This window comes from Ylistrum balloti, unplaced genomic scaffold (assembly GCF_031769215.1).
Source record: "Ylistrum balloti isolate Yb309-2 unplaced genomic scaffold, AGI_CSIRO_Ybal_v1 Utg370214, whole genome shotgun sequence".
In the NCBI taxonomy this organism is placed as follows: domain Eukaryota; kingdom Metazoa; phylum Mollusca; class Bivalvia; order Pectinida; family Pectinidae; genus Ylistrum; species Ylistrum balloti.
In genome coordinates, this window is record NW_026782182.1 from 80,490 (window position 1) to 365,014 (window position 284,525).

Below are 284,525 nucleotides of genomic sequence, written 5' to 3' on the forward strand. Positions count from 1 at the left end.
CTCCGCAACGGATAAAACAGCAATTTGAAGAATATTCGTAGATAAACTTGTTTATTACAGCTTATTATAAGGTTCTATGATGTTAGCCTTATCGAGACGAAGATACATTTTAATCAAATAACTAAAATAAGATACATTTTAATAGGTTTAGATATCAAAGTGTGGCGATCAACATCAAACGGAGGCAGCCATGTTGTTGCACCGTTTTCAATTTACGACGTAACGTCATTGTCCATATCATGACATCACTATGGATTTCTGACTGACACATATAATAAAAATTTGCTGGGTATATTACACAATAACATAATCGCAAAAAAACAAAAAACCAAAAAAACATGGATGAAACAGGCTGGTTATTTGATAAAGATGAAAATCACGATGTGACATTCTTTGGGTGACGCTATATATCATAAGGATATCCTTGCGTAAGATTTCAGTGTGATAACGCTATATATGATAACAATATGTGACATTTCAATCTATCAGTGAGATGTTGGAATGCAGTTGTACAGAGTACTCCAGTGTTAACATGTATTTTCTGTTCCGCCAACTGCATTGCCATTATCTGTTTGATATTTGTACACGGAATGTTTATCAAATTAAGAATGTCTGAACGTCAACATTCTCGTAAACCAAGACATAAAAAGACTTCAATACGATAGTGGTAGTACCTTATACGTCAACGGAATCTGTCTCGACTTCACCCCACTTGCTATATAACCGTTATTTTATTGGTTTAACTGACTGCGACAGCGATGGTTTCTAAGGGAAAAAAGAGTTCCATTCACCGTTTTTTTTAATTAAAAACGAACAAACAAACGAAAACAAGAACAGTTTGAATTTATTGTTTTAGTAAAATGACGGGACTTTATATTTCGCTAAACCGACTGTATCAATGACCAAATAATAGCCCATTATTACAGATAAAATGTTAGCAATATTTCCTTGTAGCGTATTATAATCTTTTTAGTAAGAAATTGCGTTTCTTAATTGTCATTTCTCACACAACTGTTACTACATCGTCGACGAACTGTATAATTTCTTGTAACACTAAGTTGTGTCTAAACGAAATTTCTCTTTACTTCATGGTCTTCGCCCCTCTAACAAGGAGGGAGGGAGGGGGCTTCCATTTACTGGTACACGGTAATTGAGGTTCCCTTAATCTAATGATTAGTACCACCTTTTGTTTAGATCCACACAGCGGTTCGACAGAAGTGAGTTTTAAAGACTTGTGTGGTTGGGGAGGTGTTGTTAACCTTCGTGTCTATTTCTATTTCTCTCTATTTCTTGATGCGCAATTAAAAATCAGCGATTGGCGATTATCAGCATGGATTTATTATATAAGAATATATATAATTTATGACTGTAGTGTCGTTACAGTAAACTTTCATATCTAGAACAAATAACTAAGCTTTAAGTCTGATGTACAGGATAATACATCATGTACCAGAAACATATCATTAAATATCATAGATTTTACTTATACATGGTATTTACGTAGGTAAATTACATCACATAAAGTTCCAGACAGAAATGGTAGTTTTGTGTATTCTTATATATGTAGGATTCTGAATTTCTACATATTGTACAGACCTACAATACTTTATGAAACATTTGTGTTAAAATATGTACCATGGATCGCTATTTACGTTTTATTCCATTTAAGTGGTATCTCCAAAACGATCAGGTGATATCAACTAATTATATAACTGGTATCGTTAATTTATTATAGCGACATCACCTAATAGTACCTACATGAAGTAAGTGAACCTCGTGCTATACGTGTTGATGAGACTAACAAAGTGGTGGAGTTTTCTCCCTTACATTGATCACAAAAATAACAAAACGTGTTCATCGTCCTTCAGAAAGTTTATCACAGATCAACAGCTTATGGAAAATATCAACCGTATTTACAATTTGAGCAATGTACAGATGCAGTTTAACAAAAATAAATATTTTATACGAGAATGACATTTAATAAATATACATATGGAACTTTATAACATGATTTTCTTTATATTATGTACACTGATATATATAATTTAATATATACACAAACCGACAATTTTGAACATATACATGACATAGAAAACATATTGTGTGTGTTCTGGTTTGAAACCTTACCAAAACAACAGTCTATCATAGCAATTCTCAAACCAAATGTGCTTTAGTATCTTGCATTGAATGCAAATCGTACCCTCGCTACTGTGACAGGCAGTTAATTCAATCTATTCCGGTAAACATTGGCAGTATGAAGAAATCTTGATTAATGAATATGAAGTTGGATATTCCTCCAAATTACATGGATTTTAAACTTGATACTCTTTGATGTAGTCAATCATTTACACGGGTTAATTTTTATCGGTGCTCTCCCGATAAACGGAACGATTTAAGTATTTAAATAGAGGCTATGAGTTCTCTTGGTGGTGGTTGTCTAAGGGCATTCTCGGTACTGTGTCCAAAGGTCTCACCGTATCGGAACTTTTGACCTGTAAAAAACAGTAAAACGCATGTAAGTAAATACACTAAACGAAGAGATAAATGACCTAATAACGAAGTAATGAGGAAGTGAACACACGAGGACATGTAACAATTCAACACAATTCGTTTATGAACACTGCGCCACAGGGACATGAGAACTTGTAACAGTGTTGAAATCAAAAAGTTTGTCGGTCTAACCTAGAACCCCAAAACATCGTTAATGTTACAAATACATACGAATAGTTCCATATACACAAGTTACAAGTTCTCAAGTCCATTTTTACTGCACAAATCTTTGACTTGGTACACTATGGGTACTTCTGTAGTCGGTATAGATAGGTAAAGATACCCCAGTGTTTGTACGTACCTGGTATGTGACCGGTGTAGTGAGGTACCAGTCCACTTTCTACGTACCTGGTATGTGACCGGTGTAGTGAGGTACTAGTCCACTTTCTACGTACCTGGTATGTGACCGGTGTATTGAGGTACTAGTCCACTTTCTACGTACCTGGTATGTGACCGGTGTAGTGAGGCACCAGTCCACTTTATACGTACCTGGTATGTGACCGGTGTAGTGAGGTACCAGTCCACTTTCTACGGGGTAGATGGGTTTAGTGTTGATCGCCTTGGGAGCCTCCCTCTTCAGGTTAACATCTCTGCTCATGGCTGCCTTCATATTCTTCAGGTCGTTGGTGAACTCGTTGAGCCCCTGGTGAGTGATGATGGGATAGCCCATTCCTAACTGTCCTCTACTACGTGGTACAAATCCTGTATAACCTGCACATGTCAAAAAAGAAATCAGTTTCCCTTTCGTTTAAGATTTATGAAAGGAGACTTGGAAATTTCTCGGGAGGTACTCGACATCAAACACGGATAACGTACTTAACATAGAACCTGATGATCTACTCAAAATAAAAAAGGGGAGGCCTCCTGGAAATATGGGACATGGAGACCGTAACAGAGAGGTGTCTACAAAATAAAACACAGAAGCCTTAACAGGGAGGTCTCTCTAAAATAAAACACAGAGGCCTTAACAGAGAGGTCTCTCCAAAATAAAAACATGGAGGCCTTAACAGAGAGGTCTCTCCAAAATAAAAACATGGAGGCCTTAACAGAGAGGTCTCTCCAAAATAAAACATGGAGTCCTTAACAGAGAGGTCTCTCCAAAATAAAAACATGGAGGCCTTAACAGAGAGGTCTCTCCAAAATAAAACATGGAGGCCTCAACAGGGAGGTCTCTCCAAAATAAAACATGGATGCCTCAACAGGGAGGTCTCTCCAAAATAAAACATGGAGTCCTTAACAGAGAGGTCTCTTCAAAATAAAACATGGAGGCCTCAACAGGGAGGTCTCTTCAAAATAAAACATGGAGGCCTCAACAGGGAGGTATCTTCAAAATAAAAATATGGAGGCCTGAACAGACAGGTCTCTCCAAAAAAAAAAAAACCCAAAAAAACACGGAGGCCTTACAGGGAGGTCTCTCCAAACTAAAACATGGAGGCCAGAACAGGGAAGTCTCTCCAAAATGAAACATGGAGGCCTTAACTGGGAAGTATCTCCAAAAAAAAAACATGGCGTCCTTAACGGGTGATCTTTCCAAAATACTGAACTGCTTTCGGTGTCATAGTTGTGTCTAAAATCAGTTCAATGTTATATCTATCATTATTGTGTTTCCCTTAGGATAGACGACAAGCCTAGTTTCCTTACATTACTTATATTATTTCCATACCGTTGACAGGTAATGGAGGACTGATATTTGGTAAGGTTATGTCGTACGTCATACAATTGTAACAGATCACCTCTCAGGTGTCAAGGGTTATCACCCTGACGGAAATACATAGGAGGTAAATACGATAAAAATACAGCCGAGGATGACGTTGATATAAATACTATAATGACTTACCGGACATAAAACATTTATTGGGATTTTCGTTATCCATGTAATACGGAGACTTCGAATGCTGGAAACCATTAGCGGATATGTAAGGTTTTGGTTCCTTAGCAACCGGTGTCAGTGGGGTAAAGTACCGACTTCGGATAGCCTGCAAGTCAAATAGAAAGTGGTCTGATCAAATCTACAGACATGAAATAAAGTTTTTTGATATACTTACAATTGTTTCTTTTTGTCCTTATGGCAATAAAACTTGGCCGGTAAAATATGGATTTATCATTTTGTCTAACACCGGCTTACAATTCTTGTTTCACATTTACAGATATTGGTTTACCATCCTTGTCTCACACTTAAAGACATTGGTTTACTGTCCTTGTCTCACACTTACAGACATTGGTATATCATCCTTGTCTCACACTTACAGACATTGGTTCACTGTCCTTGTCTCACACTTACAGACATCGGTTCACTGTCCTTGTCTCACACTTACAGACATTGGTATATCATCCTTGTCTCACACTTACAGACATTGGTTCACTGTCCTTGTCTCACACTTACAGACATTGGTTCACTGTCCTTGTCTCACACTTACAGACATTGGTATATCATCCTTGTCTCACACTTACAGACATTGGTTCACTGTCCTTGTCTCACACTTACAGACATTGGTTCACTGTCCTTGTCTCACACTTACAGACATTGGTTCACTGTCCTTGTCTCACACTTACAGACATTGGTTCACTGTCCTTGTCTCACACTTACAGACATTGGTTCACTGTCCTTGTCTCACACTTACAGACATTGGTTTACCATCCTTGTCTCACACTTACAGACATTGGTTCACTGTCCTTGTCTCACACTTACAGACATCGGTTCACTGTCCTTGTCTCAAACTTACAGACATTGGTTCTCTGTCCTTGTCTCACACTTCCAGACATTGATTCACTGTCCTTGTCTCACACTTACAGACATTAGTTTACCATCCTTGTCTCACACTTACAGACATTGGTTCACTGTCCTTGTCTCACACTTACAGACATTGGTTTACTGCCCTTGTCTCACACTTACAGACATTGATTCACTGTCCTTGTCTCACACTTACAGACATTGGTTTACCATCCTTGTCTCACACTTACAGACATTGGTTCACCATCCTTGTCTCACACTTACAGACATTGGTTCACTGTCCTTGTCTCACACTTACAGACATTGGTTCACTGTCCTTGTCTCACACTTACAGACATTGGTTCACTGTCCTTGTCTCACACTTACAGACATTGGTTCACTGTCCTTGTCTCACACTTACAGACATTGGTTCACTGTCCGTGTCTCACACGTACAGACATTGGTTCACCATCCTTGTCTCACACTTACAGATATTGGTTTACCATCCTTGTCTCACACTTAAAGACATTGGTTTACCACCCTTGTCTCACACTTACAGACATTGGTTCACCATCCTTGTCTCACACTTACAGACATTGGTTCACTGTCCGTGTCTCACACGTACAGACATTGGTTCACTGTCCTTGTGTCACACTTACAGACATTGGTTCACCATCCTTGTCTCACACTTACAGACATTGGTTCACTGTCCTTGTCTCACACTTACAGACATTGGTTTACCACCCTTGTCTCACACTTACAGACTTACAGACACCGGTTCACTGTCCTTGTCTCACACTTAAAGACATTGGTTCACTGTCCTTGTCTCACACGTAAAGACATTGGTTCACTGTCCGTGTCTCACACGTAAAGACATTGGTTCACTGTCCTTGTCTCACACTTACAGACATTGGTATATCATCCTTGTCTCACACGTAAAGACATTGGTTCACTGTCCTTGTCTCACACTTACAGACATTGGTTTACCATCCTTGTCTCACACTTACAGACATTGGTTCACTGTCCTTGTCTCACACTTACAGACATTGGTTTACCATCCTTATATAACACTTACCGGCATTGGTTTACCATCTTTGTCTAACACTTTCCCCTGCTGTAGCTCGGCTGTGAGTTTAAGGTCTTGTAGCTTCTCATTGTGTAGCCTGTGATCTGCCTCAAAATCTGTGATGGCACTGCGACAGTTGATGGCGTATCGGTTTCCGAAATAGTGTTGACTTCTGGGAATAAAACCTGACAAGACACAATGAGTTGTTACTGCTGCATTGACGTTGAAAATTTGTATCTTCTATTTAGGGCAATGTTGTAATTCGCCATTGGGATACTGTTTCGTGCTGAATTTTGGAGTGTTGGTTTTTTTACTGGAATATTGTCCATTTTGTAGTTGATATCAGAAAAATATCAGTAATGCAATATATCGTATATCTGTTAATTTTCACGGGGCGATATTTTCGCGATTTTCAAATAAAAAACTGTCAAGTTATATTTAACAAATGGAAATTTCGCGATCTGGATGTGAAAGAACATCTGATACCTACGTGTCTCTATTTCACAGAGTAAATTTTCGCGCTCAAGTTCATGTACCACGAAATTTCGAAAATATCGTCGTTGCCGCGAAAATAACAGGCTATACGATAGTTAGCATTATTTGTGATGTTGTTCACATGTTTAGATAATTTACAGAATCCAATACTAATTTCAGCAACAATTCATTGTTGCGAAAACAACCCAGTGTAAAAAAATACGCTGTGACTATATTATATAACTACAAGTTTGCATACAATGTATGAGTTTACTTACTTACTTACTATATACCAGGCGGTCATTAACATTCTAAGTTGAGATATCCGACAAAATGATGAAATTAACGTTAACTTACCTGTATAACCTGGTACCATCTTTTCTAGAAGTTTCTGGTCGCCCCAACTTTGTGTACGATTCTTTAGAAGATTTGACTTTGAGTGGGAGGGTTCTGAACTAGGGCGTGGTTTCGATAGGTCGGCAAGTACTAATTTTCCAGAGCTGGCTACAGCGTCATTCTTGAGAAGACAGGATGTAGTGCGACCAAATGTTTCACCAATCTGATACTTAAACTGCGGACAGAACCCACCGTACCTGAAAAACATAAAAGGGCATTATACACTTGTAACTGCCGTAAAGTTAGGATATCCTTATGACGTCATCAGCTTGATCCAGTCTGTTCACTTGGTGATTATCACAGCAAAAAAAATTTGGACACAGCTGACAGAACACTAAAAGGTGACTTCAAGTCATTAATGATATGACCAAATTAGAAGTCGAAAAATATTATATGCTTGATCAATCCCATATAAAAAGAAAATTGACATTGTATGTGTCACGTATCATTGACATTGTATATGTCAGGTATCATTGACATTGTATGTATCACGTATCATTGACATTGTATGTGTCACGTATCATTGACATTGTATGTATCACGTATCATTGACATTGTATGTTTCACGTATCATTGACATTGTATGTATCACGTATCATTGACATTGTATATGTCACGTATCATTAACATTGTATGTGTCACGTATCATTGACATTGTACGTGTCACGTATCATTGACATTGTACGTGTCACGTATCATTGACATTGTATATGTCACGTATCATTGACATTGTATGTATCACGTATCATTAACATTGTATGTGTCACGTATCACGTATCATTGACATTGTATATGTCACGTATCATTGACATTGTATGTATCACGTATCATTAACATTGTATGTGTCACGTATCATTAACATTGTATGTGTCACGTATCATTGACATTGTATATGTCAGGTATCATTGACATTGTATGTGTCACGTATCATTGACATTGTATGTATCACGTATCATTAACATTGTATGTGTCACGTATCATTGACATTGTATGTGTCACGTATCATTGACATTGTATGTATCACGTATCATTGACATTGTATGTGTCACGTATCATTGACATTGTATATGTCACGTATCATTGACATTGTACGTGTCACGTATCATTGACATTGTATATGTCACGTATCATTGACATTGTATGTATCACGTATCATTAACATTGTATGTGTCACGTATCATTAACATTGTATGTGTCACGTATCATTGACATTGTATGTGTCACGTATCATTGACATTGTATGTGTCACGTATCATTGACATTGTATGTGTCACGTATCATTGACATTGTATGTGTCACGTATCATTGACATTGTATGTATCACGTATCATTGACATAGTATGTGTCACGTATCATTGACATTGTATATGTCACGTATCATTAACATTGTATGTGTCACGTATCATTAACATTGTATGTGTCACGTATCATTGACATTGTATGTGTCACGTATCATTGACATTGTATGTGTCACGTATCATTGACATTGTATGTATCACGTATCATTAACATTGTATGTGTCACGTATCATTGACATTGTATGTGTCACGTATCATTGACATTGTATGTATCACGTATCATTGACATTGTATGTGTCACGTATCATTGACATTGTATATGTCACGTATCATTGACATTGTATTATCACGTATCATTAACATTGTATGTATCACGTATCATTAACATTGTATGTGTCACGTATCATTGACATTGTATGTGTCACGTATCATTGACATTGTATGTGTCACGTATCATTGACATTGTATGTGTCACGTATCATTGACATTGTATATGTCACGTATCATTGACATTGTATTATCACGTATCAATAACATTGTATGTATCACGTATCATTAACATTGTATGTGTCACGTATCATTGACATTGTATGTGTCACGTATCATTGACATTGTATGTATCACGTATCATTGACATTGTATGTTTCACGTATCATTGACATTGTATGTATCACGTATCATTGACATTGTATGTGTCACGTATCATTGATATTGTATATTTCACGTATCATTGACATTGTATGTGTCACGTATCATTGATATTGTATGTGTCACGTATCATTGACATTGTGTATGACACGTATCATTGACATTGTATATGTCACGTATCATTGACATTGTATGTGTCACGTATCATTGATATTGTGTATGTCACGGATCATTGACATTGTATATGTCACGTATCATTGACATTGCTCCAGTAACTTCTTGTGAGAAATGCCCCATTGTTAAGTCTCTTTCTTACCAAAATATTATTAAACACATGAAGTTCTCCTCTTTCCATCTACTTAATACACTGTTTATCAGTATTAAATAATAGATATAATCGACGGAGCTGTAGATTTCAACATAATGTAGTAGTTTATTTGTTCCAAGTGATAAACAGATTAGACACAGATAATCACAACTTAGAAGAAATCCCCAGAAATTACACCGGACACGCAAAAATATGTTTACAACAATACACATCAGATTAGGTTATCTACGTGTGTATAGTTATAAAGAGGGGAGATAAGGACCAGGAATAGAGTGTGGACTGAGAAAAGTCTGGATAGAAATCACATGGGTTAGGTCTTAAAATCGATCACTGCTTTTGATAAAGTATGAACGGATTGAAAAATATATCCGTTTTACCCATCAGACAGGTATAGAGCCGAAACAGAAGTATATTTATATCGATGTTACAATAGTGAGAAGTGTTAAAATATACAACCAAAAGGTAATACATTTCATTTCCACATTCATTACCGAGTTCACATGCTGGATCATATATACCATTAACTTTGAACAAGTCATAGTTTAAGCTACAATATCAATTTTGTGTGTAAAACATTCAACTTGCTATTTCAAACGTTATGATAATTAGGTAATTACAAAGAATGTGTTTAATTTCAGATCTAACACTGTTGATGGATGGATTCCTTCCGATATTGATTGTACTTAAGGATTAACTTCCCATTTGGCTAGGTTATAGGGGTTAACTTCGCCAGTTATTTATCTACCCGAGTTATTCCCCAAATAACCTATACAAAACAGAAATTAATCCTTATACTTACAGTTTTCTTAATCAAAATACAATTATTATTCAGTCAAAAGTTTACAGACATTACAAAAAGTCTAATTTACGGTAAACTGTATGTGAAATTGAGAATCTTAAGTACGTGTTGGGATGATTATACATAATAGCTTAAGTGCTTCGATAGAAATAACGCTCAACACTGAACACAACTGGAGACTTTAACATCATACATGTCCGAGTTAATTAACAAGGTCCAATGAACAGTAAACTGCAGGTGAAAATAAGAACCACAGAGGTAAGTTGCGATGAACATTGATAAAGATATTCCAGGTTTGGTTATAACGGCTTAAATACGTCATGAGAAATAAAGCTCAAAACTGAGCTAAACGGCTCTAATAATTACAGTTAAATGTAGGTTAAAAATAAGAGGCATTTCAATGGTGGTTTCTTTATCATAGCTAAAGTTCTCAGAGAGAAATCAATCTCAATGTGGAGTAAACACAAAACTTAAACACGGCAGTATACTTCAGCGTGATAGTGCTATAAAATCGGCTGCAGTTTGGCACTTTCACGAGACTCTTGAGAACACGCACTCTCAACACATTTATTCACTTCGCATACACTGAGAACCCGTCTTTAAATGGCCATAGCTATTGACAGGGGTATTAAACAAAATATAATCAAACCAGCTCTTGGAGGGAGAATATAACTTAGAAGGAGAGAAATTATTATGGACTTTGTGCACATGTACAAGAAAACATTTACTTCAGAAAAGTTCTTTTCCATTCTTTTTGCATATCAACTTCTACACAAACATAATCCCCTTTGTATCAAAGTGGAATAAGATGTGACATTAGCCGTTTGAAACTGAAAGAGATTTGCAGGAACAGGGAATATCCCAGCATTTGTATTTAGAAAGCTGGTGTTCCTCCTATTCGACGCTTAGATAGAAGATATGCTTACGGTTCAGTGTAAACCTTCCAGTAGCTAATTGCTTTCGGACTGTATGAACATAAACATCGATGTGAATGGCACGTTCATGTCAAAAACAATGGTACCAAATCGACAATCGATACGCTCCACCGAACACACTATTTGTGTCTAATGCACGGAAGTTCCGTGATTTTCCGAAATGTGAAATCGAACAATAGTCTGGCTGGTCTACTATAGAGAAAAAACGTAACCGGTTAAAGTAGGACAGGTACTATTGAGGGAACAAACAGTATTTGTGTTAAACTATCACTGATCGATTTCTTTAAACACAACGTACCGGAAACAAATATGAATCACAGGGAATGTAGAATGGCAACACTAACGATACCCATTCACTCTTACAATAAATATTTCATACAAGTTTTTATACCACAATTTACATCTGACTATGAAGACCAGATTATTAATGTAAAACTCAAAGGGATGGTCAGCTTAGAAAGAAAAATTCTACTCCAATAACAGTGAATTTTGACGGCGAGAACCAGTAAGTCAAAACTACGTATTGATATCTTGTGCGATATTTTCAGCTAATGTTCATCTATCTACTATTGACTGGCATTTATAGCAGATATGAATGCCAGTTTGAAGCGTGCCTCATTACTGTTATTAATTCTAGTTGATAATCGTTTTATTGGGAATGCTAAATAAAAGCTGTTCAATGGTTGACGATAGGATTCTGTTAACCATACCAACAGCGCCATACACACAGGGCCAGTGACAATTCTTATTTGTGACGAAAACTTAATTATAGGGAAAAAAACCTATTTTCTTCTTCAAGTTAGCTTTAGTCAATGTAATAATCTTATATTGTACTTTCAGCATAATTGAGCACGTGCAGTATTTCCCTGGAAATGAAATCTAGCGGGGTTCCTGGTCAGTAAGTTAATGTATGGAAAGACTTGATATAACCTAGTCCATCAGTTAAGGAGGGAATACTGAGCTTTTGTGCTTTAGTTTCTCCACCTAGAAACAGACTTACAACAGTAACTAAGATGTTTGTTTCAATATTTTCTCGCTCTTCGTTGTGGTTGAGTCGATCACATCGAAGTGTTTTTACTACCACGGATAAGTTAGATTAATTTTTTTTTTCAAAATCTGCCTTTAGAATGGCAGTGGTGCTTCAGGCACCACTATGCATTGTATTGGCTTAATAGCACTTTATCAAAATTTTCTAAAGTAAACGAAGACGCCAAAATATTCAATATAAAGAACCATAATGAGAGCTCGGGGCTAATTGATAAACCGATGCTTTATTGTAAAACGCTGCAAAGTAAACGCAGACGATTCAAGTTCATATTTCTACAACAGAACAAAACCCATGGCGCCATGATGATTACTGAACATGGCCAGTAATTAACACGTCAAAGTATGGTGGTGACCTAAAAGTGAATAAAGCTGACATCCACAATACGGTCTCGTAATAATACACATAACACCATCTACAGTAAGGACATCGACCAAACGTGATAACGACGCTATGGGGAGGGGATGACCTTTTTGCTTAAGTTTGATCAGTACATGATATGTATGTCTGTTATTGTATCAAAACAAAAGCTAACCAACAGTCGACAAATAATTGACTCTTACTTAAACCTACAATCAATAATATTAGTTGGTTTCAGTTATACTACTCCTTTGTATTTTACGTACAATGGTTGAGGTGACCATACCACGTCTGTAGAGTCTAAACCCGATAGCCTTCAGCAGGTTTCAAACACTTCTCTGATTGAGATCGATAAGCGTTGAAAAGACACGATTGTTTGAATCTATGAGATTATATGAAAGAGATTAAGTTGATCCTCTTAGACATACGATAATCCTCGTTAGTCTATTATGTAGATTAAATAACCAAACACGAATTCGGAAAACGATTGTCGAGTCTTAAAAATCAATTATCGGAGCTAGAGAAGAAAGGATATACAAACAGGTATTTCTGAAAGTCTGATGTCGAGTATTTCTGTCAAGCCATGCTTTAGAACAGTACAAAGACAATACACAAACTAGTACACCGTGTATCTGAAAACCAACTAGTAGCGGACATTTAAGTACCATGTCTAACACAGCAGGTTGTATTACTCTAGTCTACTGTACACTTAGGAGTAAGCCGCCACATATTAGGTGCGGCTATTATTCCAAAGTTTCATATTATTGGGTAAATATTTTAATAATTAACGTTTAATATTTTTCAACATTTTCAGAAATCAGTTTCACGATTAGTTTTAAACTTTGAAAATTTAAGTTCGTTCACTCAGCTTACATACTTTCTAAGTCAACATTTGATCAAGCTTCCCCTGTGTCTAAAATAATACATTTACAATACTCTTACTTATGATAATATTAGTCCTGTAGTGTGAAAAAGTTAGTTTTGAAGTATGATATACAAAGCAAACATTTATTGTTATAATATCTCCTGTTTTAATGTATAAACATTGGATAACTCAGTAAAGACAAACTACATTGTCATTCTCAACAAAATCTAAGTGAGAACATTCAAAAGACGCTCCAACCGATTAAAAATTGTGAAAGAGTTAGTTTAGCTTATTTTAAAACTTTGAACCAGACAATGTCTTCTACTATATTCCTGCAAGACTTTCGTTAACTTATAACACCTTTGACAAAAGAAAAGAAAATTATTTATTTAAGGCCTTAATTTAATATCACGTGGAAAAATGTTCAGTACTTCAACCCATGAACCTGTATCGGCCACGTTGTTAAGATATAAGTTGATATCCAGAATACAATGTAGTTTAATATCAAATAGTATAAATAGTTATTTTACACTGACGTTTGAGGGAACGACAAATGTACATCACAAGTTTATGTTGACAAGATGGTCCCTTCACATGTTGTTGGTGTCGTCGTCTCTGTCAGTCTGTGTGTCTGTCACTCATCAGTCTGTTGTTTCCGTCTGTGACTTGTCAATCTGTGTTGTTTTGGTCTGTTTTCACTCTGTAACTCAGTCTGTCACTGATCACTCCGTGTTGTTTCAGTGTGTCACTGATCGCTCTGTGTTGTTTCAGTCTGTCACTGATCATTATGTGTTGTTTCCGTCTGTGACTTGTCAATCTGTGTTGTTTCGGTCTGTTTTCAGTCTGTAACACAGTCGGTTGTTTTAGTCTGTCACTGATCACTCTGTGTTGTTTCAGTCTGTCACTGATCACTCTGTGTTGTTTCAGTGTGTCACTGATCACTCTGTGTTGTTTCAGTCTGTCACTGATCATTATGTGTTGTTTCCGTCTGTGACTTGTCAATCTGTGTTGTTTCGGTCTGTTTTCAGTCTGTAACACAGTCGGTTGTTTTAGTCTGTCACTGATCACTCTGTGTTGTTTCAGTCTGTCACTGATCACTCTGTGTTGTTTCAGTGTGTCACTGATCACTCTGTGTTGTTTCAGTCTGTCACTGATCATTATGTGTTGTTTCCGTCTGTGACTTGTCAATCTGTGTTGTTTCGGTCTGTTTTCAGTCTGTAACACAGTCGGTTGTTTTAGTCTGTCACTGATCACTCTGTGTTGTTTCAGTCTGTCACTGATCACTCTGTGTTGTTTCAGTCTGTCACTCATCACCCTGTGTTGTTTCAGTCTGTCACTGATCACTCTGTGTTGTTTCAGTCTGTCACTGATCACTCTGTGTTGTTTGAGTCTGTCACTGATCACTCTGTGTTGCTTCAGTCTGTCACTGATCACTCTGTGTTGTTTCAGTCTGTCACTCATCACCCTGTGTTGTTTCAGTCTGTCACTGATCACACTGTGTTGTTTCAGTCTGTCACTCATCAGTCTGTGTTGTTTCAGTCTGTCACTCATCACTCTGTGTTGTTTCAGTCTGTCACTGATCATTATGTGTTGTTTCCGTCTGTGACTTGTCAATCTGTGTTGTTTCGGTCTGTTTTCAGTCTGTAACACAGTCGGTTGTCTCAGTCTGTCACTGATCACTCTATGTTGTTTCAGTCTGTCACTGATCACTCTGTGTTGTTTCAGTCTGTCACTGATCACTCTGTGTTGTTTCAGTCTGTCACTGATCATTATGTGTTGTTTCCGTCTGTGACTTGTCAATCTGTGTTGTTTCAGTCTATCACTGATCACTCTGTGTTGTTTCAGTCTGTCACTGATCACTCTGTGTTGTTTCAGTCTGTCACTGATCATACTGTGTTGTTTCAGTCTGTCACTCATCACTCTGTGTTGTTTCAGTCTGTCACTCATCACTCTGTGTTGTTTCAGTCTGTCACTGATCATTAGGTGTTGTTTGCGTCTGTGACTTGCCAATCTGTGTTGTTTCGGTCTGTTTTCAGTCTGTAACTCAGTCGGTTGTTTCAGTCTGTCACTGATCACTCTGTGTTGTTTCAGTCTGTCACTCATCACCCTGTGTTGTTTCAGTCTGTCACTGATCACTCTGTGTTGTTTCAGTCTGTCACTGATCACTCTGTGTTGTTTCAGTCTGTCACTCATCACTCTGTGTTGTTTCAGTCTGTCACTCATCACCCTGTGTTGTTTCAGTCTGTCACTCATCACCCTGTGTTGTTTCAGTCTGTCACTGATCACACTGTGTTGTTTCAGTCTGTCACTCATCACTCTGTGTTGTTTCAGTCTGTCACTCATCACTCTGTGTTGTTTCAGTCTGTCACTGATCATTATGTGTTGTTTGCGTCTGTGACTTGCCAATCTGTGTTGTTTCGGTCTGTTTTCAGTCTGTAACTCAGTCGGTTGTTTCAGTCTGTCACTGATCACTCTGTGTTGTTTCAGTCTGTCACTCATCACTCTGTGTTGTTTCAGTCTGTCACTGATCATAATGTGTTGTTTCAGTGTGTCACTGATCACTCTGTGTTGTTTCAGTCTGTCACTGATCATTATGTGTTGTTTCCGTCTGTGACTTGTCAATCTGTGTTGTTTCGGTCTGTTTTCAGTCTGTAACTCAGTCGGTTGTTTCAGTCTGTCACTGATCACTCTGTGTTGTTTCAGTCTGTCACTGATCACTCTGTGTTGTTTCAGTCTGTCACTCATCATCCTGTGTTGTTTCAGTCTGTCACTGATCATTATGTGTTGTTTCAGTCTGTCACTGATCATAATGTGTTGTTTCAGTGTGTCACTGATCACTCTGTGTTGTTTCAGTCTGTCACTGATCATTATGTGTTGTTTCCGTCTGTGACTTGTCAATCTGTGTTGTTTCGGTCTGTTTTTAGTCTGTAACTCAGTCGGTTGTTTCAGTCTGTCACTGATCACTCTGTGTTGTTTCAGTCTGTCACTCATCACTCTGTGTTGTTTCAGTGTGTCACTCATCACTCTGTGTTGTTTCAGTCTGTCACTCATCACCCTGTGTTGTTTCAGTCTGTCACTGATCACTCTGTGTTGTTTGAGTCTGTCACTGATCACTCTGTGTTGTTTGAGTCTGTCACTGATCACTCTGAGTTGTTTCAGTCTGTCACTCATCACCCTGTGTTGTTTTAGTCTGTCACTGATCACTCTGTCACACGTCGCTGTTTAATTTCCGTATGTAACACGCGACTTAAGTGATACAAAGTACCCTAAATGATTGGCATAATTATTGTTAATCAATAAAAAATATAGTAAGAATAAACAATGAACATGAATAGATAAATAGTTAAATAAAGAAACTGGCGCAAATTACTCAGGTCACGTGATCTTCATGCCAGAACTTATCCCTTTATTTAATAGTACTATTCACCTGAGCGGGACATTCCACATTAACCCTTCAAGACAGCAGTGATAAACTCTGCAACCAGATTCGTCCAGGTTTGCATTTAAGAGATTAGAATATAGAAGTGCGTCTACGTTCGTTTTATTTTCTTTAGAGAACTGACACTGTGGTGTTATCTAATGACACGAATTCTATTCAGGTACTTGTTGGACATTAGTTTTAGTGTTTTCTTAATAATTCTTATTTTCTTTTCTTTTTAAGTCCCTAGTATCATTGGTCCACACGGGACGATTGTATAGCTGCTATTGTTAAAATCATGTTTAACAATAGCAGCTATACAATGGTACAACATTGGCATGTTCGAGACATGAGAAACTGCTGGTATTATATCTCTAGACAACTAATGGAGCCACTATATAGATTAGAATTCTAAAGTTATATAGGTATGATCTCACAACATCAATCGTACACTTAGGATAACGTGTTTATCTCATTAATCACTGACTAAGGACACGGAATTTCACACTACCTAGCTTGGAGTTCAGTATTTCATACAAATGTAAATGATGTGATATAACCTTGTTTATATAAACTTAAGACATACACCGTTAACAAGAGTATTAAGGTACTTTATGGTGATACGTTTCGGGTAAATACATGAAAAAGTGACACGCTGAGGGTGGATTGTTTATTGATATTTGTACATCACCATTAAATAAAGTTACTGTTAACTGATAAACGCTAACACTGCCGCAAAGTGTAGAATCATCATAGAAAGCAAAGTATGAAAAAAATTACAAACAAACATGGAATCCGGAGGTCAGTTTTGGAATCTCGAGGTGTGAAGAACAGAAATACATTAGGAAACGTCACTATAGTACTGAAGTATGAAGCAATGCCGCTACACTAGAATATCAAAACAAAAATACATTAGGAAACGTCACTATAGTACTGAAGTATGAAGCAATGCCGCTACACTAGAATATCAAAACAGAAATACATTAGGAAACGTCACTATAGTACTGAAGTATGAAGCAATGCCGCTACACTAGAATATCAAAACAGAAATACATTAGGAAACGTCACTATAGTACTGAAGCATGAAGCACTGCCGCTACACTAGAATATCAAAACAGAAATACATTAGGAAACGTCACTATAGTACTGAAGTATGAAGCAATGCCGCTACACTAGAATATCAAAACAGAAATACATTAGGAAACGTCACTATAGTACTGAAGTATGAAGCAATGCCGCTACACTAGAATATCAAAACAGAAATACATTAGGAAACGTCACTATAGTACTGAAGCATGAAGCACTGCCGCTACACTAGAATATCAAAACAGAAATACATTAGGAAACGTCACTATAGTACTGAAGTATGAAGCACTGCCGCTACACTAGAATATCAAAACAGAAATACATTAGGAAACGTCACTATAGTACTGAAGTATGAAGCACTGCCGCTACACTAGAATATCAAAACAGAAATACATTAGGAAACGTCACTATAGTACTGAAGCATGAAGCACTGCCGCTACACTAGAATATCAAAACAAAAATACATTAGGAAACGTCACTATAGTACTGAAGCATGAAGCACTGCCGCTAGAATATCAAAGTACTACCTATGAATGCTACAGAACTTTAAAACATAGAACAGTGACATTTTTTTAAAATATTGAACGCCATTCTGACAAAAGGTATCGAAGACACGATTATCTTTTTAAGAGTGGTTAGTCCTGTGGTAAAGTATGGAACGCCTGTTATAAGTACAGGTGTTATTAAGTTGATAGCATTAAGTAAGTTGTATAATGCGTGGAAGAAGATTTGCCTCTTGCAACATTACAGTTCATGGCTGCCAATGCGAATAATTTGGAACAAGCAGGAAAGTATCCTGACAGACGAAGTAGAATAAATAGAGTGAATTTACTTACAACGATTTCATGGTCCATCGTATCTAAATACATACTGAACACTTACTTATAACGATTTCATGGTCCATCGTATCTAAATACATACTGAATACTTACTTATAACGATTTCATGGTCCATCGTATCTAAATACATACTGAATACTTACTTATAACCAGTAAACTCGTTCACAACCAAAACACTGCCATTATATTTTGATAAAATATATTGAACAAACTTTTGACAATGACAAGTTTTAAGCCATTAATTGGTGGTTTGATGTGAGCTATAACATGAAAATGCTTGAACAAACACAAAGGACGTAAACGTTTGATTTCAATATTGACTCAGAATTAACACTCGATTGGAAATTACAGACCTGTAACAATATCTAAAAGGTAAACACACTATCTACTGCTGTCGAGAGTCAGTATGTATATCACCAAATGGACTAGAATGAAAAAACACCTGTCGACAGACAGTTAAAATATCATTGATGGTAATTCTTCTTTTCGGTATATGTTAATGGTCATCAAGACACTTATTCTAACTTAAAATAATGCATGTAATGTTTCCTTAGGTACCTTGAAACAGATCTAAATAAGCAAAGGCAAATATTACATTGATTCCGGAACTCTTCCGTCGATACTTTGAGATGAAAAGATGCAAAGATATTCTTTTTCAACTGAATCAAATATATGGTGTATTCACGCTACGAATAATTCGTGTGTGTGAGCTTGGTAATTTAAAGAATTACCCATATCGTTACTTCATTAATAGCCAGTACGTGTTTCTCCGGTTTTATCCACGGTGATTGACAACATTTGTACCTGCTAACTACATTATACAATTGTATGGTTGATAAAAGGGAAAACGGCCTTGCCAAATATAGCATCTAGCGATACACCAGAAAAAGGGACATGCCAATTATAGAGCATTGTCGTAAATAAGAGAAAATACTTTACCAAATATATAACACTGTCTTCAAACCAGAAAAGGAAATGGCATTCAAAAATGAACATAAAGAATTATCGTATCCCAGAGAAAAATGCCACATCAAATATAAAACCCTGTCACAAACCAGAGAAAAATGCCACATCAAATATAGAACCCTGTCACAAACCAGAGAAAAATGCCACATCAAATATAGAACCCTGTCACAAACCAGAGAAAAATGCCACATCAAATATAAAACTCTGTCACAAACCAGAGAAAAATGCCACATCAAATATAAAACCCTGTCACAAACCAGAGAAAAATGCCACATCAAATATATGAACCCTGTCACAAACCAGAGAAAAATGCCACATCAAATATAAACCCTGTCGTATGTCACAAACCAGAGAAAAATGCCACATCAAATATAGAACCCTGTCACAAACCAGAGAAAAATGCCACATCAATGCCACATCAAATATAAACCCTGTCACAAACCAGAGAAAAATGCCACATCAAATATAAAAAAAACAAACCAGAGAAAAATGCCACATCAAATATAGAACCCTGTCACAAACCAGAGAAAAATGCCACATCAAATATAAAACCCTGTCACAAACCAGAGAAAAATGTCACATCAAATATAGAACCCTGTCGTATACCAGAGAAAAATGCCACATCAAATATAGAACCCTGTCACAAACCAGAGAAAAATGCCACATCAAATATAAAACCCTGTCACAAACCAGAGAAAAATGCCACATCAAATATAAAACCCTGTCACAAACCAGAGAAAAATGCCACATCAAATATAAAACCCTGTCACAAACCAGAGAAAAATGCCACATCAAATATAGAACCCTGTCACAAACCAGAGAAAAATGCCACATCAAATATAAAACCCTGTCACAAACCAGAGAAAAATGCCACATCAAATATAAAACCCTGTCACAAACCAGAGAAAAATGTCACATCAAATATAAAACCCTGTCACAAACCAGAGAAAAATGTCACATAAAATATAAAACCCTGTCACAAACCAGAGAAAAATGCCACATCAAATATAAAACCACATCAAATATAAAACCCTGTCACAAACCAGAGAAAAATGCCACATCAAATATAGAACCCTGTCACAAACCAGAGAAAAATGCCACATCAAATATAAAACCCTGTCACAAACCAGAGAAAAATGCCACATCAAATATAGAACCCTGTCACAAACCAGAGAAAAATGCCACATCAAAATATCACAAACCAGAGAAAAATGCCACATCAAATATAGAACCCTGTCACAAACCAGAGAAAAATGCCACATCAAATATAGAACCCTGTCACAAACCAGAGAAAAATGCCACATCAAATATAGAACCCTGTCACAAACCAGAGAAAAATGCCACATCAAATATAGAACCCTGTCACAAACCAGAGAAAAATGCCACATCAAATATAGAACCCTATCATAAACTAGAAAAAAAGAGATATTCTTTAAATGATTCCAAAATCCTTTTCACACACTTACATCTTCAAACCGATATCGTCCAATCGAGTTCATCTCTTTTTTCATGCACAAATTTAAGTCCTTAATGACACTATTATTATGTACAACGAGTATTGCTGGTTGTCTTGGTTGTTCCTTTCCCTGTAAGTTCCAAATAAGAGTTATAGCAGGCGAGGACGGGAATTTATATAAAAAATACACAATTTTCATTTACGAACATATTGGTACTAGTCCTAGGATGTCCATTGCGCTATCCACCGTGCTTTTATCTACATGTATTGTGTTACGCATTTGGCTTCGTTTTAGCTCTATACAGCATTCAGTTGCTGATCAATGTTATTGATGGCAACAGATTTATTTGAAATCTTGTTTTTATCCTTCAAAGCGTACGACTTTCAGTGCAATAGTCAGCTATCTCTAAGTATCTAATAATGACGTCATAATTGTTATGACGTCACGAGCAGCACACTAGAGAGATGGTCTCACTAACCAAAACATTACAGGCCTACAGTAAAATCTTGAACATAATATATTTCTTCAGTAAGTAGACATGGAATACTGTTACTGAATTATTAGTGTGTGAAGAGAAAACCCTTTTAAAGAACGGCCAGAAAACTGAAGCTATGTAAATAATTTTAGAGAAGGTTCAGGAAACCCAAACCATGTTAACAGTTTTAGAGGATAGCCTGGAAAGCGATATACATACGTTGTGGATAAAACAGGGGTTACATCAAGTAACGGGTCATTCAGGAACACAACATACTTGGAAGGGTCAGATAGTGAAATATGTTATACCCATATATAGGGGATAACTGTTCATCATTATATATGGGAATGCTACGTGGTCGATAGTATTACAAGGACTTTGTAAATACCAACAGCATAGGTTGGTGTATTTCCCAGCATCACCGAAACCTTAGGTCAGTGAAGGCTGGTGTGCTGCCAATATCATTAAAACCTCGGGTTAGTTGTGTTTCCATAACATAGATTTAGATATTGTAAATCACAGGGACTTGGTGCGAATTTCAGATAAGTAAAGAAAAAATGTGGTCGGTTTAGTTCGAAATTCAGTATAATGACATAACTGACTTCCGCAGATTTTTCACAAGTACGCGGATACGAGAAAAACATTGTAATGTTCTGTAATTAGTCTGTTGTTAATTAAATACTGCTTCAACCCACGGATCAGCTGCTACAAGGAAAGTCTGTGGGAAGGGTAGTCTCGAATGACAACAATTCCAAAACATTATTTCTGTCAATCTGAAATTTACAACTCTACATGTCGATTGCAGTCATCTAAATTGACCATCAAAACTGAAATGTAGATGACATAGAGGTACTAGGAACAACAGCGTCGTCAGCAATAGGGAAGATCTAGTAGCATCAAGCAAATCTAATACCATGTACAGAAAGTCCGGGTGTAAATAATTAAAAGCATATCGCACAATAAAACGCACACCAGCATATCGTTATTTAGTCAATTATCCGTGCTTCAAAGAAACCATAAAGTAGATATATAACACAGTTTTACCGAGTGAATAATTTATATTCTGTACCAAGAACAGGTTACAGACATTCGTACGGAATCGATTACTAAAACGTCCTATCGGAGACGAATAGGGAGGGGGATTGAGGGGAGGGGTCGTTCTTGAATCCTTGAATGGAAACTCGTTGGACCAGACACTTGTACATGTTTATTAATTAATATGGTTGATCGACGGCATTTTGCAACATTTTTCTCCTTTTTTAGCGACACAATCGTTTCATCTGATATAGCTTAAAGAAGGTGTGGTTTGAACGTCCTTAATAATGTAAAACACGGATTTTACTGTAAATTTAATCCATTGAACGAAATGGAGTAAAGCGCAAAGCCTAAAATTCTGCTTTAAATTCGTTAAGAGGTAGAATACATTGTCTAGTTAATCTTTTAAAAGTCTCCCCACCATAGTCCAACTACTGAAAGTTCATAGTCAGACTATCTTTTAAAATAAGTTTTTCGATTCTGTACTTACCCAGGTGTATGGAACGGATCGGGGGTCATAAGTATACTTTTTCCATTTGGTGGTAACGGCATTTTGCTCTTGTGCCTTGAAAATCCACAACTGTTCGTTGATAATGAAGAGAGTCGATCGGGTACACAGTTAATTTCCTCCAAGAGAAAGTTCCACGTTCGATATCAGGCCGATCTTCTTAGCGTAGCTATGGAGCAGGTCTATTACGTCATACTATTGTTGTCGCAGGGGTGTGCGGGATACGTATTATTTGACCCCGTGACCTCTCCAGTTGACGGACGTTTAGTTTTACGAAATCGACATTAACACAACTTGAAATTGACATATGTCAGGAAGATAAAAACAAATGAATGAGTGGAATTCGATAAAATAGTATACACAGCAGGGAAAATCAATAGGGAAAATAAGCTAAGTAGTACCACCAACCTCTGCTGTGAACTTCATACAGGTAAAAAATAATGGACGAAGTATGTATTTCACAGGTAGATAACGTGGCAACGGTGTGTGTCAAAAGGAATGAAATTAGATACCAAGTCTTTATATAAATATATGTTATATTGTATATACATTAACGGGGCATTGTAATTTAAATACTATCATTCATGTAAATTGAATTATATACGCGATTTGACCCCAACGTAGTCATATGTGACATTTTGAGATCCAAATTCAAAAACGTTGAAACTGAATATTCTAATTAAACATTGATAGTATGTAGCTTTACGAAGAAGATATTATATTGGACGAGATTTGTTCATGGACGCCGATCAAGGTTGAAAGATGACACCCAAATCGACGGCAATCAATCAAAAGAATTATTTTGTATACAAGTTGTTCATCTGTACACATGTGTATATGTCCGACTTAAACTAAAAACATATTTAATTTTAATGTGTCATTTATCAAGTCTGTAGTTATGTGTATTTAATTATCAATAGTTTAAAACGCCAACTTGTGTTTTGTAACTTCACTGAAATAAACATGTGGACCTCGTGCAGAAATAATTTCAAAATATATTGATTTATATGTTATTTATCAAGTGTAACGCTTGGTATCATGGTATAAATAATCACCAATGTTATTGTCTATCTTATCAATGTACAAAATAAAAGTGACACGAAATTTCGTGTATTTACAGAGTGTCTATAGTTTATTTTACAAACTGAGAATGTTGTTGTTAAAAAACTGCACGATTTTTACAAGAATATTAAACGTTAAACAATTGTACATTTTAAGGCTTGTTAACAATGCTCGTGATCGATTTCAGTATATAGGCATTCTCTACCCTGGTTTATGAATGGTTTCACCCGTCCTGGAATATACATTTTGAAACATTTGCTATGTTTTAACATACAAATCCATTTGCTGTAATCGGATTATTTTCAGACCATTGTTCTGATTGATTTAACATTCTTTACACGCCTTGTTAGCCTTGAGACGAACTTTAAATTTAATTTTAAACACATCTTTGATGTTTATTCACTCGATATAACTTATTGAAAATCGTCGAGAAACGTTAAACAAAACCGACTATGATGAACTCCATTCTCGCATTTTTCCATATCATTTAAAAGTACACCAAACTAAACGATATTGCTTGCGGTAAAACGACAGAGGGCGATTTTTTTCTCGTGCTACAAAACACATCCCCGTAACATTATGGAGTTTCTGAAGGAATGATACCTTGTTTCTGTTTGGTGTCCTTTAAGTTTTTTACAACTACCCGTCAAGTCACGGAATTACAAGGACGTGTTTTGTGTAGGTACATATGTGATCGATAGATATTGATTGTAAACTAGAAAAGTTACTTCCCTTGTCGACCAGATCCTTTGCCATTGTCTACTCGACCAGAGATTTTTTTCGTCCACAATGAATCAGTTGATATGCAGCATTTGCGGCATCAAAGTCCGGGTCAGACGTAGTCATGAAAATTTTACTGTATGTTTTTACTGTCAATGTCGAAAAATCTACATTTCTGCTGCTGTACAACATTGTAACTTCCATTCACTCTTTTATCATTCAGTTTTGTACGTTGTACATGGTGTAATCAGTTATCCATACTGCTTTAGCAGTATACTCGTTTTATATTCTTGTAGATCTACCGTATGTCTAGTTGTTCATACTGAACATAACAAAGAACAATTTGACATATATATATATCACGACTTAATCATCAATTCCCAAATATGTCCACTCCATATCCACATCTTGTCCGTTCCTTACCCTAATATGTCCACTCCATACTCATAGCGTGTCCACTCCATATCCACATCGTGTCCGTTCCTTACCCTAATATGTCCACTCCATACTCATAGCGTGTCCACTCCACATCCACATCGTGTCCGTTCCTTACCCTAATATGTCCACTCCATACTCATAGCGTGTCCACTCCATATCCACATCGTGTCCGTTCCTTACCCTAATATGTCCACTCCATACTCATAGCGTGTCCACTCCATATCCACATCGTGTCCGTTCCTTACCCTAATATGTCCACTCCATACTCATAGCGTGTCCACTCCATATCCACATAGTGTCCGTTCCTTACCCTAATATGTCCACTCCATACTCATAGCGTGTCCACTCCACATCCACATCGTGTCCGTTCCTTACCCTAATATGTCCACTCCATACTCATAACGTGTCCACTCCACATCCACATCGTGTCCGTTCCTTACCCTAATATGTCCACTCCATACTCATAGCGTGTCCACTCCACATCCACATCGTGTCCGTTCCTTACCCTAATATGTCCACTCCATACTCATAGCGTGTCCACTCCACATCCACATCGTGTCCGTTCCTTACCCTAATATGTCCACTCCATACTCATAGCGTGTCCACTCCACATCCACATCGTGTCCATTCCTTACCCTAATATGTCCACTCCATACTCATAGCGTGTCCACTCCACATCCACATCGTGTCCGTTCCTTACCCTAATATGTCCACTCCATACTCATAGCGTGTCCACTCCACATCCACATCGTGTCCGTTCCTTACCCTAATATGTCCACTCCATACTCATAGCGTGTCCACTCCACATCCACATCGTGTCCATTCCTTACCCTAATATGTCCACTCCATACTCATAGCGTGTCCACTCCACATCCACATCGTGTCCATTCCTTACCCTAATATGTCCACTCCATACTCATAGCGTGTCCACTCCACATCCACATCGTGTCCGTTCCTTACCCTAATATGTCCACTCCATACTCATAGCGTGTCCACTCCACATCCACATCGTCTCCATTAATACGGATTAAACAAATTAGAGTAGTTTCTTTATCATGCCATTACAGTAGAGATGTTGTGACACTTCAGATTAATTGATCTTGAGTGTTAATATTGCCTTATAAAACTACAGTAAAACGATATAATTCCAATGCATATAACTACATGAAATCATAAAAGGTGATTTTACAACTCGGTGATATCTGAGTGTGATATAACCGATTCAAGTTTCATACAATGCATGTGTCGACCAGAGGTTGTTGAAACTATCAAGTCGTCAAGTGAATTTTCTAGGATGTTTACTCTAACTTATCGATGTTTTACTCTTTGCCGATGATGACACTGAAACAGTTTGCACGGTTTAGGTATTTTTGTGTTGCTAACGCTAATTCGATATGAACTTCAAGGCCATGTGAACAAAGATCGGAACACATTAACTATCAAATTACATCTGTCTTTGATAACATAAGATATATAGTGACAGGGCTTCAGAAAAAACACCAATACACATGACTGTATGATATCTTATAGTTTATCATAAACTCTATAATTCCTGATTCTTGTATATATATAATATACTGAGTCGTTCGATGACTGGAAATACAGACGAGTTATCGCCCTTATATCAGGACAGTGCAGAGGTGATGGAAAGGGTGTTGTTATTTATCATTATATATGACCGAAATGGTCAAATGTCTAAAAATTAATTAAAATAGCTGACAGGTCGGAACTATTTTGCACTTGGTATGTTAAAGGATTACAGTGTTGTGTGTGTGTGGTGGTAGGGGTGCACGGGGATATGGGCTAATAATGTATGGTAAGACAATTAACAATCTAATCTAGTTCTAAATCTACTGATTAAAAAAAAGTTAATTGAAATAAAACTTTTGGTGATTTCATTAAAGATTACTAATGTCGAGAGTGTCATTCATTTTTTCGGCTTTTTTTTTTTTTTTTTTTGTCATTATTTGAATTTAAACTTGCATATTAGTAATGGAACCCTATATTGAATAAATCCAGACACTCTCCGACATGAAACCAGTTGAATACAAAAAAGTCGACGTTATTGAAATAAAATATTTATAGAACGAGTTTATCTAAGGGCTAAATAAGAAATACAAAAAACCGGCAGCCTTGTCGACAATCTTTACATATAAAAAAGTATATCTTCAAGCAGATATCAAAAATTAAAACAAACCATATTCTTACCTGTTCAAGACGAGCAGGTTTCGGTCAATGTGCAATAATTATAATCTTACCGAATGTTTTAACACTTGGGTTGACAGACGCAGACTCTGTCCACCGTGCGGAATCTTTATGTAATAGACTTTGGACATGGCTATAAAGAACTACCTAATCAAAGTGTATTACACACGTGTGTATATGAGACTTGAGATATGTTGAAGGTGTAGTATGTGTCACATATACAATGTATAACATTGGCGACAAGTATAACATATTTGATAAATTGAGAGTGTGAAAAACTTCCTATATAACTAAGTGTGTATCAGACTTCCTGTGTGACTAATTTTGTGTGACCGAGTGTGTGACTGAGCTTGTTTTTATTGTGTATCACATACTTTGTGTGTGTGACACTAACTACTGATGGCAAACTTCATCTGTTTGACAATTTAAGTAAGTATGACAGACTTAATGTGCGTGACAGGTTTAACGCTTGTGACAGACTAAGTGTATGTGACAGATTTAACGCTTGTGACATACTTAATGTATGTGACAGATTTAACGCTTGTGACAGACTAAGTGTATGTGACAGATTTAACGCTTGTGACATACTTAATGTATGTGACAGATTTAACGCTTGTGACAGACTAAGTGTGTATGACAGGTTTAACGCTTGTGACATACTTAATGTATGTGACAGATTTAACGCTTGTGACATACTTAATGTATGTGACAGATTTAACGCTTGTGACATACTTAATGTATGTGACAGATTTAACGCTTGTGACAGACTTAATGTATGTGACAGATTTAACGCTTGTGACATACTTAATGTATGTGACAGATTTAACGCTTGTGACATACTTAATGTATGTGACAGATTTAACGCTTGTGACATACTTAATGTATGTGACAGATTTAACGCTTGTGACATACTTAATGTATGTGACAGATTTAACGCTTGTGACATACTTAATGTATGTGACAGATTTAACGCTTGTGACAGACTAAGTGTATGTGACAGATTTAACGCTTGTGACATACTTAATGTATGTGACAGATTTAACGCTTGTGACAGACTTAATGTGCGTGACAGATTTAACGCTTGTGACAGACTTAATGTGCGTGACAGATTTAACGCTTGTGACAGACTAAGTGTATGTGACAGATTTAACGCTTGTGACATACTTAATGTATGTGACAGATTTAACGCTTGTGACAGACTAAGTGTGTGTGACAGGTTTAACGCTTGTGACAGACTAAGTGTGTGTGACAGATTTAACGCTTGTGACAGACTTAATGTGCGTGACAGATTTAACGCTTGTGACATACTTAATGTATGTGACAGATTTAACGCTTGTGACAGACTAAGTGTATGTGACAGATTTAACGCTTGTGACATACTTAATGTATGTGACAGATTTAACGCTTGTGACAGACTAAGTGTGTATGACAGGTTTAACGCTTGTGACATACTTAATGTATGTGACAGATTTAACGCTTGTGACATACTTAATGTATGTGACAGATTTAACGCTTGTGACAGACTTAATGTATGTGACAGATTTAACGCTTGTGACAGACTAAGTGTGTATGACAGGTTTAACGCTTGTGACAGACTTAATGTATGTGACAGATTTAACGCTTGTGACAGACTAAGTGTGTATGACAGGTTTAACGCTTGTGACAGACTTAATGTATGTGACAGATTTAACGCTTGTGACATACTTAATGTATGTGACAGATTTAACGCTTGTGACATACTTAATGTATCTGACAGATTTAACGCTTGTGACAGACTAAGTGTGTATGACAGGTTTAACGCTTGTGACAGACTTAATGTATGTGACAGATTTAACGCTTGTGACATACTTAATGTATGTGACAGATTTAACGCTTGTGACATACTTAATGTATGTGACAGATTTAACGCTTGTGACATACTTAATGTATCTGACAGATTTAACGCTTGTGACAGACTAAGTGTGTATGACAGATTTAACGCTTGTGACATACTTAATGTATGTGACAGATTTAACGCTTGTGACATACTTAATGTATGTGACAGATTTAACGCTTGTGACATACTTAATGTATGTGACAGATTTAACGCTTGTGACATACTTAATGTATGTGACAGATTTAACGCTTGTGACATACTTAATGTATGTGACAGATTTAACGCTTGTGACAGACTTAATGTATGTGACAGATTTAACGCTTGTGACATACTTAATGTATGTGACAGATTTAACGCTTGTGACATACTTAATGTATCTGACAGATTTAACGCTTGTGACAGACTAAGTGTGTATGACAGATTTAACGCTTGTGACATACTTAATGTATGTGACAGATTTAACGCTTGTGACATACTTAATGTATGTGACAGATTTAACGCTTGTGACATACTTAATGTATGTGACAGATTTAACGCTTGTGACATACTTAATGTATGTGACAGATTTAACGCTTGTGACATACTTAATGTATGTGACAGATTTAACGCTTGTGACATACTTAATGTTTGTGACAGATTTAACGCTTGTGACATACTTAATGTATGTGACAGATTTAACGCTTGTGACATACTTAATGTATGTGACAGATTTAACGCTTGTGACATACTTAAGTGTATGTATGTGACAGATTTAACGCTTGTGACAGACTAAGTGTATGTGACAGATTTAACGCTTGTGACATACTTAATGTATCTGACAGATTTAACGCTTGTGACAGACTAAGTGTGTATGACAGGTTTAACGCTTGTGACAGACTAAGTGTGTATGACAGGTTTAACGCTTGTGACAGACTAAGTGTGTGTGACAGACTTAGTGTGTGTGACAGACTTAATGTGCGTGACAGGTTTAACGCTAGTGACAGACTAAGTGTGTGTGACAGACAATGTGCGTGACAGAATAAATGGAATTTTTAGTGTGTTAAATGTGCTACAGATTGAGTTGGTGACCGATTGTTTGACAACAGTGTTACAGATATACAGAACGATCTATCTAACGATCAATCTCTGCAGAACACACGTTAGAAAATCATGATAGGTACTGATACTATGGTGTGAATTGTCCGGAAGCAAAATGACGTAGCGCTATTTAATTCATCTAGCATAATTAATATCAAATCATTACAGATCAATATCTTTTATTTGAGGCTGTCTGACACTTGGAATTAAAATCCGTGAAGCATGAGTTAATTAATGATAGTGTGCGAGCCAAGGTTTCGTGTTAGAGCCTAATTTGTGTTTATTAGGTGTTAAGTCACTGTCTGATGATGTCATACTGCAACATACAATGTGTATTGCTGAATGGATAGAATTTGTCTGATTGCTCGATATCATCGAGAACACGTGTGCTTACCAATTAAAAGAAATAGATTTCTTCTTTTCTTTCTTTCTTTTTCTCGACACTTAGAGGGACGTTGATCAGCATGTGTTGCTTGCCTCGCAGATAAACAATGTGTGACTTCATAATTCAGTGTTATCTTCATAGATAATGTGTAACTCTTAATACAAATTACATTTGTATTATCATAATTGTGAGGCCTTATAGTTTGTAGAAAAAACCAAGAGAGGAACACAAAACGTGTATGACAAGTGGAATGCGACCCTACACTGGATCAAGGGCAGGATGGAATCTTCTGAAAGACTGGCATCTGTGGACGAAGTATGACTCCTGTGGAAGGAGTCGAAAGATGGCAACTGTAAACTGAACCGAATGATGACTTCTGGGGGCTGGACCAATACGCACCAAGAGATGGCTTCTCTGGACTGAACCGAATGATTGCTGCTGTGGACTGGATCAAAGGATGCGCTTCTGTAGACTGGAGCAAAGTATGGCTTCTGTGGACTGGAGCAAAGGATGGCTTCTGTAGACTGGAGCAAAGGATGGCATTTGTAGACTGGAGCAAAGGATGGCTTCTGTGGACTGGACCAAAATGCACCAAAAGATGATTTTTGAGGGCTGGACAAAGGATGACTTCTCTAGACAAGACCAAATGATGGTTTATGTGGGCTTGATAAAACATTGGCTTCTGTGGATTGGACCAAACATTGGCTTCTGTGCGATGGACCAAAAAGGACCAGAGAAGGGCTTCTGTTGGCTAGACCAAAACACACCAAAGGATGGCTTCTGTGGACTGGACCAAACATTGGCTGCTGTGGATTGGACAAAACATTGGCTTCTGTGCGATGGACCAAAAAGGACCAGAGAAGGGCTTCTGTTGGCTAGACCAAAACACACCAAAGGATGGCTTCTGTAGACTGGACCAAACATTGGCTTCTGTGGGATGGACCAAAAAGAACCAGAGAAGGGCTTCTGTTGGCTAGACTAAAACACACCAAAGGATGGCTTCTGTGGACTCTTGTCCTGTTCATCTCTCTGAATACCGGTGTAATATTAATACGATCAGAACCAATGAACATATCAACCAATTGCACATAGTTACATGTTTTTATTACTCATCTCTATCCATTGAACTAACACAAACTGAATTATATAATGATCAAAATAAATCGATTATATTATGGGTAAGTGAACATACCCATCTAATTTTAAAATTGCCAACTTTGACTTCCTTCATTTATCTCCTTGGTGTCACGTTTTCCGTGGAATCACTGATTGTATATTTGTATTGTCTACTGTAACAGATTGTATTGTCTACTGTAACTGATTGTATTGTCTACTGTAACTGATTGTATTGTCTACTGTAACTGATTGTATTGTCTACTGTAACTGATTGTATTGTCTACTGTAACAGATTGTATTGTCTACTGTAACTGATTGTATTGTCTACTGTAACTGATTGTATTGTCTACTGTAACTGATTGTATTGTCTACTGTAACTGATTGTATTGTCTACTGTAACTGGTTGTATATTTGTATTGTCTACTGTAACTGATTGTATTGTCTATGTAACTGATTGTATTGTCTACTGTAACTGATTGTATTGTCTATTGTCTACTGTAACTTATTGTATTGTCTACTGTAACTGATTGTATTGTCTACTGTAACTGATTGTATTGTCTACTGTAACAGATTGTATTGTCTACTGTAACTGATTGTATTGTCTACTGTAACTGATTGTATTGTCTACTGTAACTGATTGTATTGTCTACTGTAACTGATTGTATTGTCTACTGTAACTGATTGTATTGTCTACTGTAACTGGTTGTATTGTCTACTGTAACTGATTGTATTGTCTACTGTAACTGGTTGTATATTTGTATTGTCTACTGTAACTGATTGTATTGTCTACTGTAACAGATTGTATTGTCTACTGTAACTGATTGTATTGTCTACTGTAACTGATTGTATTGTCTACTGTAACTGGTTGTATATTTGTATTGTCTACTGTAACTGATTGTATTGTCTACTGTAACTGATTGTATTGTCTACTGTAACTGGTTGTATATTTGTATTGTCTACTGTAACTGATTGTATTGTCTACTGTAACAGATTGTATTGTCTACTGTAACTGATTGTATTGTCTACTGTAACTGATTGTATTGTCTACTGTAACTGATTGTATTGTCTACTGTAACTGATTGTATTGTCTACTGTAACTGATTGTATTGTCTACTGTAACTGATTGTATTGTCTACTGTAACTGATTGTATATTTGTATTGTCTACTGTAACTGATTGTATTGTCTACTGTAACTGGTTGTATTGTCTACTGTAATTGATTGTATTGTCTACTGTAACTGATTGTATTGTCTACTGTAACTGATTGTATTGTCTACTGTAACAGATTGTATTGTCTACTGTAACTGATTGTATTGTCTACTGTAACTGATTGTATTGTCTACTGTAACTGGTTGTATATTTGTATTGTCTACTGTAACTGATTGTATTGTCTACTGTAACTGATTGTATTGTCTACTGTAACTGATTGTATTGTCTACTGTAACTGATTGTATTGTCTACTGTAACTGATTGTATTGTCTACTGTAACTGGTTGTATATTTGTATTGTCTACTGTAACTGATTGTATTGTCTACTGTAACTGGTTGTATTGTCTGCTGTAACTGATTGTATTTCTAATGTAACTGATTGTATTGTCTACTGTAACTGATTGTATTGTCTACTGTAACTGGTTGTATATTTGTATTGTCTACTGTAACTGATTGTATTGTCTACTGAAACTGATTGTATTGTCTACTGTAACTGATTGTATTGTCTACTGTAACTGGTTGTATATTTGTATTGTCTACTGTAACTGATTGTATTGTCTACTGTAACTGGTTGTATATTTGTATTGTCTACTGTAACTGATTGTATTGTCTACTGTAACTGGTTGTATTGTCTACTGTAACTGATTGTATTGTCTACTGTAACTGATTGTATTGTCTACTGAAACTGATTGTATTGTCTACTGTAACTGATTGTATTGTCTACTGTAACTGATTGTATTGTCTACTGTAACTGATTGTATTGTCTACTGTAACTGATTGTATTGTCTGCTGTAACTGATTGTATTTCTAATGTAACAGATGGTATATTTGTATTGAAAGATGCTTCTCTCTCGTGTTTCTTTTGTACTCGAAGACAAAATATCGTGTAATTTACTTGATTTATGTGAACACATAAGACAGCAATTATATCATGTCTCCTTTGTGTATGTGATATTCACATAATATTGTTCTTCTGTTTACTATCAATGCAACATAATACTCGGTATCATAGCGCAACACACAGTGATATGAAAAACAACTAACACTTTACATGCACACGTACTGCTCACAGAATCTTGGTGGGAAACTTCATTTCACGATTCTCGTAAGTCAGTGATGTAACGTCGTTTTTCATTGGTCAACAACAGATTATACCCCGTAGTCAAGCCTCCCTCTCGTTCATTTGATATTTTGATCACGCATGTTTATTTAGCTAGGCACTATGCGTTTTGTTAAATTAAATATATCAGAATAAATACAATCAACATTTTTTATGTATTGTGATAGAAAACATATCGATATGTGGAAGCATTAGACAAGTTTGGCCAGCAGCCTTCGTTACGGTGTTTCTTCGTGATATGTTCCATCATTACCCAATGTTCGAGTTAACCCAATGTTCGAGTTTACCCAATGTTCGAGTTTACCAAATGTTCGAGTTTACCCAATGTTCGATTTAACCCAATGTTCGAATTTACCCAATGTTTGAGTTTACCAAATGTTCGAGTTCACCCAATGTTCGATTTAACCCAATGTTCGAATTTACTCTGTGTTCGAGCTTACCGATTGTTCGAGTTAACCCAATGTTCGAGTTAACCCAAAGTTCGAGTTTACCCAATGTTCGAGTTAACCCAACGTTCGAGTTTACCGAATGCTCGAGTGTATCCAATGTTCGAGTTTACCCAATGTTCGAGTTTACCCAATGTTCGAGTTTACCCAATGTTCGATTTTACCCAATGTTCGAGTTTACCCAATGTTCGAGTTTACCCAATGTTCGAGTTTACCAAATGTTCGAGTTTACCCAATGTTCGATTTAACCCAATGTTCGAGTTTACCCAATGTTCGAGTTTACCAAATGTTCGAGTTTACCCAATGTTCGATTTAACCCAATGTTCGAATTTACTCTGTGTTCGAGCTTACCGATTGTTCGAGTTAACCCAAAGTTCGAGTTTACCCAATGTTCGAGTTAACCCAACGTTCGAGTTTACCGAATGCTCGAGTGTATCCAATGTTCGAGTTTACCCAATGTTCGAGTTTACCCAATGTTCGAGTTTACCCAATGTTCGAGTTTACCCAATGTTCGAGTTTACCCAATGTTCGAGTTTACCAAATGTTCGAGTTTACCCAATGTTCGATTTAACGCAATGTTCGAGTTTACCCTGTGTTCGAGCTTACCGATTGTTCGAGTTAACCCAATGTTCGAGTTAACCCAATGTTCGAGTTTACCCAATGTTCGAGTTTACCCAATGTTCGAGTTTACCGAATGCTCGAGTTTATCCAATGTTCGAGTTACCCAATGTTCGAGTTTACCCAAAGATTGTTGTATTGGGCTGATGGCATATTCTATACGAAAATATTTACTTACATCGACTTTGATTTTCCTATTTTTGTCTCCTAGTATCAAGAAAGGTACAGTGGAGTACACTTCCTATTTCTAACTTTTGAATTATTTAATGCCATTTTTTGTGTTTTTGTATGTATTTAACTATCACTTGGTAATTATTAAATAAATCACAGACGAATGAACACTAACAGCGCATGCTCGCGGATATTGACAGGACGGATATGATAATGTGATTAATATGATGACTAGCAAACATATTTTATATTCTTTAAACACCTATCTGAAACGCTATCTGTCGCCATACATACTGATCTTGTAAAAATCTTACCTTTATCGTCAACATATGTCATTCTTACATCACATTTTCTCTCAGTCCACAATCCCAAATGCAAATGCACATATGAAATCACACGCACAGAAATATACTGAATAATCAAAAAAACATGATGATCTTCCAACAATACTGATAAGTAATCACCATTGTCTGTGATTTCAATGCTTTTTACCAAACCTGTCATACACCAAACACACCAGTCACGTGACAAGTGTTGTTAAAGGTATCCGTTGTTAAAAGGAAGCAAAAAGTCTCCTATTTCGAATATTTGCTTTTGTGCAGTGTCATAAATATCTGTTTAAGTTCTGTAAACCACATCGTAATGTGGTCTTCCATTAAATCCATGTTTGGTTACAGATTTCCCATCACTGTGTCGACACTTGTCCTAAGTAGACCTTCATTACATGAGGTATCTAAGGACCTTTACCTTGCCATTAGCGAATCCCACCCACAGGTCGCCATTAGGCTGTGTCCCACAGCTCGTCGGCATATTACCGTCGCGCCAGATGCTCTTGGTTGCCCGTCCTCGTCTGTCGACCAACATAACAGACTTAGTACCAACGTCACACACTACCACATTGTTGTTTCTGTCGAAACATACAGCAGTCGGGATAAACCGGCTTCGACCTTGACCTTCTCCATCTTGAACATGATTCTGACGCTCGTCGAGAGTAAGATCGCCATGGAAACGGAATAGAATATTGCTTCTTTTGTCCATAATGAGGACGTGACGAGGTAGGGAGTCTTCAATGACTGCCATGTCTCCCGTGCGTCTGTTTACACGAACCCGGATTGGCATGGAGAAGAGTTTTCGACCAGAAGGATCCGTATGTATCGTCTGCGAGATTTCGCCATCTTTTGAATATTTCACAACCTTGCCGTCTTCCTGCGTGGCCCAAATACTACCACCCTCTGCCGACTCACACAAGCTCGTGACTGGGAATCGAGTACGGTACATCAGGTTGGTTTTGCCTGTCTGAAGGATGTTCCGAATAGTTCCATCGGAACACAAAATCACTGTCTTCGTTGAATCGGCTTTTACCATCAAGTCGAAGATATTGAGGTAGGTCTCCACTACTACTGTCTGTTTCGTATCCCCAGACTGCAACATGAGGTCAGCCTCACAACCGCCACCTTTCACCACCCATGCTTTTCCGTCCAGGGTAGGGGCAACAGTTGAGATCCGTCCTTGAGTCACATGACGAAAGGACGCGATGGCCTTCACGGCGGCTGTCTTCAATTTGCTTTTTCCAGTTACACTGCTTGAGACATCAGAAATAAGGTCATCGTCATTGGGGTCGAGAATTTCGAGGCGCCAATCCTTCACGTTCATTGAGCCAAACAAAATAAGTTGTTGGGCTGCCGGGTCCTCGTCTGCTATAAGACTTGGCGTCTGTAACACGGGGAAGGGTTTGAAGGGCCGAGCATTCTCAACACGAAGACTTCTCTCCAACAAACCCATATCTGCATTCTTATCGTTGGCTAACGCACCTTTACATTTGCTCACTATTGAGGTCATGTCAGTTAGCTGTGAAAGCAACTTCTTCTCAATAGTTTCAATTATCTCTGTATTCTTCTCACAGACGTCTCTGGACCGTTGAGTGAAATCTTTAACGATTTTGTCAATTTCAGCTTTCAACTCCGCCCCCCTGTTCTCAACAGCATGAATGTTATGCTCTAGTATTTTCTTATTGTCTTGTCTAAATTGCTGAATCTTTTCCATTCTTTCATCTATAGTTTTGATCTTCGTTTCGGAGTCTGTCAAGAGACCAGAGAGTGACACCTTTTTAACGTTCATATAATCATCTGTCTCCACGAGGCGATGACCAGTGTGGGCCGCGGCGATGCACAATAGACATACGAACTGCTCGCCGCACGTGTTGCACACGCTGACAATCTTCTTTCTCGGGTGTTGAGGACAAATTCGGATGGGATTTCCGAACGCCTTGTTCTTCTTCACCACAGATGACGCCATCCTTTCTCCTAACGGTTTTGTTCGGGACAAAGTCTCATCTGTAAAGCAAGCAATTAACATAAAGTAAATCCGGAAGAAATATAAAATGCTGTAAACGAATTTACTTAGTTTTCAAAATGAAGTAGAATTAACCTTGTCATGGGGTTGTAAACCAGTTGAAATGAGTAAAAACGAAAAAATAATTCTTGTTTTGAAATGAATCCATATATCAGTTTTTTTTCTAGAAACTGGCGTCAATTCTCCATAACTGCTAAGCATGGTATAGCAAAAGTGATTTAAGTTTCTTTAAACTGCTTAAAATACCAAGACCTTCATATCTTCGACGATAAATGAGATATTCAATGATATAGAATTATATTTGTATTATACCCACATGATGAGTATCAGGGAAAAAAGAAGGATATCACCAGTAAGACAATCTATCAGGTACATTGCTAATGACTATAGGAAATTGTTTGATCTATATCATGGGAGTATCAACAAGGGAACATTTTGTAACAGCAATGTTTGATTAGCTTGTTTACTGGAATATCAGAACTGTATCTAAACATCCAATGTTCTCGGCAGTCTTCTAGAGGTTCTTTTCTGAGATATCGACAGTGCTTGTGTTTATTTATAAAAACTGTCAGATTCTTTTCCTTGTTTAACAAGCATTTGTGTTTTATATCTGTCCAGATATATTCTCGAAATGAAAACATCAAAAATATCATCCTTCCTTTTCCTGTTAGTTATAACCCTTTTGACTCTATCTTTTAATCAGATATCGTATTATTGTGTCGGCACGATGAACCATATTGAGTAATACACTAACGAGTGAGCATAACTTAATTTACTCTTTCATCTGACTCAGTGAGATTTGTGAGCAACAACGAAAATATTGATGAATAGAAAATGTTTCAAAACAGGAATGCATTACATATATCGAAAGTGTTCCTGTTAATTTGTGAATACCTTTCTCTAGGGGGTTGTAGTTACTGATATAGGAATACAACCTTTCTCTGGGGGTTTAGTTACTGATATAGGAATACGACCCAAGAACAACAGTGTGAGGAGTTGATAGTTGGGTAATAGTGTCTATTTAAACACATAAATCACTGGAATTTGGATGTCCGACATTTAAATCAAGAGATTGTAATTAACGATTAAAGAGAATCTTCATAATCAAATTATTAATCAGACACAAGCGGCTATTTATATACCATTCGTTGTATGTAATTATTTACCTTTTTGTTGGTGTTCCCTCGTGATCTTCAAAATGAAAATATCGGAAATTTGTCGTCATTTTGTTGTTGTTCTTATGAAAATATCAAAGCGATGAAGATCCGCCATTTTTGTTCCAACGGTAGCCATTAGCCTCGTTATAGAAATTGTAGGACAATGCATACCCAACAACGACGAGACAAATAACATTTTTTCTAGAGCGGTAAATGTTATATAATTTGTTGTTTTACCTTGGTCAATAACTTAGGAAATAATGCCCGGAGTAACGGACTGTGGCGTCGTCAATTCAAGTTGATGTTAGCCGTCTGTTGGAAAGTAAAACCACACAGGAAAAAAATACTTTCCGAATTAGAACAGTAAAACAACGATAAACACCTGAAACATTCAATACGACATGACCACAGTCATTCGGAACTCACCGCGGGAGACTTTTACTTGTTTTCCTGGCAGATGAACCAAACGGAAAATTTTAAATACGACAAAACACTCAACATTTTATTTTAGAGTCGTTTCTGAATTTCTTCTCTCTGAAATGGACTAGGTTAATCGATTTTAGTCAGAACTAAAGGCACAATTTGGTATCATAATTTAAAAACTCTACCGTAATCACAAATCTGTGACGTGTTATCACTCCAGGATACTCCGAGGGTTAATTATAATTAACTGATTACTGAATACTTGACATGTAGGCTGCATTGACTAGAAGTGCGACGTGGGGACAATGTGTTTCGTCATGTGTACCCACAGGTGTCGGGTGGGTCCAACAGGACGGAAAACTGTTAAATACACAGTAGACAATCGGTATAGAGTTCCCGAGTCTACACGTGATATTCAGCAGAAGTGACAATCACTAATGGTGTAACTTAATCAGGATTAAAATACCTCCTCCCCTCCTTATCGCGAAAACATCATCCCTTCCTCGTCTACTTACATTTTGATAGGGCGTTCTAATTAAAAAATCTTTATTTGTAACTTCTATATAAAATATTTTTAATTACCTCTGGAGGAGATATGGGCTTCTTAGGGAGATAAGAGACGTCCGTGGGAAAGGGATTTTACCCCACTTGCTCTTGATGACATGCGAGAGGCCCCTCGTGTGTCGTTCAGCGACCATCAGTTACCACGTGTGGAGACCCAACCTCAAAATTACCCAGGCTATTGACAGGGCGATAGGAAGTCGACATTAAGTCATAGATATATAAGTAATAAATCTTCAGCAAAAAGTAGTTAGTGGCCTGATTTACATAGGTAACCGGTACCTGAGGATATCTTGATTACTTGGATATTGATGTGCCCTCTCTCGTTCTATTTGTTAGCATAGAATCCATATCTGTAATCTCTGACAGACTGGATTACTCTGATCTAGTATAAGACTATACGGGCTTACATACTTATTACAACAAGTCCGAATTATTCTTACGTTCTATTTGTTAGCATAGAATCCATATATAAATATATATATACAACCTCTGTCGGAGTGGATTACATTGGTCTAGTGTAAGACTATTTGGGCTAATATATTTATCATAACGACTTGTCTGAATTATTCTGACGTTCTGTTTGTTAGTGTAGAATCCATATATATATATATATATATTACATTGGTGTAGTGTAAGACTATTTGGGCTAATATATTTATCATAACGACTTGTCTGAATTATTCTGACGTTCTGTTATACAGCCTCTGTCGGAGTGGATTACATTGGTGTAGTGTAAGACTATTTGGGCTAATATATTTATCAATAACGACTTGTCTGAATTATTCTGACGTTCTGTTTGTTAGTGTAGAATCCATATATATATATATATATATATATATAGCTTCTGACAGAGTGGATTACATTGGTGTAGTGTAAGACTATTTGGGCTAATATATTTATCAATACGACTTGTCTGAATTATTCTGACGTTCTGTTTGTTAGTGTAGAATCCATATATATATATATAGCTTCTGACAGAGTGGATTACATTGGTGTAGTGTAAGACTATTTGGGCTAATATATTTATCATAACGACTTGTCTGAATTATTCTGACGTTCTGTTATACAGCCTCTGTCGGAGTGGATTACATTGGTCTAGTGTAAGACTATTTGGGCTAATATATTTATCATAACGACTTGTCTGAATTATTCTGACGTTCTGTTATACAGCCTCTGTCGGAGTGGATTACATTGGTGTAGTGTAAGACTATTTGGGCTAATATATTTATCATAACGACTTGTCTGAATTATTCTGACGTTCTGTTTGTTAGTGTAGAATCCATATATATATATATATATATAGCTTCTGACAGAGTGGATTACATTGGTGTAGTGTAAGACTATTTGGGCTAATATATTTATCATAACGACTTGTCTGAATTATTCTGACGTTCTGTTTGTTAGTGTAGAATCCATATATATATATATATATATATATATATAGCTTCTGACAGAGTGGATTACATTGGTGTAGTGTAAGACTATTTGGGCTAATATATTTATCATAACGACTTGTCTGAATTATTCTGACGTTCTGTTATACAGCCTCTGTCGGAGTGGATTACATTGGTCTAGTGTAAGACTATTTGGGCTAATATATTTATCATAACGACTTGTCTGAATTATTCTGACGTTCTATTACATGTTATCATTGCCTACAATGCTTTAAGATTATGTCTTTTTAATTTGCTGAGTTAAGTAGTATTGTATTTCAGCTGTACCGACGGACACGAATATTATCTATACAGATACACGTGATAAAGTGGCCGTATTATCTATAATTCTGTATCTATTACAGTGTACATAAAATACGAAAAAAGAACAAGATTGAGGGTGAACGTCTCTAGAAAAATATGGAAAAGCAAATAATTTTCATTAATTTAATTGGAACTAAATGTACTCCGAGAATCTATGAATGTTTTAATGTTGCTCTACTCCTCCCATCTGGGGCGGTTTTTTTATCATCGATGTATGCACCTCTGTAAAATCAAATGAAATTGAAGTGAGTTATCATTTTCATATCTGTGATGTTCTCTTCCGTTCATTTGTGTGACTTTTGGTGTGGTCAATAGTACCTCTGATTGTTGTAGACAACATAGTGTACATCTACACAGCAACAACGGTGTATCTCATCCTTGTAACGTTGTCAGTGATTGGTTGAAGTGTATCACATGATAGAACAATGTAACTGAATGGACAAGTAACCAGACACATCCCCCTTCAAAATCAATGTTTATTTTTCTTTTTCGATATAAGAAAATATGAATATCTATTAACCCTGTGGAGTTTTTCTGTGTCCTATTACTGTACCCTGTAATTAGGAACTACACATGCACATGAAATCTTGTCACCAATAACTAACTATCAGTATAGGTAAATGAATACACAAATTAATTACAAAGTGATTTTTGTAATTTTAATTAAAAGTATATTATCAACAAAACCAAATACGCCGGATGCATATATCGTATTTACATGAATATAATATTCTTTCAATAAACTGCGGCATCGATATTTCGAATTTATCCGCAAGAAATAAGTTATCAGTTATCATTCTCTTGCACACAAAGACCACAAGGCTTCGATTTTACTTGACTGATCTGAGATTAGCTGCAATAATTTTAGAACAGAATTTCCTCATTCTTACTCTTGAAGAATCTAAAACTTACTAATATAGCTAGGATTTCTAAGGTAAATGTACCGATTAAGTTATAATAAATAAACATTGGAATTTTACTTCTGACGGCATTGATTTTTAACACGAATTGCAGCATATAGCAAAAGCAAGCGGGCTTTAAACCAATTCGAGTTATCTTTCTTGGATTAGACCATCATATCCTTCACTAAAGACGATCAAAAATATGACGTTCTCTAAAAACTGGAAAAGAGGCCGGCCTCAAACATAAGCCTACCCCGAAAATAAGCATGTAGTTTCTTACATAGATAATCCTGAATTTGCTTAACATTCAAGGAAATATGGCGCGTCTTATTTTCGACTTATTAGAGTATTTGAGATGTTATCATTATCACGAGATCGTAACGTGCAGCCTTGACACTGAGAATGAATGTCAATGTTCAATGTATCTGAAGACCTTGACTTGCCCATCCAAGAAGCCTACCCACAGGTCTCCGTTTGGTTGAAGTCCCAGACTCGTGGGTGGCATCTCATCCCTCCATATGGTCCGTACAAGTCGTCCATCCCTGTCTATTACGATCACTGAACCATGACCATAATCCGCGATAAGGATGTCATTGTTCCGGTCAAAACAGATATCACGTGGTAGAAAATCTTGCTGGTCGCCATTTTTAGAATCCTGAATTCCCTGAAATCTGCACAGTTCGTCCATGTTGCTGTCCATCACAGCAACATGTCTTGGTGTGGTTTCCTCAATGACAGCCATGTCTCCGTTTTTCCGGTTCACACGTACTCTTCTTGGCCAGGAAAATAGTTTCCAGCCATCCAGATCCTCTGTAATGACCTTGATGACATCACCGTGTCCGTTATACTCCACCATTTTGCCTTTATCGTCATGACAGACAATGATGCCGCCATTTTTCCCCTCACAAAGACTGCTGGCGTAATCGTCGGTTCGAAACAGAACTTTATACTTCCCGTCTGGAAGAATGCATCTGACTGATGACTGGGCACAGCAATAAACGTTGCTTCGATCTGCTGAGCAGACGACATCGTTTAGCTTCACGCCTGGCTTGACACGCATGTGTACAGTGATGTCACCTTTTTTTGTAGTGAGTGAAGCTTCGCTGCTTCCCGTACAAATTAACCAAGCGGACGTATTATCGATAGGACAGACCGAGAGCACCTGTCTTTCGGATCGCATCTTAAAGCTGCTGAGTACCTGAACTTGGTACGCCTCGGGATCTTTTACCGCATCTGGTCCCCATTCGTCCTTTCCTGGTCCCTCCTCGTCTGGTTTCCAGATAGGAGTGTCCATATAGCCAAACTGTGTCATCATCCTTGTCATTTTGTCAGACATTACTATTCCCACTTTTTGCAAGTTTGGGAAAAGGTCATATGGTCGACTATTTTGCTGCTTCAGATTTTTCTCTGTGTGCAAAAGATTTTGATATTTTTCTTTCTCTAGCACCTCTTTACATCGGTCTGCTGCTTCGGACAAATCATCGAAATGTCGTTGCATCCGGTCTTCGACATGTCCGAGCAAATCGTCGTTTTTCTGACCGATATTACGACACTGCGTCGTGTAATCATTACAGATTTCATCAATTTTCTGTTTCATCTCTTCTGTCCTACTCTTTATATAATCTGTCAATTCGGTAACGTTTTGTTTACTTTCCTTCTTAGTGTCTCTCACTTTTTGTAGTCGCTGTTTCAGTGTTGTGAGTTTAGTGTCCGAAACTTGTTTTAATCTTGAAAAAAGATGTCGCTTGAGAACAAGGTATTCTTCTACTTCCACGAACATGTGTCCAACGTGGGACGAATGGATACACGCGAGACAGACGAAACTGTCCCGACAGGTGGTGCACACCATCACAAGCCATTTCTCCGGGTGGTTTGGACAGGGTCGTTCTTGGAACACTCCATGAGAGGGGATTGGTGCGGCAATTTGACGGAATTGTATTCCCTCCGAGGTTGGACGTCCAGCAGAGCTAGGAACTTGAGACATTCTTGTCGATCGGCACAGAATAGATGAGTCAAAACTGCATAAAAACAATATTGGAAATAAGTTTTGACAACCGTGCCTTTAATAAAAATGAAAAATCGGAATATATCCTGCAAATGATTTTATTGTTGTCTGTTGAAATAATATATACATATACATACACATACAGAAGACTGACTCAGATGTCTTGTGAAAGTAGTCGGTAAGCGTTTACAGACACGAATATCGAAAAAAAATCCGTCGTTATTTTAGAGTTATATTTCCTTGCATAAAGAGTTCTTTCCATGCATGTAATTAAATATGTTAACTGTATTTATTCGTTTCAAACCAATTCTGAAACGGCTAATTTGATTTGAAATACAAATTTTGTCGTTACAAATGAAAACTTGTTCGACCCTTTCCCATTTTCTGTCGTTGGTCCTCTAAATCCACCCTTCCCCTTTCTAACTCACACTCTATCTTAATTTAATTTCACCATTACACTGCATCACCACCTAAACTAAACTCTCAAAACCCAACCTGAAAAAACCCAACTCGAATCCTACCTAAGCCCTCATCCAAACTCTACTATAATCGAATCTCCACCGTCACAAGAAGTCAAACCTCGCCCAAAGTTCGCGCTCCTCTAAACCGAACCGTCACAATGACTCACCTCCATACCCATCCAGCGTCATAACCTGACCGTAAAACCAACTAACAAACAATCCTCACCCTAATTCTGTCTCCAGTGCAGCTTAACTTTTCCCACTCTTAACTCCCCCCAATCTCAAAACCCTCCAATCTCAATTCCCCCAATCTCAGCTCCCTCCAATATCAACTACCTCCAATATCAACCCTACCTTAATCTTAGCTCCCTCCAATATCAACTACCTCCAATATCAACCCTACCTTAATCTTAGCTCCCTCCAATATCAACTACCTCCAATATCAACCCTACCTTAATCTTAGCTCCCTCCAATATCAACTACCTCCAATATCAACCCTACCTTAATCTTAGCTCCCTCTAATCTCAACTCCCCCCCCCCAATCTCAACTCCCCCAATCTTAGCTCCCTCCAATCTCAGCTCCCTCCAATCTCAACTTCCCCAATCTCAACTTCCCAAATCTCAGCTCCCTCCAATATTAACTACCTCCAATCTCAACCCTACCTAAATCTAACCACCACCTAAACTACCTCCAGCACAGCTCAACGTCCTTATGCTACACTTTGCATCACTATACACAAAGTCCAACGTTGTGGTCTAATCACAGGAGTTTTATGAAATAAGTTTTTTTTTCAGCGATCGTTTTGGCTGCTCTCAAATACGTTTTTGTTTGTCGATAAAAATTAGCTCCTGTGGTTTAACTTCATCTAAAATCTACCCCTACCGAACAGATCCCAACTTGCCTGAACATTTCCTACCATATTCAGCCTACGTAACCCCCATGCCGCGTTCATTATGAATATTATGGCTTCTTAACCCAACTTAAAGTAACCTGCCGAATTGTTAAACGTACAAAAGATTATGCTACAGTGGACTGTAATCTTAGGTATACTACAATACAAAAGTCACACTTCTTTGTACCTATAAATCCGGCTTAAATAACATTTATTTTATACCGATTCACTTTCCCTGTGTCGTTTTTACTGAACTCTTTCTTTCCATTCCGGTTTATCAAAAAACAAAATAGTAACATGTAGCAAATCAAATGTTTAATAAAAGCGAAATAATTACAATTTTATCGATTTATGAAATAATGACAAAATTATATAATAACGGAAAGACGACGTTAACACTTCGAATCTAATACCCAAGATAAATAAAAGTATTGTGTAGAAGGTATTGAGATATCTCTCCTACTTGCCGGATATTTTATATGTTCGATACATAACAGGTACCCCTATTCATCAATTTAACGATATTTAGACAGGTCGTGTACATCTTCAGTTTATATAGATATGCATTTACAACCTCAAAGTTAAGAGATGGCTTTCTTTTCTTTCCATTTTAAAATTCTGTTCTCATTTCTTTCAGGATGTTGAAAAGATATCAATCCATTTTGTTATCTCTCTTTAATTTTAGACGTTTTCTTTCAGTATTTCTGAAAAATCCTCTCAACTTATAACTACATATATCTTTCAGCGAAAAAATTGTATTAATAATAGTTGACATCATTAAGTCTCTGTTTAATAACATGTTGAGTCTTTGGATCATATATCGATTACGAGAAGTTGATGAAACATTTTGGTTGAAGATATATTCAAGAAATCGTGAAATACAATTAAGAAAAAATGTGGGGGAGATTCGATGCATATACTATCATTCTATAAGAATCGTGTACATTTGATTTGACTCTTATCAATATCACTGTTACTTAATCAATAAAAGGATAGAAGGTATAACTTACCTTAGTCAATGTTTAAAATCTTCATCCACATTTTCTGTTGAGGTCAACACATTATGACAAAAATCTCGAACATTTAAGTATATTACTGAGCTAGAGAGGTAGGCTGTAGCCAATGTTCACAGGTATGGAGCGGTAATAATTAATCCTGATTACCATTGCATTAACAACAAAATATTTTAATCCACGTGTACGTATACAGTGACAGGTACATTTAGTGGTCGAGATCACAGGGGCTGGGTTTATTGGTACAACTTAATTGTACAACAATAACCTTTTCCTTATAATAAGCTTTACTATAGTATCAATACTAGTGCTAAGGAACAGAAGAAATTGATACACAGTTTTAAGTGAAACTCTTCAAGAAAATGGGACATTCCTATACTGATACTAAGCATCAGATTGGAAACACCTCTTTGTCCGAAAATATGACATAGATCCTTTTTAAAAATTTCTAAGAAGTGTTCACACTCAATGCCCTATTTATTTAACTAACGTTCTACCTGCTCGGCAATATAATTTACACCCTTATAACATCAGAAGAGTCACCAATTTCTGTCAAATAAGCTGTCAAACTGATCTCTGTAAATATTCTTCCCTACCCTCCTCCTCTACTGACTTCACATTCACATGAAATACAACACGTCAATTACAAACCTTTAAAATTTCCTAAATGCCGATATCACTGCAGAAGTAGACACGCTTAGATCCAACATCGCGACCAAGGATGAACTACTTTAAATAGCCACTTGTACGCACGAAACTTAGTTAACAGCCCCGAGAGTTCCTGGTGATATTAGTTAATAGTCCCGAGTGTTCCTGTTGTCAATCTACTGATATTAGTTAATAGTCCTGAGAGTTCCTGTTATATATCTGGTGATATTAGCTAATAGTCCCGAGTGTTCCTGTTGTCATTCTACTGATATTAGTTAACAGTCCCGAGAGTTCCTGTTATAAATCTGGTGATATTAGTTAATAGTCCCGAGAGTTCCTGTTATAAACCTGGTGATATTAGTTAATAGTCCCGAGTGTTCCTGTTGTCAATCTACTGATATTAGTTAATAGTCCCGAGAGTTCCTGTTATAAATCTGGTGATATTAGTTAATAGTCCCGAGTGTTCCTGTTGTCAATCTACTGATATTAGTTAATAGTCCCGAGTGTTCCTGTTGTCAATCTGGTGATATTAGGTAATAGTCCCGAGAGTTCCTGTTGTCAATCTACTGATATTAGTTAATAGTCCCGAGAGTTCCTGTTGTCAATCTACTGATATTAGTTAATAGTCCCGAGTGTTCCTGTTGTCAATCTACTGATATTAGTTAATAGTCCCGAGAGTTCCTGTTATAAATCTGGTGATATTAGTTAATAGTCCCGAGAGTTCCTGTTATAAACCTGGTGATATTAGTTAATAGTCCCGAGTGTTCCTGTTGTCAATCTACTGATATTAGGTAATAGTCCTGAGAGTTCCTGTTATAAATCTGGTGATATTAGGTAATAGTCCCGAGAGTTCCTGTTATAAACCTGGTGATATTAGTTAATAGTCCCGAGTGTTCCTGTTGTCAATCTACTGATATTAGGTAATAGTCCTGAGAGTTCCTGTTATAAATCTGGTGATATTAGTTAATAGTCCCGAGAGTTCCTGTTATAAATCTGGTGATATTAGTTAATAGTCCCGAGTGTTCCTGTTGTCAATCTACTGATATTAGTTAATAGTCCCGAGTGTTCCTGTTGTCAATCTACTGATATTAGGTAATAGTCCTGAGAGTTCCTGTTATAAATCTGGTGATATTAGGTAATAGTCCCGAGAGTTCCTGTTATAAATCTGGTGATATTAGTTAATAGTCCCGAGAGTTCCTGTTATAAATCTGGTGATATTAGTTAATAGTCCCGAGAGTTCCTGTTATAAATCTGGTGATATTAGTTAATAGTCCCGAGTGTTCCTGTTGTCAATCTACTGATATTAGTTAATAGTCCCGAGTGTTCCTGTTGTCAATCTACTGATATTAGTTAATAGTCCCGAGTGTTCCTGTGATTAATCTACTGATATTAGTTCCTGTTATAAACCTGGTGATATTAGTTAATAGTCCCGAGTGTTCCTGTGGTCAGTCTGCTGATCCTGAACATATCCTCTTCCAGTGTCCTAACTACCAGCATAATTGTGATGTCAACATCTTACTTCATGGTAGTTAAGAAATGCCAGTTCAGTACAGTGAAATTATTTTGATTGTTTTCAAAACTTTATCTGTCACTCCAAGCATGTTTTATAAGGGCAGAAGGTGACACATAATATAAAATACCTGTGTGATACAACACATATCCTGACTACTACATCGTTACGTTATTCATTATACTACACGCTACTTCATAAGAGGTAGGAAAACTTCGGAGTATAACTAATGTTTAGCTCCCGTTTGCAAATCTTGTATTTACAGTTTGCTTGTATAGTGTACCACATCATGTAGAGCCCCAGTGAACTTATCGTTATGTTATTGAACCCTCAGCATCCCCCTAGTTTAAACCCTTACACATTTCTCTGTCTCTGCACGTGTTATATATCTGGTACCAGAAATATTGTCGATACCGTCCCATTGTTGCAGTAAGAACAGGAGACGGATTTACATAAGTACTATGTATTGTTGCTGAATCATGTCATTTTCTACTATAATGTATGTATCACTGCCTGTACAGTTATAATAAAGCAATATAATTGCTGATGATAGACGTTTAATCTGTATAAAAGTGTCTTATATCATGGATATGTTTCATCTACACGAAATTTGAAACCAACATGTGATTTTGATTTCTTCACTTTCATTCTTTTTGTGTTAGATGTTGGTATGGTCATTTTCTTAAATCAAAAGTGATAATAAAGAAAGCCGTGCTTGTTGGGGAGAGAAGTTAACGCTTATGTATTGCACAATACGTCAGTTATGTATATGCATTACGTCACGTTTTGTTAAACAAAATCAAGAAAACTATACAAAATCAGTACATTATAATCTGCATGAATGACATAAACGTATAAAGTGATCGTCACAATATTTTTAATCGCACAAAAACCTTCTCAGCACAATATAGGTATCGGAGCGCTATTCTTCCTTCCTTTTTATACTTGCACGAGTTATTTCCCTTGGAACTATGGGGACTGTTGTCTAGTTCGTCATTTGCTGTTGGCCCACAATGAACCGTCATTCGAATAATTTTCTGATACGTCAGATTCCTCTCAGCGCTAGAGATTCAGTAGCACATATGTATTAGTATTTTTGTTGTCTTTCTTTTTTTCTTAAGACTTCACTAGTCACGTAATCATAAACTTTTGGTTTTATTTATTATTTTACAGAATATTCGGTGATGTAAATATTAGTTTGAACCACATATTTATAAATCTGAATTGATACTGTCGTAAAATCCTTAATTTTCGTGGGAGTTCCAAGTCCACAAATTTATATGCCCACGAAGTGATAAATAGATGAAAATGACTTGGATTATAGCACTAGAGGATTTTATTGTCAGGATTTATCCTCGAAAACGGAAATATAGATTTAAGGAAATCCACTGACATTTTAGTATACTATATTTTAGTTGGCTTAGAGGACAACGAACAGCAATCAACATAGCAATGTATGGGCAATAACGTTACATAAGTCCTATAAACTCTGGTTTGTATTCTTGATATATATAAATGTCACCAAATTTTACCCTATAGATTACGTATTTGTTAGGTCAGATAAAAAGTAGAATCCGAAACAAAGTGTTTTTAACACAACTATTGTCGGTCAGATAAGTTTTGTGATGACATCGCGCGTTATCAGGAAATTCTCTGAAAATTTTCAGTAGATTATGATAGGTCTAAATATCCTTAATGTAGTTTTCAGATTTCGGGGCCAATATTTAAGTATTCCTTGTCTCTAGATTGATAGCATATCCATTGAATAGGGTGGAAACTCAAGTATCACAATCTCCACATCATATGATGAAAGATCCTTATAATTCATCAACATACAAGATGTATTGCATTTATTGTCGCTCACCTTTTGTTCTTGTAAGTTTGAATTTGCCACACTGTTGACATGCATGTCTATTATCATAAGTCTGCCGGATGATATAATTTGACATCAAAGATGTGATCTACTGAAGGGGGATCCCCATAAAACATACGATACATTGTCGATTGCTGGTAGTCAAGCCTGTAGAATCTATCTGTGTATTACGATTTCGTTGCTGTGTATCGTCCTACACAAGCCTAGCAATAGTGTTAAAATAACGAGTGTGACATTCTAGCTTCCGGAAAATGATGTATTATGAAGGGAAAGTTTATTTGAATGCACACGAAATTTAATATTGAGATTATTCATACATAAAAATCGTACTGCTTTTTCACAGGTAGGATAATTCTAGAGTAGAGACAGTGTAATTTAGTTGTACTCTACCAAGGTCGATATTCGAGCTAAAACAGATCCAAGTTTCTGCATGCTCGTCGTTTGAATGTCTTTTTTTTGCTTTATAGAATTATAAATGTGTTTGTTTAGATTTGTACAGGTATTTGTTTGTATGCTTATTGATATCGATATATATCTGCATTCAGATAAGTATATATTTACATGTGGATAAGTGTTTGTTCGTGTCTTAGCGACCATACAGTATACACCCATGTATAACTCATTTGCCATTTCAAGTAGTTGTCATGTGGGCTGGAAATTTCGTTGTTAACCCAGCTTTCGAGGTTAAATTGAAAGTGTTAATAACAGTTAAAGTGGCGTTTGGAATGTCATGAGTACTGGGGTATGAAATAATAGTAATAGTTTGGTGTGATGACAGCTTTTAATATATCCGAGTAGTCCCATGGTTTGCGGATAACATCGGACATTGGCTACTGTAAGGGCATAACCAATAAAATTGCTGCAAATGATTTCACTTTGTAAACTCGTATTTATTCACATGTTCACACACAGTCAGAATATGACCAGTATAAATATACGTGTATTTGTCTCATTTGTGATATTGGTCTGCCCAGGGCAATACCCCCAAGTTTTCCATATTTCCTGTACAATACAGCGTGTGCATTAGTAAGACAAGTAATTCAATGGTTAACACTTATAGAAAACACTGGAAAATGTACTGGTGAATTAATGATGATTTCATCTTAAACACATATTAAATGAAAACAACAATATGCATAGTAATCTTTAAGTCATGATAACACCGAACTCATTATTTCAACATCTGTATTACATCTAAAAAGTTGATGAGATTCGACTACATGACACAAATAATGACTTAGAACACGAAGTTTACGTCTAAGTTCGTGCTTTAAATAATCATGCTTGTTATACATATGGATATCTGACGCAAAGTTTGTTAAATACGGGTATGTAAAATAGAACGGTCTTCTTAATAAATAACCCAGAGAAATGGTAAAACATGGCGCCCTCTTGAGTTCAACGGAGATGGGTTAGACATGTTTTTTTTTTGTATATTAGTTCAAAATTAAATAAAAATGAATATGTGTGTAGATATGCCACGTTCGAAGTCACAAAAATGTATGAAAACCTTCGACAGTGCCTCCACGTTTTGTGACATGCTCGGCTAGAATATCGTTATCCTACATATACATTCAGTGTTTTTTTTATGATACGTCCGTCCCCAACAATGTCAGGTGAAAAAACCTATATCTTCTGAGTTGTTATTGCTAATCCTTACTAACATGAGAATAATGGAAAACTGGACGTTCCCAGATAATCAGCTGTTGTTCCTCTGCACCACCTCGTTGTATAGTCACTCTAAATGATGGAGGGGACAGCAATGCGCTTTTTTGATTAGATAACGATTGTATGTAGTCACAGAACAATAATGCTCCTTCGCATGTTCTTCATGTGATGTATGATAATATTGATAGCTGTCACAATATCATTACGCGTATGCTGTTTTGTTAGGTCCATTACAACGTAATGTGTTTAACAAATTATACCATGTTTCGGTCTGGAATTTTACACAAAATGCTTCATATTCCGTTGCTCCCATACGAACGACGAGAGTCAGTCGTGGATTGTGTTGTTGTGCTTCGATTTGAACACCGACTTGAAGACATCGTAACCGTGATCTTTGGAGCAGACTGCGCTCGTAATGTACTGAGCGATGTAGGTCTGGTTAGTCTTTCCACAATTTTTTCTAATTGTTCCGCGTTTGCCGTCCGCCATGTCCCTGGATAGTGTTTGGGCAATTCTGGATATCGGTAATTCATATATGGTCGATCACGGAACTCCTGTAGGTTCTGTTTACTCACCGATTCATACGACCTCCTCTCACGTGACCACAGAACTGATCTTCGCGCAGACGCAATGGTAGGGCGACATACGGAAGTATCAATGGACCCATAGTTGGTTTCGGAAAGTCTTGGACCAAATACACTTCTCCGGATAGCATCCTTGTCAATTTCAGTCTGAAATTTACAAAAATGCAGTAAAATATTACTTCATATATAAATTTCCTTTTTTATTTCAACAAAAAATCCCACATCATAAAGTTTCAACTTCTTTATTTACCAAATACAGTGACACATGATTTGGCAAATAACAGCATAACCACGGCCCTCTCCACCAATATATGCATGAAATTCACAGGCGTGTACATCACTGGGATGAAACAAAGAAATGAAGAAACCGCGAACAGTCTGAAAAATACTGTTGATTTGACTTACCTCAGATATTCCATTGACGTTATACAATTTTTTAAACAATTGTTACTAATGACACGGAACATTTCGGCTAGTTTACCACAAAATTAGAAAAAAGAGCTACATGTAAAGCAATGGGTTATATTACAATAATGAAACAAACAACAAAAAAACAATTGTTAGGTTATGATCTTGTGAAAAATACGTTTGTGGATCCATGTAAGGTAACTTCAGGCCAACAATGCGCCCCTATATCACACACAATCCACAGGTAAAATGTATGTAACAGCTTAGTAAAGGGCAGAATTGACTCCCGACAGTGAAAGATGAAATGTTTGACAAAGTGTTTTGTAACCTGATCAACGAAACTGGTCACTTGATGTTTATGACGTGAAAAATAGTACATAAAACCTAACCCCATGAACTTCCGTTTACATTCAATAAAACATCGACAACGCCTCAATGTAGCTATTATAAAGAAACTACAAAAATAATCTATATGTGAGCTGTTTTTAAAAAATAACCTGAAGGCTTTAGGCGAATGTACTGTAAAGCTGAGGAGATAATACGAACACAGAAAACGATGAACAGTGACATAAAACCTAAAACCGAAACTCTAAATAAAAGTTCGACAGGAAAAGATACATATTACGAAAACCATTGAAAACTGTAGTAGCATACGATATGGTCATATTCTCAGGGTGTAGGATCAGGTTGATAAAACGAAACAACAAGACATTCCAGAGATCAACACCAATGAAATGCTTTGTTATGTTTGACTAAAATAAGAATGAACCAGCAGGCTTAATTCCGAATTCTAGCATTGCCAATATTTACATGAATGCTACATTTCCATCCCCTCAAAACTCAATTAATCCGCAAAATGGCCCCCCAACATTAACTCCAGTGAATAACACTACTGTCCCAATATTCACCTTAGCCTCCTAATATCACTTTCTCTCCGAATCTTGGTCGCCCTATACTAATCTAATTTATGTTATATTAATAATAGTCAAGCAATATTAATCTTAGTCACGCAATATTAATCTAAGTCTTCCAGTATTAAGTAAATCGATACTAACATCAGTCTCCTGATATCTATCTTAGTCTTATAATATCAATCAGTCTCTACAAACTAACCTTGGTCTGTGTAAACCTTGTGTTACTGTAATTTTTGTTATTTTCGAGGTTCTCTATTTCCCATTTCTTTTAGGACGAACTAAATTCGCGAAAAATAGAAAAATTAATGAAAACTGTAGCCAATTTTCGAATCGCTACTTTCTTGAAAATCATTTCCCATTTGCATCAAACGTTTGGTCACACGGTGAACATGGCAGGTTTAACAAAATCAGCTTATGAATCAATGCATGCTTTTATGGATGAAATAAAATAAATAAAAAATATTTACAATACAAAATGAAAGAGAAAATTTCATGTTTTGGCTTAACCACCATGAAAGACAAAAAATCGATATCGTTGTTTGGCGTTTTCAGTTCTGCCCTCACCACAAGGCCATAAACAAATAACAGTGGGCTAAGTACAGTTCACGTAATTAATGGCCACCTGATAAACCCATTCAGTCTTTGAAAGTCAATAAACCTTCTTTTAACGCAATATGTAAATTAATAAAAGAGACACCACATAGTGTTTATTTAACAAGGAATCGTCCTCGTTGTCGATAATTGAGAGTAAGTGCTGTCGGTAAGTCAAATACCACATGTATATGTTAACATTACCGTAATATTTTGATGTTTAATAAAAGGGATTTAACTCCCTGGAAGTCCTAACTTGACTAAATGTGTTCAAAGTTTATACTGCTGTGATGTTATGTTATTCTGTTTCTGAAGGGATGGAAATAAAGAGGACAAAAACAAAAAGATACATAATTTACTTTCGTGCCCGATATAAGTACCCTCTTGTTTCTCTCTCGCGTCTAGTTCTCTGACAGATCTCCAATGCTTAACGTTAACCGTGAACAATTATTTAAGAATAGTTAAAGTTAAAAACACGTAATCACACTATATCCTGCCTCTGAAAACTCATTATTTCTCCCTTTTCCATTCGTTTTTTCTCATATAAAATTTTAACCATTATGATACTGTTGATAAAGAGTTATTCAGATATCGAAATTAACTAAGCATTTACTACTTACTATAAATAAACATGTATCACATATTATATAATAATATATATTATTTCTAAAAATCGTGGTAATCTCACCTTTAGAAGAGTAAGGACAATATGCCTCCTCCTTGCCTCGGTGAGGGACGCAGACCCCTTCTTCTCCTTCATACTCACCGATTACGTCGCCAACCTCGTTCTGGGCTGAGCCAAATATAACGACTCCGCAACGAGGAGGGGGTAAACAAATATGTAAGCACGTGCACGTCTTTATGTTTGAGGCGACACTATATAGAAGTATTTAGATGCTATTGATTTTTATTTTAGAGGGTCGTTAATCAGATTAATGTATACACGTTTTAGGCGTAAAAAGACATGAATTCATATTAAAGTGACACGTTTCTTAATCAAAATCGATGAAACAAAATTAAAAAGCAAGAATGAAAAGGATTCTGGCTATAGAATGTCACTCTTGATTTGTTTCATATTAACGACACTTTTTCATTTTAATAACGCTGTACTAAAACCATGCTGGCACAATATTGATAAAGAATTAATATAAAAAAAGACTTCTAGCTCTATATTTAATGTACAGGTAGATAACCAACATGTGTAAGCTATTGGGATTCCTAATTCTCCCTGCATAAGACATTGTGACAGGCATGACTCGAGGTTTAGGTGTTGACACAACACTACACAGTCAAATACACACCCTTCACATTAGATTGAATTTCATGTATGATGACTTTGGTAGCAAAAATACATTCTAAACCAGTTAATATCACCTGGGTCTTCAATTGTTTGTATATCGTTATGAGTGCTAATACAAGGTGATGCCTGCCAAGTAGGTTTCGCAAATACTCGGTATTATACAGTCAGGACCTTCTCTCCTAGCAGGTACTCGTTTGTGGAACACGTATAAAAATCTAAGGAAAACTGGGTTTATAGGTACTTGCCATATCTGAGAGCTTGGTTATGTTATAAAATATCTGACTACTAACATCAAAAATATTGTTTGGCCATAAATTCCTGCTTATATCAAATGTTACATAAAAATGCAAACATTATTTTTCAACTATGAAAGAAAGTTTAAACAATTTTACCTGATACCATATAACTAGTACCAAACAGGAACATTGGGGTTGATCACTTAGTGACAAAAGAGCTTTCTACAAATTTTTAAATATGATAAACAACTTCTGAGTAACATTGAACACGAGCCTTTAATATTTCCAACAATGAAAGAATTGAACTTATGTCTGAAAAGATTATACAAAAGACATATAGTGAATAGCACACCTTTTCTTCTATAATAACATTTGCCTTTTCCATTCTAAACAGTAGCCTTCCAAACCGAAGCAACGCCTTCATTCTTTCGTTATGGAAGTTTCTTTTCAAAGAAATGTAAACGGAGGTACAAATATATCATTATCAAATATACAGGTCCGTATTTGGTATGTCTGAAGCCAAGAATAAATTCACTGAGAATGAAACCGTAATAATCCTATATTTCTGGTCGACAATATCACGTGTGTGCCTTTAGTACAATCTTCCTACTGACTATTGGCTTACCTATGGAAACTTATTAGGACCCTCTGTTGGCTGACTTTTTGTTTTTTATTTTGATACGCTGCTAAAAGAGCTTATCAAATCAAGCGACAAACACCTTGCCAACCCTTCACTTTCACTTTAGGATATATTGTCTAATTGGTAACATACGACATTATTAATAATAGCGCGAAGTGAAATACCCAGCAGACTTTTAAAGTGAATCACCGAAAATGTGTTATATGCATCTGTACATCAAAACCGGGACAACCGTGAAATTTGAATACCGCGAAATTAAACAGCTATACAGAATCAATAATGAAGATTGTGAATCATCCCAATGATCACATAGGGAAATTTTATATTTCTTGCATAAAATGAAGTTCAATGATCGTTAGGGTGACTGGCAGTTCCGTTGTTATTATATTTGTTCTTTTTTTGAACTTGACATAACAAGACAAATGTGCCGATGAAGCAGAGGCGCTGGCCCTTCTGCAACACGTGGTTATATCTCCTTGAACTTTGTAAGGGTCATCGTGTTTATTTTGCCGTCGTTTGAATTAAGATTATCTCAAAATGTCGTAAACTTTTTTTATAATACTTAGCAATAGATACAGTAAATGCTGAAATAAACTACATCACGTGACTTTTTGTCATTTAGTACTCTCCCGTGATGCTAGGGGTTTAAAAAGTGGGGAGGTCTGTATGTCCAGAGTAAAGTCCTAACAAATATTAAGACAGATATTGTGAGATGCTTGTTAAATAAATATCGAAACTTGAATTAATTTGAAAAGAATGATAGTTTTTCTGAACCGTGCTCTTGTCCATGGAAAGTTAATGACATGCAACGTCACAGCAAACTTTGGGGGCTAAACCTTGTGAGTGCAGCACACAACACAGACACATCAGAATAACGCCTGACAACACAAATTTATTAATATATATGCAGTGAAGTGATCTTTCCATGCCCTTTTCACTGTAGAAAATGCAACATGCGTATCACTAATTTTCCATCACTGAAATATCTCACTAAAAATCCGATATCATTTAAGGTCAGGGTTTCCTCAGATAAAGCAAGCAGAACTAGTTCTGAACCGTTCATTTAATGCTGACAGGACAATATACTATTGTCTGTTCTGTAAGTCAACTACCGTTTTATAATTAGGTTGAAATTCAATAAATATAGCATTAAAGTAGAATCCCAAACCCACCGTGTTAAGGTCGTCCGCTTCGATGATAATAGGGTTCCAGACAGAAGAGCGCCGCCTATCGGAAGTTCGTCCGTACTCAACACCAAGATTCATCTTGAGGTTTCTTAACAAAGACAAGTCTTAGTGGGTCGTTCAAAGGGTCACCTGGTGATGTTAGGAAAACTCTGTCATCACCTCCTTCTGTTGATGGCTTTTTTAAATGTCGAAAAATATTACTGTCCAAAATAAATAAATAATTAAATAAACAAAAATTCTACATTCATCTAACAATATTTTGATTATTTCACTAAAGCTAAGACTATGTTGTCTCCCTTACATCAGCGATGTCTACTAGTAATCGGGAAGCAACAACTAAAGGTACATTGTATGTGGTAATGAGTATGTATGAACGTCTATTTAACATTGTATCTACTTGTGCTTAGACTAATAAAGACTTAAGGATAGTATCTAATCCTTTTTGGAAAGAGCTTTTCAAGTTACTTCATACATTTTGTGTGAAGGTCCTCTCAATGACTCAGTTATTTGTAATGAGCCCCTATGGTGGGAAAAAGTATTTATGTTACCAGTAAAATTAACCAAAGATGTTACCCTTAGATGGTTTCAGTATATATAAGTTCACAGAATACTACCCACTAACTCATATCTACACAGAATACATTTAGTAGATTCTCTATCTTGTAGCTTTTGTGGTTTGTATAATGAAACTTATGAACATTTGTTTCTTAAGTATTACATTGTTATAAATTTTTAATGAAGGTAAAAGAATGGTTGACACCATATTTTCTTGAAGATTTAAACCTTGAAAATATTATATTTGGAAATGTAAATAGTATTTCTTCTTCAAATTTAATTCTCCTTTTATTGAAAAAAATATATTTATTCTACAAAATTCAAAAATAGATTCCTAAGTATCAAGTGTTTTAAAGAGATACTTTTAGATTATTATAAGTACGAGCGAGTCTTTTATATACACAACAATGGAAAAAAGGTGAAGACAGACTTCTAGACAGATGGGGGTATGTTCCCACACTTCTTCTAGTAAATGTCCCTTCAGACTTTTCTGAGGTGAACTAAAACTTAAAAAACACTAGATCAATTTCTCTTCTGATATCTTTAATGCAGTTGATTGTGTTATGTAGACTGATACATATACATAGTTCGTGACATTCAGTAATTTTGTTTTTGAAAGCAAATTTTTGTAACTAATCATATTTGGTGGCACTCAACATTGATATTGTGTTCCTACCATTTCTTGTATATCCATATCTCATATATGTATTTCATGTTTTGTGATGTCATATAAATGTGTTGAAAATCAATAAAACTTTAAAAAAAACCATTAAACATCAATCAAAATTTAAAAAAAAAAAAAAAAGAAAAAAAAAGACTTAATTAAGGCCTAATGTCTCATTCTTTTGACATCATATCAATAAAAAAAATTGAAATAAGTACAAATAATGTATTATAGCTATCATAGCCATTGAATAATCTTAGTATACACAATAACAACTTAATACTATCGGACATGTTCGACGTTAAAGTCACATCAAATATAAATGTTTCCCTACGTTATTACGACTGTTGTAACATAAAACCTAAAAAGGCACGTATACATTCAGAATCGTTACTCAATATTTTTACTCGATCCTCAAAATGTGTGACGTTATAATTACACTACTATAGTAAGAAGTAACTTTGGGTTCATCTTCGCGGATTGAAACTGTGTACACACTGGAAATGTTTACTACTTATTTGAAGATGACGTGATATTTCTGTGTTTACATGATACACTATGATACCAGTAGTAGCAGTATTAAAGTTACCATATAGTAAATGTAAGAACATGTATAATATATGTTATACTATCCTACAGTGTTAAAGTATTTGTTCAACTACTAAAGTTACTTATGTATAGCCAGGACTAGCTAATTTTATGATAGTTTATCATAATGGCAGGTTAAGTTTACCATATCATTAATATCCTTCAGTGTAAAGTTGAACTACTAAAGTTACTTATGTATAGCCAGGACTAGCTAATTTTATGATAGTTTATCATAATGGCAGGTTAAGTTTACCATATCATTAATATCCTTCAATGTAAAGTTGAACTACTAAAGTTACTTATGTATAGCCAGGACTAGCTAATTTTATGATAGTTTATCATAATGGCAGGTTAAGTTTACCATATCATTAATATCCTTCAGTGTAAAGTTGAACTACTAAAGTTACTTATGTATAGCCAGGACTAGCTAATTTTATGATAGTTTATCATAATGGCAGGTTAAGTTTACCATATCATTAATATCCTTCAGTGTAAAGTTGAACTACTAAAGTTACTTATGTATAGCCAGGACTAGCTAATTTTATGATAGTTTATCATAATGGCAGTTAAGTTTACCATATCATTAATATCCTTCAGTGTAAAGTTGAACTACTAAAGTTACTTATGTATAGCCAGGACTAGCTAATTTTATGATAGTTTATCATAATGGCAGGTTAAGTTTACCATATCATTAATATCCTTCAGTGTAAAGTTGAACTACTAAAGTTACTTATGTATAGCCAGGACTAGCTAATTTTATGATAGTTTATCATAATGGCAGGTTAAGTTTACCATATCATTAATATCCTTCAGTGTAAAAGTTGAACTACTAAAGTTACTTATGTATAGCCGGGATTAGCTAATTTTATGATAGTTTATCATAATGGCAGGTTAAGTTTACCATATCATTAATATCCTTCAGTGTAAAGTTGAACTACTAAAGTTACTTATGTATAGCCAGGACTAGCTAATTTTATGATAGTTTATCATAATGGCAGGTTAAGTTTACCATATCATTAATATCCTTCAGTGTAAAGTTGAACTACTAAAGTTACTTATGTATAGCCAGGACTAGCTAATTTTATGATAGTTTATCATAATGGCAGGTTAAGTTTACCATATCATTAATATCCTTCAGTGTAAAGTTGAACTACTAAAGTTACTTATGTATAGCCGGGATTAGCTAATTTTATGATAGTTTATCATAATGGCAGGTTAAGTTTACCATATCATTAATATCCTTCAGTGTAAAGTTGAACTACTAAGTTACTTATGTATAGCCGGGATTAGCTAATTTTATGATAGTTTATCATAATGGCAGGTTAAGTTTACCATATCATTAATATCCTTCAGTGTAAAAGTTGAACTACTAAAGTTACTTATGTATAGCCGGGATTAGCTAATTTTATGATAGTTTATCATAATGGCAGGTTAAGTTTACCATATCATTAATATCCTTCAGTGTAAAAGTTGAACTACTAAAGTTACTTATGTATAGCCGGGATTAGCTAATTTTATGATAGTTTATCATAATGGCAGGTTAAGTTTACCATATCATTAATATCCTTCAGTGTAAAAGTTGAACTACTAAAGTTACTTATGTATAGCCGGGACTAGCTAATTTTATGATAGTTTATCATAATGGCAGGTTAAGTTTACCATATCATTAATATCCTTTAGTGTAAAAGTTGAACTACTAAAGTTACTTATGTATAGCCGGGATTAGCTAATTTTATGATAGTTTATCATAATGGCAGGTTAAGTTTACCATATCATTAATATCCTTCAGTGTAAAAGTTGAACTACTAAAGTTACTGATGTATAGCCGGGATTAGCTAATTTTATGATAGTTTATCATAATGGCAGGTTAAGTTTACCATGTCATTAATATCCTTCAGCGTAAAAGTTGAACTACTAAAGTTACTTATGTATAGCCGGGATTAGCTAATTTTATGATAGTTTATCATAATGGCAGGTTAAGTTTACCATATCATTAATATCCTTCAGTGTAAAAGTTGAACTACTAAAGTTACTTATGTATAGCCGGGATTAGCTAATTTTATGATAGTTTATCATAATGGCAGGTTAAGTTTACCATATCATTAATATCCTTCAGTGTAAAAGTTGAACTACTAAAGTTACTTATGTATAGCCGGGATTAGCTAATTTTATGATAGTTTATCATAATGGCAGGTTAAGTTTACCATATCATTAATATCCTTCAGTGTAAAAGTTGAACTACTAAAGTTACTTATGTATAGCCGGGATTAGCTAATTTTATGATAGTTTATCATAATGGCAGGTTAAGTTTACCATATCATTAATATCCTTCAGTGTAAAAGTTGAACTACTAAAGTTACTTATGTATAGCCGGGATTAGCTAATTTTATGATAGTTTATCATAATGGCAGGTTAAGTTTACCATATCATTAATATCCTTCAGTGTAAAAGTTGAACTACTAAAGTTACTTATGTATAGCCGGGACTAGCTAATTTTATGATAGTTTATCATAATGGCAGGTTAAGTTTACCATATCATTAATATCCTTCAGTTTAAAGTTGAACTACTAAAGTTACTTATGTATAGCCAGGACTAGCTAATTTTATGATAGTTTATCATAATGGCAGGTTAAGTTTACCATATCATTAATATCCTTCAGTGTAAAGTTGAACTACTAAAGTTACTTATGTATAGCCGGGACTAGCTAATTTTATGATAGTTTATCATAATGGCAGGTTAAGTTTACCATATCATTAATATCCTTCAGTGTAAAGTTGAACTACTAAAGTTACTTATGTATAGCCAGGACTAGCTAATTTTATGATAGTTTATCATAATGATGTGGTAACATTACGATATCTTTAATATCAAACACTATTCTCTGTTGACCTGTCTCTGATCAGCGCCAAAGACATTATTAATGTAATATCACAAGACATTTCACATACGTATTGATCTTGTCGCGTGTCCTATGTTAATTGATGGAAGAGAATATAACTAAGCGTTGACTAAAATCAGAAAAGTACTTAGCTACAAAAATAATGAGGAAAAATAATCAAATACACATGACTTAACATTCTATGTTTGTAAAGTGTGCCGACCTTCTGTAGTAACCATTTTACGCTTTGAACATTTTAAATAGACGGAATTCATTTAAGAATTTACGTTCAAGATGGCCACCTTTGATAACGTCAACTTGACTATAGAATTGTCAACCGTGAAATAGACCAGGTGTGACTGGGTAGATATGGTGCGTGTTTTGTTTCAAAGGTCACTGATTATTTTGACTACGATGACGGAGCTCCAAGTTATGCAGACGTAAAACTATTTGGCAAGTTCACAAGTCCAGCTTGAGTAAAACTAGTTGTCTATGATGTGTATACTGACGTGATAAATCCTAATCCCAAAACATGGCCGTTTGTTTGTATCTGCTGTACTTTTCTGTCATTTTTCATGGTTAAAATCAAATTTGAAATAGCTTTGATTTTGTTTTGATCCTTGTGTCGAATGCATATATATCAAATTTAGATTTTAATCAGTCGATTTTCGTTGACATTTTTCCCGTTCTAGTAATCTTTAGTAACACCTTGATTTATTCTCCTTGTACCTGTTCAGGAGTTTCCGTGTGAAGCTTTACTTTCTTCATATTTTACTTTTATTGAATTCGAGTCTAGATACTGATTTTGCTGACATGTTGGTATTTTCTTGTTAAAGTTTTTAAATGATCATTTGATAGTTTTTAAAGCCATTTATGTGTGTACAGTTAAACTCTATTAAACAACTTTCAGCACCGGATATTTCCCATGCCAATCTACTTAGTGAGTGCTAATCCTTCATAGAGGTGTTTTTGACTTCCAATCACCATAAGACGATTGTGTAATATGGTCCATGGCCTTGTTTATTAAAGACCAATTACATCATCGGTACTTTATAGAAGTGGTGTTACGTTGACAGAATAATATCTAATCCCATTAACGTCATAATCCTACATTGTTAATAATGCGGAATTAATAGGATCAAGCAAAAAACAATGTTGTTGTGGTCTGACGTTCCCTATACTATTCGTTAGTCGTTTTGTGAGCGGGGGTGTTCCTTGATGGTCTGACGTTCCCTATACTATTCGTTAGTCGTTTTGTGAGCGGGGGTGTTCCTGGATGGTCTGACGTTCCCTATACTATTCGTTAGTCGTTTTGTGAGCGGGGGTGTTCCTGGATGGTCTGACGTTCCCTATACTATTCGTTAGTCGGTTTGTGAGCGGGGGTGTTCCTTGATGGTCTGACGTTCCCTATACTATTCGTTAGTCGTTTTGTGAGCGGGGGTGTTCCTTGATGGTTTTAACTACGAGCATGTACAGCGAAAAGTTAAACCCTCGAAAATATGAAAAAAATATTTTACCCCTCAGAAATAGTAACTTTACAATATTGTTTTCCTTAGTCTTATACTACTTATCGTACTGTTAATATGTCGTTTTCCATGAATTGATAGAATGTGTCTGTAAAATGTTATTGTGGTTGCAGTCATTATTGTTTAACTGTTTATGCTATTCGTCGTCCGTAATATTTGGAGTGGTGTTATTTTCATTGGTAATTCGTGTTCATGCCCATGCTGACTGTTACAATTTGTTGTTGTTTTACACATTCGGAATGCGTTAAGTTTGAAGGACGAATACATATATTTTACGAAAGGTAAAATTACTTTCAAATTTCCGAGGAATGAAGTGAAAGATCCTGTTGGATATTAGTTCAATAAATATATTGTTTAAACATATAGCATTCCCCACTTCTGTATGTCCCGCTGGTCCTGTCAGATACAATGTCTTGTACAATGGCAAAGTACGTTGCATTTCTTGGCAAAATATTTAATTGTACTTTTTGTTAAATAAAAAAAGATATTCGATTATATAATTAAAAGAATACTTCGGAACTTCGATATGTTAATGTAGACTCAACGTCTGTGTCCTTTTAACCCAGTCCGTTAATTATCAATAGATTTGACGCCTCTCCTGTGTTAATTTGATTTATTCACAATGAACATAACATCAAATCAATACCAAAACCTGGTAATAATACTTTATAAATAATATAAACTGGATAACACAGCCGTGATTGGCTTGTAAATTAAATGAGCTGGCCGTGTGTATCATTGCTGCTTTTTTTTAAGTGTGAATAAATTACAACTGTTTAGTATGTCGAACAATGGTTGGTTTCAGTTTACAAAATCCGTATAATTTCCTCCTAAGTTTACATATGCAGAGTAAAACAGCTAACTCCCCACACGCTGAGACGGTTGACTGTAATCGACACCGTCCTGGGACCCCTTTTCTATATTTAGTGGTGTTGTCCAATATCGTGGGACGAAATTGTCAAGAACAACGTCCACTACTTCATCTGTTTTACTATCTAAGATAGTATAGATACATTAATGATTTACACATCTAATTCTAGTATACAACAATGTAGTCTTGGTTAAGACACAGATAATTACTTGTTAACATTGGAAGTAATTAGTGTTGTTAATCACACTGCCGGTCAATACTTTGGCCTGTATTACGGTAATGATGTAGATAGTGTTGGACTAACTCGTGTGACTGTAGTAGCGCTGAGGTGAGGTTGTCAATGTGAAAAAGTGTAACTTCCTAGATCAACTGATCAAACTGAGTGTAAGACACACAGGTCATTAACACATACCAATACAAATGGTTATACTGCATTAAATTGCATCATAAAGCTGTTTCGTCCTTCTGGGGACTCGTCAGTGATACTAAGGGGCTAAAGTGTTGAAATATAGGAGTATTCAATCTCCTTTAATGTGATTTCCTAGTACAATATTACGTTAATTATCGATGTAAAGGAAAGTAACTTATAAGAAAAGCCAACATACTTTCTTCAATATAGTTCATCGACAAAGACATACTTTCTCAGAACTAAAAATATGAGAGAAACTGTCTTATTGCGAAAATGTGATAACTTCGCTCCCTTCATTGTCCTCTCCTGAGTTAGAATACTAAATATCATGCTCCGAGCTTACAGGCTTTAACGGTGCTTATTTAATAACTAAACCATGATACGTTTCGGAATGAATATAGACATAACAAAATGACGTAATTTTGGGGTTCAAAAGTACAATATAACACTTAAGATAATGTAATCGTATCATAACATTAAAATACATTTGTATAAAACATTGATTTTTTGATGTGGAGTTTTGACACATAAATTGTTATTTATATTAAGATGTGATGTACGTTATTGATAGAGAAAATGAACAATCTTACCTTAAACAGTAAGTTTTGACCACAGATACGTCACACGAACTGAAGATGACCACTCTGTATAGCCTAGCTATCGTACGTTAATGATCTAATATGCATCGATCCCTGTGTTAATTATCATTGTGATTGACACCGTACATACAGAGCGCCTAAATATAAGTTTATAAATGGTACCACGTGGATCCCGTTTGTCTCTGTTATTGTAGCATGGTTGGACTTTAATTACTATTGTTGATCGTGACATGTCGTTAAAAGTTCAAACAGATTTCAATCATATCGACTTGTATATATAGTTTAAGTTAAGGAGGTCTTGAAGCATAGTCAGCTTCACTTAATTCAATAATATGTATTTCCATAATGTGTTTTCATTAAGTTCAAAAAGATATCTCGTCATATTTCGGCACCAAAGGACAATGATAAAGATATAGACACGTTTCTTTCAATATACTTAATTTTTCTGAGTTTGAAGCATTACATTTGGTTGATATTTTTTATATACAGAAGACACAAAGTCACGCTTGTTTACAATAAATATCTTATCTTGAAGAGGAGTGCAGATATTATTAAGACTATAGTATGAACGTTGGCCGCCAAGACAATATACTATACACGTGCTAGTAATTTAATTACATATATCCTGACTTGTTTACGTCACAGGTAACTGACAGTTCGTACAGATTGTCCAGAGAGATATAAACATATCAGTATAATTTGATATAGATATATACCTACCACACAGTATCACACCTCTATTAGTGTATTTTAATTTATCAGACAATAGTTGTTGATAAAATGGTCATATCTTTCCAACGCAGTTTGTTTAATGTATAATAAGAGTGCTATATTTGTACATATTGTCAATATCTGTTTTTGGCAGATGACAATGCTGTAGATATTTACGTTTTAAGATATAAATCTAAAACAGAGATATGTACATCTTAACAATTGAGGTGTAAAATATAAAGTTAGGGTTATTACTAAAGTACATTTATTAAGAATTTTCTAATAATATCTCTCCTACGTCAGAGAATATATGTTGTTTACGTCTCTCTGACTATTTTACGTTGTGGTTAAGACAGGACTGTTATTTTCCTTCATTATCATTAGACTTTATACCATTTCAGTCATGGGTTCTAATAACATATATACACCTGGCAGTAAGTTAGTGATCATCGATTTCATTATGAAAGTTTTAATCAAACTGATTTTCCATATGTAACAATAGTCCTTGTGGCGTTTGCAGTGTCTTGTTAACTCAACATCCCGGATTAAACTTAGGTAACCGCTCTCTAATTAAACAACAAGTTTGCTTTGCCACCTAAGCAGTAGTTGCACGTGTATGACTGGTAAATCATACACGTGACCACATTGTATATGAAATAACACATCGAAAATTGACAAATTTTAAAAGATGGAAAGCACTTGGGATGGTTAAAAGATGTTTGACATACAGGTAGGTAGTCATTTTAATGTCAGCCATTCTGCTATTTCTCAGTTAAAGTAGCATCTGAACTAAACCGCATATTGACGAGCGTCCCAGGTCTGGCAGACCTCGGAAGACCGTAGATAGAGTGGAGACTTTTGTGAAGACAGGCAATGCGAGTTCCAAGCATCACTGCCAACAGGTTCAGGGGACAGTGGAACGTTAATGCTTGCGGTAGACAACGTATCGTCAATAAGCGTTTGAACAAAGCGACTTTGCGTTCGCAGACCAGTGAAATGTCCATTGTACTGCAATGGGCACGTGATCATCGGACATGGAATATCAGGTGTTAGCCAAAATTCCACTGATCTGATGATAGCCGCTTTTTAATTAGTCCAACAGACGTCCGTATTTGGAGACCAAGAAATACGGCATAACATCACAATTATATTCTAAACACAACAATATTTGTTGTTCCTTTTCTCTCAACTGTAAGCTTCATTTGCATATCCTTTTTGGAACTTTTGATTGGCAGAGCTACCGCAATCAGATTCTTGGACCTTGAGTTTTCCCGCATTTCAATGTCAATCCATCGGCAGATCAGCCTGTCATAATGGATGACAATGCCAAACCACACAGAACCCGCCTCGTGTAAAGTTGTCTCTAAGAAAAGGTGATAGAGATACCCCCATGGGCAGCAATGTCACCAGACATGAACCTTATTGAGCATGTGTACAACTATCTCCAACCAAATACAATGTGTGGGGTCAAAATGCGGAACAAGAATTACGGACTGCATTGCTATCCCCAGAACAAGCTGTATCAGTTGTATAAGACGGCGGGCTCGTAAATCGTACCAGAAGCACGGTGGCTATACCTGATATTGACATTTTATACCCTATAGAACCCGTTGATTTGTTAATCTTCTTGATCAAGCTACACATTTTGGTGATTTGATGACGTATCTTTTAATTAGAGACGGTTAGAGTCAATTCTTTTCTACACTTTAGAAATATCTTGGAGTACATCTTTTTAAAATGATACAGCATTTCCGGTTCTGTAAGATTCTTTTTCCCATCAGCTGTGTATAATTTCGTTAGATGACTGTAAAACCAATCCCTATTTATCATATATCGTTGTAATTGAATATAATTATAAATGCAGCGAACAAAAGATAAGCCCAATCTATGATATGAGTGGTTCCTAGCTGAAGGACGAGTGTAAATGTGGCTTTGGGATGTAAGGCGGTGAAAGGCAAAAACCTTCATTGCCACAAGGATAACATATGTTGTCACATTGAAGGTTACACATTATTCATCGCTTTATTGACCTCTAAGGAAAAAGTAACTCTCCCATGTCGTACAACACTGACGAAAAATGAACCAATTTCGGCATGTTAGAAACTCCGACACATACCCGAACATACCTTTTTCAGATTTTTCAAATGATATAAACCTTAATCTTCAGCCAGGTTATTTAAATGTTAGGTTTTTATTTCGATATGACCTAACAGTATAACAATAGATGGAATTGAAATAAGGCTACAAGCTTAAATCGTAATACAGTGTCTAAACATCATACTTTTTAGTTCTCGATGTGAAACGATATTTAACGTTACAACACATTTGCCTGGCGGAAAAGGGAGACGTCAAAATAACATTGGTCCAATTGAGATTTTCTTAATTATCAAAATGTAAATATGACCTAATGTATTTGATGCAATGATATTGACAGCGAATATCATGTAGGCGATCATTGTATTTTTTTCATATCACACTTCAAAAATCTACGCCGACAACTGGTAACACCGATGCGGAAAAGAAATATTCAAATGTCTTTATTACATCCTGAACGTTAGAACCTCTGAATATTGTCTCAATATATGTTCTAAGGAAAGTCTATTGATGCTTATGTCAGCTGTCTGACACGACAGCTATTGAATAGCGCGGAGAGTGAGCCTAATGGGAAACTTGGATACAAGCTAATGATCCGTTCCGTAATGTATAGAAAACTACCGCAAAATCTGGTGAACCCTACAGGCCCTCCAGTCATCCAGGACTATGTATGGTGTAACGAAACCTAACTGCAGGGGTCTCTGTGGTATTAGTACTAAGCTTTAAGGCCTTTGTGTATTATGTGACCAAACAATAGTGATAATGTGCTTATGAAAGGATATTTAAAATTTGGAAAGTGTTTCATTGCTTTCCAACACGATATAAGCTTTAAATGACTGTGATACAATTAGATCAAATCTTAGGTACTTAGATACATGGTGAACGTTGAAACGTGTGTGGCCAGAGATACGTGGGCTGGTTCATATTTATCAAACTATGTGAAAGAAACATTTGTTTAATTTTCTTTTTTCTTCTTAAGAGGTCTTTCGTTGGGTCATAAAACACACAGATGTCAGAGAGTTATTCATAAGTGTGACGTTTATTGACCTCAGCTTTTGTTGTCACGTCATCCAAACGGAAGTCGATTGTGTAGTAAGCAGGTTACTATGGATATTAACACATTTGACAAACCTATATCGGCTGTGTCATTCAAACACTTTCCGGAGCCAGAGGTGTGATGTTATTGTAAAAGGACTTCGGAACCGGAATGGAACAATAACATTTGGTATTGTGTATATAAATATTATTGCACAAGACTTGTTGGATATTTTTGTTATTTCATTGGATTGTAAGCTCAGGTGAGTGTTGTGACGGACGTGCATTTGTGTAGCTGATAAAGAAATATTGACATCCAGGCTTGTTTACTGTGTCATGAATATTTATGAAATCTCATCAGCGATAGAATAGGATGCTTGTCCAATGAACCGCGAGTCCAGTATAGGTTTTATTGTGCTTGACTCTGGTCAACGTTGGTTCAGTGATGATGTGAACACTTTCAATACCTGTGGGATATTGTAAATGCTACAAGTCAACATTTGTAAAGAGCATCTGTTTATGGGGTGAGTAAACACTATCACAGTTGCGTGTATAGGATCCTCGCCAACAGGAAACTGCGATGAATACAGTCTGAGGGTAAATTCGAAATCGTTAAAATCTAAACTTTGAAGTATTATATACAGACCAAATCGATTGAATCATTACAGAAAGACAGGAATTCGTTTTGATAAACACCTGACAAAAGCAAACGAGAAGTTTCGACAAACAACCCAGGAAAGCTGGTAGAACGTCCGGAGTGTCGCCATTTACATTTATTATCGCTCTTAATCAATTCCCGCCATTATGAAGGACAGCGAACCTCGCGCTCGGTCGGCTCCCGTTAAATCTATCGGGAAATTAGCAAAGGAGGCACATGGTTATGAGACTATGGAAAAATTTCAAAGAAGTGACCGACTCATCTTTCCAGGAGAAAAGAGAAAGGAGTCGACTGCAATGGTTCTCGTGGAGTTATCAACTCCTAAACAAACACGTCCAAAAAGTGCAAGGCGACAAATCTCAAGCGAGGATTTTGATGACTATATCGACGTGCAAAGGAAAGTTACTAGGGATGAAATGGATAACATCGTGTCACGTCTCAGTCGGCCTACATATACCAGCAGTGTACGCGAGACGTCGGCGAACGTGCGCAGAGTAAGCATTGAAGAACAAAATGTAAGGAAAAAAGTGTCAATCCATTCCGCGACCACGCAGCGACAATTGGATCCAAACCGATTTCAGGGATCAAAGAAAGTGAGTCGACAAAAGATGGACGATATAGTGAACAGGCTAAGTCAGACAAGCAAACGCCATGAACAACAGTCTCTTCAAGAACGCCGAGATTTAAATCGGAAGTTGGGATCCCTTTGTAGTTATCGATGGATGGGAATCCGGAACTGTTGAGGTTACTTTGATTTTAATTTCCATTTTCAACCAGGACAATTTTTAAAAAGTTATTTTGGTGCTGTCATATGTATATAAGATCGACCTAATATCTTTATGATCAAATTAGAGCATCATATATAATGTAGTGTTTATTTGCTTGTAAATCAGTGTAGTTTTGTCGAGGTACTTAACGAGGGCTGCAGAAGGCAGTAGGGGGATTACTTCAAGTACACTGTACAGTAGGACTGGAGAGACGTCATCAGGTGGAGACTTACCATGGCACTAATGACTGAAGTACTCATGTAATTGTTATAACGGATAGTTAAATGAAATTGTACTGTATATTTCATAATCATTTGATAAATGTGGTATTGTATCGAATGTAGCTGCCAAATTAAGATGAAACGTTAAGGATGAGCTTCCATAAATTTCATTTGAAATAGAAAAAAGTCGATATTCTGACATTCAGGTCAGACCGTTGGTACGGAAATGTTCACGAAAATACGTTTATTATCACTCCTTCAGCCTTAAAACGTCGCCATTTCACCAAACGTCTACTGTCTTAATTCTGATGTAACTTAGGCTGATATTGCAAGAGGCCATACGCAATTTTGATCATGGGTGTAAAAAAGTTGTCATAAGAAACATAATACATTTCTTGACGGGTCTTCATAATGATCACTTTAACAAATAGTATGTTCCTCTTTGTGTGATATGAATATGGACGTGTTTGATGCTCGTTAGTTTGCTATCTCATTAGTTTGCTTGTTGGTTCCGTTGTTGTATACCTTGCTCTCATTTGAGAACATGACATAACTTTCTTGGATTGGTCAAGATTTACATGGCGGGTGTCAGCAATGGAGCAGATGACGCTTACCTTCATATTTTGCTCTAGTTATATCAAATTTGATTTTGGATTATCTTTATGTTGACCAGCTGTTATCTTTTCTTTTGTATATAGTTCATACAGCATATCAAGTAATTCCATACTCCGCCGTATTCTTTGTACATTTAACCCCGACATAAAAATATCCGGCAATAATTTAGCATTAGACCATTTCTTAAAAAGTTGTTTATTTTATATTCTTTCGTGTTCAACTACATTCATATGTCCAGCCAAGTATCGCACACCAGAACCGGAAGTTCAGTCTTAGTCCGAACTATAGGTCGAGTTTTATATCCAAAATTTAGGTTAATATTCGAGAGCCGCCTATTTCCAGCTAGGTAAGAAGTTCAGTCTAACATTTTACACAAGAGGTAGGGTTAAATAAATCTATCAAACCATTATAAGGGTTTCACCTGATATATTAGAACAATGCTTGGAGTTCGGTCTAATAACAAAACCCAAAGTTAGGACTATCCATATATCGCCTTATGTATGTTGTATTGTCTTTGTACGTAATTAAAGTCAAATCTTGCCTTCGTTTTATTGTTTGTGTGATATTGATATTAATTATTTTTTACGTGAACTTTCGTGCAAATTTTACGGTGTGATATACACGAAGGTAAATATTTATATTATTATCTAATGTTATTCCTCAATATTACAGGTGTAATGTGTTTTAAGCATTTCTGCATTTTCTGGTAAGGAAGCCGAAAAATATGTTGTACGTTACTTTAAGGAAGTTTTACTCCACTCAAAGAAAACAGAATAACTACTTCAGAGTAAAACGTTTGGAAGGACTGTACTTACAACACACAAATGAAAAGTAACACTCAAAACTCAAAAATAGGTACATTATTTGACGAAATTCTGTTAGGACAGTGAACATTTGGCACAAATACCTGTATAACAACACTGAATGACAGGTACACTCGCTCCATAAAGAAATCAGCTGGTGAATCAGTTAGTAAAATCACAGAATGACTACAGACATTAAATCGTATCTCATCGTGCAAATTCAGTAGTGGATACGGTTACCATCACACAGCCGTTGTGTTCCTTCGTCCTGTTCCTCGTCAGTGATGATATAGGGACATCCTGTGTAAGTATCAAGAAAATGAAAATCCGCCCCCTATCAGTATTGATTCTCTTATTGTGATATGTTTAGGATATTGTTTTAAGTACAGGTGTACAACATACCACTAACCTAATATCAGTCTTGTCCTATAACTACTGATGGTGTTCTACGTCATACAGCAAGAAGGCTTTTACATTCATAGTTTTAAAGATTTTCAACAATGTGCTGTACGTTACTAAAAAACATAAAAGAATAAAACAGACAAACAAAACCAACTAACAAACAAAGAAAAACAAAAAATAACAAAACAAAAACATTTTTTTAAAATAAAATAAAAAGCACAAAAACAAAAACGAAATTTTGAACATTTGTCTCTCATGACTACGATACTAGTGATTCATATTCTCTTTCGATTTGATACGGGGCAGACTTGTTCTATCTATTGATTATAGTTTTGTAATATATAACGTCATGTTTGTCCATTACCTAATCAAATATCTCCTTCGTTACATTGTTATACTCTGTAATATCACAGGAGATATTTTATATCGAATCTGATGGATTGACATTGCTCCCTAAATTATCCAATAAGTGTTGTCATAGACGTGTTTCAATATTGGATATTAATGTTTAATATCAACGAAAAGATGAACCCTTAGGTTGGATAAAGGTCTCAACCTGTCAAACAGGAGCGATACAGAAAGTAAGCGACAGTATTCACACCTGTATATATATGTTTGTGGAGGGTATTGATCACACCAACGATAATGGGATAATTGTAAAGTTTTCATATAATATACTTAGGAAAATACTTCATTAATTTCGTATGTTATCACGTGATTAACACCAGTGATAACCTTTCCCGTTTGATGAAACCACGTAAATATTTCGAGTCGTGTTCATCATTGTGACTGCCGATATTTCGCGCGATGATACGCGAAGCAGTGTCTTGTCCTTGACATGTAAGTTAGCAATCCCCATTATCCTTTATCATAACTAATGTCTAATGTTTAAAACAGTTTTGTTGTAACCTAAGTGATAACCCGATATTGAATCCCCGAAACATTACCTGTATTTACTATAAGGGTATTTCATGAAGAACTCCGAATTATTCTGACAAGCTACGGTCATCGTACATCGTAAAGATTTAGCTAAATACAGGAAAACATACAGGGCGATTTTATATAGAGATTTAGCTAAATACAGGAAAAAACAGGAAAAAATATACAGGGCGATTTTATATAGAGATTTAGCTAAATACAGGAAAAATCCCCAGAAACATTACGCGAAAGGTTTTTTGTCCAGTTGACACTGTATTGTTAGGTTACACAATCTACCTTTCCTTATGTTACTATTTTGTCAGTATTTTGTCCGGTTGACACTGTATTGTTAGGTTATACAATCTACATTTCCTTGTGTTACTATTTTGTCAGTATTTTGTCCAGTTGACACTGTATTGTTAGGTTATACAATCTACCTTTCCTTGTGTTACTATTTTGTCAGTATTTTGTCCAGTTGGCACTGTATTGTTAGGTTATACAATCTACCTTTCCTTGTGTTACTATTTTGTCAGTATTTTGTCCAGTTGACGCTGTATTGTTAGGTTATACAATCTACCTTTCCTTGTGTTACTATTTTGTCAGTATTTTGTCCAGTTGGCGCTGTATTGTTAGGTTATACAATCTACCTTTCCTTGTGTTACTATTTTGTCAGTATTTTGTCCAGTTGACGCTGTATTGTTAGGTTATACAATCTACCTTTCCTTGTGTTACTATTTTGTCAGTATTTTGTCCAGTTGACGCTGTATTGTTAGGTTATACAATCTACCTTTCCTTGTGTTACTATTTTGTCAGTATTTTGTCCAGTTGTGTTACTATTTTGTCTGTATTGTTAGGTTATACAATCTACCTTTCCTTGTGTTACTATTTTGTCAGTATTTTGTCCAGTTGGCGCTGTATTGTTAGGTTATACAATCTACCTTTCCTTGTGTTACTATTTTGTCAGTATTTTGTCCAGTTGGCGCTGTATTGTTAGGTTATACAATCTACCTTTCCTTGTGTTACTATTTTGTTCAGTATTTTGTCCAGTTGGCGCTGTATTTAGGTTATACAATCTACCTTTCCTTGTGTGTAGTTGACGCTGTATTGTTATACAATCTACCTCTCCTTGTGTTACTATTTTGTCAGTATTTTGTCCAGTTGACGCTGTATTGTTAGGTTATACAATCTACCTTTCCTTGTGTTACTATTTTGTCAGTATTTTGTCCAGTTGACGCTGTATTGTTAGATTATACAATCTACCTCTCCTTGTGTTACTATTTTGTCAGTATTTTGTCCAGTTGGCACTGTATTGTTAGGTTATACAATCTACCTCTCCTTGTGTTACTATTTTGTCAGTATTTTGTCCAGTTGACGCTGTATTGTATATATCATATATATCTTTAATGAGAATATACTCTGTCTAATAATTAGATGGTAAGCAGTTTCTTTCATTTTCTAAAGCCGAACATTCAAATATGTGAATGATATTCATCTCTAAAGTCTCTTTAAGCAGTTACGTTCTTCCCTTGGTTCACAGTTTGATAATCATGACTGGTTACCATGGCAAACAAATACGGTCTTCTAACTGATCAAAAATCAGTTATCAGTGAAAGTATGAAAGTTTGACCTCCTACTCATCACGTAGGGTTGTAATACGGATCAGGACACATACCGCCTTCAGGATGTATCTCCGTAAAGTAACTTATATGTTCCGGTATATTTTTGTAGAAAGATCATTACCAAAGACATTTGCTGTGTAAAAAGGATTTAACATTACTATCGTTGGTCCATTCTAAACTCGTCCAACACTTGTATATACTTACATGCAATATAACGGTTTTTTCAGCAACTTACAACATGTTTATCAAGATAATTGTTGATAGTTTCATCACTAGCGTGTAATGAATTGCTCGTGGTTCTTTGAAAACACTTTATAGAAGAAGGAAAGCATGCACTGATATTCAGGACACCAACAGAAATAAATATCGATATATATATATATTGTGTACCCGAGAAGGCAGAAGGACAACGCGTGCTGATGTATTAAACGATCTTTATCGATATACCGGGTAGACGACAAGGCTATGTATGGTCTATAGATAAATAAGTCACGATCGATTATTGCAATGGTATAAAGCTTGTCTGGCAGTGGAAATTATGTATCTTGGGTAACGGATGTTGCCAAGATATAGAGTTCCGGTTCAAGGTTTTATATATATATATATTACGTACCATAGCTTATAAAAAACAATTAGAAATGCAGGCGCGGGCAAGAAAAATACTTTGCATATTTTGAGGTTCTATATTGCTTGAGTCATGGAACTTAGAGTAGTCATAAATAAGAGAGCAAGCATGCATGTTTGCGCAATATACAATAACGGGGAAAAGAAAGTGTGCACACATAAAAATACCAGAAAAAAGTAATTAGAACATTATTCTTGCTAATGATTTTAAAAAATTTTGAAGTCTTGAAAACTTTTTCGACTGGTAACAACTTTAAACATTGCTTTCGATACGTTTCAACGCTCCGTGGCTTTTTTCCGAGTTTCAAACCAAGGTAACGCATGCTTAGAGAACGTAAATCATACCAACCTGAAGAAAATGTTCCAAAATATGCTGAGAAAATAGTTAAAAGTTCTTGTATTTATGAGTATTTCACGCACTCTATCAGAAACTCATTGTTTTTCGCAAAGAATTTTGCTAGGAGCATATCACGTATGGGCGAAAACGAACGTCTGTGTGCTAATGGCGTGTTAGAGGACGGAACACCTCAGAATACTGTAGCGAAACAGTTGGGGTTGAACAGTAATACGATAAGTGCTATGTGGAGACATTTTCAGCTGCGAGACGAAACACGGCATAATGCAGGAGACATCTGCGATTAACCAACAGAGAGAAATCTGAAGTGCTATTCACAGATGAATCCATATTTCACCTTGATATCAGTGATAGCGTGTCCGTGTGTACCATCGGCCGGGAGAACGATACAATGACGTCGTGTTAGGGTGTACCGTCGGTCGGGAGAACGTTACAGTGACGGTCGTGTTCGCGTGTACCGTCGGCCATGACAACGTTACCGTGACGTCGTGTTAGGGTGTACCGTTGGCCAGGAGAGCGTTACAGTGACGGTCATGTTAGGATGTACCGTCGGCCGGGAGAACGTTACAGAGACGGGCGTTTTAGGGTGTACCGTCGGCCGGGAGAACGTTACAGTGACGGGCGTTTTAGGGTGTACCGTCGGTCGGGAGAACGTTACAGTGACGGGCGTTTTAGGGTGTACCGTCGGTCGGGAGAACGTTACCGTGACGTCGTGTTAGGGTGTACTGTCGGTCGGGAGAACGTTACAGTGACGGTCGTGTTAGGGTGTACTGTCGGCCAGGAGAACGTTACAGTGACGGTCATGTTAGGATGTACCGTCGGCCGGGAGAACGTTACAGTGACGGGCGTTTTAGGGTGTACCGTCGGCCGGGAGAACGTTACAGTGACGGGCGTTTTAGGGTGTACCGTCGGCCAGGAGAACGTTACAGTGACGGGCGTTTTAGGGTGTACCGTCGGTCGGGAGAACGTTACAATGACGGGCGTGTTCGGATGTACGGTCGGTCGGAAGAACGTTACAGGGACGGTCGTGTTCGGGTGTACAGTCGGCCGGTACAGTAACGTGTGTGATTTAATATTGTCAGTTAGACAAAGGGTGCATTATGGTCTCAGGGGGCATTAAAAGGCGTGAGGTAATATCCGATACTGGGAGGTTGTTCTACTGTTAAAACCGAAATAACATCCAATACAGGGGGTTAGTTCTACTGTTAAAACTGAGAGAACATCCAATACAGGGAGGTAGTTCTACTGTTAAAACCGAAATAACATCCAATACAGGGGGTTAGTTCTACTGTTAACACTGAGAGAACATCCAATACAGGGAGGTTGTTCTACTGTTAAAACCGAAATAACATCCAATACAGGGGGTTAGTTCTACTGTTAACACTGAGAGAACATCCAATACAGGGGGTTAGTTCTTCTGTTAAAACTGAGAGAACATCCAATACAGGGAGGTAGTTCTTCTGTTAACACTGAGAGAACATCCAATACAGGGGGTTAGTTCTACTGTTAACACTGAGGTAACATCCAATACAGGGGGATAGTTCTTCTGTTAAAACTGAGAGAACATCCAATACAGGGGGTTAGTTCTTCTGTTAAAACTGAGAGAACATCCAATACAGGGAGGTAGTTCTACTGTTAACACTGAGAGAACATCCAATACAGGGAGGTAGTTCTTCTGTTAAAACTGAGGTAACATCCAATACAGGGAGGTAGTTCTTCTGTTAAAACTGAGGTAACATCCAATACAGGGAAGTAGTTCTTCTGTTAAAACTGAGGTAACATCCAATACAGGGAGGTAGTTCTTCTGTTAAAACAGAGGTAACATCCAATACAGGGAGGTAGTTCTTCTGTTAAAACTGAGGTAACATCCAATACAGGGAGGTAGTTCTTCTGTTAAAACTGAGGTAACATCCAATACAGGGAGGTAGTTCTACTGTTAACACTGAGAGAACATCCAATACAGGGAGGTAGTTCTTCTGTTAAAACTGAGGTAACATCCAATACAGGGAGGTAGTTCTTCTGTTAAAACAGAGGTAACATCCAATACAGGGAGGTAGTTCTTCTGTTAAAACTGAGGTAACATCCAATACAGGGAGGTAGTTCTTCTGTTAAAACTGAGGTAACATCCAATACAGGGAGGTAGTTCTTCTGTTAACACTGAGAGAACATCCAATACAGGGGGTTAGTTCTACTGTTAACACTGAGAGAACATCCAATACAGGGGGTTAGTTCTTCTGTTAAAACTGAGAGAACATCCAATACAGGGAGGTAGTTCTACTGTTAACACTGAGAGAACATCCAATACAGGGAGGTAGTTCTTCTGTTAAAACTGAGGTAACATCCAATACAGGGAGGTAGTTCTTCTGTTAAAACTGAGGTAACATCCAATACAGGGAGGTAGTTCTACTGTTAACACTGAGAGAACATCCAATACAGGGAGGTAGTTCTAAAACTGTTAACAGGGAGGTACTGTTAAAACAGAGGTAACATCCAATACAGGGAGGTAGTTCTTCTGTTAAAACTGAGGTAACATCCAATACAGGGAGGTAGTTCTTCTGTTAAAACAGAGGTAACATCCAATACAGGGAAGTAGTTCTTCTGTTAAAACTGAGGTAACATCCAATACAGGGAGGTAGTTCTTCTGTTAAAACAGAGGTAACATCCAATACAGGGAGGTAGTTCTTCTGTTAAAACTGAGGTAACATCCAATACAGGGAGGTAGTTCTTCTGTTAAAACTGAGGTAACATCCAATACAGGGAGGTAGTTCTACTGTTAACACTGAGAGAACATCCAATACAGGGAGGTAGTTCTTCTGTTAAAACTGAGGTAACATCCAATACAGGGAGGTAGTTCTTCTGTTAAAACTGAGGTAACATCCAATACAGGGAGGTAGTTCTTCTGTTAAAACCGAAATAACATCCAATACAGGGGGTTAGTTCTACTGTTAACACTGAGAGAACATCCAATACAGGGGGTTAGTTCTACTGTTAACACTGCGGTTACATCCAATACAGGAGGTTAGTTCTACTGATAAAACTGAGGTAACATCCAATACAGGGAGGTAGTTCTTCTGTTAAAACTGTAACATCCAATAAAACTGAGAGAACATCCAATACAGGGAGGTAGTTCTACTGTTAACACTGAGAGAACATCCAATACAGGGAGGTAGTTCTTCTGTTAAAACTGAGGTAACATCCAATACAGGGAGGTAGTTCTTCTGTTAAAACTGAGGTAACATCCAATACAGGGAGGTAGTTCTACTGTTAACACTGAGAGAACATCCAATACAGGGAGGTAGTTCTTTTGTTAAAACTGAGGTAACATCCAATACAGGGAGGTAGTTCTTCTGTTAAAACTGAGGTAACATCCAATACAGGGAGGTAGTTCTACTGTTAAAACTGAGGTAGCATCCAATGCAGGGGGTTAGTTCTGCTGTTAAAACTGTGGTTACATCCAATACAGGAGGTTAGTTCTACTGATAAAACTGAGGTAACATCCAATACAAGGAGTCCTGAAGTGAAACTAGATTTTGTGGTATTTTTACCAGATGAATTTCTGTTCTGCTGACCATAACATCTCTGTTTTACATACAATTATTCACCTTGTGCTTGAATTTCTGTATATCTATTACTGTTCACAACATATGTCTGTATTGCAGAAACAAGTATTACAATATTCTGTATTACAAAATAAAATATGGTAATTATGTACAAAGTGCATATATAAGTTTGTTTTTCTAATTTGGTTTTGACTGTTTTTGATTGGGTATGAAAATATTACAACAAGTAGTTTACCATTTTGAACATAAATTTATTGAAAAACAAATAATTCCAAGGAATTGTCTCAATAACAAAACATATATGAACAAGATGCTTGCAAGGTCTGAACCACTCATTAATGTAACTTGTTATCTGAACTAATAAGAGAAGTTGATACATGTTGTTTCCTTATAGTTCTGGTATTGGATTTCTTGGAAACAATAATAACATTTGGTCAGGAATGTGAGAGGAACTCTTCAGCAGTTTTGCTTAAAATGACCACAATTAAATAAATAACTGAAAAATATCTTCATTCAACATAGCAATGTAATAACACCTGCTAAATAACCACACTATGAGATGATCACTTATAATAACATTTAATATTGACCAGAAAAAGAGAACTTTTACCAGGAATTGTCATTAAAGAAGAAAATATTTCAGCCAGTGAAAAACTAAGATGCAAATTACATCATTATAATTACATGAAAGTCTAATAGTCCATCTGGTTTAATCCCTTTTCCCATACTCTAAAGGTTAAATATATTGCCCCATCTGCTCCAAAGAGAGTTACACCCCTCACTTCACTGTTATCAGAGTCAATTTAGTAAAATTTATTTTGTCAGGAAATTCAAAATTAATGAGTTCATGTACAGATATTGTTCCTGTGATAGACCTTAAGTAAACCAGTTTTTAGCCCTTTCGCTAAAGTGAGTAAAAAAATAAAATACTTATATCAAAAAAATTCTTTTCATATGCTACTCCTTTAAAATACATTATTTATGTCATAAATGGAATGAATTTAAAAAAGTTGAAAAATATCTGAAAATAATTTTCATGTATATAAACATCACTAATGGAGATGTTAATAGCTAACATATCCTCTGATACTGGATACAAATACTGACTGTTGTGAATGACCTTACACAAAATGCATAGAATGCCTTGGACACATGTTAAATCTCCAACTTGGCCATGATAATTTAGTCCCAGCATTCCTCTGGAGGCATACTGTCTATGACAATATGATTTCTTGATGTCATCACTTCCTTCTCTTTCGTATTTCCATCCAGTTCATCTAAATCCCAGTCTTCATTATCATCGTCCTGGTCAAACGTTTTTGTCTCGAAGTAGTCTGTAGGACAAACAATGATTCCGGAGAGATCTTTCGTCAGTACGAAATTCTTATCTACAAAATGTTCCCTGAAAAAAGTGAGACAATAGAGAATTTTCAAAATTGATAAAAGTTAAGACAATAGAGAATTTTTTAAATTGAAACATTCACAAAAATTTGGAAACATTTCATGGTACTGCTCTCTGACATGTTGTAGCCTTTTTAGGGTGACATTTTCAATATTTTGCATCCTAAAATTATGATTTTAATCTAAGGAATTATATATCATACACAGTAATAGAAGTGGATGATGTTTTAGACAACATGCAACGTGTCAAACATTATGATGACAGCCAGAATTCTGTCACTGAACAGCTCAACATAACATTCATTTTTTGTGTTTGCTGTTATAAACAATTTCAAAGTTGTTGTTTTCTTGGTTGACCAATGAAAATTTAGTTCTAATTTATCAGAATAAAACTATAAAACTTTGGTCTGTTGCTTAAAATAATTTGTGTAAAAAAGCTTGAAAAATTCAGTGTCTTTAAATATACATGTGTATGGTAAACTTTGTCATCAAAGATTTAACAGCATAAAGCGTAGAATACCTGAGAGAAATGATGTTGCTTTTGCACATTTTTGCCAGTTTTTTGTATTTCATCAGCTCACTGAGATATATTACAACCTTGTCTGGCTCAAGTTCTAGATAGTTCTCTCCCTTGAGAAGTTCTCTAATGTTGTATTGTATCTCCATAGATAAAGCTTCGCTAGGTGACATTGTATCTTCTTTGTTCATGTATGGGTAAACTTCTTCCGCAATCTATCAATTCATAAATTAAGTATAATTAATACCCGTTATCAATTTTTACATTAGCTGTAGCAAAATTTGATTAAAGCGTGATTGTAAGATACTATCAATCAGCTGTTTATATCAACATAACTGATTCTTATTATGTTTTTCATATGTATCTCCTATAAATTCTGCATAAGATAGGACAATAGGCACGATTCTGTTACACTTTCAAATAGTACTGATGACAGTGAAATCTAAACATTAATATTCCATGCAAATCATAACAAGACACAGAGTACAAGTCTAATAAAGTAGCACATCTAACCTTACCAATGTGTAACAGTGGGAATGTAATAAAATATCACATATACCACATCTGATCTCACCAATGTGTAACAGTGGGAATGTAATAAAATATCACATATACCACATCTGATCTCACCAATGTGTAACAGTGGGAATGTAATAAAATATCACATATACCACATCTGATCTCACCAATGTGTAACAGTGGGAATGTAATAAAATATCACATATACCACATCTGATCTCACCAATGTGTATCACAGTGGGAATGTAATAAAATATCACATATACCACATCTGATCTCACCAATGTGTAACAGTGGGAATGTAATAAAATATCACATATACCACATCTGATCTCACCAATGTGTAACAGTGGGAATGTAATAAAATATCACATATACCACATCTGATCTCACCAATGTGTAACAGTGGGAATGTAATAAAATATCACATATACCACATCTGATCTCACCAATGTGTAACAGTGGGAATGTAATAAAATATCACATATACCACATCTGATCTCACCAATGTGTAACAGTGGGAATGTAATAAAATATCACATATACCACATCTGATCTCACCAATGTGTAACAGTGGGAATGTAATAAAATATCACATATACCACATCTGATCTCACCAATGTGTAACAGTGGGAATGTAATAAAATATCACATATACCACATCTGATCTCACCAATGTGTAACAGTGGGAATGTAATAAAATATCACATATACCACATCTGATCTCACCAATGTGTAACAGTGGGAATGTAATAAAATATCACATATACCACATCTGATCTCACCAATGTGTAACAGTGGGAATGTAATAAAATATCACATATACCACATCTGATCTCACCAATGTGTAACAGTGGGAATGTAATAAAATATCACATATACCACATCTGATCTCACCAATGTGTAACAGTGGGAATGTAATAAAATATCACATATACCACATCTGATCTCACCAATGTGTAACAGTGGGAATGTAATAAAATATCACATATACCACATCTGATCTCACCAATGTGTAACAGTGGGAATGTAATAAAATATCACATATACCACATCTGATCTCACCAATGTGTAACAGTGGGAATGTAATAAAATATCACATATACCATCTGATCTCACATATACCACATCTGATCTCACCAATGTGTAACAGTGGGAATGGAATAAAATATCACATATACCACATCTGATCTCACCAATGTGTAACAGTGGGAATGTAATAAAATATCACATATACCACATCTGATCTCACCAATGTGTAACAGTGGGAATGTAATAAAATATCACATATACCACATCTGATCTCACCAATGTGTAACAGTGGGAATGTAATAAAATATCACATATACCACATCTGATCTCACCAATGTGTAACAGTGGGAATGTAATAAAATATCACATATACCACATCTGATCTCACCAATGTGTAACAGTGGGAATGTAATAAAATATCACATATACCACATCTGATCTCACCAATGTGTAACAGTGGGAATGGAATAAAATATCACATATACCACATCTGATCTCACCAATGTGTAACAGTGGGAATGTAATAAAATATCACATATACCACATCTGATCTCACCAATGTGTAACAGTGGGAAGTGGGAATGTAATAAAATATCACATATACCACATCTGTAATAAAATATCACATATACCACATCTGATCTCACCAATGTGTAACAGTGGGAATGGAATAAAATATCACATATACCACATCTGATCTCACCAATGTGTAACAGTGGGAATGGAATAAAATATCACATATACCACATCTGATCTCACCAATGTGTAACAGTGGGAATGTAATAAAATATCACATATACCACATCTGATCTCACCAATGTGTAACAGTGGGAATGTAATAAAATATCACATATACCACATCTAATCTTACCAATGTGTAACAGTGGGAATGGAATTTGTTCACTGGAGTTCTTTGCTTGATCTCAATCTTTTCAAAAATGGCAGCTTGAGAGCAGTGACCAAGATGACTTTTCTCTTGAGGAGGGTCACCTATACCTGTGTAATGGACGGTGTAGCCATGGATACCAGCCTGTAGATTACCCCTTAATATAATAAACATACACATGTCAATCTGGATGTTTGGTACAAAGAAAGTTACATAATTATATATGTATCATAGATTTTACAAAAGTGAATAGCACCTTAAAACACAATTTAGAATTAGATACAGTAGAGCCAAACAATGAAGTTAATTGCACCATACAGCTGTTTCATCCTTCTAGGGCTCATCAGTGATGCTACAACATACAGCTGTTTCATCCTTCTAGGGCTCATCAGTGATGCTAAGGGCCTAAATTTTGAAACCTTGCAGTCTAATGAGGAAAATCCAAAAAAATTAAAAGAAAACTGCAGTAAAATATCATCAAAATAACCAAACATCATGATTTCTGAAACTGTTGGGAACAATGGAATTTACTGACGATTATGGGTAAGACATCAACTTGGTAAAACTTCATTTTACCCCAGTTAACCTCATTAATGCACCAAATTTGATTTATGGGTTATGGTTGTATGTTACACACTCACCAACTCTGAAACTCCTTTCTTGTCCACTCAAATTTATGGTCGCAATGTCTGAATGTTTGGCCATCGTCAGGAAATAATTGGTTATACTCAAAATTTGGTGTCGTCACAACGATAATCCGAGGCTGTAGTTCATGGAAGACTGTATTACACACTTTATGAAGGTCCTCTGGGCATAAATGTTCAATACTGCAATCAGAGAGGAATATATCCAAGTCTGAACTACCCAGAAAATCAACCCATTTCTTCAAAAATTCATTCATAGAATCAATTCATTCTCCCACAAAATCAATAAATTTCTTATAAAAAGATAAATTCATTAACACACAGAACCTTACTAAACCTGCCCTCACATAATCATTCCATTTTATCAACAAATTAATTCAAATCAATCACACACAGGATCAATCCAAACTACATTTCCTAACATCCCATTTAAGACGTTTACTTTAAAATCAATGTCATGTTTTGCCAATACACATGTAAAATTACATTAAATGATTATGTATTGCCCCCTAACCTTATTGTCCTGTAATAAGCCAACCTCCTCTACTTTGATGAAGATGTTACATATTGGACTCCTTCCAATAAAATCTTGTACATAGAATATTTTATTTCAGTTCCGTCTGAGTGTTAAGTGATCAACAATAAGGGTGTATTTGGATGGTACTGTGTATCAGCCTTTTACTCAGCAAAGTTGGTCAGTGAAATGCTGACAATATTTTTTTAGGCAAACTTTTTCATGAACAAGTATCTTGACCTGACAATATTTACCATACAGTATCCTGTCAACATTCATCTGACCACAATTATCATAATACTGGGTAGTGTAATAAGATTTATGATGTGTGGTAAGTATGAGAGCTACTTACAACTCTATCATACTGACAGCATCATATCCCAGCATCCTCATGTCCACTACAGTAGCATCACCATGGTAGATCTGTATGGTCAGCAGATGATTTCGTTTGTCCAGGAAGTGGTATATGGCGGGTTTAATGTTGTATTTATGTGTTTGTAACAATGGCCTGTTCATGTCTACCAAAGCAATCCGCTGGACAGATGCAATATCAGCTAAATATCTGGAGAGCTGACATTCTGCACAACCAAAGTCTACAACCTGAATATTGTAAATATCAGATAAAAATCAAATATAAGAAAATAATTAAAACAGAAATATTTCCCTTAAAACAAAAGTTCAATCATTGTACAAGCTAAATTTCTATATTGAAATATTTTACGTTCATAACACAAATATTAATTCTACTTTGTTTCCATTCATTTCATTCGGACACAAATTCATACTACCTTACTTAGGTATTACAGAATAAATTAAATTAAATTTAATGTAAATTTTGACAGAAAAATCTTCAATCATGATCAGTTGCTAACACAAACATTACAAAGACAGTTATATACTTGCACTGTGTACATTTAGAGAGTTCAGCTTGTCTGCCAGGAAGCTGTATCTCTGTACATAGAGAGGTGGGTCAAACATGGGACCTCCTAGTCTATTCTCATCCTCACACATCGTTGATTTCACCATATCTTTCGTACTTTCCACTTGGCTTTCAACATCGGTTAGGCAGACATTCTGCTGCATTTTTTGACAGTTGTCAACCATACTTTGGTATCTTTTTGCTGCAGGAGTCGGGTTGTAACCATTGAAGTCGATATCAGTGAGTAATTTATCATACTCTTTATCTACATTTAGAAACTGTTCTCCATCTACAGATGATCCAAAATGATCTTTTGTTGACCCATCTCCTCCAAAGTCAGCATTTATTTTCTGATGTTTGTATGTCTCTAATTTGATTGTATTCCACAGACTATTTAGAATAGATCCCATCTGGAGACTAAGATCCAATGTTTACCATCTTACTTCTGAAAAAGCAGTGCAAATGCATCATCATATGATATTACACTTGACATAAAAATTTCAACATACAATGAGTTAATATAATAATGATATTATATTGACATGTTCTTGTTTGCATCAAGTTAATCTTGAAATCTAAGTGAAAAATTACGGTTAGATAATAATGTAGATATATACCTTCTATCATCCTCAATATTCCAGGGGTTACTTTCACTTTTGCTCTGACCAATCACAAACAGATATGCTCCTTTGAATATTACAAAAGAGCAACACCCAACTTCAAAGCCAGCGTGACCAGAGAACGATAGTGAGCGTAACCTCTGGGGGTATTTAGGATGACCTTCTATATGGTTACAGTGTACAAGTATGTTGTCTTTCTTTATTATGAAAAAATTATCAACTTAACGGTAAATATTCTCATTGGAATTCCATAATATGTGACTTTCATGAAACTCTCTTAAACTTGTTTGAAATATTTGTCAATTGATTTGGCATTATGATAATACACACATTTAATACAGTGAACTCAGATATGTATGAATTTTATAGAACATATATATAACAACGTTATGCTTTTATATCAGTATATTTCAAAACCATGTATGCACAGACGTACTAGTCACTCTGAATTGCAGAAACACGTGTATGCATGATACTGACAGTAGCCTCAGTTAATCAGAACTACAATTAGCCTCACACCAAGCGCCAAGTTGCTTCTATTGTGAAATTGTGCATTTATTTTTTCGGACGACGGTGGCTTTTACTTTACACTCGCAAACCGAAACCTACCATGAGTCTGGGAAGTGGCGAATCTTTAAATCCTTACTATACTATCTAGAGTGACGTCCCTTTGTTAGGAAATACTTCCTGTTTACATGTTTCCATGTTATTTATGACAACTGAAATGTGTCGGTCGGTAAAATGACCACTCATTGACTGTCTATCAGTACAAAGATATGTACTTTCAATTAAAACAAACAGAAGATTATCATCCTCCGGACCAGTCGGATGCTACACGTGAGAAAGCGTGATAAATTGGGCTCGTACACACATATATATGGTTTGTTCTTAAGCTTAACACGTAATAATAATAATAGTAATAATAGTAGACTTTATTTCATGAGGATTTAAGAACCTCTTTAGCCAAATCTAATCTTCCACAGGCTCCTCTAGTTAGTAAAACATTATATTTGTTAAGATATATGATTGCTCACAACATAATTATAAGATTATTATACATTTATCACAGGTACACAAAGAGTATCACAGAATGCACAAAAGTTTGTGCAAATGTTTTGATCATTAAAGGACAATTTGTCTGTTATACATACATACTAATATAGTTCAGTGTAAAAAAAAGATAGCTAATATAGCATAGAGTAAAACATTACTGGTATTGGAAAGAAATTTTTAGTTTGTTAAAGAGTTCAAATAATAGCACACAAGTTTTTGTTGAACATAGAAAAAGATGTTTCAGTTTTGGTTTCATTTGGAAGTTTGTTCCATTCTTGACAATCAGATACATAAAGGATGTTTTGAATAATAAGTTGCCCTGTGTTTTGGAACTAACTTACTATATACCTGTATTACAGTACATGAAATGCGAAAAAACACAAGCATTGTAAAATTTCAAGCAGCCATCTATTGGTAAAAATTGGTGAATACACTGTAGTAATCCCAAACCTTGATTGATTTTTAAACAACCAAGGAGATATGTGCTGACCAGGATAAACTGTCATCAATTTTAGTAGCAAGTAATTTTTCACATTTTACCTTGGACACAGTTTCCCCTCTTTGTGTAAGACTGAGACTGTCATTTAGTCTCCCAAGTTTCTGAATGGAAGCAATCAGCATACATTTAGTTTTATTTACATTAACTATGGTTTTGTTATCATTACACCACACATCAACATTTTCAAGGTCTTTCTGTAGTTTACTCTGTGTATCAGTTACAAAAATCACAAGTTAGTTAAAGTCAAGTTGTCAGCATACATGTCTGTTTCAGATTTAAGGTGTAGTGGCAAATCATTGATGACAAGTAAAAAGATCAAGGGGCCCAAAATTGATCCTTGAGGTACCCTATGGGTAACTTTCATGTCAGTGGATATATTCCTTGCAACAATTACTTTTTATGACCTGTCATTAGGATATGAATCAAATCATGTTATGGTATTTGAATCACATTTGTATAATTTTTGTTTCTTAAGTATCACAGCATGGTTGACTAAATCAAAAGCTTTCTTTAAATCTAAGAAAAGAATGCTGTTTACAAGACCTTTATCAATATCTTTTGCCCACCTATTAACCATTTCAACAGGGCTGTTTCACAACAATGCTTTTCATGAAAACCTGATTGAGAAGATACAAGGAGGTCATATGTATTCAAATATTGGTAAAATGACCCATGGACATGTCGCTCTAATATTTTTGATAAAATGGATAATACAGAAATAGGTCTTTAATCACAAACTTCAGAGTTGCTTCCAGATTTGTACAAAGGAATTACCTTTGCAGTTTTCCATTGTATAGGATAACAACCATTTTAAATACTAATATTCATTATATATAATAATGAAGGTGCTACATGAGCACATGACATTTTTTTGAACTGATACCTACAGCTTTCTTTGTATCTTAAGATCGCAAGGATTTGTCGATGAAATCAACAGAGATAGTTGGGACAGAAAAAGTACAATGCCAAACTAGTTTGGTATTTACAAAATTCTTCTAGTTTTTAAATGTACCATTTGTATTTCTTAAACATGATGTAAGTTTTCTTGCAACTGTAGTAAAATAACTGTTAAATTGATTTGTTATTTCATTTTGATCATAGATATTTTCATTTTCAACCAGAATCATTACAGGTGATGAAGATAGTTTTTTTAGGTGCAAGATCATGAATACTTTTCCAGAGCTTACTAGGGTTATCCAACTTGTTTTTCAATAACATTTTTACAATACATGGCTTTTGCCTCCCTAATCAACTAAGCAACATGGTTACACTGTATTCTTTATATGTCAGGTTGACCATCATGCTTCAGTTTGTGTCTCAACTGCATATTTTCTAATATATCATAATCCAACCACTCTGATTGTTGTGACCGTTTTATTTGTCTTTGAACCATAGGCGCATGTTTATTTACTACATTGAAAAATAATGTTATCCATGCATCCAATGCATTGTTTACATCCCAGAATGTTTCAATCACTGACCAGGGGACATTATAAAAGGCCATTCCTTCAAAGTTTTTAACAGATCTATAATTAATGCTATGGTGTGAAAACTTAGTTCCAAATGAGGATTTTCTCACAATATACACAGGATAATAGTCACTGAGTCAATCTACTTCCACTTTAACAGTTCTTGTGTATTCTGGTGCTGAAACATATATACGGTCAATCAGACTGTTTGTTTTAACAACATGTGTAGGTTCCTTAGCCATTTGGTGTAAATCAAACTTTACCATTTGGTTAAGGAATGTATGAGTGTCGCAATCAAAAACATCAATGGTGACTTTAACACTGATGTTGTTGATTGTGACACCCATACATTCCTGGAACAAATGGTAGATTTTGATTTATACCAACACATCAACAGTTACATTTTGTACAGAGTGAGCGTGGCCTTACTTTTTATCTGTCACACCAGATAAAGCTAATAACCCTTAGCTGTGATATTGAATGTATCTTAAATATGTTTAACAAATGTACTTGTGTTCTTGTTGCTGTTTGTAATAACAGAATGATTAAGTATGAGCTGAAATGAGAGTTAGAAATGTAGGTGTGTCTACTACACATATACTTGTATATTGCCAAAAAAAGTCGTCTTTGAAAACGATTGATATAAAGTCATAATTTTCACGGACAATTCATCAGAAATGATATAATGACTCAATTGTGGTCAGAAATATTTTTCTGTAATGTAAATAATAAATATGTATGTTATAACTGATGCATGTTATTATATATTTCCATAAATACACTCGAGACATTTAGATAATTGATTTTTCAACTTTGGCTGAAATAACTTTTCTTTATACACACCATTTATTTGTTTTTGGTATGCTTTTTTGTAACTATGATATGATGATTTACAGGCAAGATCATGTCAGACGATCCCTCTGCTAATGGAGGATCTGCTCGAGGAAAGAGTAGTCTGTGGGTACGTCTCCGCAAACGTCTCTTGCGCCGTGGCGTCGTGGAGATTGACATCGACCACCACAGATATAAAATGCTCAACTGTATCAGAGAGGGCATACGTAACCTCCTACTCAAACATCCAGAACTTGCACCAAAGGTAATTAAAGACTTCAAATACAACAGATGATAAAATGAAACGTAATGCTTTTAGCCAAATGTTTCATTATTTTACAGCCACATCATCAGATGATGGGCTATTCAAATCACTCTGCTTCTGTCATCTTTGTGTCCTTCTGTCCATCCTGAATTAGTTTACACCAACACCAAATCCTATCCTACCATCCCACACCAAATCCTATCCTACCATCCCACACCAAATCCTATCCTATTATCCCACACCAAATCCTATCCTTTCACTTCACACTCCTAATCCTAAATGGATGATCAGGTGGTGCAGTGATAATGGACCAACAAGAGTGATCAATATAAGTTGGAAAAACTTGCTTCACAATTGTTGTAAAATAAATAAAGTTTATTATCCTTACTAAATCCTATCCTACCACTTCCACTTTCAATCACACACTGCATCTCGTGATGGCTGTTAACATCCATGCATTTGCAAACCCTCTTATCTTTGAATGGTCACCATTAATACATACTAAAAATTACAATTACTTGATAAATTTTGATCATGCGTTTTCTTTTGACACAGGATAAGTTGACTCCAGATGACTATAGCCATGAAGTAGAAGAATCTTTCGAAACCAAGAAAGGAAAGGTACACAAGCAAAAATACGTCTCTCTCCTCCTCACACTTTCCTGGTATATTAAAATAACCTTATAATTTCTAATCTTGTCCCTCGTGAGATACCTATTCTATATGTCCATTTGTATGTTGGTGTGTACTGTAAGCTTTATCATGTTGTCTAACCTAAGTATATGTACTTATTGTAATGTAAAATTATTATAACTCACTGCCAGTATTCACATCTTGCTGATACTGAAAGACGAGAGAGACTCAAGATTATAGGTGTAAGACACACCACTTCTTTAATTACAGCTCTTCAAAAAGACCCACAATTAATGTTCTGTAATATTAGGCTGTCTGTAAATAAGAAGCTCAGTTTTTTTTATTAATTTGGAAACATTATTTTCATCACTAAATGATGACTGAAATGGTTTTTCTCCATTTACAGAAAAATGACCAGTTCAGGATCTGTGTCACCCTCTGAGGGTATGGCATTTCTGTTCCCACCTAGATTACAAATTTTATGTTACCGTTTATATATTACTATGTTATAATTTCTTTCAACCTCTCAGGGAATGATTTATTTGTCACCATTTGTACTATCATTTGTCTGTCACCACCTTGGTTATGATTTTTCTGTCACCACCTATGATATAAGTTGTCAGTCACCACCAAGGGTATGGTTTGTCTGTCATCATCTAGGATATGCATTGTCTGTGACCACCTATGCTCTCATTTGTCTGTCACCACCTAAGATATGAGTTGTCTGTCACTACATAAGATATGAATTGTCTCTCACAACCAAAGCTATCATTTGTCTGTCACTACCTGGATTATCATTTGTCTGTCACCATGTAGGATATACAATGTCTGTCACCACCTGGATTATCATTTGTCTGTCACTACCTGGATTATCATTTGTCTGTCACCATGTAGGATATACAATGTCTGTCACCACCTGGATTATCATTTGTCTGTCACCACCTGGATTATCATTTGTCTGTCACTACCTGGAATATCATTTGTCTGTGACCACCTGGAATATCATTTGTCTGTCACCACCTGGATTATCATTTGTCTGTCACTACCTGGAATATCATTTGTCTGTCACTACCTGGATTATCATTTGTCTGTCACCACCAAGGATATGCATTGTCTGTCACCACCTAGGATATACATTGTCTGTCACCACCTAGGATATACATTGTCTGTCACCACCTAGGCTTTCATTTGTCCGTCACCACCTCTGGTATACAGTATTTCTATAACAACTTCCCTACCTGTGTTGCAGACCTTCACCTTCTGTAGTTACGCCAGTCCTGTTTTTGCCTCCATAAGAAGAGCTGTCAGTGTAACAGAGAATGAGTATCTCTCGGCCATAGCACCACCATCACTTCCTTATTTGGAGTTTATTAGTAACTCTAAAAGTGGCCAAGACTTCTACCTCAGGTAAGTGTTGTCAGTGTTACAATAACTGATACTTTGACTGCAGCTGACTAACAGCAGGTACTTGTCTTTATAAACAGGGGGTTATATTACAATCTTTACTAAAAGTGAAATTTTATCAGCCATTGTATTCAATAATTTGTAACACCTTCAAAATCCTTTTGGTATACATATTATTTTTCAGGATGAAGTGACATATTTATTCAGATTAAATGTTCTATAACTTTATTGTTATCTTGCTGCAGGGAACTTTTCTCAGGGAACTTGTAAGGGTTCATTTGAGAGAGTACATTAAAGTCAGTGCTAGCTTACTCAATACCACAAAGAAAATTTGTATCCTATATATTTTATACACTGCATTAAAGAGAGCAATACAAGAGTAGTGGCAAAGACCAACCAAATATCAAGGTAACACATAGAATTGATATTAAAAAGAGAACAGATGGTCAGCTGCTCTGATACTAAATAGCTATTAATCATCATGAGTAGATGTATCTGAAGTCATGCTGCACCAAAACAACAAACAATGCTTACCTTCCTGTTTTACTGATTTAGGATGAACTTTACATTTAGCACCATTCTTTGTTGACAGTCCATTTGTATTTAACCTTATTAAAGGATAATTTTCTTACATCTATCAAATATTCTGATCTCTATAACTTTTAGTGATTACACTTAAAATCACAAATTATCTTATAATGTGTTATTCCATGTTTGGTACATCTAATTACAGTAATGATCAGCAGTACATCCTGAAGACAGATAAGGAACATAGTGTTCAGTACTTCCTGTCATTACTTGGGTAAGTTGTGGTCAGTACTTCCTGTCATTACTTGGGTACGTTGTGTTCAGTACTTCCTGTCATTACTGGGTAAGTTGTGGTCAGTACTTCCTGTCATTACTGGGGTAAGTTGTAGTCAGTACTTCCTGTCATTACTTGGGTACGTTGTGTTCAGTACTTCCTGTCATTACTGGGTAAGTTGTGGTCAGTACTTCCTGTCATTACTTGGGTAAGTTGTGGTCAGTACTTCCTGTCATTACTTGGGTACGTTGTGGTCAGTACTTCCTGTCATTACTTGGGTAAGTTGTGGTCAGTACTTCCTGTCATTACTTGGGTACGTTGTGGTCAGTACTTCCTGTCATTACTTCGGTAAGTTGTGTTCAGTACTTCCTGTCATTACTTGGGTAAGTTGTGGTCAGTACTTCCTGTCATTACTTGGATAAGTTGTGGTCAGTTCTTCCTGTTATTACTTGGGTAAGTTGTGGTCAGTACTTCCTGTCATTACTTGGGTAAGTTGTGTTCAGTACTTCCGGTCATTACTTGGGTAAGTTGTGTTCAGTGCTTCCTGTCATTACTTGGGTAAGTTGTGTTCAGTACTTCCTGTCATTACTTGGGTAAGTTGTGTTCAGTACTTCCTGTCATTACTTGGGTAAGTTGTGTTCAGTACTTCCTTTCATTATTTGGGTTCGTTGTGGTCAGTACTTCCTGTTGTTCATGGGGAAAGTTTATGTTTATAAACTGTTGTAAGCATTCTATTGTAAATTGTAAATAACGTATCTGATGATGAGAGATGTTTCTCTCTTATTTACCCTGTTGAAGAAATGTCCTCAATAGATAGAAATTTAAATTCTTCATAAAAATTATCTAACAGTCACACATTATTTTTTTCGTTTTCCATATCTGATTATCTTTTGGTGGAATTAGTAAGGCACAAATATAATGTAATTCATATGATAATGTTTTTTCCAGTGAATATCTGGAACATTTCCAGTTGTATCCTCACTCACTCATTGTGAAATTCCTTGGCCTCTACTCTATACAGATAGAAGGGGAACCAAAGGTATGTCATCTAACATGAAAGTAAAGAGAACTTTTTATGTTGTAGAGGACTCACTCATTTACTCCATCTTTTGTTTGGTAATATAACACCAGATATAGACACCCCTATATAATAGACTGCTGTACCATTAAACCATGGAGAAGACAATTGTAGCATAAATAAGATAGCACTAGATATTCAAATGGATTCCATATCATTTTATACTGGTGTTCTACATCCTGCTATAGATGCTAAATTATCATATAAATAATTGTAGCGCTATATTATATCATAAACAGCTGAAATGCTTAATTATGTTGCAGACAGCTGAAATGCGTAATCATGTTTTAGATTTCTATAGTGCTATGTTATGTTGCACAGATAGAATTCTGTTTCATGTTATAAACAGATGAAGTGCTATATCAGGTTATAAACAGATGAGGTGCTAAATCATGTTATAAACAGATGAAGTGCTAAATCATGTTATAAACAGATGAAGTGCTATATCATGTTATAAACAGATGAAGTGCTATATCATGTTATAAACAGATGAAGTGCTAAATCATGTTATAAACAGATGAAGTGCTAAATCATGTTATAAACAGATGAAGTGCTAAATCATGTTATAAACAGATGAAGTGCTAAATCATGTCATAGAGAACTGTACTGCTGAAGTATGATATAGAGAGTTGTAGCATTAAATTAATTATAGATAGCTGAAGTGTTAAATCATGTTATATTAAATAAACTTTATTTTGGGAAGTTGAAATGTATTACTGATATAAATTGGTATAAATTGCTGCTTGTGTGTGGAAATAGGAATGTGCTTTACACTGTTGTAGTGAAATGTTATACAGCTTTACTTATTTGATTTTGAAATTTGAATGTCCTGTCTATCATATTTACACTGCTTTCAGTGTTAATTTAGATGTCTGACATTGCGCTTCAGATATATTTCCTGACGATGCAGAGTGTCTTTTATCCCCCAAGTAACATTGGCACAAGGTTTGATGTCAAGGGCTGTTTAGGAGGACGCTATCAGAAGGTTAGTTGTAGGTCCATCACATTAGAACCCAGTTGTGGTACTAACCATATGTTATGTTATAAATACATTATCAGTTTTGACAGCAGTATAATCTCCTTTTTTGGCTTGATAAAATATGAAATAACATCAAACTAAAACAGGAAAGGAATATTTAGATGACTGGTCATGTGTGTTCCACTGATACTGTTGGAATGCAGGTTTGTGATCTGTCGATCAGTCTGTGATAATTCTATCCCTCACCTAGGATACCTCACATGTATTATTGGCCTTCAATTTTAGACTTATTTATCACCTAACTGGTCTGTTTCGTCATGTCATGTGTAATAACACTACTGTGATGTCATGAATAAATCACATATTGATTATGTCACATAATTATCTCTCTCGTGAAAAGTTTATTGTCCACTTCAAAATAAGTCTGTCTTACACAGAAATTAACTGGAAAGTTTTTGCCTATTTTCAGAAATACAGGTTTTATGATAAATATAATCTAATTAATCAAATTATTGAACTCATTTCATGAATTTGATATTACGTGGTACATGTATATTGACACTCATTTAAGATCCCCCTCTGTGTTGTCTATGTGTAACTTTTGCTGAAACTTACCTTATCACTTACAAATGCCAACTTTGGCTTGTGATGCTGATATTTGGTCTAAAGCTGACAGGAAGTAGGTGAAGGAAGGGATAGAAAGATTGTAGATTACTTGTAATACTGCTGACTTTCCTTGTTTTACAGCCAAATACTGATGAGGATGTTTTAACCATACTTAAAGACCAAAATTTTGAACACGAGACTATTCATCTAGGTAAGTCTGTGTTTTTTAGATAGAAGTCTGAGCAGAATTTAGGCACAAATATTTTATTGTGATGAAATCTTGTGATTAAAAACATTTGTTATTTTATGTGATGTATACTTGTGATGATGGAATCCTGTGATTATAAACATTTGTTATTTTATGTGATGTATACTTGTGATGATGAAATCTTGTAATAAACATTTGTTATGTTATGTGATGTATACTTGTGATGATGAAATCTTGTAATAAACATTTGTTACGTTATGTGATGTATACTTGTGGTGAACTATGTAATTGCAGTGTTAATATGTTGTGGTTATTCGATGTTGTAAAATCAGAAAATTTCAAGGCGTTTAGTTTTTGTGGTTTTTCAAAAATATTCTTTTTCGTGAACACTTAATTTTGTGGATAATTATAGCTCAATTAAAATTGACTTACAGAAGGTATATTAATCAGTTGGTGGACATAACTTTCTGTTGAATAAGTGTACCCATTAAATGAACGAAAACTCCCAGCAAAATGAATGATTTCACAGTACTTAATGATTTGAAGTATTTGTTGTGTAAAAAACAGTGAGGTTAGTGTTTACAGTTACTATTCAACAACAAGTATAAAAAACAGTGAGGTTAGTGTTTACAGTTACTATTCAACAACAAGTATAAAAAACACTGAGGTTAGTGTTTTCAGTTACTATTCAACAACAAGAATAGAAAACATTTTACTTAGTTACCATTTAATTTAGACTGGATGTTGACAGAAGTTTGTATCATACTACAAAATAATGTAAATACTAAATTATAAAAGTACAAATATGAATTGTACATTGTACAGAAATTGCTTTATTTCTGTTTTTAAAATGAAAAGTCTTTTTGTCGGTTTAGTAGAAGACTAATACAAAATATAGATGTTTGTAAAATTCCTTTGATATTTCTGTCACTGAAATTTTTAAAGATCAAATAGATAGTTTGCTCAGTATGAAATAAAAATGAAAAATCTGTACTAGGATGATGAGTCTCCCTCTGATGTAATGTCTTTTAATATACAACCACATTTATTTTCAGGTGTGCAGAAAGCATGGTTTGTGCAGCAGTTGAAATTGGATGTTAATTTTTTCCGTGACCTTGGAGTTCAAGATTACAGTCTTTTGATTGGTCGACAGAAGCGCTCAAAGCCTGGAAATGATAATTCTCTTCCCAGTGTTGTACAGAGAGTGCGAAGGTATGTTTTGCTCTTGTCCTGATATTAGGAATGTGAGATACTATACTGTTATTTCAGGTCCTGTGTAACATGTTATGAGCATGCTGAAGTGAAAATTCATTAGAACAGTGAAATTCAGACCATGTTACTTCATTCTTTACCATTTACACCTATTTCCTACAGGACAAAACTTTTCACTAATTTACTATGAAAAAAAATAGAAAATTTGCCAAATCAGAAATGTTGTTGTCCTGGTGAGTTTGTAGCCCACTTTCTAAAGACTGGACTCCTCCTCCAGGACTCTATGTCCTGGGCCATTACATGATTGAAATGATTGTGGACTAGAACTATATTCTCATGTAAACAAATGTCAAGACAAGTTTTTTTTTTAAAAATATATTGGTCTGGATTTAGTTCTCCACTGGTTTTAAGAAGTGAATGTTCATTATTTAAATGCCCACATCACCTGGAAATTATCACATTGTAACATTTTTTTATGAAATATCCCAGATACCAGGAAGTCTTATGATTTAAAACCATAAATTTTAAAATGTGGCCATGGTAACAATATTAGATGTGTCCTCCAAGGTGCTGAGACCTGGACACTTATCTGCACTTTTACTTTTTAAGATCATTTTACTGAAATAACTCAAATATCCAGGTGAGAAAGGTAAGCTTTCAGGGTATATTGCTTTAGAAAGTTCATGGTATACCCGAGGATCTTACTCAAGTTTTAATTCATACAAAATTTATGCAACCAGTTTTTGAACATTTCACTTAAGATATATATATTACTGCTGTACTTCCTGTGGAGTATTTTGACTGTTTAAATTTACATTTTCATTTATAAATAGTATCAAACTTCATACCATTATATCAAACTTTAATTTACTAAAAAACATCATGACAAAGATATATGTACTACAAAGAAAATATGAAGAACAGAGAAATAAATATTTAAAACAACTCATATATGTTATCAAAACTGCTACCTGGTGATATGGTAATAATCATGGACTTTCCACACCCTTAATTACACTTGCCTAATGACAATGTGAAATTCCATTATAATCATCTTCCTGAATTTCTCCTGAACATCTTATTCCACACCAAGAAGACTTCAACAATCCACTCACCCTCTCTTTTCCCCACTAGTCCCACCCTCTCCCTACTATAAAAAAGAAACCCTACCAACCCGCCTTTCTTAACTCAAGCCACCTACTATTTCCCTTTTACATACCAGAAAGACCACACTGTCAATCCACCTTACCTGTCCCTTTTACATACCAGAAAGACGACACTGTCAATCCACCTTACGTGTCCCTTTTCCACATCAGTAAGTCACTTCAATTCCACCCCCACCCTGTCCCTCACCAGAAAGACCTCAACCATCCACCTACACAGTCTCTTTTCCACACCAGCAAGCCATCTTCCACCTCCTTTCCACCCTGTCCCTATTCCTCACTTGAAAAACTCATTCACCTTTACTTTTTTTTTCCACACAATTAAGACAACACCATCAACCCACCCTCCACTCTGTCTCTATTCCTCACTAGAAAGACTGTATCCATTTACCTATGCTGTCTCTTTTCCACACCAGTAAGCCATCTTCGACCCTGTCCCTATTCCTCACACCAGTAAGCCATCTTTCACCCAGTCCCTATTGCTCACACCAGTAAGCCATCTTCCACCCTGTCACTATTCCTCACACAAGTAAGCCATCTTCCACCCTGTCCCTATTCCTCACACCAGTAAGCCATCTTCCACCCTGTCCCTATTCCTCACACCAGTAAGCCATCTTCCACCCTGTCCCTATTCCTCACACCAGTAAGCCATCTTCCACCCTGTCCCTATTCCTCACACCAGTAAGCCATCTTCCACACTGTCCCTATTCCTCACACCAGTAAGCCATCTTCCACCCTGTCACTATTCTTCACACCAGTAAGCCACTACAAATTCACTCCCAACATCTCCCTATTCCACACAAGAAAGACCTCAGCCATTCACTTACAGTCTTTTTTCCGTACCAGTAATTTGTCCCTTATCTCCACTCTTCTTCCACCCTCTCTATTCAATACCAAAGAGCTGCCTCAACCAACTTTCTCTCTATACGAAAATCTCAGTCATGTTCTTCGCCTTTTCCATCTGATGATTAGTCAGAATCTACACTCTTTCTATATCATATCCTGCACCCTCCTTAACACTATTCTGTTCTCACACACCAATTAATACTGAAATTGACAACATTCTCAAATTCCTGTGAGTTAGAATTCAATCATTTAAAGTTTGTTTTGGCTTTCCAATGAATTTGATTTGATCTTTGAAAGTCAGTTTGTTTATGCTCATATACCGGGAAGGACACATCTGATTCTCACTTATTCAGTATCCATGTTAATGGATGAAGATTTTACATGAAATAACATGAAAATTATATCTGATTGTTTATTGCCAATTTGTACTTGATGACCTTGATGATTTTCTCCTCTGGGAAACCAATCCAAAGTTTACCATCAGCTTGTAATGCAAGAGCACCAGGTCGAAGGTCATCTAAGTGCAGTTTGGTCAGAAATTGTCCTGTACTGCCACTGACAAGAAGAATTGATCGATTTTCATAGTCTGCGATTAACAGATGGCCACGGTAGTCGTAGCATACATCAAGTGGCATGAATGCAGATTGTAGTGTTGCAGTTGATGTGACAAACTTTGCAGTTGATGTCAAGACCTGATTCTCACCTCCTACTGGTGTATCACGTTCATAACGGAACTTTGAATTCAGGTGTTTATCTAAGACAACAACAAATGGGCTGTCATTGCCTCCACATGTGATGTCATCAAGGTCACATATAGCAAGGTCACCTGTCAATGGACAGGTCTTGATGTGATTCGGTTCAACTACCACATTTCTGCCTTCTGAATCAAAACCTGATGTTCGGAGAATTATCCCATCTGGTGTGTACAGAGTTATTTCTCCTTTAGTTCCAACGGCAACTGCGTTGTCATGGGTAACACATAGACACCATGGTCGGTCCTTGGTGTGGAACCTTATACGCCCTGGGAGTGTGGGTGCTTTCCCCTTGACAACCTCACGAATACTGAGGTCTGATTCACAGCACATCCACAGGTTTCCTGTGATTGGAGCCAGACTGATGTCATCTACCATCAGGTCTTGTTCGATTGTCTGCTTTACTCTCCCACGCATGTCAATTCCAATCACCTCAGTGCTAGTGTCGTAAGACACCCACGCTTTATTGTATGAGGAGATAGCCAGTGATGTGATGTTGGAAGAAATTTCGAATTTGGCCTCCATGGTTTTATCATAGACCTGATACTGTGGGGCCATTTCTGGCTCGGCCACTAAAACCTTGGCTTCTGTGATGCCAGCTGGATCTACTAGTGTCAGTGATCCTACCATCTTCTCCATCTTATCCAGTGGAAACAGACGAGGCTGAAATGCAGCTGTGCTCAACTCTGGTGGTTGTGGTAGCACTACTTCCTGTTTGCGATACCTTAATTCTCTTTCCAAGTCAAATACCAGGGCACTGTTTGATGACTGGATGGATCGTTTACATTCCTGTAGCTTTGAATTCAGTTTTACATAGTTTGAATAGAGTTCATTTTTGTACTTGTTCAGAAGTTCTGCATTTTCTTTCTCTAGTTTCTTGCAGGTGATTATAAACTTCCTTGTCACCTTAACAATCTCTGCTCGAAATTCCTTGCTTCGAAGTTTCACTGATGCAATAACACTTTCAAAATGTTGTGTGTTTTCTTTGAGCTGCACTTGTATGGAGTCCATCTCCTTCTGTAATTGAGGCATTTGTCTAGACTCAAGGTTGTGGGCATACAATTGTATGTTTTCTTTTTTAGCTGATAAATATTTAGTCATGTGTTCGAACTTGTGAGATTGGTGCAATGATTTAGCACATTTTTTACAAATGAGTTCCCCTTCGCAATCGTGACATGTAAAAATCACTTCCATTGGAACATGGCGAGGACATTTTGAAACTCCTTTTCCTCTCAATGGCTTTTTCATATAAAGCACTGAATTGAAACTGGCCATGTTTGTTTTTTAAATAATGTCTTTATACAATTTGTAGAAGTTGAACAACTGGTCAATAGTAACGAGTGAAATTATTTACCTTGATATGTATCCAGTACATTCACCAGCCAAATCCCTTTCACTTTGTTGAACAAAAGATATGTTTTTATCTTTGCTGGAGTGCTCAGTCCTGAATTTAAACAGCAAAATTTTCTTCAGTACAAAGATGTGGGTAATATATCAATTTTTTTTTTCACTCTGAAAAAGAATCACTTAAATAGCACATTTTTCTCCCTGAGGTTTGTTAGAATCGGCGATACTTAGTTTCAATGATATTCTCCATTGCTGTCTTTGGATATTAAATGATCACTGTATGTGACCGTCTGCTCTATGGTAACTGGCATTTGACTGTCATGAAATGCTTAGCTTCTTCTTGAGTTCCTGTTACTGTGTAAGGTATCGAATATCACTTGACGAATTGCAAAATCATAATTCATAAGTATGAAGTACATACCCACTGTAAGTTCAGTTTTACCTAATGTATCTATAGGTTTAACTAATTAACATATCTATAGACCTTATATTCATACTTTAAACCAATGTGATAAACAATTGAATCACTGGTTTAATTAAAGGACTGCCCTGATTTGAGAATTAACACAGGTGGTTTAGATATATTGATAGATATGATTTTTAACAAAAAGTTTATCAATTTAGATATTTGTCCATTGAGACTGCTGTTAGTTTAGTGGTGTCTGGTGTCTATTGTTGGGATCTCTGAGGTGTCCCGTTTACTTGGTGTACATTCAAACTGAACATGTGATACTCTACAATATCAGGTATCATGATCTCCCACCACCTTGTAGTATGATGTCACTAATCAGCCCAGGGCTAGCTTACTGTTGAGAGAATTACATTATAATGATTGGTTCCAGGGGATAAACAGTATGTCTCATAATGCATAATAAGCTAACATCAAATTCACAATGGAAATATAACAAGTTTAAACATTATAATATACATTGTGCAGAGGACTGTACACAAGATAACTATGAGAATTCTTTAAGTTGAAAGTAGAACTATCCTGTATTATACAAAGAAACCTTATGCTGTGAATAACCAGACATACGTACATCATATTGTGATGAAATTCTAAACTCTATCTCAATCACATACTTTTATGATGTACTCCAGCTCTGTTCTGTCACTCGGAGAACTGTTTCTCTGTCACTCTGTAGAATATTTTACTGTCATCCTGAGGAATATTTCATTACCAGCTTTAGGAATACAGTATATCTCTGCCACCCTGATGAATTTTCCTCTGTCACCCTGATGAATTTTCCTCTGTCACCCTGATGAATTTTCCTCTGTCACCCTGATGAAGTTCCTCTGTCACCCTGGTGAAATTCCTGTCACTCTAAGGAATAATTTACTTTCACCCAGATGAATATTTCACTTTCACTTGGTAACATAAGAGTGACAAAAATATCACCTTGGTGACATGAGGGTGACAGTGATATCACCTCAGTGATATGAGGTTGACATTAATATCGCCTGGGTGGCATGAGGGTCTACAGTGAAGTGAAATCACCTTGGTGACATGAGGGTGTCAATGATAGCTCTCTGAATGACACAGAAATGACAGACATATCCTTTATGTGACATGAGAGTGATAGTGATATCCTATGGATGACATGAAGGTGACAGTGAGGTCCCCTTTGCAACAAAAATGTGACAGTGATATCTTACCAGTGAAGTAAAGGTTACAGTAATATGCCCTGTGTAACTAAAATGTGATTGTGGTATCTATTGGGCAACATCAGAGTCATGACAATATCTCCTGGTATAGTAGCGACGTATTTCTCTGAAAGAATATAAGGTAAAACCACTTCCCTTTGTTGAACATATTTCAAAATATTGAACGTCAGTAACTGCCAAGATATAAAGCCATTTAGATTTGCCAACATTTTGTACTTTTATATCAATGCATGTAACCCAATATACCAATGATACACAGCTCCGTAGGTGGTATACTTTATAGACACAAAACTGCATGCTCCTCATATCTCATTGGCAAAATAGCTCTCTTACAAATTCTGGGCACAGAAAACATTTTTGGGTCAATGTCTTAACTGTAAAACTTAATTCACTTGGAAACATAACAGAATGTTTTACTCCTTAGTGTACATGTATGGGTTTTTTTATATTTGATAATTAAGAGCAAAAAAATAGTGGAGGCACAATGTCCCTTAATGTCTAAATCTTTTCATTTGTGACGGATATTCTCACGGGGTCTCACTGGGGTAATCCACGCAATAAAGCTGATAGGAGTCCAACACAGGGGTTCTTTTTATCCAAAAGTGAACCCATCATCAGGACATAACCCTGGAGTCAAAACATGTAAACAATGCTGTAAATAAACTCTTTTTTGCAATATTTTTGTTCAGGGTTTTTTTTATTTGCATCATTTGAAAAAAACAAGGAATATATTTGCGACAAGCTGCTACTCTTGACGTGCGCTATTGGTCAGCTATATCATGATATAATATTTTTGAAGTCAAAATTAATTAGAATTTACATTCCAACATATCTATTAGCATCAGTGAATTGAACCCGCCATTAAGCTCTGGTCTGATAAATTAATAATAAACCATTTATATTTAAAGTACTTAAGTTACCAACAAATATTAATTCATTGTCCTGTAATAAGCCCACCTCTGACTTTCTTTCCAGTATTATGTGTTTTCCTTGTCACATGTCGCTAGTGAAATATTTCAGTATGTGAGGACATTCCTGTGTACTTATATGTAATATAATAAAGAAAACTTTGCATTATAAACAGGTCATTGCCACAAGCATCGCGGAATTCTGTGAGCCCATTGAATGATGTTTGTACAGTAAAACAAGTGGGTGCTTCATCCTGGGAGATAGAAATGATACCAGTGGTTTCAGAGAAACAGGCCCCCTCAACAACTGTACAAGGGGAGACAACTGAGACAGAATTTATGGAGAAAGATGACTGTAACCAACAGGTTCATAGCAACACTGGAACTTGCAGCCTTAAAAATCTTCTCCGGCAATCAATGGAGTCTGAAAAGTACCAACCATCTAATCTGCGACTTTTACCGAACTGTAGAAATCCTCTACATGTAATTGATGGCGAAGATTACAGGTACTATGTGGGGATCATTGATTTCTTTACACAGTATGAATGTAGGCAGAGAGTGGCCAGAGTGTTGAAAACATTGAAAAATTGGACTTCAGACCATTCTACTGTTCCTCCAGATATCTACGCAGATAGATTTCTGAAATTTATCACAGACAGAATAAAATAAATCAGTAACTCACAAAAAATACATCAAAGCCAGTCTGACGACTATTATCATTAACTTTTATTTATTGAAATTCTATGTGCTTTTTAAATTCTATATACACAGATTGTTTATGTATATGTCCCACTGGATGAAAATAATATCTAGTCTTTATCTTATACAGGCCTATTAATGAAATGTTTCTCTTGAATGCTTTAAATTGAAAATTTTGAATTTTCACATGTTCTTGAAACAATTTTTACACCATGACTCTATAAATATTGCCAGTACAGGTAATTCATGTTTGAGGAATCATGAAAGAAAAATTGAATTGAGCTCAAATCAATTAATTGCTATTTTTGTGTAATAGTAATTGACAAGGTGGGAGAAGTAGGAGTAGAGTTACCTTTCTAGGCTCAAAGTCATTTTTATGTGGAGCAGGTTCCTTTAAGTTTTATCAAAGATTTATAACATTTGATGTTGCTTAATAAGAATGATATGGAACTTGAAAGCTGAAGTTCATTTTCTTTTGATATTTGCATAATAATCATCTTTACAATATTAAGACAAAACCTCTATTTCTACATTACTTCTTTGTATTACATAAGTGGATTTGCAATATTTCTATACTACAGCATGTATCATTTCATTTCTAAAAAATCCTCTCTCTCATGTTGTATCTTTTGATAATTTTTTTAAAAAGTGATTTTGATACTTTTATACACATACTCAATATCTTTCAAGTAAAGTTTTGCAATGACATCGTAATTTACAAATTAGTCTATGTATGATTTTCTATGAAGATGACCAAGACAAGAACAATGGAAAACACTTCTGTTTGTGATATACCAATATTAATCACTTATAAAGAAAATGTGTACTAGTTTTTGTTAATAGGATGTGAGGCAACAATGAACCATTTTTGTTTGTTTTATTTTAAGTGCTTTCTACCTAAACTTTATTGCAGTGTGTGCCTGTATAACTGATAATATTAAATGTTTTAACTTTGAACATATACTTAGACATAGATATTTTTTTTCTGAGAAGATAATACCCTTTTTAGTCATCTGTCAAACAGAACCAAAAACTCTGTCTAGTTTGATAGAGGAAATTTGGTTTGTTGGTAATTTCTACATGATGCCATCTATTGTATGGTTAAGAAAAATTCTCATAAGAGAATATTTGTAGTATATAAGAGACATTGTTTATGGTCAATGAACTAAGTATGTTTTTTTTATCTATATATCTATGATGATTGACTACTGTTATATTGTCATTAATTAGAGAGGGAAAAAATTTAATACCTCATACAGGTAGGATAGATGTTACATACATATCATTCATTACAATTGTAATACGAGTATACACATCTTATTATATTGAAGGGTAGATAACTCCTTTTAAGTTGTTGTTTAAGTCGATTTGAATATTGTACATCAGTTTGATAATCTTATCTTAAATGAAAGTGCTCAATATTACATACAATCATGTACACAGAAAACATTTATCCATTTGTTCTATTCATTTTTATAAATCAATATATTCTTCCAAGATATATCTCATATTGTACATTATTTCATAATCATACATTGGGTATTTGACAATATGAGTTTCCATTCATAGGAAATTTATAAAACAATCCTGAGAACTTTTAATTTTACCAAGCCTCTAGCATTAAAAAGAAAAATCTGTGATAGTACTCATAAACCTCATTTGAAATTGAAATGAATGCAAGATTCTGTGTATGACATAATTTAAATACTTTTGCAAAAATTAAAAGATAAAGCAACATTTCTTTAAACTAAGATAAAATCTAAATTGTGGAAATTCCAACTTATATTTCTTTCTTTAATGAGTCCATGATTTGTATATGAAACTGTTATGTCACCATGGAAACAATGGAACCTTCAGCCAATCACAACTCTGCTAGGTTATATTACACATGTGTAATTAGGAAGATTTATGCGATGGGTGATGTTACACTTTTAACAGGGTGGCTATTTTTAGTTATCTACATTGTGTAAGAGTTATCTCCATTGAGTAGGGAGTTATCTCCACTTAATAGGGAGTTATCTCCATTGAGTAGGGAGTTATCTCCACTTAGTCGAGAATTATCACAAGTGAGTAGGGAGTTATCTCCACTTAGTAGAGAATTATCACCATTAAGTAGGGAGTTATCTCCACTTAGACAGGAGTTATCTCCACATAGTAGAGCGTAATCTCCAAGTGTTATTGAGAATGTATATAACCTAGTAGATAGATTTATTAGATTTTAGGTGATCCATATTTTGAATTCATGTCATGTCAGTGTGACTATCAACATTGATCTAGAACTCACTACTGGCATGTTTTTTGTGTATTTTTATATAAAACTAGATTATGTAGAAATGCCTTTTGAAATGCACTAAGAATTTGTTGTTTTTCTTATACATTTGATATGTTTTGTGTACTTTTATAAAAGGAAAACCACTTTTGTAATATTTTTATATCATTTCTTGTATGAATACATGTATAGTTTAATACTCTGAACTTGTTCCTTTTAGACAATTTGCTCAAAATTGTTTTGCATCACTGCAAAAGAAAAATCCATGTGATATATTCTTTAAGTAGCAAAGGTATGAGAGGTCTATCATTCTATGTCCAAACACTTAATGCTGTCTTACTGTGATAATACATCTATAATGTTCCACACAGGTTCACCCATGGTTCTCAGTTTGATTTTGATACTGGTTGCCCACTACATCACTTTCTCTACAATGTCACAAAGAGTCACCTAGCTAGTTACCCGGGGTAATATGGAAGGTAGATTGTCAGATGTCACATACTAAAAAAAGCATAAATACGGAAGACAGAATAGAAGTTCTTATAACACGACCACTACTAGTTGTGTTATAAAAACTTCTATTCAATTGACCTTACCAACCTACAGAAAATATTCTATTATGGTCCTTTGTTCTTTTTTGAAACATTCTTTGTGAACTTTGGAAACTTGTTTAGATAGAGGTTGTAAATCTGATCCATTCATCATAGGGAAAGACTTAATAAATATTAGATATCAACTCATTCTGTTTGGTTTTAACACCCAATATAGAGGTATGAATTAGTATGGAAAATGAAAGGTCAAGTATTTAACCTGTAGTGTCAGTGGACATAGAAAATTTGACATATACCAGTACTATAATACTTTCAGCAATACCAAGTCCCTTAAACTTTGATAAAACATATTGAACAATGACAAATTTAGGCCTATTTCTATGTTAAATACTGACTGAATACTATTTCTGTTTTTGTTTTTAAGTGATATGTTACTTTTTTGTTGATATCTGTGATTTACATTTTGCTGTAATACAGTTGTTTTAATTTACTTGTTTACTTTTTATATGTTTACATATTGTACTTATTTTTTCACATTTTGAGAATGTGTGTACTTTTCTCCTCCCACTTAAAGCAGAAGTTATGTGTATCAGTTATGTATAAATATACTGTTCGAATAATAGAATATGGAAACAAATACTTAAATATTACTATTTATGTGACAATTAATTTACAAATTGTCTCGTACTGTGACAATATTATAACCAGAAACCAGAACAGATCATTTGTCACCTGTTTTTCCTCAGTAAAATATATAGCACTTTTACAATGCAAATATGAATGAACAATACCATAAATTTTTGATATTTTCACTCATTCTTTTTCCAAATAGACCACAATAATGAACAAGACTTTGTGAACACTGTTGTTACGTGTGTTGTTTACTGATTTTATTTGAATTATTTTAACATCAAGCTTGTGTCTTAGATTTGAACTTACTGCGCTGTACATTTAGGTATAATCAAGCAGAATAATAATTGAAAACAGAACACGGAAATGGACAGTGGCAGATCTAATTTGGCATCATTGATGTGTGAGAAAAAAAAATTATGATATATTCATAATGCTAATCTTATAAAGCATACGTGAAAATAGCAAAGTTTTCATATCAATGGATTAAATCTCTAAAACTTTATTCATCACGAAACAAAACATGTCCTCTTCATGAAAGGTCTTTCAGAATATATTTCTAACATGGATTTTGTTTATATATTAAAGTATCATTATATTAAATCTCTTTGTCATTTGATGAATTTGAAGTTTCCAAAATTTGACGTATTCAGTAAGTTTGAATGGAAAAGAATACAGAATGGGATAATTTATTTTTAAATTTAATATATCTTAAAGTAGACGACAGTTGAAACCAGGGCAAAACAGACCATATGAATATATTAGTACGCAATTAAAATATCTTGTTGTTTGATCACCACAAAGGAATAGCTCGTGATATTTTTAACACATTTCACAGTAAAATGACAGAATCATGTTTAGTTAATGTGAAAGCTACAACCTGATATCTCAGTGCCTTGTGTCAAGATGAATTCAAAATAAACGCAGAATAAAAAAATACTGTATTCATTTTTTTTCTACGAGTTCCCTCCCTTATATTGTGTGGCAATATTTTATCGGAACCTCTTTGGAATGACCTCTCATGTTATAAAGAAATAGAGAGGTTCCTGAGAATGTTGCGCATGCTCCATTGTATTATAAACAGTTTTGATTTTAGCGCTCATATGGAAATGTTGACAACATGGATCAAGATAGGATGTAATTTAGGTATTCTAACACTATGAAGACTCATCCATTACTATGATGATGGACTCGACAAACGGGTACGACCCGACACTGCCAATGGATCTGGAGGGAAGGTAAAGTGGCAAATTAAATGAAAGTTTCCGGTCATGGACTCGGGCTGAAGTATGTTTTGATGAACTTTTCCCACAGGAAAGTCTTAAGATGCTTTTAACATACTGCCAACCTTTTTCACGACTTTAAATCTTGCCGCTTAATGAATATATTAATCAATGAAAGTATCTTCTTGTCGATCAAGTAATAGTTAAGTTTGTCATTGATATACACAATGGACACACGCCACACAGGATGCTGAATTTGCGTCAGTGATGCTAAGTGGTGGGTCGTCTCAAAACGGTACAGGTTTCATGATTTTTGTTGAAAGTGCATAATTCCGTCAAGTTGTTATTTATTCTTAGCTTAGCTTCATTATAAAAATAAATAACTGCATATGATGACCGAAAATGTTACGAAGCGTATATAAAGCTGATTTAAATTCAGTTTTATTCTAGTATCTTGATCATTATCATCATCACATCCTACGGATGGAATACCTATTCAGTAGCGAGATAAGCTGGATTCATTTTCATTGTCCACGTTCTTCATTGATGTATGTAATACTTGAAATTTTTATTCAAATGTATTCTATTCAAAAAGCATCACTGCATTGTGTTCCTATTTTGGTGTTTTGTTTTTAATGTTATTTCATGAACAAATGTCAAGCATCATAAACAAATCCAACATTATTCGACCAGTCTATTCAACTGACATTTCAGCTAAATAAATGAAAAAACCATTAAACATTAGCATTGACAAAAAGCTTTTTGTCTTTGAATTTAATGTTAGATATATTTATTATAAGTCACAAATGATGTCAAAACTTAAGTTCAATAGCATGTTTGTACATTATGTATCTGTCATTTGTAGGAATTTGATATTTTCCGAAGTCCTATACAAAAAGAAAAAAAAACAAAAAAACTTTTTCTTGAGTTCTCATCATTTAAATAATGTGCACCATTTAAAGTGTATTTAGATTTACAAACTTTACTTATGAATGTTTATGTAACTGTTTAGAAAAGCCTTTGAAAAGGTAAATGAGAAGTTCTTCAGTACAAATTCCATGTGATCAATGATATGACAACAGTGAGGTATTTTAAACAATAAGGTTGAAATCAGACGTTTCATTTACATTAGGATTCAAAAAGTCATCACTAAGTTCTTCAGTACAAATTCCTTGTAATCAATGATATGACAACTGAGGTATTTTAAACAATATGATTAAAATCAGACTTTTCATTTTCATAAAGATTCCAGAAAGTCATCACTTGGGGCTGCAGAATAAATTGAATGTTGGAGCTTTTTAAAATTTTAATATATATATGTTTCTGTCAAGAATATTGTAGTACATTTACATATTTATTTGTTGTTTTCCTTTAAACTGAAATATGACAACTTAACATGTGGGTATTTCAACATTTTCATGTCGAGAGATATACATGTAATGGACATGTATTGTACTTTATAGACACAAATATTTGGTTTCTTCTATATAGCATCATGTTTGTATGACTTTAGATCTAGTGTTAATTTATAATAAACCCCCCCACTAACCACCACCTTTTAGAATCCCTGTAGTGTTTCATTATATTTGTCATGGTTTGAATATTGATTATGTTTTTGTAATATGACCATTACCTCTTCACATTTAAATCCCCTTTAGTGTTGAAAAATGGGGCAGTCATGCTTATAGCTATCTGTCATTAACATATTACAGATCTTGGAAGATATACTGAGCACTAGAATTTGGCAAAACATTCATGGGAAAAACTTTATGATAACAGGGCTCTCACACCCAATTTTGGAACTGGGGCCCAGGGCCCTTAGAATTGGGAAAAATAATGGTGTTTTCCTTAGAATTGGGGAAACTTGGGGTCTAAATTGGGAAAAAAAGATACTACCCGTATTTTGCATTGGGAATTCAGCCCCAAATCTGGCAGATAGAGAGCCCTGGATAAAATGGTACCTAAAATGATAAAAATATATCTGACACTTAATGTTACAATATATATTTGTACTGAGACTCTTTGAGTTTGAATAGCTACTTCATTGTTTTATATATTTGTAATAAATTCACTTGTCACCTTAGGATAACTCAAATTAATTCTAATAACTAAATACTTAACATGCTGATTAACGTAGATTTAAAAACAAGATATTATGATATCATATTACATTAAATAGGATTGTCCACATTTGTTTGTGTATGGAAAATGTATTGATATTACTTATATGATAATGAGTTTTCGTTTATGAGTTCATGTACAAATATCCAACACCTAGTATTTGTTTTTCACACCAGTATACATATTTATATATGTGAAGGGATCAAAATATAACAATACATGCCATGCCATCTTATGATGTTTTATAAAATTGTGGGACCATGACAGCTCACTAGCTCAGAGCATTGATGACTTCGGGTGAAGAACCAAGGTACATGGTTCGACACTAACTATCCACTGTTGACAGGTAGTGTTCCTTAGGAAGCTGAGAAACAGATTGGTCTATGTTGACTTGGTTGTGTCCTTGGGCAAGACACTTCGTTCTTATTGCTTTGAGTGGCATTCGACAGGCCTCTCTTATGCTGTTCAGTGTGGTTGCCACAAGCTACTACAAGGATCGATACTCAAAATGATCCTAGCTCTTCATGGGCAATACATCCAGTCAACATACAATAAACATATACAGTATCATTCTTATACAATATATAATTCCTAATACTTACAAAAATCCTTTATAAACAAATCTATCAGTTTCCTGCACTGAAATAAGAAAATCAGGTAAAATGGGCTTCATCTAGTACTGTATTAGTATCTCACCTGGGTGGGGGTGGGGGTAGTTTTGTGTTTGTTGTCTCCGCCAATTGCTCTCATATCCTTCACTACTTGCATTGAATGAGTTAAAATAGGAAAAATACTACCATTTGTGGATAGAGGGGAATTTCAGGCCTATTTTGGAAAATTGAGAAATATTGGACATCCGTTTTGGTTACAATTCAAAAGAGGACTAGGGTAAAAATATATGACATTGATGAAGATAACGTGGATAAAATTTGATAACATTGAGGTTAGATTGATATTTCTTTTTCATGATGGTATGATTTGAAATATATTGAATAACATACACTAATTAGCTCTATTTTGTGGAAATTTCCCATGTTTTTAGTATATTTACTGGGAGGGGAGTGTGTTTATATTCAGCAGGGAACACATAACACGTCAGAAATACTATCCTTTTCTGGAAGTAAAATTTTTCTAGATTAATCACAGACTGACTTGTCACTAGAACTTCATACTTTGGGTATGGGTCACCTTGGTAAGGCAGTGTGTAACAGAAGTAGGTATCTCTGACCTATGTTTTGACCTTTTACCTACATAAAAGAAAACGTTTGTTTGGCATATAATATCACATTCAGTAGGGGGACAACAATTTAAAGGTTTAAATTGCAACTTTGGTAATTTGCCTTTTTAATATGAAATAATTTCTGTTAAGATAATGCCCAGTATCAGCTCCCATGAAGTCTTTCAGAAAACCGGGCTCATCAAAAACCATAAATCTTGATAAAACTCTACATATAGTACAAGTCCAGTGCAAAATCAAAATTTAACTGTTATGCATTACCAGTGAAATATCTTAAGTAAGTTATCAGGTGGAATCAGTGTCTGAACCTAATTTTTTCAATGTAATTTGGTTTTGAGATGGTCCCTGTAGCACCCCTTCCCTGTATAGCCTATAGATATTGGCACCCCTCTCTAGTACACAAGTGAGTTTGACATACTGAAATGTACCACTGGCTGGGAGGGAGGATGAGATGATTACAGTACTTCTGACATCTTTCCTCCTATCCTATATGTGTGTGATTGTTCTCAACCAAAGTGTGATCTGAAAACATGGTAAAATCAAAAGTTCTTCAGTTTAGGATTCACTTCTCATCAATCTGCCAAGCCATTGGTACCTGGTTTGAATAAGACTTTGAAATATTTTAGAAAGACAGTTTTTTGTGGGTTTTTTTTTTCTTTAATTTTTCAAATTTCAATTTCTATCAAAGGTGCTCCCTCCCCCTCTCACCATCCCCATCTTATCCCCAGTCTTAACTTCACTCCATGCTTATTTCTTCTATTCACTTCAGGTATTCTGAAGGCATCAACCATGTTATTAGAGATATATAAGCTGTTTTAGCATAAATGGTAGTGTTTATCTGAATGTACAAACCTCTTTTGAATTGCATATAAAGTAATGTAATGTTTAAGGAGAGAATTCATTAGAGCCTGGTCATTACAAAAATCATTATAAACCATTTATTATATGTCAGCAGCTTATATCAGTATGTGTGTAACCTTATACATGGACGTACTTGTATGAGTTGATTTACCACATGGCCATGTATAGTAGCTTGATTAGTTATGAAAAAACCCACAATTTTATGATACTGTCTGCCTCCCCCTTCTTGCATGTTTATAACATTACAATGAGATGAGGTATCAAACAAAAAACCTAATGATATCATAATAGCTTTTTACCAGTGAATGAGAAAATACAATATATGTACGGAGTAAATAGCATCGCACCCACTGGATAAAACGTGACCTGGTGCTATATCAGTTACATGAAGTTACTAGGCAGATGTGAGGGAGTACAAAGTTGTATGGTTCCATAACCACCTGCTTGCTGTAACAGTGGTTACACTGATGTATATTTATACTGACCTCAATATCATAACAGTAAATGTCTTCCAGACTAGTTTGTGCACTACCCTGATTCTCAGTTTTTTCATCGATATACTTTTACCCGCAAACATGTATGAATACTAATATGCCTATATAATTATGATGTATCTCATAACCTGTCTGATAATGTGTCTGTTTGATTGTTTTGCTGAAAGGCAGTAATAATGGACATAAAATACATTAAATAAATCAATAGATAAATAAATACACTACTAAGGTAGTTGATAACTGTTTCATTGAATAACATAAACGATGCATATAAGATGCATTTAGAGAGCAGTTGCTGTATAATTACAGCACAGGTTGACAGTCCATTTCTCAGCATACTGAGAAATACAAACAGTTTGAGAAGGGACTACAAACCTCTGGTCTTCACCTGATCATAAACATGAGGATACTAAGTCTAACGCTGGATTAGTGACAATAAGCAACCACGACTGTCAATGACAGGGGGAGCTTGAATCATGCAACTTTTAGGTTGTCATGCACATCTTTACTTTGATATGTATGCCTCATGCCTCACAAATAAAACAAATATCTCAACTTTTATGTTGAGACAAAATTGTTTTAACTTTCAGAAAACACCACAGTTCTTTTACTTAAATTTATATAAAGCCAAGGCAATTAAAGTAAGATAGTATAACATATTAAACGTACTGTAATTCGCTCTTATCTGCATATCCTTATAATGGACACATTGATATTGTCAGGCGAGTTATTTAGAAAGTAAGACAGATCAATCATGAGGTCACGGATATGTTTGTATGCAGTTGTTTAGCATGCTATCATATTGACTAAGATAATGTTTAATATGTACTTGAAGCATGGTTTTAGTTCAAAGACATACAGTTACAAGTTATAATTAGATGCTTGGAATCTAAAGGGAAGACTCTAACCTGATTTTCCCCACAAAAAACCATCAACACACATCTTGTTCTACCTATGTAAAAAAAGTGTGTTTTAACATTGTACCATGATATATTTCATGTCAAATGGCTGGTAACATTATAACAAGATAGATGTATAAAAGGGACAGTGTATAATCTGCCATAACAATGTTTTTTATCAACAAATATTTCAGACTTTCCTGGGTACAAATTACTATCGCTCTTCCCATGGTGTAAGAAACTTTAGTTTTCACGTAATTATGGACAAGTGGTGGCTACTTTTAAAAAAATGAAATTATTTCAGTGTATACTTGATTCTTGATGATTTATTTGAGGGTGTTAAAAGCTCCATTTTGTAAGCAGGAATTTCACATCCACTGTTAAAATGACACCCGATAAGTTTTTACTGGACTTGAACATTTATTAAATTTTTTCGGTTCTCATTTTGCAATGCGATAGACCTGTCCATTCAGGATACATGAAAACTATGGAATGTTGGTAATTTTCGTCGAAATTTAAACAGATGACTGCGCAGCCTGCCCTACACATGCAGGTTCATGAAAGGTTCACATGCCTCAATACCAGTACAAGACATCAATACCAAGTTTTTTATGAGTACTTGTCCATCACATGTTTGTAACTGAAACAGATGGTCTAGAACCGTCATTTGCAGCTGTATAAAGATGATTTTAAGATTGAAATAAAAATAACATTATCGTTGATTTAATTCATCATACCTTTTAATGCAAATCACAATAATGTCCTCGTGAACTTATGTGGTTGTTTTGGAAGCCATAGCAGAAGTTTACAATATCCTGTTGCATCGTGGGATCAATAGGTCATCAGGGTCAAATTCTACAACGACCAACATGCTTGTTCACAATAAGAATGGCTTTGTGTAACTTACAAGAAATGATATAAGACTAAAAGAATTTTGTCACCATGCAAGGGCCTTTGTTAATATTCAACAGTACAGACACAGACGTAGATATTAAGTAAACTGTACGCAAGGTCTGGCATATCTGTGCGTAGACAATGTTTGAAGGCTCCCAAGCCATCAAGTTTGAGAATTGCTATTTTGCATTTTCAAACATTCATTTGCAAACTTCATATGAAATGTTCCACTGATGACCTTGATAAATTGCCTTCCATTGTCTGTTATTTCAACGAACTTTGGTCAACATAACAGTTACCACATTGTAAGAAAAGCCTATATTCTTATATGTGGGTCAAATAAAAATTAAAAAAATTGCTAAAAACCAGTCCTGCGGCTTATACTCTGGTGTGTCTTATATGTGGGTCAAATAAAAAAAATTGCTAAAAACCAGTCCCGCGGCTTATACTCTGGTGCAGTTTATAGCCCGGAAAATATGGTATTGGATATGTAATTTTGAAGTTTCAATGTATGATGTGTATGTTTTCCTTTGTCCCTAGATGTGCACATATTGATCCTAAGATGTGTGTATTTTCTAAAAAAAGAAAAATCACACAATAATGTTGCAAATATTTCTCTAAGATCTTTTGTTTAGCCCACCTGGCATTGGCATTACACATCATCCGTCTCTGAACTTGTTCAACTCTAACATACCCTAGTCACTGTTCATTTTTGTGATAACTTAAATCAACCAGTGTTTCAGCATTTTAATTCCATATATATGTTTGTTTAGATCTGCCTACGTACCTTAGACAAGCAAATGCATCATAGGTTAAGGTTCACAGTCACATGTATTTTGATACATCATGCACAGCATCTTAAGTGTCCTTGGCACTTTGATTTTATAAATTATACTTTTGTAAAAAGGAATACTTTGTATGTAGATTATGTGTTGAAAATATTTAGACAATATGGAAGGATTTTTCTGTCATGTACAGTCCTCATCATTTCCATAGTATTGATTTTTTTTGTCTGAAGTCGTCTGAGTAAAGACATTGTAGTATAGAAAACTACATAGAAAAAAACTTTCTAAACAATGCTTCAATTTATTTGAAAGGGAAGAAATTCTTTGAAAGTACAGTTTCAACTTTACATTCTTATACAATATGTATATATACATAGGTAAGAGATATATAGACTAGTGTAGTCCATCATCTCCAATATACTATCACACTATATTTAACTAGGGATTGGAGTTTTACATATGTGTAATACTGATGGAGTAAGTAATATTAAATAACTAGAATATACTTGTGTTATGAGATGTCTATGTAACAGCATTTTTCATTGGTTTATGACTACAATACTCTGCATCATCTTGTGCCAAAACTTCTACAATTGGTGTATATGAAGTAAGCACTGTACATTTTGGGCATATGTGCATGATTAGTAATTATGTCAATATCACTTACATCTCCTAATTGTTTTATATGTTCAGTTGCAATTATACACTGAACAGCTGAGCTGAAGTTGGTTTGTAAATAATGAACATAGACTTGGATGGGAGATGTAACTTATTGAGAGGTAGCTAATATAGGGGCTAAATATTAATTTGTTGACATTTTGTCTATAGAAGTGATGAGACTCAGTTAGAAGACTTAGGCCAAACAAAATGAAAATTTAGATATTTACTTTTGGCTCTATTGGGGAAGAATGTTATTTCACAAGAAAGAAAAAGTTACTGTGGACATCGAAATATGGAGAAAATACATATTCATTGTCTTCAAATATAAGCTGTATTTTGGAAAGGGTGAATAAAGATAAAAGTGGAAAGCCACATTCATCTGTCAGTCACCCAAGCCAGAATGCAGCTTCAATATTTTAGGACAATGAGAATGTACATTAATGTGTAAATTCAATTTGTCTTGCAAATTAATTGAAAATTTTCACTGAAAAAAAACAAGCTTAGAGAGCTCATGTTAAAATCTCTGTTAAGGCCTGATGACTTACACCGGAATAATTACTCTGCAATGAAATCTAGTTCCAAAACACAACATTTACAATTTTACTTTTAAAACTTTTCCTAAATTAACTTATTCATGACAATAAACAAAATTGCTTATTTTTGACAGTTATTCATATTTTAGATATCATATTTCAATGATTGCATTTGCACTCAAAGTTAAAAACGTGAATACATTGTGCATGTACCTGATACAATGTATTGACATTTTAAACTTCAATGTTAAAACCATGACCAGGATGTCAGATTTTACAAACTATATCCCTTTATTACCATCACAATCAAGTCAACATTACTAATTAAAACAAAAGCAGGTGCACATGTGCCAAACTGACCTAGACATATGCATGTCAGATAAAATGGTTGATAAAGTCTGGTAAAGTTTTTTAAACTTTTGGTATGACAAAGGAAAACAAACAAGTTTCTGTTGTGGTAATCCATGGAATAGTTTTGAATGTTCTCAAACTGAAACTAAAATAAGAAATTTTTGTACATTTATAGTTATAATTTGATAGCTTGGTTAAAATTTCATGTGAATATATGTTGTGTTATGTATATAACAATATGTAATAAAAAATTGTAAATGAGATAATAATTAGTGTCTTAATGGAGTGATTAGAAACTGGAATTGGAGGCAGGCTGAAGTTATATTGTTAATTTCAATGATAAAAGTGCCAACATGTTATTTAACAGAGCTCAAAACGGTGATCTTGTCATAAATACATGCCTCACAAAAAAAATCTCTTTTACACACTCAGTATAGCATGGCAGTAATTGAAGGATCAGCTATTTGGTGGCAAATCTTCAGGGAATATATAGTGATGCATATCTGGCTCCAGTACCCATGTATCTGCTATAGTATTATGTAATGTTACATGAACAATTTTGTAATCATCTCCCATGGCCCTTGGCCACATGTATCTTTTCATGCCATGTCCCTTCATGATCAGTATCTTGTTATCCTTCCCCTTCCCCCACCCCAATTACAACTCTCAAACACACACACATGTACTGTCTCTCCTCTCCACTCACAACTCTCAAACACACACACATGTACTGTCTCTCCTCTCCACTCACAACTCTCAAACACACACACATGTACTGTCTCTCCTCTCCACTCACAACTCTCAAACACACACACATGTACTGTCTCCTCCCCCCACTCTACTCACAACTCTCAAACACCCACATATACTGTCTCTCCTCCCCCAACCCCACTCACAACTCTCAAACACAAACACACATGTACTGTCTCCTCCCCCCACTCCACTCACAACTCTCAAACACACACACATGTACTGTCTCCTGCTCCCTCTCCACAGTAATTGTAACATTGTAATATTGCACTCAGTCTCTGGACAGTACAAGTACAGTGGCCAGGAAACATGCCAGATGTCACTGATGAAGATAACAGTGAACAAAGAAGACCAATATCTGTTGTGTAATGATGGTGAAAAGTGAACTGAACACTTAAATTGTGATTATGAAATATGTCTTGATATCAGAATAATTAACTAGACAGATGGTCTTGTTTTCATACAATTTACAGTGTTCGTTCTAGTGAAACCGCCAAAACAAAAAGCACTGTATGACGTATTGTGCATTTGTAATTTGTAAGAAAGAAAAGACTGATGCATTTATTTTCCATAGAATCTAAGTAAGAGATCAAGGTATATATTAAGGACATAGTTTATTTAAATAAGGTACATGTATAGTATAAGACATATATATGTAATAATCATTGTATAATGGAAGGGCTTAAACATAACATAGTAATGGTTTATTTTCTACTACCACTATATCATGTCAGCCTGTAATCTTCTAGACAAAACTTATAGACCCAGTGCTGCAGTAATTTTCACGACCAACCACTGCTTTACTACTCCAGTGTGCTCTATCTCAGGATTAGATCCATATCATTGGGAGATAAACATTAATCTTTTGTAATCATCAATACGTAGGTCTCTACAACAGCTAAGGATTGAGGAATTAAAATAGAACACCTGATCCTACACATATTAGGTCAATCGCTTCTTTAAAACCTGACCTGTTTTGATGACAAACCACTTTGGTGTCAAACGTTATACAAAAGAAAAACAAGTGCAAATATGAAAGTGAATATACGAACTTGTAGTAAAAGAAACAGACATGTAAATGTTCCAAACTTGGAATAACTGCATGTTACTGAAACAGGTGTTTTCACCTTCTAGGTGAAGAGGCAGGGTTCCCCTAATTAAGACCAGTGAAACAGTTGTCATACTTCAGTTTTGTTTTCAAGTTTAAATGTCTGATAAAACCTGGGATGCGGAAAAGCACTCGTCTAGTCGTCATGGACAAGTGAAAATTGTCCCGGACAACTAGATTTATCTTTGTCAGTCGTCCGTCGGACGAGTACTTTTTTCCAATGATATTAATGTTACAGCTTAAATTTCAATAAAAATGTAAAGAAAAATTGGAGCAGAGAAACATGTTTAGGGTACTTTGAAAACAAAATATTCCAGTCTGCACTCTAACTTTTGATTATACCACAACTCCCATGATGTCAGATATAGCATTTGGAATACCTTAGTCATTTTCCCACGGTCATACTGATGTCAGGTGCTCTTGGGCAGTACCAACATGTACTGGTCTGTATTTAGCAGCACCTAGTCCGTCGTATGTAAACTAACACTACAGCTAGACCTAAGTCGTGCATAATGTCTGACGTAAAGCAGCCATCACTGCATAGTTTTTTCACTAAAACTTAATATGAAAATAGAAAGAAAGTCACATGTCACATCCTCGCTGATTAAGTCGCCATTTCATAGCTGAATTTGGACGAGCAAATTTCCAATCCGGACGAATAAATTTTTCAGCCCACTAGTTCTGTGCCTAGTGGTTTAAAATATTTTTCTAGACTCCAGTAAAACATTAGTAAATTATTGTCAATTTTGAAAATCATTCTGAATTCGGATGCACTGGTATTGTTTTAATACCCAGTGTTCCGTATAATATTGACTTGAAATTGGAGAAAATTTTTCTTGTAAATTAGCAACAAATTGATGTAGAAGTTACATGAAACAGGCTAGAGGAATATTCTTAGGAGTGATGTAAAATGTTGTTTTGGCAGTGGTCAATATCACGATTGGATATCCTGTTGTTTTTTGCAGTGACTGATATCATGATTGGATATCCTGTTGTTTTGGCAGTGACTGATATCATGATTGGATATCCTGTTGTGTTGGCAGTGGTCAATATCAGGATTGGATATCCTGTTGTTTTGGCAGTGGTCAATATCAGGATTGGATATCCTGTTGTTTTGGCAGTAGTCAATATCATGATTGGATATCCTGTTGTTTTGGCAGTGGTCAATATCATGATTTGATATCCTGTTGTTTTAGCAGTGGTCAATATCATGATTTGATATCCTGTTGTTTTGGCGGTGGTCAATATCATGATTGGATATCCTGTTGTTTTGGCAGTGGTTAATATCATGATTGGATATCCTGTTGTTTTGGCGGTGGTCAATATCACGATTGGATATCCTGTTGTTTTGGCAGTAGTCAATATCATGATTGGATATCCTGTTGTTTTGGCAGTAGTCAATATCACGATTGGATATCCTGTTGTTTCTCAGTGGCCAATATCATGATTGGATATCCTGTTGTTTTGGCAGTGGTCAATATCACGATTGGATATCCTGTTGTTTTGGCAGTGGTCAATATCATGATTGTATATCCTGTTGTTTTCTCAGTGGTCAATATCATGATTGGATATCCTGTTGTTTTCTCAGTGGTCAATATCACGATTGGATATCCTGTTGTTTTCTCAGTGGTCAATATCATGATTGGATATCCTGTTGTTTTCTCAGTGGTCAATATCATGATTGGATATCCTGTTGTTTTCTCAGTGGTCAATATCACGATTGGATATCCTGTTGTTTTGGCAGTGGTCAATATCATGATTGGATATCCTGTTGTTTTGGCAGTGGTCAATATCACGATTGGATATCCTGTTGTTTTGGCAGTGGTCAATATCATGATTGGATATCCTGTTGTTTTGGCAGTGGTCAATATCAGGATTGGATATCCTGTTGTTTCGGCAGTGGTCAATATCACGATTGGATATCCTGTTGTTTTCTCAGTGGTCAATATCACGATTGGATATCCTGTTGTTTTGGCAGTGGTCAATATCACGATTGGATATCCTGTTGTTTTGGCAGTGGTCAATATCATGATTGGATATCCTGTTGTTTTGGCAGTGGTCAATATCATGATTGGATATCCTGTTGTTTCGGCAGTGGTCAATATCATGATTGGATATCCTGTTGTTTTAGCAGTGGTCAATATCATGATTGGATATCCTGTTGTGTTGGCAGTGGTCAATATCACGATTTGATATCCTGTTGTTTTCTCAGTGGTCAATATCATGATTGGATATCCTGTTGTTTTAGCAGTGGTCAATATCATGATTGGATATCCTGTTGTGTTGGCAGTGGTCAATATCACGATTGGATATCCTGTTGTTTCGGCAGTGGTCAATATCATGATTGGATATCCTGTTGTTTTAGCAGTGGTCAATATCATGATTGGATATCCTGTTGTGTTGGCAGTGGTCAATATCACGATTTGATATCCTGTTGTTTTGGCAGTGGTCAATATCATGATTGGATATCCTGTTGTTTTAGCAGTGGTCAATATCATGATTGGATATCCTGTTGTTTTGGCAGTGGTCAATATCACGATTGGATATCCTGTTGTTTTGGCAGTGGTCAATATCATGATTGGATATCCTGTTGTTTTGGCAGTGGTCAATATCACGATTGGATATCCTGTTGTTTTGGCAGTGGTCAATATCATGATTGGATATCCTGTTGTTTTGGCAGTGACTGATATCACGATTGGATATCCTGTTGTTTTGGCAGTGGTCAATATCATGATTTGATATCCTGTTGTTTTGGCAGTGGTCAATATCATGATTGGATATCCTGTTGTTTTGGCAGTGGTCAATATCATGATTGGATATCCTGTTGTTTTGGCAGTGGTCAATATCATGATTGGATATCCTGTTGTTTTGGCAGTGACTGATATCACGATTGGATATCCTGTTGTTTTGGCAGTGGTCAATATCATGATTTGATATCCTGTTGTTTTGGCAGTGGTAAATATCACGATTGGATATCCTGTTGTTTTGGCAGTGGTCAATATCACGATTTGATATCCTGTTGTTTTGGCAGTGGTCAATATCATGATTGGATATCCTGTTGTTTTGGCAGTGGTCAATATCACGATTGGATATCCTGTTGTTTTGGCAGTGGTCAATATCACGATTGGATATCCTGTTGTTTTGGCAGTGACTGATATCACGATTGGATATCCTGTTGTTTTGGCAGATTGGTTATAAAAAAACAAATAGTTTTTATGAAAAGGAAAAGCATGCTTCTTTTAGAAAGGATTTTATTTATCTATTTTCCAAACCAGATTTCATTCATGTAGAATCTATTCCAAGCAAATAGTTTTACTATGTTTCTGTAGTTGTATAATCAGTGGAAAGGTTGAATGTGACATATTTATCATATTTATTGATTTTCTGTATCAACTGCCAATGCCATTTTGGACACATTTAATCTAGTGCCAAGCTATAGACTGCAGACATTTCCCCTCTTTCTGTTGATATCATTTGTCACCGCACTTCTGAAATGGATTATCCTGAAATAACTTTGTAGTATAATCTACCACGAATTATGAAACAAAATAATGCTTACATATACGGTTTGAGGATTTTTGGCCTGAAAGTTTATCTCGACAGGTTTAGGATGTGATGACTAAGAGTTAAAATTCTGAATTATTTTTTTTATACTCAGTGTTTGGTAAAAAAAAAACTCAAAATGTTACAACATATTGATTTCCAATGAATGACTTGAGCATGTCATGTCTGGGAATATGTACAGTGCAATAAAATTTGACATTTGGAGAATGGCAATGTGCTAAAACTAGTGGGGAGTCCAATGTGTAGCTTTGTGAATTCAGAACGGGAGAGGGAGGTGTAATTCAAGTTGTGATTATAATAATTAAAGTAGTATTGGGGGTATATTTTGGTCCTGTTACAATTGAGGTGTCCTGCCCCACTGGGGGTATATATAGCTTGTGCCCTGACATCGTGTGACCAGGTGTGTGTGGTCGTGTGTACATGTCTGTCTGAGGCCAAAACCAGATCCAGGCACACCAATGCAACACTCCAATATGACACTTTGTTTTATCTGATCTTCTGTGGTAATCTACACCAAAGTTCTTGGGCTAGAGTGATTAAAAATAATGTATAAATATACTCATGCTTGAGACTATAATTGGATAGGTCATTAATATTACAATAAGGTTACACCATACCTGATGAAATCTCTTGTTATACAGATCCCTAAGAGAGATCCCTGTTGATTGATCAGGTTAAATAAGATTTGTCAAGAGCCAACATCTGACCTGCACAACGCCAATTCATTGTTGCAGTTTTTAGTACTCTGATAATCTACAAATTGTGTTAATAGATGAATAGAAGAAAGAATAGATTATCATTAAAAATGTAATTCATAATTGAATTGAATTGAAATTTTTAACAACAATTCCTGCAGTTCTGAAATTTATCAAAAGCATTTACCAGAATATCGTTCTAAAACATTATTACCAGCATAAATGTTGCATTTTATCTAAGTTAAGATCTAGTATCGGTGAATTTTTACACCCAAGAGCACTTTTATACATGTGAAGTAAATAGCCAGTAAAGTTTGGATAAGATATATTTTAAGTGAAGTGTATTATGTGTGGATATCCTTGTTTCACGCTCCAAGTGTTGGTATATCAGTTGAGAAAATCTGGTTTTGATGATTTTAAATGTCCAAGGGAATGGGCCCCGGGATGTAAATTAAATGTCTGACAGAAGATTCTAAGGGAACAATGAATTTTTTGGGTGTTGCAGTACAACTCCTAAGACACACACACACACACATACAAACAGTTTAAACAAAATACACTGAGGAAGTACAATACCTATTATCTGCCTAGCCTAATACTTGTAATTATTTGACATTTAAACTCTGGAACAAATAGTAACATATTTCCTACTGATATTTGCTGTGGGATGTTAGTCCCATTTATTGTGAACTAAAAATAAAACCCTGTACCAGATATACTTATTTCCTCCCAAAAATAATGCTTATTGCATCTAACATTAAGTGTTTAGGAATAGTCACTATTAACAACATGAGATACTAAATACACAATTGGCATACACATGGCATACGGTAGTATTTTTAGCCTACCATCATCAGATGATGGGCTATTCAAATCGCTCTGCATCCTTGGACAGTCATCCGTCCCTCCATCTGTCCGTAAATAATTTTCATTATCTTTATTTCTTGAAAAGTAAGAGATGGATCTGGGATTTTGGTACTGATAAAAAGAATCACAATGGCCAACAAGCGGCCATCTTGGATTTTAACTTTGAAAGTTCTGGAGAACTATTGCATAGATCTTTCTTAAATTTCATGTATTGGTTACATTAGGTCCCTAGTTGTGCCTGTTTGTATTTAGGACTGACGAGAAAAACTAAATTGCTGACAGGCAGCCATCTTGGATTGCCTAATTAAGATTTTTATTGCTATTTCTGAAGAAGTACTGGATGAATATCTGTATGTTCTCTTTGGTCTCTCCTTGTGTTTGTTTGATTTTGGGGTTGATCAGAAGAAATGAAATGGCTTCCAGGTGGCCATTTTGGATTTGGTAGGTAAAGATAACTATTTCTGCTTAGGAATGTTCAACTCTCTTATCATTAAGAGCAGAGAAGTGGAAAGAAAAGAAGGGAAAAGATCCCAACTTTCATAGAGCATATAAAGATCAAACAGTGGTGGGCGCCAAGATCCCTCTGGGATCTCATGTTAGATCATGAAGCTTATGCATGTTAGTTGATAGCTCCAGGCTAGCGTCAAAGACCTAACATTATAAGAGGCAGTATGTATGCGTAGCATCAGAGAATATATTTTTTGATAACCTAGAATTCTAAAAGCTATCACCTTGAATGTATATATCAATTTCAATGTTTTAGAAGATATTTGAAACTTGTTCTTTGTTCTGGAGATCAATCAGTATAATTGATTACGTGGGTGATGTTGAGGTAATGGGGCTAGTCAACTACATCAAGCTTATGTTGTTAAACTGATCCTTTTCTCTGATATAACCATTACTTACTTCCAAGGTCATGTGTGTCAAATGCTTTTGTTTAAAAGAAGTGACATTCAACTTATTGAAGCATGCTGAGGTCAATTGCTTTATACCATTAATTCAAATCGAGGCTATATCATTTTCCTTGTTAAAAGGTCACATAGAAATTCATGTAAAAATGATATATATGTTGTATTTTTCAGTGTCAACCCAGATCTGTTGACTGAAGTCACATTTGGGTCACATTTGGAATACCCAGATGGATCAGTACCCAGTAAGTACTTTTTGTCTCTGACATGTTTCTTGGTTGTTTGTTGTTTGAAAATGTTCTCCTCTCTGTTATTATATTTCTCTATTGCCTTAAAGTCCGATTGTTCATATCTGATGTTTTTTTTTTTTTTTTGGCTGTATGTTTTTAACAAGTCTGAGTTGGTCCAAAGACATTTATAATGATGTTAGAAGTGATATAGATTATATTCCTAAAATAGGCCTCAATCTCACTCTCACAGGAAACATACTGAGAATTGATATAGATTTTATTCCTTAAATAGGCCTCAAACTCACTCTCACAGGAACCATGTTTAGATCTATTGATGCAATAATCAAATAAACGTTTATCAATCATACAGATATTATAATTACAGAGTTTTAGTTTAAAATCAAAACAGTATAAAGATACGATTCTACACTTTTATTGTCATATGACTAAAACTGACACACTGAGTGATCATCCTCCAATAAAATGAACCGTAAACTTTACAAGTCCTGGAAAGTCTCCAGCATTTGTATTTAGATTTTCAATTGGATATTTGAAGTGACAGATTATTGAATAAACACTATAGAAGATGAAATGTTGATTTTACAGCATAGTATCACTCTCCTCTTTCCTGGGAACCATAAATGTGGGTGTGCTATGCTTTATGAGTTTGTTTATCAATAATAAATGTTAGCATTGATTTAGATAGACCCCTGCATAGTTTATGACAAATATTGTACAACAAAAGTACACTTCAAGGGTGTTAGTAACACTGGGTAATTATGTATCATTAGATAGCCTTTTGATTAATAAATGCTATCAGTATTTCACAGTTTAATCTATTGCAAAAGTACAAAAGTATAGACGTTTCCGCAGATAATGGAATCTTTCCCATGTTCAATGTAAAAAAGGAAAAACCTTAGCAAACCTATTAGATTTATCAGATTTGAAGATAACTTGTTTGAGTCTAAATTATTCTAGAAATCTATAATTGTGTTAATAATATATATATGATTTATCTGTTAGGTTAAATGTGTACTGAAAAAACCAAATCCTGTTGGAAGATTGGTTAAAAATATCATAATATACTTCTACATACATGAAATTATGGTCTGTTTATCATACTGTTTTTAATTTGTGAGATTTAGTAAATGAATTCTCACCAATATTTTATCGTTACAGTGGTTGCAAAGACAAGCAATGGGAGAATGTCTCCAGTACGAGCCAGAACAATGAAGGAATATGACCAGGTACATGGTTTAACAGAAGAAATAAATGACATACCTATTTATGTGTAGTGTGCAAATTTTGTGTTCAAACACTTACCGTAGAATTGAACTTTGTGTCTGGACGCTTATCACAGACTTGAACTTTGTGTTCAGAGACTTGACACACATTAATTTTGTGTCTGGACACTCATCACAGACATGAACTTTGTGTTCAGAGACTTGACACACATTAATACTTGACACACATTGAACTTTGTGTTCAGAGATTTTGACATGAACTTTGTGTTGTGACACACATTAATTTTGTGTCTGGACGCTCATCACAGACATGAACTTTGTGTTCAGAGACTTGACAGAGACATTAACTTTGTGTCTGGACATTTACCACAGATCTGAACTTTGTTAGTCTGAACATTCATGTGTCACTTCAAGGACACTTCAAACTGAAAGGGCAATAAACCAAGCCGACGAACTTTTCTGAATAAGATGTTGTTAGACCTGTAGTTTCTATTGTTTCATGTGTATTTTCTTGATCTCATGCCATACACCTACAGTTACTACATTGGATTTACCAGGTATACTGATGACCACTTGATTTTAGCAGAACTATGAAAATGATATTTTTTGTGTTCACAGCAAATTGCAGTTCTGAAGAAGGAGAACTTTAGTCTAAAGCTGAGGATTTACTTCCTGGAGGAGAGAATGCAGCAGAAATTTGGAGATGGGGAAGATGTGTTTAAAACCGTAGGTTGTCTACTTATAAGTAATCAGGGGCTGAAATCAAATGTGATTCAAAAGTCATTATTAATTCTTTTGCACCTATAGTTCTAAATTCACAAATATTCCAAACAGACCTTCATATTTGTCTGGACTAGTGAGGAAATGGCAAATTGAAGTATTAGTTTTTTATACGTACACAGTGCAGAAAGTAATGTAAATGATAAAGGTATAATTGAAAGGTTACATTTTCCTTATGTATGTGTAATATTGGTTTATTATGTATTATACACCCATCATTTCTGTTTGTGTATTACCTGGATATCCTTGTAATACAGAAACCTCTTAACATCACAAAGTAAAAGTGATAAAACAGTGATGTAATTGTGATACATGAGTGGCCTGATGGTCTGACGAAAAATTGTGAAATCTTAAAATTATGGCAACATTGTCATATATGAGAGATAAATACTTTTTAATTTCACACTAGAGATACATAACCCTTGGGAGAGTGTTTAAATTTGGTAGTACTATATTTTGATTCCCTTAGGGTTGAAATGTCCCAATTCTTTATGTAGAGGTTTAATTCAGTTACTGGTGTGTACATATGTACTTGACAATTCTTTATGTAGAGGTTTAATTTTATTGCTGGTGTATACATATGTACTTGACAATTCTTTATGTATAGGTTTAATTTTATTGCTGGTGTGTACATATGTACTTGACAATTCTTTATGTAGAGGTTTAATTCTATTACTGGTGTGTACATATGTACTTGACAATTCTTTATGTAGAGGTTTAATTCTATTACTGGTGTGTACATATGTACTTGACAATTCTTTATGTAGAGGTTTAATTCTATTACTGGTGTGTACATATGTACTTGACAATTCTTTATGTAGAGGTTTAATTCTATTACTGGTGTGTACATATGTACTTGACAATTCTTTATGTAGAGGTTTAATTCTATTACTGGTGTGTACATATGTCCTTGACAATTCTTTATGTAGAGGTTTAATTTTATTGCTGGTGTATACATATGTACTTGACAATTCTTTATATAGAGGTTTAATTTTATTGCTGGTGTGTACATATGTACTTGACAATTCTTTATGTAGAGGTTTAATTCTATTACTGGTGTGTACATATGTCCTTGACAATTCTTTATGTAGAGGTTTAATTTTATTGCTGCTGTATACATATGTACTTGACAGTTTTCATGCACTCACCAGTTTGATTGGGAGGGACCAATAGTCCCTCTCAATCCTGTGGCTTCCCATCACATTCTGTTCCAAATCAATGTTATATTTTGAAAACCTGTCCACAATTTTGGTTTGTATATACCTCTTGATATCATAACATCAAGTTACACACCTGACTATCGCTGAGCACAGGGGCATTCATGTCATACAGATGTGTTCTAGTTACATAATGCATGGCTGTTGATTGCTATATCTGGTGTTTTATCTGTTTTACAGAATATCGAGCTAAAGGTCGAGTGCGAGAGTCTGAAGCGAGAATTGGCTGACAAACACAACTTATTGAAGAAGGCATCGTAGGTGTTGTTACAATTAGGACTGATTGTATACTAGAATAGACTGACGACACTGATACATGTATTTTCCCCTTACACATTACACATATCATTTAGTGGTATTCCTATTTGTTTCTAAATGTTGACATATTCTGATATGCCACTTGATCCATTTGGAAAGTTATGGCTTGAAATCGGCTCATTCCATTTAGGCTCTGCAGAATCAATGCAAATGGTTGAAAAGTAAAGTGAAAAAAAAAATAACAAATGAATGAATAAACAAAAGAAAAAATTTCAAGACAGTGTACAAGGAATTCATTACTTGTCTATAGTTTGGTGCTTTATTGTTATGAAATGAACAATTAGTCTGCGTGTACACCATGCAGATCTCACATGCCTCTCTGTCTGTTGTTCATCTTAAACACACCATAGTCATTTGATTTCCACTGTTAATGCTACCATAATATTTCTTATTCTTTGGAATGAAGAGCCAGGACACTTTATTAAAACTGAAATACTAAAATAGATGTGAAATGTTTCAAGATGATTACCATAATTGGACTGTATCTCTAATTGACATGAGATTAGATTAGATTTTGTGAGATAAGGATACATGTATTTTCCATTATGGAATTAGGATGATCAAAATATGATGCAGTTGAATATTTTCATTTTAGTAATGCTATGGAGAATCTGTCGAGTAATCACCAGTCAGAGATGACAAAAATACGAGCACAAATTGAAAAAGATTTCAAGGACTCTAACAATGGACTGGCTTATCAACTTGACTCCGCTCAAAAGGTTGGTGTGCCTTTTTATCAAATTAAATTATAATTTAGATTTGTTTTTAAATGTGTTGTATATTAAAAATAAACACTGTTTGATGTTCAAAGAAAGAATATGATTTAGTTTAAGAAAAATGAAAAATGATTGTGTTTGTTCCCAAGGCCCTTGATGAGGCAGAAGAAGTTCTCCAGGATAAGGAAGACAAGATACAGGAGTTACAGGGACAACTTGACAGAATGACTTCTGAGGTCAAAGAAGTGCAACAGAAAGGAGAAGAGTCTGTAAAGGTAACCACTGGAACCAGCTGCAGACAGTGTTTTTCTTAACTTTGGAATACTTTATCTTAGGTTTCTTTCTTCAAAAAATGTGACAGAATTTAAAGTAGTTCTGGGTCAAAAACACATTCGTATAGCTGAAGCCTATCCCAGTTCCCAAACTATGAAGTTAATGAAAGGTGCTTCTAAGTTCACACTTGTCTTTTATGAGGTAGTATTGCCTAGTATTCAGTATTTCTTTATCTTTACAAGAGTATGTACTTGAGAATTCATCTTTCACTGTATTATATAAAATCACAATTAGAATGTCTTGCTGCTTTAACAGCACTAATAGGTAGCTAAAGATCACCTGATATACTGTATTATATAACTACCCAGATAAAATGTAACCAATTATTGGTAGTTTATGTTGATGATCATTACTTGTATGTGAATAAAAAAAGTTTATTTATATTATCTCTTGTATTTCAGGAATTAATGCAAGAATTGAAGAACAAAGATATGTGAGTACTGTTTTGTCAGCACATTTCCTGAAGTTTATAGTCCTGTATCCTGTTTATAAGGGCCTAGTCTCCTGATAACTGGTCCTGTATCCTGTTTATAAGGACCTAGTCTCCTGATAACTGGTCCTGTATCCTGTTTATAAGGACCTAGTCTCCTGATAACTGGTCCTGTATCCTGTTTATAAGGACCTAGTCTCCTGATAACTGGTCCTTTATCCTGTTTACAAGGACCTAGTCTCCTGATAACTGGTCCTGTATCCTGTATCCTGGTCCTTTATCCTGTTTACAAGGACCTAGTCTCCTGATAACTGTTCCTGTATCCTGTTTATAAGGACCTCATCTCTAGATACTCAATCCTGTAACCTGTTTATGAATATCAAGTATTTGTCTTCTAAGGATATAGATATGGATACTGTCAAGGCCATTAGGATAAAGGTCAGGGTGACAATTCATTCAAAACAAGACTCCTTTACTTCATTGTTTGAAAAGAATTTTCTGGGAGATTGGAGTTACTTATAGATACTTAATATAATTGATTTGCATTTGTAGCATGGTTTATAATTACACTTTCCAATGACTGATGATATTTCTATTGGTACAAGTTTCATGTAGTATATTTGTTTTCCACAAAAGTACTGAAAATAAAATTTGGAATTTTCCAGAGAGATACAGCATCTGACAGGCACAAATCTGAAGAACCAGGAAGACATAGATTTACTCCAACAACAGAAGGAACATGCTGAAGATGAGCTGGAAAAGTTGGAGAAGGAGCTTGGCAGGAGGGGTCGGGATCTGGAGGTGAGAAACAGCTTTTCGGAAATATAGATTTTGGCAGGAAGAGTAGAAAATGATAACAGAGAGGTTTGAGGAAATATAGATATGAGCAGGTGGGGTCAAGATCTAAAGGTGAGAAGGACAGAAAGGTTTGAGGGAATTAAGGTCTGGGCAGTAGTCGATGGGATCTGAAGTTGAAAAACACAGATGTCTTAAGTATTCAAGATCTCAACTGGAGGGGTTAGTATCAAGAGGTGAGGAAGGAATCTAGAGCTTGTTAGGAGGGGTTGGGATCTGGAGGAGTGAAACAGTGAAGTTTGAGGAAATCTAGAGCTAGACAGGACCTTGAAATTAGAAATTGAAAAAAAGTTGCGAAAAATAATATTAAAAGGAAGACAGAGATGGCTGTCAAACAAAAAGATTGAAATTTACACTAAAGATACAGATTTAGAGATTTAAGTTTGGGTCTGCAGTTGTAGAATATGCATCATACAGTGGCCATATGTTTCCATGTAAATAACAGGATATTTTTATATTTGCATATATGGCCATGCCACTATATAAAGTAGCCAATAAATGTGATTCAGTGTACTAAAAATGATATGACCCTTATGATGTCAGTAGTGTGGACATAGAAATGCTGACAGTTTGCTATCAAAATAGTTGTTCCATTTGAAATGTTACCAGCACACTGTCAAGAAGGAATAATTTATATTGGTAAGAACCAATTTATATCTTGTATAAGACAGCAACATAGGTAGGAAATGTAAACGTAAACATTGTCTTGTTATGGTACTGAGAGCCATTACAAATGACAGAGATTTGCAGGCGAACATATCATATTGTACTAGCATCATTCAACAATAATGTTTATGTAAAGGTGGGAATGAATCTCTTTTCGATAGAATGTCACCCAAAAAAAACCCAAGTTTTAGAAATATCCTATATATTTGTTACTCTATGTTTGTTAGCATGTGGCATGTTGAAGACAACAAGAGTTATTTCCCTTCATTATGTTTTGTTTCCATTTGATCAGTTTTGTTTGTAGCATGTGTATGACATCAGAGTGATAGACTTCACAGCTTAGCTGTACAGAATGTGTTTAATTTGGTTATTGTCATCATTATGAATATACCTTACTCATTCTGATATGAATGGAAGAAAATAAATTGAAAACCAATTTCATTTCTGTTATGGATATATTGAAACTTTATTAAGCTTATTCATTAAATTGACATTAAATTGCTTGTGTGAAGGAATTACTCTTTGTTGCATTTTCCAAATTTTCTCCCTAGAATGTCGACACTGTTCCCTTGAATGTTGGTGGGACTTTCAGACATTATTCCAGATGTTTATGATGATTGATGTTACATTTGATTGTATGATGTTTTTGTTGTTAGTTAAGTTGGATGTACACTGTATATGTTCTTGCATGTAGCAACTGTCGTGCTTTGTGAAGGACACTACCCTACTGGACAGTCAGTCTTTCCTCCTCAACAGTCATCTTCAGGTTTGTTTTAGACCACTTACTGGTCAGCATATCAGTGGTCAGTCTTACTGACTAGTCACATTAACTACAACTATATACTCACTGTTAACACATGATATATTTATACTTGTTTTAATGGAAACTTCACTTTTTCTTCCACAAACTTTTACAGGTGATAAAAAATCTAAAAAGTTTTACTGTTTTGCAACTTGTGAAATTTCATTGCTAAATTTCATAATTAGCCAATCAGATTTTTTACAGGTACATAATAGATCAACTAAAATGGTATTTAGATAGGTCATTCTTGGTATGATAGTAATTCTTACCTTTTCATATTGCATGATCTTATAGGAAATTACCTACCTCAGGTTCTTACAAAACAACACTATCCTATCATCAGAGCTGTTTTTGGAAGAGATATACAAATGTTTCAATATTAAGAAAAAAGTTTCATAGGGTGTTGATAAAATTCTGGTTCATAGATCAAAAAGTGGATTGATGCATTATGTTAGAAATCAAAACAAAGATGACATTGTTTCAGATGATTGTACAGCGGTGAAGAATCACTTGTACATTTTCTAAGGAATATAAACATACACGATAATGATTTCTCTATGAATAATTTGATGGTGAATGACCGATAGATGCTTCAAAATCTCAGAGAAATATAGCTGTATAATGTACCTATCAGTTCATGTAAGAACTAGCGCCAAGCACAGACGTGTATGAATCTAGTGTGAACATTATTCAGAATGGATGTAAAAGCCTACAATCAAAACACTTTAAAACAACGAAAATTGTTTGAAAAGGAAATAATATGCATTCTAATCGGGTTATACAAGATTAATTTGAATGAATCAAAAATCAATCAACTATTTCCTTCAATAGATAAAAAACAATCCCTGTTTGATGACTCCTGATTGCATGTCTCCCATTGATATAAAATGTATGACAGCATACAGATTATGCTTCCATTGTTGAACTTGTAGTAGACATAATGCAATTTGAATGATAAAATCACAATATGATTCTGATATATACCCATCCTGGTAATTATTGTAACACATTATAGTAAATTGTCTCCCTTTGTCTATGGCATGTACTGTTTATCTTACACCTTTAAAGGTTTTAAAAATCCTTATACTGTCTGAAAATTACTGTTTTGTTTTGGTTTTGTTTTTTAAGAAGAGAATGTTTTGAAAAAAATTTAACACATGATGAAAACATTGTCATGATATGAAATAAGGAAATTGAAATAAATGTTTTTCAATGTAACTGCATGTGTTTGAATGCTTTTTAACATACAAAGATCACATCTTCTCTTGATTAATGCTAAACAGATTTTCAAACATATTTCAGATAAGTTCAAATATTATAGTTGAATGCTGTTTCATAGAATTAGAGTTAACAATAACTTTATCTTTGCATTCAGGATGCTGTCGATGACCAAAATGAAGCAATTAGGAAAATGGAGGAAAGGATTAAGGACGATGAATTAAAAGTGAAGGACAAGGATGAAATGATTGGGGTGTGTATTCTGATACAAGTACACTAGATACACCTAAAGTAAACAGAGTACCAAGTGTGAGACCAACCTCAGACTGTACATATGTTTATGGGAAGACAAATCATGACCATAAAAACCTACCTATTGTACAGTTTTAGGATTGTCTCATTAACACATACAAAAATAGTGATATTTATTAAAATAATGTATTCCATTCTTCAGTCACATACTCAGGTATTTCTGATTTCAGAAGCTAGAAGATCTTCTGAAATCTGTTGAAGCAAGCCGAAAGGTATGTACAGTGATACTGATCTATAGTCTCTTTGTTGATTGTTTTTGGAATTATTTTCATAGTAGATGTTATTGCTCCTACAACAAAATGTCAGTTTCATTGTTCAAGTCAAATGGTTCAATGTCCTATACTGAAACATCACTCACAGGGGTTTGCTATGATACTTATAGGTAAGCAACAGCTGTTAGCTAGGTTCAACAGACAGATTAATATTCTCTTTAAACAGATGTCATGATCTTAAGCAATCATAGAAATTCCATCCACTTGACATCCAGTTGTGTATCTTCAGCAAAGCCAGGAGATTAGAATCACAATATCTAACTTCTACAGATCCATCAGTCTATAGTCTAAATATATATATGGTTTCTACAGAACCATAAAACTTCTACTGAACTGTTACGGTGTCATAACAATAGACAACTTCTACTGAACTGTTACGGTGTCATAACAATAGACAACTTCTACTGAACTGTTACGGTGTAATAACAATGTACAACTTCTACTGAACTGTTACGGTGTAATAACAATAGACAACTTCTACTGAACTGTTACGGTGTAATAACAATGTACAACTTCTACTGAACTGTTACGGTGTAATAACAATGTACAACTTCTACTGAACTGTTAGAAATTGAGAAATCTGTATTTCTTGATCTGAAGCTCACACCTGCACTCACTCATGTCCACACATATAAATAATACTTTACAGTTTTCTGTGTTTGTGATGAAATTTGATTGTACAAAAATAGGCATGTTAACTGTATTTGTTTTGACCTTGACAATTTTTTAAGGTCACAGAGGAGAAATGTAGAAATTATTGACAATGTTGACTTATTTGAACACAACTACTTTTCTACATGTGTAGGATACAGAGAATGCTTTACAAGATACGGAAGATCAGTTACTGAAAGAGAAGACTAAAGGTGATATACGGGACAAAACTATCAAAGGTCTTCACACTGTTATCACTGCAAAAGCCAAAGAGGTAAGTCTACCTGATGATGAACATAGGCCTTCACAGTTAGAGTTTCTAAAGGTGAAGTAGTGAAACTGCTTATTGCCCTCAACATTTCATTGGGGTGTCAAGTGTATTCCATGCCTGTTAGTCTCATTGTGTTATGTTATATCAAATTAGGCCATGATCAGTTTTGAATCTTTGTCATATTGTGAGAAACTCAAGACAAATTGATTCATATTAACCCCATAATGTCATAACATCAAATTCTACACCTGGTTAGATGCTGGTTTGTATGGGCACATTGGTATTTGTATATTATAGATGTTTTCTGGTTATATACATATTTTATAGAAGGAAATGTCGATGTTTGATAGAAGATGACTTTGTTTCTACTTACATATGGTTTCACACAAGTGAAGGTATAGAACATATCTGGTTGATTATCTTAGTAATGAAACAAAGAAGAAATTCTACCCCATTTAGCGTGACAAAGTCACTTTTGTTGTTCGTTATGTCTGCTTAGTTAAACAAGGGTATTTTAGATACCAGGGCTTTTATAGAGGTAGGAGGGGAGTGGGGGGGCTTTTTGTTCCATTGGTGAGGCACCCTTCCTTATTGAAATTCATTCATATTTAGGCCAAATTCCTATAATTTACAATTTACCTCTGGAAATTTCCTGAAAAACACCCTCATTCTAAACCAATGAATAAAGCCCTGGGTATATTTATTTCCCTGTGTCTGCATGATGGATGAAGGTAAATAATTATTGAAATAGGCCCATCCTGTATCTATTCTGTTTTTTTTCTGATTTCTTTTTTAACCAACTTTGATATGTGGTTTTACACACATTTGTTTAGATGGAAGGTCTTGTGGAGAAATTGAGGGCACGAGATGAGGAGATGAAGAAAATGCAAGAAGAGTTTCAGGATGCAGCAGTACAGCGACAGAAGGTAAGAGTTGATATGCTACAAGTATAGTGGACCAGCATGTATTATTATATTGTTGTTGAATGTATAGATCCATGCTTATATAGTTTTAAATGTGGTTAGAGTATAAACTTGACAAAAGTTGTTTCGAATTTCATTGATCTCTCTTGTTGGCTTGGATAGAAATGTGTAAGGGGCCCTACTGAAGAAAGCCTGAATACTGGGGTAAAGCCTGCTTATTTTGGGGTGGAACCCTGGATAGCTTTGAATGTATATAATGCTGTTATATTGATGATTTAGGGAATGCTTTGCTTTCTACAATAAATTGTGTGAATCCAACATAGATTATATTTGTTACTGATATTATAATTAGTAATGTTTTAGCCCTTTTTGATAATAATTAGAAAGTGATAAATTTCAGTAACTGCAATAATTATCATTTCTGTACGCTTTTTATTAAATCTTGAAAATAGTCACCTGTGCTCAGAAATTTGATCACACTAATATATTTTCGCATGTGTTGTGGCAACTGAAGTTGGTATGTCAACAGAAGCATCATTTAAGCATGTGCGAGATATTGACCATTTAATATTTTATGAATGAAACAATTGTTAGCTTCCTATTAGAGCAGTATGTAGCAGACATTATTTACCAGGGTTACAATTGTTCTTACTGTACTTGTTATGAAACAGACTATACTACCATATGTGTGTTCAAAATGAGTTTTACTTTTGTGACACCATGACTGGATAGGAAATGGAAATTATATGGGGTTGAAATCAAAGCATGGTATTTGTCTGACAGATACCTAGGAAGAAGCCTGGCAAAGGTTGCGAAAATAAATGAAGGACCTTGACCCTTATTCAAGGTCACAGGTTTCAAATTTGTTAAAACCTTGACACAACTTTTCTGACTAAACATAAGGCACATAAGCATGGTTTTTGGCTGATAGGTTCCTAGTGTGAAGCTGGACATATTTAGTGGAAAAGTGTGTCTAGGTCACAGCCCTATAAATTTTGAGGTGAAAAAAATTAACATTTACCCTGAATCCAGGACAAAACTGTAACTATTTAGTGTTGAGTATTAGAAGCTGTTTGTTGTGGAAACTGGTTAAAATTGATTGGATGTGCCCACTTTGAATGCCATTGGTGTGCTTGTTAATGTATTAGTGATAAACATTGATTCTATTTTAATGAACATTGAATACCAGGTGAGCAATACAGACCCATTAGGCCTCTTGTTTTCTGTAATTATAAAACTTGAATGATCAACTTTTTATCAAATTATCCAATTAACCAAGATAGCAGACACTAGATTATGTACAGGGGATGTTTTTAAATAAGCCTGCTAACTACTTTTGAGTCAATATTTACAGTTTGTCCTTTATTAAAACCATTCATTTGTTTCTTGAAGAAAACATGTTCATTACTTGAATCCAGTGTGAAGAGTATTGCCCCTTGTTCATTGTGTTTAACCTATACCTTATATACTCTGTTATCTCTAATTTCCATTTTAATTTGAGGTACTTTTGCGATTTAGTGTCACGTATTTTACTATATACAGATCTATGGCCCTTTGTTACTGGTTACTGCCAAAATGAGATGGGAAACTATGAATGGGAGGTTTGACTTGTTAGAAAGTGATTTTGGATTGATTTTAAGATTACCATACTGTTTAGGTCTGTCTGGTTTTATCCACAGTTTCAAAAAAAAAAAAAAAAAAAGTGGATGCTATGGCCCTGATAAAACAATGCAAAAAAGTTGGTTAATACTTGACCTTTGAACTTCATATGTTAACAGGCAACATAACATTCCTTCAAGTTACCAATTTACTCATATTACAACTAATGGAGGTTTTCTTAGTTTTAAAAATTAACTTAAGGTTAAGAACCAACAGTATGTTTAATAGGTGTCATGCTGGCTGTTTAAAATGGATCCATGTCAACCTTGGCACAACTGCCCTTGAGCATAATGTTTGTCCCTGTACAGCTCATGCATCTAAAACTAAGTCTTACTCATTTAGACTGAAGTAATGATACACAATACTCAGTATGACTGACCGGTCACTGGTATTTAATTAGTGGTACAACCAGTGCTAGTAGGTGACCAAACTGAACTAGATAGGGGACAGTTCCTTTTATCCACTCCAGTTTATATGAGCTGACCAGCCATAAAGACACTTAAAAAAATTACACTTTCATGGACAATGACATTGTCACAACAGCTTTTTACCTTATTTGATAAGGAAAGATGGATGTAATTGCTGGGGAGGGATGGGGGATTATTCTGCACACACACACACCTATTTCAGTAAGATTTACAGAAGTGGGGAGGGGGCAGGGGTTATATTGTGGTAAAATCTGTATATGTAGTTAAGCTCTAACATTCCATTCATTTAGGACTTTCGCGATTCATTTTTTAAACTGTCAGACAAGTACCAAGTTGTGGCTTTACAATGTTGACTGACTTCACCTTGACCATGACCTACCTTGTAGCCTGTTGTGAAAAATTGCCAATACTTTAATTCTAAAGCATGTTGTGCAACCAATACGGAAAGGTGACTAAATGGCTTGGCTTGTACCCAAATTATTTTATTTTACTCAAGTCTGTCCATCCGATACCTCAGTAGTCAAAGTTAGTGTTTAAGGTCACATTCATCAAATGATGACGTTTATATTCACAGACTTTTTCTGGTTCCAGTTTTAAGCCCACCATCGGATCATCAGATAGTCAACTATTCAAATCACTCTATGATCTGTTCATTTGTCCGTTAGCAATTCTATATTTCTATAAAAGTACTTGGAGGATGAACCGTTCTTCAATTGTTTATGTCGGTTTGTCTTGGTCCCTAGTTGGGACTGATCTGAAAAATGATATGCCAGACAGGTAGCTATCTTGGAATTTAACAGTTATTGTGGGTGTTTGTCTTTGCTATTTTTGGAAAAGTGCTTTATGGATCATTTTCAAATTTCTTATGTATGTTCACATAGGTCCCAGGTTGTGATGTTAACTTTGAAAAAACAAACAGATGGCTATGCTGGTTTTTAACAGTAATAATCTTTAACTTTGCCTTGGTCCTTGTGCCCTTTTAATTTTGGTACTGCTCAGAAAAACAAAATGGCTGACTGGCAACCATCTTGGATTTGCCTGTGAAAGATTATTATCACTAATTCTTAACTGTTTTAATCACTTTTTCACAAGAACCAACAAAAAACTGAACTTGTTTAGTAGTATATTTGCTATATTTGCATGCCTTATCTGAAGGTTGGTGGTATAGTCATTGACAATTGAACTTGGTTACCACTCCTTAAGGTTATATGCTGATATGCTACTATGAAATAGAGATACGATGTTTGTGTAAATTGATTGTTTGTGTTCAATATTTTGTTTGTTATATTGTTTTTTATGTTTTCTTTTTTGTTGTGGTGGAACATGCAAATCAAATTTTGATTTTGAATTCATGCTTTTGACTTTTGACAATTAAAGAGATAAAGTTTTTAAGTTTCATTTTTTATCCCATTAATTTGAAATAAGTCTTCCCTCTCTTCCCTTCCAACCTCCAATCCTCCATCCAATAATTTGATAAGAAGGGATACTTTGACAAAATTTTAATCATAAGTGAAAATGAAATACAAAATACATATATGTACATGAAAAAACGCTTATTTCAAAATTCATTTGAACAGAATTTGCTTTGAATGTGTTCCACGTAATTTACAAAAACTTTGTCTAACATGTGTTGTTCTGCATGGATGTATTAGGAGTTAGATCGCCAACATGAAGAGATCAACATGTTGGAGCAGAGAGAGGCCAGTGCAAAGGTTCGCCTGACAGAACAAGAAAATGAACTTGAGGTAATCTGGTGTGTGAGGCACCTTTCTTCATAACTGGTGGAGGAATATCTTAATGACTAAGTATAGCACACCAGTAGATAAGATGAAAATCACTTCACCTAAACAAACACTATGGTGATTTATGTTTTTGTGAAATTCCTCCTATAATGATAACAAAAAGATAAAATCAGAGGTTCTTTCTTGCTAAACATGCTTTATTCATCATGGCAACATCATCTTAAAAGCTAATTTGGAGTCAGCATATATTTTATAAGATTATAGAAATTTGACACATGTATCTATTTAATGGACTAAGTGTATGCCTCAGTCAGATACCAAAACCAATTTCAAACATTTGATTTATAGAAATTCTATATAGATTTAGCTTGATTGATATACATGTGGTCCCTGATTGCATCACCACATGTTAACACCTTACCAATGCACTGTAAACAGATATGGTAATTTTTTAGATTCAGTTCTGATGTTCATGAACTTCATTTTTTATTTGCTGTAAATATATCATTTAGATAAATGAAACTTTTTTGCTACTGCTCAGATAGGACTCAATATGCTTTAGTTTCATTTTCATAATGTTTTAGTGATAAATGTGCTCAGCATAGATGGTCAAATACTGAATGGACTAGGGGTATTTCTATAAATTGTACCTGGCTGAACTGACCACAAGATTTGATGCTGACAACACTTTTCATGAATAGGATGGGTTCTTAAAAAATAGGGGACATTCAAAAGTGTAACTTGTCTAGAACATCCCTGATATAGATGTAATAATAAGATAAAAAAAACCCAAAATTATGGAGGTAGAAAAATGTTGCTATAAAAACATAGTTGTCTTTTTTTTTACTGCACTTTACACCTTTATGCATGTTTTTAAACATAGGCCAGTGGAGTGAGTTGCTTTCAATTTACTAACAAACAGAAGCATCTTATCTTGCATCTATGGCTTAATGAAGTGGCGTAGGTGTTCCTATATCAACAATGCTGGGTCAATAATGCTTGAGAAAGCCTCTTATGTAGGCCAAAAATATAAATCTGTTATAGTCCCCAGGTAATTTCTGTCTCCATGATGTAACATTAAGGAATAGTTTTTTGTGAGGGTACTGCTCTGCTTTTTTTAACTTTGGATTGCATGGATTTGTTTTTGTTTTTTTTGTACAATGATATCGAAATTAATAAGGAATGCATATATGATTTTTAAAATGTTTGACATTGAAATGTTATTTCAATATGTTGTTTTCTTTATAGGATTTGTTTCTTCACTAATATCTGTTTTTTCCAATTTGTTAATTTTTTCTTATAGAAACTGTGTCCTTGTCACATTCTGTTAACATTTATAAAATCTGTTAATGTCTTCAATACACTCAAAATTCTAAACTAATGCGATGGAAGGTATGTGACTGTCAACAGCTATTAACAAAGACAAATTTTACTTTCGGAAAAGGATGACATTTCCCGAGTGTTATGTTTTCCCCCTGAGTATAAACAAAGTCCCCATAAAGAAAAAGGTACTGAAACTGAAAATAGAGACAACTTTCTCCTAATCAGAGGTAATTAGGTTTTTTTTTCTTAACACGTTTTCAAATCCTGCTCTCTAAAAAAAATATCAATCTAACCTTAACATTATCTTATCTTGTTCATATAACTTTCATGTAAGTCATTAAGTTTTACCCCATCCCTCTTTTGAATTGTGACCATAATGGCTGTCCGAAATGCTTTCATTTCTCAAAATAACCCCCAAATTCCCTTTCTTCTACAATGGGTAATATCCCCCAATTTCTAGATTAATCCATCGTCAATATCATAGAGCTCACTGGAGTTCTACCTCACAGGACTGTAGATCATTACCATTAACTGTGTAGTGGGACAGACAACTTTACTGGGGATTTGTCTGGGAAAGATTAATAATTGTTATTGGCATGAAACATGAAATTTATCTTTGGAAGGAAGAAAAACAATCTTGAAATTTTAATAAATAATTAGTAAAAACATTGCACCTTGTCCAAAATTTCTCTTCAATTTAATCTTATTTTGAATGAAAACAAAATTGAATTTAGATAATTTGTCCACCTGCGGTGTCCAGAAAATTCTAATTTTTAGTCGAAACGTAAATACCTTTACATTTATTTTGATGGAAAGGATTCACCTTAATCCCCACTAATCCAGGTGGATTACTGCCTTTTGGTCTCTATTCTGTTTCTTAATCCACCAATCAAGATTGAGTGAATTACAGGTTAATGAGTATTAAATTCTTATCTATATCAAACACTTGTACAACAAATAACTTATCCTCACCGTCCCGATTAGGGACATTGTGTAATTTTTTGAGGCCATGTCAAGGGGAAACATAAAAAAATTTTACACCTGTATCCATATATATATACGTGAATCAGTAGAAATTCTAAACTATTGAAGTTTGTTAAGTGCTAATTTTTCAGAGTGACTTCAGCAGTTTTATATTAAAAGAAATAAATCAGTCTTTTTCTATTACATAAAGAGTAAAGGTATGAATATAACCCTGATCAGTATGATGGTAATTAAACTATAGTTATTCCCGTTTGGCCCCAGGACAGCAAAGGTACATATAGATAATTACATCTCCTATACAGGTAAATCTGTAATCCTAAGAATGATTGATCAACAATTAGTGATAAATTATTCATCAGGTAGCTCCCCACACATAGCTGGCCAGTAATGCACATAACAGGCCAATACATTTAATTAGACCTTGCAGGTTGTCAGAGGCACAACTACTGTAGGCCTTACCTTAGTACTGATATATACCTTTGAAAAACTACTTGAATTTTGGATCGCATTGGACATTCCTCTATCGGTTTATGTCAGAATTTACCAGATTGGAATAATTCAGTTCTGTTGATTTTGGATGCAGAGAAAAAAATATCTAGTGCACACCTGTCTTGGAAGAGAAGTTTTCAGCATCATGCTTAATGCACTGGTAAAATAGTGCAAAGGTGTTTTGCAAGAGATGTGGAATTTAAGGATCAGCTGAATGAAGTTTTACAATGCGATAGATCAACATGGGAAAGTGTTGCAGATGAAGAACAAATTTTTGCTTTTTGGAGACAGAATTTTGTTTCCCCCCTTTTTTTACTTTAAAAATGTAGATTAATATTGTGAACATCACTTAGTAAAAAATGGATTTGGACATTACTTTGTGTGAGCAAAATGGAACAAGTTTGTCAATATCAATGATATATAAAACCTAAGATGGAGGGGATTTGGGACGAGATTATGTGGGAGGAAGAGCGTACCTTACTAGGACTAGAGGACGACTATGTTCTCTACTCACAGAACCTGATGCGGTCACTTGGTCGTAAGGAGGGAGAATTAGAGGGTTTCAAAGAGCTGCTCAGTAAGGCACAGAATGCTTTGCAACAGAGTGAGGATGCTGTAGAGGTAGGCATTTCTTTATTGAATTTGTTGTTTTAACAAAGGCATTGTTTACAGTAGAATTGTAGTTTGATGATATTCTGTATATATCAGGTTCCCAAAACACACCAGGAGGACAGTAACAGGGTGATGATAACCATTCATTGTTTCCACTTAGTATTGAACTTGTGGTTTACATCAATTTTTAGGTCACCTAACATTTCAGGGTGACCTATTGCGACCCCCTTTTGTCCAGCGTCATGCATTGTAAACTTTTAACATTTTCGACTTCTGGAAAACCCCTGAACCAATTTCAATGAAATTTTACAAAGATCTCTCATGGCTTAAAAGCACCAAAATTGTAAATCATATGGTCCCCAACCCCAAGGAGCCTGAGGGGCAGAGCCTCAAATTGATTGAAACTTTAAAAATCTTTTTCTCAAATGCCAGGTATGTTAGAATCAAGTACTCTTCATGGATGAAAAGGCTTCAGATGCTTTACCAAGATTGTAAATTCCATGACCCCAGATTCTCACATTTACCGCTTGGGAGGGGGTAAAGTTTACTATAGTTTATATAGAAAAAAATCACATTTTATAATATTATTTGTATATATTCTATTGGAAATAGTTCAAACCTGAATATATTTATTAGTTTAAGATAATAGTTTAATGAGATGCAAATATTGACCTTGGCTTGCCCCCCAGGGGCTGATTGGCGAGGCCAAATGGGCGTCAAATTGACTAAAATTTCAAATGTTCTGTTACTGAATGGAAAATTCTACATAGGAAAATTCAAATCTTCAGTGAAATTTCTTTTAATTCAAACTTGGTTAGAAGCCTTAGCTCGGGACAGCAGTTAATGTTACACAATTCACATTTGCATTATGTGTACAATATCGTTAAAGTTATGTTGCTTTTTTAAAAATAATTTCTATGACATGTTACAAGAACCATCGTAACTCAGGTGACAGTTAAGGCCCATGGGCCTCTTGTTGTTGAGTATTTAAGTTTGATAGATTTTGTGCCTTTTTGTTTGTTATGATATAGATATTTAAAATAAAACAACTGAATATTATTCCATACTTGAGTTATGATATAGGTATTTAAAAACTGAACTGAATATTATTTCAAACATTAATATGAGCAAATTTACTAAATAATGTGTTGTCCATAAAATATGAGAAAGAACAATTCTTTTATAGTACTGCTAATTTATTTTGGTAAGAGAGCAAACTAGAACAGCAATGTTGAATAAGAAATGAGCATCCTATGTTATTGTGATGCCAGTTTCCACTCTGAATTATTGATAGTCAGAGAGCGTTGTTCTTCAAAGGAAAGATAATAGTGGGGTGAAGGTTGGATTTATTGATGAAAGATGTGGTGATGGAGGTTGGTGGAATCATAATGTAAAATGCCACACAAAATTTCAGTTTATTTCACTGTTAGGAGAAGTAAGAGAAATAGAACTTAAAACTCTTACCTTATCAACCTAGCAAGAGGCTAACAAAATCTTTGCTTTAAGTGGGAGATTGGACAATCAAAAAAACATTTGTCCGTTTTTTAATTTATTTCTTTTTTTTTAAAACTGCAAAAGTTATATTTGATCTTTTTATGTGATGCAAGTCTCCTGTTACCAGGTAAATACAATACAAACATGGTGATACATTAATTACAGATATTGTTCAGTTGGCCTAAATTCAAAGTATGATATATTGATATTCTGATGTATACTATTAAAATGTATTGTAACTTATTTACAACAGAGTTGTTTGTCATAACTATAACCTTCTGAAACTTAAAGACCCTGTTCTTTATGTGTGTTTTGTTGACCACAGGTTCTACAAGACCAACTAAAGAAGGATCGAGTGCAGTCGAATCCCTCATCAGCTCACAGTAGCCCAGTCAAACACTACAAGGTATGTACTGTAGGATACCTGTCTTGTTCAGTGCTTGTTAAGTAGAATAGTCAAGATTGTTTGTCCATATTTGCCCTCTCAAGCATGTATAGGACAAGATCTTCTGTCTAAACTCAGTCTTGTCAAGCACTATAGGGTGGGATGGTCAAGAATATGGGTCCAATATGATGTATTCATATAGAAATATATTTCATGAAAGGAATGGATACTTGTTACACGTGTCATTCACAGTAATCTGTAGGTATGGTATGCTGGATACTTGTGACACGTGTCATTCACAGTAATCTGTAGGTATGGTATGCTGGATACTTGTGACATGTGTCATTCACAGTAATCTGTAGGTATGGTATGCTGGATACTTGTGACACGTGTCATTCACAGTAATCTGTAGGTATGGTATGCTGGATACTTGTGACATGTGTCATTCACAGTAATCTGTAGGTATGGTATGCTGGATACTTGTGACACGTGTCATTCACAGTAATCTGTAGGTATGGTATGCTGGATACTTTTGACACGTGTCATTCACAGTAATCTGTAGGTATGGTATGTTGGATACTTGTGACACGTGTCATTCACAGTAATCTGTAGGTATGGTATGCTGGATACTTGTGACACGTGTCATTCACAGTAATCTGTAGGTATGGTATGCTGGATACTTTTGACACGTGTCATTCACAGTAATCTGTAGGTATGGTATGCTGGATACTTGTGACACGTGTCATTCACAGTAATCTGTAGGTATGGTATGCTGGATACTTGTGACATGTGTCATTCACAGTAATCTGTAGGTATGGTATGCTGGATACTTGTGACACGTGTCATTCACAGTAATCTGTAGGTATGGTATGCTGGATACTTTTGACACGTGTCATTCACAGTAATCTGTAGGTATGGTATGCTGGATACTTGTGACACGTGTCATTCACAGTAATCTGTAGGTATGGTATGCTGGATACTTGTGACACGTGTCATTCACAGTAATCTGTAGGTATGGTATGCTGGATACTTTTGACACGTGTCATTCACAGTAATCTGTAGGTATGGTATGCTGGATACTTGTGACACGTGTCATTCACAGTAATTTGTGTGGACATGTGCAAATGATTTTTACAAGATTATTTCATCTTCTCTACTGGGAAGAATTGTAGATTGTGATAAAACCTTGACCTAACACACCACCATTTTTTTACCTTGACTGAATTAAAATAAAGTTATAACTTCAAGATTGTGTATAATAATTTCTCATGAAGAACTAGCCTTCCTTGCTCTTTGTTAAGAAGATGGTTTGCAGATCGTTAATGTCCTTTTGAATTTAAAAGGAAGACAAAGTACGGACAATCTCTAACTGGAAATCTCTCCATAAATCATGCTGTGACAGACTTTCCGAAGCCAAACACTTCTTAATCATTCAAGTACTAGTTTATGGTGCTGACCAAGTGGTAGAATAATGCATTCAAAGTAATTTTAAAGCTTGTTTAAATATTCATTGATTGTTTAATTTACATTTGTTTTTGCAAATAAGGCAAAAAAAAATGTGAAAAGTAATCACTTCAATACAAATATTTTTTTCTGTGTATCTAAAATTTACATTAGTATCAAAGGTTGGGTATTTGTTTTTTTTACACATATATGTAAGGACCAATTTCCAGGTCTATAACTGTAAATAATACAATGTGCTTTTAAAGCCATCATGAAATGATCAGTTCTACTTTGAAATAAAGTCTCATAAGATATTAAAATGGGTGAAAAAAAATAAATAAATAAAATTGGAGTTATATCATCATGCCAAGATACATTACACAGTACAAAAAACAGCATGTTCACTTATGACGGTTATTTCATGAGGATAAACTAATTCATGGTGTAAAGTATATCTGGGACAGAATACAATGATGTAGATCTGACATTTAATTGTGAAATTGAATACTACCAGTTTCATTTTACTTCAGAATCATTTATAGTGTATTTTCATTGGTCTCAGATTACCACAATGTATTGTTCTATTTAGAAAAAAAAAACCTGGAGAGCTAATCAGTTCTTATCCTTCAATATTTATTTTACAACAATTTTGAATTTTGAAACATAATATATATGCATAAGTATATATAGATACATTGATTGCTGTGGAAGCTTTGAGTGGGTCTTACTGTGGAATAAAACTGAGGTTTTATGTAGTCAGACAGATGACCTTTGTACTTTTTCACAGTTGATCAGTGTATCAGAGCCATTTCACCTTGGAAAAAGGAGAGCATGGTGCCTCTGCACCCACCCAACCCAACCTTCCATACATCTGTGTAATACCCTGCTCACAGTCATAATAGTTTGGGAGTATTAAGATTAATCAACATTATGTAACAAGTTATGAGTGTTTCTGAAGTAAACTGAAAGTATGTTGTTGGTATTAAAGCTTCCTATTGGCCACATTTTAAACAGTGTGGAAAAGTACCCCTGTAAGTTGACTAACTCATTCTCTACAAAATCCGGTCTGACCTTACGACTATCACTTGTCTGATTCAAGACTTACTTGATCTGGTAAATTGTCAAAACAATTTGGATTCAATAAACAGGAGAAAAATGTCATTTTCTCTCTATTGTCTTATAAAAAGTGATTTAATTTTTTGTAAAATGCAAAACTTTCAAAGTATGATCAAAACCTTTTTTAAGCCCACTAATTCAGTAAAATGTCTCTGGATTCATAAGTTATTAGTTCCTGATATTGTTGTACATCTAAATGGATATAGGTGTGGGATTACCAAGATGAAAATTGCTGATCTGTCAAAGTTTTGTCAATGAGTAATTCCAATTGTAAGTTGATATATAAAACATCAGAGATAGCACTGCATTTGTCTTTGTAATCCAAAGGTTTTCTTGGGCATGGTTTGTCATTGAAAGAAAAATCTTCTAAGTAGCTCTTATCTGAGAAATCATTCATTTAAGGTAAAGAATATTTTATATTGTTCTAATAAATGTTATAATTAATTGTGTTATGTTAAAAATATGTACAAATGCTTTGTAGAATGTACAAAAATACGCAAAGTTTACTTACTGATAATGGTAATGTTAAGATTTTCATAAGTGATATCTTATGGTGAATATTGTGGTTTGTACTAATGGTGTTGTCAAACAGTAGGAGGCCAAAACTTGTAGATGGTCACCATATTCAAAAGAGATATAAAACCATACAGTGTTGTAGGAGGATAGCTGGGGTCTCTTCTGTTAGCTTTGTAGAAACCTAAATGAAGGGGCTGTACCAGTTATGATAATGGAGTATTTACTGTCTGTTTAATGGCTACCTTTCATCTAACTGATCTCTTAATTTGTGATTCATTGAATTATAAATCATGGTGGCAGTGTAAGGTGTAACCTATGTCACATAAAAAAAAACTGTTGTTGTAGTATATCTAGTTTTTAACTCCCCAAGTCAAACTAGTGCGAAAGAAGTATCATAAATGACCTCAATCACATGACCACTGCAACAACATTATTAATGGCATGGAAACATGACTGTTCTACTTGACAGGTTTCACTATGTGTAATGAATGTTTCTTTTGATTTAAACCAAGTTATTATTGGCATCAGAATGCAGTATGCATAGGAAATATACTGGTAAAGTATTGAACTGCTGTGATATGGCGTTCATGGTCATTATGAATGGCAGAACTCTCTAGACAAACATCAGATTGTTCTAGCACACAATATTTCAATGTTTAAACATTACCGAACAGTACCCAAGTCATAGCACCAAAGTGGTATACCAATCAGTACCCAAGTTGAAGTACAAACGTGGTATACAAAACAGTACCCAAACGGTAGTATCAGGGAGGTATACAAAACAATGTCTGAATTGTAGTACCAAAGTGGTATACTAGACAGGACCATCGTTTAGTACCACTGTGGTATATCAGACAGGACCGCGGTTTAGTAGTAGAGTGGTATACCAGACAGGACCGCCATTCTGTACTAGAGTGGTATACCAGACAGGACCGCGGTTTAGTAGTAGAGTGGTATACCAGACAGGACTGCCGTTCTGTACTAGAGTGGTATACCAGACAGGACCATCGTTTAGTACTAGAGTGGTATACCAGACAGGACCGCCGTTCTGTACTAGAGTGGTATACCAGACAGGACTGCCGTTCTGTACTAGTGGTATACCAGACAGGACCGCCGTTCTGTACTAGAGTGGTATACCAGACAGGACCATCGTTTAGAATCAAGATGGTATACCAGACAATACCCAAGTTGTAATACCACTGTTGTAAAACAAACAGTACTTTATGTTTTAATTGTAATATGTATCATTCTATTGAAGGACATGCTGGACGAATCACAGAAGCTAGTTAACGAAAAGGACAACACTATCCACCAGCTAAATGATGCATTGAAAGATAAGGAAAAACAACTACGCACATGTATGGGTATCTTCGATACACCACAGGTATTACTTATTACATATCTCCAAGGATTTCACATGTCAATGTTTCTGAAATTATCAAAATGACCTTTAGGAACATTGAAAGCACCTGTGTATTTAAGTGAGCAGGTATTAATTAGAAATATTTATAGGAACCTATCGTGTACTTTTATCCATAAATTTCATTATCCAAAATTTCATCTGAATGACTTGACAAAATAAGGTGGCTTAAAAGTACATTATTTATGTTTTAAGTACACTGTTCAGATTAGCTTAAATAGTGTATGGATTATCTGGGGAGATATATTATGGCTGTAATGAGCTTCGTGAATTAGGAAATATCATAATTTTATTATAAGTCTAATAAGATTACACAACTTTTTTACAAACATGTGGTCTGAAAACTGTATAGACTATATACATGTAATATGCTTTGTAGATTTTGTCAAAAATAAAGTGTTACATACACCTGGCACCATGTCACAATCACTTAAGTACTTGTGAACTTAAATCTGACAGATGTATAATACATATATATATATATATATATAGATGTAACTTAATAATGCTTTGTGTATCGATAAGATATTCGAAAAGAATGAAATCAACATGGCAAATATATTCCGCTAACGTTTTCAGGCCTAACAGCCATCTTCAGGCGATAAATTTATTATAATGTCTTGGTAACAACATTGTGACATCATACATAAGTATGCCTACAAAGTGACTTGGTATCCTGCCCTGTAAGAAATGAACAGTTTGTCTGGTTATGCATTTTGAAAAATGAAGTGTTTTTCAATTGACTTAAAATTTACTTCACACTTTCTTTGAATAATACCATGTAATATAAATATAGGTTTTTGTCTTGTTTTTCGAAAAATTTTGGTTGCCATGGTAACAGGTTTTACTATAAATAGCCATTACTTCTTGGTCATTCAACAGATTTCATTAATTGACTATGATCAAATGGCATATCTAATTGAAACCTGTAGTAAGATACATGAAGTGTTTCAGAAACAGTTCCTATACCAACACAATCCTGGCCTCTGATCGGTCAAACTTAAGATATTGTCTTATTTTGACCAAGTTTGGAATCAAGAAGCATTTGGTGATGCCAAACATCATTGTTTTTCATTGTCATGACAACCATACTGAGGTCTGATTGGTTTAAATTTAGATATTGCCCAATTTTGACCAAATTTGGTTTATAGTGGCATTAGGGGATTCCAAACATCACTTGATATGTTTCATTGTCATGACAACTATACTGAGGCAAATTGTGACCTGTTATTGGTTGAAATTTAGACATTGTCTGAGTTTTACGTAATTTTGTATACAAAGGTAGTTTTGACCACATTTGGTATATAAAAGTCTTTGTGTCGGGAGAGGGTATTCCTAAGGATGACGATTTTAGATGTTTTTGTACTAAGGATGTAATACATTAGGACATTGTATGATCAGTGTACTTAATATTAGCCGATTTGATGTTACAAGGAACAAAAGAAAAATGCAACAAACGAAGGTTGTGACAAAACTAACAATGATTTCCTTTACTGCTTTAGATAATAAAGAGACGAATATCAATGCGTCTGTGTTACAAGAACATGCTACAACAGATATTATTGTGAAGATAGTTGCTAGCTATTTGTAAAGATGGTTGATGTATTTTACCCTACAATTTAGTTAAAAATGATAATATGTTATTGATGAAGGAGGTAGCCAGTGGTGAAATGATGGACAAACTGACCAGACAACTGAAGGAGAGTGACCTTGCACTAGCTGTAAGTTATCAAACCATTCTGCTCGTTCATATTCCCATTTGTTTATCATTAGACCTTGTTTAAAAAACATTCTCGTGATGCACCCACTTGCATCAAAGTTGGAAGAGGGAATTGAGTGGATATTTCATAATACTTTATATATTTGTCATTAAGTCCATGTCTACATATTTGTCATTAAGTCCATGTCTATATATTTGTCATTAAGTCCATGTCTACATATTTGTCATTAAGTCCATGTCTATATATATGTCATCAAGTTCATGTCTGTATATCGTCAACAATATATCATATCCTGCATTAAGCCAATCTCAAGCTCCATACTTTGAGCCAGAGTTGAGGTAATGGTTCACTTATTGTCAGATATTCACTCTATAGGAAAATAGTTATATAACCATCATGGAATGTGCAAATGGAAAAATTTTCATTGAATTATATAATTATTCAGTAGACAGATTATGTATTAACCTCAAAATGGTTTGCTTGAGTTTCTTGGACTAAAAAAGGATTCTTGGTCTTGATGTAATTATGGTATTTAATTGTATTTTGTCTTTGTTCCACCAGAGGGCATTAGATGAACATACAAAGGTGGTCACAGAGAAAGAAAAGAAGTTTGAGGAGTTAAAGCTGGCCCTGAGTGACAAGGAGGCAGACATTGCCAGGGCTAATAAGATGCTCATTACTGCAGAGGACACCATTGATGTAGGTTCCTTGTTCTCTCCTCAGATAATCAACTTTAGATCTGTTCACATCTTAACTAATTCTAGTATTGTCTAAGTTCTACCAATTTTTACTAACTGTAAATGATCTACTCACTGCTAGGTTTTGTCACATCCTATCCAGTATTAGCCTTGACTGCATTTTATCCAGTACTAGGGTAGCCCACATTTGTCCAACATCCTACCCAGTGTTGGCTTAGCCCACACTTGTCCCACATCCTACCCAGTAGGAGCTTAGCCCACACTTGTTCCACATCCTACCCAGTGGTAGCTTAGCCCACATTTGTCCAACATCCTACCCAGTAGTAGGGTAGCCCACACTTGTCCCACATCCTGCCAAGTAGTAGATTAGCCCACACTTGTCCAACATCTTTCTCTGTGGTAGATTAGCCCACACTTGTCCCACATCCTACCCAGTAGTAGCTTAGCCCACACTTGTCCCACATCCTATGCAGTAGTAGCTTAGCCCACACTTGTCCCACATCCTAACCAGTAGTAGCTTAGCCCACACTTGTCACACATCCTAACCAATATAAGCCTTGCCTGCATTTTATCCAGTAGTAGGGTAGCCCACACTTGTCCCACATCCTTCCAAGTGGTAGATTAGCCCACACTTGTCCCACATCCTGCCTTGTGGTAGCTTAGCCCACACTTGTCCCACATCCTGCCAAGTAGTAGCTTAGCCCACACTTGTCCCACATCCTAACCAGTAGCAGCTTAGCCCACACTTGTCCCACATCTTTCTCTGTGGTAGATTAGTCCAAACTTGTCCAACATCTTTCTCTGTGGTAGATTAGCCCACACTTGTTCCACATCCTACCCAGTAGTAGCTTAGCCCACACTTGTCACACATCCTACCCAGTAATAGCTTAGCCTTGCCTACATTTTATCCAGTAGTAACATAGCCCACACTTGTCTCACATCCTGCCCAGTAGTAGCTTAGCCCACACTTGTCCCACATCCTACCCAGTAGTAGCTTAGCCCATAGTTGTCTAACATCCTAGCCAATTGTTGCTTTGCCCACATCATACCCAGTAACAGCCTTAACCACATCCAATGCATTAAAGAGATTTGCCTATATCCTAACAAGTTGTAACCTCGCCTTCACCTCACACAATAGAATCCCAAGAAGTGACACTTTCTTTACCCACACTTAACAATAGTGCAGACATGTAAAATATTAAATTACTGAATTTTAGTGGTCCACAAGGTAAAATGTTTAAAATGTTTTGAAGCAGTACTGTCTGCCAAGTCAAGTAAGGATTTGCTCTGCAGTCAAAGGTGAATGTGCCAACTTATTCATCATTACATGACCTATTGGAAGTCAATTATTGAATTTCTGCAAGGTATTGGTGGTAGCTGGTACAGCCCAGGTGCATAATACAGAAGAGTTTTACAAAGAGATTGTGATAGTAAGACATTGCATTGTTGAGTGGTGAAGTATTTATGGACTAGAAGTACCACTAACAGCCCAGATTGTGTTGTGTTTATTGTATTTATTGTGTATGCACCTTTCTTACAGACATACATTTTGTTTTTACTGGTTAAGTTTTGTCCATATATGATTGCTGTAATCAACTTGCTTATTTTTATTCTGTAGAATTAGAGCTGTTGAATTAACCACTAAATTATCATTTTCTTTTTCATTAGTGTTTGGAGAAGGCAAACAAGGAGAAAGAAAACAGTTTGAGCAAAGCCACAGACAGAATGAAAGCTGCTGAACAAGCATTAGAGGTATACATCTGTAAATTGGGGCATTGCTCTCAGCGTTGGTCTAATAGTGATAAATTAAAACACTGATAAATAGAAATAAAAAGGACCCTATGAAATATTTGTCTTATTTGATGGTTCGACTTAGCCGTGTTTCTGTGAATAGAGACATTGTGCAATGAAGATTGACCCTATTTTCATAGGTTGTTTACTGGAGACATGTCTCAAAGCATAGCATGATGGTAATGAATAAGTGATAAGCACCCACTGTCATACTCATAACTTAGGAAATCCATACCTAAAGCAAAACAAGTATTCTACTCACATTTATATCCTAAGTGTAACAAGTCCCGTCAACAATATTTTAAAATAAAACTCAATGAATATGTACTCATGAATGTTCTCGAATGATATAACATGGAAAGCACAGAGATTGGTTACAAAAAGGCAAAGGCCACAACAATGTCAATGTCTTAGAGTGTATACCGTTAAACAGAATAAACTAAAACTTGCAGTTTGTATATCTACATGTACGTATATCCAGTAAATGTATTTAATCCTAAAATAATGTGTCAGAGACCAACCAGTATTTTCATTGATCTGAATCGGGGCTGAAGTTATCGCTTGTTTTCCAGCAATGATACGCATAAAAAAGTAAATAGAACACAGTCGATGTAGGATTAACAGACTGCATTGTGTTTTATTTAAAGTTTGGTTGTCTTATTCTTTATGAATTCAAATTTCACCAGTGCACGTGTTAAAATGCAGAGATTAATGTTCGATCCAGACTTACAATAGGACTCACTAACACAGATAGGACATACCAATCACACTCTGTCAATCAAACCAAAACCAGGAAATTTTTACCCGAGACCAGGTGACTCCTGAATGTTTGAAACAGAAAAGGAAATTTGGTAGATTTTCAAAAGGATGGTCTACAAAACATATTCAACACATACAATATTCAACTCAACACTGTTCGAATCATCAGTGTTTAATTAACTAAAATAAAAAAGAGAAAAAATTGGAACCAAACTCATTCAATGTATTAGATTCAAAAGTGTTCAACACAAGCAAGTTTCACTTAATTTCACATATGTCTTGTTTATGCTACATACATTTATTCACCTTGATAAGGAAAGTATCTAATAGTTTAATATTTTATAGACAGTGTATATACAAAATGGTTTTTTTTCTTTAGTAGATTTAGTACAGTTATTGTAAGACCATCAGAATGGGATAGAGTATATCATAACCATACTGTCGTTAAAGTTAGAAATTTTATCCTTTTGATATTTGTGATTTATGAAGAATCTTACAATTTGCTATATCAAATGTTTTACTTTTTTCATAGGATGCCAAGCAGAGTTACAGACAGGCTCTAGCAGAAAAGGATTCTATCATTGGTCGTCTTCAGGACTCTATTGGGGACAAGGAAGCTCTTCTCAAGGTAAACACAGTTTTCTCCCTTTGATATCAGTCACCGTCATCAACATTTTCTCGAGAACTGACAGTATTTAAAGCAGTTTGGTAATATAATAAAGGAGTTATATAAAGAAATAAAACAGGACATACTCATTGGCAGCAAAGAACTGGTGGAGCAGTATATCTTCTGGAATCTAGAGCAAACCTGATGGTGTTTATCCCAGTGTGTATAGGAGAAAGTAGGTGTGATTGTTTGTCTGAAAAGCTGTGCTATTTATAATGGTTATAAATGACATATAAGACAGGTCAAAACATTTTCAATATGTTTACTGTAGTTTTTAATCCTTGTTATCTAGGAAACAATGAAGAGAGCCCCAATGACAACAGATGAGGTCATGGACTTAAAGAAAACACTTCAGAACAAGGACCGTGCTTTACAGGTGAGTTTGATGATATTTACACAACTTAATTACCCTACAGCAAATATGTTGAAATTTTACAGAAATGACTCTGTGACTGACATTACCCTGATCTGGTTTATTAGGTGACAAAGAGTGCATTCTCTATAGTATTAAAGGGAATAGTGTTATAATGGATCTACTTTGAAATTGATGTTTTCTCAACATTTTAAGACATAGCAGATTTAGTGATTTTACCTCAAAAGCTTAGGACTTGGGATACCTTTTCTGTTTCCCCTTGCAAAATAATTTTTGAAAATTCAACAGATTAAATGAGAAGAAAGACCAATTTCAATGTTTAGTGCTAATTTTCAAATATTGGAAATTGGATGAGATAATTCTACCAGATTTGACACAAAGTAATTTTGATTTAACTTTTATTACAAACTAATTATTATAAATGCTCATCTGATTAAGGACATGATCGATGAGAAAGACAAGACACTGACAGCCAATGCTGAGTGTGTGAACAGCCTGCTGAAGAAACTGCAGTCCAGAGAGGCAGAGCTTGGTCAGATTAGTGACAAGCATAAGAAGGACATTGCCAATATGGAGCAAGAGATGGAGAAAATGGCTGGAGATTTGAGAAAGATGGAGATGGAGCTGAGAAGAAAACAGAATGAGCTACAGGTATATAAGTTTTAACCAGAATTAGTCTCATAAGTTTATCACATTAGCACTGTGTTTATTTACTTTTTTCCCCGATTCAGCCCTGTATTTATCACCTTGTCCATCAATCTGTCTATCCAGATTTTTTTTTATCTTAGTATAAGAAGTTACGAGGGCTGACTGATAAGTTATGAGTCTGTTTTGAAGAAAATGGTAGAGATATCCTTCTTCAGCTCTACTTTTCCCTAACCATTTAAGGCTGAGTACCTGAAGACTGGTGTCATTTGGTCAGTTTATGTCAGAGAGGTAACATTCTATATCCATATGGATATGGCAGTAACACTAGGGAATGATGTCCCTTCACATGCTGCAATGAAAAGGTGGATGGCAGAATTTAAGCGTGGCAGGCGAAGTCTTGGGGATGATGCCCCTCCTGGGAGGCCTGTCACTGTTGCAACCCCACTCCATGATATTGTTATGTCTGACTGGCGAGCTACAGAGAGATATATAGCCAGTGCAGTTGGGATTTCAAAGGAAACAGTACATTCTATTCTTATTTAATATCTTGCAATGAGAGAACTCTCAGCCCATTGAGCAAGACGACAGACAGTTGATCAGAAGCACATCAGGTGGACATTGTCACATGCTAATCTGAACCTTTTAGAGACCGATAACAATGGAAGCACTCTGGTTCACCCCCGCCAAAGAAGGCAAAGACTTTTCCATAACCTGGAAAGGTTATGACCTCAGTTTTCTGGGATGCTGATGGTTTTCTGTGATGGTAGATTATCTGCAAAAGGGACAAACAATCAATGGCACATATTATTCATCACTTAGGCAGTTAAGAGAAAATATTAAACTCATGTGCAGCAGAAAACTTCGTAAAGGTGTGTTGTTCCACCAATACAATGCCCCTGTTCACAAGTCTGCCATTGCCATGGCTGCCATTAACAGTTGTGGCTTTGAATTGATTGAGCAGTCGCCTTATCATCAGTCTTTTTACTTTTTCCAAAATTGGAAAAGGTAATTTTGGGTACCCATTTTCAGTCAGATGATGACATCACACATGCAGTGGATGCCTTTCTAAGCGGTAAAGAAAAGCACATCTTTAAAAGTGACACTGAGGTTCTTAAACATCGCCGACAAAGATGTCTTGATACTGACAGGGATTATGTTGAAATATAATGCAATATGTCTGCCAAAAGTCAAACTCTTAAATATGAGGCTCACAACTTATTAATCAGTCCTTGTATTTCAATTTTAATCATTTTAACAAATTTCAGTATGCACTTAATAATGAAGTTATGCCATTTAAAATCAGTTAAATTTGTAAAACATGCACTTCATCATTGTAAGTTTGGTCAGTTTTCTGGTCCACGTCATTAATTAGACTTTTGCTTTGTGGAAACATCTGATGAAGCACATGACAAGGAGAACCCTCAGGGGATCATCTGAAGTGAAAGGAAAATTGATCTCTCATTTCTCCGTCGATTCTATTTTGCAAAATTTCATGGTGATTTCTACATTTGAATAGTCTGTGTAATTTTAGCATTATTTTATCCAGTCTGCTGATAGCCAGGCCAGTTGGTCACACCAGCAAAGTCAGGACGTTTTGGATAAATTACGAGCTGTCATCTCAGACAAAGACAAAACTGTCAGTGTGAGTTACCTTGTTTATTATGAGCATGTTACCTTTGCTTAACTGAAATATACTGAGTAAGTTACGGATTCATGAACCGGGTTTGCTTCAATTAGTGAGTCAGTAAATGAGTTATGAGTCAAGGAATCAATAAGGAGCAAATTTTGATTAAAGTAATATGTCATTTATGTGTTGTGAGTTGATATTGAGCAATGTGCATATGATACTTGAACATTGGTAATGAACTTGTCAGTAGGAGGTCATATGTTATAAGTAGTTTATGATTTGATGTGAGCTTCAAGTTTATTTTTAGTTGAGGAATAAGGAGGTGTTTGAGTTCAGAATAAAACATTTTTATGTTGAAGTGACTGATGAACACTCTGGGTACAAGTTTAGTGTTAATGTTGATGACAGAATTACTTATTGTCTTTTCAGAGGAAAAAGCTATTTTTGATTTTCTACCAAAATGTTTGATTTGTGTATTCTGCTTTTCAGACGCTGCTGGACAGTGTTCAGGAGAAGGATAAATTGAATGGACAGCTGAGACAAGACCTTCAGAGCAAGGATGGTGAGATCATTAATTCAGTTCTGAAACACTATAATATTGATATTCAGTGGGATATATTTTCAATGAACATGTGAAACCTATTAATCCATGAATTGATATGTCCACAAACTGTTCAAACAGGTATAAGTAGATTTATTTAGCTATATTAATCCACTAAAGGGTGTGTCCATGAAATAGTGATATTGAAAAACCATGAAAAATTGAGTCCCCACAGTAATACAAGAACTAACAATTTTATTAAGCATGGAGATATAATTACTTGTTATTGTAATATAGAAATAATTACAATAATTCTCCTATAGAACTGGTGAAGTGATATTAATAGGTCACCTGCCCATAAATAGAAGGAAGTAAATCAATTCTCATTTGTAACATGTTTTGTCCCACAGATTTGGTGGATAAGCTTCAGGTGCTCTTACGTCAGTCTCAGACAGGCTCTAGTGCAGACCTCAGTAACAAACTTCAGGACCTACAGATAGAGCTGGCTGTAAAATCTGAGGGGTTGAGGAACGCCAGACGAACTGAAGAAGACCTGCGAGAGCAGATTGTATGTATTCAGTGAAATTCTATCTTATCCTTCCTTAGTCAATATTGGTCTCAAGAGTGTGGTTTTGTTGTAAATTATAATATGTGACAAATTTTAGGACTTGATAAAGTTGATACTATAATTTGCAGATGGAAAAAAATGTTTACTATTTCAACTTGCAGCAGGAACTGAAAAAGAAGTTTGATAGTGTACCCAAAGGTGATCGTGAGTACCACACACTTGAGAAAGAAATATACTACCTCAAGGACAAGCTGGAGGGTCATGGATGGACTCCAACGGGCAGTAGTCCAGGGCAACGAGGGTCAGTAGGAGACACTAGTGCTGCTGGTCAGCAGGTAAGAGAACCGCTCAAATTTATCATGTTATCTCTACTGTAAGATGGTCCAGCTTCTAAAAGAATTATTGATTTAAGATATACTGTTAAAGCTTGGAACTTAGGATGTTATGGCTGTCCTTTTGTATACTAAGATTGTGTGGTCACCTTGTTATCAGGACCTGCTGCAGGAGACTTTAGAAGCCCAGTTGGAGGAGCTACGGATGTTAAATGCAGCAGTGAAGAGAGAGCAACATCTATTGGAGGGTATACGAGACAAAAGTCAGGAGAGGTAAGCTTTTTAAGTTTTACTGGTAGGATATTAATACCACTAAGATGAGGGGAGGTAAGCCTGTCAAAACTAAGTAGTGAGGAAGATGTAGAAACTAGAGTAAGAGAGGTAAGCCTGTGATAAATCAGTCAGGGGAAGAAAACCTGTCATAATTCAATGGTGTAAGGGGAGGGAAGACTGTTATAAAATAAATATTTAGTAAGATAGAAGTAGAAATCAGTGTAAAGGGAGGTAAGACTTCTATAAAATAAATATTTAGTGAGATAGAAGTAGAAACCAAGGAAAGGAGGGGATAAAACTGTTTTAACTTACCGATGGGGTTTAAGCTTGTTACCAAAGGCATACCATTATCATTGGCCTTTGAAGTAGTGATTTTGAGTAGCTAGATTTCTCTAGCCATTCTTTTAATGTTGAGTTAAGAAAGACATTTATGAATGTTGAAGGGGAGATATAGTGGTAGGGTTGATAAAATTAATCCTGTAGCTGGCTGTAGGCTTAAAGTGACAGCTATTGGTAGATAGGCTCGTGACAGTACCTCATAGCACTCACCATGGTGTACATTACTCAGCTATAGAAACGGACGTTTTCACCTTATAGTCTGATCAAACAATACACCTACCATTTACAACTTATCATATACTGCTGTATAGTCATCATATACTGCTGTATACTGATCATATACTGCTGTGTAGTCATCCTATACTGCGGTATAGTCATCATATACTGCTGTATAGTCATCATATACTGCTTTATAGTCATCATATACTGCTGTATAGTCATCATATACTGCGGTATAGTCATCATATACTGCTGTATAGTCATCATATACTGCTGTATCATAATCATATACTGCTGTATAGTCATCATATACTGCGGTATAGTCATCATATACTGTGGTATAGTCATCATATACTGCTGTATCATAATCATATACTGATCAAACAATACACCTACCATTCACAACTTATCATAGACTTGATCTATTTATATATTCTCATTGTGAATTATCAAAATATTGACAACAGTGCAATGGCCTCGTAAACAGTATACAGTTATTTACTGGGGTTGAGGGCAACAGATGATCTTCGGCCGAGGGCAACAATTTGCTGAGGGTCCAACAGATGATCTGTTGCCCTCAAGCCCAGTCAATAACTGTTTTGTTATATCCTTCACAAAGATGAACATTCCTGGTATTTCTGCTGTCACGATCGTCTAAGATTCGCTGTATTTCCTCCTCCGATGCCAGACCGAATCTGTCTGCGTCACTAGGCCTACTGGTTGCTATTTTGTTGTGTAGACGATAAGAGAAGATAACTCTAAAGTAAACAAAACATCGTTATCACTTGGGCGTAGTCGTGTGTTTCCGTAAAGCGGTCAACAGTCGATTTTAACAGTCCATTTGGACCGGAGGAAAAAAACAGTTAAACTTTTGACATTTCTTTCTCTATATAAATATATAGGAACTGAATCTATAGGTAATAATACTGTTTACATAGCTCAGCCTATCTAGTGGTTGCCAGTTCATTGCATTCTAGATCTCTCCTAGAGTCTTGTGTTGAAGTAGGTACTCTCTGTCAGACTCTCATTTCTGGCATCCAAGTATTAGCTGACATAGTGAGGGCTGTATATCGATCCTTCTCTGAGGTTGCACACATTGAGTCTGGGGATGGCCAGTGGTCCTTCCCCTATATTGAACATTGACACAAAGCTGATCACATTGTGTAAATGTGTAGGTAAGGCCATCATAATGGACAAAGGGTCAGCATTAAGTTTTGAGATCATGATGACATAGTTTGGCGATGGAAGAACTTTGAGATCCTGGTCCCATGTTGAAAACGTTGTGATTGAATGGGATTAAATTTTGGGAGGAAGAGTGAGAAAATATCAGTTAGAGGCCTCTCCTTGTGTGTTGACCAGTTCTCCCTGCAGGCTGATTAGTTGTCATCAGGAAGAGAGCATTAGTGGTTGCTGCCCTCTGGGGAGGTTTTCAGTTTCTGGTTATTATTTCATTACAATGTTAACAAATATAGATACTTCATTTATCAAAGTAAGATACAAGAATTCTCCAAGATGGCCAGCCCTTCCCAGTCTTTGATCAATCTTTTTAGCTTTTTAGCAAGTTGGATTATTTTTGCTATATGCTGCAGATAGTAAAAATTGTGTTATTATTTCCTCCAAGTTCTCATGCAAAGTCAATATAATAATATAATTTGAACACTTCTTGATCACTTGCAATGCCATGTCTCATTACATAATGAATGTTTAGGTGAGGTTTTCTAGTAATACTGTAAATATACTTAATTTTAATGCATTTTCACTTTTTGGCAAGTTAGCATGATGATGATTTACACGTCTGTAATTCTGCAATAACTACCAGGTATTATATAAATGAAATACTGAAACTGCAGTAAGCACAAACATATTATAGTGTGAAAAGAGAAAATACGATATCTGGTTAGATATGTACATTTACAGTACCCCTATACCAGCATTACAAACTGACTTTGTACGGTTCATAACAATTTTTAATGCAGCGCAGCAAACATAGTTGTGAAATGTTTCTGTCTTCACTTAAGATTAGGATAAAGAAGTGTGCGTGGTTAGTTGAATAGCAAGTGAAATGTAATCTTAATTATATCAGATATAATATTAGGTAAATTCTGCTGTGGAAATCATAAACGCATTGTACTTCTGTGTGGACAGAAATTCCTATTTACAGTGGAAGGTTTGCTTTGTGTTAATTATGTGGCTCTTGGGGGTGTGGATGTGGTGTTTAGGCTGTTATCCCCTCTGTGACATAAACAGGTATTGAAATGAAATACAAACACTCAGTGATTACTTTCATGGCTGGAAAAAATGTCATTCTCTCTTGTTGGCTGTGATGCCACGCCTCATTGATCACATATAGTGGAAGTTGGAATGAAACAATTAGAAAATGAATGTAGAATCCATTCAGGACACAAGGGATGTCAGGTTAAGATTTCATTCTCCATTGCTTATCACTTTGTTGTGGTTTATTTGGTAATTAAGGCCTACACTTTGTTGTTGAAAGTTTAAAAGTAAACAAAGATAATGGCTTACATTTTAGGTGTTAATCCCTAATACAACAATCTAATCCCAAGATGGGGCACCAAAAGGGGAGCAAGACATTTAAATCTTTTACTTTTCAGATGTTTCATCTTAAAAAAGAAATGTTGTTGTGTTGAGGATGAAAGTCTGTTTTAGGTAGTTAATATCAGAAAAGTGACTGCTTGAAGAATAGCTTCATTTCATAGTATTGATTACATTCTCTTAATTTTCCTTGGTTTGGGTTCAGTGTTGCAATGAAATAATGAAAGAATTTATAGAGATTAACAATAAATTTATGATATTAATCTTGTTTAAAAAAAGACAAGAATTAAAGAAAAATAAAAAAGATATTTAACAACTCCTTGATATCAGAAATGATCATAAAATCAACAAACATATAGATACTCTTGGTTGATGTGACCCCTGAATGTGCCTCTGTGGTTAATTAAATCATCTTATCAACAGTGACCACTCACATTCAGTGGATGAGGAACTAGCCGCTGTGCGGACCCTGAGGAGGGAGTTGGAAGATGGTGTACAGCACAACCATGAAATGAGGACTATCCTAGAGAGGCAAATGAAAGAAATTCCTACCAAAGGTATAAAATTCTAACTTGTCTGTAGAGACTTGTATTTGTATGAATCTGCTAAGTTGACATTAGATATGCTTTCAATGGTGTGTTTTGGGATGGAGAGACATAAAATAATTGGTTGTCTTTCCCTTGAAATAGTAATTTTCCATTTTCTGTGCTTTGAGATACAATCATAATCTATTTGCAGAGTAATATGTAAGTTACTGATTCCAATATTCTTATTAAGTATTCAGAAATTTGACATGGGGTGAGTCCACAACACAATATTAAGTAAAATTTTCATATGGTAATTTTAAAACTTAGCACCTTTACAGAAATATAAACAGTCTGCTTAGTTTCTATTTACTAGAAGAATTTCATTATAATAACAATTCCTTATTCATCAGAATCTTCTCAAGAAAATGTGGAAGACTTAAAGAAAACCCTGAATTTCCTGAAGCTAGAACTGGAAACTAGTAAGCTCAACAACAGGTTTCTACAGTCAAAAAATGACCTGCAAACGAGGCAACGGGTAGAGGGAGAGGGTAGAGCTGAATCTTATCACCAGGGGGCACAAACTTCACCATTAACAGCATCATGGAGTCCAGGTAACAAACGGAGTCCTTCACCTATTGATGCAAATATTCAGCTTAATCGCCAGACCCTGTCTGACATGTCTGCTCCAATGCTGCGCAAAGTGATTCGGCAGCTGCAGCAGCAACTCAGTCAGGAGGAGAAAGAGAATGCAGAGCTTCGCAGAAAACTTGCAACAATGGGCGATGTACGCAACATTCCAGGAAAGAATGATGATGATGAAAACAGCATACCATATCTCCGCTCAGAGATTGAAAGGCTAGAAAGTGAACAGAGGAGGAAGGAAAGAGTAATTGGTGAATTACAGGCTCAATTAGGTTCATACGAACCAGATAATAGTTCAAGTAATATAACAGATCTTAAAAATGAAATTAAAAAGTTGACACTTCAGTTAGATCACACACAGGAAGTGAATTCAATGTTGAAACGACAGCTGACATTAAATGCTCAGAGTAAAGGAAGTGACTTTGACCCAGAAGTTATTGTACAGATGTCAGGTGAAATACAAAAACTTCGGTTAGAAAATGACAGGGCTAAGCGTGAAGGTTCCATGTCCTCCCATACATCAGAACCTTGTGCTTCAGCAAGTGCTTCCTCAGTATTTGATGATAATTCATTAAAGAATCGTTCCCTTAAGAAAGGCAGCCAAATTCCTCGACCAAGATTTGGAAGTACACCAGTTGTAGGGGATATCTCAGCTGTAAACCAGCCAGAAACTCTGAAAACACTTCTAATGGAATCCAAAAAGCGCATTTCTAACCTGGAAGACAAGCTGAAGGCCACAGAGGCCACGGTCCGACATCAGACACAAAAGATGAAGTATTACAAAGGCCTCCTGGAGGATCATGGATTAATCAACCGCAGTCCGATATGTAGCAGATCTAGTAGTGAGAGCAACCTAGCAACACTTTCCAGTAAGATTCCCATACGCAAACGTTCTGTATCCCAGGAAAATTTACCGTCAGGTGTGGTGTCCCTCGATTCTGCAATTGGCTCTGACTATGGTGGTGTGATGGACACAGTATTTGAGAAGTTTGGTAAAACCGATGATACAGACACTTTAAAGGATCAGGTGACTCAGCTTAGAGAACTTCTCATCCGACAAAGCATAGACATCAAATCTTTGAGAGACAGATTAGAAAAGGTAATTTTAGTATTTATTCCTTGGTACCTTGTGATGTTGAAATGAGTACATTTTAACTGAGATGCAGAAATATCAGCTTCTGACCTCTTGGTATAGAGATGCAATGGTAAACACTTCAGCATCACTTTATATACAGAACTGATTCTGTGTTGCACTGTAGTAATTGTTAATGTACTGAAATTGACACAATCAAATTTAGTGCATTTTTTTTATAAATTAGTGCATCCACAATACTTCTTATGTAAACATCATACAGAAATTGCAATTTTATTTTAGTGCCATATTTTCAGCTCCAAAAGTTCTTAAATAAGATGGAAATTAAAGCATCTGAGTTTATATTATTATATCTAGTACTAAGTACTCCCAAATTACAGCTATGTAATGGTCCCCGGGTAAACTTAAGAGGTTTCACAATCCCATGGTAATTAAAACTAATTTAATAACCCTTAATGAAGCTATGTTAATTATTGTTTTATAAAGGTACAATATCTTCATGAAGTTGGGAATTTTGAATTATATCTTTGTCAGATAGTATTTTATTTAATTGAATGTGTGTTGATGATGCGTGATTTCTTGGTTAGGTCGGAGATCGTTTGATCTGTTCTTAATTAGCAGATAGTTGTCTAATGATTTAATAATTATCTCTAAGGAAAATCAACAACGTGAAGCAGGTTACCAGGACCAGAACGCTCAGACATTACACAGTTTGGACGACACGTTAGTTTCACGTGACACACTACAAGACCTGCATCAACAAATGGATTCACTCCAGCGACATCTGCAGGAGACTCAGGACACTAATGCAGAGCTTCAGCACAAACTTCTGCAACAACGACACAACAACTCAGACTTTTTAAACCAACAACTCCAAGACAGTCACACCAAGATAGCTGCCCTTGAGGAAAAGGTTGCATCCTTCCAGAATTCATCTGTTCATGAAATATTGGAGTCACAAAAATCTGAGATCACAATGTTGAAGAAAAGATTCTCAGATACACAGAACTCTTGTACTCAGCTAAACTACTGGCTGGAGGAGTTAAGTACGTTTCTCACTGAACTGGTGTATGTGGATCAGGATGGAGATTGCAACCAGGTTCGGGGAATGAAACACAAGGTTGATTTGTCAAAGACAATTGTACGCAACATGTCTACATGTCTTATAGGTAGGTACAGTTTTCTGAAGTATTGCTTGATACACCTGCTACATTTTACCAAAAATGACACTAGGGTATGGGAACATTAGGATATGACTTTAAGTTTTAAAAGATACTCATCTAAACGGGTTAGACCAGAGTAAAGGATCTAAATGCAATCTGATAGTGGAAATCAATTATACTGGCAAATAGTGGAAATCAATTGTAGTGGCAAATAGTGATAGTGGTTCTTCTCCAAACTGGCCATATCTCAAGTGATAGTGGCTCTTCTCCAAACTGGCCATATCTCAAGTGATAGTGGCTCTTCTCCAAACTGGCCATATCTCATAGTGGAAATCAATTATACTGGCAAATAGTGATGGTGGCTCTTCTCCAAACTGGCCATATCTCAAGTGATAGTGGCTCTTCTCCAAACTGGCCATATCTCAAGTGATAGTGGCTCTTCTCCAAACTGGCCATATCTCAAGTGATAGTGGCTCTTCTCCAAACTGGCCATATCTCATAGTGGAAATCAATTATACTGGCAAATAGTGATGGTGGCTCTTCTCCAAACTGGCCATCCATGGGACATGAACACTTGTCTACTTTAGGAAGGGTTTGGTTCGAAGAAGAGAAAGTTGACCAGTTAGATCTGATTCAGTTCTGTACATTACTGTAATACCAATTTATCCATACCTTACATTCACTGAGAACATTTATAGTGCACCAAGTGTACAACTCTTGTCACAAGCGTTTGTTTTCAGAACTAATTTTCAATATAATTTAAACCTCTCAACAACAATAAAAAATCAGTATTCAGAATTTAGAATCAGCATTAAATTTTCTATTTTTCTATTTATTTATTTATTTTTTGTTTCCTCAATACTTTTTAAAGAGGATAACATTCTCAACATAATTACACTAAGTATGTTTTTAAACAACTATGTCAAATAGTAGTATCCCTACTTTATAATGTGTTGAAACTTTGTAGATTCCTTTGACACCACTTATGATGTGACCTCAGAACAACCCCAAACTGATGAGAACAAAGGATTGGTCGCTGACAATGAGGCATTGCGTAGGAGCGAGAAAAGGTTTGTGTAGTAGTCTTCACTGTCAGATGTGTTGTTGAGAAAGTGATTGGGGTTATATTATCTTATGTATGTTGGTTTTGAAGGCCTCTTTATAGAATGTGGCACTTTCATCTAATGACATTATGATAAGATAAGTGATTTGTTTTTTCACAGTCTAACAGAAGGGCTACGTCAGAAAAACTTGGAGGTGGAAAAGCTGACCAATGAACTACGCAAGAAGAACATGTTTGTTGACCAGTTACATCAGGAGCTGCTTCACTTCCATCAAATGAACAGGAAGTCTGAATCCCCTAAATCCTCATCTACTGCCAGTAGTGCTGACGGAAATGTCAACCCAAGTGGAAAATTATCCAGGGAAACACAGGACCTTCCTAATAAGTCTCCGAACCATTCTCAGCTCTCTGAACAAGCTAGTCAGTTCAGCAACGTTAGATCGCCAGAACGAATGCGTCACATGACTGGAAGCAGTTTGACAGATGGCAGCCATCTTAGATTAGACAGAACACAGGATGGTATTGGGATTATTGAGGACATGGCTGATTCTAGTCAGGGATCAACCGGCTACCATTCTTCTCGTCTTTCTGGAGATGATTTTATATCAGCACCTGGTCATGTACACAGTACAAGTGGGTCAGACAAGGAACATTCTTCAATTTATATAAGTGCATTTGATACAGATGAAAAACTTATGTACAACAGGCGTTTAGCAGACAGTCAGGTGTATGATAATACACTAACGCCACCTGTGTTCAAGTTGAATGGTGATACTTCTCTGCCAACAAAGATACCAAAAGCGTCTGATGGTCGTCATGTTGAATTCAGTATTTTAGATAAGTCTGGGAAGGAAGATGGCGAAGTGGAATCATTACGTGCTCGACTGAGTGCTGTTGAAGATCTTAACAAAACTCTAAAGGATGAACTGAATGTGTATGAAAACTTGTGCACTTCCATTGGGGTTCAAAGTTCACCTGTTAAAATGTCGCCTCGCTCAAAGAGCAAACAAGACACTGATACTGACCTCCTGCGTCAACATCTTGCAGAAATCCGTGAATTACGAATAAAGTTAGAGCATTCTGTTAAGGATAGTGACCGATTAAGACATCAGTTAGAACTGGACATGGATGGACACAAGGTTACATCAGGTCAGTAACACAGAAGAAAGATTGTGGAATCTCTTTACAATATCAATAGCTTTTTGTTTCTGTTTTCTACCACCTGAATACGTTTAAGTCTCTCCGAAAACCTATTACAATACATTGATAGGAATTAAGTATATGAAAATTGGAAGAGATTTAACCAAAGTCTGTATGCATAACGGTAAGTAACTTTTTTTTTTCATTTTTGAAACGATTACAACAATGTACCATTAAGATAAATTGTTGAAGATTATGAGATCATAATGCTATAAATGTATTTCATTTGGCACAAGCAAGTTCTAGGGCATTATCACTTTTTGGCAAATTAGCACTGACAAATTTTGGCATTGTCAAAACACAGAAAATATACAAATTTATCAGAGTTGTTGTGTTAAATGTAATTTCAGATTCCACCCAAAATGTATACATGTACAGTAAGCAGCAGACAACAATCACTGAACTACAGCAGACAATTCATCAGCTGCAGCAGCAGCTAAAGCAGAACCAGGCAACTGTTCGTGATAAGATCATCACAATCCAGGAGAGGGAGTGGACCATCCATAAACTACAGCAGGAACTCTCCAACATCCCACAGCAACAGCACGATCGCAGCACCAAAACACAGACACCGGAGAAGGATATCTCGATCCGTGAGTGGCACGAGAAAATTCGCAGTCAGGAACAGACGTGTGTGGTACAGCAACGGCGGATAGAGCAGCAGGACAATCTACTGGAACAACTTCGCAAAAAGTTACAGGTAGGTCAAGGTCATTGTCAGGTTACATGTAGATCAAGTCAATAGCTATGTAATAGGTTAATGGAAGTTAGAGAAAGGTCAAGGTCTTAGTCAGGTTTATTGTGAAGTAAAGGTTAGTCAAGTTAACAGAAAAGTTGCTGGTGCACTGTGTTTTAATCTGCAGCAGAAATTTGGTATTTCTTTTCATAAATTTTGAATAAATATAATGGGAAAACAAACTAAAACATTACAGGTTGAGGTTGTGTATGGATTCAATTTCATCCAACAGTAACGACAAAACCATAGTACTGACAAGTTTGTTATTTTGACAGCTACAAGAACACAGTCTCCACCAGCAGGAGACCAAGCTTAAAGAGATGTATGAGGTGGGACAACGTAAAGAACAAACCATGCAGGACAAAGATAATATGATTCTACAGCGGGGCAAGCAAATCAGCCAACTGGAACAGTCCACTGAGCGTATGGAAAAGGAAATTTCTCAACTAGAAGATTGCATGAAGAATCAGAAAGAACTGATTCATCAGAAGGAAAGTTGTATAAAAACAATGAAAGAGGAATTACAGAAACAGGATGATACCATTCAGCAACAGGGGGATGTTGTCAAGCAGAAGGAAGATACCATCAGGAAACTGAAGGATGAAATACAAAAGAAAGTAGACATTGTCAAGCAGCAAGGGGAGATTTTATCTGAAAGAGAGACTGCCATGCAGTCCTTAAGTCGTGTAGTGAAGGAACAGGCAGAACACATGCGTCACAAAGATAATACAATTCTCAAGTATGATAAGCAAGTCCAATCACTCAGTGAGAAGGTGAAACAGCTAGGTCAGTTGAAGGCAGAGAAGGATGAAGCTAACAAACGTCTGGTACAGAGGAATGAGATTCTAGATCAGGACAACTGTAAACTAGTAGAACAAAACAGCAGCCTTGACACCCAGCTCAAGCACAGCAACAAGGAAGTTGACAGGTAAGGCAAAGAAGTGTGAATGATAGTCGCTGACTACTTGTACATACTCAGCGAAATTATGTGAAGGAGTGTTAAGTCTTGCTCAAACCATTTCATCACATGTCCAGCATAAACAAAAGCACATATGACTGAGCCGATAAATTCATTATTTCTTTCCTTTTACAATTGTGACAATGACATTGGCAGAGTTTTCTGTTTTGATAAATGTGTATGCATTTCCAAAACTATCAGTATTCTTGCTTCATTAAAAGAGTCCTGATAACACCCCCCAAACCCTACCCCGCCCCCAACCCCCAATACCAACCCCCTTGGAGCCTTTGCTGATCTGTCAGGATTGTACTGATACATTTATCTCCCTTCATTTTATGATGTTTTGTGTTAACAGACTGAAGCAGGAGATGAATACAATGTTAGAGAAAGCTCAAGAGAACCAAGACTTAAACAAGACTCTCAAACTGGAACTAAGCGTGTATGAAAAACTGCAAGCTGAAGGTACTTTATCACCCAATCATGTTTTTAACTTTTCATCAATATGAATTGAAGTCAGATTATCTCAAAACTGAATAGACTCCACATAAAGAAACAATACTTTAAGGAAGTTGATGTTAATATTTTGAAGTTGTTGGGTTGAGGGCTGTTGTGATTAATGACAGAAAGAATTCACTGTACTGTGTGTGTGAAATTACTTTCAGTTTTTATTTATGATGCTTTTATTCCTGATATTCAGACAACAGCAATAAACCTCTGGGAGGTTTTGACATCCGGGAACTCCTGACAGAGATCCGACATCTCCGTGTCCAACTGGAGAGATGCATCGATACTAACAATGCCCTCCGACAGAAACTTGAGGAACACCTGCTACACCAAGCAAGTCCTAGACAAGTCACCACTACAACCACCAATATCTTCACAGTGAAGGACAGCAGTCCTACACGCTCTAATGGTAAAACTATATTATAACAATCAGTCCTACACACTCTAATGGTAAAACTATATTATAACAATCAGTCCTACACACTCTAATGGTAAAACTACATTATAACAATCAGTCCTAAACGCTGTAATGCTAAAGCTATATTATAACAATCAGTCCTACACGCTGTAATGCTAAAGCTATATTATAACAATCAGTCCTACACGCTGTAATGCTAAAGCTATATTATAACAATCAGTCCTACACGCTGTAATGCTAAAGCTATATTATAACAATCAGTCCTACACGCTGTAATGCTAAAACTATATTATAACAATCAGTCCTACACACTCTAATGGTAAAACTATATTATAACAATCAGTCCTACACACTCTAATGGTAAAACTATATTATAACAATCAGTCCTACACACTCTAATGCTAAAACTATATTATAACAATCAGTCCTACACACTCTAATGCTAAAACTATATTATAACAATCAGTCCTACACACTCTAATGCTAAAACTATATTATAACAATCAGTCCTACATGCTCTAATGCTAAAACTATATTATAACAATCAGTCCTACACACTCTAATGGTAAAACTATATTATAACAATCAGTCCTACACACTCTAACGGTAAAACTATATTATAACAATCAGTCCTACATGCTCTGATGGTAAAACTATATTATAACAATCAGTCCTACACACTCTAATGCTAAAACTATATTATAACAATCAGTCCTACACACTCTAATGGTAAAACTATATTATAACAATCAGTTCTACACACTCTAATGGTAAAACTATATTATAACAATCAGTCCTACACACTCTAATGCTAAAACTATATTATAACAATCAGTCCTACACACTCTAATGCTATAAAACTATACATAATGGTAAAACTATATAACAATCAGTCCTACACATGTAAAACTATATTATAACAATCTCTAATGGTAAAACTATATTATAACAATCAGTCCTACATGCTCTAACGGTAAAACTATATTATAACAATCAGTCCTACATGTTCTGATGGTAAAACTATATTATAACAATCAGTCCTACACACTCTAACGGTAAAACTATATTATAACAATCAGTCCTACATGCTCTGATGGTAAAACTATATTATAACAATCAGTCCTACACACTCTAATGCTAAAACTATATTATAACAATCAGTCCTACATGCTCTAATGCTAAAACTATATTATAACAATCAGTCCTACATGCTCTAATGGTAAAACTATATTATAACAATCAGTCCTACACACTCTAATGGTAAAACTATATTATAACAATCAGTCCTACATGCTCTAATGCTAAAACTATATTATAACAATCAGTCCTACACACTCTAATGGTAAAACTATATTATAACAATCAGTCCTACACACTCTAATGCTAAAACGATATTATAACAATGATAAATATATAATACTATATATTACATATGACAGCAACAAGCATAAAATTAAATCCTTGTGTTCCCTTAGGAACTGATGCACCAGATGGTCAGCCCAGTCCAGAAAGACCTCATGTTAATGGAGCACTGGCCATTAGACGTGTTCAGAGCCATCATGCTCCCATGGGGTCAAGGTCAAACAGTGGGTCATGTGCTTCCAGTGGTAGTGATACCATGTCAAGTAAGTGTTACCATGGCAGCCATATCATGGAACTTGTTGTATTATATCCAGGTAGAGGAATTTCCATGTGTACTTGTACTGTGTCCTCTAATCTGTGTTGCACTTATTGATGTGTCCTAACTTCTATAATTTGGGATATTTCTCTATGTTTTTCTTTCACTGATGATATATTGTAGGATGTATTAAAACAGGCAGATGAAAAACTTGTGATTTTATGATAGGTAACTAAGTTACCAGAAAGTTTGATTCCTAAGCACTGTGTGTTCCTAATCTAGTGTGTAATACTAGGAGTCGTAAACCACATGAAATCATGATGATGTTGTTGACTTCACATGACTTTTCATTCTCTCCTGATATCCTGTAGGCAGTGAGCTTTTTTATGGACTTGCTGTAAAATCATTAAGTTTTGTGTAGGTGTATGTTGGTTGAATTCCTGGATACTCTTGATCTACACAATTATACAGCCACAAAATGACAAAATGAAAACTGAAATGGATCATAGAACTATTAGAATTCTTGTACAAGATTTTTCCAGTAAAATAAGTGCCAAATAAAATGCATATTATTGTATAACCATGAAATTTTTGCTGTACCAGAATATAGGATCTATACATTACTAGTGGGTTCTCTGTATACCTGTTTCCAACAAAGAAATGATCGTCCTGACTCTCATGTGGTTTACAAATGTAGTGCCAGTGAACACATCATTATTTCAATCGAATTTTAATATTGCTTTTTAGCTGTCTTTCTAACTGGATTTTTAAATTTCCAATACAGGTCTTATAATATGTAAATGTAATTACACAAAAGTGATTGACTATCTTCTCTCACCTTTCATCTCACTAAACATTTCTGATTGAGACTGACATCTAGGGACCAAGACCACTTCCAACTGATCTGTGATGTTAAAACAGTAATATAAAAAAAATTAATTACTTGCTGGACCTATTATTTAAAGATGAATTAATGTGAATGGGCAAAGATGATAAACCTTCAATTCGATATTCTCAAATATAAAGGGGAAAATGTGTAGACTTGATCAAGTCAGTATCTATACTAGTCTATAAACTTGAAGAAGATCATTGTACTACTGACTAATTTATGTGAAGATCTATTTCTAACAGACTTGAGAGACTGTATAAAAGTTTGTGTAGGATGAGACATGAAGTGGTCTTGGCTTCTAGCTTGTAGTGTGCGTGTTCTTAACTCTTGATTTCTTCACACATAACAGTCTCCTGCCCAAGTGACACACCCTCTTTATCAGGCTTTGGTATATCAACATGGCCACCCATGTGTTCAGAAAGTGTCATGCTCAGCCAACAGAGGGAGTTGTGTGTATCTCAGTCTTCACCAGGTGGCACTCTGCACCAGTCGCTTGTTGACATGTCTAAATTTGGATGTACCTCACGGCCAGTGATGTCTGAAGGAAATTTATCCTACTATGTAGACGACCCCCCTAGTTCTGTTGCAGGTACTAGTTATAATCTGGCTCTGTTATGACCTGGGAATTTTCACATTAAATCCTACTTACTCTTCAGTATTTCTTTCTTCATATTAAGTAACCATGTCTTTGATGTTTTGTCTTGTTCTGTATTGATACAATGGTAATACGTCTCAGGGATGACTCTGCTTATTCCTGTAACCTTTTTGCTGTATGATATAAACAACATAGAAACAGCTCTCAGGTATAAAATTTTTTTCAGGCAAGGGCTCATCACTGGTGTAAACCTCGGTTAAATGTAGACCATTTCTCTAATCTGGTCTAGTTCCTTCTTACAATTATTGTTAAAGTCTCTTAATAACATTGCCCTCAACTTTATTCAAAGAGAACAGAAATACTGCATCATTAACGTTTTTTTCTGACTTTTTGTAACAAATTGAATATTGCATTGTTGTAGAATTAATTGATGAAAGCTATCTGGATAGTTTTAAAGTCAGTTTTCTGTAACATATACAGGACAAAATATGTTACATGTGTGTAATACATTTCTCCTCAGATCTGACAGGTATCAAAGTAGACTCAGATCTACGGTGTTTATTTGCTGTTGGAAAACTTGACGATTATGAAAAACTGAAAAAGGAAAACTGTGAGACGTTGTCGGTGTTGAAGGGCATTGAGGCCCGAATCAAAGAAAGACTGCGAGTCTTCAAAACCATGCCAACCTCTGAGGTAAGACAATATGAAGGAGTCAGTGATATATATTATATTGTATTTTGAATCCTTGTATCTTATAGGTTAAATATATCATTCAGTATTGTTTAATAAGCAGACAGTGAACTCCATTATTATTTTTCATATATATGTATTGATTGAAATTATAGAATATGAATTGGTAAATTGATTTTCTAATTACAGATAAATCAAAGCAGTATGATACATTTACTTACATTTGTTATTCTTTATTTTCAGCTGATTAAGGTATAGAAATTAGAACAAGTCATGCTTTCCCTGATAATGTATGCATGATTCTAACTCCTGTAACAAACATAGCTTGGGGTATTTACCATGCATGCTCCCTGGTGTCAGGACATCATCTCAGTAGTGTTGATATAAATTTTAATCAGATTCAGTGATGTAATGATATGGTATTGAATTAGAAGTAGCTGGTGAGTGGGAGATATATAATTTCATCTGATATTATTGCATGCACATTACAATGATAGGCCTAACTTTACACATGTGGTAAAGTGTTATGCTAAAGAGTTACTCTTTATCACATGTAAAGTAGGCCTATTAGGTAGTATTAACAGCTGCTTACCTGTATAGCATCATATACAATCAGTTACCACTATTAAAGTCTTCCACATGTAATAGCTTTCTTTTAAGAGGCAAACATAATATTACTGTCCCTGCCAGAAGTGTGTTAGTGTTGATCATAGACTCCTTAATATGTTAGCAGTTACACACTGATAATCACTCTATTTTTGTGTCTTCTTACTTCTAATGGTTATTCATTACTATCCCACGTGAAACTTGTTTGCGAGGGATATTATTTTGGGCTCCGTCCGTCCATTATATTTTTTCTGTTACCATGGAAACATAGCCAAAACTGAAACCATTCAAGAGAATTGCTCAAAACTTTTTACACTTATTACACTAGTATTATCTTTTGCTAAGTTTTCCATTTAAATACTTTGTATGGAACAATTCATATCAACAAATAGAAATTAAACTTGTGTGATTAACATATATATGTGATTGTGCATTTTTCTTTTCAACAGCAGGGCACGGGGGATAATGTCATGTTTCGTGTTATCTTGTTGATATAAGGTTTTAAATCGATATAAAAAAGGAAAACAACCAACCATGTATGATATTTGAATTGTCTTCACTCCAGAATTCAAATAAAAATAGATGTATTGGGAAATGTGAGTGGTTTACAGTCAGCAATGATCAAAAAGGAGTCTGATATAGTTAGTTCAATCCACATTTACAACATATCGTGAAACTGTCCACTAAGTGAGATGGCAGATTTCAATGGTAATGCAGATCAATCTGTATCATATATGGTCTAAGCTACAGAATATCAACATTTGTCATATGGGAACAGTTATGGAGATGAAAAATCTGTAACCAACCAATCCACATCTCATAACTCACAAATTTGATTATGTTAAGGAGTAACAATTTCAGCTACATAATGACATTTATGTCACTAAAAATAACATCATAAAATATTTGACCAGTCCGATTGAATTGGTAGATGTTTCCCAATCATCCTTTATGTAACCTGCCTTTGTGGACAGTTTCAATAACATACTGCAAACCAAGAAGAACAGACCTAATGGACTTATTTTAGATTTATTATCAAATGTGTAGTTGATAAAATAATTGTTACCTTAGTTTCTTCCCTTCAGTATTAAATTGAGAAAACCACTTATTCTTGTTAAATTATTCATCCGCTGTATTCAAGCTTTACCCCGATGAGGCATGTGTACTTGCCCCCAGCATGGTTTTATTACTGCTATATAATGATCTACAGTGCATGTTAAGAAGTAGATGCATGGTAACATGTGGAAGTTTACTCCATCTTCTCAGAATGAGAATTTTCCCACAACTGTTTTTACTCTACTGTTTTATGAGGGACATGTAGTGTTACCTATATCTGTCCTGTCTGGTTCTGAATCTCTATTATAACTACCATTCATTCTGGATTATTTTCTGGATTATAAGCCACACCTGTTTTGCTCGTGTGGCTTATATACCAATGCAGCTAACATTTGGATGGTAAAGAAATCGGCAGGTTAAACAATAAAAGAAAAAGAAAGAAAAAACAGAAAGAAATCAGTACATGTTTTCATAAGAAAGAGTGCAGCTTATATTCCAGTGTGGCTTATGTGTGGATCAAATTGAAAAAATCGCTAAAAGCTGGCCCTGCAGTTTATATACTTGTACAGCTTATAATCTGGAAAACATGGTATATATTTTTGATTTAATTAATATGGAGGTTGACTACAACAACACCTAAGCTAAGTTTGTATTCAAAGTTCTAAGGTCAAGGTCACAATTACTGTTTAAATATAAAACATGGATACTTATTTGTTGTGAGTGAGGACATAGATGTTTTACAGACACTATGTAATGTGTTGTAATGGCTTCATTGTCTTTCCAGAATTTCTCACAATGAGGGTTTTTCTGGGAGAACTGCATCATGTTAGCATTTTCTTGGGAGAATTTTCTAACACGCAGGGTTTTCTTGAGAGAATATTCTCATACTGAGGTTTTTCCATAAGATCATGTTTAGTCTAGAAATGAGGTTACAATGAGAAATTGATGATATCATTGTGAAAAATGATGCAGATAGCTGTGTCTGTCAAGTCAAAAGAGTCCTTACAACCAGAAATGTATAGAACCATATTGAGAAAAGAACCATTGCAATTTGGGTATAATAAACCTAGGGACTGTAAAATTACCACACAGGTTACTTTATTCATGCCAGCAGCAGTGTTAGCTCCTGCAGTCAGGTGACATTAAGATTAAAGGTTTGTGTTTTAATGTAGGATGTGCTTACTGCTAGTGTCAATACCACTTGTGTTTGTATTACAGAGTGTGGAATACAGTACCCTGAAGGAACTTTCCCTGAGCTCTGAAAACCTTCGCATCTGTCTCGATGAGGAGAAATCTCTCATTAGTTGTTTCTGGACAACCCAGCTCCCTAAAAGTGGCAGTGACACCAAAGCTGTCGCTGAGGTAGGTACCTGATCAGCACAAACTGAGGCTTAATATAAACCGATTAGGCCCTCAACACAAATTGATCAGAGGCTGAACAAAACTGACAAGGTCCAGAACACAAATTAATCAAATGCTCAACAAAACCTATCTAGATCCTGAACACAAACTGACCAGAAGTTCAACACAAACTGACCAGAGGTTCATCACAAACTGACCAAGTTAGACTTACTGTTCAGTACATGAAATCTAGCATGATTTTTTGAGCTTGTTAACTACTAACACATTTTGTAATTTTCATTTATCGTGATATAGCTATGTACGTTTGATGAATTTACGATATAGGAAATGATACTACCGGTATATCTGATACTGTTGTAGAACAAAGTCCTTCGTGCTGAACTGTTTGCTCTCCAGTCCAAATACGACCTAATGGTTAAAATGGTACAGGACGCAGAGGCACGGCTTCATACCAGTAACAAACAGAAACAGAGTATGGAGGAGATCATACATCGACAATGTAAGTACAGGCCCCTGTGTATCATTTCTTTTCTATTTAACAGTTAAGACTGGATTAAAAATAATTGATTTGAAGTTATTTGTGGTTTATTTGTGCTGGGCTCAATTTTAACATCTTTCTTGTGCGTTTGTTTTATTTTGTGTTTTGTTGACAGGAATTACCAGATACCTTTAATGTAATGAGATTATTAATGCTTTAAGTAAATGAAATTAATTCCTCTACCAGATCACAGCAGACATAAGAGTTGTCTCCCTTTTATTTTTTTTTTTTTTTTTTTTTGTATCCTGGAACTCTTGGTGCCTCAAAAACATGTCTCCAATTTACATACTTATCTCTTAGGATACAGAAGTATGTAGACAATGTAGATATCAAATGGATGTCTAAACCGGGTCAGTGATAAATAGTGAGCAATAAACTCTAAATTTGACATATGTCAGTCACTATTTCCTTTCCTCTTCTCTCCATCAGTCACTATTGCCTTTCCCCTTTTCTCCATAAATCACTATTGCCTTCCTCTTCTCTCCATCAATCACTATTGCCTTCCTCTTCTCTCCATCAATCACTATTACCTTTCCTTTTCTCTCCATCAATCACTATTTCCTTTCCTCTTCTTTCCATCAATAAGTATTGCCTTTCCTCTTCTCTCCATCAGTCACTATTTTTCTTTCCTCTTCTCTCCATCAATCACTATTGCTTTCCTCTTCTCTCCATCAATCACTATTGCTTTCCTCTTCTCTCCATCAATCACTATTGCCTTCCTCTTCTCTCCATCAATCACTATTTCCTTTCCTCTTCTTTCCATCAATAAGTATTGCCTTTCCTCTTCTCTCCATCAATCACTATTGCTTTCCTCTTCTCTCCATCAATCACTATTTCCTTTCCTCTTTTCTCCATCAATCACTATTGCTTTCCTCTTCTCTCCATCAATCACTATTGCTTTCCTCTTCTCTCCATCAATCAGTATTGCCTTTCCTCTTCTCTCCATCAATCACTATTTCCTTTCCTCTTCTCTCCATCAATCACTATTGATTTCCTCTTCTCTCCATCAGTCACTATTTCCTTTCCTCTTTTCTCCTTCAGTCACTATTGCTTTCCTCTTCTCTCCATCAATCACTATTTCCTTTCCTCTTCTCTCCATCAATCACTATTGCCTTTCCTCTTCTCTCCATCAATCACTATTTCCTTTCCTCTTCTCTCCATCAATCACTATAACCGTTCTTCTTCTCTTCATCAGTTATTATTACCATTCACCTTATCAGTGATGAATCTATATTCATCAATTTTAGACACTTTGTCATTTATACCCTTTTTTCCAGAAATGATCTTTATATGCCTTATCAGATTTTCTCAAATTTTAACCCCTTGGCATGTTTTTGAGATTTTGTGAGAAAATTAATTGTTGTCAATGTTGTGTGATATGCTACTATGAGGGACTGGGAAACCCAGTATTGTATGATATAATTGTGGTGATGGGTAAATGATGTTGGAATTGCTATGTATGTTGGTGTGTCAATTTGTTACAGATGAAAAGCTTTTCGACAGCTTGTTGACTTACAGGCAGAACCTCAAACTGCCAGCATGGTTGGTGTTCATGAGTGGCTTCCGTTTGGTTTGGTTACAAAGACAGAATGATCCCAAGGTTATCTCCCTTGACTGAAATCTCGATTTTGTTTCAAGCCAAAATTTCCATTAATTTTGTTACACAGTAGTAAAAAGACTAATGTTCAAGGGAGATAACAACTAACCAGTTCTGTATGTTTCTGCTGTACTTACTAACACTCTGTGACATTTGCTTGCATTACTTTATTCTTCAACATGAATAATTTCTAAGTACAAATTTTGCCTGGCATGGATAAGTTTATTGAAGAGAGAAAAAACTATACAAATGGCACATAATTATAGAGAGGTTTGTACAGATTCTGATTTCTATGACTGCCAATCATATGACTTTGTCAATCCTGAAAGTGTGCCGTGTTGTGTTTGTTTTGGTTTACTAACCCCTCAAGGCCACAACGTAATTCTCTCAACATTTTCTCCACAAACAATGGTATTCTTTTTTTACATTTTTTTGGTTATGTTTTCAGTACATTCCACCCCAATAGGAGCTTTCAGTTCCACCTGCTTGTTTTGTACCAGTATATCATTAGACATCTAGATAGTAGGTAGTATTACCATGCTTCAGAGGCAGAATAAACCTAAGTTATAGCTCTCCAATATGAAATTTTGACTGTAATTATTTTATTAGTCTGGCAGTGTTTCTAGTAAAGACAAAGTTTGTCTGTTTATGATCAGTTTACTCAAAAGTTTTTTGTCGCAATTCTCTTAAAGCCGAGTTTAAAAAATTCCCCTTTTACAATTTTTTTCCTATTACTGTTAGAAAAAAGAAAAAGTTGATACTATCTGAATGATTTCAGCATAATCCAAACGATAATTTTCAGTTTTGCTATGAAGATTTAAATCATTGCTCATCTAAACTGTAAATATAGGTTCACAAGTGTTTCAATGTGTAAGATGATTGGTAATGATTGACATATTACCGTTGAAAAATACAAATTATTTGGTTAATAACGTATAATACAGGATATTGTTATAATAGTTACTAGTGGATAAAACTGTTTTTATAGTGTTTTTCCTATTTATTTTTCAGTGAAAAAGACCACGAAAGTGGCAGCCAAAGCGAGGACTAACTTTGAGAAAGATGTGCCAAGACACAGTGTTGGACAGCTTGTGGCACTCACTAGAGACAAACCATCAAGAGATATGGACACAGATAGTGAAATGAGTTTCAGCTGATAAATATCTATGTCCTGAAGTGACAATTTCCATGTCAGAACATCATGATGTGTGTTTGGTAACTACTTGTTTTCTGTGTAGTCAGATAATAACAAGCTTGCTTTTGAGCTCTTTTGGTTTGTAAGATCTCAGGAGCTAGTGTTAATTTATACAGTGTTGTAAACTACACAGACGAGCATACTACTGGACACAGATGTCATCTCACAGTGAATGGAATTACATACAGTGACTGACTGCTGTTGTAAGCATTGATAAATATGTAACTAGACCAATATAGTCAAGTTACACTTATTGACTGCTGTTGTACACTACACGGATAAACCTGAGCTCAAAGGCACTGATGTTTGTGGTCATCGAATTTAGAGGTCACTGTTGTTGATCAAAGTCATAATATTGTTTTGTTACATACATTTACTGCAGTTGTTTATTAAAGTTAATGGTATGGGCTAGGTGTCATTATACATACAGTTTATCCATGTGTAAGTATCTGTATGTACCAATACATACACCTGTATATGTGTCAATTTGTATGTATACATACACCTGTATGTGTGTCAGTCTGTATGGATACATACACCTGTATGTGTGTCAGTCTGTATGTATACATACACCTGTATATGTGTCAGTTTGTATGTATACATACACCTGTATGTGTGACAGTTTGTATGTATACATACAGTCCTGTCACAGTTAACCGCCCAGGTATCATTATATATATGTTTTAGCATATCCTACATGTGTGTATCAGTAAATATGTGTTGGTTTGTATGTACAGTCTTGTCTGTACTTACAAGCCAGTGGCAGGTTGAGTCCACTGTTACAGATACAGATTCATTAACCCATTTCCTAACTTTGAGATAAGGACCTTGTTTACAGATTTCCTAATGATGTTGTTGATAGGTCTTGGCTATATGGCTTTTTTTTTTTAACTGTATTGCGAGTCAGAGCATTACATATGAAAAGCCATTTTGTATAATTTTTGGTAATTGGGTACATTGAAGACTTCATCAGAGTCAAAATATTGTCGCAAGAAAATGAACTTCATATTGTTTGTATAAAAATGTTTTTGATTTCTTAAATATTGACAAAAATGCAATAGCCAGAGATCAACATCATAGAAATAAAATTCATGTCTTTCAATTAACATCCACTTTTCTTGCCATCATATTCATTGCTCACTTATCTAGAGACTTGTAACAAAATCTGTCATTTATGATGTCAGTGTCATACCTGAACAAATATTCAGCATCAACGTATTTCCTGCGTGAAAGAGTAAAAGACTTTGATTGTTTTACAGGGAATATATCTGTTGGTGTAAAAAGTTTAATGTATTGATGTTGAAGTGTCAACAAGTGTTGGACCATACAATATCTCTTGTTGTCTGTTTTATCATGAAACCATCCACCCCTTCACATCTCTGTGTTTGGTTATGTCACTAACAGGTCTACATCATGTGTTTGATGATATGGCTACATCAAATCAGGCTTGAAATCAGCCGTTAGTTTTCCACCTTACATCCTGATTTCTGTTCACATCCTTGCATGTTGCATTTTCGTACATTTTCGTCATTTGATTTAGATGTTCTGCACATAGTTGTATCTTAATTGACCAAGTTCTGTGTACAAGTTTCCCAGTGGTGTAAAACTGATAGCTTTTGAGACAAAGAAAGTTCCTTGTACATATTGCCTATTCATGGCTGGAACTGGGGAAACATTGGTCATTACTGGTGCATTTTGATCAGTTGTGTGCTGTATCCATGGTTTTCATTGTCCATACCATCCTGGCACTAAAAGAAGCCAAAATTTAACATCCATTACTTCTATTGTGCAACTGTAAGGATTTGTGATGAACAGATCAATCCTAGAAGCCCTTGCTCATTTAACAAAGTCATGCTTTAGACAATGATATGAAAAAGAGAAAATCTTCCATAGTTAGTCTTCCTGATGTAAATATCTCAAAACGGCTATTATGCCAAAACAAACATCAAATATCTTGCCACACCATTCTTTCTGATTAACCTTATGTGATGGCCTTGCTGTCTTACTCTTTATCTCCCATGTCTGAAAGTCTATATAACAAAGTTACACATCTGACTGTCCATGTAACAAGGACAATGTCGCACGTCTGACCGTCCATGTAACAAGGACAAAGTCGCATGTCTGACCGTCCATGAACAAGGACAAAGTCGCATGTCTGACCGTTTATGTAACAAGGACAAAGTCACATGTCTAACCGTCCATGTAACAAGGACAAATTGGTCAGACTACAGTAGCTATACTACATACCAGGCAAATTTCATTCATTTACTATTAGTGATAACTCATGGTCATTGTTGAAACAAATTCACCTTTATGGAAAGGTTGGAACCTCAAGTTTGGTTTCACTGTTGTAATAAATTCAGCTATTTGATAATTTAAACGTGTGTTAAGTTCAACCTTAAGAATAGGGTAAAACTCCAATTGTGGTTTCATTATTGTTGTAATTTTACCCTTACAATAAGGCAGAAACTTCAAATGTCCTGAACTTTTCCTGGTATGTCTGATTCTGTATATGATCTCAGTGAAGATGTACTGTACAGAAAGGGACCAAACAATCATCGTCTTTATCATTTCTGAATCTACTATAGTATTTATTATTAAAAGTTGTCTAATCAAAAGTTTTGTTGTATATTTTTCATTATACAAACTGATGTTTAACCAGAATTTGTTTGTAAGATATGTTTTAGCTTTTACAAAGACTTTTAATGATTGCTGTTGTCACTGAACTTTTAATTCACATTATAAAGGATGTGGATTTGGAAGGTTATTCCTTCTGTAAGGGTACACTATGTAGTGCTGTATAAATAAAATACTGATATGTGTGCTGAACAATAAAGGATTCTAATGTTAAACAAAACCATGTGCTGAGATTTACTAAATACAAGAATGTGCTGAGAATTATACTATATTGCATGTATCCTATTTTGTACAGACGTCTAATGTTAAATGCACTCTTTTGTTGAGATGTTGGTTATGAGGAAGGTACTGGTAACCACCATTGTATTGTGGAGACTGGTTATGAGGAAGGTACTGGTAACCACCATTGTATTGTGGAGACTGGTTATGATGAGGGTACTGGTAACCACCATTGTATTGTGGAGACTGGTTATGATGAGGGTACTGGTAACCACCATTGTATTGTGGAGACTGGTTATGATGAAGGTACTGGTAACCACTGGAGGGTTTTGGTAACCACTGTTGTGAAGTGGAAACAAGTTATGAAGAGGGTACAGATTAATTACTTTGATATTGTGGGGAGATGTTTAAAGGACAATACAGGTAACTGCTTTTGTATTGTGGGGAGATGTTAGGAGGAGGGTACAGGTTAACTACTTTTGTATTGTGGGGAGATGTTTAAAGGACAATACAGGTTAACTGCTTTTGTATTGTGGGGAGATGTTAGGAGGAGGGTACAGGTTAACTACTTTTGTATTGTGGGGAGATGTTAGGAGGAGGGTACAGGTTAACTGCTTTTGTATTGCGGGGATATGTTATTATGAAAGTACTGCTACATGTTACCTATATTATGGACATGTGGTTTAGAGAATGTAAACACCATTGTATAAGACAATTTGATTATTTATTGTCAAAGTTTCTACTGATTTGACATCGACATCATACACATCACATTCACTTAATTATCGACAATAAAATGTCAAGATGAACTGTATATTTTCTGTTGTCTTATTTGGTCATTTTCTGTTCCATCATAGGTAAACTTTGGTCCATGTCTGATAATAAGCCCATCTGTATCTACTGGTAATTCAGTTTGCAAAAAAAGTCAGCAAATGCTATATCATGGTCTTGTATTGAGCTTACTCCTCTAGATTGTGTTTGCCACCTGGGTTGATAGCAGGATAAATATGGTAAGTGATGTGACAAGTAGAGATAAGATTATCTGTATGAGAATCATTCACGATTTATGCCAGGAATGTGACTTTTAACGTACCAACATATTGGTTTGTTAACATAATCATAATGGCCCATGGGAAGAACAGAATGCTATTTACTTAAAGACCATAACTTTGAGAGGAAGGCTAGAGGGTCCTTCATTGAAGAGGCTAGTGCCCTAAAGTAATCATGTCTGTATGTTTTGTTTGTTTCAGAACTATACAGAAGTTCCTTTGGGACCAATTTCACTCAAACTTTACTTTTAACTTAATACTTCATTGAAGGGAGTGCTTGCATGGGAGTTAGTATGGGTCCAGAGGTTAAAGATCAAGGTCACTAATTACTGTCAATAGAAAACTGGTTATTGCGAAAATATCTTCAGTTCTATTCTGATGGTTAAAGCCAGACTACTTCCATTGCTTTTCTTGGGAAGTGCTAGTTCTCAATTGCTCTTCATGTTCAGAGGTCAAAGGCTAAGGCTATCATTACTAAAGATAGAGAAGGCGATACACAGCAAAAAGTAGGTCATATCTAAGTGTTACTGCTAAGTTCTTATAATTACAGCATAAGTGAAGCATGTTTAAATGAAATCAAAGGTGAAGTCACCTGACCGCAAGTCAAGTTCATCAGGTTGAAGTGTAAAAGTCAAATTGGAAATATTTTATTGCCAAATATGGTAATAAAACATTAATGACTGAAATCAAATAAGTAGTCAACCAACTTCAACTCAAATTCAAAATATATTGGGATATTTATATTTCACAGCAAATCAATTTCTCTGTAAAGGATTAAGCAAAAATTCAGGAGTGATTTAACACTCGGGTTTAGAGTTGGACACAATGAAGGGCCCTCCAAGATATGTCACTACTTAAGTACTTGTGGTATATCATGTTTTAAGTATTGTTAAAAATATCTCTAGCCTTTGGTATCAAACTAAACTGGTAATGAGTAAACTAGTGTTATTAGGACACAGATCTTGTAAGGAGTCTATCGGCGTAATAAGGAGTCAGCCAATCTCGCATAACATATATTAATGCAAAATAATCAGTCTACCAATGTAATTAGGAGTAAACCAATATGTTTTAACGAGTACAGTATACCAGTGTTGTTGAGAGAATACCAACACAAAATGTGTTACCACTCAGGTAATACACTTGCACTATAAAACAGAATAACTTGCTGTACAGAAAAAAAAGACAATTGATACAAGTTTCCTGTATTTTATTGACAATGATTAACTACTATAAAACATCACAAGTACATCATATAGTTAGAACAATATGCATACAGATATTCATCACAAAGTGGTTACACTTCTAGGTATGCACGTGTGTGAACAGTAGATAAAATCAGGTCTATATACATGTAATACCATTGTTTTTGTCTCAGTTTCCCAAAATCAAAATTAATTATCAGATAATACCAACTTTAGGAGATATTTGTTAGTTATATTTCACAGAAATGGGTCACATCACTTTATAGTAATGCATTTTGCAGAATAATACTCTAGAGTATGAAAATAAAAGATAATTTGTTAATGAGGGAAGGAATTATAGACTCTCTGGAGAAACATACTCTACATGATGGGAGAGAAGAAGTGATGACTTTAATTTGAAATTTACCCTTTATAAACTGCTGTTGTGCCTTTAACCTTACTTTACATGTATCAATAGTTTTATTCTATTGACAGCTAGCCAAGACAAACACGTAAATAACACAATAAACCACAGAATCTAGATGTTGGTACTCCATTCTTTGATTTCTTGCACCAAGATAGAAAAATTAAATAAGTAATTGTACACCAACTCAATGATCTTCATATCAACATAAGTTCAGGACTGTTTATAAAAAAGAAGCCTGGTTTGCACAGCACGCTGGAATACAGTAAGTTTATTATTAATGTTAATATAACATTCTTTTGAAACAGTCCTCGATTTATTTCACTTATAAAGTAAAACATACATGGATGGTGCAGTGTTAAATAAAGCATATGGCTGTAACCTAGACATTTACGGTTCGACTCTCCAGATGTGAAAATGGATGGTGCCATCTGCCCGACCACATGGATTTTCTTCGGGTACGCATTTCCTCCCACCTTTAGACCCTTAAGACCCATCACATGCTTCAATCAGAACCAACAAGAGAGATCAATATAAGGTTTAGCTTGTTTGTATGAAATAGATAAGTTTATATCATTTAATTTAAACTAAATTTGCCTCATCATCTTTGATGTCTTGAATGGCTTGGAAAAATTCGAAAAGCTTACACCAAGTATTTTCCCTGCTCTTTGGTTAAAGGATATGCTTAAACTAGTAAAATTGTGTACTTCATATCCATTCTAAAGGAATTTTAAATTGTTATATTTTTGTAATGTAAACTCAATTTTCTTTTATTCTGAAGGAAAACAAAATGCATATCAATATTTCTCAAGGCAACTTTGGTATTTTTCAACATGGATTCCGCACAACCAACTGTCAAGACCTAATTTAACACCAGGATGGATTTATCATCAATAAAATTCTGGTGATAACAAAATATCAAGTTACAACAACTCTTACAAATATATAACATGTGTATCATAGTTCTACAGACAGGGACATCACCACTGATACATTATGACTCGAGAAAAATCATTAAAGTAAGGTGACATGGAATTTTTTTATCAGGATCTACTGTAATGCTTCATAATCGGGTAAATATCTGTAGTTAGAAAAATACAAAATTTCAGAATGTTGATCTTAAACAGTAGGCAGTATTTTTAGAAACACTACACAAGATTATCAAAATGATTAACCAATGAGCCAGTCTTATATACTGGATGATCGGAATTATGTGATTTAAATATATACAAAAACATATACAAACAAGATTATGTGTATTAATTGTTAAAATAAGGTCCTATTCTAAATTCTACCAAAAAGTCTTAATAGGAAAATAACGGATTCCAATAATATCAGAAAACTGGCAAAAACTATACCTGAATTTGGATTTAACTACAATAGGAATGTAAGAAGTATTTTACACATGTTTCAGAAGAGAACAGGCAATTTTACCAATGTCAAATAAAAATACCTTCAATAAATAGCACTTTACAATCATCACTAAATCACTCTAGATCTTAGATCATCCTGATTGCAATCGGTGAAATGGATAATCAGTAATATGATACTATTTATGCATGTTTTCTTCAATCTATCACAAGTTTTTTAAATGTAGCCGGTAAATATCATCTAGTCACTTTGTAGGCCGGTCACACATCAAAACACGATAAAGAGAAACAAAATGTTTCGCAGGAATTATCTCCTGACTCAGTTTCAAAAGCCATTAAATTACAAATGTCAATCACAAGCATTTCTGATATCAATGATGGAACACAAGAATCTTCCCAAAATATCTCAAACATGAAGGAATGCCAGTGAAACCTCAACTGCTGGGTAGTGATCTAAATGAATTTTTTTTATAAAGCCAGCAGAGGGTTGGGCAGATAAGATGTTTACCTCTTGGATTGAAATTTCAGCCGTATGTTCATGGTAAGGAAAGATTCTATCAATCACCTCAATAGCAATCATCATTATCTGAATATCCCACTGGCATTTTATAAAAGTCATTTGTATAATGTTCAAATGGTTAAAGCTATCAGACATTTACTTAGAGGATCAATGTGTATGTTAAAAACTTCAAAGTTAAATTTGCTGTTGGTTGATGAATAATTTTGGGCATGATCTCTGGTGAACATTTTTTTTACTCCTCATGTCGAAGAGGCCTTTTTTTTTTATTATTATTTCATCGTGTGCTAAAAATATGTTTTAGCTTAACTTTCTGGCTACAAGATTAAGACATAACTTAGATTATTTCATCGCCTTCCTTAAGTCAGAAAACTCTGACCCCTCTTTTAGTGCATTTATTTCTTGGTCATTGACTGAATAAGATCAATGGGCAGAGGGAATATGATGGTGGAATTTTTCTCTGCAGCAATGGTATTAAGAGTCTGAAGATAACGCAGTTGGACAGCAGCCGGAGCCTCTGACAATATGTCTGCAGCTTCCTTGAGGGCACGTGATGCCTTTTGTTCTCCTTCAGCAGCCAATACCTGTCAAAAGAAAATATCAATACAGTACAAGTATTTATTAGCAGTATCTCAATAGCATATCAACCATTACATTAGCATATTGTAAATCTGTCTTTTATAAAGACAGATATTTCTGTCATGTCCTTGATTCTCTGTGGTATAAACTACTGGATTTTTTTCCTTCTTTTTTTCTTTAATATTTTTATTCTCACTTTTTCACCATTCCCTCACTGCTAACTTTTACTACATACCTAACCTAACATGACACCACAGCCTCCCTTCATCACTATAACTACATACCTTAGTCCTAACCTAACATGACACCACAGCCTCCCCTCATCACTATAACTACATACCTTAGTCCTAACCTAACATGACACCACAGCCTCCCCTCATCACTATAACTACATACCATAGTCCTAACCTAACATGACACCACAGCCTCCCCTCATCACTATAACTACATACCTTAGTCCTAACCTAACATGACACCACAGCCTCCCCTCATCACTATAACTACATACCTTAGTCCTAACCTAACATGACACCACAGCCTCCCCTCATCACTATAACTACATACCTTAGTCCTAACCTAACATGACACCACAGCCTCCCCTCATCACTATAACTACATACCTTGGCTCTGGCCTCACGGGATGCCTCTGCCTCTGCTGCCATTGCCCTCTGTAACTGGTGAGGAAGTCGTACATCTTTGCTGTAAGTAATAATGTTATTTTGTACTAATAACAGCTTTACATCTGAACAGTTTGATCTAAATTAAGTATTCTATTGATTATAAAGCATTTTATCAAATTTTATACAAATGAGTAAGAAACTGATCAGTTTCTGAAACAAGATCTCGATGGCATGCTCATTATTAATATATTATGTATTAAGAGTTATACAAATCTCTGTACAATTTTCAATGAATAATTTTCTCTTCACTTACATTTCCACACGGTCAACCTTCACTCCCCAAGGATCAGTGGATTCATCCAAAATTTGCTAGGAAGGAAAAACAGCAGATATAAAACGCCTGTTATTTAAAAGCATAGGATACAATATACATATTGTACAACAGAAAATAAATGTCCATTTCTTATTCAAGAAGATTTTCTTTTTTCCTTTCCTTTTCTTTTTTTTTATTTAATTCCTTAATCTTTCATTTCATTTCTGCAAATAATTACATTGTATAGCACATTTTGAAGGTATCAATAACATGTCACTTCAAGTGAGTGTAAATGAGGGCAGATCAAAGCTGGATATTCTTGGATATTCTAACAAACCGAACAAAAAATCTTTGACAAATTTATTCTGTGTTTGGAATGAATTGAATTAAAATTTTATATTCAATTATTTTTCAACATTTTCTTTGAGTTTTTTTTTTCTGTATCTCTTCTGTTTTGTTTGTTTTCTTCCTTTCTTGTTTTTGACAATAACATACGGGGGTAGATATAATTTGAATTACTGCTGCTGCTTTACACTCATGTTACAAAATTCTGTGTTTCCAGCAACATGGGATAGCAAAGATATCCAGGTATTACATGTAAACAAATTATCTGTGGATGTTAAGTGATTGCCCCACACCAAGATCACATTTGAGATCTGCAGGTAGCATATCAGACAGGTAAGTTAAAATTTCTACCAACACTTGGTTACAAAGTATAAAATGATAAACAGTATTACTAAGGAATCACTTATACTGATTATCTACCTTCATCTGGTAAGAAATAGCATCTCTGTCCGTCAACATCTCAGACATATTCTTTGTGCCGAGAACGTTCCTCAAAGTGGTGGCTGCCAGCAGTTTGGTAGACTGGAAGGCGTCCTCAACATTACACACAGACATAACCGCATCAAAGATATTACAGTAGATGACAGCATCCACCGACACTGTTACCGAATCCTTCGACAAAATCTGTCAAATACAATTACCAGGTCAATATCTTAACTGATCAAAAACACTAATAAATGACTTACAGTGTTATAGATAGAAACCCTTCTGATTTTCATCTCCTGTTGCTTAACAGAAGGTTTATCATGTAGACAGACTCAGACCACCTTTTAGATATCAATTATTGTGTGCAGCATCATGAACATTTTCTTAAACAAAAATGGTAAATTAAAAAATACATAAAACTTTTCAATCGAAATCAAAAATTGAAATTAAATTCCACATCTAATAAAGAAGTAACTCACCTCTTGTGGAGGTACATCAAAAGCTATTGTTCTCATGTCCACCTTCTTGAATTCATCAATGCATGGGTACACAAAGAAAAGACCTACAAAAACAAGTCCACAAAACATTCTAAAAATAACCTTTTATCAGTTGTCAGGTAAACATACATAGACATACCCATAAATGGTCAATCCATGTGGTCACTATCAGATACACACAGGGAGGAGGTCATCTCTTATTTGTTACACACAGGGAGGAGGTCATCTCTTATTTGTTACATACAGGGGGGAGGTCATCTCTTATTTGTTACACACAGGGAGGAGGTCATCTCTTATTTGTTACACACAGAGAAGAGATCATCTCTTATTTGTTACACACAGAGAAGAGATCATCTCTTATTTGTTACACACAGAGAAGAGATCATCTCTGATTTGTTACACACAGGGAGGAAGTCATCTCTTATTTGTTACACACAGGGAAGAGGTCATCTTTGAAGTATGAGATCTTACAAACATAATTCACCATCCTTTCAACTTAAAATGATTTAGAATAGACATCACTAAGTAAGGAATCAACATATTATTATAGATATGATGTCACTGACAGACTTCTGTTATATTATATGTATATGTATATTAATTACCCAAACTGACATACCTGGCCCCTTGGCTCCTCCTGACACTACTCTTCCCAGTCTAAAGATGACAGCTCTCTCATATTCCTGTACCACCTGGAACAAGTCAGACAATTAGTAACTATTTCATCTCTGAAAGTCATGATGATGTGGATGTCATAAAGCGATTTACTTTTAATGATGATTTGTGTCCTGTTCATTAGTGATAAATGTGTGAGCTAGTCCCGAGAAATACTTTAGAGTTACATTGGGGACTCATTATTTTCAGTTATGAAGTGGAAAACGACTCATGAAAACAAATTGTATATTGATCACTAATCATTCCATGTAAGTTTGTTTGTGTTTTTGTTTGGTTTATTGTCAGTGAACGACTAGGGTCATTTTGAGGTTGGGTTTCCTTGTGAGCACCTCAGTTAACAACATACACAAGGTCTATCACAGGTCAACCAGAGCAATAAGGGTTAAAATATCTTGCCCAAGGACACAGCCAAGTCACCATAAACATTGTACAAGCAGTAACCCTAAACCTAACCATGTACCTCGGATCTTCACCTAAGGTTACCTAAGTCAATTCACCATGTACCTCGGTTCTTCACCTAAGGTAACCTAAGTCAATTCACCATGTACCTCGGTTCTTCACCTAAGGTAACCTAAGTCAATTCACCATGTACCTCGGTTCTTCACCTAAGGTAACCTAAGTCAATTCACCATGTACCTCGGTTCTTCACCTAAGGTAACCTAAGTCAATTCACCATGTACCTCGGATCTTCACCTAAGGTAACCTAAGTCAATTCACCATGTACCTCGGTTCTTCACCTAAGGTTACCTAAGTCAATTCACCATGTACCTCGGATCTTCACCTAAGGTTACCTAAGTCAATTCACCATGTACCTCGGTTCTTCACCTGAGGTAACCTAAGTCAATTCACCATGTACCTCGGTTCTTCACCTGAGGTAACCTAAGTCAATTCACCATGTACCTCGGTTCTTCACCTGAGGTAACCTAAGTCAATTCACCATGTACCTCGGTTCTTCACCTAAGGTAACCTAAGTCAATTCACCATGTACCTCGGTTCTTCACCTGAGGTAACCTAAGTCAATTCACCATGTACCTCGGTTCTTCACCTAAGGTAACCTAAGTCAATTCACCATGTACCTCGGTTCTTCACCTAAGGTTACCTAAGTCAATTCACCATGTACCTCGATTCTTCACCTAAGGTAACCTAAGTCAATTTACCATGTACCTCGGTTCTTCACCTAAGGTTACCTAAGTCAATTCACCATGTACCTCGGTTCTTCACCTAAGGTTACCTAAGTCAATTCACCATGTACCTCGATTCTTCACCTAAGGTAACCTAAGTCAATTCACCATGTACCTCGATTCTTCACCTAAGGTTACCTAAGTCAATTTACCATGTACCTCGGTTCTTCACCTAAGGTTACCTAAGTCAATTCACCATGTACCTCGGTTCTTCACCTAAGGTAACCTAAGTCAATTCACCATGTACCTCGGTTCTTCACCTAAGGTAACCTAAGTCAATTCACCATGTACCTCGGTTCTTCACCTAAGGTAACCTAAGTCAATTCACCATGTACCTCGGTTCTTCACCTAAGGTTACCTAAGTCAATTCACCATGTACCTCGGTTCTTCACCTAAGGTAACCTAAGTCAATTCACCATGTACCTCGGTTCTTCACCTAAGGTAACCTAAGTCAATTCACCATGTACCTCGGTTCTTCACCTAAGGTAACCTAAGTCAATTCACCATGTACCTCGGTTCTTCACCTAAGGTAACCTAAGTCAATTCACCATGTACCTCGGTTCTTCACCTAAGGTAACCTAAGTCAATTCACCATGTACCTCGGATCTTCACCTAAGGTTACCTAAGTCAATTCACCATGTACCTCGGTTCTTCACCTAAGGTAACCTAAGTCAATTCACCATGTACCTCGGATCTTCACCTAAGGTTACCTAAGTCAATTCACCATGTACCTCGGTTCTTCACCTAAGGTAACCTAAGTCAATTCACCATGTACCTCGGTTCTTCACCTAAGGTAACCTAAGTCAATTCACCATGTACCTCGGTTCTTCACCTAAGGTAACCTAAGTCAATTCACCATGTACCTCGGTTCTTCACCTAAGGTAACCTAAGTCAATTCACCATGTACCTCGGTTCTTCACCTAAGGTAACCTAAGTCAATTCACCATGTACCTCGGTTCTTCACCTAAGGTTACCTAAGTCAATTCACCATGTACCTCGGTTCTTCACCTAAGGTAACCTAAGTCAATTCACCATGTACCTCGATTCTTCACCTAAGGTAACCTAAGTCAATTCACCATGTACCTCGATTCTTCACCTAAGGTAACCTAAGTCAATTCACCATGTACCTCGGTTCTTCACCTAAGGTAACCTAAGTCAATTCACCATGTACCTCGATTCTTCACCTAAGGTAACCTAAGTCAATTCACCATGTACCTCGGTTCTTCACCTAAGGTAACCTAAGTCAATTCACCATGTACCTCGATTCTTCACCTAAGGTAACCTAAGTCAATTCACCATGTACCTCGGTTCTTCACCTAAGGTAACCTAAGTCAATTCACCATGTACCTCGGTTCTTCACCTAAGGTAACCTAAGTCAATTCACCATGTACCTCGGTTCTTCACCTAAGGTTACCTAAGTCAATTCACCATGTACCTTGGTTCTTCACCTAAGGTTACCTAAGCCCACTCACCATGTACTTCGGAACTTCACCTGAGGTTACCTAAGTCAATTCACCATGTACCTCGGAACTTTTCTGAGGTTACCTTAGCCGATTCACTAACAGATTGAGCAATTGCAGGCACAATTCATGTAAGAGTCATGGAGACTGGTGTGATATTCTGGTGTGTAATGATTCATGTCTGCTGGTGAAAATGTTATGTTGGTTTGTGCCCAGTGGATGCTTTATATTGATTAACATATCGTAAATGTTTCTCTCACAATTTTCAGGACTTATTCATGATTATAAAACATAGCTATCTTTTATATTAAAATATTTCCTTTTCTTTCACGCTGCTGATTTTTTTGTCCCCTATTTCTTCTATTTTCTTTAAAAAATGCCATAAACATATGCTGACATGCCCGGTCAGTTTTTGTTTGAAATGTTGTGTTAGCGAAATGGTTCCTATAATTAGATAAGACAATTTTCAGGGATCCCTGTAACCTAACCACCAAGCTTGTCAGTAGTACTGATAAATCTGTCCAGTATCATGGACACTGTAATTATGGTTCATCATCCCCTATACCTGGTGCAGAGTACCGTAAACCCACAACAGTAGTCATGTTTAAAAGGTCAACATCATTATGGTTACCATGGTGCCAAGTCTGATAATAAAACAAAAATTACCCTAGAATATAATTCATAATGGAGTTCTGATAATTCTGTGTAAACAAATAGAAAGTCGACATTGATTGAAAGACTGGTTAGCTTTATAATACACAGCATTACTCTAGAGATTATATCTTATATTCAGTGGAAAAATCCCACCCCCAAATTACCTCACAATTTTTACCTCACAAAACTCTTCAGGAAGTTTGAGCAATTTCTTCCTAAAGATGTTCTTTTTAAGGAAGTTCTTCCTGATGTACACTACTGGGTGAAATGAACCATAGTTTACTTAACCATTGTAGTATTTTGACACCAGTTCATTTCCCCGTGCCTCACAAACCATGCTACACCAGAAGATGAGTTATCTTTGTATTTTTGTTGGAGTATTCTTCCCCTATCCATATTTTTTTCTAGGCGGAAGTGAGTATTCTTCTCCTATACATATTTTTTTCTAGGCGGAAGTGAGCATTCTTCTCCTATACATATTTTTTTCTAGGCGGAAGTGAGCATTCTTCTCCTATACATATTTTTTTCTAGGCGGAAGTGAGTATTCTTCCCCTATACATATTTTTTTCTAGGCGGAAGTGAGCATTCTTCTCCTATACATATTTTTTTCTAGGCGGAAGTGAGTATTCTTCTCCTATACATATTTTTTTCTAGGCGGAAGTGAGTATTCTTCCCCTATACATATTTTTTTCTAGGCGGAAGTGAGCATTCTTCTCCTATACATATTTTTTTCTAGGCGGAAGTGAGCATTCTTCTCCTATACATATTTTTTTCTAGGCGGAAGTGAGTATTCTTCCCCTATACATATTTTTTTCTAGGCGGAAGTGAGCATTCTTCTCCTATACATATTTTTTTCTAGGCGGAAGTGAGTATTCTTCCCCTATACATATTTTTTTCTAGGCGGAAGTGAGCATTCTTCTCCTATACATATTTTTTTCTAGGCGGAAGTGAGCATTCTTCTCCTATACATAGTTTTTTCTAGGCGGAAGTGAGCATTCTTCCCCTATACATATTTTTTTCTAGGCGGAAGTGAGCATTCTTCTCCTATACATAGATTTTTTTCTAGGCGGAAGTGAGTATTCTTCCCCTATACATATTTTTTTCTAGGCGGAAGTGAGCATTCTTCTCCTATACATATTTTTTTCTAGGCGGAAGTGAGTATTCTTCCCCTATACATATTTTTTTCTAGGCGGAAGTGAGCATTCTTCTCCTATACATATTTTTTTCTAGGCGGAAGTGAGCATTCTTCTCCTATACATATTTTTTTCTAGGCGGAAGTGAGCATTCTTCTCCTATACATATTTTTTTCTAGGCGGAAGTGAGCATTCTTCTCCTATACATATTTTTTTCTAGGCGGAAGTGAGTATTCTTCTCCTATACATATTTTTTTCTAGGCGGAAGTGAGTATTCTTCTCCTATACATATTTTTTTCTAGGCGGAAGTGAGTATTCTTCTCCTATACATATTTTTTTCTAGGCGGAAGTGAGTATTCTTCTCCTATACATATTTTTTTCTAGGCGGAAGTGAGTATTCTTCTCCTATACATATTTTTTTCTAGGCGGAAGTGAGCATTCTTCTCCTATACATATTTTTTTCTAGGCGGAAGTGAGTATTCTTCCCCTATACATATTTTTTTCTAGGCGGAAGTGAGTATTCTTCTCCTATACATATTTTTTTCTAGGCGGAAGTGAGCATTCTTCTCCTATACATATTTTTTTCTAGGCGGTATTCTTCTCCTATACATAGTAGGCGGAAGTATTCTTCTCCTATACATAGTTTTTGTCTGGGGGGAAGTGAGTATTCTTCCCCTATACATAGTTTTTGTCTGGGGGGAAGTGAGTATTCTTCTCCTATACATAGTTTTTGTCTGGGGGGAAGTGAGTATTCTTCCCCTATACATATTTTTTTCTAGGCGGAAGTGAGTATTCTTCTCCTCTTCTCCTATACATAGTTTTTGTCTGGGGGGAAGTGAGCATTCTTCTCCTATACATATTTTTTTCTAGGCGGAAGTGAGCATTCTTCTCCTATACATAGTTTTTTCTAGGCGGAAGTGAGTATTCTTCCCCTATACATATTTTTTTCTAGGCGGAAGTGAGCATTCTTCTCCTATACATATTTTTTTCTAGGCGGAAGTGAGCATTCTTCTCCTATACATAGTTTTTTCTAGGCGGAAGTGAGCATTCTTCCCCTATACATATTTTTTTCTAGGCGGAAGTGAGCATTCTTCTCCTATACATATTTTTTTCTAGGCGGAAGTGAGCATTCTTCTCCTATACATAGTTTTTTCTAGGCGGAAGTGAGTATTCTTCTCCTATACATATTTTTTTCTAGGCGGAAGTGAGTATTCTTCTCCTATACATATTTTTTTCTAGGGGGAAGTGTTTTCTTTGATACATTGCAATTGTTTTTTCTGACCAAGGTTCCTGGCCAAGAGTCAATTTCCGTTTCAAAGTGATCAGTTTTCATCTTTTCAAATAATCTACAATAATAATAGCAAACCTAAAGAGCACGATGGCAGTATATAAGGACTGAAATTTTCAATAATACAGTCTGTATAACAATTGTTTGTTTCCTGATTTAGGAAATAACTTTACACTCAAAGCTCTCTGTAACCAATGACAGAGCCCTTACAAGTTCTTCCTTATGTACATATGCATGCCTCTATAGAATGGTCCTATCACATAATGTCTAAAACAACACTGCCACTCCGGAGAATTAATCAATATCAGGTAGTCATGGTACTATAAAATAAAAGGCCAAATGGGCTGTATTAACTACCTGTTTCTAATTATATATATATGACAAGGCATTGATTGTTTCCACTAAGTTGGACTACTAATTAAGTTTTCTCAAATGCTTTGCTGACCAAACAAAAACATGAAAGTACAACTCAGCTGCATAGTTCCAGTAGGTGAGACCCAATCCTAGTATAGAAGGTAAGACCATATGAAAGCCTTTGCATGGTACTTGTACTGGTAGGAGGGAAAGGTAACTCCCCCTTAATACCTGAAATTGGTTTATACCATAAATATCGTACATGATATTATATGACAACAAATAAAAACTGTCAACAAGGAAAAAATCAATTACATACCTTGATGGACATGCAGAGTGAAAATGGGAAAAACAAGACGACCACACAGATAGAGAAGAACATGAGAATGTATCCACAACAGCCAATATCTCCGTCCTGAGACTCCCTGTTCATTTTAGCTGTAATTACAAAAAACAAACATTGAATATAAATAAATACACAAATATCATTCTATGATATCTATAATGTTTAACCAAAGCTACATTTTACATGATTTTAAAGTTGTCTCCAAAACAATATCTTATATTACATTCCATTCTTTGATCTACGCCTTATATGAGAATAAATGGAACAGGAGCATACACCAAGATACAGTTTTAACTACATTCAATGATTATATGGAATAACTTGCATATCAAACACATGGAACTTTCATTTTCTTTTTTGCTTTCTACTACTCAAAGTACATTTTCTTTTTTTAAGGAAATAAACGAGGCTTATTAACCTTAAAAAGGAAAGACTACAAGTATTTAATGAATTCTATCATCAAATTTCATTGTTTCGAAATGTGAAAAAATATCATGATAGAATATTGTCATTTATGATGGCCATGACTGAACATTCTCTACAGAATAATTTTGTTAAATGTGTACATGCTGTGGTAGTTACACAGCTGTTAACAATTACTTATGGTGCCTTGGAAAAACAAAAATGAAACTACTAATCTGTGAAAGCAACCTAACTAAATATAGGTACAGTTAATATACTGGAGAGGTGAATTCAGTATTACGAAGTATCCAAGGAGACCATATGTAAGGGTACTATTCATTAGATTTGGATTGTAAGAGAAGAAAACGACAGTACTTCCCTATTTCAGAAAAAAAGAAATAATGTTAATAACAAAAAACAACTAACAAAAGTGGGGTTATTTTATAAAACAAGAAGGTGTTTTGAACTGTGAACACTTCTATGTAAACATGTAAGTAAGAACAGAAAACAGTACCAGAAATGATGACAGAGGATGTAATGAAAAACTTAATGGATCCAAAACAATATCTATGGAGGTTTAGAAGGATAGTCCTGGTTCTAACCATTTTCTAGGATTTTATATAATTCTTTATTTACCTAAGGGGAGGAGTGGAACAGGACATAAAATTAAGATAGAGGTCTGAAAAATTAACTTTTAAATGTGCAAGAAAAGGAGTAATTTTTCTCATGACCTATTATGTATAGGATGTAAATTGAAAAGAAAAGGGAGGTAATTATATTTTGTATACTGACTTCCTGTACATGACCAAGCAATATCTATTTTCCACAACTGACCATGGTGTGAATATAACACTTAAACATTGCAATTAACAAGATTTACAGTCCATTATCTTGTGATTGAAGAAACATTTTACTAAGAAAATTGACCACATAAAAATTAATTGAAACATTACTTCTGGGGAAACAATTGTTGTTCAGAAGAAATATCCATTACATTTTACCCATTTTGGTGAATGCTTATGTATACAGAGTTCTTTGAGAGTATAATAAATCACTATTGATCTTCCATTGTTTTAGATATTCTCAATCAGAAACTTTAAAGTAGTTCACAACAATAAAATGAAGAACTTAGTAAATGATTTTTGTTCTATCCCACATTTTTCTAGTTAGTGATGGTAGAGAGTCCATAACATACTTAAAAGTTATTGAATGAATGGTTGTAGAATGTACACTTAAGACTACAATCTACCATAGATATTAAGTTAAGATGATTTAAATACACTGCATAAATATCAGAAGGTTATAAATAAAATCATCACCCACATGATTCTCCTGTAATGAAAACAGAATCAATCACTGCTGGTATAGATACAGGCAAGACTTTCTAATATGCATAAAAACAAACAGAAATTTGCATGGCATATGTAGGTACCTTCAGAGACTATTTTTGGAAAAATTTATGTCACATAACATATTTGAATTTAGCAACAATTGTTGCCAAATCACTATAATAGTCAGTATTCAACCTACTAAGGGCACATTATCATTTTTCCTGAGAAAGCTGACTAAGGTTGCTTGCTTTATTGACCTACCATGTTAATAGACCTTTATATATTTGTCTCATATACACGCTTATCAGACACTTGGCATTATTACTGAAATTTATCATTTCTTTTTATTAAACTCACAGTGTGATTTCTGTTACGTATTTCACTACTCACTATTCCCTATTCCTATATAACAGACTTTTTTTATCACTGCTACACATATGTTCTATACAATTAAACCTGTTTCTCAACTTAAAGTTATCTCTAAGCTCACCAAAAATAAAAATTCCTATTCTCAAGTTTCTAGTGTTGTGTCCATTTTGTCTATTATTAAACCCCATCTGTAACTATCAACACAGAGGTATCTACGCATTCAAATGTAAATAAAGACTGCACTGACATTCATGTCATTACGAAATTTCTTGCTATGTGTACCTAAGAGTTTTAATATTTGGTTATATATACAAGAGATTACAAACAAATCCTATATTCACAAGGAAGTATTTACGTATGCTATTCAAATGCAAATAAAGACTGAACTGACATTCATAGTCATTACAAAATGACCTGCTTTGTTTATATTAGAGTTTTAATATTTGGTTATAAATACAACAGATTACGAAATGTCCCGCTTTGTTTACATTAAAGTTTTAATATTTGGTTATAAATACAACAGATTACGAAATGCCCTGCTTTGTTTACATTCAAGTTTTAATATTTGGTTATAAATACAACAGATTACGAAATGTCCCGCTTTGTTTACATTCAAGTTTTAATATTTGGTTATAAATACAACAGATTACGAAATTTACTGCAATGCTCACCTGACAGTATTGCTATTAGTTTATATATTCCTGTATGTTTTATCAAGAAAGATCAATTTACGGTTTATGATATCATCTTTCGACATCCATTGCCTTTATAAAAGCATTCCAATGAAAACATTGAATATTTATGTAAGGAAATCAAGACAAGTTGAAAGCTTTAAAACTATCCGTGGGGAATTTATTTCCAGTATGATATTATCATTACTATCAACAAAGTCAGGAACATATGCTTCACATTTACACTTATGGGAACAGATGTACCAACCACCACAGCCTGTTTATACTAATGAATACAGATGTGTACAACTGTCATAACCTGAATTTACCAATGGGTGCAAATTTACCCAAATGTCATTAACCTGCATAATTACATGATGGGTACAAATATATCCGCTTTCTGTTTGCATTGATGGGTACAAATATTTTTACTTGGCAACCATGTTGAAAAGATTAATGTCATTCAAGTGATTGGGTAAAGACAGGAAGTGATGAAAGGATACAACTGATAAGTATATATATGTATATATTTCCTAAACTCAATGAATTATAATGATTCATTACAAGTACTTGACTGTGTGTATAACTATCATCCCAACATGAGAAAACAAATTGCAGAATACATATCTTAGTGAGATCATGACCACAATACAACATGTTTACCTTATAAGGAATTCATCTGACCTAACAAAGCCATCTTTATACACTATTTCTATCTAAACATTTTCACCTAGAATATTGTACTGGAGAAAAAAAAAGTTCTTTATAAAAATCTTAACTTCTATCAATGATGGATGACCACTGATGTGTAAATTCAAAAAAGATTTAGACAAAGTAATTAATTTGTGTTAGTCACTCAAATATCAATATAAAGCTCATTAACATGGCTTCTTTTTTCAACTAAAAAAGATGAAGTTTAATATTCTAAAGTATTTCACTTATTTGACCTTGAAAGTAAGTAAAAGCATTTTTTTAATTATCCTCTCAGCTCTTCATCCAACCATATATACTATATGTAAAATTTTATTTGTTAAAAGTCTAGAATTATCCTGATTTCCACACATTTCAAATCAATGATGGCATTATACATAGCATTTTGTGTTGACACCAATGTATTATTGAACATGCTCCTAGTACTTCCATGTTTATTCTGCGTTACAACAAAGGTAATCAATTATTTATATCATTATTACAGAATGCAATGCAACAACTTGCGATCAAATCGCCTGTTATCATAGAAAAAAATCAAAGGCTATTGATTGTGGATGTTGACAGTTTAAAGATATAAAATTTACAGAAATGAACTGTAAGAGAAATTCATTGGAGGTAGTGATGGACTGGTTTGTACTTAGTTAAGGATTGTTGGTGCACCATAGTATATTTACATCAAGGTAACTACATGTGGTGTGCACCAAGTAAATATCCCAAAATAAACTTCAATACAAAAAAACCAATCACAATCCTTAGATTAACATTTGATCACCAGAAAATTTCAAAACACATTAAAAAACAAATTACCTTCATATGAAATGGGGTAGACATAGACAGATTGTAGATATAAAAAGAGGTTCAATACAGAGAGCAGTTATAGACAGAGGTAGTTAAAGATGGAGGTAGTAAAAGACAAATAGTTAAAGATGGGGTAGATATAAACTGGGGTCAGTTATAGACAGACAGAGGGTAGATTTAAACAATTGTAGTTATAGACATGTTTCAGGAGTGAATGGTCCAAGAGTGTGCCTTTTATTATACAAACAAGTGCTTTATCATTATTTATCTTTCCTTCAGCTGATGTTTACACTTGCTTTGGTCATAATCCATACAATATAGTAAAATGCTAATGGCAGAGTCTAGAGGAATTTAGATAATGGTAAATGTTGTTTGATATTGATTGCCCTGTTTTACCTCAAATCTAATACAGATCTCAACTTACTTTAACTATACAAACATTACCCAAATATTAAATGCACTGCTTTCAACACAATGGCTGACTGTATGACATGTGTGGATTAGTTTAAATCCTTACTCTTCATCAAGAGGGATTGTGAATATTAAAGGCCTGCACTATATACCAGATGGTTCACAAGACATAACTTGTTAATGACAGCTAGAATACACAATTAATCCTACCAATATCTGTAGGCATGATATCAAAGGTTGTAATTACCCTCAACGTACAAATTTCAGCAGTAATCTTGTTTTAGCACTTTTCATATTAAAAGCATTGCACTAAAATAAGATTTTACCAATTGCAATTACTGTATGTTGTTATGTATCGATTGTTATGGCTGTACCAATCCATCAGAGAAATGATTTACCAAACAGTGATAATACCCTAAAATTTGACAGTGCCAAATTAAGTATGTTTACAGTATGTCAATCAATCATTGCAAACTTTGTTACATAACATTTTATTTTACCACAGAATCACTGGTCCATTGAGAGCAGAGTATACAGAAAAATCCCTCATCAGTTTAATGACTTCTGTGAAAAGATAATCATATTATGATGTCCCTACCAGGGCACTGTATTGTGAATCGTTAGTTTTCTGAGTTGCTAGTTGCTATCACACTTTTAAACAATTCGTATTGATTTTGTGCGATATTGACTAGGATAGTTTAAATTAAATATGTAGTAATTATCTTATTTATTACTGTTGTTCATAAATAAACTGTCTAATCCTTTTGTGTAATTTTGCTGACCAGATAATCCCAACAATCAATTATGGCAGCTTTACAGAATCTTCCATTTTTTCAAAGAAAAAAAACTGCACACATTCCGTGGGATTTTGTGGTATGTCATAGTGGCTGTAGATTTATGGTAAACTTGTGAAGCCTTAATCATCATCTAACAGTATCATATGGTTTATATAGAAATCTACACAACTTATTGGTTCCCAGATAATAATGATCACATGATATTTACAACAATGTGATAATGTTTTACATGTGAAACCTTGCATTCATACAATTCTTATTCTGATATTTTTATGTTATGCTTCACTTGGTTGTCAATACCATTGCATTACGCAATGCAGAATTTTATATCACAAACACTATTTTTCACTGTTGTTTGAACATTTTTCTTATATTTATAACAGTGATTGTTGCAACAATGCAGATTTCTTATATCAAAAACAGTATTTATCTCTGTTGTGTGGACATTTTTCTTATATTCGTAAAAGTGGTAGATTCGATGATGCAGTTTTTGACAAGATCCATGTAATTTTACCCTGATATCAAATACACTATATCAGTGTAGTTTATCTCAGTCACCAAACCTTAGTCAGGACAATGTCTACATTGTTGTTTATCAGCCTTAAACTTGACCAAGTTTATAATATATATTCTCATTCAGCCAAGCCAGAGTGTAAAAGACATTAATGCCAGGAGTGACACTGAATACAGGGATGGAAGAAATACAATGGTTTACACTGTCCTTTAGATCTAAATATGAATACATAAGATATCTTATGATTGAGCTTGATCATGTTACTAAGTTAGATGTTCCAAATCTAATTTCACAACAACACCTGAAAGGGGATTTAACTTTCAACAGAGTTGGGTCTCAGCACCTGTACCTTTTAACCTATACTAGGGAAAAGGGATAGCTTATTTACAGCAAAATTTGAAAGACAAGGAAAACTCTCAACTACTGCGAGATTCTATATCTTTTAATGACCAACCCAGGAAAATTATAAATGACAATTAACACATACATATCCTACTGTAAGACAGGGGGTGGCAGACATGTCATATCATATATTATTACAGAACACATTATATCTGAGTCAAAAACACAGGGCAGGCTTATTACAGAATACATTATATCTTACTCAAAGACATAGGGCATGCTTATTACAGAACATATCATATCTGACTCAAAAACACAGGATGGGCTTATTACAGAACATATCATATCTAACTCAAAGTCATAGGATGGGCTTATTACAGATTATTATATTATATTTGACTCAAAGACATAGGATGGGCTTAATACAGAACACATTATATCTGACTAAAAGTCATAGGGTGGGCTTATTACACAACACATTATATCTGACTCGAAGACACTGGGTGGGCTTATTACACAACACATTATATCTGACTCAAAGACACAGGGTGGACTTATTACACAACACATTATATCTGACTCAAAGACTTAGGAAAGGCTTATTACAGAACACATTATATCTGACTCAAAGACATAGAGCGGGCTTATTACAGAACACATTATATCTGACTCAAAGACATAGAGCGGGCTTATTACAGAACACTGAAATAAGACTGGATTATAACAAAGGCCAACAGTTATGTTTATGAGTAGGCTTACTACCTTGAACAGACTTATCACTTGTAGACAATTTACAATTACCCTAATTTAGACTTTTTGTAAACATCTACATAGGAGAGCAATATAAATCACCTGGCCAAACCCAAAGTTGGGTATATTATATATTGTAAATTTACAGATGGATTTTCATTATAACTTTCATTGTACGTTGTTGTCAATAGCATCAGAGCCTTCTAAATCATTGTTGTACACCTTGAAAACGCAGGATTCCATTGTTACTGTTGCGGTTGAGTGCCAGATTCATTGATTTGGCCAGGTATAAACAGTGTCTTAACATTCCATTGTTAAAGTGCAGGCCAGTCCTGCTCTGCCTCATTACTTCTGTATTCGGTCAGACATCACCATTTTACTTGTGACTAAGATATTCAATGCCATATTGACCATTGTCATTAAAGAATTATTTGGTATGTGTGTGTGGATCATTTTAGGTTCCTTGTAGCAAAGATGCAACATTATTGTGTTAACTATTTTAAGTTTCAAAAGCAGGAGAGCCTGCAAAGCCAAATCTGGTAAAAGGAAGGAATAAAAAAAAAAGAACACTGACAAACAATGCATGGTATATGGTTGGGACTGGTCAGGGTACATTTTAAATGGTTGGGTATGGTAAGGGATAAGATTTACACAAGGGACTGTATGATCAGGGCTACAATGTATATCACAGGCAATAGAAGGAATCTCTCAAAAAAAGGATTTCATGGGGCATAATCAGGTATACATTGTATATGGTGGGGAAGGGTCATGTATACATTGTATATGGTGGGGTAGGGTCATGCATACCATGTATATGGTGGGGAAGGGTCATGTATACATTGTATATGGTGGGGTAGGGTCATGTATACATTATATATGGTGGGGTAGGGTCATGTACAAATTGTATATGGTGGGGGTAGGGTCATGTATACCATGTATATGGTGGGGAAGGGTCATGTATACATTGTATATGGTGGGGTAGGGTCATGCATACCATGTATATGGTGGGGTAGGGTCATGTATACATTGTATATGGTGGGGTAGGGTCATGTATACATTGTATATGGTGGGGTAGGGTCATGTATACCATGTATATGGTGGGGTAGGGTCAGGGTTACATTGTATATGGTGGGGTAGGGTCAGGTATACATTGTATATGGTGGGGTAGGGTCAGGTATACAATGTATATGGTGGGGTAGGGTCAGGGATACAATGTATGTGGTGGGGTAGGGTCAGGTATACAATGTATATGGTGGGGTAGGGTCAGGTATACAATGTATATGGTGGGGTAGGGTCAGGTATACAATGTATATGGTGGGGTAGGGTCAGGTATACAATGTATATGGTGGGGTAGGGTCAGGTATACAATGTATATGGTGGGGTAGGGTCAGGTATACAATGTATATGGTGGGGTAGGGTCAGGGTTACATTGTATATGGTGGGGTAGGGTCAGGTATACAATGTATATGGTGGGGTAGGGTCAGGTATACAATGTATATGGTGGGGTAGGGTCAGGTATACAATGTATATGGTGGGGTAGGGTCAGGTATACAATGTATATGGTGGGGTAGGGTCAGGTATACAATGTATATGGTGGGGTAGGGTCAGGTATACAATGTATATGGTGGGGTAGGGTACAATGTATATGGTGGGGTAGGGTCAGGTATACAATGTATATGGTGGGGTAGGGTCAGGTATACAATGTATATGGTGGGGTAGGGTCAGGTATACAATGTATATGGTGGGGTAGGGTCAGGTATACAATGTATATGGTGGGGTAGGGTCAGGTATACAATGTATATGGTGGGGTAGGGTCAGGTATACAATGTATATGGTGGGGTAGGGTCAGGTATACAATGTATATGGTGGGGTAGGGGGTATACAATCATTGTATATGGGTATACAATGTATATGGTGGGGTAGGGTCAGGTATACAATGTATATGGTGGGGTAGGGTCAGGTATACAATGTATATGGTGGGGTAGGGTCAGGTATACAATGTATATGGTGGGGTAGGGTCATGTATACCATGTATATGGTGGGGTAGGGTCAGGGTATACATTGTATATGGTGGGGTAGGGTCAGGTATACAATGTATATGGTGGGGTAGGGTCAGGTATACAATGTATATGGTGGGGTAGGGTCAGGTATACAATGTATATGGTGGAGTAGGGTCAGGTATACAATGTATATGGTGGGGTAGGGTCAGGTATACAATGTATATGGTGGGGTAGGGTCAGGGTTACATTGTATATGGTTGGGTAGGGTCAGGTATACAATGTATATGGTGGGGTAGGGTCATGTACACATTGTATATGGTGGGGTAGGGTCAGGGATACAATGTATGTGGTGGGGTAGGGTCAGGTATACAATGTATATGGTGGGGTAGGGTCAGGTATACAATGTATATGGTGGGGTAGGGTCAGTGTTACATTGTACATGGTGGGGTAGGGTCAGGGTTACATTGTACATGGTGGGGTAGGGTCAGGGTTACATTGTACATGGTGGACTAGTTATGGTGATTGTAATTTTTTAACATGGTTGGCTTACATGGTGATTATAGAAGTGGTAGATGCAATGAATGAGGCAAACAATGCGAAATAAAATTTTAATTACTCTAATTCCCAACATTACCTTGGAAATTTTCTATTAGGAAAAATGATCAGCAGCTATGCAGAGATCCAGGGATGGAGAAGTAATCAATTAGTGTGCATTTGACATTTATGTTGGAACCATGTTATAATGATATTCTTATCACTGGGGACTGGAAGTCAACAAATGAAACTATACGAAGTATTGATTCCTGTATAAACACCAAGCTCCCGTTATATCAGGCGCGATTTAGCAATAATATGCATATAAATGTGTCGACCTACTCTTGACCACTGCCACCGACATGCAATGTAACCGAGGGGTTGATACTGCTGCTGGTAACTTGGAATGCCTTAAGAAGGCATCATTATCTAACCATGGGGGCTTATAGGTGGTATTTATGTGGCCATGTCATTAACTGAAGTCATTGAAAGGATGTCTAGAGATGGAGAACAGGGAGTCCAAATGCACAAAAATGATATGTCGTCTAGCGACAAGACGGAGAAAACATGTCAGGTGTAAGGTGAACCACATATTAGATAATCCCTTTACATCTACCAGTGACATATGCCCATAAAAAGGTTATATAAACAATATTGATAATAAATAAATTAACAAATCGGTATATTGACCTAGTTATACTTTGAAAGGTGTTTCTGTGTCAGATAGCGTTGCCATGTTTAATCCCAAATTCTGTCAACTGATGGGTGTGCTCCATACCCTCCCGCTTGACCAGTATCAGTGCACACCCGTGTCATGGTTACCGTTTGATAGCTGTGAGCAGCCACCGAAAAAAAATAGTTACATTCGATAATACATAACCGGGTTCTCGTTTAGCTATAACCTACACCAGTTGGCAAGTTTAGCGTAAATGTTTAGCAAATCTAAACGTAGAAGCAGACGACGATGAACGAAATATTAAAACATAATCAAAGTTACCATACCTTGCTCCATTTTTGAAGTCGCGCACCCAAATAGCCTTGTTTGAAGTCCTGTTTTACCTGTCTAATGGCGACTGGGTAGTTGGGTATATTTATAGAATCTTTTACACACACACACAGCTATACACAGTCACGAGATGGTTGACGTCACGTGTTTACGTTGCTAACATTGGGGTATACAGGATATTTCTCAATACACATCATATGGATTGATGTGGGGCGGGACCTAGTCACTGCATGGGATACGCGCACCGGCGAGAAAAACCTTTGTTATTTAACGGACATCGACAAAGATATATTGGAAATTTATCCAAAGTGGACTACTTTCTAATCAATGAATTATACCACGAAACCAATAAATTCATCTGATTACTCATCCACATTTTACACGCGCGCCTTCTTCGTCGACCCTACTTACTTGCCTTGCAGACGCGGAGTTGACATGTATGGAGACCTACATGTGACAACGAAATAGAGGAAATGCGACAGTAAAAGACTCGTGGGACTAGGTCTGAATTATGTATAATTCATTTTACCCAAAATTTCTTCAAAGATCAAATCATCAAATTCAATTTTAAGATCATCAGTTCTTTGATACTGTTATAAAACTACATGTACCATTACACTGTAATATATTGTGCAGTTTTTTAAATAATAAACTATTGATGCCTTTTTTGGAAAAAAATGTTTGTCAGCCCTTGTGAATGAAATATGCTAGGACTCACATTGATGATGTAATAACATCAACATTAACTGTTATTTCAACACTAATTTATTGTACAAAGCAGTTAAGTTTCCCTGTGGAAATGGGCAAAGACTTTTTATGGTTTCATCACATGTCAGATCTGAATGCAAGGGTCCTGTTTGTACATTCTACCCAGAAACGGGTAATTCCACTGCAATTGATCATGTATTGAGTCAAACTCTGTAGATCTTATCCTTGACTGTCCCAGATGATGGTGAAAATCCGTTAGGACACTGTCCTATAATCTGTTCAATACGAATTCCTGAGACTCCAATCACAAATAGTTCCACAAGTCGTAGTCGAAAAAAACTTTAGATAATGGTCAATAAGTAATTATAAATGTTGTGTAAAACGGTTGTTGGATTGTATCACAGTACCAGATGACAAAGCATCTCCTCAATATATCGATCGTTATTATAGCGATATATCCGTAGTCTTAACTGAAGCTGCAGATAAGTGTTTACCAAAGATATAGTAAACATCTAAAACCTAACTGGGATGAGAGTCTAACGACGATGCACATTCAAATTATACAACAACGAAGTATTTGGGTACAATCCGGTAAGCGGTGACAGAATTGTATATTTTGCAGTACATATAAAACTTGTAAAAGAGACTTTCGACGTCAGCTGCGCAATTCATTTGAAATGTTTATGAAAAAGCAATTTGCTAAACTTTATCTATTATGCAAATTAGACCAGAACATGTTTTGGCAACTTTTTAAGAGAAAAAAAAGAAAACAAAAAGTCAAACAAGCAGAATTAAGATGGGAAAACCCTGAGAAGTCCAGATGATATTTTGAATGGTTGGTCTCTACGTTTTGAAGATCTATACAAAAAGTCGATGATTTTGATAGTTGTTTCTGCGATAAGATAAAAGAATTAAAAGGATAAAATCGAATAGTCGTTTTGATGACGATTTGTCTATATTTAATGCCTTTTTTTCATCGCATGAAATCAGTCTTATTTGTCAAAAATTAAAAACAAATAAGGCAGGTGGCCACGAAGGTTTAGTATATGAACATGAAAAGAATACAGGGCGATCCCTGATCGACCATATCCAAAATTTATTTAATCTTGTTGTTAGATATGAATATCTTCCTAGAAACTGGATGCAAGGCATTATAGAAACCATTCACAAAGGTCAACGGAAGCCAAATGATGATCCGAATATTTATAGGTGAATAACACTTTTACCGGTATCTTAAAAAGAATTGAAATGGCTTTTGCGGGAAGAATTTCCTATATAACTGATTCTGAAGTATTTCCAATCAAACAACAATCAGCACACCAAAATAACTTATGTAGTCTCTGTACTGCGTTTAGTTTGCAAGAATATGTTTATTATAATATGGAAAATAATTCTGACATGTATGTCTTGTTTTTAAGTAGCTCAAATGCTTTTTTAAAACAGTTTGGAACGACGGCTGACTTGTAAAATTGTACGATACTGGGCTTACAGGTAGAGTATGTAAAATTTTAAGACTTATGTATAATGATATACAAAGTAATGTTTATTAAGTCTATATCAATGAATTGTTAAATGAAGTAGTGGGGTGCAAAGATAAAGGACAAACACGTAAACATTCCAACTCAAGCTGATGATGTCTGTTTGGTGAGCACAAATACTACGAGCCTTCAAAAAATGTTAAATATCTGGGTATCATATAGCCGCAGATGGATATTCTGGTATTCAGCTTCAAAAAGTAAGAATATTTCCAAAGTAAAGATTGATAGACATAAATTGTAATGTATATATTTATAATAATGTATTACCAGTTGTTTCCAATATTACTCATCTCGGTATTCTGTTGAACTTTAGACATGACTCTATGGAGAGAATAAAACAGGCTTGTAATAACTTAGTGACACTATGGCACTTGTACGTTCTGGGGCTCAGCAATGTGCTCTTAATCATCTAACTGTTTGAATGATTTTAAAAGTTGAATTATATAAAAACGAAGTTGTACGAAACAACGACCTTACATCATTTTTGCAAGATCCTGAGAGGCGCCAAGGAGTAATGTGACTACAACGCACCAGGAGGGATGCTGGACGGAGCTCAGAAATGGGAGATGAGAGTTGGCATGAGACAAAGACCGGTCTTCTTAGAGGTCGACGAAATCAAGCCACACCCGGATACCCTACTCTGGTCACAGCAAGGAAAGACAATGGCTGAGTGTCCTCTGTGAGGAGCGATAATATAAGGCATACTGGCGCAAAAAGGGAAGGTATGCCAGACATGCTGATGAAATGAGGGAGGGGGATGGATGGAGTGTGTGAGTCTTTCCAGTGAAGTCCCTGCACCGTTCATGTTAATATGTTTGCAACATTTGGCATCAGGGGAAGAAACCAAAGCCAGGTTTACATAGACTGGCATCAACAGCAAAGAAGTCGTCCGACTGACCAGTCATTGGTGAATTCCAATAGAGGAAATCGTCCCTCCAGTTCCTCTAGCCGTACAACTAGGGAGAGCTACCAATACTCTTTCTTCCCAGCCAGTATCACTCCTTACCTCGAAACATTGTGGATCGACCAAGATAGAAGTTCAGTATTTCATTTGTAATTGAGTGACCATGTTTTTTCAGTATTCTTCAGTTTTTAATTGAGCACCCCTATGCCGATCTACCAACTAAACTAAAGAAGCGTGTTATCTGTCAGCTGAGTAGCACAACAGGGACATGTAAGATACTTGAACATGAAAAGATTGGTAGTATCTTCTAATTTTTGGTCTGCATCATGGAAAATAACTTCTTAGTTAGATTTCATTCAAAGTGCAAGCCCATGGGCCTCTTGTTGTTTGTTTGTTTTTGCTTTTTTTTTTCTTTATTTTGTTTTTGTTTTCGGCGGTAATTTGGTTTTTTAAATTTCTATTCATTGTTTTGTTTTTCTTTATTCGTTTGGTTTCTAATTATGTTGCAGATGCTTGAAGTTTGATCATTCTATTAAAAGCATACGGCAAGGTTCAGTATTTCGGAAGTGAATGGACAGCAGGGGTTAATCTGAAACATTTTGATAATGCTGGGGAAAGTGTCAATCCAAAGGATGAGAAGTAAAGGGCAGTTTACGAATCATGGAGCAGATTGTTACTTCAGATCAGGCATCACAAATAGAATCTGTATGTAAACTCGAACGTTATAGTCCATTTCCATACATATCTTACTAATGAATATCACTCCAGGATGGGTGTAAGTTCTATAATATATATAGCACAAAGAGCATTTGGTATGACGCATATCTTCCCGAATTACATTAAAAAAATACACGATAATAATTCTACTGCTGTTGAAATATATCGTATGCCGTTACCTTATCCGCTTTCACTAGATCTCCAGATTATCTATTGTCATCACGAACCGTGCGAGAAATGTCTACGTATATAGGCTACATAAACCTAGCGACCACGACAAACATATTAATTACACTTAATTGCTAACATATTCACCATATAGATGGAATCACGCAGTTTGCACATGTCTCTTTCCTATAGTTAAACATTTGAGTAGGCCGATATTTTACTTTAAACTGAATGCCTTTGGCTCCTTGAACGGAAAAACTGCATTACGTAATGGTGAAATCCGTAGTCTTGTGTAGAGGACTAGGTGACCAGTAATGATCTCGATAATTTTACAAAATTGTTTACAGGTCGTTATCGTGACCACCACATATAAGGTCATTTTATATCTGTATACAAGTGATTTAAACGTTTCGCCATCAAATCAATAATTCTATATATGGATCATTCTAACGTAATCACATAGGAACAGAAGGAAAGTTACCTGAGATCCGTGAGACGGGGAAGGAGAATAAGACCAGATGTTCCGAAAGTTCTGCGTTTTCTGTTTTACCTACGACATTCACTATATCAATCTATGTTTATGTACAACTAAAATAACCGGAATACTAACCAGCATTGAAAACGTCAAACCATATATCACATGGGGAAATTTACCAATGAGACCATGAAGTCGACCGTAAAACGTTTTGTTATTAGAGGGTGAGGAAGTATAGTTACGACTAGAATGTAACGATTAGAGGGGTAGGAAGCATAGATACGACAAGAATGTAACGATTAGAGGGGTAGGAAGCATAGATACGACTAGAATGTAACGATTAGAGGGGTAGGAAGCATAGATACGACAAGAATGTAACGATTAGAGGGGTAGGAAGCATAGATACGACAAGAATGTAACGATTAGAGGGGTAGGAAGTATAGATACGACTAGAATGTAACGATTAGAGGGGTAGGAAGCATAGATACGACAAGAATGTAACGATTGGAGGGGTAGGAAGCATAGATACGACAAGAATGTAACGATTGGAGGGGTAGGAAGCATAGATACGACAAGGATGTAACGATTAGAGGGTGAGGAAGCATAGATACGACAAGAATGTAACGATTGGAGGGGTAGGAAGCATAGATACGACAAGGATGTAACGATTGGAGGGGTAGGAGGCATAGATACGACAAGAATGTAACGATTGGAGGGGTAGGAGGCATAGATACGACAAGAATGTAACGATTAGAGGGGTAGGAAGCATAGATACGACAAGGATGTAACGATTAGAGGGGTAGGAAGCATAGATACGACTAGGATGTAACGATTAGAGGGGTAGGAAGCATAGATACGACAAGAATGTAACGATTAGAGGGTGAGGAAGCATAGATATGACTAGAATGTAACGATTAGAGGGTGAGGAAGCATAGATACGACTAGAATGTAACGATTGGAGGGTGAGGAAGTATAGATACGACTAGAATGTAACGATTAGAGGGGTAGGAAGCGTAGATACGACAAGAATGTAACGATTAGAGGGGTAGGAAGCATAGATACGACAAGAATGTAACGATTAGAGGGGTAGGAAGCATAGATACGACAAGGATGTAACGATTAGAGGGGTAGGAAGCATAGATACGACTAGGATGTAACGATTAGAGGGGTAGGAAGCATAGATACGACAAGAATGTAACGATTAGAGGGTGAGGAAGCATAGATATGACTAGAATGTAACGATTAGAGGGTGAGGAAGTATAGTTACGACTAGGATGTAACGATTAGAGGGGTAGGAAGCATAGATACGACAAGAATGTAACGATTAGAGGGGTAGGAAGCATAGATACGACAAGAATGTAACGATTAGAGGGTGAGGAAGCATAGATACGACTAGGATGTAACGATTAGAGGGTGAGGAAGCATAGATACGACAAGAATGTAACGATTAGAGGGGTAGGAAGCATAGATACGACTAGGATGTAACGATTAGAGGGTGAGGAAGCATAGATACGACAAGAATGTAACGATTAGAGGGGTAGGAAGCGTAGATACGACAAGATAGAAACGGTAACTTCACAGAAGGGAGGTCGAACTGGCCATGTTTTATTATGCTGCTTTATATCAAATTACTAATTTTCTTAACTTGATGTAATACTGAGGTATATTTTGTAAGCGGCTGATATAGCCAGAACTTCAATCAAAGTGGTCTTGGGTTCAAGATCTATAGGACATATCCAGTAAAATTACACGATAAAACAGCGAGGTTAATGAAATCGGTTAAGAGGATGATACTGGTTATGTTACACAGCTTAATTTGTTATTTCTATTTCCGATCAATTTGATATTTGAGGCGTGCTATGGCCCTTTGTATATAATATTTTGTATGTTTTTACCAATTCTCGCTTTTTTTCGATAAAATATGTTGGGGTACGCCAATGATGGTCATGTCCCTGGATGTGGAAGATCTGATACTGAATTAATTAGCCTGAAACTGAATTAATAAGTTTGACGTAAATGTCAACCACGTGATTAGATGGATATCATTTTCACAAACTATTATGTTTCCTGCAAAAGCGTCGATTTTTCTCGTATTTCATGCAATACTGAAATATCATTGCACTAACCACGTGTTGATGTAACTGCTTTAATTTATTATAGAAATATTTATTTTGTTCTTTACGATGTGTACTGGAAGAGCATTTCTACCGATTAAATACACGGATTAGAATGCAGAATACGTTCGGACTGTTCTTTAAAGAGTCCCTAACTTGTTTATACAGCAGCTTAGTGATCTAGTCAAACATTATACATCTATAAATTTACATCGAAGTACAGGCATGTGGCCAAACAATCATCGGAGATGTAAACACACAGCCTGTGTGGTATTCTGACACGAGCCAGGTGATCGTGGTATTTATTCAGTCTCTGAAGACACCTTTCGAGATACCAAAATAAAGTGACTTTTTGCTTAGTGAATCGACGTAAACATGAATGTACTGAAACGTGTAACGTTGGTACTAGGTATTACAGAACGAGCTAACATTAATTCGATTGAAATAGTTTTGTGATCAGCAATAACGTATTATAAGATTGTATTCCGAGCTGAAATCGTCGAAACTTATTGAAAAATATGGTCAGGGCAAATTTGCTGCGGAGACCTGAGAGAACATATCTGTAAAATAAGGTAAGGGGGCCGAATTCCATCATCGCCAGACATTATTCTATGTAGGATTCAAAAAATGTGAAAGAAAGTGGGAAACGGACTTATAGATTATATACTAATTGGTACAAATGTCCATAAACTGTTTTAAAGGTTGCTTTAGGAAGTGATATTAAAGAATCTGTCTACTCCGACAATCCAGGGAGCAGATAAACTTACTACAAAGTTTCAAAAGACGTTGTTATGTTATTGTCGCAATCATGATGAAATTCTCCATTTCCTTTATACGATATGAAATTTTTGCTTTGTATTTTGTTTAGGGACATTAAAGAAGGAGCAAACTTAAAGTGGCTCTCTACAGAAGAGTGTCTTTTTCGTGTCCTACTATGACGTTGAAGGACCAAAACAGCCCCATTACAATACAGGGGGCCTTGATATTTTCTTTCCTTGTCTTTTCGTAACTTTCATTCTCGATGTCCCTCTTGAAACCTACTCATATGACCCTGGTATTGCAAGGACGTTTAACCCTGTAAAAGAATTCCCTTGTTAGGAAAACAGAAAATTTAATCATTAAAAATTTCTATTGTTACTTATGCCAGGTGTGTGTGTAACGTTGGCTGAACCTAGTTAACAAAACATAATTATGAGACATATTTAAATGATAACACAAATGATCCCTATAGATTTTGACAGTCAATCGCTTCCTTTATATTTTGAGCTAGTTATTTACTCTATCTATAATTAATCGACTTCACAAAATAATATTCCTTTGTTTTAACGATTCTATCCTGAGGCATGAAAATACAGTATTTTGTCTAAGTTGTTATTGGGAAAAGGAAAATGTAAAAGTTTGGGATTGTCTGTAATACCAGTCTGGTAAATAGATGATTTAAGTGTTTCCAGATAAGAATGAAATAGTCCTCAGCATTTGTCTGTGATATACAGAAAGACGATTAAAGACTGTATGTTGGATTGGATTTATTTGCTGAAGGTGTTCAAGAAGAACTTTGAAATTGAAACTGACAGCTGAATACAAATATGCATTTCTTCATATCGCTCAGTGAACAGGCAGTGCCATTTTGAAGCGGGGTCTCATTAAAGTAGCCGTTGGCTTGGTCACTTAGCAACATACGCTTGGGTCATTGGATGCCACCAAAAACAATTAGGAAAAAAAGATCATTATGATACTCTCTCTGTTAATTGATTTACAGGTAAAACGTACTGTAACCTGTAGATCATTATGTCTCTACAGGTAAAACGTACTGTAACCTGTAGATCATTATGACTCTCCAGGTAAAACGTACTGTAACCTGTAGATCATTATGTCTCTCCAGGTAAAACGTACTGTAACCTGTAGATCATTATGACTCTCCAGGTAAAACGTACTGTAACCTGTAGATCATTATGTCTCTCTCTACAGGTAAAACGTACTGTAACCTGTAGATCATTATGTCTCTACAGGTAAAACGTACTGTAACCTGTAGATCATTATGACTCTCCAGGTAAAACGTACTGTAACCTGTAGATCATTATGACTCTCCAGGTAAAACGTACTGTAACCAGTAGATCATTATGTCTCTCCAGGTAAACGTACTGTAACCTGTAGATCATTATGACTCTCCAGGTAAAACGTACTGTAACCTGTAGATCATTATGTCTCTCCAGGTAAAACGTACTGTAACCTGTAGATCATTATGACTCTCCAGGTAAAACGTACTGTAATCTGTAGATCATTATGTCTCTCTCTACAGGTAAAACGTACTGTAACCTGTAGATCATTATGGCTCTCTCTACAGGTAAAACGTACTGTAACCTGTATATCATTATGACTCTCTCTACAGGTAAAACGTACTGTAACCTGTAGATCATTATGTCTCTACAGGCAAAACGTACTGTAACCTGTAGATCATTATGTCTCTCCAGGTAAAACGTACTGTAACCTGTAGATCATTATGTCTCTCCAGGTAAAACGTACTGTAACCAGCAGATCACTATGACTCTCCAGGTAAACGTACTGTAACCTATAGATCATTATGGCTCTCTCTACAGGTAAAACGTACTGTAACCTGTAGATCATTATGTCTCTACAGGTAAAACGTACTGTAACCTGTAGATCATTATGTCTCTACAGGTAAAACGTACTGTAACCTGTAGATCATTATGTCTCTCTCTACAGGTAAAACGTACTGTAACCTGTAGATCATTATGGCTCTCCAGGTAAACGTACTGTAACCTGTAGATCATTATGACTCTACAGGTAAAACGTACTGTAACCTGTAGATCATTATGGCTCTCTCTACAGGTAAAACGTACTGTAACCTGTAGATCATTATGTCTCTCTCTACAGGTAAAACGTACTGTAACCAGTAGATCATTATGGCTCTCTCTACAGGTAAAACGTACTGTAACCAGTAGATCATTATGACTCTCCAGGTAAAACGTACTGTAACCTGTAGATCATTATGACTCTCCAGGTAAAACGTACTGTAACCTGTAGATCATTATGACTCTCCAGGTAAAACGTACTGTAACCTGTAGATCATTATGTCTCTCTCTACAGGTAAAACGTACTGTAACCTGTAGATCATTATGACTCTCTCTACAGGTAAAACGTACTGTAACCTGTAGATCATTATGTCTCTACAGGTAAAACGTACTGTAACCTGTAGATCATTATGTCTCTCTCTACAGGTAAAACGTACTGTAACCTGTAGATCATTATGTCTCTCCAGGTAAAACGTACTGTAACCTGTAGATCATTATGTCTCTACAGGTAAACGTACTGTAACCTGTAGATCATTATGTCTCTCTCTACAGGTAAAACGTACTGTAACCTGTAGATCATTATGTCTCTACAGGTAAAACGTACTGTAACCTGTAGATCATTATGTCTCTCCAGGTAAAACGTACTGTAACCTGTAGATCATTATGTCTCTCTCTACAGGTAAAACGTACTGTAACCTGTAGATCATTATGTCTCCCCAGGTAAACGTACTGTAACCTGTAGATCATTATGTCTCTCTCTACAGGTAAAACGTACTGTAACCAGTAGATCATTATGACTCTCAAGGTAAACGTACTGTAACCTGTAGATCATTATGTCTGCCCAGGTAAACGTACTGTAACCTGTAGATCATTATGTCTCTCTCTACAGGTAAAACGTACTGTAACCTGTAGATCATTATGACTCTCCAGGTAAAACGTACTGTAACCAGTAGATCATTATGTCTCTCCAGGTAAAACGTACTGTAACCAGTAGATCATTATGACTCTTCAGCTAAAACGTACTGTAACCTGTAGATCATTATGACTCTCTACAGGTAAAACGTACTGTAACCTGTAGATCATTATGGCTCTCTCTACAGGTAAAACGTACTGTAACCTGTAGATCATTATGTCTCTCCAGGTGAACGTACTGTAACCTGTAGATCATTATGGCTCTCTCTACAGGTAAAACGTACTGTAACCTGTATATCATTATGACTCTCTCTACAGGTAAAACGTACTGTAACCTGTAGATCATTATGTCTCTCTCTCTCTCTGTAACCAGGTAAAACAGGTAAAACTGTAAGCTGTAGATCATTATGACTCTCTACAGGTAAAACGTACTGTAACCTGTAGATCATTATGGCTCTCTCTACAGGTAAAACGTACTGTAACCTGTAGATCATTATGACTCTCCAGGTAAAACGTACTGTAATCTGTAGATCATTATGACTCTCAAGGTAAACGCACTGTAACCTGTAGATCATTATGTCTCCCCAGGTAAACGTACTGTAACCTGTAGATCATTATGTCTCTCTCTACAGGTAAAACGTACTGTAACCAGTAGATCATTATGTCTCTACAGGTAAAACGTACTAGACAGGTAAAACGTACTGTAACCAGTAGATCATTATACAGGTAAAACGTACTGTAACCTGTAGATCATTATGACTCTCCAGGTAAAACGTACTGTAACCTGTAGATCATTATGTCTCTCCAGGTAAACGTACTGTAACCTGTAGATCATTATGTCTCTCTCTACAGGTAAAACGTACTGTAACCTGTAGATCATTATGACTCTCCAGGTAAAACGTACTGTAACCTGTAGATCATTATGTCTCTACAGGTAAAACGTACTGTAACCTGTAGATCATTATGTCTCTCCAGGTAAAACGTACTGTAACCTGTAGATCATTATGTCTCTCCAGGTAAAACGTACTGTAACCTGTAGATCATTATGTCTCTCCAGGTAAAACGTACTGTAACCTGTAGATCATTATGACTCTCTACAGGTAAAACGTACTGTAACCTGTAGATCATTATGACTCTCCAGGTAAAACGTACTGTAACCTGTAGATCATTATGACTCTCCAGGTAAAACGTACTGTAACCTGTAGATCATTATGACTCTCCAGGTAAAACGTACTGTAACCTGTAGATCATTATGTCTCTCCAGGTAGAACGTACTGTAACCTGTAGATCATTATGACTCTCCAGCTAAAACGTACTGTAACCTGTAGATCATTATGTCTCTCCAGGTTAAACGTACTGTAACCTGTAGATGACTCTCAGGTAAAACGTACTGTAACCTGTAGATCATTATGTCTCTCCAGGTAAAACGTACTGTAACCTGTAGATCATTATGTCTCTCCAGGTAAAACGTACTGTAACCTGTAGATCATTATGACTCTCCAGGTAAAACGTACTGTAATCTGTAGATCATTATGTCTCTACAGCTAAAACGTACTGTAACCTGTAGATCATTATGGCTCTCTCTACAGGTAAAACGTACTGTAACCAGTAGATCATTATGACTCTCCAGGTAAACGTACTGTAACCTGTAGATCATTATGTCTCTCTCTACAGGTAAAACGTAGTGTAACCTGTAGATCATTATGTCTCTACAGGTAAAACGTACTCTCTATGACTCTCCAGTAAAACGTACTGTAACCTGTAGATCATTATGCTCTCTCTACAGGTAAAAACTGTAACCTGTAGATCACGTACTGTAACCTGTAGATCATTGTCTTAACAGGTAAAACGTACTGTAACCTGTAGATCATTATGTCTCTACAGCTAAAACGTACTGTAACCTGTAGATCATTGACAGGGGAAATGTCACTCTCTCTACAGGTAAAACGTAATGTAACTTTGACTAAGTAGGTGGGAAATGTCACTTTGACTAAGTAGACTGTCGGGGGAAATGTCACTCTTACAAAGTAGACAGTCTGGGGGAAATGTCACTTTTACTAAGTAGACAGTCTGTGGAAATGTCACTCTTACAAAGTAGACAGTCTGTGGGAAATGTCACTCTTACAAAGTAGACAGTCTGGGGGAAATGTCACTTTTACTAAGTAGACAGTCTGTGGAAATGTCACTTTTACTAAGTAGACAGTCTGTGGAAATGTCACTTTGACTAAGTAGGCAGTCTAGGAAATGTCAATCTTACAAAGTAGACAGTCTGGGGGAAGTGTCGCTTACAATGCAGCCAGTTTGAGGGGAAATGTCACTTTTACTAAGTAGACAGTCTGTGGAAATGTCACTCTTACAATGCAGCCAGTTTGAGGGGGACTGTCAGTAGACAGTCTGTGGAAATGTCACTCTTACAATGCAGCCAGTTTGAGGGGAAATGTCAGTAGACAGTTTGAGGGGAAATGTCAGTAGACAGTCTTGGGGAAATGTCACTTTTACTAAGTAGACAGTCTTGGGGAAATGTCACTTTGACTAAGAAGACAGTCTGTGGAAATGTCACTCTTACAATGCAGCCAGTTTAAGGGGAAATGTCAGTAGACAGTTTGAGGGGAAATGTCAGTAGACAGTTTTATGGTAGGTAGATGTTCCATTCATTTCGCCACTTATTTAATGTTGAAATATTTTACAATGATGACTCAGATGGTACCCCCTCCCTACCCTCTTGTTTCTTGTAACCACGACTTCTCTTAACTGTGATGCAGTTGTAAATATTGCCTGTTATTCAATCCATTTGTTGTCGGTAAATGTTGTTGAAATTTGATATTGACATAATCTGTGATGGCTGATTTATTTTAATCTTTTTTAATATCGTCGATGTATTTTTTGTTTTTCATTGAAACTACGTCGTTTTGAAATTCCTTGAGACGTGTTTCGAATCTCCCTCCTGTACCATCGATGTGACTGTAGGTGTTGCATGGAATTTGATAAACCATACCTGTTTTGTCTCCTTTTGAGAGAACATCACATCAGTAAACCGATGCAACCACACAACACTATAGAAGTGACAAACGAAGACAAAATGGTCGTTGTTTACGTCCTGACAGTTTGACACCTGACTTTCGTCCAGTCGTCAAGGCTCCGTCCTTTACACCTTTTGTTTGATAAAGGACATAGACATATTGCAGAACTCCTAAACAGTTTTCAATCGCTGTAAATCTCTGATAATATATATGAATCACATCCAGAACAATAGTTCAAACAGATCAAGAAAACTTACCGCACTCACTCTCCTCATCGATTTATATTTCCTTAAGATATATAATGGTGGTTAACGGTAATTAACCCACCTACAGAATCATCAATTATTGAAATACGGGGAAAAAATCCGTATTATATCATACTTTACATACAGGTTACTTTTCAATTTTCGATTTGGAAAATGGTGCAAATAATCAATAGAATTGTATTACAACAGAAATCCAAGCTGTAATGATCCCACTCAGTTTTAATAGACGTCAGATGTAACCCTTTATTACTATGTTAATGTGCAATACGCGGAACACCTCTAGATGTATTCATCTGCACATATTTCATTTCCAAGCAATTTTATTGTAACAAACAAATAAATATAATTGGCGCGTATTAGATACATGTATTGGCTATTAAGGTACCACGTGACATGGAGTATCACTATCAGACTAATTAGATATGTGTAACAAGTTCCCAGGTAATGAAAACAACACTAGAATCAGTCACCATGGATATATATACCAGTAGTTAATACGCATCAATATGATATATATATTGTGATTTAACCATCCTTGTCAATACACAATGTGTTACACATGATTTTTTCAAACATCGTAGATCGAAATTTTCAATATAAATCACAGTGTTAAAAACTATGTTAATTGCGAAAACAGGGATTTGGTTCCAGCTAACACTTATTCCTTTTAGTGAAGTTCGAAGACAATGTTACTAATCTCATTATCTTATCAGCGGAAAAGAGGAATTCTTCTGTTTGTACATCGGGGACAACAAGAAGTGTGGTCTTTATAATCTAGAGTGAGTTGTCTGACACAATACCATGGTTGGCATGTTGCTAATACGAGCTTGCTGAAGTCGTCTAGAATTAAAAAAAGAAAACAATGACATGTGGTTTATCGATAAAGGAAATCAGAAATAACGACAAGGAAACGAAAAGAAGCTTACAAACGAGATTACTATACTATATTAAATAAACCATACTATTAACAGATATCTAAAAGGTGATGATTTTTGTTAGAAACGATGTAAGTGGTCAGGTCAAGTAAAATGTGATGTAGTGAGAACACGATACTCATTACAGCCATGTATGGCTTTATTGTAAACAACAAAGCGGCATTATAAACAAGAATTTGAAAACAGTTATATCGATAACACAATACTTACTTTCTTTAGAACGTGAGTGTACCTCACTTTATACGTAATATCGTGTTTCAGTCGTGTTGCACTCCAGATCTCTCTGCAGTACTTCGGATGCCTAACACGTTACGTTGGAACCTCTTAACGTTTTGCATTCGACGTTGTGCTGTCAAAAATAGATGAGACGATCCATCTGAAGTTCCATTGCCTCATTTGTCTGTCGCCCAAATGACTTGATGTCACATTGGTCTCTCTCTCCCTCACGTGACGGACCATCCCTAAGGAACAGTTGTACACTTCTTATATCTTGTCAACCAGTACTACACAGAACACAACAGAGCGTCATCGTGTTTGTAAAGAGCAATCCTCTTCTCGGCACGAAAATGTACTTCCTTTTGTTTTAGGTATAATTAGTCACCCCTATATTCTCAAGTACACCATATTGATTTGCTGCAACGGACACTAGCCAAGGTTCACATAAACATGTCAACCATTATTGAAAATGATGAAGTTATTAGCAGCTGGGGTGACATAGGCCTAGATCAGTTATAGTTATCCGAGATTACCGTTGTTCTCCCCTTCATTTTCTTTGCTATTTAACATTGCATTTGTAGAGTCATATGGACAACAAAGGTGACAAAGATTTCATCATGTGATATTGTGTCTGTAAACTTGTCCTCAAATTAAGTATTTTGGCATGATCCAATGTCAGAAATTGTGACAATAATCTGTGGAAGGTTCCTCAATACTTTTACTGAAATTAAAAAGGTACATGGATAAATACAGAGCTATCTTGTTACGTAAGTACTTTTCTACTTTCAACTTAAAACTACATTGCTATCCACCTTGTAAAACCCTTTGATCATGACAAAAAGACCCGACTTTGCTGAGAGTAGTGTCTTTTCTTATGTTACTGTTATACACTGGTGTCGTGGTAAATAATCTTATATTCCCAACAGATATTGGTTAACTCGATGTCTGATATATTGGTTAACTCGATGTCTGATATATTAATTTAATTGATGTCTGATATATTGGTTAACTCGATGTCTGATATGTTGGTTAACTCGATACCTGATATATTGGTTAACTCGATGCCTGATAAATTGATTAACTCGATGTCTGATATATTGGTTAACTCGATGTCTGATATATTGATGTCTGATATATTGGTTAACTCGATGTCTGATATATTGGTTAACTCGATGTCTGATATATTGATGTCTGATATATTGGTTAACTCAATGTCTGATATATTGATAAAATCGATGTCTGATATATTGATGTCTGATATATTGGTTAACTCGATGTCTGATATTTTGGTTAACTCGATGTCAGATATATTGATTAAATCGATGTCTGATATATTGATTAAATTGATGTCTGATATTTTGGTTAACTCGATGTCAGATATATTGATTAAATCGATGTCTAATATATTGGTTAACTCGATGTCTGATCTGTTGGTTAACTCGATGTCTGATTTATTGGTTAACTCGATGTCTGATATATTGATTAAATCGATGTCTGATATATTGATTAAATTGATGTCTGATATATTGGTTAACTCGATGTCTGATATATTGATGTCTGATATATTGGTTAAATCGATGTCTGATATTTTGGTTAACTCGATGTCAGATATATTGATTAAATCGATGTCTGATATATTGATTAAATTGATGTCTGATATATTGGTTAACTCGATGTCTGATATATTGGTTAACTCGATGTCTAATATATTGGTTAACTCGATGTCTGATATATTGATTAAATCGATGTCTGATATATTGATTAAATTGATGTCTGATATATTGGTTAAGTCGATGTCTGATTTATTGGTTAACTTGATGTCTGATATATTGGTTAACTCGATGTCTGATATATTGATTAAATCGATGTCTGATATATTGATTAAATTGATGTCTGATATATTGTTTAACTCGATGTCTGATCTGTTGGTTAACTCGATGTCTGATATATTGGTTAACTCGATGTCTGATATATTGATGTCCGATATATTGATTAACTCGATGCCTGATATATTGATTAACTCGATGTCTGATATATTGGTTAACTCGATGTCTGATATATTGGTTAACTCGATGTCTAGTATATTGGTTAACTCGATGTCTGATCTGTTGGTTAACTCGATGTCTGATATATTGATTAAATCGATGTCTGATATATTGATTAAATTGATGTCTGATATATTGATTAAATCGATGTCAGATCTGTTGGTTAACTCGATGTCTGATATATTGATTAAGTCGGTTAAGTCGATGACTGATATATTGGTTAAGTCGATGTCTGATTTATTGGTTAAGTCGATGTCTGATTTATTGGTTAACTCGATGTCTGATATATTGATGTCCGATATATTGATTAAATTGATGTCTGATATATTGGTTAAGTCGATGTCTGATTTATTGGTTAACTCGATGTCTAATATATTGGTTAACTCGATGTCTGATCTGTTGGTTAACTCGATGTCTGATATATTGGTTAACTCGATGTCTGATATATTGATTAAATCGATGTCTGATATATTGATTAAATTGATGTCTGATATATTGGTTAAGTCGATGTCTGATTTATTGGTTAACTCGATGTCTGATATATTGGTTAACTCGATGTCTGATATATTGATGTCTGATATATTGATTAAATCGATGTCTGATATATTGATTAAGTTGATGTCTGATATATTGGTTAAGTCGATGTCTGATTTATTGGTTAACTCGATGTCTGATATATTGATTAACTCGATGTCTGATATATTGATGTCTGATATATTGATGTCTGATATATTGATTAAATTGATGTCTGATACATTGATTAAATTGATGTCTGATATATTGGTTAAATCGATGTCTGATATATTGATGTCTGATATATTGATTAAATTGATGTCTGATACATTGATTAAATTGATGTCTGATATATTGGTTAAGTCGGTTAAGTCGATGACTGATATATTGGTTAGGTCGGTTAAGTCGATGTCTGATTTATTGGTTAAGTCGATGTCTGATTTATTGGTTAACTCGATGTCTGATATATTGCTTAAATATACGGCTCTATACTTATTATTTGTGTGCAGTGAAACAGTGGCTCTAATGTTTGAATTTTTATGCTTCCGTGGAAAACATATGACAAAATAGTATTCAATAAAGCTCAAAGTTGAGAACATAGATGCAAGAATATAGTAGTACGTGAACACAGGAATAAACAAATACAAGAATTCGTAAATTCCAGAAAACTTGTTTATGTCAAAAGTGAATGTTCATTTGCCAGTTAATATCAAATACCCATTGCTTTTTTGTTTTTGTTTATATATATATATATATATATATATATTTTTTTTTTTTACTATTTTACCATATTTTTATTTGAAAAATGAACGTGCAAATGATCAAGTTTTGAAATGAATTTTTTTCTCTTCATGTCGATTTCGATATTGTGGGCCTCTGAAGACAATACCACCATGTATGTTATTTGATTGTTTTCTACTTGAAATATTTTTACTTGTTGGCATTACAGGCACGGTACGAAATCCTCGAGTTATTTTGACAGTATGTTCAGATTCCTAGAGTCAAAGCCCCTAGATATAATGAGAGCCACAGATAATGTTATCCTTTGCATTCAAGTCTTCAGTTTTAGAGGGAGTGAAATAAATACTCTCTCCTTGTGTCATACCATCACGTCTGTCAGTGTAATCATCTTCTATCAATAAACAGTCATAATTATTGTCAGTAGCAATGATGACCACCATTTACACCGTGTTGTATATGGTCCTTAGATGGTGACCATTTAAACCGTGTTGTATATGGCCCTTAGATGGTGACCATTTAAACCGTGTTGTATATGGCCCTTAGATGGTGACCATTTAAACCGTGTTGTATATGGTCCTTAGATGGTGACCATTTAAACCATGTTGTGTATGGTCCTTAGAGGGTGACCATTTAAACCGTGTTGTATATGGTCCTTAGATGGTGACCATTTAAACCATGTTGTATATGGCCCTTAGATGGTTTCTATTTAAACCATGTTGTGTATGGTCCTTAGATGGTGACCATTTAAACCATGTTGTGTATGGCCCTTAGATGGTGACCATTTAAACCATGTTGTGTATGGCCCTTAGATGGTTTCTATTTAAACCATGTTGTGTATGGCCCTTAGATGGTGACCATTTAAACCATGTTGTGTATGGTCCTTAGATGATGACCATTTAAACCATGTTGTGTATGGTCCTTAGATGGTTTCTATTTAAACCATGTTGTGTATGGCCCTTAGATGGTGACCATTTAAACCATGTTGTGTATGGCCCTTAGATGGTGACCATTTAAACCGTGTTGTATATGGCCCTTAGATGGTGACCATTTAAACCATGTTGTGTATGGTCCTTAGATGGTTTCTATTTAAACCATGTTGTGTATGGCCCTTAGATGGTTTCTATTTAAACCATGTTGTGTAGATGGTGACCATTTAAACCATGTTGTGTATGGTCCTTAGAGGGTGACCATTTAAACCATGTTGTGTATGGTCCTTAGATGGTGACCATTTAAACCATGTTGTGTATGGCCCTTAGATGGTGACCATTTAAACCATGTTGTGTATGGTCCTTAGATGGTGACCATTTAAACCATGTTGTGTATGGTCCTTAGATGGTGACCATTTAAACCGTGTTGTATATGGCCCTTAGATGGTGACCATTTAAACCGTGTTGTATATGGCCCTTAGATGGTGACCATTTAAACCGTGTTGTATATGGTCCTTAGATGGTGACCATTTAAACCGTGTTGTATATGGCCCTTAGATGGTGACCATTTAAACCGTGTTGTGTTTAAATGGTGACTATTTAAACCGTGTTGTATATGGCCCTTAGATGGTGACTATTTAAACCATGTTGTGTATGGTCCTTAGATGGTGACCATTTAAACCGTGTTGTATATGGCCCTTAGATGGTGACCATTTAAACCGTGTTGTGTATGGCCCTTAAATGGTGACTATTTAAACGATGTTGTGTATGGTCCATTCATGTTGTATATGACCCAATCATGTTGTATATTATCCAATCATGTTGTATATGGACCAATCATGTTGTATATGAACCAATCATGTTGTATATGGACCATTCAGATGGTGACCATTTAAACCATGTTGTATATGGCCCTTATATATGGTGACCATTTAAACCATGTTGTATATGGACCCTTATGATATATGACCATTTAAACCATGTTGTATATTATCCAATCATGTTGTATATTATCCAATCATGTTATATATGGGCCAATCATGTTGTATATGGACCAGTCATTATAAATCATGTTGTATATGGCCCAATCATGTTGTATATGAACCAATCATGTTGTATATGGACCAGTCATGTTGTATATGACCCAATCATGTTATATATGGACCAATCATGTTGTATATGGACCAGTCATGTATATGACCCAATCATGTTGTATATGGACCAATCATGTTGTATATGAACCAATCATGTTGTATATGGACCATTCATGTTGTATATGACCCAATCATGTTGTATATTATCCAATCATGTTGTATATTATCCAATCATGTTATATATGGACCAATCATGTTGTATATGAACCAATCATGTTGTATATGGACCATTCATGTTGTATATGACCCAATCATGTTGTATATGACCCAATCATGTTGTATATTATCCAATCCTGTTGTATATTATCCAATCATGTTGTATATGGACCATTCATGTTGTATATGACCCAATCATGTTGTATATTATCCAATCCTGTTGTATATTATCCAATCATGTTGTATATGGACCAATCATGTTGTATATGACCCAATCATGGTGTATATTATCCAATCATGTTGTATATGGACCAATCATTTTGTATATGGACCAATCATGTTGTATATTATCCAATCATGTTGTATATGGACCAATCATGTTGTATATGGACCAGTCATGTATATGACCCAATCATGTTGTATATGGACCAATCGTGTTGTATATGGACCATTCATGTTGTATATGGACCATTCATGTTGTATATTATCCAATCATGTTGTATATGACCCAATCATGTTGTATATGGACCAATCATGTTGTATATGGACCATTCATGTTGTATATGGACCAATCATGTATATGACCCAATCATGTTGTATATGGACCAATCATGTTGTATATGGACCAATCATGTATATGACCCAATCATGTTGTATATGGACCAATCATCTTGTATATGACCCAATCATGTTGTATATGACCCAATCATGTTGTATATGACCCAATCATGTTGTATATTATCCATTCACGGTGGTGAGTTTCGGTATTTATTTTGCAGGACGTAGTAATCTCCTAACAGAGATTCCAATTGATCGTGCCTGACCAAACGAATGATGTGGTTTACATGTCATTTCTATCCCTTCATTGATGTACGCGGACTAAAATCATAATATCCTTTTGTGTTATGTGTTCATAGTATCATGAATGCCTCAGTGTTGGTGAAAAAGGTATCATTTATATTGAAATGTTTACTGATAAATAACTCGTCGTCATAACACTAGGTAAATTTATATATATCGACTTGACGAAAATAGGCGTTCTAACTTATCGATGTTCCATCAAACTGCTTTCACGTTAAATGCGATCGATATAAACACTTTCCCTGTCAGCAGGAACGTGATGTATCAGTAACGTTAGTGACAGAGATGTAGGCAAAAAGACAAATAATTCAATAAAACGTAAAACAAACGCTTTAGACATTAAACCAACACTGTGAATGATGGTAGGATGTCCGTCAGTGGATGTTTCAATTATTTAACCACGGCCCTTGAATAGTCTAAACACTCATCGACACGTACAGCCTACGCGGCCAAAGCGATATCATCGTGGACGCCACTGTTCCATTGCACTTTGATTTTAGTAGTCCGACATTAGTGTGTGTAAATCTTTTACCTCAGCTGTAGAGTGACCCCATCATTAGTAGACACCGTCGTCATGTGACCTCAGCTGTAGAGTGACCCCATCATCAGTAGACACCGTCGTCATGTGACCTCAGCTGTAGAGAGACCCCATCATCAGTAGACACCGTCGTCATGTAACCTCAGCTGTAGAGTGACCCCATCATCAGCAGACACCGTCGTCATGTGACCTCAGCTGTAGAGTGACCCCATCATCAGTAGACACCGTCGTCATGTGACCTCAGCTGTAGAGAGACCCCATCATCAGTAGACACCGTCGTCATGTGACCTCAGCTGTAGAATGACCCCATCATCAGTAGACACCGTCGTCATGTGACCTCAGCTGTAGAGTGACCCCATCATCAGTAGACACCGTCGTCATGTGACCTTAGCTGTTGAGAGACCCCATCATCAGTAGACACCGTCATCATGTGACCTCAGCTGTAGAGTGACCCCATCATCAGTAGACACTGTCGTCATGTGACCTCAGCTGTAGAGAGACCCCATCATCAGTAGACACCGTCGTCATGTGACCTCAGCTGTAGAGTGACCCCATCATCAGTAGACACTGTCGTCATGTGACCTCAGCTGTAGAGTGGCCCATCATTAGTAGACACCGTCGACATGTGACCTCAGCTGTAGAGATACCCCATCATCAGTAGACACCGTCGTCATGTGACCTCAGCTGTAGAGCGACCCCATCATTAGTAGACACCGTCGTCATGTGACCTCAGCTGTAGAGTGACCCTATCACCAGTAGACACCGTCGTCATGTGACCTCAGCTGTAGAGTGACCCCATCATCAGTAGACACCGTCGTCATGTGATCTCAGTTGTAGAGAGACCCCATCATCAGTAGACACCGTCGTCATGTAACCTCAGCTGTAGAGAGACCCCATCATTAGTAGACACCATCGTCATGTGACCTCAGCTGTAGAGAGACCCCATCATCAGTAGACACCGTCGTCATGTGACCTCAGCTGTAGAGAGACCCCATCATCAGTAGACACCGTTGTCATGTGACCTCAGCTGTAGAGAGACCCCATTATCAGTAGACACCGTCGTCATGTGACATCAGCTGTAGAGAGACCCCATCATCAGTAGACACCGTCGTCATGTGACCTCAGCTGTAGAGTGACCCCATCATTAGTAGACACCGTCGTCATGTGACCTCAGCTGTAGAGTCACCCTATCATCAGTAGACACCGTCGTCATGTGACATCAGCTGTAGAGTGACCCTATCACCAGTAGACACCGTCGTCATGTGACATCAGCTGTAGAGTGACCACATCATCAGTAGACACCGTCGTCATGTGACATCAGCTGTAGAGTGACCCTATCACCAGTAGACACCGTCGTCATGTGACCTCAGCGGTATAGTGACTCCATCATTAGTAGACACCGTCGTCATGTGACCTCAGCTGTAGAGAGACCCCATCATCAGTAGACACCGTCGTCATGTGACATCAGCTGTAGAGTGACCCCATCATCAGTAGACACCGTCGTCATGTGATCTCAGTTGTAGAGAGACCCCATCATCAGTAGACACCGTCGTCATGTAACCTCAGCTGTAGAGAGACCCCATCATTAGTAGACACCATCGTCATGTGACCTCAGCTGTAGAGATACCCCATCATCAGTAGACACCGTCGTCATGTGACCTCAGCTGTAGAAAGACCCCATTATCAGTAGACACCGTCGTCATGTAACCTCAGCTGTAGAGTGACCCCATCATCAGTAGAACCCGTCGTCATGTGACCTCAGCTGTAGAGTGACCCCATCATTAGTAGACACCGTCGTCATGTGACCTCAGCTGTACAGAGACCCCATCATTAGTAGACACCGTCGTCATGTGACCTCAGCTGTAGAGAGACCCCATTATCAGTAGACACCGTCGTCATGTGACCTCAGCTGTAGAGTGACCCCATCATTAGTAGACACCGTCGTCATGTGACCTCAGCTGTAGAGTGACCCCATCATCAGTAGACACCGTCGTCATGTGACCTTAGCTGTAGAGTGACCCCATCATCAGTAGACACCGTCGTCATGTGACCTTAGCTGTAGAGATACCCCATCATCAGTAGACACCGTCGTCATGTGACCTCAGCTGTAGAGTGACCCCATCATCAGTAGACACCGTCGTCATGTGACCTTAGCTGTAGAGAGACCCCATCATCAGTAGACACCGTCGTCATGTGACCTCAGCTGTAGAGTGACCCCATCATTAGTAGACACCGTCGTCATGTGACCTTAGCTGTAGAGATACCCCATCATCAGTAGACACCGTCGTCATGTGACCTTAGCTGTAGAGATACCCCATCATCAGTAGACACCGTCAGCATATGTCTGTTGTTATATGTCTCACGTGTTCCCAATTTTCCATAACAACAGGATTAAACAAATTTATTTTTCTCTTTGTATTTATTGTCCTTATAACCCAAACATTTTTTTTATATTCTATATTTTTATATTCAGTGACATGAGACACACACAGGATATAGATAACAGAAGAACATCATCTGTAAGTTATCAACTATACAGTTCCGTCCATTGATAATTTGACAAAATACTTGGTGGTTATTTTGTCGTAACAGATAAGGCCTAGGTGAGAACATTTAATTTTAATAAGAATGAAATTCATGCTAAAAATACAAACGTATGTTTAAATCGATGTACAGGGCAAAACGCCAGCTATTGGAAAGAGATACAAAAGGCATTCTTTATTCTTGTTTAAGTTATTTATGATGCTTACGCTCTGTCGAATATATGAAGTTGGTAGTCTTAAAGGTTCATTTACAGAATAGGTCACGCAAGGACTGACTTAGGTACACGTGAACCAAATCAGGCAAGGAGCTATTAACAGGTAGATGATGTAGTCCTACTTATTCAAGGCTCACAGACTTTTTAGAATAGACCAATAAATATTCAAGCACGCTGTTATTACCTTTACTACGAGTTTGTCATTCCATATGAGTTGAAAAGACGTCCTTGGACAGCCATGAATAATCTATAGCAAAGGGAAAAGTACCTACATGGATACCTTACGACTAGTGAATGTCACTGAAAATAGAAACAGAGTTGTGATTTAAACAAGGTAACGGGATTATATTTCACTTTTGTTCTTATTATCAGGCAGATTCCAATAAGTCTGACTATCGACCAACACAAACATAACTAATGACAAATTACAGGAATTAAATATTGAAAACTCTCTGGTATTTAAATTCTAATTGGAGTTGACTACTGCGCATAGTATACAGTACACTGACCACACAAACAGTACACTGACCACACAAACAGTACAAAAACTGACCACAGAAACAGTACACTGACCACAGAAACAGTACAAAGACTGACCACACAAACAGTACAAAGACTGACCACACAAACAGTACACTGACCACAGAAACAGTACAAATACTGACCACAGTACAAAGACTGACCACACACACAGTACATTGACCATAGAAACAGTACACTGACCACACAAACGGTACACTGACCACAGAGACAGTACAAAGACTGACCACATAAACAGAACACTGACCACAGAAACAGTACACTGACCACACAAACAGTAAACTGACCACACAAACAGTACAAAGACTGGCCACACAAACAGTACACTGACCACATAAACAGTACACTGACCACACAAACAGTACAAAGACTGACCACACAAACAGTACAAAGACTGACCACACAAACAGTACACTGACCACACAAACAGTACAAAGACTGACCACACAAACAGTAAACTGACCACAGAAACAGTACAAAGACTGGCCACACAAACAGTACACTGACCACATAAACAGTACAAAGACTGACCACACAAACAGTACAAAGACTGACCACACAAACAGTACACTGACCACACAAACAGTACAAAAACTGACCACACAAACAGTACAAAGACAGACCACACAAACATTACAAAGACTGACCACACAAACAGTACAAAGACTGACCACACAAACAGTACACTGACCACACAAACAGTACACTGACCACACAAACAGTACAAAGACTGACCACACAAACAGTACAAAGACTGACCACACAAACAGTACAAAGACAGACCACACAAACATTACAAAGACTGACCACACAAACAGTACACTGACCACACAAACAGTACAAAGACTGACCACACAAACAGTACACTGACCACACAAACAGTACAAAGACTGACCACACAAACAGTACACTGACCACACAAACAGTACAAAGACTGACCACACAAACAGTACAAAGACAGACCACACAAACATTACAAAAACTGACCACACAAACAGTACAAAGACTGACCACACAAACAGTACACTGACCACAGAGACAGTACAAAGACTGACCACATAAACAGAACACTGACCACAGAAACAGTACACTGACCACATAAACAGTAAACTGACCACACAAACAGTACAAAGACTGGCCACACAAACATTACAAAGACAGACCACACAAACATTACAAAGACTGACCACACAAACAGTACACTGACCACACAAACAGTACACTGACCACACAAACAGTACAAAGACTAACCACACAAACAGTACACTGACCACACAAACAGTACACTGACCACACAAACAGTACAAAGACTAACCACACAAACAGTACACTGACCACACAAACAGTACAAAGACTGACCACACAAACAGTACACTGACCACACAAACAGTACAAAGACTGACCACACAAACAGTACAAAGACTGACCACACAAACAGTACACTGACCACACAAACAGTACAAAGACTGACCACACAAACAGTACAAAGACAGACCACACAAACATTACAAAAACTGACCACACAAACAGTACAAAGACTGACCACACAAACATTACAAAAACTGACCACACAAACAGTACAAAGACTAACCACACAAACAGTACACTGACCACACAAACAGTACAAAGACTGACCACAGAGACAGTACACTGACCACACAAACATTACAAAGACTGACCACACAAACAGTACACTGACCACACAAACAGTACAAAGACTGACCACACAAACAGTACAAAGACAGACCACACAAACATTACAAAAACTGACCACACAAACAGTACAAAGACAGACCACACAAACATTACAAAAACTGACCACACAAACAGTACAAAGACTGACCACACAAACAGTACACTGACCACACAAACAGTACAAAGACTAACCACACAAACAGTACACTGACCACACAAACAGTACACTGACCACACAAACAGTACAAAGACTAACCACACAAACAGTACACTGACCACACAAACAGTACAAAGACTGACCACCACACAAACAGTACACTGACCACACAAACAGTACAAAGACTGACCACACAAACAGTACACTGACCACACAAACAGTACAAAGACTGACCACACAAACAGTACAAAGACAGACCACACAAACATTACAAAAACTGACCACACAAACAGTACAAAGACTGACCACACAAACAGTACACTGACCAGAGACAGTACAGACTGACCACAAAAAAGAACACTGACCACACAAACAGTACACTGACCACATAAACAGTAAACTGACCACACAAACAGTACAAAGACTGGCCACACAAACATTACAAAGACAGACCACACAAACATTACAAAGACTGACCACACAAACAGTACACTGACCACACAAACAGTACACTGACCACACAAACAGTACACTGACCACACAAACAGTACAAAGACTAACCACACAAACAGTACACTGACCACACAAACAGTACACTGACCACACAAACAGTACAAAGACTAACCACACAAACAGTACACTGACCACACAAACAGTACAAAGACTGACCACACAAACAGTACACTGACCACAGAGACAGTACACTGACCACACAAACAGTACACTGACCACACAAACAGTACAAAGACTGACCACACAAACAGTAAACTGACCACACAAACAGTACAAAGACTGGCCACACAAACAGTACACTGACCACATAAACAGTACAAAAACTGACCACACAAACAGTACAAAGACTGACCACACAAACAGTTCAAAGACAGACCACACAAACATTACAAAGACTGACCACACAAACAGTACAAAGACTGACCACACAAACAGTACACTGACCACACAAACAGTACACTGACCACACAAACAGTACAAAGACTGACCACACAAACATTACAAAAAATGACCACACAAACAGTACAAAGACTGATCACACAAACAGTACACTGACCACACATACAGTACACTGACCACACAAACAGTACACTGACCACACAAACAGTTTACTGACCACACAAACAGTTCACTGACCACACAAACAGAACAATGACCACACAAACAGTACAAAAACTGACCACACAAACAGTACAAAGGTACATAGATAGTGGGACATAGGGTTAACGAAAGGTACTTAGAGAGTGGGACATAGGGTTAACCAAATGTACTTAGAGAGTGGAACAAAGGGTTAACCAAATGCATTTAGAGAGTAGGACATAGGGTTAACCACAGGTACTTAGAGAGTGGGACATATGGTTAACCAAAGGTACTTAGAGAGTGGGACATAGGGTTAACCAAACGTACATAGAGAGTGGAACGTAGGGTTAACCTAAGGTACTTAGAGATTGGGACATAGGGTTAACCAATATTTAGAGAGTAGGACATAGGGTTAACCAAAGCTACTTAGAGAGTGGGACATAGGGTTAACCAAAGGTACTTAGAGAGTGGGACATAGGGTTAACCAATATTTAGAGAGTAGGACATAGGGTTAACCACAGGTACTTAGAGAGTGGGACATATGGTTAACCAAAGGTACTTAGAGAGTGGGACATAGGGTTAACCAAACGTACATAGAGAGTGGAACGTAGGGTTATCCTAAGGTACTTAGAGATTGGGACATAGGGTTAACCAATATTTAGAGAGTAGGACATAGGGTTAACCAAAGCTACTTAGAGAGTGGGACATAGGGTTAACCAAAGGTACATAGAGGGTGGGACATAGGGTTAATCAAAGGTACTTAGCGAGTGGGACAAAGGGTTAACCAAAGCTACTTAGAGAGTGGGACATAGGGTTAACCAAAGGTACTTAGAGAGTGGGACATAGGGTTAGCCAAATGTGCTTAGAGAGTGGAACAAATTGTTAACCAAAGGCATTTAGAGAATAGGACATAGGGACCAAAGGTACTTAGAGAGTGGGACATATGGTTAACCAAAGGTACATAGAGGGTGGGACATAGGGTTAATCAAAGGTACTTAGCGAGTGGGACATATGGTTAACCACAGGTACATAGAGAGTGGTACATAGGATTAACCGAAGGTACTTAGAGGGAGGGATATAGGGTTAACCAAAGGTACTTAGACAGTGGGTCATATGGTTAACCAATAGTACTAAGAGGGTGGGATATAGGGTTAACCAAAGGTACTTAGACAGTGGGTCATATGGTTAACCAATAGTACTAAGAGGGTGGGACAAAGGGTTAACCAAAGGTACGAGAGGGTGGTACATAGGGTAAACCAAAGGTTCTTAGAGAATGGTACATAAGGTTAACCAAAGGTACTTAAGGAGTGGTACATAGGGTTAATCAAAGGTACTTAGAGAGTGGGACATAGGGTTAACCAAAGGTACGTAGAGAGTAGGACACAGGGTTAACCAAATGTACTTAGACAGTGGGACATATGGTTAACCAAAAGTACATAGAGGGTGGGACATAGGGTTAATCAAAGGTACTTAGCGAGTGGGACAAAGGGTTAACCAAAGGTACGAGAGAGTGGAACATAGGGTTAATCAAAGGTACTTAGAGAGTAGGACACAGGGTTAACCAAATGTACTTAGAGAGTGGGACATAGGGTTAACCAAAGGTACATAGAGAGTGGGACAAAGGGTTAGCCAAATGAACTTAGACTGTGGGTCATATGGTTAACCAAAGGTACATAGAGAGTGGGACATAGGGTTAACCAATGGCATTTAGAGAGTAGGACATAAGGTTAACCAAAGGTACTTAGAGAGTGGGACATAGGGTTAACCAATGGCATTTAGAGAGTAGGACATAGGGTTAACCAAATGTACGAGAGAGTGGGACATAGGGTTAACCAAAGGTACTTAGAGAGTGGGACAAAGGGGTAACCAAAGGTACGAGAGAGTGGAACATAGGGTTAACCAAAGGTACATAGAGATTGGGACATAGGGTAACCAATGGCATTTAGAGAGTAGGACATAGGTTTAACCAAAGGTACGAGAGAGTGGGACATAGGGTTAACCAAATGTACTTAGAGAGTGGGACAAAGGGTTAGCCAAATGAACTTAGACAGTGAGTCATATGGTTACCAAAGATACTAAGATAGTGGGACATAGGGTTAACCAAAGGTACTTAGAGAGCGGGACAAAGGGTTAACCAAAGGTACTTAGAGAGTGGGACATAGGGTTAACCAAAATTTTCTTAGAGAGCGGGACAAAAGGTTAACCAAAGGTTCTTTGAGAGTAGGACACAGGGTTAACCAAATGTACGAGAGAGTAGGTCATAGGGTTAACCAAAGGTACATAGAGGGTGGGATATAGGATTAACCAAACGTACTAAAAATAGAGACATAGGGTTAACTAAAGGTACTTAAGGTGGAGCCATAGGGTTAACCAAAGGTACTTAAAGGCTGGGACATAGGGTTAACCAAAGGTACTTAAAGGGTGGGACATAGGGTTAACCAAAGGTACTTAGAGGGTGGGATATAGGGTTAACTAAAGGTACTTAGAGAGTGGGACATATGGTTAACCAAAGGTACTTAAAGGGTGGGACATAGGGTTAACCAAATGTACTGAGAGGGTGGGACATAGGGTTTACCAAAGGTACTTAGAGAGTGGGACATAGGGTTAACCAAAGGTACTTAAAGGGTGGGACATAGGGTTAACCAAATGTACTGAGAGAGTGGGACATAGGGTTAACCAAAATAATAATCAATATCCGAATCAATAATCAATACACGAACTAATTACTTTATTTAACGGATTTTACGTGTATCATTACAGCCTTTCAGTGGATGAGAACTAATAAATTCAACGATAAAATCTTTATATACTTCTCTCATTTACATTGTAATACACTCGTTAGATACGGTGTAAACATATAAATAGCAACATTGGGTAAAATTCATGTCACATGTTTAATGCCAATATTAGCACAGGGCTGTTCTGATGTCAAATTAATTTTTTATCTCAAGATGTTTAAAGATTAATATAACGAGAAATAATGGTATGTGTAAAATCATGATATGTGCTGTCACAATCAGTTCAGTAATAAAGGTAGGTGTACTACATGTAGGTAGTCAGCATATCATCGTCCTACAATGTTTGACTAGTACCTGTGTCCCGAAATTACCGTTAGTCATTGTCACATGTCCCGAAATAAACTCTATATTTATCGATATTTTTATTTCAAGAAATAATGCAAGTTAAGACAATAAATAATGAAATACACAGCAGACCTTTACCTTCATATGTGTGATTCTTTCTTCTTTATTTCGAAATATATTCACTTCCCTAGCTTGCTTATTAAACGTTATTTCTATATCCATATTCCCTCCCTTTTCATTTTTTCCCTACAGAAGCTAAAATTCTAGCAAATATTTAAAAATGGAAACGGATGGGTATCACGAAGTTAAACTCGTCTTGTCCGAACAAGAGATGTGGATTAACAGTTGATTTTCAGGTTGTATACGTACCGTGTGTATGATAAAGAATATGAAAAAGCATGATTGAAGTAAAAAGGGAAAGAAAATATCTGTTGATTATGATGTAAAAAAAGAACATATTTATTTGTTTGTTCATGAAATGTCAGCAAACTTTTTGTTTTGTTTTTATTTCTAGCAATTTCCGTTGAGCTTCAGTCTGTTTGATTGTTTCGTACATGCCATCACTTATTTCTATGTGTCCTGCAAAAATGTCATAAAGGAATGAATGCATGATAAATTTTCCCTTTCTTATTCTAGATTTACCGAAAAAACGAATTTCAAAGTCCGTGTCAAGCCACATCTGTTTCTTTATGAATTAAATAAGGTTAAGCTGTCGAACAGAAACTACCAATATATACCATTTCCCCCTTTATTTCCTCCAGAAATGATGTTTATAAATAGAAAGGCATACTTAGCATACAAAGTTACTTTAGATGTTGAAATTACATTTCAGAATTAATAGTTATTAATTGGTTAACGCTGTTTGAGCATTTCATACAAAAAATCATAAATTTGCTAATTTGAAATGTTCTACATCTTCATTAGACATATCATAGTTTAATACACTTCCTAATAAGGTATTAGGCTATGATCAGTACAAAAAGCTAAGCTAAGCCATGTAATTCTCTCGCGTTGTTGAAGTACGTTATGGCCCAAACCGGCCACCATACTTTTAAATCTACCTGTATGACACCCAACACTCTTGTAGTCGTCGTCTGCATGCAGACAGATCCCCTTCAGTGACCTATTTGCTATGTGTCAATACACGATACAAGTATAGGTGAATGGCTTGGCTATTGCAAAATTCTCCCCAAGAGTGGTCAACGGGGCGTGGAGTGCTGGGTATACCTATGTGTAGTCTTTAGATTTCAGGTAGGATACGGGGTAACGCTCGCTAGCAATGTCGAGAATTGGAGCCATGGATGACGGTAAGTGTCGCTCATACGAGCAACCCTTGTGAATTTATCAACAGTATATAAAAGCGATAAAATGATGGTTGCTAATCACAAAGAATACCGATAATACACGATGTAGCAGTGAAATATGTATATAAAGTGATAAACATCTATGGGACGTATATTGTATGTGCAATGTAAATGTCAACACGGAAAGTAACTTGTCCGGTGGGTATCACAAACTGTCTTAGTAGAAACGTAACGTAGACTTCTCGTATCGAATGGTTTTACCCATTTTGTAAAATGTCCTAATCATAGATTTATACCTTTATGTACCGTCAGATGACATTGTTAACATAATCTGCTTACGATTAATACGTACATTAGAACTGTGTTTCTGTTGATGCATGCCTCTAACGGACTCCAACGTTTATGTAGAGGGTTAGTATACCACTGTTTCTTACTACATACCACTAATTTGTTTAAGGATGCAATATATGCACAAGGTCTGTAAGATATAAAAATCATTTACCGACTACAAACGAGGTATCTATCAAACAGGTCTGTCAACAAGCTAATGCCATCTTTAATTATGCATTTCTTTATTTCATCAATAAGATGTGCTTCCTTTTCCATAATGTAACACCCTTCTCATCAATAAAATCTGCTATCATACTTTCCATTACACTGTATGGAACATCCCTCCTCCTACCCTCATCCCCAGCATCAATAAGCTCTGCTTTCATCCTTCTATAATATAACTCCCTCCCCATCAATAAGATCTTCCACCATCCTATCTATAATATAACTCCCTCCCCATCAATAAGATCTTCCACCATCCTGTCTATAACATAACTCCCTCCCCCATCAATAAGATCTTCCACCATCCTGTCTATAATGTAACTCCCTCCCCCCATCAGTAAGATCTTCCACCATCCTGTCTATAATGTAACTCCCTCCCCCCATCAATAAGATCTTCCACCATCCTGTCTATAATATAACTCCCTCCCCTTCCCCATCAATAAGATCTTCCACCATCCTGTCTATAATATAACTCCCTCCCCATCAATAAGATCTTCCACCATCCTGTCTATAATATAACTCCCTCCCCATCAATAAGATCTTCCACCATCCTATCTATAATATAACTCCCTCCCCTATCAATAAGATCTTCCACCATCCTGTCTATGACTCCCTCCCCCATCAATAAGATCATTTGATATAACTTCCTCCCCATCAATAAGATCTTCCACCATCCTATCTATAATATAACTCCCTCCCCATCAATAAGATCTTCCACCATCCTATCTATAATATAACTCACTCCCCCATCAATAAGATCTTCCACCATCCTGTCTATAATATAACTCCCTCCCCCATCAATAAGATCTTCCACCATCCTATCTATAATATAACTCCCTCCCCTATCAATAAGATCTTCCACCATCCTGTCTATAATATAATTCCCTCCCCATCAATAAGATCTTCCACCATCCTATCTATAATATAACTCCCTCCCCATCAATAAGATCTTCCACCATCCTGTAACTCCCTCCCCCATCAATAAGATCTTCCACCATCCTGTCTATAATATAACTCCCTCCCCATCAATAAGATCTTCCACCATCCTATCTATAATATAACTCCCTCCCCCATCAATAAGATCTTCCACCATCCTGTCTATAATATAACTCCCTCCCCATCAATAAGATCTTCCACCATCCTGTCTATAATGTAACTCCCTCTTCCACCATCCTGTCTATGACTCCCTCCCCCATCAATAAGATCTTCCACCATCCTGTCTATAATATAACTCCCTCCCCCCATCAATGATCTTCCCCCATCAATAAGACCATCCTATATGTAACTCCCTCCCCCATCAATAAGATCTTCCACCATCCTGTCTATAATATAACTCCCTCCCCCATCAATAAGATCTTCCACCATCCTGTCTATAATGTAACTCCCTCCCCCATCAATAAGATCTTCCACCATCCTGTCTATAATATACCTCCCTCCCCCCATCAATAAGATCTTCCACCATCCTCAATAACATCTATAATATAACATCCCCCCCCATCAATAAGATCTTCCACCATCCTGCCTATAATATAACTCCCTCCCCAATCAGTAAGATCTTCCACCAAGATCTTCCCCCCACCATCATGTAACTCCCCCTCCCAAATCAGTAAGATCTTCCACCATCCTGTCTATAATATAACTCCCTCCCCCATCAGTAAGATCTTCCATCACCCTTTCTATAATGTAGCTCCCTCCCCCATCAATAAGATCTTCCACCATCCTGTCTATAATATAATTCCCTCCCCCCCATCAATAAGATCTGCTGTCATTCGTCCTATAAGGTTACTCCTCCACCTTTATAAGCTGGGATATTTAACCTTAATTGTGTATGCTATATGGTGTCTCTTGATAAGCCCAGTAGTCCATTCACATGCCGTTCATTATGCTATAGTAATCTGTTGTCTCTCTTGGCGTATTCAAGTTGTTAAAATGTATTTATTCTTATTTCTAATTAAACAGTATGTTATATACATCAATGTATATCAGATAATGAGTCACATGTCATGCAGGCTTACAGTACTTGTCTTTACTTACTCTGTTTGTGCATGTATGTGTGTTAGTAAATTGTACAGTGTATATGTAATGTTTTCAAAAGTGGAGAATGCATGTATTCAAAAAATTTGCATGAAACTATGTATACTTACGAGTCCTGTAAATTTTCATACATAAACCTAGACTATCTGTTCTCCCTTGATCTAATCTTAACTGACTTACCACAGAAATCAGTTATCTGTTTTCATGTATACTTTGTTTCACAAATTGCTTATTTAGGTTTCATTTGCAAATTTAAGCTTGAATCTACATCCCAGAGTATGGTTACATTTAATTGTTACTTGTGAATGTGTTATTGATGAGTTACATTCCAGAGTATGGTAACATCTAATTGTTACTTGTGAATGTGTTATTGATGAGTTACATTCCAGAGTATAGTAACTTTTAATTGTTACTTGTGAATGTGTTATTGATGAGTGACATTCCATAGATAGGCTCCCTCTTCATTTAATTGGAAGTTTATTTGTTGTGTTTATCACCTCATGAACAGCCAGGGTCAGTAATGTGAAGAACAATAACTCTTAAAGCAGAATTTACAGTATTTCCTTCTTCAGAATGATAGTTACCTTTGACATTTCATTAAATACTTTTAGAAAATGACCTTTGACATCACCTTCAGTGATGACTTTTGCCATGACCTTGACCTATGATGTTTTACCTTGTCTTGGCAATGATCTTGGAATGTACATTTTAGAACATGATTGACATATTAGAGAAATTTGACGGGTAGAAACTTCTCTGATAAATGAAAGAATGAAGTAAAATACCATCATAGATGATACCTGCATTCTAGTTTCCTAAAAATTTGTTGAAGTTTTTGTTGTGAAACCTTAGACATTGCAATCTGCTCCACAAAGAGAACATAAGGAGGTTGTAAGTGATGCAGAGGAGGATAGCTTACACATCTACTAAATATTAGTTGTCATGCTAGGAAGGATTGATCACATGGCAGGCAGTATGGCATATCAGTTCCTGAATTGGATTTAGAAAAATATTCTCGCCTCATGCATAATCATTGTTTGTTACTGTCTGCAGGCAGACTGACAACAAACTCAATGGAACAAGTATTTTTATCATTGTCACCATGTGCATGATTGTAGGACAAATAAACAAAGCCTGTGAAATATATCCTGCTACAATTTTCAGTTGATATTTTTATGGTTGTACAACAATAATATGTGTATGTATATAGAATCAGTTATTATTTGTGCTGTAGCTTTCATTTGTCGTTGCAATGATACCAGTCTAGTTTGTTGTGATTGTTTTCTTGAAATCTATTATGTCTGGAGAGCGTTGTCTTGTTTCATCAGTTTTTGTTATGTTTACTCTCAAAGGAAAATATTGTCTTACCTGATGGTAGAATGGGATAGAAATGGAATACCAGTTAAATCTTCGAAATCTAAGCAGTATACCAATCAACATATGTCAAGGTCTGTTTTATTCCCGGAAGGAATGCATTGTAACTGAAATCTGACACCAGTGACACCTGAAAAGCATTCTATGATATAGAATATATATTTGTATATATTCTACAATAAGGAAAACCAAAATGACAGCAATTATCACAGGAGGTTAAGGAAATAAAGAAAGTGGTTACTTCTATCAGGATTAGGTCATAAACAAGAGTTCTCTGGGTGTGCCAGGGTGTGGAATAGAGTCTCTGCTACCTCTAGATTGGTCTTTCCAGGATTTTTCTGTTTTGATTTTTCACTTTTTCATCTCGCTCTAGATATTATTGTGAGGAGGCTTTTTATTTTGTTTCTGTTTTGTTTTGTATTTGTCTGCTTTTTATATTTAAATGTCCAAATGAAAGCATTTGAATGACATTTCAGACAACCTGACGTTATAGTTATTATTCATTTTTTCAAAATAATCTTATTTACTGAAGTTCTTCAGTTGTAGGGGTTAAAGGAAATTAATTCACTTCTTTGTGGATGAGGAAAATGAAAATGAAATGTAAATCTTTGTGGTAAGAGGGACAAATTTTTAACGAAGGTTTATCCGTCTTGACCTGAAACAGATTTTTTTAGGAAAAGCATATTCCAAGTTGCATAAAAATTATCCACATATATTCAGATGAAAGGATATTGGTCGACAATAACGGTCAATCGCAGAATCCTTACACACCTGAGCAGACAACACACTGGCCACCTAAGGAACCAGTCGATGCACCAACCTATCGCTCCATAGAAATGCAGCAGTCTACCTCGTACCAGGCAAAGCCTTTTGACGAAAGTAAGATTTCAGTAGACGATTTCCTGAAATTTAGAATATCATCCCTTTTCACTTCACTGGTTAGTTGCCTCATTTTGCACTTGATTGTTATGGAATATATAAGCCCACCATCTGATGATGGTTAGCTATTCAAATTGCCCTGGGTCCGCAGTCTGTCATCTGTCCATCCAAAAACAGTATTTGTTATCACTATTTCTTAAAAAAAGCACTCAATGGATCACTCTCAAATTTCATATGTGTGTTTCCTTTGGGCTCTAGTTGTGCCCATGTAATTTTGGGACTGATCAGACAAACAAGATGGTCGACAGATGACCATCTTGGATTTTGACTTTGAAAATTGTCATCGCTATTTTTTGAGAAGTACTGGATGCATCTTTCAGAAATTTCATATGTAGGTTTCTCTTTTTGCCTAGTTGTGCCTATTCAATATTGGGACTTATCAGAAAAACAAAATGGCCAACAGGCAGCCATCTTGGATTTTGTCGAGTAAAGATTGTTAGCCCTATTTCCTAAGAAGTACTGAAAAGATATCTGTCAAATTTCCTTCTTATGTTCCCTTTGTTCTCTCCTTGAACCGATTTGATTTTGGGATTGATCAGAAGAAACAAAATGTCTTCAAGGTTGCCATTTTGGATTCGGCAGGTTAAGATTATCATCACTATTTCTGTAAAGGAATGTTCAAATGTCTTATCATTAAGAGCAAAAACAGAAAAGAGAAGAAAAAAGAAGGGAAAAGAGCTAACTTTCAAAGAGCAAATAAAGATCAAACAATGGAAGGATCTCTCTGGGATCTCGTTTGACATTAAGCATGCCTGTTGAAGGAAAGGTCAAATTTCACTTTGTAAAAATGCCAACAAGCGAATTATAAATTTGATCTCTTTGTTCTGCAGTAAACCTGCCTGTCAAGAAAGGTCTCTGAGTCTGAATTGTTGACCCCTAAAACCTATTAACAGAATTAATCATATATTTATTATTTCCCTTTCAAGATGTTTCCATTTCTTGATGCTTCACTAATTAAGTGTTATCTTCAGACTGTGTGATTTATGATAGGAAAGTTCAGGTGTCCTTATTGCTTGTTAGGTTTTGCCAATTACAACATTTTGATTGTAACTGTAGGGTGAGGAACAAGCTATCATTAAAAATCTCCTTTGGCTTTTGAACATGATCTCTGCTCTTATCGTATTTTTGTGTGTACATGTAAAATGCCTGATGTGAGTTTATTAATCTGAGAATAATGTGTGCTTGCCTTAAAATAAACTTAACATTTCATTAGCAGGCATTTAATATTACCATGGGCCATAACACAAAAAAACCTGTACATATTGACCTCATTACCATGGTAACCAGTTTCGTTGAAATGGGTTCACATGTTTAGGCAGAAAGACAAACAAGCTGATTCCAGAATACTCCCCCCACCACTAACTTAGTTCAGTAAGAAACAGCAATCTATAATTGGTATTATGATACTGGTGATATCACATCAGTATGGACTGTGCAATTTTTTCCTCCCCGGAGAATTTGGTTGCTTTTTTAACAAGGTCACTGTAACAAGTGAGTGGCTGGTTTCAGACAATCATTTGTTTGCCAATACAAAAGTAAATATGCTGTACTTAATGAGGAATCATACCAGCCTTTAAAACGGTTCAGTGTTATTATCGATTTCCTACTCAGTGGTTCTGAAATCAATGGTCAGGTTATAATGTACCTGGTGATATAGTTTGACATTGTTAGATCTATCCTTAGCAACAATGGCCGACAACAACAGGTCTATTAAACATACAGATTGTGCATACCAATGCTTTCTTTGTATCTGTATTGATGTCACTGTAATGCTACCAGTGGTGACATAGCTGGTAAATTGTAGCCATCATGGTGTCCATTTCTGTAATGACCGACAAACAGCCATATTACTGTTTTCCTCTGAAGATACTTTAACTGATTAAACTGTACTATTTTGTAATTAGTGTTTTCCAGACATTCCTATTTGCTTGTGCTTGAATTTTCTGTAGACTTAAAATGAATAAGGCACTGAAACCGAGGTTTATGGTATCTATTTTTAGAAACAAACGTGACCAATGTTGCTATAGACAAAAAAAAAATCGTACAACTACTTGATTTAACCATTGTTGAGATATGAGTATATTTTATGTTGAAAGACACAAACCTGACTGAGTTTGATGTTGAGAGAAACAAACCTGACTGAGTTTGATGTTGAGAGAAACAAACCTTACTGTGTTTGATGCTGGGAGAAACAAGCCTGACTGAGTTTGATGTTGAGAGAAACATACCTGACTGAATTTAATGTTGAGAGAAACAAGCCTGACTGAATTTAATGTTGGGAGAAACATACCTGACTGAATTTGATGCAGAAAGAAACAAACCTGACTGAGTTTGATGCTGGGAGCAACAAACCTGACTGAGTTTGATGCTGAGAGAAACCAACCTGACTGAGTTTGATGTTGAGAGAAACAAACCTTACTGTGTTTGATGCTGGGAGAAACAATCCTGACTGAGTTTGATGTTGAGAGAAACAAGCCTGACTGAATTTAATGCTGAGAGAAACAATCCTGACTTAGTTTGGCACTGGGAGCAACAAACCTGACTGAGTTTGATGCTGGGAGAAACAAACCTGACTGAGTTTGATGTTGAGAGAAACATACCTGACTGAATTTAATGCTGAGAGAAACAATCCTGACTGAGTTTGATGTTGAGAGAAACAATCCTGACTGAATTTAATGCTGAGAGAAACAATCCTGACTGAGTTTGATGTTGAGAGAAACATACCTGACTGAATTTAATGCTGAGAGAAACAAGCCTGACTGAGTTTGATGTTGAGAGAAACATACCTGACTGAATTTAATGCTGAGAGAAACAATCCTGACTGAGTTTGATGTTGAGAAAAACAAACCTGACTGAGTTTGATGCTGGGAGCAACAAACCTGACTGAGTTTGATGCTGGGAGCAACAAACCTGACTGAGTTTGATGTTGAGAGAAACAAACCTTACTGTGTTTGATGCTGGGAGAAACAATCCTGACTGAGTTTGATGTTGAGAGAAACAAACCTGACTGAATTTAATGCTGAGAGAAACAATCCTGACTGAATTTAATGCTGAGAGAAACAATCCTGACTGAGTTTGATGTTGAGAGAAACAATCCTGACTGAATTTAATGCTGAGAGAAACAATCCTGACTGAGTTTGATGTTGAGAGAAACATACCTGACTGAATTTAATGCTGAGAGAAACAAGCCTGACTGAGTTTGATGTTGAGAGAAACATACCTGACTGAATTTAATGCTGAGAGAAACAATCCTGACTGAGTTTGATGTTGAGAGAAACAAACCTGACTGAGTTTGATGCTGGGAGAAACAAACCTGACTGAGTTTGATATTGTGAGAAACAAACCTGACTGAGTTTGATGCTAAGAGAAGCAAACCTGACTGAGTTTGATGCTGGGAGCAACAAACCTGACTGAGTTTGATGCTGAGAGAAACATACCTGACTGAGTTTGATGCTGGGAGCAACAAACCTGACTGAGTTTGATGCTGGGAGCAACAAACCTGACTGAGTTTGATGCTGTGAGCAACAAACCTGACTGAGTTTGATGCTGGGAACAACAAAATCCTAACTGAGGGAGACGGAATTGGCTATGATTGTATTGAGATATGTTAATTTATGCGATTTAGATAAAGCAGGTGTGTGAGAAGGATATGTTAATCAGTGGTGCGTTTCTAAATTCAGGTTCCTGGCTCGACAATGACATTTATCAGTGTTTATAATGCAATTAACTTCTGATCTGAAAATCTTCATTGTTTCTATTGTTGTGGCACCTGAAAAATGTCAGGGGTGCTGAATTCACAACTACTAGGTGGACACTAAAAAATCTTACCCTGTCAGATTTTGACAGCAGCTAGAGAGCTTAGCTTGACAAGATGTTTTGTTTGGTTTATCACTTTTCTTGAAAATCACGGGTAATGTTGAAATTAGGTCACCTTGTAGTAGCTGATGACAACGTGAATGATAAACCGCAAACCGATACACTGCTATCTCAACTGTTAACAGCTAACCAGTTCACTGATATCTCAACTCTTAACAGCTAAACAGTTCACTGATATCTCAACTCTTAACAGCTGACCAGTTCACTGATATCTCAACTCTTAACAGCTAACCAGTTCACTGATATCTCAACTCTTAACAGCTAACCAGTTCACTGCTATCTCAACTCTTTAACAGCTAACCAATTAACTCTTATGTTAGCTCTTTACCACTATGCAGTACATTGCTGTGTGTGACCAATTCACTGTTATGTCAACTCTTTACTGCTAATCACTACACTCCTACATGTACATCAATTCTAAACAATCATCGTAATGATCTCATTGGGAAATACCGTCTTTCCTGTTGCCATATAAAGTCGGATGTAGACTTACTAGTATATCCGTTTGTTCTGTTGTTTTTTAACCATATTCTTATTATTTAGAAATATAACATTACTTAATTGGATTGACTAAGATTTATGTAGTGAATGTCGTCTATGAAGTAGAAGACAATTTTTATTTCAGAACACATGGTCTTATTCTTCTTGTACAGTTTTTTAACATATTGCCCATGTTTTATTGAATTTGAGTTTGGATTATGATTCTGTTGACATCTTTTTGTTTTTTAACATCTAACAAATTGACTGCTATCTCATCTCCAAGCCACTAACCAAATTCTGAGTATATTCACTGACTAAACACACTTGCTGTTAAATTCACCAAATTGATGTCTTAATTTTTCATCCACATTATCTGTTGGTTCACTTTAAAGGAATTAGAGTATTTGTTGAAAGGTAGTATTGTCACGTGTAAGAGAGTATTTGTTTGTAATGCTTTTTCCTTGTCCTGACTACAAGTTATATAATGTCATGTCCTGCATAAGGTATCAGGTATATACACATTTTCAATAGGTTATGAATGATAAATAAAACAGGGCACTATTACATAAACTGCTATTTTCATGCACTTGAACAAAGATGGACCGTTTAATTTATCCTGAATTAAGTGAATTGTATTTTGAAAAGATAACATACTAAAAGAAAACAAAAACTGAAAAATACATCCCACAATAATTCTATCTTAAATTTTCATTAGAAGATTTTATGATTTATTTCGATATATTTTCAATTTCTTTGGTCTTGCATTGTATTTAGCCCTATTTCTTTAATCAGAATCAATAAACATCCATTTTATTAAATCACACTTTTTATTTGGCTTAAATCCTTCAAAAAAGGGTAGGAACATGTGTATTTTTCTAGAAACTTTGATAGTCTGATATAGTATTGATTTGTACTTTATTAGCCTGAATAACCAGATACCACTTTTATGGGATACCACTTCTATGGGATACCCTTCTATGGGAAACCCCTTTTTTGGGATATCCCACCTAAGGGATACCCGTTCTATGGGATATCCCTTCTTTGGGATACCCCTTCTATGGGATACACCTTTTTTGGGATATCCCACCTAAGGGATACCCCTTCTATGGGATACCCCTTCTTTGGAATACCCCTTCTGTGGGATACCCCTTCTTTAGAACTGGCAACACTTGTCAAACTTATTTATGTATATATTATTGTTTACAGGCAAACAACGGAACACTTATGCTTACAATGAAGAAGAGGCTTCCCTGGGATGTTGTGGATGTATCCTGTGGGGATTTTCTATTTTCTTATTCGTAATATTCCTACCTTTCTCCCTCTGCATCTGTATGAGCGTGAGTACCGGTTATTGTGTATTCTCATTGTTAATTTTGATAAAGATAAATCTCATTTCTTTTACATTTTGATAGTGCTCTGATTGTCTGTGTAGTCTCAAACAAAAACCAGCTGACATTTATACCTTAACATAAAAAATTCTGACACTGTGTAGTCTCAAAAAACAGATGACATTTATACTTTAACATAACAAATTCTGACACTGTGTAGTCTCAAAAAACAGCTGACATTTATACCTTAACATAAAAAATTCTGACACTGTGTAGTCTCAAAAAACAGCTGACATTTATACCTTAACATAACAAATTCTGACACTGTGTAGTCTCAAAAAACAGCTGACATTTATACCTTAACATAACAAATTCTGACACTGTGTAGTCTCAAAAAAAAACCCAGCTGACATTTATACCTTAACATAACAAATTCTGACACTGTGTAGTCTCAAAAAACAGCTGACATTTATACCTTAACATAAAAAATTCTTACAATTGAAATGTCTGTTTTTACAAAACATTGATGTTACTCTGCTTGTTTCATATGGAAATATAGTTCTAGACATTAAGGCATAGAAAGGATTTTTTTAAAACTTTTCCAAAAGCAAATTGTTTAAACAGTTATTCATATCTTAAATATGATATTTGTGTAAGTTACTGCACTTGCTAATTTTTTTTCCATTATTGCCAGAAAAGGCTAATAATACAAGCAACATTTGCAGGATTAATGGAAACAATGTATTTCTCAGTTCCATATTTATACAGCCCCTTTGTATATCTGTAAGGAAATATCACTGTGTTTTGAGATATATTTATATAATTCTCATGTATATCTATAAGGAAATAAACAGCACATTTTTTACTTGCTTTCCAATGAATACAAGTATTTATTAAATGTGGAAGGTGATATTCTTTAGACTGGAGGAAAGTATTACCTGGTCAGTAAACCCTAGTATGCACCTGAAAACAAGTCTACAATAGTTTTCGTTTTTTTTAATATGACAACAAATTGTACATCTGATTGGTAAAAAATTACTGGATTGTTATATTCACCTGTGAGATGCCTGATGGAGATTTGGACGGATATGTTCACCATACATATACAGATTCTTGCCGCCGGTTTCTGTGTAACATCAAAATATAATTAGGTCTATGAGAGGTCTTTTGTCATATTCTGTTTTCCTGTGCTACAGGCCGTTTACACTTCTGCTTTAGAATCTTAATAAATTGCCAGATCTGGATTATTCAGAGAAGATTCTTATGTAAATCTGTTTTGATTATGAACTCGTTTGACCGTTTATGAAATCTGGAGATGACAACAAATTGATGTCATTAACTTTCAAAGATCCTTTTGTAGCTGTAGAGCCAGTATGACTCAAAACTGACATGGAACATTTCATTTTCTGTCATACATCTACATGTACATTGTATTAGCAATGAGTAATAGCTCATTTTTATTTCTTAGGTGATTCTAGAATTGTTCAAAATTTTTCATGATGGCTTGCTTCATCTTCCCTCTCCACAGACTAAGTGAAAAGAAAAATTCTTGTTTGATAAATCTCCTGCGAAATGGAAAACAGAGAGTGACTTTTCAAGATTTTGTGACATCTTGTATTCATTTGAGTTTTTATTAAATCAACTCATTGTCTTCTGACTACATTTACAACATAAATAAGCTCTCAGTTTCTGTCTTGACTAGGAGCTGCACCAGGTGGTATGGCATTATCTCACCGCTTAATCTCCGTTGGATGAATTTGACTATGACATTGATATAATCTTTGTCTGCTTACAGATGGTGCAAGAATATGAAAGAGCTGTGATATTTAGGTTGGGACGAATCAAGGCTGGCGGAGCGCAAGGGCCAGGTAAATTTGAACTTGTAGTCAAGAATATTTTGAAATTGCATACCAATTGGAAAAATGATGTCTTATCCTGGCAGTAGATTTACTACAAACATTATATAAAAGGACATATGTGACATAAAAATCTTCTTGGTAGTATGCTTGTAAGTATGTATTTATCTGACAGTAAGTGATAAGCATAACCAGAAAAAGTGACCAGTATTTCTTTGTCCCACACCGACCACAAGGGTCCTGAATTTCTGTATTGTCCTTAGGGTTATGCATTATTTCTGTGTTGTCCCCAGGGTATGCACTATTTCTGTGTTGACCCCAGGGTATGCACTATTTCTGTGTTGTCCTCAGGGTATGCACTATTTCTGTGTTGTCCTCAGGGTATGCACTATTTCTGTGTTGTCCCCTGGGTATGCACTGTTTCTGTGTTGTCCCCAGGTTATGCACTATTTCTGTGTTGTCCCCTGGGTATGCACTGTTTCTGTGTTGTCCCCAGGGTATGCACTGTTTCTGTGTTGACCCCAGGGTATGCACTATTTCTGTGTTGTCCTCAGGGTATGCACTGTTTCTGTGTTGACCCCAGGGTATGCATTATTTCTGTGTTGTCCTCAGGGTATGCACTATTTCTGTGTTGTCCCCTGGGTATGCACTGTTTCTGTGTTGTCCCCAGGGTATGCACTATTTCTGTGTTGTCCTCAGGGTATGCACTATTTCTGTGTTGTCCCCTGGGTATGCACTATTTCTGTAATGTCCCTGGGTATGTACTATTTCTGTGTTGTCCCCAGGGTATGTACTATTTCTGTGTTGTCCCCTGGGTGATATGTTTGTTGTCTTCAGGGTATGCACTATTTCTGTGTTGTCCCCAGGGTATTTCTGTGTTGTCCCCTGGGTATGCACTATTTCTGTGTTGTCCCCAGGGTATGTACTATTTCTGTGTTGTCCCCTGGGTGATATGTTTGTTGTCCACTGGGTGATATGTTTGTTGTCCCCTGGGTATGCACTATTTCTGTGTTGTCCCCTGGGTATGTCCTATTTCTGTGTTGTCCCCAGGGTATGCACTATTTCTGTGTTGTCCCCTGGGTGATATGTTTGTTGTCCCCTGGGTATGTACTATTTCTGTGATGTCCCCTGGGTGATATGTTTGTTGTCCCCTGGGTGATATGTTTGTTGTCCCCAGGGTGATATGTTTGTTGTCCCCTGGGTGATATGTTTGTTGTCCCCAGGGTGATATGTTTGTTGTCCCCTGGGTGATATGTTTGTTGTCCCCTGGGTGATATGTTTGTTGTCCCCTGGGTGATATGTTTGTTGTCCCCTTGGTTAAAAGTGTGTTGTCCCCTGGGTGATATGTTTTGACCTGTTTAAGACAACTGATTATCTGAATTTTGTTGTATTTCAGGTATGTTTTTTGTCCTGCCCTGTATTGATGACATACAAAAGGTGGATTTGAGGACAAAGACATTCAACATCCCGCCACAGGAGGTAGATTTAGTTTGATCAGTTACATAAATCACTTATTCAATCAATGTTCCCTCACATATGATTCCAAATAACAGTGTTTATTTCTTTCCTCGTAGATCCTATCAAAGGACACAGTGACAGTGACAGTAGATGCTGTTATATACGCCTCTGTGTTTGACCCTGTCTTGTCTGTGTGTAATGTTACGAATGCCATGCAAGCGACAACCCTCTTGTCAGCCACCACCCTGAGGAACGTACTGGGTACACACTCAATGGCTGAAATGTTACAAGAAAGGGAGTCCATTGCTACAACCATGCAGGTATGTGTAATTATAACTGGCCTGGACAGTGACCAGTTACAAGTCTTGGAATATGTAACCTGAAGCATTCTTAGCAATCCATGAAAGATTTCTAATAAAACTATTAACATGAAATTTAAGGATTTCTTCAATGGAAGGGAAAATACCTTGTGAAGATTCAATGGGTTTGGATAGATCCCTACCTCAGGCAGGTTCAAAATATAACATCCTCCCCACCCCGTCCCCCTCTTTGACCCACTTGATATTTACCAGGATTCCTGACTTTCAAGTGTTGTCCTACTGAAAATAAAGCTTATCATTTGCACCCTTCCATTACAAAACTTTTAATCAGGGAAATATTTCTGAACCAAAACCGATTCAGATCAAATTTTCTCAGATTTTACCATGGATTATGATATAGATATACTGATTGTGGACTAGGGATCATAGATGTGACTCCCCTTGATCGCAGAATGACTGTCTGGGTTGTCTTAAGGAAATTTAATATTATTCCTGAGCTTGGTTCTTTAGAAAAAGTTTAGGTTCTTTAAACAAACTATTATTTATGCTCTGTTCTATTGGTAAAAGTGATTGATATTACTTGTTATTGATTCATTGATTTCATTCTTTTACATTTTTAGAGCTTGTTAGACGAAGCAACAAACCAGTGGGGAATCCGAGTTGAACGTGTGGAAATGTAAGTGGCAAATTTTAATTGAAGTAATTTCATATGTGATCGTTACCCTTGATTTTTATTTGGAAATAGTGAAGTAATAGTATTGAAACAAGCTCTCCTGCTGTAAATTAGTCACTATTATTTTTTCTCCATCATTCTATCTTGTTGGTGTTGTGATATCACACTGATATCCTCGTGAAAACGTGAAATCTGTGATGAAATTTTTTTTCTGCTGTATTTAGAAAAGACGTACGATTGCCCAACATGTTGCAGCGTGCTATGGCTGCGGAGGCTGAGGCAGCCAGAGATGCTAAAGCCAAGGTAATAAGCTTGTTATTTCTTTACTGGTTGGTGTCCTCAATATTTTTACTGGATGCTCTCTTGTAATTCATGTATCTAAAATCTCATACTGCAAGGTTAAGACAAAATTGAAGCATTAATATTTTCTGAATCTTGTCAACAAATGATATTTTATAGAGTCAGAAAGTTGGTACTGTTTATGAATAACATCAGCATAGAAAAATTGTTACAAAAATTTCAATATTGTTAAGATTTTAAAAGAAGTATAGGATGGTTTTGATCAAGAATTTCAATTGTTATGCAATGATCCTAAGGTAAAGTCTCTGTTAAATTTGACACTGCCCTGATTTGTACAAACCAAACACAATATTATATAGTTGGATCTGTCAACTGGGACTGACTTCCACCTTTTATGGTGTTACAAAGCTGTAGTTTTTTAGGTGTCAGCACGATAATTTTTGGTATCAGAACAAGATACTGTATCTATTATAACAAAGAAATACATTCTTATCACACAGGTATTGGCTGCTGAAGGTGAACAGATGGCCTCTCGTGCCCTCAAGGAAGCTGCTGACATCATTTCTTCATCACCCACTGCCCTCCAGCTCCGCTACTTACAGACTCTTAGCACAGTAGCTGCAGAAAGAGAGTCTACCATCTTGTTCCCAATCCCAATAGATTTGATGAAAGGAATGGGAAAAGGTGGTGCAGTCCGCATGTGATCAAATCATTGTACTCAGAGAGTGGTTTTTAAATAACAAAACATTTAATTCTAATTCATGTAAATATAGGCTGTAACTTTCTGCAATACACTGTATCTTACCGAGATATTTAAGTAAGTTGGTGCATAATAGCGAAATGCTGTTAGAAAATTGAAAGATAGCAGGATTGCAGTGTCTTCAGATAAAGGGCAATAGCTTCTGAAATTGAGAGAAAAGTGTTTTGTTTAATTAAATGGAAAAAAACAATAAATGACAAACTTTTTTGTGTGATCACCACTATTCCACCAGTGACCTTTTGACCTTGATCCCCATACCATTTGTACTTCAATCAATCAGCAGTGCCTCTTGCTCATTACAAAAGCCTTACAGAAGAGAGCATCAGCTGAAGAGTATTTGTAACATACAAGATTCCTTTTGTCACTGTGTGATGTATAGATGTATATAAACTAACACCATGTTAATTTGACTATTAAATAGGTGTATGATATGTAGATAACATTTGTAATATCTTCAGTATCATTCCACATTATTTGTATTGTTTGTTTAGTGGATAAGTATGAACTATGTATATTTTTGTAAACACATTGTAAAATACATTTGATAAAATTCATACATTGAATAAGTGTTACTTAGTCTAGAACAATTCTATTTCGCATTGACTTTCAAATGAAAGTAAATGAATTTATTTGTAACACTGGTGAGAAAGAAGCAGTTTCTAGACTTTTCTCTTTGGCTCAGTCAGCAAAACAGTCGATCTTTTGTTTCAATCTCTGGCGGAGGTTTTGAAAAAACCAGGGACTTTGTTTTTTGCTTTTCATATGTTGAATTTCATTTTGTATTATGTGAACATGACATGTTCTTACATACCAGGTAAAAACTCCAAAATAATTTAGTTTTAGTTTCCATCAAAATTTGATATTATTCTGACACCTTTCACCGAGATAAGGTTATTTTCTTGGTAAGGATTTACTGTGATACCTTTTTTACTCTTCACTGTGTAGTAGTATTCAATGTAGAAATAAAACAAATTAAAACCAGGTGTTGATGACTTGTTTTATATCACGGAAAACAAAAACTTCACGACATGTTAGTGCTACAAAAACTTCATGACATGTTGGTGCTACAAAAACTTCATGACATGTTAGTACTACAAAAACTTCATGACATGTTAGTGCTACAAAAACTTCATGACATGTTGGTGCTACAAAAACTTCATGACATGTTGGTACTACAAAAACTTCATGACATGTTAGTGCTACAAAAGCTTCATGACATGTTGGTGCTACAAAAACTTCATGACAAGTTAGTACTACAAAACCTTCATGACATGTTGGTGCTACAAAAACTTCTTGACATGTTGGTGCTACAAAAACTTCATGACATGTTGGTACTACAAAAATTTCATGACATGTTGGTGCTACAAAAACTTCATGACATGTTAGTACTACAAAAACTTCATGACATGTTGGTACTACAAAAACTTCATGACATGTTAGTGCTACAAAAACTTCATGACATGTTGGTGCTACAAAAACTTCATGACATGTTGGTGCTACAAAAACTTCATGACATGTTGGTGCTACAAAAACATCATGACATGTTGGTGCTACAAAAACTTCATGACATGTTGGTGCTACAAAAACTTCGTGACATGTTAGTTCTACAAAAACATCGTGACATGTTAGTACTACAAAAACTTCGTGACATGTTAGTACTACAAAAACTTCACGACATGTTAGTACTACAAAAACTTCATGACATGTTGGTACTACAAAAACTTCATGACATGTTAGTGCTACAAAAACTTCATGACATGTTGGTGCTACAAAAACTTCATGACATGTTAGTGCTACAAAAACTTCGTGACATGTTAGTTCTACAAAAACTTCATGACATGTTGGTGCTACAAAAACTTCGTGACATGTTAGTTCTACAAAAACATCGTGACATGTTAGTACTACAAAAACTTCGTGACATGTTAGTACTACAAAAACTTCATGACATGTTGGTGCTACAAAAACTTCATGACATGTTGGTGCTACAAAAACTTCATGACATGTTGGTGCTACAAAAACATCATGACATGTTGGTGCTACAAAAACTTCATGACATGTTGGTGCTACAAAAACTTCGTGACATGTTAGTTCTACAAAAACATCGTGACATGTTAGTACTACAAAAACTTCGTGACATGTTAGTACTACAAAAACTTCGTGACATGTTAGTACTACAAAAACTTCACGACATGTTAGTACTACAAAAACTTCATGACATGTTGGTACTACAAAAACTTCATGACATGTTAGTGCTACAAAAACTTCATGACATGTTGGTGCTACAAAAACTTCATGACATGTTAGTGCTACAAAAACTTCGTGACATGTTAGTTCTACAAAAACTTCATGACATGTTGGTGCTACAAAAACTTCGTGACATGTTAGTTCTACAAAAACATCGTGACATGTTAGTACTACAAAAACTTCGTGACATGTTAGTACTACAAAAACTTCGTGACATGTTAGTACTACAAAAACTTCACGACATGTTAGTACTACAAAAACTTCATGACATGTTGGTACTACAAAAACTTCACGACATGTTAGTGCTACAAAAACTTCATGACATGTTGGTGCTACAAAAACTTCATGACATGTTAGTGCTACAAAAACTTCGTGACATGTTAGTTCTACAAAAACTTCATGACATGTTAGTGCTACAAAAACTTCGTGACATGTTAGTTCTACAAAAACTTCATGACATGTTAGTGCTACAAAAACTTCATGACATGTTAGTACTACAAAAACTTCGTGACATGTTAGTTCTACAAAAACTTCATGACATGTTAGTGCTACAAAAACTTCATGACATGTTAGTACTACAAAAACTTCGTGACATGTTAGTACTACAAAAACTTCATGACATGTTGGTGCTACGTTTCTTCCTTATCAATAAGACAATCAGTACTTCATGAATGACAGCTAACTGACACAGAAGGTCGAGATCAGTAATAGAAATGGACACAAGATTGTGAAGTATCAAAAACCAACATTAAATACAATAAGCAGTGCTAAAACAGTAGTCCAAGGGAGATAATTCTTGTTGAAATGGCAAAATATGACCGTCTGAGTCGATTTCATTCAACTTCGTTTCAAAGGGATGTATTTATGACAAAAATAAAAGACACGGCTTTTTCTGATGAAGGAATACTAATTCATTTTGACATAAATGATAGGTAGATCAAGGAAATTCAGTATTGACTGAGGTAACTCTGTAGCACCAATCCTTATCCACATCCATATCTGTCCAGTTTCGTACAGAAGCCTCCAGCTTGTTACAAAGCAATCTCAAGTGTAAAATTGTTACCTAAAACTTGTAGACTTTTAAAACAATTGACAGAGAAAGACTGGCATATTCCAGTGAGAAACGTCTCCGGGGAAAAGAAATGTCTTATTTGTGAATTTATAGGAAAGTTTCGGTCAATGTGGCCACAAATAGGGATCATCATACTGTATCGCGAGGAACTGATATCTATTATCGCTGACCGCAATGATCATGTAACTGTATCACGTGATACTGACGTCTAGTATCGCTGACCACAATGATCATGTGACTGTATCACGTGAGACTGACGTCTAATATCGCTGACCACAATGATCATGTGACTGTATCACGTGATAGTGATATCTAGTATCGCTGACCACAATGATCATGTGACTGTATCACGTGATAGTGATATCTAGTATCGCTGACCACAATGATCATGTTACTGTATCACGTGATACTGATGTGCCTAAAAAGAGGTGAAAATAAATATTATCTGACCAAAGAATTAGTTTAAAACAATCTCACCGTTTTGTTGTCTAATTTTCATTATTTCATAAACTTATTCGACTTTTTTACATATTTATCATTTGCGACTTTCGAGTACAATTTATATATATGTATTATCAGCTTTAAAAATAATGAGGATTCAACAATGAAACGATTTCAAATCGAGACTGAGTATATTGACAAGAATCCGCCAAGAACAGTTCTTGGCGGATTCTTGTCAATATAGCTAGTTACTGGCTGTGTTATATCGTATGGGGCTACTTACCCTGAATCAAAAACATTGATACACAATACAAATCATTAAAACACGTGGCGGAATTACTGTACTGAGCAGGCGTGTGTTTTACACAATTTTGTCACGATATGCTGTTTCTAAATCAACGTGTATTAAACCTGTGATGGCAATAATTTGTTTCTCTGTTTAAACTATTTAACATATGAGGGTTAGCGACTGGCCGAAATTACAGCAATCCGGTAGACTGCTGGAAATAAGAGGGCTACTCGACACGCTGAAATTCGAGTCGAGCTTTATTGCAAAAATGATGAATTAATAATGAACATGAAATTGATAGTATTTATTGATATTATTGTATTCAAAATAAGTCTCATCCTGATATATCAGAGTTACTTCCCTTCATTTAACTGCGCCATTGCATTTTTAATTAAGGAAGAGTTGCTTCCCTTACAACATTATGTACCACTATTGCTTAGAGCCTAAATATTCCAATTTAAGAAGCACCTGACAAGAATCCAAAGCGACGGAAAGAAATCTCATAATCTAGATGGGGAGGTGCATTAGTCACATGATTCAATATAGGACCTTTTTTCGGGAACAAAGGAATTATCTACACACGAACCATATAAACTTTGCTGAGTGTTAACTCTAGCAGCTTGAGGGAAAACCATGTGTTTAAACATTCCAAAAAGCCACCAAGACCTGTGAATGTTAAGTGCCGGGAATCATGGACGTACGACAGGGTTCACAATTTTATCCAAGAAGCCATAACAACTAGTGAAATATATGAAATTATCTTATTTTTGAAAAAGTAGGAATTACTGAAAATTATGATCGCGAACAGGTATGAAATATATTGCAAAATAAAAGACTCAAACTCGAACATAGTCATATGGCCGTTTAAATTTTAGAAACATACCTTTCTGAATTCTGACCTTCAAATGACAATTTTACTGGTTCTCAAATTTTTTTTAAATTTCACCACAGGCTCTTTACGTAATACGCCCATTAATATATAAATAATGGTGTACGATAACCGGAAGTAGGAGCACTGCTGCCATTTAAAATTGTCATATCTAAAAATGAGCCTTACATTTCAACACTATTCGTGTTTAAAAATTTATTAACTTTATTAAGCGATAGGCCGTAATTTCGGACGTAAAAGCCGTTAAATAAATATATAAATAAATAAAGGCTGTTCAAAATTAATTCACTTTGGTAAAAAAGTATATGTCTTATAATTAATTAAAAAAAATTATACAGCCAACCTCGATACACCAGCATTCTCGGCCCCTTCGGCTGATACACCAGCATTCTCGGCCCCTTCGGCTGTCAAGCTTATCGCTATACCATCTTCCATGTTCCAGGGGTGCAGAGAACGAAAGTGATTGTAACTCCTTGAGTATCGAGGATGCCATGGAACCTGTCATTGTAAAATTGAAGTATTTTGATTGGTTCCGGGAGAAAAAAAGCTGACCAATTACAGGCTGATACGCTCCCTTTGAAGATTACAATGATGGCAGTTAATTCAAAGGGGTAGTGTTTGAGATTAACACATTATTGTATCTCTGTTTTCCTGTCTGTCTGCCTGTGGCAGACATTTCAGTGACATACCACTTTTCCTACGAGATCGTCGCACCATGACAGTTACGGGGACATAAGAAATATCATAACTTCTGATTGCTCCTTAAACATTCCATTCTTCTTTCGATAAATCGTAACACACCTTTGTCGGTTTTAGAACTTCCTTAAGTGGAGGTTGAGGTGGTGGTGATGTGTGTGGAGGGGTTACTATCTTAATCAGTCATTTGCTTGTTTTCATAAGTTGTTATTTATCTATCTATCTATCTATCTATCTATCTATCTATCTATCTATCCATCCATATCCATCCATCTATCTATCTGTTATGAATCGCCGATAATATGTCGCCTTTTGCAAATTAGTGTGAGAAGGTGACGTGAAGATAATTTCATAATTGTCCTCCATTATGAGGCAGATAACTACAAGAGGGTAGCGTATAGAAGGAACGTTATAATTACAAGTGTCAATAGTTGTCTGTGTGAAGAATTAGATATGACTTCTTATCACCTTTCGCTCGATTGACCTCTGGGAATCTTATAACACAGCGAGGAAATACAATTATCTCTTCCTAATCACTGGACGGTCACGCCGGTGTCAACACTCCCCATATTTAGCACGTACAGATTCTGACGACTTTACGAAATCAGAATCGTTGATAGCATATTGGTTATTGTGATGTCCCGACACTAATCCTGGCTGATTCTTGCTGGAAATCGTCTGCGTTAGTATTTGAGGAAGGTCTTTGTGACATGATACTTCCAATTACAAACAGGAAGGCAACTATCGTGTGTTGATTGTAATATAGTATAATCATGGATAAAGACGATATTGTTTGACAGTACATCAGCAATTTACTTAAAGGAGTTCAGCAGATATGTAACTGACTTCTAAAAGAAATTTACAAACTATTGCTGCATTCTTTTTTTAATGCGTAACTAATCTAATATGTAGTCTACCAGAGGTTTAGAATTCATTGGGTGAGAACACCAGTTTTCTAAACCAAAGCCGATTAGTACCATTAGAAAAGTGAAACTTATCTCATTATTACGAGTTACGTTATCTCGTTATTACGAGTAAAGCTATCTCATTATTACGACTTAAGTCATTTTATTGTTATTTAATTCATCACATGGGCAAACGTTTGAAATACATTGCCAAAATTGAGATATGATCTGTGAAGGATCTGAGTTCACAAACATAGGGGTTCCCACATTAGTCGCCTCTTACAACATGCAGTGCATATGCATAAGTTCGTGTTCATATCTCAAAAAGGCATAGATCGTTAAGATTAATCAATTGTTTTCTCTTCAAAATCAGGTATGGATATGTTCTGTAATTTCAAGAAAAATATCCAAATCTTACTACAATACACGGAAAATATTCAAATATCATAGGTCGGATAATTGCTCGTTACCTAATTCATTGGAAATTTCCCAATTTTAGCATTGAAATGAAAAGTTACTAGTCATATCTATACCTCATTTTGAAATAGTAATATTCATCTTTTGATGTTAAAGACGACAGATGTTGGAGTTCTGTACTTTTCTGTTAATATGTATACATACTATTTTATAAAAGAGCTAAGTGTCTTTGGTCTTGAGGAGAAAAAAAATGTATAACCAAAAGGCGGGTGGTCCAGTTTACGGATGTAGACAAAATGTCCACATGCCAAACTTTGCACCACGTCGATTCGCGCCGTACAGGGTTCTTAAAATAGCAATTTTCTCCATTTTGCAATAAATTAATAACGCTAAGGCTCAAATCACGCGAGAGAATCCTGGGTAAAAAGTATATGGTTCATACTACGTGAAAGAGATAGCTAGCTAACTCGTAATAACGAGATAAATTATGTCGTGATAACGAGATAACTTAAGTCGTGATAACGATAAACTTATGTCGTAATATCAAGATAAACATAACTCATAATAACGAGATAGTTTTTTATTTTTATTTTTCAAATAATACTATTCGGCTTTCTTAGCTTTCATAATTACTCTACATTCATACATGTGACAGACTGTATTTCTCTTATATCTTACACAAATAATTGATAAACACAACGTTGACCCAGCAACTGCAGTGTTGAGTATAACATACTTTCTGTGTGAATTATTGCCATATAAAGAACACAATAATCTCTTCGTCACTAGTTTTTGTGATAGTATGTTCCTGGATTCAGTACCGCATCGTCATGGGCAGACAAGCAACAGAATAAAGTATCATAATAATGTAACGTTGTCATTTCATTGTGAAGTTATAACAGTAAAGCTTACAATACATTCATGTGGTGTTGTGCTTAACAAAATCTCATTTAAGGCGAAGCCTGATTCTCACGTTGGAATGAGGCATTGCATGATTTTGATATAGGGATAGCTTTTAGCGGAAGGTGTTTCAATGATGCAGAAAAGAACACGAGAGTTCCTGATCATATTATCTTTAAAGTGGTTGCTATGTATATGTTTATTTTGTTCAAATCTCCCTTCGATTCTGAACTCTGATCAACGTTTGATATGTTCCTAATTCGTGTGAAGGCCAGATATCATGATTATCTGATGGTGCCGGATACATTCGTTCACAGAGCGAATCTTGTCCGCGCACTACGGAGATAGTTAAATATAGAGAGTGGTACTTTTCGGGGAGTCGTGGAAACCTGGTAAAGTTGGGTCAACAGAATGTGGTCCAGGTGCAACTTTCACTATTGCATGTCTGAGTAAACTCTTCATGCGCGTTAGTATACGCAAATAAATAAAATATCGTTTCTGGCTAGAGAGATACGTGTCGCCATTTTTATTTTATGAGCGGCAAGGGTTTGTAATGCATGATAGCAAAGGTGTTTGAATTGTCTAGACCGCTTTGACATTTCACGAGATTTTTGCCATGGTTATGTCCTTGAAATTGCTTTCACAGGCAATAATTTGGTCTGTCATAACACACCCTACAAATTAGAGTTTTCACCGACATATCTATCGCATCCAGTTACGTTATTCATTATTTCATTTGTGAACAAATTTGGTGAGGAACGATGAAAAGCTGTCTGTGTGTGGGCAACACTACCAAGGAAAACAGAGATAGTGATTTCAAATGACAGATAAAATGTGTCTACTAACGCAATTTTACTACATATTGCATATCTTTATGCATTGTTTTTCAATTATCTCGACGTCGGTCGAGATGGTATCGAATAGAAATTTGATTTGAATAGTAATCCTCGGAATATACATTTATGAATATTTCATACATTTCTAACATTTCATTGGCTACTTTTTGACGTAATAAAAGTATTGGTGGTATATCGTACAAGATTTCACTCGGAATTTCAGATTATCTTACCTTTGCGTACAGCAGAGCAGCCTAGAGGTTACACACATGTCAGCAGAATCTTATTCAAACTCACATTCGGTGATGTGAACGCAAAATGTGAACAAAAGAAAGATTGCACGGAGACATCTTATAAATAAAAAATATATATCGTATATGGGGGGGGGGGGGGGGGGGGGGGGGGGGGGGGGGGGGGGGACATGGAAGTATGATATTGATAATGCATATAAAAAGTTGTGTTTTGTGATGTGAGGTCTCGTTTGAATTGCATATCATAATGTCTTCTCAAGATTCAAATGAAGAGAATTATTTGAAATATACATTTTTATATATGTACTAAATCCTGTCATATGTCGTTGATTTATCATTGTGTAGACTTATCGATCTTAGTAAGTACTCTAACCAAGGATCTCGTCGAAGTTATTTTTACCGTCCAATGAGAATACACCTTGATTTGATCCACCAATCAAAATTTCAGCTTTATCAACAGTACTGAAACAAGTTTTTCTAAGTTATATGTATCACTCTGGTGGTCCCTGTTGGAATCATGCACTGTGTGTTCCTACTTTGGAATCAAAACGGAGTACCCGGAGAAAATCCACATGGTCCGGTAAACATCCCCACAATTTCTAGTCCGGAAATCGAACTGCGGATGTCTCTGTTGAAGGCGAGTGCTTTATCACCCGACCACCAATTAGATTGATGGCTTTTAGAAGCTTGAAGATTTACTGTCAGAATCCTATCATATCTCTGCTAGCAGTCATTGGAACAATATAGATTACTGAGTACGTAACGTGGAAACAGTATTGGAGGGTTAAGAATCATAGCCTGGACACATATCGAGTTCATTGTAAATAAGTATGAAGTGTTTTACTATTTTACATTTAGCCATACACACAAGGACAGACAGTTTTCTCTCTTCTCAAGTCTGGAGGGAAAACACGATGAAACATAACCCATAGTCAGTGGCGTAGCGTCCGTGCATGCTTGCATGCTCAAGCATGCAAGAATAAAATTCGAGAAAACATGTTTTCTTTTTCTTGTTTATTAATCTATTTCCATAATGTGCATGATTCTTTTCTCGCGATTTGTTTTATATACCGTTGCGACGATATATTCCGGAAACTTTCCAGGTTTCAAGTTTACTTTTATAATACCAGACACACTTCCGTAACCAAGTTAACAAGCGCTTACATTTTCGAGATCATGTCGAAAAAGATAGAAGATTTTTTCAAAAAGGTTCCAAAGTCTGATGTTGAAGAGTCTTCGTCAAATATAGCCGAATCGCTTCCCGATGACAAATCAGACCCAGTCAAACTTCAGCAAGAACTAAAAGAAGGACCATGTTGTGTTGACCTAGCTTGCGAACAGTTAACAGATCAAATAAAGAAGAAAGTTTTGTTAGAGTCCTGGGATCAGTGGCTCGGTTTTCCCTTTCCACAAAGGTATTGGTTATTCGCAAATGAGAGTTTTAGAGTTCAGAAGGTTCCGGGTTCGAGCCCGGTCTTTCCCCATTCCTATAGTATTTCACAATTACTGTAAATAATGGCCTAGACATATCTAATATCATCACAAAGAAATAAATCGTCAACTAATAGAATTGTGTTACAAGTGTCTATACTATAACATCTATATTAGAGATATTACAGATAGGAGGCAAAATGCGCATACACACGTTACACTAAAAACACATAATCTTATGCGTGTTTGTATTAGTGTTCTGTGCCTCATATCGGTATGTTTGTGGTTGAAATGTAATATACGGCTGTTTTCTACATTTTGTTTCAAATAATCAATTTAACAGCATTCGCCATTTGTTAAATATGCCAACTTGTTTCTTTTTCGTCTTATGAACAATTTGGCTCATATAAGAATACTTCTTGGAATTAAGAGAACAAAAATATGCAGCATTGAACTCAGGATCTTCTGAACACTAGACCGTCAGTTTAAGCGATTAAGCCGTCTGGTCACCGGCAATCCCAGTTCATCGACAGTTTCGTTACCATTACCCTAAGACATATTGTTTCTGTTATTCAAGGGTATTGTTAGCTCTTTTTCCACTACCCTATGCATAATAAAAGATAACGATGATTTTATGAGCTTTTGCATTCATTAAGGATCATAAAGTACAACAAAATATGTGTCTAAACTACATGTATTGTAACAATACAGTTTCCTCATACTTATGGACGCTTATCGATAAAAAAATCAATGCTCTTTTTGTGTAGCTTTTTAAAAATATGATTTCAATAGATAAATAGAAAGGGTGAATTTAGATTTTAAATTCAGGAAAAAACATATCTAAACTATATGGATTTTGAAAAGGGCTGTAAGGATTTTGAAAAGGGCTTTACGTACGAGTTGAAACTAAAATTCAGCAGAAAAGTGAGTTAACGTATATAGAACCCGTCTGATGAAACATATATGGTTCATGATATAATACATGCTACTTCCGTACTATATATGCAATTTTAAAAGCGTTTTTCAAATAGATGATTTTACGTTGTTACATCATGTATTTGTACATGAAAATCGCTCAATAATTCTACATGCCACTTGCATAAAGATTTGTGAGCATATCGAGTTAATCAACTAGTTTGATAAGTTTCATATTGCATGCTACATAGTCACTAGTGTAAGATTCTATTTATCACATACTAGGTATTAATGAGAATATAAGCTAATTCTCAGTGAATGTGATTTCATATTGATGATGTCGTATTCGGAATGTCCCTTTTGACTTATGCTCGGTACTTTTGTGTTTACATGTACTTACATACCAGTGTCTTTCTATTTCAGAAAAGTACATGGCCGCGAGAGAAGATTCAACTACACCTGGTTGAAAGAACATCCATGGATGCGCTATTCCGTCTCCAAGGATTCAGTTTATTGCGTGCACTGCTTCATATTTGGAGATAAGTCTGGAAAGGAGAGGCCATTCAGATCTCCAGTAGATGACTGGATCAACCTTTCCACTTACGTCAAGCGTCATGAAGCAGAGAACTCACCTCACCATGGCTGTCAGATTTCGGCGGATCATTTTATTGATATTATGACTGGAAAGGATGACTCAATTGTATCAAAACTCGACTCTTCTCACAAAGCAGATGTCAACAAAAACAGACACATATTGAAAAAGATAATCGAGGTGTTGCTGCTGTGTGGTCGGCAAAACATTGCAATCAGGGGGCACACTGAAGAAAAGAGCAATTTTTGGGCAATTTTGAATGTTCTGTGTGCAGATGATCTTGTGGTCCAAGATCACATCTCCAACCCTAACGCGCAGTTAAAGTACACATCTCCAGATATCCAGAACGAATTAATTGAAATACTGGCGTCTCATGTCACCAAAGCAATTACACTTCGAATTAAGGAGTCACCGTACATCGCCGTTCTTGCAGACGAATGTACAGACAAATCTACCAAAGAGCAATTGTCTGTCTGTGTGCGTTACCTTGATACGACAGAAAACGGTGAAATATGTGTTAAAGAAGACTTTTTGTGTTTCATACATGTTAAGAGCATTAAGGGGGAGGACTTGGCTCCTGAAATCATACAAGCTCTTCGGAACTTTGGCCTGGACATTGCAAAATTAAGGGCTCAGGGGTATGATGGGGCATCGAACATGTCTGGAAAATTTCGCGGTGTACAGGCAATTATAAGACAAACAGCTCCGCATGCCACCTATGTGCATTGCAAGTCGCACCAGTTAAATCTTGCCCTTGTTCATTCCTCTTCCCAAGCCTGTGTACGGACCATCATGGGAACGGTGCATGATATCGCTTTTGCTTTCGATTATTCAGCAAAGCGCTTGCAGTACTTCAAAAATGAGCTCCTCGGTGACCAAAACGCCAAAGATCAAATGGAGTCTAGGACCAAACTGAGAACACTGTGCGAAACGAGATGGTCTAGTCGTGCTGATGCCTTACACACGTTCAAGGCTTCATTCAGTGTCATCGTTAGTAGTTTGGAGGCGTTGAAGAACGACGGAGATGACAAAGCGGGTGGAAGATTGGCAGCAATTTTGAGGTTCGAGTTTATCATTGGGCTGGTCGTTACTGAACACATCCTCAGCGGCACTGTTGCGCTTTCCAACCATCTACAGTCAGTAGACTGCGACCTTATGGAAGCCGCCACTGAATGCAGGACTGTAATAAGTATGCTCAGAAATGAACGAGCGGATGATGATGTTTGGAATGAGCTGTTTGACCAGGCTGTCGGCGTAGCCGCAGAATACGGTATTCAACCTTGCGTCCCGAGACAAACTGGACGACAGCAGCAACGTGCAAACTACCAGATACCCGACCCAAGGCAATATTGGAAAGTTAGTCTGTTCTTGGTTTTTCTTGACCATTTGATCACAGAGCTGGAGACACGGCTATTGGATAGCGAGGGTAGATTCAAAGCAGAGACGCTCTTCCCACGTAATCTTCAGCAACTCACTGACGATATTGTCAACGCAGTGTTTGATGCCTTTGAAGTAGACCTGTCCGACAAGGCGTCTTACCTGACGGAAGTTCGGCGATGGAGAACCAGATGGGTAGCCATTCCACTAAAGGACCGACCAAGAGGTCTCTGCGAAATCCTGGATCGGACAAGTCGAGATCTATACCCAAACATTAGAAATATCTTTAGTGTACTTCTCTCAATGCCGACATCGACTGCATCAGCCGAACGATCTTTCAGCTCGATGAGACGAATTAAGACCTACCTCCGGACAACAATGACGACAGAACGGCTGTCTGCTCTTGCTGTCCTCCATACCCATCGGGACACTCAGGTTGACATAGATACTGTCATTGATGACTTCGCGGCAGCAAAGTCTCGAAAGTTGCAATTCGTTTAAACCAATACCGGAGGATCAGAATGATGTCTTTTTGTGGTAGATAACCACTTTAAAATTTTTCGTAACTTTTTGATGTTTCATGGTACAATCTTCCCTTAAATCTACGTTTTAGATTGGTATTGTGTTGTATATTTCTTTATCTCATCTTTTGTATCGTAAAGTTGTTTTTGACAAATGTGAAAAGTGAGATTAAAATCTTTATAATCTTTATATATGCTGGTCTTTTTAATAATTTCGAATGATTACAATGCTGTAATCAAAATACCTTCAGCTGCCGCCCCTGCACCCCCAAGCATGCAATTGAATGAAGGCCTCGCTACGCCACTGATAGTACTGCTGTCGTTATGAAAAAATGTGCATGTTCTTATTTCCTGCCGGAAGCTTCAAAATGTACCAAAGGCCAGGCATATTTGAATATTTGACATTTGAATCACCATTCGGAATATCCCTCTTACATGGCTCCTGGTATTTCTCGAAGAACGGTGTTTTATAGTGATCAGTCCTGTCTAGTTGCTTACTTCATACACGAGAGGTAATTCTACACATAATTGTATGTATATTTATTGAGAATGTTATAGTTGTAATTGTTGATATTGATGTGTACTGAAGTCAACAGGTTACCGTGATGTATCAATTAAGTTTGGAATTAAATTGATTTCTTACCTATTTCAACTACGTAAAAAAGGATTCACAGCCACATTGACGATTCCTGTTTGAACATACAATGTACATGTACCAATTAACTCTTGCTTTTACAGGACCGAATGATTTACCTGATCGGTATTAATTCAGTATTATGAAATCACATACATTCCTTGGGGGTTAAGTTTCGTGGTTAAAAAGTCATTATTTCGTAGATATTTGATAGCGGGGATATATTTATCTCAATAAATGTATTCACTTTTAATATACTAATGATAACAGTTCATGGAAATGAAATCGTGGTTAAGGGAATCCACGAAATCTACGAAAATTGAAAACGCACACAAATTAATAAGTTCACGGTAACACTGTGGTAGGTACATATAAGCATTAACGATAATGCTATGAGAGAGAAGGGGTCTTTCAGTTGGCAAGTGAATTTCACATTTTAATATTCGGGAACATTCCATGGACGCCATTTGATCTAAATTGAGAAGAAGAAAAAAAACTCGTGCGATATGAAGTTTGGATGTTGCGTTATTGTTTACATGCTCTTCGTTTGAGAACGTGGCATTTCTTAGATAGATCTAGATATACATTGTGAATGACTCCGGAAAGCAGCAGATCTTTCCGGAACACCTGCTCTTCGTTACAGAACGTGGCATTTTTGGGTAGATATACATTGTGAATGACTCCGAAAAAGCAGCAGATCTTTCCGGAACACCTGCTCTTCGTTTGAGAACGCGGCATTTTTTGATAGATATGCATTGTGAATGACTCCGAAAAAGCAGCAGATCTTTCCGAAACACCTGCTCTTCGTTTGAGAACGCGGCATTTTTTGATAGATATACATTGTGAATGACTCCGAAAAAGCAGCAGATCTTTCCGAAACACCTGCTCTTCGTTTGAGAACGCGGCATTTTTTTGATAGATATGCATTGTGAATGACTCCGATAAAGCAGCAGATCTTTCCGGAACACCTGCTCTTATTAGGGCTTTTCACCATTTGGTGAAAAGACCTATTGTTTTTGTTATGTTTCTTATTATCATTGTTATTATTATTATTGTTATTATTATTATTTTTCTTCCGAACTTTGTGGGTTCGTAATCTTTTAAACGGTAAAGACCACACCTAATATGTATTGACTATGTTATAGGTACATAATGGAAGGTGACGATGCAGATTTTTTAAGTAGGTCAAAAATCCAATATGGCCGGTATGACGTCATAAGTTAAAAACTTTAAAACGGCCGTAACTCGAAAACCGTTGAGTGTACAGAGTTTGTCCAATTATGTTATTTGTAGACAATTTCCTTATCTAACTTTTCCCTAGCCATTATAATACAAAATATGTCTAATAAAAAAGCTCGCTGTGGGGTTAATATTTGAAAATTTGAAAACAAATTTTTATTTTTTCAATTTTGATTTTTCTTCAAAATTTCTTTAACACATCGATGCAGAATGTCCTTCCGATGAATTTAGTGATTTTAGTTTTTCTGTAACGTTTACCACTTCCGTTGTATGCCATTTTGAAAATTTCCTTTGATCTTTTAAAAATGCCGACAATTTGGAAAAACTCGATCTAGATCTTTACCAACGGTTTTTTTTTGGAATAATTTATCATCAGAAAAACAAAATGGCCGCCATGACGTCATATCCGATTTTACCTAAAATGCCGTAACTCAAGAACTGTTTCAGCTAGTGACCTCAGTTTTAATCATATTATGTAAAATAATAAAAAAAAAACACTTTTCACAAGAAAAAAACTGGGATCAAAGGTCAACTTCCGGTCTTTGGTAGGGGTCAAAGTTCAAAAGTGTTATTTCTGCAATGCCTTGAGTCTTGATATTTCATGTGTAAGATGTCTGATCAATTATCTATCAAGATTGTTAATATAAATGACCTTGACCCACTTTCAAGGTCACAGGGGTCAATTATGTAAAAATCGTTAAATGGTAATTTCTCCATTGTTAAGAAATATTCTGTGGACATTTCCTGTCGAGTGATATAAGAGAAACGTACCTCAAAATTCAACTTCCGGTTTGCAGTAGGGGGTCAAAGTTGAAAATTGCTATTAAGGGTACCAATCTTTGAAAAACTTCTGCTCAAATTCTGAAAGGCCTAGAGGCTCTATATTTCACACATATGAAGCATATGTAACTGGCAACGAAGTTTGATAATATAAATGACCTTGATCCACTTTCAAGGTCACAGATGTAAATTAACTAAAATTGTTAAATGAAAGTTTCTCAATTTCTAGAAGGCATACAATGATGAAAATTGATTATAAACCTTCTATGGAGACTTCCTAGTGATTGTCATAAGGAAAACTTCCCTCAAAATGTTGACTTCCGGTTTCCCAAAGGGGTCAAAGTTCAAATATACAAAATAGGGTACCAGTGTTCAACAATCTTCTTGTCAAGTCTCACAAGGTCTAGAGAACTAATATTGGTGATATATTGATTATCAGATGTTACATTACAAGGCTTGCAAATATGAATAACCTTGACCGACATTCAAGGTCACAGTTGTCAAATATGTTTGAACCTTTAAAAAGTGTATTTCTTCGTTATTATGTAGTTATATCTCCTTAACGTTTCAAGATTCAAAGTTCATCTTTGGATATGTTGTAGAGACTAACAAACAAGGAATCTTTCTCATATATTGTTATCAGGATAAATGTCAACTTCCGGTCAACTTGTCGCCACAGAAGTGAAAAGCCCGCCAAATTGTTAACAACAATTTCTAGTTCTATTTGTTCTTTTTCAAAGGCATCCTAGTAAATTTTCTCTTTGTTCAAATTAACACCTGGTCGATTTTATGTTAAATTGTGAATTTGTTGACATGTTGTTATTCAATCTAGCCATAAGCTGGATGAAATGAAATTTTTACATATAATGAGTATTTTCTATACAGTTTGAAGTATTTTACACAGGCTAGATAGAAGATTAAAAAGTTCAGTCGTTTTCACTTGGGATGAGATAAACGACGGTTTGGATGCATTTCGAAATGAAATACCGCTTGCATAGTCAACATTCCAACCATTAGGATAAAATATTCCAGGTTAGATAATGTACTTTAGTCTCCACGACCTTCACAATTGATCACTTATACAAATTAACATTGAGTCACTACCAGAGATAGCGAAGTCATAGGACCAACCCATAGGTCGATATCAGGCGTACTCACCTATCACATCAGCTTACACCAGATAACAGGCTCAAATAACACAGGTTGAAGAACATGCACACTGAGTGAAACCTCAACTGTACTGTAAAATCCTATACGAGACAAATATCACTTCAATATACACTATTAAATCAGATAAGGTATTGGCTAAAGAACCGAAACTACACTGTGTTTACGTTAGGCTACATTTCTTTATTTCACTTTACAGAATTTAACTAAACCTTTGTATTATAACCGAATAATTATCATAGTCAGGAACATCGCTTTACCTCTGATCCTAACCAGGGTGGTTTATTAAATGGTGTAATATTGAAACTATTCCGCTATTCAAGAAAATCGAACCAAACTGAAGTACGTGTCTTTTCTTGACTCCTATTAATTTGCTCGCATGTGGGCAGTGTGGGTAACTGGTCTTTTGGTGTTTGATTTTAAATTCGTCTCTGCACAACCTATGATTTCTTTACTTAATCAGTTCTATACCTTGTGTATTTATTAATTTCAGAAATACACTGCCGAGATCAAAAGCTATCTGTTGGCCTATTGCGGTTATCGTGTATGATTTACCTACTAATACGTGGTCAATGTTTCAGGATGTTTTCAGAGAGAAAAATATTTGTCTTTCTCCCTATGAGTTCAAGACACGACTTCGCCTCGTTGTTGTTAGCATAACGGAGGTAGTATATCACAGCTGTGACACAAGTGTGACAATCTCTCCATTGCTGCTAAGTGGCGCTACCTTCAGTGACCGTTACCATGATACCCAGGATGAACCCAGATCAGAGGAACATCGCTCCTGTGATTACCATAACAATAATTATCGTTAAGGACATCAGGCCTATCGCCGTTGTTGTGTAACATTCACATTAATGAAATACGTTTTTTTGCAATAATGTTTGGAATTTACAACCGTTTTGTACATGTTGATGGTGCTGTCATTGAACCATTGATTTAGTACCTGTATAAACCGGTGTCTGCGGTCAGCAAAGGGTTAAAACCATTCGTTATCCTTCTTTATGAGGTGAACATGAGTACCGCGCTGATGTTAGACATTTTATTCTGTTTCTTACTTTGATTCTATAAAAGGAGATCAGTTTCGTAAGCAAGAACGACATGTCAACAAAACAGTAATTTAAATTCAGGATCTGGACAAAATAAGAACCCAGCAATGATTTACTCACAAAAAAGAAAAATCTTGAAGGTTAAAAGTTAGGTTTAATTGAAGACATTTGGTAAATCTTGGTAAAATCCAGGTAGATAATGTCACGTTCTCAAATTGCAACAAGATTGACGTAATAAGCCAGCTTTTCCCGTACATGATCGCACGTGACCAATACTGATTTCTCATTTGCAGGCTTCTGGCTTTCTCCTACCAGACGGTACACCAACTAATTTCAAACATGCAGAAAAAAGAAGAGAAAAAAAGACAACAAAGCTGATACACTGTACATCTGTACCTAATCTGGCTCCTGTGATTTGGAATGAAGAATAAATTTCATCCATAACACACATAAGCAGTAAAAAAGTTCTTTTGTTATTTTATTTTTGTTTTTGTTGTTGTTCGTTTGTATTTTTGTTTTGTTTGTTTTTTTAAATAAATTCTGAACTTGTTCATTTATGAAAAATTCATACGGAGGTTAATTTGACACTTTGTTACGAATGAGATTAGTTATAGGACTGTTTCTGTGGAAAGTTTTTAATACTTGCATGATCTTGTCAACTTGTTAAAGTAGTAAAATAAAATCACTTCCGGTTCATAGGGATCCCTCTCATCTTCATTGTTTGAGAAAATAATGCTAATTTAAGGATACGAGTGCTTTGATATAATGCCGTTTTGTTTCGTTCCGCTTACTGCCAGCGTGTCTTAGTGTTAGTCTTTAATTTAAGTACATGCTTTCTTATTTCTTTGTATCGTGGAATCGCGTTATAATGCTTTAATGTTGACGGTTTATAGAGACCATGTTGGCCTTGCCAAGACACCACATAAATCTTATTCAAACCACCAGTAACGACTTTAGAACGTACTGTTATGTTGCATACTAATTGTACCGTTTATTGGTTGTGATACCATGAACCCTTGCTGATGGGGTCACCATCGGGTTAATGAGTACACAGTCGAGGTAATGTTCCGGTAGGTCGTTTGTCACACTGATAGTAGTAAGTTAGATCTACAGAAAGTAATCATGACTGTTGAAGCTAATTTGACATTATTTCCAGGCATACCAATCTCTTAACATTAAGATGTATTTCAGTGTTCGAATATGAGCCAATCGATCGATCAATCAATCAATCAATCAATCAATCAATCAATCAATCAATCAATCAATCAATCGATCAATCAATCAATCAATCAATCAATCAATCGATCAATCAATCAATAGGATTAAATCTAACATTCAAACAAGCGGAAGAAAACACAATCGTTTAAACAGAAACAAATCAACATCAATTCAAACTAATTATGGTTTTGCTATTTCAATATTAAATCTTTCAGGTATAACTGCCGTTCCTGCCTGCTTCTCTGTAACTTGTCGGTGTACTATTTGAGAGCAATTAGATAAAAATCAGGCAAAGATAAAAGCCGTAAATTTTGCAAGTGTACACACAGTAGTACTGTAGGACAAATATGATGAATGTAGGTTAAACAGAGAAAACGAGGTTGAAACAACAACCATTCTCAAAAATTACCTTGTAAGTCTACAATGAAACGTGTGGGGCCGGTCTCCGTTACTTCCTTTCCATGATCATCAAGATAGCGCGAGTACAGGAAGTCAGGTGGTGAACCGGAAGCTACATCTCAATTCACTTAAGGTAATATACATGTACTCGTATATTTTTAAAAATATCCGAGAAGAATAACACGACAATATTGTCACCATGGTTAATTGTTAATTATATATTTTGTAAAGAAACACTTGAATTTATATCAGATCTATGCAGGGGGTTTCAGGAAATAGTAATGTTGGAAGATTATTGTTCCGGAAGCAATACCACGGGTTGCCCATGAGGCGATGGAGGAACGCTTACCCGTCCGGGTTCTTGGTTCATATTCTTTTGTTTCCATTTTTTCCGGGTTTTTTTTACCTGTGTTCTCCTTTTTTTGCGATATTTTATGTCGACACCGTGGGACATAGAACATTTATCTGAATTACATATAGATCTTTATCGTTACCTTCTGTGTTTCTCACCATTCGGGCATTCTCTTTTTTTTCTGGCCTCGCCTCCTTGAAACTTGTTGTCAGGAGCATTTACTGTCAATATTTTACAAATATCAGAAAAAGCACCTCTGCGTAATGAAAACCCGCTAAGTGTAACTCAAAATTAACGAGGAGAGAGGGGTTAATACGACTCCCTCTCAGCTTGTTGCGTGACAGAGACAAAAATACCAGATGTTCTGAAATCCCCTTCTGCATTATCGACAATATCTGTTATGTTAATCTAGGTAAAATCGAATTTGATATTCTAAAATGAGAACCGAGGCAGTACAAAAAGCGCACCAGGCATTCCACGAGCTTTGAAGACGTATTCTGTAAATAAGGAAAATTTCAAATTGAAAATATGGTAACGACCATAAAACCTCCCCATCGTGTCATCAGACTGTAGATCGTACTCCAAGAAACAACATGTTTCTCGGCGATAAGAATGTCGGTATCAACCCCAGACGGACATGCAATATATCGTTAGTTGGAGAGGCAGGAGTAGTTTAAAAACTTAGAATGGAAAATTCCCAATAGTGAGAATTAATTAATCATATTTGGCAAACAGATCATTTGCAGAAGGAAATGTATGCCTTTCTGGAACAAGAGAGTGACAATATGTCTAAATGACGTGACCTGGTTGTGTACTTCATTCATAAGCACTAAGTATCAAACAGCATAATCTATATTTTTTACAGACAATGTATCTTTAATTTGTTATAATATCATACCAAATGTTTATTTTGACTGTTTGAAAAAATCTTGCAAATATTTTCTCATATAAAACTAGAGAAATGTTCCCAGTGGTTTCCATTCCTAAATGTAAATTGTATATCAACTGTCTATTGAGAGTTTCAAGCTCAGTCTTCCTCGTAAATTCTTACAATTCAGAACGCTGTTAGTACAAAGAATAACAAAATACTATTTCTGTGCGAAATACAGGGGCGGGTGTTCAACTAAACATAGTACTGTCATTTCACTTCCCGAGTGAACCTAAGATTGGTTCAATACATTGACACCGTGGTACATTTTGATACATTAACACCGTGGTACAACATTAACACCGTGGTACATTTTGATACATTAACACCGTGGTACATTTTGATACATTAACACCGTGGTACATTTTGATACATTAACACCGTGGTACATTTCCTAAGGAGGGATTACTATTGTGATACTGTGGTAAATATTTCCATTCATTAGTTCGATACATTGACATCGTGATATGTTTCGTTAGACTGATTCGACAAGTTAATATCTGATACGTTAATGCCTCGGGATATATATTTTTCACGTGCAGAAAACTTCATACGAGCCTCGGTATCGCGTGGACGTTAAACAAAGAACTAAAATAAAGTTAAAAAAAGAAAATTAAAGGAAAGAAGGATTCATTTGTTGAGCCTATGATTTGTTTAATGTGTTCTACTTCGTTGTCGATGCCGTGATAGGTTTAACTTAACGGGAGATGTCCACAGATATTTGACGTCCAAAAATATCTGACGACAGATATTTGACGTCCACAGATATTTGACGTCCATAGTTCCACCGTTAAGATGGAGTTAGGAGTTTCTACTTGCTCTATAGTGAACGTACCGATATTTTATCTGCGTCATACACAAGATAATGTTTCAATCATTATCTCTTGTCGCTTTCTAAACCACTGTTAAAATGTTTCTGCATCATAAGTTTATTTCCACAACAAACGAACATAAGTGCCTTACTTCAAAATGTACAGATTTATTGACAAATAATTCTCGTTCATGGTTTCCAGTTCCTGTTTGATCGCAGCCGCCATTAAAGCTGAAATCCCTGCAGACCGACGTTAGGGAAATGAGCTGACAAAACTGGATGTTGATAACGTTCTAACATCATACCTTTTTAAAACCAATGCCATAAACAATTAAAGCGATCTTCAATCTGGAGTATTGCTAATTGAAAAACAACAGGACGAGACAATGACTGGTGCGCCCACATTGTGACGTCTATATATGCATTGATTGGTACTTAACGGAGTTCTCGTTTCGTGAAATGTGCAGATCGTTTTGTTTCACTTTATAGTTTTATGATAACATCCATTTGTGATCTTTAATGTCATAAAAGATACGTTTATATTTCATTAAAGGAGTCTGCCGCGGCATTGTCTCCAACATAAAGAGGATAACAGATGTATCACTGAACTCTGTTGGTAACACCATTTATGTTATGTAACACTTTAAAAACAAAGTTAAGGGCAATCGAACCATAGAACGTTACAACGGAATCACAGTGCTGATCATTCCGAAGATTAAACAAAGACAAGCGTTAGCGCCTTTCAATATAAATTCAGAATTGGATGAGGTAGAGCCAGATAATGAATTAAACTGCATTGTGTCACTGTTTCATCTTTTTAGGACTCTTCAGTGATGTAAAGGGTATATCTTTTTTAAATCTAAGAGGTGACTCACGAAAATTCAAACTGACTGAAAGAAATTTCTCAATCTAGATATGGAATTGTCTTAGCCCCATTATTAAATTTCGTAGTTTTTACTTACTTGGCGTCTGTGTATTCTGAATCGTGCCACTAATTAAATGAATTAGAACGTGGCATGAAGGTTAGGTAAACCTATGGAGAAAGAAAAATGGCTAGCACCTGAGATCTCGAAGATTTTATCAAAAGAAATACAGCTAAACAGCATGTTTCAATGCAAATTCAAAATTATATACAGTAGAACCAAACTCGTCAGTGATACTAAAGATGTGTGAATCATAGTTCATGTTATACAAAATTAGTCCCTTAGCCTCTTAATTTACTTAAAGTCCGTTCTTAACATATACAGTCACTTCTGACTCTCAAAGTCGATTCTCCAAACTATTTCACTGTCTTCTGTCAAAGAAAAGCACGAACTACGATATACCGCTCACACGTTAGATGTACCGCCAATCTCTACATCGTCATTTAAAGTCACTAATACACAAACAAGACGATTTAAATCTGTAACATTCAAACGAATAGCCACAGAAG

General features: G+C 35.8%; 12 protein-coding genes across 13 annotated transcripts; 6 read left to right on the top strand and 6 right to left on the bottom strand.

Moving 5' to 3' along the window:
- Positions 1 to 2,400: 2,400 nt before the first annotated feature.
- LOC132551760 (protein FAM166B-like) lies at positions 2,401 to 23,302 on the bottom strand. The gene is made up of 6 exons (XM_060215893.1): positions 23,241 to 23,302; positions 7,158 to 7,393; positions 6,336 to 6,511; positions 4,388 to 4,526; positions 3,040 to 3,261; positions 2,401 to 2,492 (listed from the first exon to the last, which is right to left on the bottom strand). The coding sequence occupies exons 1-6, from the start codon at positions 23,300 to 23,302 to the stop codon at positions 2,401 to 2,403; spliced, it is 927 nt and encodes a 308-aa protein (XP_060071876.1).
- Positions 23,303 to 36,419: 13,117 nt separating this feature from the next.
- LOC132551783 (uncharacterized) lies at positions 36,420 to 37,994 on the bottom strand. The gene has a single exon (XM_060215927.1). The coding sequence runs from the start codon at positions 37,992 to 37,994 to the stop codon at positions 36,420 to 36,422; it is 1,575 nt and encodes a 524-aa protein (XP_060071910.1).
- Positions 37,995 to 43,263: 5,269 nt separating this feature from the next.
- On the bottom strand, positions 43,264 to 44,838 carry LOC132551784 (uncharacterized). Its single transcript, XM_060215928.1, has one exon. It carries the CDS (start codon positions 44,836 to 44,838, stop codon positions 43,264 to 43,266), a length of 1,575 nt encoding a protein of 524 aa, XP_060071911.1.
- Positions 44,839 to 53,218: 8,380 nt separating this feature from the next.
- LOC132551762 (uncharacterized) lies at positions 53,219 to 58,863 on the bottom strand. The gene is made up of 2 exons (XM_060215897.1): positions 58,771 to 58,863; positions 53,219 to 53,656 (listed from the first exon to the last, which is right to left on the bottom strand). The coding sequence occupies exons 1-2, from the start codon at positions 58,861 to 58,863 to the stop codon at positions 53,219 to 53,221; spliced, it is 531 nt and encodes a 176-aa protein (XP_060071880.1).
- A 23,357-nt stretch (positions 58,864 to 82,220) lies between these two features.
- Positions 82,221 to 88,108, bottom strand: LOC132551781 (small RNA 2'-O-methyltransferase-like). Its single transcript, XM_060215925.1, has 6 exons — positions 87,675 to 88,108; positions 87,124 to 87,371; positions 86,255 to 86,440; positions 85,599 to 85,770; positions 83,180 to 83,391; positions 82,221 to 82,660 (listed from the first exon to the last, which is right to left on the bottom strand). Exons 1-6 carry the CDS (start codon positions 88,098 to 88,100, stop codon positions 82,441 to 82,443), a joined length of 1,464 nt encoding a protein of 487 aa, XP_060071908.1. The 5' UTR covers positions 88,101 to 88,108; the 3' UTR covers positions 82,221 to 82,440.
- Positions 88,109 to 89,138: 1,030 nt separating this feature from the next.
- On the top strand, positions 89,139 to 106,699 carry LOC132551780 (phosphatidylinositol 4-phosphate 5-kinase-like protein 1). The gene is made up of 10 exons (XM_060215924.1): positions 89,139 to 89,190; positions 92,228 to 92,427; positions 92,983 to 93,048; positions 94,310 to 94,467; positions 95,198 to 95,266; positions 96,215 to 96,305; positions 97,234 to 97,329; positions 98,071 to 98,140; positions 99,193 to 99,349; positions 106,207 to 106,699. The coding sequence occupies exons 1-10, from the start codon at positions 89,139 to 89,141 to the stop codon at positions 106,697 to 106,699; spliced, it is 1,452 nt and encodes a 483-aa protein (XP_060071907.1).
- A 4,659-nt stretch (positions 106,700 to 111,358) lies between these two features.
- Positions 111,359 to 133,404, top strand: LOC132551789 (CDK5 regulatory subunit-associated protein 2-like). The gene is made up of 8 exons (XM_060215933.1): positions 111,359 to 111,417; positions 128,304 to 128,374; positions 129,539 to 129,606; positions 130,222 to 130,329; positions 131,781 to 131,857; positions 132,514 to 132,637; positions 132,784 to 132,909; positions 133,369 to 133,404. The coding sequence occupies exons 1-8, from the start codon at positions 111,359 to 111,361 to the stop codon at positions 133,402 to 133,404; spliced, it is 669 nt and encodes a 222-aa protein (XP_060071916.1).
- Positions 133,405 to 134,136: 732 nt separating this feature from the next.
- LOC132551761 (myomegalin-like) lies at positions 134,137 to 188,202 on the top strand. The gene is given in 38 exon segments (XM_060215894.1): positions 134,137 to 134,176; positions 134,179 to 134,198; positions 135,613 to 135,684; positions 137,096 to 137,191; positions 137,421 to 137,462; positions 138,328 to 138,447; positions 139,278 to 139,370; positions 143,107 to 143,199; positions 146,509 to 146,613; positions 148,424 to 148,504; positions 152,817 to 152,942; positions 154,631 to 154,699; positions 155,261 to 155,398; positions 157,066 to 157,149; positions 158,480 to 158,575; positions 158,907 to 158,990; positions 159,426 to 159,638; positions 161,182 to 161,277; positions 161,752 to 161,824; positions 162,214 to 162,371; positions 162,533 to 162,706; positions 162,864 to 162,976; positions 166,511 to 166,644; positions 167,025 to 168,355; positions 169,005 to 169,518; positions 170,480 to 170,582; positions 170,736 to 171,724; positions 172,126 to 172,475; positions 172,787 to 173,439; positions 173,825 to 173,931; positions 174,167 to 174,382; positions 175,867 to 176,016; positions 177,248 to 177,487; positions 178,014 to 178,186; positions 178,427 to 178,435; positions 181,064 to 181,207; positions 181,568 to 181,706; positions 184,354 to 188,202. Coding segments are annotated over 38 exon segments (7,584 nt in total). The 3' UTR covers positions 184,500 to 188,202.
- Positions 188,203 to 189,652: 1,450 nt separating this feature from the next.
- On the bottom strand, positions 189,653 to 212,588 carry LOC132551770 (mechanosensory protein 2-like). Its single transcript, XM_060215911.1, has 8 exons — positions 212,438 to 212,588; positions 201,779 to 201,897; positions 195,334 to 195,406; positions 194,697 to 194,779; positions 194,212 to 194,415; positions 193,447 to 193,502; positions 193,134 to 193,212; positions 189,653 to 192,518 (listed from the first exon to the last, which is right to left on the bottom strand). The coding sequence occupies exons 1-8, from the start codon at positions 212,445 to 212,447 to the stop codon at positions 192,330 to 192,332; spliced, it is 813 nt and encodes a 270-aa protein (XP_060071894.1). The 5' UTR covers positions 212,448 to 212,588; the 3' UTR covers positions 189,653 to 192,329.
- Positions 212,589 to 229,419: 16,831 nt separating this feature from the next.
- Positions 229,420 to 230,764, top strand: LOC132551790 (uncharacterized). Its single transcript, XM_060215934.1, has 3 exons — positions 229,420 to 229,719; positions 230,131 to 230,208; positions 230,735 to 230,764. Exons 1-3 carry the CDS (start codon positions 229,420 to 229,422, stop codon positions 230,762 to 230,764), a joined length of 408 nt encoding a protein of 135 aa, XP_060071917.1.
- Positions 230,765 to 244,655: 13,891 nt separating this feature from the next.
- Positions 244,656 to 261,723, top strand: LOC132551776 (band 7 protein AGAP004871-like). Of its 2 annotated transcripts, XM_060215918.1 has the most exons (9): positions 244,656 to 244,793; positions 249,471 to 249,629; positions 255,252 to 255,382; positions 257,169 to 257,241; positions 258,626 to 258,708; positions 258,804 to 259,007; positions 259,628 to 259,683; positions 259,905 to 259,983; positions 260,481 to 261,723. In XM_060215918.1, the coding sequence occupies exons 1-9, from the start codon at positions 244,766 to 244,768 to the stop codon at positions 260,682 to 260,684; spliced, it is 1,017 nt and encodes a 338-aa protein (XP_060071901.1). In that variant the 5' UTR covers positions 244,656 to 244,765; the 3' UTR covers positions 260,685 to 261,723. The 2 variants fall into 2 exon arrangements, with proteins under 2 accessions (XP_060071901.1, XP_060071902.1); XM_060215919.1 differs by lacking the exon at positions 249,471 to 249,629.
- A 9,133-nt stretch (positions 261,724 to 270,856) lies between these two features.
- Positions 270,857 to 274,496, top strand: LOC132551791 (zinc finger MYM-type protein 1-like). The gene is made up of 2 exons (XM_060215935.1): positions 270,857 to 271,095; positions 272,450 to 274,496. Exons 1-2 carry the CDS (start codon positions 270,857 to 270,859, stop codon positions 274,494 to 274,496), a joined length of 2,286 nt encoding a protein of 761 aa, XP_060071918.1.
- Positions 274,497 to 284,525: the final 10,029 nt, after the last annotated feature.

What these genes read in the sequence shown, in the direction of transcription:
- LOC132551760 (XM_060215893.1), bottom strand. Translation starts at nt 23,302, where the DNA reads ATGCCGTTACCACCAAATGGAAAAAGTATACTTATGACCCCCGATCCG. An exon ending in GATCCGTTCCATACACCTGG is followed by an intron (nt 7,394 to 23,240) that starts GTAAGTACAGAA and finishes TATGTTTTTCAG; the next exon opens with GTACGGTGGGTTCTGTCCGC. An exon ending in GATGGTACCAGGTTATACAG is followed by an intron (nt 6,512 to 7,157) that starts GTAAGTTAACGT and finishes GTGTCTTGTCAG; the next exon opens with GTTTTATTCCCAGAAGTCAA.
- LOC132551783 (XM_060215927.1), bottom strand. Translation starts at nt 37,994, where the DNA reads ATGGCGTCATCTGTGGTGAAGAAGAACAAGGCGTTCGGAAATCCCATC.
- LOC132551784 (XM_060215928.1), bottom strand. Translation starts at nt 44,838, where the DNA reads ATGTCTCAAGTTCCTAGCTCTGCTGGACGTCCAACCTCGGAGGGAATA.
- LOC132551762 (XM_060215897.1), bottom strand. Translation starts at nt 58,863, where the DNA reads ATGAATCTTGGTGTTGAGTACGGACGAACTTCCGATAGGCGGCGCTCT. An exon ending in AAGCGGACGACCTTAACACG is followed by an intron (nt 53,657 to 58,770) that starts GTGGGTTTGGGA and finishes TGTAAATTTCAG; the next exon opens with ACTGAAATTGACAAGGATGC.
- LOC132551781 (XM_060215925.1), bottom strand. Translation starts at nt 88,100, where the DNA reads ATGGGATCTATTCTAAATAGTCTGTGGAATACAATCAAATTAGAGACA. An exon ending in GCTGTCAGTATGATAGAGTT is followed by an intron (nt 86,441 to 87,123) that starts GTAAGTAGCTCT and finishes CTCTGATTGCAG; the next exon opens with TATTGAACATTTATGCCCAG. An exon ending in AGAAAGGAGTTTCAGAGTTG is followed by an intron (nt 85,771 to 86,254) that starts GTGAGTGTGTAA and finishes TATTATATTAAG; the next exon opens with GGGTAATCTACAGGCTGGTA.
- LOC132551780 (XM_060215924.1), top strand. Translation starts at nt 89,139, where the DNA reads ATGCTACACGTGAGAAAGCGTGATAAATTGGGCTCGTACACACATATA. An exon ending in GGCCAAGACTTCTACCTCAG is followed by an intron (nt 94,468 to 95,197) that starts GTAAGTGTTGTC and finishes ATCTAATTACAG; the next exon opens with TAATGATCAGCAGTACATCC. An exon ending in GTTGTACAGAGAGTGCGAAG is followed by an intron (nt 99,350 to 106,206) that starts GTATGTTTTGCT and finishes CATTATAAACAG; the next exon opens with GTCATTGCCACAAGCATCGC.
- LOC132551789 (XM_060215933.1), top strand. Translation starts at nt 111,359, where the DNA reads ATGATGATGGACTCGACAAACGGGTACGACCCGACACTGCCAATGGAT. An exon ending in CAATGAAGGAATATGACCAG is followed by an intron (nt 129,607 to 130,221) that starts GTACATGGTTTA and finishes TTGTGTTCACAG; the next exon opens with CAAATTGCAGTTCTGAAGAA. An exon ending in AACTTATTGAAGAAGGCATC is followed by an intron (nt 131,858 to 132,513) that starts GTAGGTGTTGTT and finishes TTTTCATTTTAG; the next exon opens with TAATGCTATGGAGAATCTGT.
- LOC132551770 (XM_060215911.1), bottom strand. An exon ending in CACTCTGCATGTCCATCAAG is followed by an intron (nt 195,407 to 201,778) that starts GTATGTAATTGA and finishes GACTTGTTCCAG; the next exon opens with GTGGTACAGGAATATGAGAG. An exon ending in CCCGTGAGGCCAGAGCCAAG is followed by an intron (nt 192,519 to 193,133) that starts GTATGTAGTTAT and finishes TTCTTTTGACAG; the next exon opens with GTATTGGCTGCTGAAGGAGA.
- LOC132551790 (XM_060215934.1), top strand. Translation starts at nt 229,420, where the DNA reads ATGTCAGATCTGTTGGTTAACTCGATGTCTGATATATTGATTAAGTCG. An exon ending in TTAACTCGATGTCTGATATA is followed by an intron (nt 229,720 to 230,130) that starts TTGATTAAATCG and finishes ATTAAATTGATG; the next exon opens with TCTGATATATTGGTTAAGTC. An exon ending in AGTCGATGTCTGATTTATTG is followed by an intron (nt 230,209 to 230,734) that starts GTTAAGTCGATG and finishes TTGGCATTACAG; the next exon opens with GCACGGTACGAAATCCTCGA.
- LOC132551776 (XM_060215918.1), top strand. Translation starts at nt 244,766, where the DNA reads ATGTCGAGAATTGGAGCCATGGATGACG. An exon ending in TGGCGGAGCGCAAGGGCCAG is followed by an intron (nt 257,242 to 258,625) that starts GTAAATTTGAAC and finishes GTTGTATTTCAG; the next exon opens with GTATGTTTTTTGTCCTGCCC. An exon ending in TCAACATCCCGCCACAGGAG is followed by an intron (nt 258,709 to 258,803) that starts GTAGATTTAGTT and finishes CTTTCCTCGTAG; the next exon opens with ATCCTATCAAAGGACACAGT.
- LOC132551791 (XM_060215935.1), top strand. Translation starts at nt 270,857, where the DNA reads ATGTCGAAAAAGATAGAAGATTTTTTCAAAAAGGTTCCAAAGTCTGAT. An exon ending in GGTTTTCCCTTTCCACAAAG is followed by an intron (nt 271,096 to 272,449) that starts GTATTGGTTATT and finishes TTTCTATTTCAG; the next exon opens with AAAAGTACATGGCCGCGAGA.